Genomic DNA, 288,358 nt, shown 5'->3' with positions numbered 1-288,358 from the left:
GGAAAGAGATGATGATTAATATAACACCATAATGCTAAATCCGTATCCGCCCCCGTCGTTGCCGTCTTCGGTTTGTTGGCATGTTGCTAGTATTGTAGCTCTCGCCACTGTCTGGGAGTGGGCAGATTTATCGTCTATCGACCTGATTCCTTCGCCGAATTCGAATCCTTCCGCGGATGTGTGTACGTGTAGAAAGAGCACTCTTGTACTCTCGCCCCAGGGTGGTGGTGGAAGTTGTCTTCCTTGGGTCTGTATATTGAATTGGAAACGGTAAACATTCGAGTCACCGCGAGCCAATCCCTCTTTACTACACATGTAAGTACATCCTCTCGAAAAGTTTCAGGACATTTATATACATACATACATACATTTGTATTGCATTAAAGATTGGTACAATATTAGAATTATTAACAAAAAAAATTATGTATCTATAAATTATGTTTTTTTTAGAGTTAAAGAACTTTAAAATGAAATAAAATATCTAAAAATCGTGGTAATGGCGACGGTATTGACTTCATTGGAAGATAATGTTGTGCCATATGATATCGGACATGTGGCCATCGCGGTTGGTTCGAAAAAATCGCAATCTGGAAATCCAATTTTCAACCACTTTTTCAAGCAACTGCGGGGCGGGGGGTAATTTAACATTTGCAGCCGCAAAATAACGCCGCAAATGCTGACTTCCAAGTAGTCCATCATCTCTGGTTTATCAGCGTAGACTAGCGATTTCACATATCATCACAGATAATAATCCAAGGTGTTAAAATCACACGATCTCGGAGGCCAATTCACGACCGTAATATGAACGTAGGGCACGGTAAGTTTTGCGAACTGAACGATTTTAGAAATACATTTGAACAAGTTGCAAGCGTTGTTCTATTCATGGTAAAAAAGGCAAATTGAACTGAGCACAAATCAGTTGTCAGCTGTCAAATGGGCTGGTGCTTGAAAAAGTGTTGCCAATTCGAAAAGCAAACCTCTAAAAAAACACCCTTTACTTGTATGGGAAAAGTTTGAATAAAATAGAGATGTATCGAATAAAAATTCGATAAGATTAGATAAATACATACGTAATAGGATATGTACATATATATAAAAATTCGGGTGAGACCAACCCATGACTTTATCTATGTATTTGAGGAATATAAGAAGGTTACAAAACAAAATTCGATATTGAACAGATGACTATGATAGCGATACAAATTGAGCGCAAATGTATGGAAACTTGCACAAAACAAAAGTTCTACTTCCGGTTGTCTGATTTTGTTCAAATTTTTTTTATTACTAATAATCACTATCAGTATGACTCATTAAATATCAAGAAAATAAAAATAATTTTAAAGGTCAAAATAAAATAATGAAATATTGTTTTAAAAAAAATACTACTTCCGGTTTACGAATTCTGACCAAAACCCTACCAGCTCTAAGTTAGTACATAAAGGATAGAAATATAAATGTTCAGCTTAATACGTTCAGGGGTGCGGACAGAGTAGTGGGCACAACTTTTTTGACCTTTCTACGAGGAAAAAAATCCCACTTCCGGTTCATTAAATTAAGTAATTTTTTTTTATTTTTACTTAAAACTACTATTTTTACTATACACAATAAATATCAAGAAGTTTAAACAATTTAAAAGGTCAAAATAAAATAATGAAATATTGTTTTTAAAAAAAATACTACTTCCGGTTAACAAATTCTGACCAAAACCCTACCAGCTCTAAGTTAGTACATAAAGGATAGAATTATAAATTTTTAGCTTAATACGTTTAGGGGTGTGGACAGAGTAGTGGGCACAACATTTTCAACCTTTCTAAGTGAAAAAAATCCCACTTCCGGTTTATAAAATTTAATAACTTTTTTTTATTTTCATCACATTGCTACAAGAATTATACTCGAATTTTTTTGTGACGAACACACATGTTAAAGGGGTCGAAAAAAATAGTGGAAGAAAAATCGAATACATATGTATACATCCACTATATATGCACATACTGGATGAGACAAGTTGAGCGAGTAACAAGATTTGTTTATTGGAAGCAATAGGAGCTACGACTGAAGTTATCCATTTGAAAACCATAAGTTCGAACTTGTGCGTATGTCGACCATGAAATTTGCACTTAAATTGTTACTGCTTCCGATTTAGTGAAAATATAAAAATAAAGCAACGGTCGCCAATTACGCAAAAGATTTTCGAATGTCCGCAATTTGGTTACACATTTTTGCCTTTATTTTTAAAGTAGTAAAGTATCGACATTATTTTTATTGCAATACTGTGTATCGTGATAGTGTGCATCGTCGGTTACTGAGATATTTCCTTAAAATTCGAATAACCCATATACTTAGTATAGGTATACGGAAACAGGATGCCGTTTCAAGTTATCGGCATACATATGTACATTTCGGATATCGAATTCGAACTCGAATTCTTCCTCGATTTTGTAGCAATTCAATTTTTTTTTGTGAGAGAATTTGTAAAATTTCTTGCTAAATTTATTTTTCTCACGGTGCCACGTAGCGATGATACAAATTTCTTGAAAAAGTTGTCTCATTTTTAGCATTTAAGTGGGTTTTCGCAGGAGAAGACTTAAATGGTAAAAATAACTTGCGATAAAAATATTAAAGAAAAATTGTTAAACATAATACAAGTAGTTCCAGACTATAGAAATCAATTCAAGAATTTGGAAAATATTTTAAATTTTCAACTTAATTTCATTTTCATTCCTTTTTCCACAACTACATACCTCAAGATTTAAATATGACAAAGCACTCAAATTTCAACTAAATGTTAATAGGTCATGTGATAGCAGTGTGCCTTAAATACATATGTATGTACATTAGGCTGGAGCGAAAAATGAGTATTTTAGATTTTCATTGATGGATCTGGTGGAAAGCTTTCGTCGAATCAACGGAACGTTGAGTTAAAAAAATTTACCTCGACAAAAATTTCGAAAAACTAGGTTTTTTTCATATATCTCTATTTCAAAAATAGTTTCGATTTTTTTAATTTTTAAAAAAATAAACGCTTAAAATTCACTTGCTGGACACTATTTGGGTCCGTTATGATAAGTTTTGACTGATTAACGGGAGTTTAAAATCTCCGTACAAAATGCACCGCGCTCACAATAGGTTTTTGTATGGGGGAAGCGTTCTTTTCAGAATATCGTTATTTTTTCATGCTCCCGTGATTATTTTGAAAATAAAAGTCGTTGACAGCTTCCTTGGATTTGAATACAAAAATGCCATAAAAAATAAGAATTGTATGAAATATAAACAGGCTAGAATAACCTGTTTGACGTTAAACATGATAATTTTGCGTTAAAATATGTCATAAATTCGCATTTAACGCTTCGGCATATTATATATAGTACTAACACACACACATTTATATATGAAAAAAATAAATAAACGTTTTTAAACGTAGTACTACAAAACTACATAGTTAACGAAAGTACATATATAATATATAACGTGCAACTGCATTTGTAGTTGGCTTTCCAAAACAACCACATAAGTTTTCCGTATTCTGGTCAACTTACATACATACATACGAACATATTTTAAAACGCATTAACGGTGGTCGCATGTGGTCACTGAACAGTGTACAATTTCGATATGGTCAATAATAACTTCGTGGACTTAAAAACTCTCGAGTGGCTGAATTTTTGTCTGAATAAACTTTTATAGTTATATTTTATCTAACATTCCGTTGAATTGAGATTTCGTTTCATAAAATACTTACATATATTCGGTAATTTTCGATAAATCATTTTCAAAAGCGAACAAAAATAAATTAGTTTTCAAATTTCCGCTTCCCATGAATGCATTCCACTGACCCATATTTCGAGATTTTGCACGAACGACCTAGCTTGCAAATTAGTTTGAAGAAAAATAAACTTTTTTGTCCTAGGGGAAAATGTAACTAGTGAAATACGGGGGTAATATTTTACGCTACGGTCAAACAGATACACAATTCTCAATACATAAGATTTAAAGAAACTTATGAACGTTCATAATTCATTCGCCTTGATATGGAAAATAATTAACACTCGAACAATGCCGTGAACATTGTAAAGTTCATGGCATAACTATGAATTTGATTTATGATTTCGATCAATATTTCTTCTTTCAAATTGGTTCCTCGTGTCTGAGATTTGCGGCCATCGCAACCGCGATGAGCACCTACTGGTTTCTACAAGCAAGGTGTCCAAGCGCTGAAAAAATCAGCGAAGGTTTCGATTAATTATAATTAGATTTGTTTAAGGTTAATTTATCGCGCTTATCTTCACTGATATATATCAATGTGGTGTCATCAATGTATCTAAAATTGGAAATGCCAATTTAGTCCTCGCAATATTCGGTTCAAAAGAAATCTTAGCGAACCGATAGGAAAATTTCTAACACCAGTCTGTGGCGGTTGAAAAATCACTAATAGTTGGACCAGAACATTATTGAAAGTAAAACTTTCTTTACGCACCCTGAATAAATTGGTTTCATACAGCTGAACGCGTCACGAAGCATTGTACCCGCAATAGAATAATAAATAATGAAATGTGCATAGTAGATGATCAGTCCTTGTCTCCCAGTGGGTGACCGGCACTCATCGACCATCAGCGATCAAGACTCAAAGTTCTATGAAAGAGCTGTGCTCAGCATCCAATGAGGTTCATCGACCAATGAATCTCACTACTGTGTTTAATCTAATATATAATTTCGAAAGAAACTTTGTAAATATACATGTTTATAAGTAACTCTGGTTGGGAATAGTAAACAAGTAAAAATTTCTATGACGACGAGTCGATTTTTTTTTCGATTCAAATAAATTTAATAAAAATTATAAAATAAAAAAAACTGAAGTAAAAAAAAACTGTAATAAAAAAATAAATGTATTTAATAAAACTGTAGTAATAAAATAATGTACTAAAATATAAATAAAATAAAAAGGCAATTTAAACAATATTTCAACAAATGTGGGATTTCATGATTAATATTTCAATGAAAGAGTTTTCAATGATTGGGGTTTCAATCAAAATTATGATCCCGGCTTAATCTAATGTAATTAAATATATTACTAAGAGGCTTGGGCCGCATGTGACGATATACATATGTACGTATGTGATGATAAAAAGGTAATGGTAGGTGACAGTGAATCCAACGTCTCATTATTGGTTAAACTCCTTCGAGTGCTTCCAGAATAGTGTGAAAAGAGATTTCAGCAGTTTACTATAATAGAGCCAATGGGTTCCTTTTTATTTATCAATCCTTTTACTTGCTAAATAAATATAATGGAAATAGCTGTATACATACATATACATATATACAGAGCTCATTCAAGTAAGGACAGAACTGGAGCTAGAGATTTCGGACATTCAGAATGATATGCTAAAATCCTCTATATTATATTAGATGAGGACTTTTGGAATAAAGTGGACAGAAAAAAGTTTCCATTCTTAAAAAAGGAGCATACAAGATAAAATCATTTTTAGGTTCTACATACATTTGCGAATCATTGTTTTCTCACATGAATTTAGTAAAATCAAAATATGCATAGATCTCGACTTACCGATGAGCATCTTTATGATTGTTTACTAACAGGAATATCATCATACTCTCCTAATTATGAAGCAATGCCAATCACACTGACTTTGAAATTGATATTATAATTTTTATATAAAGTTTACTTTTTATTACAAGCTTTTTACATGTTTCACTTCGCAAATGGTTCAGACAATATTCCTACATTTGTAGGAATATTGTCGTTTCAGTTCGATAGGACTAAATCAGGCCGCACACCCAAACAGCACGCAGCGTGCACGCTACAAATATTTCAGGATGCATTTATTGAACACATATACATATGTACATATTTGAATGATAGCACGCATACCAGGCAAAACATTTGCTGAAAAATAAATGCTTCCTTAAACAATTGTAGCGTACACGTTGCGTGCTGTTTTGGTGTGCGGCCTGACTAACGGTGTTCAAAAAATCCCCAAAATACACAGACACACACACATTTTTTCTAGATCATGAAAACGTGACCAACGATCGATTCCGAGTTTGAATCAGTCAAAATCTCGAGTTCGAATTTTCGCATGATCACAAAACTTCATCTATTGTTACTACGTACATAGATAAAGTAAAAATTACAATTGTTCAACATTTTTTCTAATAGAGCAGTGATGTTGGGTTGTTCTGAATAGTATGTATATATATATACATATACTATACATATATAAAAACCGACTGTCGGTAAATATGTATATAAATATATGCGGACGACGGGCGCAGTATGGGGAAACAATTTTTTTATTTATTTGCATTTTGGGGCTGGGGCGAAGGCCACGAGGTGTTGGAGGCGCTGGGGGCGCCTGGGGTGAAGGCCCCGGGGCGTCGGGAGGGCTGGGGGTGAAAGTCCCGGGGCGTCGTAGGCGCTGGAGGCGTCGGAAGCGCTGGGGCCGCTGGGGTCAAAGGCCCCGGGGCCCTGGAGGCGCTGGAGGCGTCGGGAGCGCTGGGAGCCAAGGTCTCGGGGTGTCGGGGGTGCCGTGGGCGCTGGTGGCGAAGGACCCGGGGCGTCATGAAGCGCCATGGGCGCCAAGGGCGAAGGCCCCGGGGTGTCGGAGGCATTGGGGGCGCTGGGGGCGAAGGCGTCGGGGAGTCGGCGATGCACAAAACGTAATTCGTAATTCGTAATCACTTCGTAATTTCTAATTTGTGCATCAATTTCTTTCGAAACCAGTCGTTTCAATTTCTTTAACTTTATTTTTATTCGTGTTTCAATTCCTTTTCGAAACCACCCATAGTGCATGTATGTTCATATATTGGTGGACAACTGTGTCTTTCTCGGACGAAAGGGAGTGTACTTCACACTGTATTCGTTTTGGGGCTTAATTGGATTTGAGAAATGAGAAATGAGAAATGAGAAATGAGAATTACCTGATGGAGTCAGCGGGCCTGGGCCGGGTGCATCCGGGGCAGGTGTCGGTGGCGGCAGCAGCAGCAGCAGCCGGTGGTCCTGGCAGCAGCGCGCCCAGAAGGCCCAGCGGCAGCAGCGCCGGCAGCAGCAGCAGCAGCAGCAGCAGCGGCCCCGCGGCCATCCCGCGCCCCTCACGCCATGCGCGGCCCCGCCCCGCCCCCGCAATCGTGCAGCCGTAGTCGGAGGCGCGCCTAGTGGGTCTGCTGGGCCCCCGCCAACCCGAACGTCAGGTCACCCCAACAACTACCACTACCATCGCCAACCACTACACCGATTGCACCGCCACTGGCAAACACCAAGTCCATCTTACTACCCAACCAACCAACCAACCAACCAACCGCCACCCCCCCTAACCGACCGATATCTAATATAGATACTTATTATATATATATTTATATATATACATATATTTATACAAATATATATATGTATATATAAATATCAAAACCCAGCCAAATCTTCTACCCCTTTTTTTACTTATTACGGATATGTTTATCGATCGTCAATATATATATATATGTATATACATGTGCTAATTTATTTATATATGTCTCGTCTTATCATTATAATTATTATTATTATTATTATTGTGTCGTGGTCAACGCGCCTCGCAGCCGATTATGAGGTTCGCTACGGCTATGGCGGGACATTCCCACCTCGTTTTCCGTCTAACAGTTTTGATGGTAATTCTATCTATTGTTGAGATCTGCAGTTGGGTTTCCATGTGTATATTTTAATTTCCGTTGCAAGTCTACGTTGACTTGACATCGGCGACTTTGCGTTCTCTGCAGGTTTCGATAATCGTATCCATGGAATTCTGCAATCAAAACAATAAATACGTTAATAAAGACAAACGACAATTATGTATATTGTACAATGTACATATTTTACTACAATGTTGGAATATTTATTATTTATTTATTTTATTTAAAGTTTGGACCATTGGAATAGGAGCCATTCGAAAAAGAACTGTGCAGGCAGGAGGTACAGTCATCAAATAATGATGTCTACCACGCACATAGTTATTAGGGACATAAAGTCCCAACTGCTCCAGCAACAACGGGCATGAGGTATTACCACGAAGTGGCTGGAGAACGAAACGAATTAATGAGAAGTTTCTCCGAAGTTCAAGGGAATTATACCCAAGCATGCCTAAAAGGAAAGGAGTAGGGAAGAGATGTGGGTAATACCCATATTCTTTCCTATATAGGATACGAAGAAATGCTTTTTGCACTTTCTCAGTCAGTAGAGAGTAATTTGCTTCATGCGGATTCCACACAATCGCATTATACTATAGCTTACTTCTTACTTCTAGCTTACTTCTCTCAATTACTCTGCTTACTTCTCACAATATATGTATATAAAATAAAAAATAATACATACAATGAATATAATACTATAAAAAGTCGACGATTATAGAAAAATCTTTCTTTTTTTAAATGAATATGTTTAGTATTTGATCTTCAAGATTCAAATAAAAAAGTAAAAAAATCTGTCGTATAACAAGTTTCTTTCGAATAACTTTGATTTTATTTTATTTGATATTATATCAATTCGCATGTCCATACGTACATAAGTAGATATGTATATAAAATAATAAAATAGTTGAGGGAAGAAATGTAAAATGTACTAAAATATGTATGTATGTAATAAAATAAATATATGACATGAATAGAGAATGCCCACACCTTCTTGCGCATAAATTGCATTTGATGAATGTCATCAAACTTTTCCTTTAAAAGCGTCTCGTCGAATGAATTATTTATAGGGTGGGCAATATTTCTGACATGTCGTGAGACATAACTTTTAAGGGCGTTTCTTGTCATATTTTATTTGAAACGTTCGAGAGCCACAATACATTATACTTTTCGATTATCCGTCGAATTCGAAAGCGTTTGAAGGTATTGTCGAACGAAATCGTTCGGCGTCTGCCGAATCCCCCTCATTCGCCTCAAATCGCAAGGAAAATAACGTTTGAAAACAATTTAAAAGTCAAATTGGTCGGACTTTGGATTCAATTGTGGCCGTATCTGGCTGTCGAAAGTGGAAATTCGAGCGAAAATAATATAAAACGAAGAACGAAGGAACGAACCAAAAAAAAATCTCAAAACGAAAAGCCAGATCAATAGATGGGAAGCCTTTTTGCTTTCGCGAAAGTTTCAGGGTGTAAAACTTCAGCGTTGGAAAAACACTTTTCATTGCTGAAACTGCACCGCGGAGAAAAACGAAATTGCGCACTGACGCATAAGCGCACACGAACACGACCCAAAGATTTACGGTCGCTGGTGCAATAAACAGAACTTGCTGACTGGCCGGTGAAAATCAAGGCCACGTATCCTTAAAAGAAATAAACAATATTTCACCAACGTACATATAATTTAACATATACATTTACGTTAACATGAACATATAGGCCAGAAAAAAATTGATTATATGAAATGTCTACATAAGAGCCGTTATATTTGATAGTGGCATAAGTCCACTTTAATTCATTTCGAGTAAAATTTCGCAAAACATTAAATATAATGTTTTACGTTTAGCAATATTTAAAAATAATGGTGGCCTTTAATTCATTTATTCTGTTTTTCCGAGATTCTGGACATATCGAATTAAAAGAAGTGAAAACAATTTTTGAATTCATTAAAACAGAAATAGTGTTTTGGGAACTGAAAATTAGACTTCCGCCACATTCAAATATAACGGCTCATTTATATTTGGAAAGTCTACATGAATGGCCCTTTTTGTATCGCGTGGATCGGGAAAAAATATAATATAAAAAATTGTATTAATTTGATGTACATATGTAAAACTGAGTTCGAATCAGTCAAAATCTCGAGTTCGAATTTTCGCATGATCACAAAACTTCATCTATTGTTACTACGTACATAGATAAAGTAAAAATATAGTATAGTATCGTGTGGTTATTGATAAAAAAACTTTTCTAATTTCACAATCCATTTCGGGCGTATTTCCTATATCAAACCATTTTTACTATAATATTTGCTATATAGTGTACTTTTCTTGGAAAAGAGTTTTCTTTGATTGTTTTCTCATTACCTTTTGTAGAGGACAGAATTGAAATTGGAATAGACACTGCTTTTGGTGGATAAGATGAATTTTTATGGTGCCAATTTTTGTATGGAATTTTTTCGACAATTAAATCAGATAAAATCAGACAACTCTGATAGGAGATCTAAATTTAATATCTGTGCAAATTTTCCCAACATACATACATACATACATACATAGATACAGACACGAACGAAATCATTCAGATGAATATGTAAGTATTTTTCCAAATTTTATCACAAATCTTAGCCCACGAATTTTCGATATACATAATTAGGCCGATGCACTATCCTGTGACTATTGCGTAAATAGGAAATAAGCTTAGACTAAAAATTACACAACTTTTGAAATACATACATACATACATAATTCAATAAATTCCGAAATTAAGTTTTGAAATGCTTTGAAAATACATTTTCCGGGGGTAGGTGCAGCGAGAATGGCAAGAAAATGCGAAATGTAAGGCTGAAAAAATGAACTCAAAAAAGAATCCGTAAAATACTGGCATAGACCCATTTGGCAGTGGCAACTAAGGAACGCCGTTTAGTTTTGGGGGTGAGTCGGCGGTACAAAGCTGAAATGGTTAGGGGAAGGAGGAAAAGATAGGAGGAAAAAGGAAGGCAGTCGAGAAGGGACAGCAAGAAGGTATGAGGGCCCGACAGTCGGAAAAGCTCTACACACAGATCCGGCTATTTTCCGCGGGAAAAACACCCCCAGACATACACAAGACGGGTGGGGAGACGGAGGGATGAGAAGAGAGACTGTTAAGGATGAGGGCACGACTATCCGTGACCTTAGCGAGAAAACAAATAAACATCCCTTTTATCGGATATGTGTATAAAAAATGCGACTGACAATTACCGTCATCGACGTCCCATTGCACACTCGCCATAAACCATGCTATTTATTTGGCAATTAGATATAAATAATGAGATCATACGAGTACATAATTTACATACATATTTTATGTTTGTATATAATCAACTACTTATTATATTTATATTGCAAACATGCCATAATTTTATACTAATACAAATATGACTTTTTACAAGTAGATAAATAAATTGTTAACAAACACTTGTATAGTTATATTCTGTACTGTATCGTAAATTGAGTTTTTGATGGAGTTTTGTTCCTGTTTTCAGAATTCTATCAAAGGGCGTTGGTGGCTTTTCAACAGTACAAAAGTGTACAAAATAATGTACAAATAGTACAATCAAATGTACAAAAATGATACATTTTACCTTTAATATATTTTAGAATTACGTATCAATTTCTTTCGTGAACCACACATTGAAATACATATATGTCAACGGGAAAAACCATAGTATAAAATAAAAAATTTAAACGAACTATAATTATCTAATTAACATTCATCCCCCTAGATTTACGGCACAAACAGATAGAGTTGGACGCTTGAGGGTGTATCCTTCCGCAATAGGGCATGGGTTCCCAAACGGGTGATAGCGAACTAGCATTTGGTCGATCTCAATTACTACTGTGAATTTTAAAAATAGTGGTTTCCATATTTTTAAAAATATATAAAAAAAATTTGGGTGTGACCAACCCATGACTTTATCTATGTATTTGAGGAATATAAGAAGGTTATAAAACAAAATTCGATATTGAACTGATGACTATGATAGCGATACAAATTGAGCGCAAATGTATGGAAACTTGCACAAAACGAAAGTTCTACTTCCGCTTGTCTGATTTTGTTTAATTTTTTTTTATTACTAAAAATCACTATCAGTATCATACTCATTAAATATCAAGAAAATAAAAATAATTTTAAAGGTCAAAATAAAATAATGAAATATTGTTTTAAAAAAAAATACTACTTCCGGTTTACGAATTCTGACCAAAACCCTACCAGCTCTAAGTTAGTACATAAAGGATAGAAATATAAATTTTCAGCTTAATACGTTCAGGGGTGCGGACAGAGTAGTGGGCACAACATTTTTGACCTTTCTACGAGGAAAAAAATCCCAATTCCGGTTCATTAAATTAAGTAATTTTTTTTTTATTTTTACTTAAAATCCTTATTTTTATTATACACAATAAATATCAAGAAGCTTAAAACAATTTAAAAGGTCAAAATAAAATAATGAAATATTGTTTTTAAAAAAAATACTACTTCCGGTTAACAAATTCTGACCAAAACCCTACCAGCTCTAAGTTAGTACATAAAGGATAGAAATATAAATTTTTAGCTTAATACGTTCAGGGGTGTGGACAGAGTAGTGGGCACAACATTTTCAACCTTTCTAAGTGAAAAAAATCCCACTTCCGGTTTATAAAATTTAATAACTTTATTTTATTTTCATCACATTGCTACAAGAATTATACTTGCATTTTTTTGTGACGAACACACATGTTAAAGGGGTCGAAAAAAATAGTGGAAGAAAAATCGAACAAAAGTAAACTGCCACTTCCGGTTAACATATACTTACTAAATTTTATATATAACTTGGTATTAAGCTTAAACTTTTAGATATGAAATTTCAGTTAAATAAACCAAAAGGTTTTTGAGAAAAACATAAAAAACCTCGATTCTCTAGAGTAAAAGTACTACTTCCGGTTCAGATAGAAATATTTAAAAAATATAAGGTTATAAAAATTATTATTTCTATCATATTTAAAAAAAATTCAGTCTGATTCAGTTAGTGGTTTGGGAGATAATTGAATTCAAAAATTTAAAAAAAAGAGGACACCTATAAGGGGAGGTACCATTTCCGGTCAACTTAAAAATTTGAAAAAAAATAACAACGTGTCGATAAGAATTTCATTAACCGATACTAAGTTTCAGTTCGATAGGACTAACGGTGTTAAAAATATCCCAAAAATACACACACACACACATTTTTTCTAGATCATGAAAACGTGATCAGTGATCGATTCTGAGTTCGAATCAGTCAAAATCTCGAGTTCAAATTTTCGCATGATCACAAAACTTCATCTATTGTTACTACGTACATAGATAAAGTAAAAATTATTATATTATATGTAAAGCGCTTCAGAGAAGACAGTTTAAAATTCTTTTGGAAAATTTGGGACAAATCACAAAGAATTAAGGCCATTGAGCAAAAGATATGTATTTGTTGGATAGGTTTGTAGGTTGGATAGAGGGGAAAATATAAGGCAAACGGTTGCTTGGGAGAAAGAAACTCTCTTGGCTCCAGAACATCAGGTCATGGATGGTACTCGGTCTCGAAATGTTATTTCGGCTTGCCCATGATAGGGAGAAATTCACACGGGCCATAAACCATGTCTGCCCATGGTGGTCGCCTACGTCCGAATACAGATTCGGAACAACATTCTCTCAGTCGGCCAAATTGCACATGTAACTTGTATACACATGCATATATGGAACTACATATATCAAACTGGTATCCATCGCTGTTATCTCCCTGTCAAAACTGTCCTAAAATATCACGTAAAATTAGACAGGAACACAGCGAGAAGTCATTTTATAACGTATTTGAAGTTATTTCATTTTATCATTTTTTTAACGTATTTGAGTTTAGGATTTTGTTTAAATACATTTCCAAAGCAATATAAAAAAAACGATTTTCAAAGCATTTTTTAATCCTCAAATCCTGAAGTATGTAGGTATTGCGGATTTGATCAGTTCACACGGACGTAATTATAAGATAAAGAAGGTGCTCATCGAAAATGTTCGTATTTCCATCCTGGGAATCATATCTCATTTCGCGCTTTGATAACATTGAGTATACATATGTGCATACATATGTATATACATATATATATATATATATATATATATATATATATATATATATATATATATATATATATATATATATATATATATATATATATATATATCATCATCTGTATATATCATCATATATGTATGTATATGTATGTTGATTATGAATAAAAAATAAAAAAATGAGCATATAAAAATCAAATGTTTCAAATGTGATGTGAGTCAAATGGAAGATTAATAATGGTCATTTGAACGGCATTGCGATGAGCAGATAGCCTTAAATACGGAATTCAATGAACTGTGCCGGAAAACCATAAAGTTAGGTTGAAAACGAACGCCGATAAATTCAAGAAATATATATATATATATATATATATATATATATATATATATATATATATATATATTGTTTGAATTTATAGCATTAAATTATGATTTCTAGTGTTTTGTTCACCCTTATAAGAGTGATTGCTGAAGATTATATAAAACCAATTTCGTAACTTTTCGTAAAATTTTCATTGCTAGAAAAATTTCAAATTGCAAATTTATACGACTGTATAAATAAAGAGAAAATATTTTTTTTCGCATCTATGAAAGGGCATATATGTATATATACAAGAGTTGTGGAAATATGTAGTGTATAGCAGAGCCACGCAACCCTCACATGCGATCTCGCTCGCACGCGTTAGATCTACATATGTAATGGTGCTATACGCTTCTACGTGTGCGACGGCACACACGTTGCGATGCTCTGGTGTATGGAGTGAAGAGATTGAAATGGCAATGGGCGGACCATTTGGCTAGAGAATGGACGAAAGGTGGACAAAATAAATACTAGAATGGTACCCAAGAGAATGCAAAAAGGTAAAGGGAAGACCACAGGGAAGATGTGTGGTGTGAGATGGAGCAAAACAGAGACGAGTGGAAGTGACTTGGAGAGGCCTTCATCCAGCAGTGGATGGTGAGCAGCTGTAGATGATGATGATGACGTACATTTATATTTGTTAATGAACTCCAGGTGAATTATTTCTTAACGGAATGTGATATGAAAGTTTGCACGTTGAAGAACAAAGTGTATCGTTAGATATAATGACCGCAAAGTGATAAAAGTTTCAGAACTTAATCAAAATTAAGCTTGGAAGCATCAAAGTTGATATATATTAAATATAAATTCTATCAATTTTCTTATTATATCTATAACATGTATAGAACATAGAATCTTGAAGTTTTGGTCGTCAAAATATATCTTTATAGTTCGAATCAATTTTGCAGCACTAACACTAGTTGACATAAGTATTCTCGATCTTTTGATATCGTTCATCATCCTTTTTTGAAAATTATATAATATAAAATATAAAATAGCATGATTTACATACATATGTATGTATGTACGATACATAACAAGTGAGCGATTTAAAGGCAATATGATGCCAAGCAAAAATAAATAATGCAAAACATTCGGATTCGGTATTTCTTTTGCTTTTGCTAAAAAGTGAAATAGTGGACAAAAGGGAGATCACTCGATTTCCTCTGCATTTCGTTCCGCTTCGGTCAATTTAAATAATGCAAACCGACATTTTGTTCCTTTCAGCTTGGGCAATGTGCAACATACACACACATAAAGAACAAGAGATGACCACGACTTCGAAAAAGGGTATAGAAAAAAGCAAAAATAAAAGTATACGACAAATGGAAAAGCGTAGCGGGGGAAAAATAATGAACATTTTTCGGCTTATTTTTTTACGCATAAGTCTGGAGACCGGTCCTGTCGAACGTCCATTCATTATGCGTCGAGATATGACCGGCATCTTATCGCCCGATATACAGCCTTTCTGATCTTATTCGCAGAAAACATTCCGGATCATAAATCTGCATAATTTTTTTGAAAAGTCGACAAAGTGCCACTCAACATGGAAATTCGTATACAGAAGATCTTTTCAGACAACCTTGAGAAGGGTCAACATTCAATATAAGAATTCCAGAAATAATTTCACATACACATACATATATCTATGTATAATATATAATGATACATCTTCAATTTCAATTAAAATTATCTGTAACAATTTTACACATAAAAAGCAGACAAATGGAATACACTGAAGAAGTTGTCATTACTGTGAACATTTCAGACGATAGATTCCGATAAATTGAATTCGGTAACACAAATGTATTGTTACATTTTTTGTACCACACCATTATTAAGATTGACTACTCTCATTTGCAACCAAACGATTCTCAATCAATCTCTACGAAAATACCAGAAGTTTTCACCGAAATGAAGGTACGGCAAATATATAATATTATTATGACATACATATGTTCGAATCGCAGCCGAGAAAGAATACAAAGAACATAATTTAGCAAGGTATAGTCGTAAAAAAAATCCACCCCTCTGTTGTCGAACCACCCCATGGCGGAACATAAGGACGGAAGCCGCAAGAATACGTGCGAAAAACGCGTAAAAGAAGACGAATGTCATGGAAATGGGATCAATTTTGGGGTGGTCGCCCGCAGCCGAAAGGTAAATGGACCAAAGTGACAGTGAACCACCTTTTAAAAAAATTAAACTAAACACACGTAAACACAAAAAAAACATCGATATATATTATGCTCACAGTCAATACGAAACCTATAAATATATATGGGCTAGGATTTGTTTTTATGGCGAATCATACGATCGAATATGGGGTAAGAAAACACCTAGAGCCTAAGCAATTTCTTAGTGGAAAGGTCATGTATTCACTGGGTTGACATATCGGAAAACAGTCGTATGAAAATAAAGAAAATCTACGAGCATATTATGAGCAACAGTGATAAATTATACCTATACAAATCTCTATACAAGTACACGAATTGACCGTCATTCGTTTCATTTCAGTAAAATGATAATAAATAGTAGAAAAATACGATCGTCCCTCACGAGTTCAAATTTTAATCGGATATGACGTTAATTTAACCCAATAACCTGAATATAAAAAATGAACACGTTTTGGCCTGGTTGTGCACGTGGTTCCGCCTGGTCTGACGTCAAACGTCGGGGTCGATGCGGCCATGGTGTCTATGGTGGTTGGGAGAGGGGGGAAAGGGGTATGGAGATGATACAGACCGTCTGGCCGGCGACGGATGTTGCGAATGGCTATCCAGTGGACTTTCATTCCGGTAAGGCTTTCAGTAGCATTCTCGTTCCAAATAATTATGCACCAAACGAAATTTTCGAAAAGTCTCTACTTTTCAGCTTAAAAATTTAATTTAATATTTTTTTTTTTTGGATGAATCCACATAATTGATAGATGAGCCGTTATATTTGAAAGTGGCGGAAGTCCAGTTTTTAGTTCCGAAAACACTATGTCTGTTTGACTCAATTCACAAATTGTTATCACTTATTCGATATGTCCGGGAATCTCGGAAAAGCAGAATAAACGTATTACAGGCCACTAGTATTTTTATTAAATATCATTGAGATATTTCTCGAAATGAAAGAAAGTGGACTTACGCCAATTTCGAATATAGCGGCTCATATGTACATATGTATATGGATTCCAATACAGGCCGTATAGGTTTCGGGACAAAAATCAACTACTAGTATAAGGTAACCAAATTAGTCTCTAATATATTTCATACATATGTACATACATACATACATTACAAACAGTGGTGTAGTGCTAAATAAAAAAGAACTAGGTCGGTGTTTAATTTTTACGACCCCCCCCCACTCGTTTTTTTCTTTTCTAAAAAAAAAGTTGTGTCCTAAAATTGGTAGTCTAAATATTTATAAAAAAACAAAACAGATATTCTTATTTATTTACAAATTCTGATGCATTTTTTTATATTTTATAAAAACTTCCATAGTGCATCCTCTTCAACATCTTTAATTTTACGAAACCCGTGTTTGTGTGTCAATAGCAACATTTGCTTTTAGCAATGCTAAAACCATGTACATATATATACATATATATATATATATATATATATATATATATATATATATATATATATATATATATATATATATATATATATATATATATATATATTTATATATATATATATAGGATCCGGATGTGAAGGATTCCAAGTGAAACGCAGATTAAGTCAGAACTATGTATTTATTAACACATCTTCGGGCTTGCTCTCCAACAAGTGACCATAACAACACGCATCCGGTCTTTCCCAGGCATACCACACACACTCTATCTCGGCTCGTTTAAAAATCAATTCTACATTCGGTCATTCCTGACTGTCATTCGCCCTCGGATGACATTCTTCGTCTTTTATATTTTTACAGCATTTCATCTCACATTCTTTTACATTTCATCTTCTACTCTATACAATGTATCATCTTACATTCTTTTAAAACATTTCCTCTATCATCCTCAACAATGTTTCATCTCACATTCTTTTACATTTCATTTTCCACTCTATACAATGTATCATCTTACATTCTTTTAAAACATTTCCTCTATCATCCTCAACAATGTTTAATCTTCCATTCCATAAAATCATCTTATATTCTCCTAAACATGCTTTCAATTGTCACAATTACAATTTAAATCACAATTACAATCATCATCAAAATTACAATCATCACCACAATTACAATCATCATCACAACTACATTTCAATACACTTATACATCAATCATTTCACAATTTACATAACAATTACAATTATAACAAATTAATCGTTACACATTTCACTACAAATCAATTTTTTCATTTCAACACAATTCAATCTTCAATAAAGTTACACATAACAATTAAAGTTACACATAAATCATCACAATTACAATTTAAAATTATGTCAAGCAATACAAAACAGAAAGGTATCACAATTACAATTTAAAGTTATTACAAGCAATACAAAACATTAAAATCAATACCTTTACAATGACAAAAGTTAAATCTTTACATCGGAAACAATCACATTTCAAAACATTACTAGAATTAGCAATAAAACATTAAAATCAATACCTTTACTATGACAGGTTAAATCTTTACATCGGAAACAATCACATTTTAAAACATTACTAGAATTAGCAATAAAACATTAAAATCAATACCTTTACAATGACAAAAGTTAAATCTTTACATCGGAAACAATCACATTTTAAAACATTACTAGAATTACATTTCAATACAGTTATCTTATATTCTTCTAAGCATGTAACCAAATTAAAACATGATTCAATATACAAAGCACTTCCCAAAAATACTAGAATAAGCAATAAAACATTACACTTTTCAATCATCAAATTACAAGTAAGGCTTAACTAAAAACCCTCCAGGTATTTCACTTATTCTCTAATTCACAAACGCACACTTCACTTCCATCGGTGCAACTTAAATTCTATCCAATGCCCTCGGCGATTCTCTGTGACTGTCCGAGGAATCTGCCGTCACCCCACAGATATTCTGCTAGTAATTTACCATAAATGAAGTCAACACATATTGGTTCTAGCTCACTGATACATCCAGTAAGTCTTTTCTCAATCCATGGTTCTATTTTCTTTTCCATTGAATTAACATCAATCCGACTACGACCGAGCTTGAAAGTGAATACAGTGTCCTTCGGTGTTGAAATTTTGACTGGGTCTCTTAATCCTTCTTGTGATTTAGCCATATCTTTCTCTTTGTCTTTATGTTTCTCCTCTTTTTTATTCTCATCTTCAGAATTCTTCAAATGACTATAATCCTTAGATCCTTTTCTAAATTGATCATCGGGTGGTTGATCTGTATTTGAAGACGGTATGTCTCCGTAGTCCCAAAGTCTTCCTCTTTGCAAACCATCACCGTCCATACTTCCATCAGCCAGGTTCACACCTCCATCAGCCATGTTCGCATCGTCCTCTTCATCATTGGAAACAATGAGTTTTCTTTGAGCAGACATCTCTCGTGAAGCCCGTTGCTGCAAAGGTCTTTTTCTGTGCAAACCATCACTGTTCACACTTACATCGGCCATGTTTACATCTCCATCGGCCATGTTCGCCTCGTCCTCTTGTGTTGGAATACTGACTGGTTCTCTTATTTCTTCTTGTATTGGAATACTGACTGGTTCTCTTATTTCTTCTTGTATTGGAATACTGACTGGTTCTCTTATTTCTTCTTGTATTGTCAAGACAGTCTTTGTTTTGGTGCTGTTACATTGAGCTGATATGTGCCCAAACTCGTTACAATTGAAACAACGAGTTCCTCTCGTCTTAAACCTACAGTCGGCTGCTAAGTGACCACGTCCACTACAATTGTAGCATCGTGAACTCAGTCTTTCTCGGTTTTCACGGTTTCTCACGGGCCCCGTCACCCTGGGTTCGTCGTCCTCTCTAATTTTCTCGCACTGCGTAATTCGCGTCTTCAGCTCCTTAATAGATCCAGCCCAGCTCAGAATCAATTTTTCGTACTTATCAAACCCAAGTCCACCAATTATGTACGCGATAATCGCCTCTTCCTCAATAAAACTACACTTGGCTGCAATCCCCTTCATCCGGTAGATATAGCTTAAACTGTCTTCTGCTTTTCCCTTTTTCTCTAACCTCAGTTCTCTGTGCACGTCCGCACTATTCAACTGATGGCCAAACTCTCTGGTCAATCGTTCTTTTAATATCGCCCACGTGATTATGCCCGTTTCCGAGTCCAAGAAGTTCTTGGCAGTTCCTTCACACAGCATCCGCCCATACACCAACTGTTGTGTCTCCGTCCAGCCGAGGATTTGCGCGTTTTCTTCGAGGCGCTCAATCCACACTGCAATAGGGCTATTTCTGCCGTTATATTTCGGCAGACCGAAATCAACCTCCAGATCTCGGAAATTGAACTGTGGTATCTCCCTCGTCGTCGTTGCCACTGGCGTCGTCTTTCTCGTCGTGGATATCATCATCGTCGTGAGGCGTGTTCGCTGACGTGACGTCACCGACGTCACGGGCTTCGCCTTCATGCTCGTACCGCGCGTCCTAACCTCAACTGTCAAAACTCCGCGTCGTCGTCTGACCGCTTCCGGCTGTCACTCGAAATGTCTTCAGGCATCCCGGACAAAGCCCCCAAATATAGGATCCGGATGTGAAGGATTCCAAGTGAAACGCAGATTAAGTCAGAACTATGTATTTATTAACACATCTTCGGGCTTGCTCTCCAACAAGTGACCATAACAACACGCATCCGGTCTTTCCCAGGCATACCACACACACTCTATCTCGGCTCGTTTAAAAATCAATTCTACATATATGTCAAAAAACTATTAAATTTTAGCATGTGAATTAAGATTCATTTAAGCTGAGTTCCCTAATTTTATCTATCCTCAAGTGCGTATGGTCAATAGTTCAAATAATGTATTCTTTCGAAGCTTTGGGTGGTTTTAGATAAAAAAGCCAATAAATTTCATTAAACGTCCTTTTAGTTTTGAATGTGCTCAGATTAATATTTGATTGTGGTCATCGAGTGTTACATAGAACGAGAGTCTGCTCACAATATTTGGAATACAAAATTTTATGTGAAATTTTAGTCAAATATTTTTTAATTGTACTCGAAAAACAATTTTTATATCAAAGTTCCAGGGCGGGGACCTGGCCCGACTACACCACTGATTATAGTACTTACATACATACATTACAAGCACTTACATACGTACATAAATACAAATGCACTTTCGAAGAAACTATTATACTAGTGCGTTGAGAGAAGCATTAAAAAATATATAATCAAACGTATAAACGATAGAATTATTTATATATGTACTAGGGTTTCTGACCCGGGTCGACCCGGGACAAACATTCCCGGGAATTCACGGAGTTTTTGGTGTCCCGTGTCCCGAGAATTTTTATCTCGAATCCCGGGAATTGGATTTAAAAAAAATCTTGAAAAAATACAACATTTTCACGACTGCACGAAAGGAAATAATAAATCAAATACACAAAGAATCGTAAAATATTCTCAAAAATTAAAGTCGAAGAAAGAAGAAGCCTAAAACTGATTTTATACCGAACAAAACAATCTTTAAATGTTGTAATAAAAGCGAATGTACCTATATATATCCTACGGTGAAACTATTATGAAGCGAGTATATCCTTCTTGTATTGACGATTGAAGAAACTCTTTTAGATTTAGATGAAGATGAAACAATTGTCTGTTTGACGATTAATAAAGAATTAAATAAGCAGTTATCAAAGACGAATATACAAAATAACGTAAATAAAAAACCTCGACTTTAAAAAAGAAATTAAAATACACATGCTGACAGGAGAGAAAAACCGATAATTTAAAAAAATTGTTTTCGTCCCTTTTAACAATAAAACCAACTTCGACCGAAACTGAGAGTTTTTTCCATTGCTGGAAATTTTTGTACCAAATCTAGAATTACTAATCTAGACTTTCGAATTCTCATTTAAATATTTTAGTATTCTTAAGAAGCTACTTTAAATAAGTTTACTTTTATAATTACATTTTTTCGAGTTAATAGATATATTAAATATCGTTTTGTAAATAAATAAATATTTTATTATTAAAAATATATTAAATTGAAAAAAAAAGTTTTGTTACACGTGTCCCGGGATCCCGGGAATCCCGGGAACGATCCCGGGCTCCGTCCCGTGTCCCGGGAATTGAAAAAGTCCGGGAAATCAGAAACCTTAATATGTACATACATATATTACATAATCCAAATTAGCAATTTTTTTAAATTTATATTTCTCCACAATGCCATCACGGGTTGCCCCTGAGCGACACCTATGGTATTAAACTTGAACATATATAAATTCGAAATCATATTCAAATAGTAAGTAGGATGGGTTTTTACAATTTGATGAGGAACCGTTTCAAAAATGAAATCAGATAAATTGGCATACTCTGATAGGAAAGGATCGACTTGAAGTCACAAATATTCATATCTGACTAGCAACACTGCAGAAAAACTCCAAATACATTATCTTCAATCGACGTCATCCTAGAGCTTGAACCCGGGAACCTCTCGGTGGTAAGAATTAACCCAACTACCGAGCAATACTACTGGCTAATAAAGCTAATCGAAGAAATATATAATATCAATTGAATTTGATTGCGCTAATTTATTTAATAAATTAGTATCGCTAAACACCGTTATTGTCGGTGGTGGGAATGAAAGCGTTTATTATACATATAATAATATAACGTTAAAAAATAAAAGTTATAATTCAATTTACTGTGTACGATGTTTAAATAATACATATACGTATATAGACACGTATAAACTATTATATATATTGTACATATATGTATGTATGTATTATACATACAACGCATCGTTTATATGTAAAGCATTACATTAAAGCAAAAGGTCAAAAACGGTATTGCTCATGACATCAAAGAAACGAATTACTGTTGAAAATGAAACGGGAATAAAAAATAAAGAATAAGGGAGAAATATCGGAATTAAAATTCGCTGAATCACACGCAAATACCGCACGCATTCAATTACATTTTTTTTTCACAAGGAATAAATAAAACTATGATGTATAATATAACGCACGAATAATAAATTATTTAGCCGGAGGCTGTTGTTACATGTCCAAGGCCGATATTTTCTTTATAAACGACGAAAAACGAAGAAAAAATCTTGGAAAAAATGGCACATTTACAACCTTCAAAAGGCGTCGTTTAAAATGAAAATGTGTATGTAGAGCAGTTTTCGTCCGATGTCTTGTAAAAAAAGTGAAATATGCCCACTATTACAACGTATGACATCTGTAGTCACATACATACGTACGTACGTATTCATTGACAATACAAATCGCAAGTTTTCTACTTATTCAGATTAAGCGCACTAAGAAAAACTTGCAACCTATCACAATTTTGAAATCTATTCAACATGTTCTTACATAAATATAAGTCCCACATGAAAATATGACTATGAATTGCTATTCCGATATTTGTAAGAATTTTCCTAAAAATCTTTTGCAAAATGATTACGTGCTTCCTATTTCACATTCATTTTACGAGCATCCTTAACGTCTGTACATACATACATATAACATATTTGATATACATACAATGTATGCATATCAAAGAAATGACAGTTTTCACAAATTTATATATCATACATGTATGCATGTATATTTATATGTATGTACAATGTGCATAGGTACATACCGGTGGCTTGCCGTGACCTTTAAAACAAGGGACTAGCTGTGGACAAAAAATATTTTAATTTCAGACAAAGGATAAGACAAGATGAATTTCACATTTACGTTCACTTTTTCATACATTATTAAAAAAAAACACAGAATTACCATATTATTAACAATTAGAATACTACGATTGATTAAATTGAAACTGATAACGCCTATTTTCAAAATCATTGACTTGCATGTGAGGGCAGTACTTCTATCGCTATTTTGAAGGACTTTTTCTATCGACATTAGAGAACGCACGAAAAGCATTTTATACGTTTCAAACGTGAAAAGGTACGAGTACGTTTAAAGTTTGACTTTTGAGGTACTATTTGTATGTAATAGTGGAGATCAAGCAACAAAGTTTATAAATTATGTATGTACTACATATGTATGTACATACATATAGTCAGGGCCCGATTCAGACCTCCCAAACTCAAAACGAGACATGTCCAAAATAAAAATGAAAAAATTGTTCACACAGTTTTTTTTTATGGAAAACAAACAAATTGATAACGTTTTCAAAATTATGAAAGTGGATTTGTTGGGTTTAAATACTAAAGGTCACATGTAATATTCGGAATCATCGTAATCTTCGTTGAGATAAAATCGTGAAAAACGAAAATTTGAAGAATAAATTTCCAAAGTGTAAAATATAAAATGTTGAATTTGGAATGTTGCAATATTATTTTTATCCAATTATGTATAATTAGTCAATTGAATTATATTATTACCGTTTTATAATCTGTTTATGTTTTCAGACTATTTTTTTTTTTTTGAAAATCACATTATTAGAAAAACCAATATTTTTCAAGTATTAGTAATTAGATTTTGATGTATTGATAAGCTAACTAAAACACAATATCCGGCAAGAAGTTGCAGCGGTAGCAGAGAATATACCGTGATGTTAACTCGTGAATAATTTCAGAACTCGCTCAATTTCGCTATTATGATTTTATAATTTTAACATTGAATACATTTTAATATAAAATAAATATTATTTTGGGCATGATAAGTGGTCTTTTATTTACCTATCTATATTATTAATAATTATAAAATCAGCGTTCAAAAATATTAACAAACGTCAAATACATAAAACGTTGTTAATAAATACATAAAAATTGTTTGTATTACAAAAAAAATACACAGACATACATATGAATGTATATTGAAACTGCTTAACAAATACAGTGAAAACTATTATTTTCAAATATACTACAGTGCATTAAGTCAGTTAAAGCGTTCAAATTTTCGATATATACATATTATACATATTTTTTAGCGTAAAATTCGATTATTAATTTAACACACATCTGAAGATGAAGACTATTTAGTACATAGGTAAATCCGGCACTGTATATATGTAGTACACTTGAATGAAGTATATATGTAAGCGTATTTTCTATTTAACACAATCTACCGTTGAGATTTACCGTTTTCCTCAAACATATCTGACAAGTCTTTATTAAAAATAAATTGAAAGGGGTAGTGACCATGAGTAAATTAAGAAAATCTCAAATACGGTGAGACTTCTCAGAGCATCAATAATGTACTGTGCATGTTTAAATACGACACGCATAAAAATAATTACCATCACGCTTGAATTTATTTAAAAAGATTCAGAATTTCAGTGCCATAGAGTGAAGACGTATTTTTCGATATCAAACCGAAAAATCGTCAACTCCCCGCGGTGAAGGATGCATCAGCAAATACGAGCAAACGTTCACGACTGATAATAAGACCAGATAGCGAAGGGTTCAAATCCGTAAGTGCCGCATCATCAGCCAGACTATGAACGGCCATAATAAAGAGTTCCTTTCGACGGTTAAGACAGGAGGGGGAGAGGATAAAATGGGGAGGATGAAACTGAAGCCATCGTAGAGTTAGACGAGTCCGCTTTGAGGAAGTGTTGCCTGCCCCCCGCGAATTTTATGGTCGCATTATTCATACAAAAATGGACGCTTGGGTACATATGCCGTTTTATGCTCATGCAGTTAAAATGCACATAAACACTTTTTGCACAGTCAAAAGTTTTATGCATGCCAATGGTGCGAGGGAGGAAGGGATCGGGTTATGCCTCGGAACTGTACTTCTGTCCCTCTTCTTCCTCCCCATACATATACATATGTATAATACGTATGTATTCTATGCAGTACTGCACAATTTCAAAGCAAATGTTTTGAAGAATCCTATTGACATGCCAAATATCGAATTTGATGGATATGGAATCATTTTATAGCTGCACTAACGCATATACAAACTTACTTTAGCTTTAAAGTGACACTTTCATAAATACATAGTATTTTTATTTTCATTTTAATAAATATGATCTTAACAAATGAAGCTAGATAATATACTGATAAAAATCTGTTAAACATTAATAAAAATAACTGAAATAATTTGTGAGAAGTATGTACATATGATTTGCACATAAAATTTAAACCAACGTAATAATTGCATGAAATAATTTTCTATGAATGTAAGATTGGAAGGCAGTAAATTTAATTGTATCCGTTAATAAGTCAACGGATACAATTAACTTTACCAGTGGTTCTCGATCCATTTTACTATATGCGCTTATTATTGTTTGTTTTATATTTTTTTTATTTATATACATATATTTACATATACCAGAAAGGCCCAACAGGTAAACCCAATGCCCCTTCCTGGCCAATTACAATTAAACATACACACATTTATAGATAAATACATACATACACATACATATACATATACACAAATACACGTGTATTAAGAATTAAGAATGAATAGAAATTTACGTGCCTTCTAATAAAAATGTTCATTGAAAACAATTCTTCTATGTATGTAGTTACAAAATTAAAACTTGAAAAATGCATGGGAAATTATTTCAATGTAATGCCAAAGAATAATATTCCAATTTTTTTCCATTCATTTTTGTAAATTCATGGATCACGTGAAGTCTACACACGCATCCCATATATAAATGCATGAATGCATTAGAAAAATATTTTATTATTCCATGGACTTTATAAGTCCAATAAGTTTAACGAACCGAATTTTTAAATCCGTATACGTAGTGAAACTACTTTTCCTTAAAGCTTTTGTCCAGCCGCATAAATTCATTCTTTTTGTTTGATATGCAGAAAAATTAGGAAATCTAATGCATTAGAGAAACGTACGTACGTTTTGACTCCACATAGACGTAGAATCAATTTCAATTCCATTTTACTTAATTTAAAACATTAAAATGTCCTTCGAAAACTTTAAGAGTAAAATAAAAATGCTTTTAATGGTAATTAGGTATACCTATACGCTTCAATCTAATCAAATTCTGCGCATACAAATACGCATGCAATGTTGAAAATAAGTTTTCTTTTTCGAAACAAGACATGTGTCTTAAGTTTTTCGATTTTGCAAGCGACTAATCCTAAAGTTTCTAGACTGTTATAATCCAATAAAAGTATAGAGGATTACATTTACTTATGACCCCCTATAGAGCCTATGTGCGCATATACATATACATATATACATACATACATACATACATGCATAGATAGTTTGCAACAGACCGTGTAACCAATTCTTTCTGAGCACAGAATAATCTAGGTATATTTTTCGCGGTCAACTTAAAGTTATGACATTTTTTTTAATAAATAAAATAAAAAAAGTTGAGTTTATTAAAACCAAAATGCTGAATATGTATTCACATTCAGCACGTGATATTAGGGAATTGAAAAGGATTGAGAAGAGCGCGCCCTTGGAAGACGGACGAATCGATAGTTAATGAATATACAAAAAATACACAGTAGGTAGTATTTATACATATGTATATACTTACGTATATATGATGGGGAAGCTTTTGAAAACTGAGAAGAGCAGAAAGCTTTTTGCTTTATTGCTGTATTGTTATTCAATAGCCCCGTCGAGACATTTCCTACAAAAATGACCCTCGCTTCTTTTTCCAGACTCAGAAGATAAATTATGGATAATTGGAACATCGATCGTTTCGGTTAGGACAATGCCGTTTGACTCCATAGCTAGCACAAATGCCACCGATAAATTTGCACAGATTATGCTTAACAGTTTTTTTTTTTGTGAATAGGAAAAGGAAAACTCTTCAGTCAAATGTGACTATTCTTCCACTGAAAACATTTGATTTACTATTCACTTTCGATCCGAATTTTCTATGTGATCATATATAAATATTAGATGTATAAAAATATTTAAATCAAGTAAAATGCAAAAACTGAGCAATAGATTATTCAAAAGAATTGCGAGGGTGTATTACAATAGTAATTTAACGAACGAAAAGAAAACAATCAATTATAAATATTATTAATACGTGGTCTATTTGAATTTCATCTCTTCAAAAATATAAAATTACAGTTCTCCCAAAGAAGCCTATAGAGTAAACAATAAAATGTATACATATGTGTACGTATGTACATACATATGTATCGCAAATTTGATCTCAATTATTCAAAAAAATTGCGAGGTTGTATAATCATAATTCAACGAACGAAAAGAAAACAATTATAAATGTATAAAAAGACAGTCGATTTTAATTTCATCTCTTTAAAAATATTAAATTACACTACTCAGAAAGAAGCCACAGATTTATACACATACACATATAGGAAATTTGATCCCAATTATTCAAAAAAATTGCGAGGGTGTATAATTATAATCTAACGAACGACAAGAAAACAATTATACATGTATAAATAGACAGTCGATTTCATCTCTTTAAAAAAATATTAAATTACACTTCTCCGAAAGAAGCCTATGTAGTAAACAATCAAATTTATACAGTTAGAATATTGTAATCAATATAATTATATTGATTATGAAATTTCTAGAAATGTGAAAAAAAATGATAAAATTTATCGGATATTTTAGCGGCACTTGGCGAATTTCGCTCGAAGGATCATATTTCGCACTGGTGACCCAGTGCGCCGTGACCGGTTCCCTGTACAATATATCAATAAGTTTCACCGATATTTATCTTCGCCGGACAGTGGTAACGGCCCTGCGGATGATCTGGAAAAATTGATTTTAACTATTTGTTCCCTAAGTGTGCGATCCTGCGGCGGATTTATTGCCGAAATCTATCGCGAAAATTGCGCCAGAGCGCACATTACGAAAGAAGAACTAAAAAGCTCGCGAACGTTTCAACATATTTATTTCATTAAACCCCAAATATATCGAAAAATATCAACGCACTGATTATTTCAACACAATTTAACCGAAAAAAACACGATTAGTAAAATGTAACCAGAAGAGGGATGCAAGTTTGTAACTATCGAATATATCCGTAGTGTGTACTAGTGGATAGGTTTGTTGATTCTGGTCGAATGCCATTTTCAACTTGAGGAGAATATTCTTGAATTATGAACCAGCGCGCGATTGAAAGTGGATGTTTGTTATGGGGGAAATGAACTTTTATCTTACCACGAACGCGAGGATGGACCATCTGTATGTATGTACATATGTATGTCTATGTATATATGTACGTATGTGTTTGTATGTGGTTTGGGTAAGTGAGTCTACGTGTGCCGGCCGAAATGTAGACAAGTACGTTTGTATAAAGTGAGCTTTGAGAAATCAATAGGAAAACTTGTGTAAGGCGCGGCCAAAGCATCAAAAGGCGATCCCATTCCCATAGTCCGAAGACTGACCCAAAAGTACAAAAAGTAAATGTTGTGAAGCCATCCATTTCTTAAAAATGGTCTACTCCAAAGTTATCATGATAGCATGAAATTGAATATATCGGCATTCCATTTCTGGATGCAAGCTATATAGTACATATGTACTTCATATTTAAGCGAGTGTGAAAGTTTGTTTAAGAAATGCAATCGTATACTTCGAGACGAATGAAGAAATGCATACATTTGTATACTATTGTATTATAAATGTTTGTGGCTAAATTGTAATCAAGAAGATCCTATGCTATCTATCGTAAATGAAGAATCTGTCAGGTTGCTAAACGAAGGATTAATTACTGGAACTGTGATTAAGGAATACGAAAGGTTTGTTAGTGAAATAAATACACCGTACATACATATGTTGCGAAACATACGGTATTGTATTTATTATTATTTCGTAATATACGGTATAACATACCGCATATTATATTGCGAAAAGAATTCATATCATAAATATAAACCACTCACAATTTAATTTGAATTTTCGTCAGGAGAACGTGAGATAAGAAAGTTTGCATGTTGAAGTTTACAGAAACTTGTTGCTCTAAGTTACATAGATTAGTCTGACATATTATACCTGTTTTCACTGAACAAGTGTTTGCTCTCCTTTTCAGTTAAGTGACTATTGATTTAACTCAACTAAACTATGAAGTAATTTTAAAACATACATACATAGTATCTCTCCAGACTTGTATCATCGGTATGTGTGCATGTTTTTAAATGAACTTTAAATAATTTTTGCATTTGAAATCGTATATTCAACTCTTTGGATACGAGCCAAATAATAGTTGCAAGTCTGTTGTTACAAAGTTGTACTTCGTTAATAAATCGGCGACATTAATAAAATTATTAAAACAAAAATCGAATAAAAACCTAAAAAAGGGCGTCTTGTTTTTCAGTGATTCACCGTTTAGTGCTTTTCAAAAGGAAAAAAAATCGAATTCAATATAAACGTTTAAGTTTTCTCAACACGATCTTGTTTGTAAAACAATAAAAATAATATTTTGAAGCACTTTCTAAACTAAACGGATTAGACAAAAGAATACTTTTATTGTCTGTGCGTAATTTACACTATAAATATTGAAATCGATATAAAGTAAAGTCTGGAAGAATATTCATATTTTATAATGAAAAATGTTTTTATCTTAAGATGAACGAACGGACATAGAAATAGAGGACGAAAAAGTTCAAATTTCCATTTAAAAAATCACCTATGTATGTAAATGTAACTACATACATATGTACATATACCGAGATAATATTCACACTTAGAGATCCAACAAATTTTATAGTACGTACATAAATAAACTAAAGACAAAAAACATATGTACATATTAGTTAATTTAGTTACTATAGATATATTAATTAATAGATAAAAAAAATAGTATTAAGGAGATATTTAAAGTCAGTTTATTATAAATTTTACCATAGCATTATCTTTTAATACCGCACATTTTTCTTAATAAATTGGTAAGAATAGACTTGTACAGACAATTTCAAAATTTAGCTTGCAGTGTTTTTAACCATTGTTTTAAGACGACTTGTATCTAAAAATTAAAATCGAACGACTTTCGTTGTGTGCCAGAACTATACATAGCAATAGTGGTTGCGTTAATGCTAACCGCCGAGCGGTTCCCGGGTGGTTAAGCCCTGGGTTAACCTCGATTGAAGATAATTTATTCGGAGTATTTCCGTAGTGCTGCTGGTCAGATATGGACATTTGTGACTCCGAATCGATCGTTTCCTATCAGAGTTTGTCAATTTATCTGATTTTTGATCTGAAATTGGCAAGACCATCCTATCTAATATTCATCAGTACTGTTTGAATATGATTTCAAATTTAAAATCTCTGAATTTATATCCGTTATATTTGAAAGTGGCATAAGTCCACTTTTCTTCATTACGAAACATTGGCAAAACATTAAACATAACAATATTAACAATACTGGTGGCCTGTAATAAGTTTATTTTGCTTTTCCGAGATTCTGGATATATCAAATTAAAATAAGTGATAGCAATTTGTGAATTAAGGCAACCAGAAATAGTGTTTTAGGAACTGAAAATTGGACTTTCATCACTTTCAAATATAACGGCTCATAGTTAAATGTATAATTGTATAATGTATAATTGATGGGTGTATTATTTTCGTTGTGTATTGATTTGTGTTTAATTGTTATTTTGTTTTTTTTGTGTTATGTTTTTGACCATTGTGGCGCTTTAGGAATTCCTGTTATGCCACAATGGTCTGTTTAGAATAAAATAAATAAATAAATAAATAGTTTAATAATACAAGTCATAAGTACACAGAGTGTCGCTTAGGGGTAAAAAATGTAGTCTCATAAGTAGAGATCGGACCGGAAGCGTGTCGTTCATTGTTAATTGTTGTTGTGCTTTGTTCAATTTTATGAAGAACCTTTTTTTTGCACTCTAGCTTTGTAAATAGAGCCAAAACGCCCTGATTCCTGGAAAAAGCTCCCTTCCTCTCCGCCCTTTACTCGTAAGTGGACTCCGGTGGTGGCGTTTCCATTTCCCAAGAAACAGGGTTAACTATTGTCAGTTACGCTTGTCCTAAAAAGCTAGAAAGCAAAAAAAAAATGGTTGACAATAGAAATTGACAAAAGTCAACCCAAAAGGCCACCGTCTCTAAGAGCCGGGCCACACCGTGCGACATGCAAACAACTTAGTCGACCGATTTACCGATTTACACCAGAAAAAATGTATGGAAATGCGAGCGACCAAGAAGTTGACGGGCGTAGCACGCCCCATCTAACTGCATACATTGGTCTGGTCGCTTTCAACCAAGTCGTTGAGTGTGGCCCGGGTCTTGCTCATAAGAAGACAAAAGGCAATCAATCTCTTTCCCAACAGAACTTCTCAACTTGATGAATAGTTAAAAAAAATGTAGCATGTAGAAATAGCTAAGAAGAAAACGGGTAATTAAGAAAATCATTATTAAAATAAAATAAATTAAAAAAAATCCCACATGACCCAGATTCAAACACAAACAATATAATAGACTGATGCATGGATACGTACATATGTAAATCGAATCGGAGAAGTTGTTATTATTATGATTATGGCCATACAAATCCATTTAACGCAGTTGCGGGAGCATAAATATGCGGTGGCACGCTTTTCCCCATCTCACACAGTAAACAAGGGTTGTTCTCGACCGCTGTAAACACGACCAGAGAACAGAGCAGAGACGAAGAAAACGAAGAGGGAGGACAGTGGACGAGGGGCATTAAAACGAACGGCGGAAACGGGAACCCGAGAGAGCGGACCAACCAACATTTGAGAGCCGGCGGATCGGCAACAATTAACCGTTCGGTTAATTAATTGGAAGTCACGGTCCGGCGAATTGAGGTCCGCAGACTGGCACGCGATTTGGTCCCGAGTCAAGGTTGCGGATGACGTCGCGCAATCGCGCATTCACGGTCACGCATCGCGCAACGACATCATGCATTACGTAAACGAAGGCCCATCCGGTGCAGATGGCCTGTACCTATGTACATACATATATATACATACAATATGTGTTGTATTCGTCTTATATTATACCTGCATATTTTACAGGTAGTTACATTCCCAAGTCGATGCATATAAATGTTATGAAATCTGGCGTGAAAAGTGGGTCAGAAGCTAATGTCTGTGTGTGGTGTGGTTTTTCCGGAACGAAAAAGTTATAGAACTGATGTCAAGAATGCAAACATTTTGCGAGGTGATTTATTAAGACGATGCACGATTTGAACCGCCGAGATGGGGGGGGGGGGGGTATCCACAAATCTGTTGGAATAAATTTCCGTGATAATATGACGCCAAAAAGAAAGTTTCACAAACACCAAGCAAATTATTGTTATTCTATAGAACTCAGATTTAAAATCTGAGCAATACAGAAATATTATATATGAAATATACAGTTTTTTCTTCTCACGAAGGTGTATATTATAAATAATCATTGGTGCGGATTTTGCTTTAAATTTTTTATTATTTGTTCATTATTCTTAGAATCACATTATATTTTATATTCCGTATCTACCATTATTCAATGCTTTACTTTATCTATGTAAATTGTAACAATAGATTAAGTTTTGTGATCATGCGAAAATTCAAACTCGAGATTTTGACTGATTCGAACTCAGTATCGATCACTGATTAAGTTTTCACGAACTAGAAAAATATGTGTGTGTGTGTGCGTGTGTACGTGTGCGCGTGTGTGTATGGTTGCGTTTGGGTGTATGTGTGGCTGTGTGTTTCTGTGTGATAAATGTGTGTATTTTGGGTATTTTTTGAATACCGTTAGTCCTATCGAACTGAAACTGTATATTATATTACTACATATTTTTAAAATATTTTTACCTCAACCGGAAGTAGTACTTTTTCTCTGAAGAATTTGGGTTTTTTATGTTTTTTTCAGAAACCTTTCATTGTAATTAAACTAAAATTTCATATCTAGAAGTGTAACGTTACTTTATACCAAGCTATATATGAAATTTGGTGAACATCCGTCAACCGGAAGTGGCAGCTTATTTTTCTTTGTTTTTTTTTTTATTTCATTGTTGTAATTTATTTTTAGAAATTTTTCATATGTCAATATATCTATAATATATTTAATTGGCAATGCATTATAAATAAATAACAGAAACATTCGCAAATACATGAAAAATCTTAGATTTTCCTTAAATATAATGCACCACGCTATAATATATCGTAATACATATGTACATAAACTGACATACATATACGCGACAGAATAATTCTGTCAACGATTATTTTATTAAACGACAAATTGCGTAAAATATGCAGTTCGATTCATGAAATCACGCCAGAGGTAGGTCATTCGTTCGCTCCTATACTTTTTTTCTGTATTTTTTTTTGCGTAGGTTATCAGTTTTATTTATGCTTTCGACCTACCCAAACGCGTTTACGTTTGTATTTTATTTCGCACCGTTCCCGTTTATTTCATTTTATATTCGCTCTTCTCACTACACTGCCGAGACCTCTGGGAAAACATTGGCACGGAACATTACGTCGAAATCTACAATGTATGTATGTACATATGTACATCCACAGAAACATCCAGGATAATTTACATACAGATATTAAATTAAATAATTTAAAATTGATCGCACAGTATTTATCGACGCAGCAATACTACATAACACAATTATATAATAGAAAATAAATTTTCTTTCTAAATAAACTTCAGCAAAACAACTATTATTTTCCACTCGCTAAATAGCCAAGCGTCTCGACGGTCAAATATCCACCATAAAGGGAAAAGTGACTAGAACCAAAAGCCCCTTTGCCTCGTTTATGTGCGAACTTTCTCCTTGTTTACCCCGAGTCCAAACGTCAACCCTCCCCCCCCATCCAGTTAAACCCTCTCAACTTTTAATTGAATATATATGTATATCTGATGATACAATCATATTATAGTAGAACGAAAGACGCCTCTTGAACGAGACCTAAGACCGTCTCCGGTCGCGGCCATTAAAACTGCAATTTTAAATTTTATACGCTTAAAAATTGAGTTATAACGTGCATAAAGCCGGTCACGCGATACGATTATTGCGCGAAATAAAATTAATTACTTCCAGTGCGACCCCCGCAGTCAACGGGTAGGTGGAGCAGCTAAGGGGAGGGGTCCGCGAGTCGAAACAAACTATGGGGCATTCCCGTGCCAAAACCATGACAATTTTACGATATTGCACTAGCGGGGGACGCCGTTTTGGTTTCAGCCATATTATTTTTTACTGCCACCATATTTTCGCTTGTATGTCCCATACGCCCCTCCGCTTCACCCCCCCCCCCTTCCTCTCGATTCACAAACGGCTTCCCCTGGAGTGATTTTTCCCGGTTTGAAAACGTTAGATAGACTTATCCGGTTTCGATATGCGGGCGTGTCGTAAAAGACAACATTTTAGAAAAAAGATGCATTTTCTCAATTCAAAATTTCATCGTTACCGATATTTGAATGCTTTGAAATAAAAAAAATACATTTAAATGAGTAGCCATAAAATATCAAAACATAATAGAAATTGGAATTTGACTGCGAGCTTAATTGCAATAGACTAGACAGCAATGAAAATTATGTAGTTAAAAATAAAATAGATCTATTCAAAAATACACTATAAAGTTAGATTGCTGTGGTAATAATACCTATAAAATGTAAGATAATGTGTGTATGTAAATACATACATATGTACATAAATAAAAATATATACATATGTACATACATGCATACAACATTGACTGAATATTAATATATACAAATTCATTCAAATTGAACAAAACAAAAGTAGTATATGATATGTACATATTTATTTTAAAAATGCATTTAAGCAAATAATATACCAAGTATCCAAAGTGCAGAAATCGAATTTTGGAATAAGATCCTTCATTACTATTGTATAAATATGTACATATGTACATATTATACATATTATACAAACATGAATGTTTCTTATAAAAATGTATAGATTGCAATTTAGAAAACACAAATTTGCCAAAATCATTCGGAACATAGACTGAAAATATTTTTTGAAAGGGACCTAATTCCGAGGTCAAGGGGCTAAAATACAAACATTTTTGAAACGATCATTTTTTAAACGTTCACCCGGGCAACGCCAAGCAATTCAATTAATATAATTTTGTATGTATTATGTGTAAATATATTTTTGTATACATATAAAAATATATATATATATATATATATATATATATATATATATATATATATATATATATATATATATTTCTCTCTGTTATATTTTAAGCCATTGTGGCGCATTTATGTAATGACACAATGGTCCAAACTTTAATAAATAATATTATATATTGAAAGCTCTAAATTCCATAGTATTTTTATCACATGAAGACGTATTTTTCCAATCCTACTGAACAGATTAGAACATAAATACATATATCGAAACTATTAAATACCAATAATTGAAGAAAAAAAAACTATAAGTATACTGGACACATTAATGCAAACTATTCCAAGAAAAAAAATCATCAATTTTTCTAATGCAAATCGTGAGATAAAATATTATATGTACGTCCTTTTGGGATATATACACATAATATATGTATGTATGTATGTAATCACAGCATATTTCATAGGGGCCGTCAACATCAACAATATTATTTTCCATATCCAGTTCCCATATAGCTATACCTGTGGTAGCTATTTGGGAACTGGATATGGCAAATATTGTAAGTAATATTGTTGGTGTCGACGGCCCCATTCGCCATGCATTTTCGCAATCTTTCGATTCAAAGCAATCACAAGACGGCAAAACGAACCCAGAAAAAGTTTTTAAAAAGCATCTCATGTATATGTGCATGAGTAGTACATAGAAGAAATGCCAAAAACGTGCCCAACTTTAAATTTTGCAAGCAATCGTCGCCATACAAAGACCGACTCTCGTCAGCAAAAAAAAAATGAGAAAAAATCGCGAAAGAGCGGAAAAAGTTGGGAACATTAGCGCGTGGTGTGGAGCTCGGTGGGGGAGCACGAGAATGGGGTGGGTAGGGGGGGGAGGGAGAGATGGTTAGCAAAAAATCGTCGAGACGAAAGGGATGCGGTTACGTAAGAGAGTCGGCCGCGGCGCAAGGTTAAGTGTCTGGTGGTGCGGTGGGAAAGGAAGATGGAGAAGTGCTAAGGTGGTGGCTGTGCGGTGGTGGTGGTGTTGCCGACGGTGGTGGAAGATGGTGGCGGACAGAACGAAGAAGAGACCAAACGAGAAACATAAATAACCAAATATTATCTGATACACTGCGCGTAGAGCACCCATACCCAAAAAACAGCGTCGCAAATGAGGGGAAGCAACCACACACACACGTAGATGCACATAACATATCTACAAATTCATCGCTAAGGAGTGAGCGCCGAACAGTATTAACATTTTAAACTGGGTTGTCAATCTGAAGTGGTACTGCAGCGTTACAATGTATCAGACACATTTTGGTTGCCGCCATCAACAGCATTTTAGTATCCGACAGCACTCGGCGAAATTTAATCTTATGAATTTCCATTAAAAATACTAATCAAACGAGGTCAAAACGTGTACTATGTCTAAAAACAAGTTTTCGGCTCAATGTTTCAACTCAGTGTACGGAAAAATCCAAGTTTTCCACTAAAATTTCTCGCCGGATAGGCGAGCTTGTACAATACAAATCAGCCAACTAATAAATTACAGCGCATTTTTCTGAGTTGTGTTTCCTATTCGTAAAATTGGAGTAATTAAGAAATAAACTTTTTTTATTCAATCAATTTCAAAACTTGAAACAACAAAGCCGGCTATAATAAAATTAACTACAAACCAGCTTATTAATTTATATATGTACATGTTAAAAAATTTGTGCTCGTGATAATATTCAACCGTGAGATTTTGATTGTTTTGTACTTGGTACCCATCCTTGATCACGTTTACAGGGTTTCTAATTTGCTGAAAGAACATTAAAAAGCTCCCCATCATTGGTTTACTTTTTCATGGTACTATTATTATTAGACTTAGGCGTTGGCTTAGTGCTTTTAAAATAACAATAGACCATTACTGTACAAAGCATGTAAGCAAAAAAGCATGGTTGACAATAGTAATTGACAATTTTTGTGCCAAAAGCATCGTCCCAACACCGACCTTTAATTATTATTAATCAGATGAGATCATTCGATCAACTGACGCTTTGATTGTCTACGCATAAAAGTCCATTAATAATACAACACGTACCGGTGACTGCACGTAGCCAACAGTACGAAAAGTATTCTTTGGTACATTCATGTCTAGCATGGCGCGTAGACGTAACAGCAGTAGCCGAGAAACTATACTCATACTATACAGCAGTACGTAACGTATCAAGCAAAGTCAGTTTCATTTGACCACTGTGGAAATATTTATGCACGACGTGAAGTCATAGTAGCGAATGTACGCGTACTAACGAAAGTGTATATAAATATTTCGGAAACGTCATATTGTGAAAACATTTGACACAACGATACAATGCAAGCAATATTGTGCCATAACGTAAGCTGATTTTGCCTTGCACTCGGCCAAAACATGTCAAAAAGTGCCGAAACGTGCGTTGCTGGATAGTATGAATAAACCTTTAAATTGTCCGAAAGCAAATCATCACAACCAGCATGGCTCCATTATAAGAATGAAGTTCGTCGGTAGCAGTGGAATAAAAATTATTAAAATACATTTCAAATAAATAAAAACATTTTCACTAAATTAATTGTTTTGCATTATCTATTCTGCACGCATCCGTTAAATTCGACGAACAAAAAAACAAAATATAAACATTATATAAGAATATTATAAAGAAAATAGGCCAAGGTCTAAAGTATCGGATAAAATATGTATTGAAGCAAAAGTGTATTGTAAAATTTTAGGATAACATCCCTTGCGGAACACAATCGCAGAAGAAAAAAAATACGAAGAGAAATTGTGGGAGGGGGGGGGGAGGAGGAGGAGAGGGGAAAAGTTTTTTTTCGTTAAGTGGTAGGCTGAGCGAAGGGGTGTAGAGACATTTTAGGGTTCAGTTAACCGTAACCAAGGGGAGATAGTACGACATCAGGTCAAGAGTCATCACGCTCTCTATAATGATACATAATTAAAATTAAAATCATTTAAAATCCAAAAAATACACTGATTTTAAACTATGCAAATACTGCATATATGTGCATACACATATGTAGATATAATTTTTTTTGGTGAATCATACTCGTTTCTACGTTCACAAATGCCAGTGTACATATGTACGTAGTGTATAAATTGTGTACAAAAAGGAAAAACAAAAAGGAATTTTCCACAAGTTAACGACTGTAGTGTCGTTATTTTTAAAAATGGATGTTTGTTTTCCACGACCCCCGCCTCCCCCCCCCAACCTTCCCTCAAGGCGGCATCGGGTTAAAACAGACGCCGGGCGTAATGAAATCGAATAATGTCGTTGTAAATCAATTATTTAATACAATGGGTACGATCGCGAGCCGCAGATTTATCGCGCGCGAGTTGAATAAATTCGAAAAGAAGATACATAAATACAATACTAGTACACGGTCGAAAAAGCAATTCCAATTATTCATCCATTTGTTTCGGTTTGCTCGCATCATTACGACATATTTCATAGTTTTATTAACCGGTTCAGCGCACGGCGTAAAAACCGTACGTTTCAAATTCGCTAATGCTTATTTTATTCGCATTTAAAATTACATTTGTGTGTATATATGCGAGGATTGCGTGCGCGGTTCGTGCAGTGGCCATTATTTGTACGTGCAACATGCATAACAGGGCAATCAATAATTGCACTCCCGACAACATAATCAGTTTCCGAAACATTAAAATCGTATTCTACTATTTGCATTAAAATATCGTATTCTCCCGCAGTCTAGGCTGAATTATCGCTCGATGTAACAAACGGGGTTAAAATGGTTGGCAACCCCAGACTTAATCCGACGCACATGATAAAAGATGTGAAAACGTTTGATGCTATCGACTGTCTGGCATGCGTACCGCGTTTATTTTATTTATTTATTTGTGCATCTCTTTTATTTTCATTTCAATTTCTGTTTAGACGACGACATTTCTCAGAAAAATTGTCTGGCGACAGAATGAATTATTTTCCAAAGCCTTCTCAAATGAAATGGTTTCAAGCGCCTACGTGTTATTATACATATGTACATACATAGGGGGTGTTGATGAAAAAATACTGAAAATATTGGGTGTGACTAAATATGTAGTTATCCTAAAAAAACTCAATTATTTCGTTGAAATTACAACTGTCTTTTTCACAAGTATGTAAATCGTAACGGCCATTTTTTGATACATTTTGAAAGAACACATTTTTCTGCTCATATTCTTATTAATATTAAAGTTTTAGTAAATTAAATCAATAAAACAAAATCATACATACATACATATGTACGTATATAAAATGAAATTCCATATTCTCATAAAAAAAATTAATTAAACATCTTACATAATCCTAGGAAAATTTAGCACAGCTTCAAACACAAAAATTCCTAAGAATGCCAAAAAAAAAAAAAAACCAACAAATAAAATAACCGTTAAGGCGACAACATCTTCGTGGTAGCCAGCTGGGAAGGGTGTTCTTTCAGATCATTGTTAATTCGTATGATCTCATTATTTCGACAAGTTAATTATAAATTTGAGAGTTAAATAATTTAGATGTATTTTTAAATTAGCTTGATAGCTAAGATAATTTATAAATAAATAAGTTTCTCCTACATTTCTAAAAAAAAATGGGAATTACTGTTTTCAATCACTGTCAAATCTATATCAATATAAGGAGAATATATCACCGAAAATCCTACAGGGGATGATTTTGGCCTGGCATAGATCAGGCGTGCTATCGTTTTTTTACATTTGCAAAACCATCTAAAAAATGAGCCCTTTCAGATAATTGACATGCCTAAGAAATTACCGGGACAAATTGATTGGAACAATATTTTTTTTATAATTACAGATGTTTTTTTTTAATTGGATACTATGAAATAATTCAAGACATTGACAATTTAGTATTATATGTATGTATGTACATACATACATACATACCAGTAGCGTGACGTGGAAATTTCCCTGTTTTTATCACGCAGCCTCACTCACTCACGAGCAAGATACAAGGGACTCGGTATGACGTCACTCGGTATCCCTTTGTATCCTGCTCGATAAAGCTGTGCGATAAAAACGTGGAGATTTCCACTGCACGCCACTGAATAATTATAATATGTATATAGATATACTTAAGAATGAGATTACGAGCTCATCATTGAGCGAACGCCAAAAAGTTAGGTAATCTTATATATGTAAAAAGTTATCGGCATACAGAAAAACCCATGATGTGGTTGAATCAGCGACAGTATGTGTATAAGATACATACATATGTATGTACGTCCGCAGCGAGGTTCTGCGTTCGAAGATGCTGGAACGCGGTATACGTGGTCTGAGGCACGAGGGCACGCATTCTGCGGTAAAGTGCAATGGCGCCAAAGCGACTTCCGGTCGCGAGGGAACTTCATTGCAACTTCCGGTGGCGGTCAACACTCCCATAGCACAGCTGATCGTACGCGCACCGGATCGAATCAGGAACGCGGTCCGTTTTCACACGCGTTCTCCCACGGTATATACCTATGTATGTATGTGTATATATATATATATATATATATATATATATATATATATATATATATATATATATATACATATACATATATACATTCATACATGAAATGCAGATAATTTCGTCGAGACTTGTGGCGGTGTCGAATCCGTGAACTATACATAATTGTGGGTATTGGGTTTTGTAAATTAAACATATGTACATAGTTCACAAATCTTTTTGCTTACGTCAAGCGATATAAACATACGTACTTTTCATATTACCCGATTTCGACTTCAATGTTAACTTCGGTTTGATAATTTTACTATTATTTTTTATTGCATAATTTAATTGGCATAACCGATTGCGGATTTCTGTTTCATTTCCGATTCTGATTAATTATTACTATTCATATTATAGCTTTATTTTAAATCATGTATCAATCCGAAAGCACCCGTTAAAATTTCAACGGGCATAGTATTATATATTCATATACCAAATACATTCTCATCCTACGTATGTATGTTAATATAAATGATATTTTTCTTGTAAATTAATATTAAAGATTTTCCTCGAATATGAAATTTTAAATTTCACACTACAGTTCAAAGTAAAAAAATTGTAATATAAATGATTTATCCAGGTTTGGTTTCTTTTTTCATTTGATATCATCATCCAATAATCAAAGCATGTGATATTTTAAAAATAAAATCCAAGGGGTATTTATTATCCGTTGATTTTCTATCATAATTGTTTTTTAAGAAAACCCTATTATAGTCGACAAAAAATGACGTCAAGAATTAAAGTCCCCTTACTGTAATAATTACTCAAGATATTTGTATGTACATATGTTTGCAAAATATCTACAACAGATTTGTATCATTTGTATCAACATTTAGGCAACTGAAGTCTTCTCACATGTACCTACTGATTTTAATAAATCCTAAGCTAACTAAAACATCACCAAGTATCAAGTACTTAAAAGATAAGTAATTTAATGTTTTTATACACAAGTCCGTCCATTTGTCTAAAATTCTGTTCTACGGAGTTGGTTTATAAAAAAAAATCGGTTGCACACACAAACAAGCATAACTTAAATTGAGTGCAAAACTTGATTAGATAAGTAGAAATTTATATATATATATATATATATATATATATATATATATATATATATATATATATATATATATATATATATATATATATATATATATATATATATATATATATATGTATATATATATAGAAATAAAGACAACGTTAATACTCCGGCATAAGTATTAAAAAAAGTAGATATTTATTTTAAAGCGACTGTAAGAATTCCAACATAAATTCGGCGATAAAATGAAAATTTTTGGTCGATACGAAAGTTCTAACTCGTAACTAACGAGCGTGTACTTTGAAATAAGTGTATGAACGTTCCGAATAAATGTTGCATATTAACAACCACGTTTTTTTAAAGCCAATTTTATCTCTTGAATAAGCAAACCACCACGGCCGTCGAAAAAGAAAATATAAATAGCGAGAAAAAAGAGCATTCTGGAAAATGTAGCCGAGAGTATGTATTATATATGTACACGTACATATTTACGTATGAATTCCTCAGTAATTGTAGACGATGAAAAAAATACACACAACCAGTGCGCATTTAGAAGTCGGAGATGTATCTTAAAATTGAGACATGAAAACACGAGATAATCTCGTCTTTATGGTGTAGGTTTTTTCAAATCTTTTTTTTTTTTTTGACCCACCCTTCTACACCCGAGATATGAGAGAAAATCTATGGGGTGCAGTTCGTATGCAAATCGAGATACGCGTTGAGAATTTCGTTACTGGAGTGGATACACACATTTTGTGTTTTTTTATTTTACTTATAGGAAATTTCGCTCTATCCCAGTTTTCTATTCTACTGTGAGCCCAGTGGCGGCGCTTTAAAACCCATTATTGAAAAGTGAACGAGTATTACGACGTGATCAGGAATTTCTACAGTTCGACGATAAGGATTTTGAAATTCCGAGCGAGTTCTTGCAAAGTGTAATCCGCATACGAATGGGCCAATTTTAAGAAGGCACTCCAAAAAGTTGAGAATTTCACGAAATTTTCAGCTTAAGTTTTAGCTGAATATGCCATAAGCTAAATATACGAAGTTTTCGTTATAGACTTTCAAACGAAAGACAAGATAAGAGCTTCACTATTACATTATATTTTCGATATGTTTTTCTTTTGACGAAAAAGTGTTAACCGTTCGAGCTTTCACTGTGAATATCAAATTTTGAATTGTCATACTGAGTATATACTACATACATATATGTACGTTCAAATGTATTTGTATATTAAATGTAAGCACATGTATATATAAGTATCATATACAAGAACAGAGAAAAAAAATTAAATCGATGAATAATTACATTTATTTAATTAAATCAATATATAATACGTAGTAGATATGAGTTTTTATTAAATTGCAAAAATGGCTTCTATAATTATAATATCATAATATGAAAAGAGAATCACCTATTCTAATTGAATAAAAAGAAAATTCAAAAAGTACTTTATTACCATTATTCGCGCAAGCATTATGTATGTTTATTTTAAAAAATTATATAACATAAGATACATATGTACATACGTTCGCAGATATAAAAGAAAAAATAATATATTGCACTTATTATCTATATATTTTTATATCAGCGTTGGGGATTGCACTATTCTCCCTATCGTCTGGAATAAGTTATTATTATTATAATTATTATTTATAATTATATTATATTATTATTATTATAAATTTGTTACTAGTAAAACACGAGATATTTACGTGCATGGAGATGAGAGTAACAAAATGAGTTTTCCGGGCATTTTCCGGATTAAATTTGTTCGTTTCACGGCAAAGTACCTCGAATACACCCGCATAAGCAAATAACGAGTACAGCTGTCTTTAAAATTTATGTTGCATTTGATATTCCCATAAACTGCCACAATTGAGTTTAAGCGAATCGACACGGACCGTTTATTTTCCATTCCGGGAAAATTGAATTTTACGCTCATTAAAATTGCGACAATCCTTACGTGGAATGTTATTTCGATTTTCAAAAAACAATAGACGCAAAGAATAATGGCGACATAAAAAATGAATATATGGATTTTCCGACAATAATCAAATATATACAAAAACGTACCTGTCTGAGGATATTCGAGAATATACAACATATGTATGTATGTAAATAATAAAGCAGAATGTATACGTGCAGAGATGAATCATATTTGAATCAGACAGTTTTTACTTTATCTATGTTTTAAGAATAATACGACAAATTATCACATTGAACGATAACTTAACACTGAAAAACAATAGAATTCTGATTTTTTAAATTTGAATTTAAAATATCGATATTCATTTGAATCACGTCCAAGTAGATTTGAATATATACTAATAGTACACGAAATGATATATACATATGTATCTAATATATAATTTCGAAAGAGACTGTGTGTTGTATGTAAGTTTTGATTCGTAGAATCCGTGACGTTAATTTTAATAAAAGAACAAATTAATATTCAAATAAATTTAAATAAAATGTCTACTATTAAATTAGCCATGTTTAAGCGGTTTATATTGCAAATATCGAGCGAAGTCGGCTAAAACCACCAGCCGGGTAGTACATAAGTATATGTATATTTAATAAATAAAATTGCACAGTAAACGCATTGAAAGTACGATTTTCTTATCTTTCGCAAAATCATCTTTTTTTTCATAGAAAAATGGATAAAAAGTTGTAAATGTATAAATGTAAATGGTGGAAAATTTGATTTTTTTTAATACACATCAATATACATAATAATACATACATATATCTTCAAATTATATGCTGCATATTATCAAAAAATGGCAAAGTTTGAAAATGATTGGATAAAAACCCAAACTTTGTCACACGACCAAATCGATTGCAAGCTAAGAAGAGGTATGTTAAAAATCTAAAAATGATAACATGAAAAATAACAAATTGATTTATTAATTAAGTTAATTAATTGACTGCATTTTTACATAAAAATTGTACTTTTCACGCGCAAAATAAAGCTATATAATCATTTTTTGGAATTGAACGCTCCCGTTTTAATATTCTTCCAGGAATAGCGTTCAAACCACATTTGTTGAGAAATTTCAATTAAAATATACATTGAATCGATTTCAGCGTCAATTTTCACACACGCACAGTGTAGAGTAGTTGTTACGGAAAAAGGGTTACTTTTATGGGTCATTTTAATCAATCTTCGCAACTCTTTGGCTTTTCTACCGACGAAAATATAAATGAACACGTAAAATTTGTATTAAATACGACAACTCTGAAAAAGTACACATAACATCCCCACAACCGGGTTTGATGTCTTGGGATATAATTTTTTATACATACTGAAGGGGGAGTTTTTCAGAATTCCACAGTGAGCTTACGTGGGGGCAGCTCAGTCAGTGATAACGTGAGGAAAAGCGAATTTCCCCGGCGTGCGTGTTTGAGGTTATGTCGCCGGGGGTCGGTAATGGTGGGGGCGCGAGATGAGGGTGTATGCGGGGCTGTAAGGGGGGGGGGAAGGGGGGTGTGAGTTGGTGACTTACAGTGCGGGAGAGCGGCCCCGCGGTGTACGGCTGGGGTTACATCGCGCGCGCCGCACCCCGACAAACTACCGGCCCGTGCTCGTGCTACCGCGGACCACCACCTACTGGCGCCGCGCCCCGCACTCACCAGCCGCCCCCGCCCCCACCCCGCCCCACACCCCGACCCCCACTCCGAGCCCCCTCTCGCCCCTCCTGGCCCCACCGCCACGCGCCTGCCGCTGCCGCCTCTCTCGCACGCCAAACCCGCCCCTATACCCGCCGGCCTAAGGGTGAATGTGGCGTGGCACTAGTCGAGCGCCACAGCCGCTTTTGATTGATTCGGTTAGTATGGCAAAAGCGCGGTTTTGGCGCGAGCGCGGACACCGCGCGTTCGCGACTATGCCGACTTTTGCTATGTATGTAGGCCATCGATAGGGGATCTACGAACGCCCTCATCCATACGATTCGATTTTCAGCACCACGGTGGGGGGGGGACATTACACTCGTTGACCACGCTGCGTTGTGGTCGGCCATTCGGATTGAAACTAATTAATATACATAGTATATTTATTGAAGCGCTACCGAGACCTCAAAATGTATTCATCAATATCACAAGGTTCATATATTAAAACATCGGAATCCAACGAGACGAGCATTGATTTTAATGTTCTCTCCAATTTAAACTTTAATCGAACCGAACGTAAATCACTTTCATACGATATGAAATTGAAAGAATGAATCTCTCCACATTGGAGGTGAAAAGGATGAGAGGCGTAGTGTTGTTGTAAAATTCTCGGTAATAATATTTTGGAGAATATTCTTTTTTAGAGCATCTGGGGGGTTTTTATATTATTCCGTTGCAATTTCAAAAAAAATGGATAAATTCATGTGAACGGTAAGATGAGGGAAGACACGAATAAAATTAATTAACGAATGCAAACACCTAATTAATAATAATTTTTAATATTTTGCATTTTATATGTACATACATAGAGGGTAAGCAAATGTGACTTTTGAGCAGTTGGCAAAACACAACAGAAATGTTACGCCTATTATGTAGTTTGTGTTAAAATATTTAACGATTTCGGAGGAAAACTCAAAGGAACTTATTTATGGATCTGGAAGCAAAAAAAAAAACAATTGACATTTTAGTGTTTATGGTAACTGACATTGTTTATTTAAAATTTTTATCGCGTCCAAACTTAATAAATTTATGATGAAACTGTGAAAGTAAATTGATAAATTCATGTGAACGGTAAAGATGAGGGAGGAAATGAATGAAAGTAATTAAGTTTAAAAGAATGATTAAATCAGTAAGTTGGAACAATTTCATTGGAATATATTCACCAAAGCAATAAAAATATGTATAATTTATTGCTTCCAGAGTCAATACGCATTGCATTCCTGTGATAATTTCGCGGAAAACGTTCATGGTGGTAATGCGCGTATTGATATCACGAAATGAGACATTCAGTGTCGTCAGAATGAAAAAATTTCATTCCAGACATTCTAGAAAGTCCTATTACTCCTATTAGGTTCTGAAAATATCCTAGAATCATCTAAAAAGCTAATAAACTATCTAGAGATGTTTTATAACCAAGAAAAAAAATTCTAGGCGAATAATCTTTTGGAGAATATTCTCGAAATATTCTCGTTCTCTGAGAATATTCTCGACTTACAACAACAGAGAGGCGATCTAATCGAAGTTTACAAAATCTTTCAACAAAAATTCCCAACGTTTAACAAAAGCGCTCATTTGGAGCTCTCAGTCTCCAAAAAGATATTCATTATCAGATAATTCTTCTTTTCAAAAAAAAATGGTTTGATTCGCTCTTCTTTGCCCAATTATTTAATAAGTTTTCGTTTTTTTGGAGCAGCTCATTTTCCCCTTTTATATATTTATAGAATTCAATGCATGACGTTTTATAATTTAAAACACATTGAATTATACTTTTCACTGTGTCAATAGAAAGCGAATTGCGCTCATCTCTCCACTGTTTTAATTAATGAGAATACACGTTCATCATATGTATTGTGCAGTGGCATGGCGAAGTATTGACAAATTTTCAGTAGATTAGCTTTTCTTTCTGTCTCTTCAGTCTTTATGAAATAGTCTAACCATTTATCATGCACATCTTTCGTTGTACATTCTTCACATGTTTTATTTTCGATAAATGACTTCATATACATTACTTCCTCATAAATTTAATCCGTGAACAATATACCTCTTTTACTTAAATATCCAATAGTTTTTTCAACGCTTACGCTTCTCCATGAACATGACAGGGAGACTGGGACAAAGTCCTCAAAACCGGGACATGTTCCGGTGTACCGGGACGTATGGGAGCTCTATTCTAGTAACATATTTAAAAACAATTTTAATTATTTCCTAAAAATTAATGGGATTTTATAGTTTTTTTTTATTACTATTGTATTTTTTCTCTTTTCTTTTTATTTTATTTCCTCTAGTTTTAGTTCTTATTTGTTTTTATTTTTTATATCTTCGTGATATCATAATTAACAATCCCATTGGGCCCAATGGCTATGCCGCATCTCCAAGTATTTTTAAATAAATAAGCAAAAATTGTAAGAATATTTGTCTTTTTCTTATCGGATTAATCTACTGTGTTAAATGTAGGTTGACTTTTGGATTATGTATAAATTGGGATTTTCAAACAGAAAATTATACGTTTTGAAACTATGTACCTATGTATAATTTCAATTCTCATACTAAATCATATAAAAAGTTTTATTTGTATTAAAAATTAATTACATATGTTTATATGTGGAATTGTAGGAAATGAATATTCAAAATTTAAAAAGAAAAAAGGACTGCATCTTACTTATTCTATGAGAGATCCTGCAAAATTTTCGAACAATTTCATTCAACGTTAATTATAAGAATAATTACAGTAAAAATATTTTTTCGAAAATTTTTATTTAAAAATAATAAATTTCTTAATTACTTTTCTTGCGGGAAAACTTAATTTAAATACAATGAGAAATAGATAGCCGAATAAATACCACAGCTTTAAATAAAACGTTTACTTTAAAAACTGTACACATCTTGTACATACAATTTTCCGAACGATCAAATCATGCGGAAAATGGTTACGAGTGGACGCCATTTGAAACTAAAATATCCATTATATGATTCATTATGTTTTAACAATAAAGAGATAATTATGTCATTATATGGTATCACTTACATATCATTTAGAATGTTTACTCTCCATACCCACCAAGGCTATATCGTAATTTAATTTTTAAATTGGGTTCAACATACAAAATTTAATACACTAAATATTGGAGAATTCGTATGTAAATAAGTTATGACTTAACAGTAAGGTAATTACTATCATATGTATGTATATATAAAAATTAAGGTACGACAAACATACTTGTAAGTATACATACAAACATGAAGTAATAAGAGTACAAAAAAGTAGGGACGAATAAATGTTTGTAGGGTATTTTTTAATCAACATAAAATGAATAACTACTATTATCTCAGAGAACTCGATTTCATTTTAAAAAGTAATAAAATATAGTGAAAACTTCTCACAAATTCATATCAACGTCCGTTTTGACTCTACAAGGTCATGTTTGGACTATCTGATAAGCTGAAATATACGTAAAAAATTTAAGAAAAACTTTATCGAACGAGCGCCGCTCAAATTGTGTAACTTGTAAAATGTTGATGTGTTGACTTTCGAAGTTTGTCTGAGATGAATATGCCCTTCAGAACTTTTCTTAAAAACCGTATAAATTATATGTAGGTACATACATAGGTGTATATGTTTCTATCGTCGAAAGGAAAAACTTCATTCTTATAGGATTCGTATCAGAATTTTTTCAATTGTTAGTTTAAAAATATGATATTGCTCTAATTAGCATTTCAAATACATCAATATAGCATATCTGTAAAAATGTAAGATTAAGCATATTACCAAAATTCGTTGGAAGATATGATTTTTATTAGCATTGATAATAATAAGCATGCAAATTTTTCCAAAACTTCTCAATATTTTTTAAGCCTCCATAAAAGTACAATATATTACACTTTGAAAGTCTAATGAGCCCAGATGAAGTATTATTTGCCTTAGGAAAAAGCAATCTTTCTTTTTATTTTTGGAAATGTTGCAATAAATATCTAACTTTTTTATCAAAAATCGCAAATGATTACTTACTTTATGAATTGTATTAATGATTATATACATAGGTACACCTGTTATTTTTTGTTTTTTAAAACCGTGATAAACAATCCTTATAGTATTTTAAGTTTTATTGGGTAAGTTAATAATATAAACAGTCGTCTATAATTAATTTAATTTAACAAAACATTACAATTTTTAGGTGCAGAAAATGTACATAGATATAGGTACATATTTCCAATTATTCGACTTTCGATTAATCTTCTCTAAAACTAAGATATTTTACAATTGTAAATAGGTAGTTGAAAGCAACCATTAAATCGAAATGAATCAGTGCGCCGTCGTAGTATGATTCATTCGGAAAATATTTTTGATATCTTCTCATTTTTTTTGGTTCAAGTTTGTGTAAGTTAAGTTCCATATGTATTAAATTATAAAACCTTCAATTGCAACATTTTAAACCCGTGTTAGGGATTAATGACTACAAATAAAAAATTTAATTTTACTACTAGGGTAAATATTGATTAAAAAATAACACTCTGTAACATTCCAAAATAAAGTAAAAATTTCAATGGCTATTTGTAAACATACGATATAAATTTTTCATTATGTTAAATTTTTATAAATTTAAGTTTATATATTTATAAATTTAAGTTTTTATTTATGTAATTAAACTTTTACTTATTTTTTAAACAAGAATTTTCTTATTTTCCAAAAATTTAGAAATTTTCGTATACTCCTCAAGTTGCAGGACCCCCACGGTTTAAAGTCACTGATACTGCTAATATAATATAAAGAACTGTTAAAGAAAATATTTAATAAAAGCTACAAATAAAAGGTTTCATATGTGCTAAATTTACTATGTTTAGATTATTGAAATAATTGATTTATATTATAATTTATTATATAGATTATTGAATGATATTAATAAACTTCGAGGAAAAGGATAATTAAAAGTGAAATGCATTCTAATTGGAATAGATTTCACTTCTTTCCGTTTAAAAGTAAAACTCGTTTTAGAAAATACGTAAATATTTACTGAAAAAATGAAACATATGCGCATATGTACATACATACATACATATGAATGTGTGCAGTATTTTTCAAACTTTGATGCGGTTTCTGTAATGTATATGTATGATACATACAAACCGCATGAAAGTTCAAAAAATACTGTACATATTTTTGAATTGATTTTGGTATAATAAGGAGTTCTAAGGTGCAAGTAGTGGAGACGCAAATCATGAAATTTAACTACACATATTACGATCCAGAAATTTTTCAAGGGGGGGGGGGCGATATTTAACAAAAAGAGGTATAGTTTAAAAATAAGACAATTTTGGTATTTATAAAAATAAGTGCTAGTTTAATCTAATACAAACACATATTTTGTAAAAATTATGGTTAAAAAATAATACCACAAAGTTTTTTGTACTAATTCTTAAAATCTCATTTTTCTAATCTCAAATCTCATATGTATTTACTGGTTCATTCACTTTCAAAGAATTTCGTCAAAAGAGAGGACATGTTCTCTTGAAAAGTAACCTGTGAAAAACCCTAGTATACAGCAATATAACAATTTTATTTTTATTTTAGTAGGAAATTTAATTAATACGTTATCAATGTTTGTTTAGAAAAAATACTAAGATAATAGTAATCTGTATATAATTTCGAGAGACTTTGTATGTAAGTTTGTAAGAATTTTTGGTTGGGAATCGAAAACAAGTCAAAGTTTCTATGACGACGATTCGATTGGCTGAATATTATTTTTTTTCGATTCAAATAAATTTAATAAAAAAAGCAAATGAATTAGATTCGCCATGTTTACGCTGTTTATATTACAAATACTGAGCGAAGCCGGGTAAAACAACTAGTATTTAATAATCTACATTTAAAAAATCGGATGGCGAAAGATACCAAAAATTTCGAAAATGTGCGAATCTGGAAATCCTGCCATGGGTCCTGTCCCTGATTAAAATTATAAAACTGTTAATTCCAATAATGACTTTTGGCACAGCGACACTAAATTTTGGGTTAAATACTGCAAAATCTGAAAACATGTAAAATGGCGCAAGCCTCTTCTGTTTCACTTTGCAAAAAATTGAGTTCCGGTAGCTTTTTTTGTTGCTCAGTGTAATTTGTGTTTTCATTCGAAAATGGTCTCTCAACAACATGTAAGTATTTTCAACAATTTTCAAGTACATACATCCAATGATAATATAATTTGTTTGTTATCTCACATTGGGGCGATACGGCAGACTAAATGGCGCTCGTGTTTTTTCTACATATGTATGTACCCCAAAAAATCTGTGACTGAATGACCAACATGCAATAACCCTCTACCTCAGCAAAATACACTCGACGCAAGTGGAACAAAATACACTCGACACAAGTGGAACTAATTATACTTGTTCCGCACTTGAAAAGTCTACCCAAGACAAAAATCATATCAAACATACAATAACAACGATAATTTTATATGCGAGCTAAATTTAAAATTCCATTTGGCGCCCTCACGTTTCTGGTAACCGTGACTTGTCAATTATTCGAAATGTGTCGTTTTGATAAAAATTTAAGGCGACCGAGAGTTTTTCTTTGAACAAGTTTGATTCTGAAGTTGACCAGCGGTTAGGGCTGCCAGATTTATTGATAACCAAACTGGGACATTTTAATTGTATTTCTCCCCCCCCCCCCCCCCCTCAGGCACAGATATCACAAGAATGATTTGTAAAAAGCGTAAACTTAATAAATTATATTTAAGATCCTTCCTTTTATAAACTAGTATTTATTTTCTTTTTTTCACAGTTTATTTAGTTATTTTAATATCAAATGAAATTAATTACATATTGCCAAAGAAGAATGAAAAAAAAATTGATATTCTCAATCTCGCTTTTCTTCCTTTTTTAACCGTGAATGTGGATCCACAGTGAGGTTGTGATTCGTGCATTTTTTGCAGTTTCATAACAGTGGGGGGGTCTGTATTTCTGAACAATGAAAGATCAATATGTAGCTAGTCGAAACCGGGACAGTTGGCTGTCCCGAAAGGTCCCTTCGAGACGTCGGGATGTTGACGTCTCGAGACATCGGGACACCTGGTAGCCCTACCGGCGGTGCATTGCACAAATTGTACATTGTACAAAAAGTATAAACGGGGCGGAGCGGGCCTGGTCACCGATTAGATCGATTGAAAATTGCTGAAATGCCCTAGTCAAAAGCTCGGTGTGGCGAAAAGGCTACGGCGTAGCGAGCGTCGGCGACGAGTCGCGGTGTGTGGTTTGTGGTGTGCGTTGTGTGTTGTGTGTGGTGCGCGTGTGTTGGCGGTGGTGTGTCGCGGCGGAGCGGGTGGCCGCGTCACGTGTGTGCCGTGCCGGTGGCGCCGCGCCGCACACCACAACCACACTCGCACTCACCACTCGCCACTCACGCTCATCATCACTCGCCACTCGCCGCACGCCCTCACTCCACACTCCACACTCCACACTCCACTCTCACTCTACTCTCGCATCGAACGCTAATCGCCGATCGCTAATCGCCAATCGTCAATCGCCAGTCGCCACCGCAGCTCGCTCCTGTCCGCTGACCGACACCCATCGCTAGTGCGGGACTCGGAGTCGGAATCAGAGTCGGCGCAGTCAGCGCCCCGAAGCCCCGGTCGCAGAAGCCCCGCGCCGAGTCGGGAGCGCCCCACCCCACCCCGGTGAGTACTCCACCCCCCCCCCCCGACCCCCGACCCCCGACCCCCGACCCCCACCCCCACCCCCGGCGCGAGCGCGAGTGCGATTGCGGGTGCGGCGAGCAGCGAGCAGCGAGCAGGTGAGTGGGTTGGCCGCCCTGCTCGCCGCTCGTCCTGCTCTCTGTCCGACAGGTTGGCGCGCCGCTCTGTCAGCCGCTCGCTCTCGCCCCAAAGTTCAAATTCGATCAATCAAAGTCTACCCGATCGTCCTTTAGTGCACGTCTCCGAGCGTCATCTGTCCAGTCACCGACTATTGAGTGGTTCGCTGCGTGCGCTCGGAGACAACTCGCCCGCAGGTTGGCCACGCGAATCACACTCGGTTGGCAGCCATTTTTGATTTGTGCAATTCGGCGATGAAGTTCCCGTCGGCCGTGTCGTTGCATGGCCGAGTTGCGCTCGATCGCCAAAACATCTATGAATGTACGTTCCTCCTTATACACTGTTTCGATTTGCCCCAATTCGATTATTATTGCACGATGAGGTTTGTTGTGAACCCATACATATGCGATTCCCATTGGTCAGAACGTCTTTGCCGACGAATTGAAATCTATTTCTACTGTTGGACGCTATCTTATATATAAAAATGAAACGGCGTTTGTAATTCGTTTCTGATTGGCTGTCGTCAAAGTCGGTTTTTGATTCACTGTCGTGAAAGTCGTCTCTGATTGGTTGGATTGGTCAAAGACGTTTGCGATTGGTCGGTCGTTAAATAATATTAATTTTTTTTTCGATTCAAATAACTCAATAAAAAAATGAAGATTTTTTTTCATGATTTTCATTTAATTTCCATTTACCAAACGAAGCCGTGTATATGAAATCGAAACGGCGATTGTAATTTGTTTCTGATTGGCTGTCGTCAAAGTCGTTTCTGATTGGCTGGATTGGTCAAAGACGTTTGTGATTGGTCGATCGTTAAATAATATTATTTTTTTTCGATTTAAATAAATTTAGTGAAAAAACAAATGAAGATTTTTTTTGTGGTTTTCATTTCATTTCCATTTACCGAGCGAAGTCTGGTTGCACCACTAGTTTTTTTTTTTTTATAAAAACTTAAAATGCCCTATGCAAAACGTTAACTTTAGTGATACTTGTTGGTTATATATAGGCGCAACTGAGCATTCAGTATGCATGTTTACACCAACATAAACAAATACACGGTGGTTACATTTATTTATTTTTATATGTTTACAGGTAGTCCTCCACTTCAATGATTATTGAAAAATCAATAATTTTTAATCAATTATTATTAAATCATGAGTTGCCATTACCTACAGCTACTGCCCTTTGGGAGAAGTTAAATGGCCCATATTTTCGAGATATTATTAAATATGCACAATTTGAAATTAATAATATTGATAAATGTTCTTAATATTTTGACGTTTTATGTGAAATTCGATTTGCGACCGACCGAGGTGCAAGAATTTATCTTTATGAATACACGAGGTAAATCCTAATGCACCTTCCTGGCCAATTATAAAAATCGATAAACAATTTATGGAGCAATTTTACAGAGCATCACAGACGTCTATCGATAAATTTGACAAAACATTTTTGAATTTTTGCAGCATTTTATAAATCAGTAAATTCGAGATGATGAAATCTCAAATTTTGCTAGAATTAAGACAATGTTGCCAATTTGTTGGAACTTTTTTTAGTGAAATCAAATAAATTGATAAACTCTGATAGGAAACGATCGAACTGGAGTGACATATCGTTTATTTACGTTTAAAAAACCAATTATTACACCTTGTTATGACATCACGTTTCGTACTCACTTTAACGTCCTGTTTCGACGCCTTATTAATATAATAGATGACGCATTAACGTATAATTTTCGAATTTATTCCTACCTTATAGTGTAAACGAATTTATGTCACATCTGGATATGTTAAGTCTCAGACCGTCCCTTGTTTCTGCTTATCTGCGTATTTGATATTTGGTATTTGAGCGTGAAGCACGAGCCTCACTACTAAACAAGTACCCTAATGTTTAACAACAATAAATGTTGCCCACTGTTTCCAAATGTATACAAGTTATATTGTACTAAAAAGATGTATGAAGTTACAAAAAAATCAAGTTATTTATGTGAGATAGTTTTGTTTGGATACATTACCTTTTGTTTGGTGATGTAGGAAAAATAATATAATATTTCTATTAGTCAACTAATAGGAATTGTTGAATGTCATGATTTCTACAGATTCATAACATACATAAATCGTTGACCAATGGTAATCGACATTCAAAGTTTGCTTACAGCAAACTATACTAAATAATGTTTAATCAACGTCTTTTATTACTCTTTCATCTTTAAGGATTATGCTGACTAATAAATTACATACATATTTTATGTAAAGCCCATAGACAGAAAAATTGGTTCCTATATTTCAATTTTCTATAGAAAATAAGTGAACTAAGACTTCAGTATAAAACCGTTTTTTATAAATGTTCTAGACTTATATTTCCGACCAACTTATGCTAAATATGTTGATGAGGGTCAAAAATAAAACTCGTATTCATATCATTTGCATTTTGCAAAAATTGAATTGTAATTTTAGATATTTCATATTTAAGAAATTACGACATGAAAGCAATTGAAATTCATATAACTAGTAAAATTTTATTGAGTGCCCTTTAGTAAGGGTACCATTATAAACACCATGGCTAAAACCTTTCCAAATTCAATTATAATAGGTATTGAAAGTAATTAGCAGTGATACTGATGCCAACTGACCAATTCTAAAGATATTATACATAATGATTACGATGATAGTTTCTCTCGAAACTGTCATTGGAGGCCTTTGAGATTATTAAAACTGAAAAATGCATTGTTTTGTAAATCGCCAACCTTGACTGAATTGCAGAAGATTTGATCAATTTTTTTGCACTAATGTGGAATTGAAATTTTTTCTACAATAAGAATATACATTTACATAGAAATGATTTCTTAAATTTGAATTTATTAAATGTTAATAATTGTGCTCGTAAGTTTCTTTGTACTAAATGTTCTTTATTGATTACTGTTGCAGGTGGTGTCCTTCGAAGATTGATATCATACAAACGAATGTGATTAACGTTGACTCGTGTGGTGTGAAAGAGATACTAAGCACATTCATATATATTGCAATAGACGTTATATATAAGAAAAATTGAGTTATATTATTAAAATTAGGAAATAATGATATATGCATAGTAACGTCGTACAGATATATCTGAAGACAGTAATAAGAGTGAAGAGGAAATCCATCTATGTCAAATAACTAAGAAAAGGTTGTGTTGACAACAGTTATATTGAAAACCAAAGAAAATTAGCCATACTACGATAGACAATAAAACACTAGCCTGTTTATTATATTTGCAATGTAAGCTATTATCATTGTTGCCATGTTGAATTATTGGGCTCATCCCAAGACTGAAATGTTATCATTGTTATAAAGTATTATACTCAACGCTAATAAACTGTTATTATTGAATAATAATTGAGGGCACAAAATCATTAATATATTATTCATTGTTATACATACAAAAAAATATATATACATATATATCGAAGCTGTTACAAACGTCTCAGGATAGTTCACCACAAAATATTTATTCTGTTACGAAATATATACATAATATTTCACATATAAGTCACTAAATAATATCATAAAAGTATTAATATCCATTTTATAGTTATATTACGATAAAATATTTGCTTTAAGCAGTTTTGAGAATCAAAACAATCCAAAATGATCACCAAAGAGAAACACTTTACCAAAAGCGAGACTCCTAGTAGCTCTCGTATTATTGAAGATAAAAAGCACGTCGCTAAGTTGCCTAACGGCAACGTTGATATGGCCAGTACTGTAAAACCAAATCAGACAAATCCGGAAGAACCTACGACTGAAACGACTGTTGAATGCAAAACGCCCGTTGTCGTCGAAGTGAATAAAGTAAATAACGACGAAAGTCAACCTCCCAAAGACATTAATAATGATGATGCAGCCAGCACGTACAGTGGACACAAAGTCGGCACGGTGATTCCAAACCGCATATTCGTCGGAGGATTCAACATTAAAACGGTCGACGAGGACCTGTGGAGATTCTTCTCCACATTATATCACATCACTGCTGCAAAGATCATTTACGACAGGTCGGGAATGTCGAAGTGCTACGGTTTCATTACATTTGCAAATCCGAAAGATGCCAAATGTATTGTTAAACAGGTTGGTCATATTTTTTCGAAGACTACTTGAATAATCATGAATACATTTGATTTGATGGAGTCAAAAGTTATTTGTAAAAAAATAATTCCAATAGTTTTAATATAAACAATTGAAGTAAAAGTGAAATATAATTCAGTTGATTTGTATTTGTTTCATACAAAAAATGCTTTTGAAGGTCGACAAATTATTCACGTGTAGTTTCATTGAGCAAAAATCTGACTACAAATACAAATGTGTTCATATTCAACGTAAAGTCTAAACTGAAATATATTTAAATGTATTGATGTTTCATATTTTTCATCACAGACTGGAGGAGTTATGTTCTCTCCGATGGGCAGACTTAGAATTTCACAAGCAGTTAGAAAGCAGGTAAATAATTATCGACGGTTAGACGAGGAATGATAATTTTTTTACATAATTAAATTTCTAAATCGTCGATACACTTTCAGATGCCCCATTACCAGCAGGCATCGTCCGAGTTCAACCAGTTACCGACCAGCGCTCCAATGCAGGTACCTGTTCAACCCGAAGGCTTCTATTCAGCGGCATCCTGTCCACCAAAACCGGCTGTCTGCCTCGCTTATCCCGTTCAAACGGTACAGTCTGTTCATCACGTGCCTCCGGTCCAGCACGTATCGGCCGGCCAGCCCACGGCAACCGTTCAAGGTCCTCCAAACGGTCACACCACTACTTCCATCCAAGGAAACAATCACATTCTTTCCCACGCACAACCGCGGTCTGCACCATCTACCAGCCCTCGCAGCAGCACTGCAGGGAGCTCTGAATCTGGCATACAAAATAGTCATCCACACAGCATCGCCAATTATCCGGACAATGTGTATCCAGGACCGGCCATGGTAGCTGGCCCACCCGCGTATGTGATTCCAAGCATGGGAATACCATACGCTCCGTCGTTACCCGCATATGATGGTAGTCTCATTTCCACTACTCTGTCCTACTTATCCAATGTGAATTGTGTTGATTGATTTATATTCTTGTGTTTTGTAGCAACTGGTTTGTATACTACATGTCCTGGCTACGCTCAACCGATGCATTACCCGTATGCAGTTCTTTTACAACCACCGCAGCGAGAAGGCGCTCCGGCTTACGGACCTCATTATGGACATACTCAACTCGCTTATGTTCCGCAGCCGCCGACTGCTTGTTATATGCGAGACGCGAGCGGCAAAGCGCCGACACATCTGCCCATCATGAATTCTTACATATACTGATCCAGTATAACCGACAATAGGATGTGCGCAGTAATAAAATATAAGCAATGCCTATAAATTGTACGCTGATATATCTATATATAATATATATGACTATATTTAACGTTTTGACAAATACATACGTATAGAAAAAAAAAATAGAAATACCACTCGCACTCATGTGCTTGCAAATAAATGTGTGTATTTATATTTTCAAATTTATATTAATGTGATACTTATCTACATACATATGTGATCATTTATATTCAATTGTGAATATATCATACATTTATATGGTTGGATGACACTGGTGCAAAAATTATGTGAAATTTTTCACACTCAGTTTTTGTAACACTATTGTTACTCAAACTGGTTTTTTCTTCAACAGTGTTTGACACTCTAATGCTATATTTTTTATCTTATAAAGATATTCAGTTTCGGTGTGAAACTATGATATTAAAATATATATATATATATATATATATATATATATATATATATATATATATATATATATATTAAATGTATATTAAAAGGCTTAGTCTGATTAAATTTCAGTGAAAAAGGCTACACTTGAAGTGTACTTGATTATTGTTTATTCTGTATTGATATATACGTAAGAAAGAATATACCCGTTTTTTTGTTTTATATAACTATAAGATCTTTGCGCATTTGAGATATAATATTTCATTGAGTATTTAAAACTCTTGAAGGAAGCGAGTCTTATTTGTGTTAAAATGATGTGTATTACACGACACAAATAAGAATGATAAAATTATGTTACCATTGAATAATTATATTATTAATATTTTTATTTTAGTCATTTTGGCCTATTCTACATTTTTGATAACATCCTACATTTGATATTGATATTCTTCAGTTTTTTTCTAGTCTTAATGTATAGAGTTTAATTGAATGTAAAGAATATTCATATTCATGCGATCTACTCATCAACAGTTTAAAATTGATTGATTCTCCAAAAATGTACATTAGTTGTTATGTAGTTATATTTTCGAATATTACAATTGAAGCTTTTTTTTTATTTAATTTTTAGTTTGATATTTTGAATATCCCTTACAACCGCATAAATATTTACATTGAATGTTATAAAAGTTGAAAAAGTATCTGATGGAAAATAATATACATTTTTTTATTCTATCGCTCGGCTGAATCCATATTAATATAATTCTGTATTTTTGAATGGCTTTCAAAAGTACCGTTAATATAAAAACGTTCTCGGAGAGAGTGGATATTTTTTGAAGTGAATTTTAACAGTAGTTTACATCTATACATTGAGGGGCTGCCATAGTTTATCAAAGCAGCTATCGTCAATTAGATATAGATTAAAGTTTATTTCTCACATATATGCTTAGATACATTTTGTAAGATAACCTTGGTTTAAAGTAATATAGTTAAATAAGTCGAAAAATATAATTAAAATAAGTCGGAATATGTAATTTATTATATTGATAGACATATTTAAGGTACGCGTATTTATAAATAAGCAAACTACATTCAAAAATCTTTTCAATGTCACGTGATTCTTTATAAAATTGCCAAGGTTTTTCATCCCTTTTCATTCATCGCTAATTATGTAAGGATTTAAAAGTATTTTCTAAGGAGTATTAACAAAAATGTGACTGTATGATTAAAATATATATGTACTTTGTATGTGAATGACGTGAAAAAAGAAAAAGAATTATAGTGTTCAAAAAAAAAATGTATGCATCTAATGAGAGTGAGTGTTACTATTAAGGTACAGCAGCATCACATTTTTATGACTATTACAAGCTAATCATTTTGTATGCTATCAATATGTGTGCATTTTATTCCTACATCATTTTTATTATTAACTCCATGTGATAATTTATATATCGCAATTTATTACAATTTTTCTTTGATTTCGTGTCCATTTCTCAAAAGCTGTTCTCATATTTATTTGTGGCTTTTTAATTTTTTTTTGTCTTTATAGATAATGGACAAGTAATAAAGTTTTCTTGTTTCTTTTAATGAATAAATAAAGCTGGTTATGTTGGGCCAAAGTATATGTGAAATAGAAAGAGTTCATATATAAAATATCTACTCTTGCATTAACATTTCCTTAATAAGTTTTCAAGGACCAGTAATTTTCTTAAGTTTCTTGATTCATGTATAAATATATATATATATATATATATATATATATATATATATATATATATATATATATATATATATATATATATATATATATATCTCACGATCAATCAAAAAGTATTACGGTGCAACAATAAGTTACTGCAGTATGTTGAGATGCAGTTTCCGAATACAGTAAAACCCACATTTTAATGTAAAATTTAGTTTGTTGTAAAAATTTGTAGATATGCATTTTTTATTATGAAAATGAATCGCGTTATATAATTGCGTGCGTTACATAATTCACGTAAACAATACAATCACTTGCAAAAAAATATGAAATATGTGAATTCTAAATCAGGGTTTTACTGTATGCTTCGAAAGCAAGCGAGACAATCTCGGTGTACAATATCGTTGTTGTCACTTCCAATATTGTTTATTAAAATATAATAATGAAACGTTGTTATTTAAGGTGTGATAAAAATTGTACGTCAAGTTCAGTTCAATTTTATATTTAATATATATCACACCTATATCAAATAAATGTCTTTCTCGAATCCAAATTATTTGTCCATAGCTTTGTTTAATGAGTGAGTAAAAAAAAAATAATTATTTCAAATTCATCTAGCATTTTTTCGGAAATCGGTGTCTTACTATTTATGTGCTTCTTTTTAAATGTCATGTGTGAAATTTTTCAGTTCACTTTGATGTAAATAATCTCAATTTAAATTTTAAAATCATTAAAAAATTTCTTAATAATAAATATACACTATATAAAAACTCTTATCGTAAATTGTGGTTATATCAATGGATAAATATATTACTATAGAATCATGTAGTCGGAAAGATAATTTATATAAAATAATTTTAATAAGCCTCTAAGCTTTCTGTGTGTGACTATAAATCTTATATGTGTAAGTTACAATATTTTACATAATGTGTATGTATAAAAATAAGATATGCTATTATTACGTTACTAGTCTTAAGACTCATTCTATTCTAAAAGTTTTATTGTGAGTATATAAGTACATTTTAACCATTGTCATATTTCACTTTTGTTGTTTTTCGTTTTTGCTTAGTTAATTAATAGCAAACATCATGGAAACTAATAAGCAACGTGTGCCATACAAAATATATACATAGATACATGCCACAAAAGCCTATAAATCAATATCTAATTGACGTGTCTTCTTAATAAATTACTGAATTAGATCTTATTTAAATATGGCTAGCATTACGATACCTAGTTTCGTTATTGATTAAAATAAATATTCAACGTTTTTGCATTATCCAAAGTTTAATGAACGGGCGCCAATGCAGCCCATAATAATAATAGTATACGCCTGGACTAAGACGAATACAAATTTATTAATGTTAGTCGTTGTTTTTGCTACTTTTAGATATTTTTTGTGAATTTATTGCACCACGTGTATATGAGAGCGAGTTCAAAATGTTTTTATGTTTTAAGTAAAGAATAATTCAATAATATAATATGTGTGCGCGCACGGTAGTTTTGAGGTGCACTCCCATTACCTGACGAGTAAGTGTGTTTGCGAAATGGCGACTGATGCAAAGTCTAACTGTGTAAACTGTTACGTGCCGCTGATTCGAAACATGTAATATTTGTACATTTTATCTATGTTAATCATCGTAAAAAAAAATCCACCATACTGGACTGGTCGACGTCTTTTATATTGAGACGGAAATCTTTGGTGCTAAACAATTTTCAATTACTTTTAGGAGTTCATCTATACAAAAAAACGGCATCGCGAAAAGTGATAATGATTTTGAACTTGTGAATTTACATACATATATTATACATTCGCTCTATACTTCATTTCAGCGCTTGGATGTCGCATAATGTGGTTTTCTTTGTCGATCGTTATATTGTGTGTAATTTTAATTTTTGCTGCGTATTTAAGTATGCACTATGTCAATTTAACATGTAATGACTTATCCTGTAAGCTTGTTGTGTATGTGTGAATGTATGCAACTTGTATGAGTATACATTATTAATTGATGAAAAGCAAAAAATAATAATTATATTTAACGCTAGATTATAATGTTTAGCTGTAAAATGAAAAAAGTATACATTTCTCAGATCTACGGTTTATTTGTAAGCTTTTAAGCGTGAAAATTTTAAACCTATAAACATAGCTGTAATCATCCTTAGTCGGTAAGTAAAGTAAGATCATCACACTTGTCCCAATGCGTTGGAAATAATTTCACACAATAATATACGCACATGTGGACATATATTAAACTGATATTAACATGCTTAGTGCCATTATAAATATGGTCGCCGTTAAGTGCGCTCCGGACTCGCAAAGAAACGCTAAAACATCCCATTGAATCAATCAAAGGTATTTTAACATGTTTCAATGTGATGTTTATGAATTTATTTCGATATTACACTCAAAACTGAACGATGAGACGATACCTTGTGCCATAAAATTCTTATTATACCAGCCGAATGTGTGTTATTTGTCTCGTCAGTCGGTGAAACCAGTGTCTTACATTTTGAACAGATGGACGGTTGATGTATTTCAGCGAGTACACACCGCAAGAGACAGCAATGTGCCATTGCTAACAAGTCTCATGTGTAATGTAATGGTGTGTGCCGGCTTTGTTACAAATATGATATTCCAAAGAATCTTCATATATTATATGTATATGTATAGATGGATTGCTCAGTGATTTAAGTACAAAATAAAATCAATGTTGTGTTTGCAGCGGCGTGATGTGTATGTCGGAAGCCTCTCGTCAATGATGTGTGTATATTGCAAGATTTTAGCTCGGCTGAAATGTGTACTAAATCGGAATTAATATTTTATGAGTGTCGACTGTCGCCTGTTGTGGAGGCTTCCAAATTAGTCAAGTCGGAGTCTGTTTTAGAGTCTGGTACTATTGCGCCGCTGTGCATATTATATATTCGATGCAATCAATTTTCCACTGATTTATAATATTAAAAAAAAAAACAGGTTGTGTCCGATTGGCAACTATTCTGTAGCGGAATAATTTGTTCGAAGGTGGTCTATCGTCGAACAAGGCTTTGCTCATTCTATTGAATTCTTATTTATGTATGTAATATATATATATATATATATTGCTTGACGTAATATTTATTTGATTAAATATACAATGTAATCTTAAAAGTGTAACATGATTTTAAATTGTTTGAATGTGTAAGCCTGTCAGGTTTTAATCTCGTCGACGCGAGGATAAATTAATTTTTCTATGTACTAAAGCAATACTTCTTCGAGTGCTCGTTTGAGTAAATTTCACGCGCAATAAAATCTGTAGTCGTATATATTGGATGGTCAAGATTCGCCTCGGTGTTTTGCATGATCTTTCCGAGACTCTTGACACATTTGATGGTGTTCGTTTTATATAATCCGTCTGAAATCTAAAGGCAATATTATTCATTAAGATCTCATTTTCCTTTTACACCATAGTATTATTTAGGTTGTGCTTTAACTGTAAACACGACTCGTCTAAATAAAATGTTTCGTTTTAATTAAAAATGTTTTCATTTGTTTTGTTTTTATTTGAATTCGATAATCGATACTAAACGTTATTTTGATGAGTCGTGTATTATTTTTCTTATACAAATTGTATGTATCTCGAAATGAACATGAAGAATTATATGTTGTCCAACTTTGAGGTGTAACAAAAACAATAATGTGGTGCACATTGTAGCATTCCATACGATAAAACTGTTGAGCAAAGCTTTAAGTGTATTTTATATATATATTGAAGAGCGTTTTATTCATAATTGGTTACTGTATTTTATAAATTTTAGATGAATAATTTGAGAATGCTCTTATCAATATAGCTTTTAATCGTCATTAAAAATGACACGTCAAAGTATTTCAAATTTTTTGCTGATGCGTCTGTTGAATTTATCTCTGATGGATTGCTAGTGAAAAGTCATGTCATTCACTTTGTTGAATGTTCGGATGTATTAAAATATTTCAATCGATAAGCTTTTGAATTGTTTCTGATGTGACCGTCGCTCGTCACCGAGAGGTCCGGACAAGTGTGACGGATTGGGATACCACCGTAAAGTGGTTCTGTATTTTGTATTGACGATATCAAGAGAGGGCAATTAGTATAGCCGTCTTTAAGGCTACTATGTAATACATAATCCTGTAATTAAATAAGTGCCCGATAAGTAGAATGCGCTGCGTGTTCGGCTTCTATAGCCGACGGGAAGCACATAAGGACTATAATGTATCGATTCAGTAGGTGTGAAATGGTGCCCAACGCACAAATCTTGCTTTATTTTTTTCTTTTCTTTTACCGATAGAAGTATTAGTGATTTAACTTATGAATTCAGGTAGTATCGATTGGTTTGTAGTTTCATTTATTGACAAACTTTAACTGTTTTTTTTTTCACAACTGTATGTATTCGTTTAAAGTATATCTTTATACACATATCAACGAATTAAATAGGTATTATTATATATTTAAAATGTGACACTGGTAAATTCAATTAGACATTCAATGTATGTAGTTCAATGTAGAAACTAAGTTGAAGTTTGTCCTTGTTTCAATTTTTTTTTTTTTGCGTAATTTACAGGTTGTCTATAAATATGGCATGTTTTGCATAAATGAATACACTGTCTTTTTCAAAAATATAAATCCATCGTATTTATAGACTGACATTTTCAAAATTATTTTTAGTTCCTATGTATTTATATAAAATTTCTGTTAAATATATGTACGAAAAAAGATAGCAGGAAACAGTATTGAATGAATTCAGTTTAATTGTAAGACAATATAAAATCACACGCACGATAGATTTTTTAAACTTGGTCATTTGTCTTCTGTATGTGTTCTTTATTTTTTTTTAGTTTCCATTTATAATAATATAAATTTGACAGTTTTTTTTTTCATTTTATAAAAAGTAATTCCATTAAAAAAATAATGGTAATTTTTTGTTACACATTGGTATTGTTTTTCCAAAAATACCAAAGGCATTTATTTTTGTTTTGTCTATTTTATGTAGTTCCATTTATGTGTAAGTTTTTCCTATAAAACAAATGTTCACAAAATTCGAACCTAGGTTTTCTTTTTTTTTAGTGTTGTTTTAATAATCGAAGACTGCAGTCATACTAAATTTCTTTGACTAATATATATATATATATATATATATATATATATATATATATATATATATATATATATATATATATATATATATATATATATATATATATATATATATATATATATATATATATGTCTATATGTATGCTATATCTATTATACATTGTAACGTTCACATATGCGATTTTTGATTGATGTTGCGAATTAATTGAAATTTTATTTTGTGCCGAATGCAATAAATATCGAGGAACGATTCATTTTGTTTGCTGCATTGATATCGACCGCACAAGACAAAATTTTCCATTCCTCCATACTCGAAAGCTGCGTATGTGACCTAATAAGTATATTATTATTGAAAGGATAATGGGGGTACCCTACAATTTTCCATTTGGCTCAAAAAATTTTTTTTGTTATTAATTTTGTTCAAAGAACTATTAATTTTAAGTACATCTACCATACGTGTGCGACCTTATATGGGTGCCCCAATATTATTAATTATATAATAATAAATAAATATAGAATTTCCTTATTGACTTCAAAGATATGTATATCACAAGTAGTTTAGCTCGAACGTACCCCGGTGTCGATTTTATCAATACTTACTTGTAATTCTTTTCAACCATTAATTTGAATATGTGTATTCATCCTGCTTGAATCATTCATTTCTTTCAAAACATGAAAAATAAATTAAAAAACGAACTGGAAATTGTGAGTGTCGATTTAGTCATGGAGGTTCAAACGTTCACCACTTATTTACACACATTTAGCTGATAGTTCCATAAAAACAATGTCTACTGGCTGAATGGTATTGGTAATAAAGCATAAAATAAATGAAAAAAATATAAACACAAAAAAAACTTAATAAACGAATAAGAATTAATTGTTAATTATTATAATATTGATTATTATACTGGTACAAGTGATGATGTTGTTATTCACGATGAGATAATGTTATGTGTTCACTTCGAATCGATGTTGAATAAAATATTGTTGAATACTTATCGTATTTATTTTCAATAATTATCCCAGTTCATTTGTTTTTTTGTTTTTATTTGAAATTAAAACACGGCAGAAGTGCATAGTTCTAATTAATTAATTATTATTTTAATTACATACAGTCAATTTTTCAATAAATCCATATCTTAATTCTAAACATCAAAAATATTGGTTTAATAAACTTTACAATGTGGTTCACAATCAGTGTGTGTTACTCGGTAACCTATGCGTAATCCTCACGGGGCGTTTATACCGGCGAAACTCGACGAGAACACTGAACTGGTCTGATATATATATATATATATATATATATTTTCAACGTATCTTACATATTGTGCTCAGTGTTCTCGTTCGTGGTCTCACCTGTGCGAATGCTCCGTCCAAACAATCACCGTTTTTCGACACAGTGGTCGCGTTGGCGTTGTCTTCGCCGAGGTTCACCCAGACGGATCCGCATATCGAAGATGCTGTATGAAAGTCATCGGAAATCGCAAATCCGTACAAGTGAACGCCGGCTCGGACGCCTACTAATACTACATACACTACTACAGACGATATCGAAACAACAAAAATACACTAAATTTAACCCATACGTCTCGATGAACTTTGTTCTTTGATAATACATACAATGTAATTGCAAATTAAAAAGTGCATCGTATAATATTTGTGGGGTAAAAGAATTTCATTATTATTAACATTTTACAACTAGAATTGATTGTTTTGATATATGTATGTATGGTGTAGTTTTTTCTTGTCACATTTCTTCAACTTCAATATATGATAAACCACATGAAAAGTTTTGTCAGTTCGGTGTTTCGTTCATTTCTTATTTTGTAACCTGTTATGAACGGGTTTAATATATCAGTAAAAATAGTCTTAACACATGTTTAGTACAGAAAGAATATTAAAAAAATGAGTAAAATAAACAAAGAAAAACAAAATAAACAGAGTATATTTACAGATGGCCTAAAAAAGAAAATAACATGGAATGCAGACACAGCAAGAAAACGATCAATAATATACAATCGATTATTAAAAAAAATAACACAAATGTAACTCATTATATTCTAAATAAATTCAAATTCATTATAAGTGTAAAAAAAAGAAAACATTGTAACGTTTACCATTTTTTTTACACTGAAAGTTCAATAAACAATATAATGCATAATATACATATAGTAGCGTTTACAATAAAATCATAATTGAATGAATAAATGAGCATGAGCTGATATATTAAGTTTACAATAGGAACAAACAAAATACTAAGTATATTACATTTATATTATTAGAAATATAAATAAATTTCAAATGAAAAAATATTGTAATATAAACACATTGTGACTCGCAATAAATAATTTTCACACGAGACTGATACATACATTCAAGTGAGTGAAAATCAATAAATAAGTGAAAAATAGTCGCTGACAATAATTTAATAGTATAATACAATAATTACAAAATAAATCTAATATTCAATGTTCTTAGAACATATTTACTCAAAACAGCAGATCAAATCACAGTATATCTTTATAATCACCATTCACCTCAACGTCGTCGTTTCAAATATATAATAATACATACACGTAAAGCTAAAACAACGCCTCACTCTTTTTTTTTATTTCCTCTACACACATAATATGTAGATATATTTATATAATCTTTTTTTCCTATACACATTAAGTGCCTTGTTCACGTGAAGTGGACTGCAGAAAACTGGTAGGTAATTTATCAGATATTATAAAAGTACATACATACATGTAGTGTAATGTGTGCAGCATTATGTAAATGTAAAAAAATGCAATGTTTTAACTAAACCGAGAACTAAATATTACAGCAGCGGCACACCGTTTGGTTTTGATATAAGGAATCTTATATTTTTTTGGCGGCGTCGAAACAATGAGAGGTTATGTCATTAATCAAAGCTAATAAAACATGCATGCAACTGCTTAATAATCATATGCAACTAATTGTAATCAATGAACATGTATAAAATATAATATATGTATGCTGAATTCAACTGAGTAATGAATACAATGCAAAAGTAATTTTAGAAAAGTTCTCCTTTCCTACTATATACTAATAATGAAGTTTACAAAACATTCATATGACAAAAATATTATTTCTCATCTAAAAAATATAATCGCAGATTTCACTTTTAGTCATAAATGATATTTCAATTCAATTCGCTTACATATTCTAAAACATGAATTGTATTTTTTTTTTTTTAAATAATGAAAAGTTGTTTGGCAAAGTTTTCTCTTAACGCTATATATCTATCAACACAATGTATACATATATATGTATTATAGAAAGGCTTATCAATAAAATTCATATTTGAGATCTCTATATAACTATTTAGTAAATTAATACATTAATTTAATTTCTGGAAGAGATGAGTCAATTCAAACATCAAGCATAATTTTTTTTCTATCGTTAAGTATTCCCATAGTGACACTTCAAATTTAGAATACAATCTTATTTAGAGTTTACCTTAACATTTAATCTAATGTTTTAAAAGGAGATAGTAACATGCAGAAATAATGAAGCTAAAAATCACAGTTAACGAAGTGCCAAACTTCTAAAACAACACATTTGATACGTCTAAACGAATTTATCTACTTCCAGAAAAAAAGCAATCCTCATTTTTTCTTCTTCACTTTATCCATTCCCGCGGTCGGATCTTTCTTAACTACCTTCTGTTCTGACGTCGATGCGGCGACCGCCGGTTTAGCGACACTCGAGGATCTGGAAGAATTTTCTAATGCGATTTTATTGCTTACATCGATACCCTTCGATACAACACCTTCAGATGCCTTTACAGAAGTATTGTCCTTTCTGTCAACAGTAGTAACATTTGTACTCGCTTCACTTTTCACATGACTCTTCGCATCTGCAGACGGCGCGACCACTGTTGAAGACTTTGGTGCCTCTTCTTTACTCTGCATATTTGAAAATTTAAGCGCATTGATCTGATTCCTAACAGATATTCCTTCGAACTTTAAAGGAAATATACTACTGCTTTTTGTCGGTGTATCTTCATTCAAAGAACTGCTGACAGCCGACGATTCACTTTTTGTAGGTTGTACGCCAATATTATACTTTTCATTCTTCTGATTCGTTACTGCTTTGACAACTTTAGCATCACTGTCTAATGAGCTGATTTTATTTTCAGATTTTGTCACTTCCGATACAACGCTTTTATAATCTTTAACTTGGGACGATGAGTTAACTTCAGCCTTCTGAGAATTATTCGAAGTCATTACGGTTTTTGTGACGACATTATCTTTAACATCAGATACTTTTTTTGTATCATTTCCAAAGTGTGCACTTACTGAAGATGGCGTTTCACTTTTTAGAGGATTGCTCTTATTGTTAGATTCTGCAATTTTAATGCTGGAATTAATATTTGATTTAACATTATCTGAAACGTTAGATGTAGTGGGTGTATTAGCTTTCGCAGTGGACGTATCAGTTTTGACTTTGAACAACTTCTGACTTTCCGACGGTGATTTTTGAACTTTACGTTCAGATTCTTGAATGGATTTTAAATTCAAACTTTCAAGTTTGGAGGCTATTTGACCGACGAGTGACGGCGACCTGGTAATAGTGGTAATTTCATCAGACCTCTTCTTCGATGGAGTTGCCGCTGCAATCTTAGATTCTTCTATTTTACCTTTGAATGAACAAGGCTCAGGATTAACTTGATCAGACTTGAGGTCTTTTACAGGCTCCTTTGGAAAATTTGAATATCTGATAGTATTAGTCTGAAATGTATCAATAGGTAATGTCGATGCTATATTAAATTTCATATAAGTGGAAATTTTATCAATCGATGAATGAATCAATGTACTTGACGCTTGAGTTTTATTCGATGAAGCGTTATATGAACATTGGCCCTCTCTTGTTTTATTGGTTTTTGATTGTTCGAGTGATTTATTTTCATCAATGACAGCCAATACATTTTGATTGACAAATAATACTTGTTTGTCCGACTCTGATATTTTTTGGTTCACTTTGACTTCATCTATACCTTCGTGAATGGGAACTGCTCCCGAATTTGTAGGACTATCTTTTTCTTCGGCAATCCTCGGCAACAGTTCTACAGGAGCTGTCAAACTCAGAGACAACCTCGACGGATTGCCATCTATTACAGAAAACTGCAATACATCTGGATTCGACATGTTGCCATTTTGATTATTTTGGTCGTGACATAAATCTAAGCCTGAGTGATTTTGATTGTCTTGCGACATACTTAGTTTTTGCGATTGCTTTTGTTGCGGTATCACTACGGCGAAACTGGAATTAGAAGACGGACCAAGATTGTGTTGAACAGAGCCACTGAAGGGATGTTTATTCGAGTCGGGGGGATCCGGTGTTTTGTCCACGATCTGCATAGGTGTAGAGGCTGCGGAAGCGAGAGGACGCCATAGAGCCGACCCACCTTTATTACGGGAGTGATTGGAATTCGAAGATGCAGCCTGGGCGCAACAAAGTGGAGAGATGAGCGCGCATTTACTTTCAGCGGAGCGTGGATGCAACCTATTTAAAAAAAAAATACATTAGATTTTATATTGTATATACAAAAAATAAATACGTGTAAGGGAATCAAATTTAGTGTACCGATCGGGACTAAGGGCTCGTCGTAAAAGTGGGGAGGCGGGTTCTCTCGGCCAGGCACGGGGAGCTCCCTGTGTCCGTACGTGATGATCGCGTCCCCGTGTTACAACAGTCGCCGAAGTATTGTTTCCAGAAGTATTTACATTACTCGTTATTGTTCCTGGTGCTGATGCATGATGACAAAGTGCAAGTGGTGATGGTGATCTGCATATAAACATAGCATAAATGTACCCAAGTCTCTCTTCAACTCAACATTTCACGCTTAATTTAATCTATTCTGAGCAGTTTATAGAATTTAATTTAATAACAATTTTCCGATTACAGCAGGATGCATGAGTATGCTGAATCGGCTGACCACACAAATGCAAGGATGTGCGATAGAAATAATACCATTCTAATATATACAATGTTTGACTTTGACATATACATATTCTTAAGAGGCTTTTACAAAAGGTTATGGCTCCAATTAGACCCTCTTAAAGGTCAGTTTGTATTATCCAGCTCAGCACAACACTGCACGGAAAATACTATTTGTGTTCATACTATTCAGCACCGCTCATTTTCGGCACGTTAATACTTGTTTTGGACAAGTGCAAGGAAAAATCGGCTTACATATACATCACAGAGCGCGACGATATGGCGCAATACTACTTGCGTCGTATCGTCGAGTCAATATTGTTACAATCTGACGTTTCCGAAAATATTCATACGCACACGGCGACAATTTCGTTAGGATACGGGTGCACTCGCCACTATGACGTCACGTCATGCGTGAATATTTCCACAGTGGACGAAGAAAACTGGCTTTGCTTGACATGTACTGCTGTATAACATGAATTGATCGTGTTGGTTGCTATTGTTTCGGTACGTCGCATACACATTACGGAACATATGAATGTAACTAAAGAATATTTTTTGTACTGCTGTTTACGTGCAGTTGCCGGCTTGAGCTGTGCTGGTATAAACGAACTTCAAGTTATTGCCATGGCAATGAATTTCAACAAAAATTAAATAGTATGCCAAAACTAATAAAAAAAAGATTATTATATATGCATTTTATTATAAGATAAATTTAACCTCAACATTAGCCCTATACTCTTTTGTCCTGAATAGATTAAAATAAGAGTGATGGTTATGTATGTACAGTCATTATTGAATATGTGCAACAACGATTAAATATATTATACAATGTATGTATGCAGGGTAGTGTTTTTACAAATATGTAGTATTATTGTCTAACTATCTGTTTGATTTCATATATTATACAATTAGAAAGCATGATATATGCGTAAATGTAGTCACACAAAGGTATCAAGACGCATTGATTACAATTATTTGTATAAAACACCACCTCAATCAATCAAACGTCAAATGTTTTAAAGGATAAGTTTGTCAGCTGGCAGCAATGAGAAATGATATAGAAGTATTTACGAATTATTTAAAGTATGAGGAAGAGCCAGATGTGACAAAAATTATATATTTGAGTTATTATGGAGGACATGAGACACACAACATCGAACAACAGTTAGAATGCATGTACAATTGTTTATGTAAAAAAAAAATCAGCACCATCGATAGTATCGTCCTTAACAAACGATTCCCACAATGTTGAGATTGAGAAATATAAATTTATTTCCCGAAAAATTAGATATTGGGTATGTATGAATATTCAAATGTATGATTTTAATATAAAAAAGCTTCGATCAAAGCGTCAAAACATCAAATATTAATCAAAACACTGCATTAAATTCGTTTTAATGAAGCCGTTCATCACTGAGCGAGAAAAATACGAATGAATATATGTATATATCAGTTATGCATGCTTCAGTTACCTGGTGCATAAACGTATTTATAACTTGGTCGTAGACATGGAAACAATAACGCAGTCAAAACTGACCGACCTATATTGATAAATATAAGAATAAAATATATGTATAGGCATATAAAAAAGTCAAATATTTACACAGTAAAGAATAAAGCACAAGATGAGCGGATGATTTTTAAAACTTAAAAAGAAAACAAATCAATTTTATGCACTATTTGGTAATGATAAGCTTTTTAAATCACCCTTCCTAGTGATTGTAGATTTCGTTGAGATAAACATTTGTATTATATTAAAATAATAATAGTATTAATTGTTACATTTCATATTAGAGACCTTCGCCCAAATCATTATTATATTAACGATCCAAATATAAATATTTAATTTTTTGATAAGTGGAATCATCGCACGTATATAGGTAGTAGTATTGTACATAAATACAAAATTTTAACCAGTGTATATTTTACATTTAATTAAAAACATAGAGTGCTTTCAAAAATTGCAGATATGCATGTTGACGTTCACACAATTGTTGAAAATTAAAATAAAGAAAAGAAAAATTAGCACGAGTAAGTAAAAAATGTAAATTATACATTAAAAATAAAGCAAATTTCAGCGTTATTAGATAGTAACAATTAGTGCATTAGCAAAAGCGTACCTTGTGGGACTAGAGGCTACCGGTCCAGGACTAGGCGTTCTTGCTAGCGGTGATAGCGGTATATGACCAGCAGACTTTCGACGGGCCCCCGTAGACTTGCCACTAGCTCCACCAGCCCCACCCAGTTTATGTTTAAGTCCGTGAAGAGTAGATGGCCTGGTTAAAGAGTGTGAGAATGAGAGAAAACCAAATTACCAAAATGCATTGATGTTAGTCATGAGGAAAACATTTCAAGATGCATTTGTTAATCATTTTTAATTACACACATACAACACCATTATTATGAATATGATTTAAAATATGCCTAGTAATATTATATAAATTAGTCCAAACAAAAAGCGATCGTTTTAATTTGTTAAACATTAAATGCGACCTCATTAGTAAAATTTTAACATTTTTTTGTTATTTAAAGTCACCATTAACTTACGTATATGTGTAATACTAAAATCAGTGTCAATTTTCGTGCAATTGTTAATGAAATAATTTCTTATAATAATATTATAAAAATAATTTTGCAATATATGTATGTACATAAATCGTGTACGTCAGTAGAACTCATTGTATACTTTGACTGTATCAAACAATTCAGAATATTTTCCATATAAAACATAAATATTCTGTTCAAAGTAAACAATATGATCCACGCGTAGTCACTAGTGTTATTAAATAATACAGCCAAGATGAGGAAGGGTGACTGTTGCGTGCATTATGCGATACGCATGAAAATAAGATATGTATTTCATCCTATAAATTAACCCCTAAAACCCGAACGACCTAAAGACGATGCATCGAAACATTGATAAACTTGTATCACAGATTTCTCATTCGGGACTGAGGGGTCAAATTTGCATAAAAATGAATGCAAACTTTAAAAATGTACGAACAGAAAAGAAAAAATCATCAATCACGAAAAGCTGTCAAAAATAAATTAAGCGAATAAATTATCGAATTCTGCATACTGCCTCTAAAATACACGTTAAGAGAAAAGTTAAAAAATCAATTAACTACACATCTATCACATAAAATTACCTTTGATAGTGATGCGCCACCTTACTAGGCGCTGACTCTCCGGGCAATAGGACTCTTTCCGTCGCTGGACTCGCCGGACTGGCAGGACATGCGGCGATTCCTCCGGCCGACGTATCTATACCGGGCGTCATATTGATACTCGGACCGATGAGAAGTGACGGCGGAGCCGAACTCAATCCAGAACTTAACAATAACGAGGACGGAGGCCCTATGGGCAGTCGCTGGGGTGGACTCCCAAAGCGTGGAGCACTCGGAGCCGAATTTCCAACCGGCGATGCCAATCCGGAAGAAACCATCTGCACACACAATGTAAATTTAATACTCTAATAACATATATATGTATATAAAGAAATACAAAAATAAAATATAAACCTGTTGAATTTCAGCTGATGCGCGTTTATTAGAAATCCTTCGGAAGAGTGATGCACGTCGTCGCCGTTCAGGTTCAGTTCTTCGTTCACCAGTTCCACCGCCACGTCTATTTCCACCGGGAAGTCCTCCACCAGGACGTCCTACGGCTCTACCTTGCCAAGCGCCTCGTTTACGTCCTCCAGACTAAAATAGAAGTATTAATTTAGTACAAAAATTAAATTGAATATATAAAACAAATCAAATAAATTTCTTACTACCTGAATTGTAGTTTGATCCAGTGGAAGAGCTCGCACAGAGGCTTGACGAGGACTTTCCAATAATAGTCGTAAGACTTGTGTATGCAGAAGTCCAGCTACCCAAGATCCGTTCAACCATACGAGTAAATCGCCGGCTCGTAAGCCCGCTTGCCATGCAGAGCCACCTTCACTTACAGCCTGTAAAGACATTACATTGAAATAACTAAATATAATTAAAATTTAAAAAAAAAAACAATATGACGTTACTCACAGAAACTAAATGATGCATTGTATAATAGTCACTTTCACCAAAATACACACGTATTGTATGAATAGTAAAACCAAACCCTTTTGGTCCTCTTCTTATAACCATAGGTGGTTTAGACATTTGCAGTAATCTGTTAAAAAAAAATCATAAGTGATTGAACTGGATTTGATGATTCAAAGTGAAGAACTGGAAGCATCACTCACCCATGATTTTGCAACGGAGCGAAGCCTTCCCGACATGGTGACGAATCTCGACTCGAATTTGTGCTCGAAGTGTTACCGGCCGGCGGGGATGGTGCTCCTCCAACAGAACAGAAAGAATCGTCTAAAATTAAACATGGTTAATTCTTGAAACTATGAAATTATAAAGTTGAACAAAAGAACTAAAAAAAACTAATATAATTTTTACCTGATTGAATTATTAATGAGAGACCTGAGGCAGAAGCGCTCTTTTTAACATGTTTGTGTATCGGACTGGGCACAGCGGCAATCATCGAACTTATGGCTGCAGCCGGTTGTACACTCTGCATATGCGACACCATCATCGGCGCGATTGAAGTTACAGTAACGGCAGATGCCGAAGACGTCGTTTGAGAAGATGAAGAGTTGTTCGATGATGTAGAAATAGCCGTGTGGTACGTGTTCGGTGAACTAGACACCACATTCGATGACGATAGCTTTAATTTAGAAGCACTGGAGGTCGGTAATGTGATTCCAGTATCACTAGATGAGTTATTTGTATCGATACTGTAAAAAAAAAAATACATTTATTCACATATTTATATAAATTAACAATAATATAAATACAATTATTATTATTATATATAAACCTAGGCATATCTTCTTCCATCGATATTGAAAATGATGGAGTTGGCATTACAGGATGAGAAGTTGGTCCACCGATTAAAGGTGAAAATGTATTATTTTCTCTATTTGCTCTGAATGATCCTAAATGCTTCGGTGTACTTCCAGGAATACTCAAACTTGATGAGCCTATAAAATATAACCACATATGTTGTAAACAAAATCAAATATATATATATATATATATATATGTATATGCTAAAGTAGAAAATGAATATAAATTTGCTTTACCGGATAGTATGGGTGTGTAACCACCGGCAGTAGCGAAATTATTTGTTCTGCGCTTACGAGCCAAATGTGGAGAAACATCATCCGAATCAGTTTGAGATGACTCAGGAGTAGAATGTGGTGGTGCACGTCCACTAATGTGAAACTAATAAAAATACATATTTATAATAGGATTCATTTTAAATGGAAGTACTTTCCATATGAATATTATACTAACTGGACATTTATTATTGGTCATCGGTGGAGGAGTTCCTGGTGTGGATGGAGCGGCAATCGAACCGACCAGAGGCTCACCTTGACTATCCGGAGTTCCTGGACAGCTTTCCAAACTACCACCCATAATCTGAAATAATACAAAATTATCAATATAAATTAATATGAACATTATTCTTCAACAAAGTATGCAAAAATATGAAATGAACTAAACCTTTCCATCGCCGAAGCTTAAATCTGTCGTAGAATTAGATTGGAATTTTCTGTACTGTGGCGACATAGAACTGAACGTTCCAAATAATACGGGACTATCATCACCAGTATCGCAATCAGTGTCGGCTTCGCTATGATTATACCTATCACAACGGCCTAAAATTAAAAATGAATCACAGTAAATTACCAGTAATATGCTATCATTATAAAACCTATAAGAAACACAGACTCACTATCAAAATAGCTAGTATCTTCATCATTGTCCAACTGAGGTACGAATTCAGCCTTTTGCCTTAGCAACGATGTCCAATCCACTCCACAAAAATGAATATGTTCCTGAAAATATACACATACTTTTAACATACAAAATTTGTTTTCAATTATTATAATGATAAATTTTAAATAAAAATAAGTATACCTTAACTTGATGTGTTCCACCAGTGCCTAATCTATCCCGAGGAGAACGAGATAAAAGAGCTGTTATGAGATCTTTTGCTTCAGAAGCTATTGGAAAATCATCTTCATCTGGCCATTCAATATCATCTACAAATATAAATTATTTTTAAATTAAAACAAAACATTAAAAAAAAGCATTATTTTGTTCGAATCGAATCGAAACTTACCATTTACAGTGTGAGCAAATAGTTCTTCAGGAGTTTCACCAAAGAAAGGTACACATCCAATGAGGAACTCGTACAATATAACACCCATAGACCACCAATCAACTGGCTTACCATAACCCTACAAAATAAAAATAAATTAATATGAATATTAAATACAAATTACAACCAGGTTATAATGAAACAATGAAAATCTTACTTGTCGTAATATTACTTCGGGAGCAATATACTCAGGTGTTCCGCAAACTTGCTTATCGGAAAATTGTTGTGTCTCCCGATCTACATATTCTTCATAGAGATTAGTAGCCACTAGAAATAAAATTATAATTATTATTTATCACACGACACGTTTTATATAAATAAATCTAAATATGAAACAACACATACATGACATTAAACCCATTTTGCTTAATCCAAAATCAGTCAATTTTATATGTCCCAGTGCCGTAATTAAAAGACTGTAAGTTATAACAAAATTTAGAATATGCAATATACATAAATTAAATCAAATCGGAATAAAAATACTAACTTGTCTGGTTTTAAATCTCTATGCACAATACCGTATGAGTGAAGGTATTCTACGGCCAAAACGGCTTCTGCAAAATAAAATCTTGCCATATCGGCTGGTAATGGTCCCCCTATAGCCCTCAACAGCGCTGCACAATCACCTCCTTCCACAAGCTCCAACACCAAACATAGGTGTCTTCGAGTTTCAAATGAACAATACATGGATACCTGTCAAATCAAATTGTTAAACTGTTACATACATACTACATGTTACACTTCATGCGAAATATATTATCATAAAATTAACGCACCACGAAAGGATTATCAGCAAAACTGAGAATATCCCTCTCGGCGAAAACTTGTTCAACTTGATTTCTCAACATTAAATTATTTTTGTTGATCTTTTTCATGGCAAACCTGTAAAAAATACATCGACATTATTACATACATGTCAAATAAAATATCATTTTTATCACAAGAATATAAACCCTATATAATTTATTACCTCTGTCTTGTTTGCGTATGCTTGACTAGATAAACAGCACCATATGCCCCATTAGAAATCAATTTTATAACTTGATAATCATTTTCCGTCGGCGACGTTCCACCATTTCTTCCTTTATTCCTAAGTGTAATAAAAAAAAACATGTTTACAAAAATAATAAGAATACTCTTAATATACAAAACTGTTCAAACTGTACTATTTCGTTTGATCAAAAAGTAGATATACGTACTTGGGTGATGTATGAGAATGCGTTGTAGCTGATGTTGGAGGCGGAAAAGGTGGTGGAGGAGGTGGTTCCTCTTGTAGAGGATCACGACTGAGTCCTAATTTATGAATTATATACTGAGGAAGATCTGCCGAAACACCCTAAAACGATATAACAATTAGTATCCAAAATTTAACAATGTACATTCATCACAATATATAAGTTGAAAAGAACCTGAGTCTCTCTGGCTCTGCCTTCAGCAGCTTCCAACAATCTATAAAATTGCTGTGGATCAAATTCCAAACACTCCAACAACCTAGCCGGTCGACTTACGGCTAACAAAAGTCGAGTGACCAGAGCTGAAACACGACCGACAGCGCCGGAATCATCAGATTTGTCCCTCGTCTATAAATTAACAACACCTTAGCAATTTATCAAATATCATATTAGTAAAAATTTATAAACATTCATTTTTACTTCTTGCAAAAGCCGGTCTAAATTTTCAGTCATGTCATAGAAATACCGACTCGTTATTTGTTTTGTTTCCGATTTATGAAGACAATCCCTCGCCATTTCGAGAACCTAAAAATTGCATCAATGAATAATTTCCGAAAAGTTATCAACAATTAAGAATAAAACAGTGCAAAATATACCTGATGATGGACGAAGCGTACTATGGGGGGCGCACTACGTGGCGGAGGCTCTTCGGTAAGTTGACGCAGACGTGCCTCCATATGTTTTTGAGCTTTTGGGAAACGGCTTGTGAACAGAGCTGACATAGCGGCGACTTGATCATCTCCAGATACTGGTGAACGTGCCGGAGAGCTAAAAAATATTTTTTCAATTCACTCACTGCACTTAAGTATTTCTATGTATGTGTATTTACATACACTGTACTCATTACCTAAGACTTCTGCTCCTCGGCCGTCTAAACGGACTCTGTGGAGAATCAGTACCGGCTCCACCACTACCTGAGCCACCAGAATCCGAAAGCGACTGCCATTGATTTATACCCGAGCCTTGTGAACCACTAAAATAAACATTCAAACTGGGTTTAAATAAATAATTCAAAAAGGAATATATATAAAAAAAAAAACATTATGAAAACAAATCTAACCTCATATTTGCAGCTTGTGCTGAGCAGTGGGCGCATTTTATAGATGTTACGGGAGCCGGACTACAACGGCGGCCACCAATCTTCCCCTCTTCTGTTATTCCTGACCCAATTCCTGCACCACCCAACTGGTGTAATCTCTCTTGAGATGAACATTGAGACTGCAAAAATAAATTTTGTTTTTTATAAGGCAATTACTTTTGATTAAATAAATTGTTATAAGGTGTTGTCAAATAAATTGTTAACTTTTAAATGAATAGCTGTTTTGTATAAGGTCATTGAATTGGACGCATATTATAAGATATGTATTGAACAAGCTCGGTAACTCAAGCTATTTATATAAATTTCAAATGAATAAATAATAAATTACCGATAAACTAGAACTTCCTGGGGTAGTTCCATAACCAGAAGATGGTAAAGATGCCACAGACCATCGACGTCCATCACATCTGTAAAATTAATAAGCTGTAATTAAAACACATTTACACTTTGATAAATATAAAAAAAATGTAATGAAAACATACAATAAATCCTTAGCTCGACGTGTAGCAACAGCAGCAGTGATTACGGGTGGATGATGAAGGGGATGCAATGGATGCAACGGTCCGGAAGATGCAGGGGGAGCGCGTGGTGATTCTAATGGACTGCTACATCGTAACGGAGACGTGCCACCTACCTATAAAATACACACATACCATTTGTAATTAATAAAATCATTAATGAATTTCCAAGACTACCGCACAAAATCTTACCACTAATGATAATCTGTGATGCGTAGCGTGAGAATGTAAACGAGACGGTCTCCTTATGATGCAAGTTTCTTTCTGCAATTTAATATTAATGATTATTAACAACGCATTAAATTAAACATAAGCGAATAAAGTCAGATGAGAGCTCACCATGTGATTGGAAAGTGACGGTGCCGACTTTCCGAGGGCCGAAGATCGCATGCGAACCAAGTTAGACTGTTTCGACGATACATCTGCAACAAATTAATAGAGGAAAGCGTTAGATATTATGTGTAAATGCAAAATAATGGTATACAGAATGAAATAGGATACGTGAAAGTAACTCAAGAAGTCTAGATTCACACCCAGACATGGCGCCAACGTTGAAAGCATATTTGACCGCACGTCCTAATATGATAGTTCAACAAAGTGTGAATAAAATAGACGCATTCTATTACAATTCAAGTTGCAAAATCAATTCCTAAGTGCTAACTGTTTATTTACTTATTAGCATATATTATATAAATGTGGACAATGTTAATACAAACATTGTTAAGACTGTTAAACAATATATGTATCTTGTCTTTTGATAGAGCTATAATCATACATTGGTCATAGTGATATAACTGTCATGGCTGCGCCTAAAAATATTCCACTCGATGCAAATAATCCAGTTTTTTCTTACCTTCTGTCACAGGATTGCAAAACCTCGAGTAAAGTTTCCAAAGAATTGCCACATAAAACTTTAGATTCATTTGACAAGTTAATCCATAATATAAATTGCTGAATTTCATACGACAAACTCGAAAATAGCTAAAATTTAATACAAACAGAAGTAAAGTTAGTCGATTCGTATGCGTTCAGATAAGTTTTCATCTACATAGTGTTACGTCTAAAATCTATTCCATACAAAGGCAACCAATCAATAAAATGTCTAAAAGAATGTTAATGGTCTTTCTTCGCGCAGAAATGCATTTAAAAGCTAGAAAAATATGTAAAAAAAACGATAAGTAAGTTAACTGAAATTATAAAATATTTGCAGCACGCAACTGCAAAGCATGTCAGACATGTCAATATGACGATTTGGAAAAACCTCAATGGTTAAAAATGGATTAGAAATATGAATAATAAAACGCAAACTTACATATGTATTATTAAATGTTAAATCAAATGTTTGAAAATTTTAAAAACAAAATATATAAGGTTCATATTAAATATTCTGAAACTCGAAGAAGTACTTCGAAATTTCACAGCTACATACATATAGGGGGCGAGCCCCGAACTCATCCTAGTCACTAGACATCGGATGGACATTAGGGAGATGGCAAATAACAATACATCGTTAAAACAGTGTTCAAAGCAAGGGAGGAAAAAATAAAGGTTTTTATACGAAGTTAACAATAGCTCCCTTGCCTTAATTACTCTTCGTCCTTTCCCGATCACTAAAGGCGGCGTTCGGACGATGCTTTATTCACAAAAAATGGTTCAATCAAAAAATTGTCAATCATGTTTTTTTTTGCTCTCTTGCTTTGTACGGTAATGGAGAGGTCTATCGTTATTTGACGAGCACCAAAAAAACGACTAAGTCTGCTGATCACTAAAGCGCGGACCCAGAGCGCGCCGTTTATTGTTCAATTATTGTAAATGCTTTGTAAAAAAGGTTCGGCAAACCTTTAACAATGCATTTACAACATGTGAACAATGAACGGCGCGCTCTGGGTCCGCTCTTTACTGATCACTAGAGATATGTAGGCTTTTGACCATGGAAGTGTCCTTTGCAAACGAGCCAACTTACCAATGGGCCGTGTTGTTAACACATTTATAAATTTAATAGCATCTAAAAGCGAGCGGAAATATAACAAAAAACGTTCTCTTCTTCAATTATCAACCTAAAATGAGTGCTTGGCACATGATTTTTTTTTCAATTAGTCAGAGGGAGAATTTTGGTCCTCGCAGTTCATAGAGAATATTCAACGCTAATATTAGATGTCCATTGATTTGAACCAATAATTATAACCAAAATAATGTGGGATTTAATTTTCTAGACTAGAAGAGATCATGTATGGATGATTAGGTTGGCATGCATGAGTTGAAGCAGGCGCCGGATTCTGGTATACATATAATTTCGAAAGAGACTTAGTATATATGTTTGTTTGTTCGTGACAGTCAATTTAATAAAAATAAAAAAACAAATGAATATTCAAATAAATTTATATAAAATAAAACTATTCAAGTAAATTTAATAAAATGTTTACTATTAGATTAGTCATGTTTAGGCGGTTTATATAATACCGAGCGAAGCCGGGTAAAAGCACTAGTAATATATATATATTCCTGACGTGCTTACAAACGGGGTAGAAGTTGTTGACAAAACAAACTTTGTAAAGCAACACCAAAGATATAATGTGAAGTTTGGCTCCGGTGTACGAAGAGCACTTCGGATGGCTTCTGACAGTTAGACAGTTGAATGTCATTGGGGCGGTATATCGTCGGAAGTCGAAGACGTTGACCTTGACAGCATCATCAGGGACGTAGCGCGGTCAAGAGGCAAAAAGCGAGAATTGGCTCGACTCCACCAATATGCCTATTGAGCAACACGGTAAGCTCGACGTCAAAATATTGAACACGTGTGCTGGTGATTTGCGACACTTTAAAAATAGGGTGCGTCGGGAAAAAAACAAGATAAACAATTTCGACCGGCGCCGAAAGGGCTAACAATGGTCATGGGGGAGCTGGAGCTACATACATTTGTATGGTTACTCTGGCCGTGAGAAATGCGGATAAAAAGGATGCACTCACTGGAACAGTGAGCTGGTTCAGAAGCCCAGACACCGTCAACCAACTGGTTATATCAACAATAAGATTGTCAAAAGTATTATATGTATAGACAGTTTTTGTCAACTGTTTAATGTGTAATTGGAATGAATATTAATATTATATGCACATTAGATAATTCCTAGCCTTATATGAAGAAATTTGATTTTATTATTCTTTGAGCCGAATCTTTTCGAGAATTTATAATATCATCATCATCATATATATAATATCGCTATTCTGTCTGTGTCTGTCTGAGATAACGCTCGCCGTACTATATAATAGTCGTTTCGATTCGACATACATATGTACGTCACAGCTAAACCACTGCCAAAACGTATATACGAATACAATAACTAAAGAAAAAAACTTCCATATATACTAATTGCTATCAATGTTTCCGCTTGGCAAGGAATTTAAAGCCATCTATTGAAAATTTATTTAATTAATTAATTTTTCTATTGGTTTTATATTGTTTACATGTAGGTAGGTAGGTAATTTTTACCGTTGTTTTTCATATTAAACAATTAAATATAAATACATTTAAAAGGTATTTGAAAAAAATTCGACCGCGTGGGGATCGAACACATGACCGACGACACATTTATTTAATTTTTTTATTATTTAATAACTTAGTATGCCAACACCCATGCGATGATATGTCATCGGGTACAACACTGGTGTAAAATGAATTTGAAAATTTAAAAAATATATATAAGGGATGTATGTCAGTGTGTGTGTGGGATTTAATTTTATAACCTAGAAGAATGCATGTATGAATGATTGAGTTGGCATGCATGAGTAAAATTAATAAGGTTGGTAGCATGCAATGTGTCGGAACAGTCCGTTTAGATCGTTGTGGTTCTCCGAGTAATAAACAATGTTTTAAATTGTTCAACGAGTCTCAGTTTACTGTACCACCTATGTCTCCTGACAACCAGATCCTACGTATGTATGTATGCGTTTTTGTATGGACCAGTATGAAGATTTAAAAAAAAAAAAAAATGCAAATATCAGAAGCTCATGAAAATGCAGGAAATCGCACTGTGATCACTAGAGGTAGGATAGTCACAGTGCTATCCATTGTTCGGCAAACCTTAAACAATGCATTTACAACCTTTGAACAATACACGGCCCCCTCAGGCTCCGGTGACTAGTGATCACTGACAAGAGCACACATACACGAAGGATCATATGCTCATTTGTACTTGAACGGCTGTGCGAGCGTGCGGGGATGGAATGAGGGGACGATTCGAATTGACCGCAAGGGCTGTGCATGCTAAAAACGTTAGCAACAATAGCCTCGGATGTGATTTGTGTATCTATTCCTTTCCAAAACCAACCGTTGAAATATCACCGGGCACAACACTATTTGCCGATAAAATGGTTAATTTTCGAAGAGTTCGTATTTATGGAAAGAAGATTTATATATGTACATACTTTCATATTGTGTTGTATCTGTGAAAGCATGAAAAATGTGTATGAATGTACTTGTACATATGATAATAACTATAGATACTATGTACATATTTGTAATAAATTTGGAAAATTGACAGTTAAAGTCAGACAAGCTATTTAAAACATCGAAAACAAAATTCCAGCTTTGTTTACATTTTGCGCATAACACCCATTGGCATTGATAAGTTGGAAAGTGAAACTATGTATTGCAATAATATCGATACCTGGTTTATGTGTAACTAATATTACAAATATATGTTTCTGTTGCATAAATTATAAATGTGAAACTATCGTCTGTACGACTTACATATAATATTCATTCAGATTGAAAGAAGTTTAAATGTGAAATAGGTCAATTTTTTCAACAAAGCAATGTCAAATATTGCCTACTAGAAAATAATATTCTTTACAATGTATAGAGAATAATATTTGTGTATTTTCACCATATGCAGCAAATAATTTGTACTCTTTACATTCTTCTACCTACTGATTACATTATCTCAACATTCTTGAATATTTATACAGGTACATGAAGATATAGCTGCTGGCAAGATTTGATGTTGCTAGAAATCTAGATCGCATGTTTTCCGACAGAATTTGTCAATTTTAGCCGACTCGGTAGTTGGAACGGTTTCATACAAAATTGGCACTAGCAAATATTCTTCCTACTCACCAAAATCATCACATATTCTATTCTTCCCACTTAAAATACAACGGAAAATTATTGAGAAGTATTTTAGCTAAAAATGTGCTTCACTGTAAAACGGCAACCCTGGATAGCAAGTTTGCATAAAGAAAAAGCAAAACCTTGAACCATATACAAATGTACATATGTATGTATGTATGTACAACTGAACTGAATTTGGAGTCTAATTGGGAATTTTTCTATAAATATGAAACACACCAAAACATAACTCATTCGCCTTATTTTTTACATATAATCAATACACTAAATTCTTATATAATTATTTAGATTGTATATATAATCTATTAGTAAATTAAAAATGTATATCAGAACGTGTGAAAGCTTGAAATATTAAATTTATATGAGGTAGATTAAAGAGAAGTAACTGTTAATTTCATTGTTAAACTATTGTCAATTTCATAGAAAACCCATGCTTTGAACACTAATGGAGCGTTCTATTGTTATTTGAAAAGCATCCATCGACTGAAGATCGAAGAATGGTTATAATTAAAGGGCGGATAGAGAGCGTGCTTTTTCCAGGAATCACGGCGTTTTGGGTCTATTCACAAAGCTAGAGTGCAAAAAAAAAAGGTTCGGTGAACATTTAACAAAGGTTCATCATAAAAATGAACAATGCACAACGAACAATAAACAAAGAACGGCACGCTTCCGGTCCTACCTCTAGTTATAATATAACTGTTCAACTCTTTAACATGCAAGTAGCGCAAGGGCGGAAGAAAGGTGCGTTTGGATACCTAGCTGTCATCACGTCGATCTGACAGCTGATTCCGATGTAATTTTTAATGATTAAATTCCTCTAGGTACTATGTATGTATGGTCGGTGTTGCTTTACTGATACGGAAACGTGGATGTTATTAGTGGCAAGCCTGAACAGGATAGGGCCTTTTGAAATGTGGCGTTACCGGAAGATGTTAAAGATCTCATGGAAGGAGCATGCGAGGAACGAAACGGTCCTCCAGCTTCTTCATAAAAAGAGAGAGCTTCTTGACACGGTAAAGCGTCGTAAGATGGAATATTTTGACCACGTTATTCGCTGCTCCAAATATCGCCTTCTACAAATAATCTCTCTTAGCTCCATAACAGCAGGTCATGAATGGGACTCAGACTCGAAAAATGGTTTCGGCTTGCCCATGATAGGGCAGAATTATGGGCAAGCCGAATTATGGGCTAGCCAGAATTATGGGCAAGAATACACGGGCCATAAGCAATGTCTGCTCATGGTAGTATCCTCAGTTGAAATTTGTGTTCGGCATTAGAAGAAGAAGAAGCTGCATTGCGGAGATATTTGCATACTTTAATAAGAGCTCCGTATGTTGGTAAAATATTAAAGCAAATAGTGGAAGTAGTTCAAAATCAGCTCAAAATTTTCGGATGGATAGGAATTTTATTTAACTAACGAAGTGAAACTAATAAAAAAAATCATACATCACGATGTTGCATACAGATTAGTTATCAACATAAATAAAAAAAAACATGTAAAACTAAGTGATTTTCCTAAAAATCGAGATAAGGCTAAAAATGTTCAGCAGTATCAGTATCTATTCAATTCCACAACTCGTGCGATGAAAGTCCAAGTTTCAAAATCAGCTCAAAATTTTCGGATGGATAGGAATTTTATTTAACTAACGAAGTGAAACTAATAAAAAAAATTATACATCACGAAGTTGCATACAGATAAGTTATAAACATAAATAAAAAAAAAAACATGTAAAACTAAGTGATTTTCCTGAAAATCGAGATAAGGCTAAAAATGTTCAGCAGTATCAGTATATATTCAATTCCACAACTCGTGCGATGAAAGTCCAAGTCCTACGTAAGAGAATTGATTTCGGCGTGCATTTGGAAGTCGTCCAAATTCAATTGTGACCGTTTTCGGAAAGACCGCAGTTTAGAAATCGGAATTGCACACCGGTCTGAAGTTAATGCACATGTAGGAAGATGCAAGCACAATGCAGACAGAAAGCAGACGGCAGACGGCACTACACGCGAGGGGAAGTTTCGCAATAATGAGAGCAAATTGCAATTGAGCCTGCAGCAGCCGTCTCTGCACACTATGCAATTCGACCGACCACGAAATATGCACATCTACGGGGGGATATGGAGATTGGGAAAATCAGACAGGAAGTAAAATGGATGTTATCCAGTGATATTGTACTTGTAATTTAACAGAAACGCTTCAAAGTATAAGTATGTACGTATATCATCAATATTGGCTCAACCTCCGTTGGCTCAATCAAAACTGCCATTTCTTGTCTCAAAGAAAGTCACGCGCCAAACTGGGAGACCGAAAATTGGTAATTTATTACCAAAATGCACGAGGTCTCAGGACAAAGCTGGCTGCGTTTAATTCAGCCGTTTCTACTACATATTTGTGATGATATGGTAGCACTAACGGAAACATGGTTGACTTCATCATTTTTTGATGCTGAACTTTTTGATTCTTCCTGGAGGCTGCATCGTCGCGATAGAGTAGATCGACGTGGTGGTGGTGTATTATTTGCTTGTCGTGATTGGTTTCGGTCAGTCCGGATGACAAATTTTGAAACTCTATCTGGTGAGGACTTATGGAATTCATAACTTGAAAATCATAATCGAGAAAGAATATTACGAAATACAAAAACCTTGTAAACATTCAAGACGATAAACGATATATAATAATAATAATTATTATTTTTAGTTGTTTGTGTATATATATGTTTTGTTTTTGTTATGTCTAATTTATTATTTTGTTTCTTGTCTTTTCTGTTATATTTTTGACCATTGTGGCGCATTAGGAATTCCTGTAATGCTACAACGGTCCAAACTTTAAATAAATAAATAAATAATAAATAATATATCTGACGCATATGTCTATTATCGATTGCTTTTAATTATGTATAAACTTCGACATTTTCGCAGGGATGAAATGTGCGATAAACATTATTGTTCGATGTTTGGATATCATTTCATTCACTTAAGTATATCCGTCAGATTGACAAATATTTAACTCGACAAATCGACTATGATACAATTTTATTTGACAAGTTACTGATATTTTAATGTTTATGTTACTGTATATGTTACAAGTTAATACAATACGAGTTAATGTTACAGTATAAGTGTACATCTCGAATGTTAATGAGCAGAGGTAGGATAGCCAAGGTGCCGCTCATTGTTCCATTGTTGTAAATCCTTTGTAAAAAAGGTTCGGAAAACCTTTAACAATGCATTTACAACATTTGAACAATACGCGGCACCCTCTGGGTCCGGGCTTTATTAATGAGCATACTAGTTTGTTCATACATGAACCAATCTTGCCAATTATAGTGTACACAGTAGAACAAATAGACAAACTGTCAGGCATAAGTTTAGGTATTCTCAATAGTTTGTCCCAACCTTTATGTATGCTAGCCCTAGGTTATAATATTTTTAATATTAACATAAACGGGAATTATGGCAACGTTGAAATGCGGTTTCCATACGATTCCCTATCTCAAATACTTGGCGTTTTAACATTTTTACAGCCGGGCCACACTGGGTGACTTACGAGTGACTTTGTTGTTCAAGCGTATTTGCTCGTGGTCAATTTGGTCACCTATATAATTTGGGTAACCAGAAGTGAATTCGCTCACTAATACTTTTAGGAGATTTCAATACGCGACGATACAATCACACGTGTTCATAGTTTTTTTACTATGTAGTTGCTGGCAACTAATCACCGAGTGTGGCACTCCTCAATACAACACTATACATTTTGAAGGGTCGCACCGGTCACTCGAGCATTAAAATCACCGTGACCAGATTGAAAACCGGCAATCGATCTCGGGTAACTATAGCTTCGGTAATCGGTGAGTTGTCTGGTGTGGCATGCTCCAAAGTCACACACCAGTTGCCCGCCAGTCATGCGGTGTGGCCGAGCTCTAAGGTTCTGACTAGGACCTAGGGGAATTTAATCATTAAAAATTACATCGGAATCATCTGTCAGATCGACGTGTATCTAAACGCACCTTTAAAGGTATCCAAAAAAAAATAGAATGTAAAAGTATTTTTTGGAGGTATCCAAACGCACCTTTCTTCCGTCCTTCAAATCAAATGCTAGCAAATCACATGTTAAGAGTTAAACAGTTATAACTAAAGAGCGGACCCAGAGCGCGCTGTTCATTGTTCACATTATGTAAATGCATTGTTAAAGGTTTGCCGAACCTTTTTTACAAAGCATTTACAATAATGGAACAATAGACGGCGCGCTTCCGGTCCTACCTCTAGTTATAACTAAGGTTCGGCGCGACATAGTGCCATTTGGACAAAAAATGAGTTCATCATTGTCTATTACAATAGCCAACCTTTTTTTGTTCTCTAACTTTGTATTTCATTGTAATAGACAATGGTGAACCCATTTTTTGTCCAAATAGCACTGGGTTGCGCCGATCTCTAGCGATAACCAATTTTCGGCGGTCAATGGATGCTTTTCAAATAACAAGACCCCTCAATTAGTGTTCAAAGCAAGAGTGAACCTTTTTTTTGTGCGAAAAGCACCCATTGAACGTCGATCTTTGCCGATGAGTAAAGCCCGGACCCAGAGGGTGCCGCGTATTGTTCAAATGTTGTAAATGCATTGTTAAAGGTTTGCCGAACCTTTTTTGGCTATCCTACCTCTACTGATGAGTATTAGAAGATCCCGAATAACCGAAGAAAATACCACAAATAACCGTAATAAACAAAACTGTTGTCAATCCCAACAACGCTCACAAAGCAAATGTACAAGACAATGGTGACAATAATGAAACAAATAAATCTTTTCACAACACCAACTCTGATGTTTTCAATTTTCTGCAAGTTTCAATGTAATTCCTTCAGCAGGATTACATGCATTTTGTAAGGGTTCGTTTATTAGTAAGCATGGAGTGCCAATTTTATAATAAAAAATTACTTCTTAAACGAAAACCATGTGAACTGTATAAGAGGTATGTAAAAAAAACACATCCTTCACAGGTTGAAAAAAAAAATCAATTGGAACTGTAGATACATTTTGGTGCGAACTATTAGTTAATATGAAATTAGATTTCATCCAAATTTTCGTCCGATGTATCATAAATGTAAGCAAAAGCCAAGCAATGTAGCGATTGCGGGCTACAGTTATTTGTTTTTAGTTGAAGTGCACGTCACTGAAACTCTTCATCCTGACGATGTGTATTGAAACGACTTGCCAAAACGCCCACAATCGCTCGTTCATCGAAGCCGTTGACTCATTCAGTCGTTCTCAACGCGCGTTTCGATGTGTCACATTTGAAAACATCAATCGACACCACTTGTCCGATAGCGATTTGGTCCACGCGCCATTGCACGGTGGTATGATATCTGGTCTTCGTAACTTACAATGTGAAACGTGTCGTTGATAGCCATCTAGTTTTATTTTCACATTATGTGTATCTAATGACAACATCACTCATTAAGCGTATCGCTGCATTATCACTGTCGCCGATGATAACGCTCGTTGAGTAATTGCTGCGTGGTTTATCGCGGGAAAAAGGTTGATATTCAACTTGTTAGCGGTATACAAATACATCAGTAAATTACCTCTCAAAATATTATCTGTTATATCATATCTCTATAAACATATATACATTTATTTTATCTCATGTAGGCGTATTTTATATAACGATTCACATTTGTGAAAGGGGCATATTTTATTCCCTCGAAAAAAGTCTTCATAAATGTAATCAATATGGAGTAATCAACAAATAACATAAAATAATCTTTTTAAAAATAAACTTGACAAATTCCTAAAAAAAAAAAAACAGCAAGTTTTTGTAGTTCTTCTTCTCTCTTGTTTTTATTATAATTATTAATTTATAATTTTATTTGCTTGTTTTATTTTCTTCTTAATTTTTATTTTGTTATGCGTAACGAGTGATAAATCCCTTGGGTCTATCGGCTAGTAATTGTAACCAATAAACAGTCAACCCTCCTATTGTGCGCTAACTTGATTCAACAATAAAAAGACTTAACGGTAAGATTACACTAAAAAGTTCAGCACGGGAAGTACTCGTGGTCTAGGCGTATCTTTATGTCATTGTTAATTCGAATGATCTAATTATTTTGACAAATTTCTCTTACATTTCTTCAAATATGGGAATCACAGTTGCTGTCAAACCTGTCAATACAAGGAGAAATAAATCAAGCAATACAAGTGAAAATACTCTAGGAGGTGAGGTTTGCGAAGAAACGCGATGGTACAGATTTGACCTAGCAGCGTTTTTTGCATGTTCAAAATACATATTTAAAATAATTGTGCCGCGTACTAGTTTCTGTCTAAGAAATGTAACAAAAAAAAATAAGGAAAATTGGAACGGGAACAGAACAGAACGCGGAACAGATGACCGCGTTATATGAGAATTGACTGTTCAAGTTTTTGTTTCATATATTTAAAATACGCCAAAGTGGTAGAGGTGGTTTGTTGTTGTTCCGTCGACAATCCAGCTCCGAATGAAACACGAAACAGATCCACCGAATATTTAATTTAATAACATAATATAATAGAATATACTAATTTAATAACATCCGCGATGTATACGATAAAAAGTACCATATACATCGATAAATATAATTCAATAAAAAGTTACTTTTTCCATCAAAAATTTAGGATTTTTGAACATTTTGTCGCTTGAACATTATTTCCGTGGACATTTTGTCGCGTGAACATTTTGTCGCGGGTACATTTTGTCAGTGCACTAATTTTCGGGTACATTTTGTCGTTGAACCTTTTGGACTTGCACCAATTGTCGCGTCCCCGTTTAAACTTGTTGCATTTTCTGCTGACTTTAGCCCCCCCAACTCAAATATCGTCCCTGGATATGAAATATATCATCGAATAACAAAACATGTTACGAAGTATGTTGATACGTGTTGCCCTTGTATGTGTGTGTATGCGACGTAATAATTTCATTAAATAAATTCACGTTTATTTATTTGTATTATACGTACAGTGAGCGACAAAAATAGGTACGCAGTAGCAAAATTTCATTTTATTCGTATATATCGCAATATTTTTGATTTAAAAGTTTCTGAAATCATGACTAGGATCATTAAGATAATAAAACAAGACAAATTATTAATTATATTGATGTATTTATTGAGATATTGGAATTATTTACGAAATGGACAAAGTTGGGAAAAAAGTATTGGCAGTTCTTCGAGCGTTTTTAATTTAATTTAAAGCGGTTTTCACGGTATAAATTTTTTAAATGTTTCCTTTTAATAATATATACATAAAACAATAATATATAAATAAAATAAAGCTTAATATTTAGTAATTCCCCCTTTGTTTTTGATTACTGCCTCAATTCTTCTGGGCATAGAATAAAACAATTTTTTTATAACATCTGGGAAAATATCCTTTTCCCATGTCTCCGTTATTATGTTTTCCAGCTCCTGAAGCGTTTTTGGATTGCGGGCTCTTACTTTCCTCTTCAAAATCGCCCATAAATTTTCGATAATGTTCAGGTCTGGACTGTTCCCGGGCCAGGTAAGGGATTTAATTCCCAAACTTTCATTATAATTGGTTATCTAAAACAAGTCGATGATATTTACCACATAAAAAAAACAAATTAAAGATAGAAAAACGGTTAGATAACTTACAGAACGAGCTCGATGACAAGGTAAAGAGTCGTCCTGAAATATTGGTTCAGCGACGAATTCTGTGAGTGCTTCGATGGTGGGTAAAACACGTTCCCTTATCGTGTTTTTGTATTGGATGGCATTCATGGACCCTCGGACGAACTCTAGCACCCCAATTCCATATCCTGTATTGCACCCCCGTATCATGACATACGGGGAATGCTTCGCGGTCGCGAAACACAACTTGCGTGAAAACATTCTCCACTTCTACGGCGAACTGTGGTCTTCCCATCTGATCCAATAAGATTCCAATTAGATTCATCTGAGAACACCACCCTGTACCAGTCCTCTGATATCCAATTCTTCTTGTCCTTGGCCCATTTCAACTGCTTTTTCTTCATTGAAACCGCCAAAAGTGGCTTTTTCGCGAATTTGATCGCTCTAAACCCTAATTTATTCAGCTTCCTTTGGATCATACGGGTATGTACTGCTGTGGATGTTGAAGTGTAAACCTCATCCCTGATTTTAGAAGCAGTAATAAATTGATCTTGAAGAGCAGCACGTTTTATGACACGATTTTCACGTTCCATCAATTTTGACTTCCTTCCTGATCCTGGAGCCCTTGTTAATAATCCTGCATCACTGTATTTTTTGATGAATTTTCTCACAGAACCTTCACTGAACCCCACCCGACGAGCAATCTCTCGATACGCGATTCGCTCTTTCGTAAGAGCCAAAATTACCGCTTTTTCATCGGTCGACATTTGGCGTGCGGACGACATTTTTCTGATGCGATGTTATTGCAACCAAAGTTAACGCGAAACTAAATAGGGAATTGACCATCAGCTTTGTAAATCTTTGTACCAACGGTACATAGAGTTGTGTAAAAAAAAAAAAGGTTGGGGTCTCATTGTTTACGGCAGGTAGAGAGGTTTGTTTAGCGCTGTTTGTCCGAAATCTATGTGCGTACCTATTTTTGTCGCTCACTGTACATGCATACACACAATTCAGAGCAAATTTTAATATCGAAAGGTAAATTTAATGCCAAACAGCACGTACTTTAATTAGCATGATTGAGTAATATATGTAGAGTGCTGTACTAATTCACATGGCTACGTCGTGACATGTTACGCGTACACTTTGGGAATTCGCTAAAATATTATACAAATTATTAACATTCGAAATGTACAAAACATGAAAGTGAACCAAATCTCTAAAACGGAAAATATTTATACAGTCAATATATTTTATCGCCAATATATTAGTACACTGAATTACTCTTATAAATATAAAACAAGTATAATAAAAAAAATATTGAACCACAGCGTAGCTCATTGTTCACCAGGAGCGAGGTCGAGAGTTCATATCCCGGTCGGAATCGAGTTATTATTCGATTTATATAGGCTGCTGGCAGGATTTGGATGGTTATTAAATCCAGATCGACCGTCTCCAATTAGAGTTTGCCATTTTATCTAACTTAATCGCTTTCACGAATCTAATAAAACCGAAACCTGTTTTCCACAAATCGAAATTTGTTGATTGTTATTTTTATATTTATTATACATACCTATGTATGTACATTGTAGAAATGTGTTTAGTATTTATGTACAAGTTTGGCCATAGGTGTCACTTTGGGCAATCTGTTTTTTTCTCTAAATAAATAAAATTTATATTTTCCCATGATACTATTACGGGTTGCTCGTGAACGACACCTATAATATTAAACTTATACATACATATATAAATTTAAAATCCAATCGATTAGGAACTGTTTCAACAATGAAATCAGATGAATTGGCGATATCTAATAATCACAAATAACCAAGTCTGACCAGCAGCACTACAGAAATATCCTGAATAAATTATTTTCATTTGAGGTCAAAACAGAGCTTGAACCCGGGAAGCTCTCGGTGGTTAGTATTAACGCAACCACCGAGCTATTCTGCTGGCACATATGGTAAAAATAAAACATCACTTTACATATAACAAAATATGTATGTAAGTTGGAGTAGGTAGCAAACAAAATGTTTAACATCACTACCGCAACGTAAGATGAGTTCAAGATCGGATTATATGGGGCTATAAATTCATCTAAAGTATATTACCGCAGTGATGGCACCCGATAAAACTAAAACGACATACTTAAGCGTTTCGGTTAGGTGTCGAAAACCTTTTTTTTTATTTATTTCACCAAAGTGGTCGAAAATTCGTCGACTTTTCCAAGAAGAAGTTGCGTATGGTCTGCAGTGCGTAGTGGGAAAAGTATCGACACGGTCGGAAAATTCGGTGAAAATTTCGCGTGACCGCAAACGAACAGCGATGAGTCACTGTCCTCGCTCGATTCTGGGTAACTGGGGTCGTGGCTGTGACTCACGATTTTCAGCCGTCGTTTTTCACTTTATATATTCACTTTTACATTTGCCGAGAGCTTGTTTCCTTCTACAGCGAAGGTCGCATGGGAACGGGAAGATAGAAAAAAAGAGACTCGCGGAGTTCAGTTTTTGTATGCGTTCTTCGCGCGCGTTTGTTCCATTCTGGGTAGTGCCGTGCCGTTTTTAGGATGGGATCGGCATTCGATCCAAAAACCCATCCTCGGCGAAGTCCCTCTCCAAGGTTGGTTTTGTTTTATTCGTGGTGTATAAATTTTACGCTGTTTTAATGTGGGGTTTTCCCGAGGTAATTTGGAAAATTAAATTTGTTTCTACGAATGTGTCACTAGCACTTAACGAGATACGTTATTATTTGTTAAATTAAACATTCCGCTCGAGGGCAGTCGTACATTGAAAGTTATGCATGAATTAAAATCCGGGTGATATTTATGGATGGTCGGTTGGTCACGTTTTTAATTCGGATAAATAAATTTCATTGAAAGTGGTAATATTTCAGATTGACAACGTGTGTTGAACGGTATATAGACTTTTCGTCCAATTTACTGTTTGTTGGTTGAATAAATTTGAGTCAAAAATAATAGCTTTGTATTTGAAAAATTACACAATACACCTACATGAAACTGACGGGCGAAAAAAACTGTCGCATTACTTCTTTGATCTCATCTTTTCATGTATAATTTATCACCAATTTGACCTGTGACTAGAATAACCAGTTTTCCATTGTGTGTACAATATAGTGTGTGCTATATTGGATTTAATATGTGCATTATGCTGTATCATCATCATCATCGTTTGCAGCCATTCACCATACACTGCTGGATGTAGGCCTCTCCAACACGCTTCCATTCTCTCTATTTTACGCAATTCTCATCCATCCTACCCCATCCATTTTACTTTATCTTCCTTTCACTCTTTTACGTTTTCCCGGGTACTATTCCAGCACATCTTTTGTTCTCCTTTCTATCTTTTTTCCGTTCTTTATATAAAATTTATATTTTTCCCACGGTGCAATTACAGGTTGCCCCTGAGCGACACATATAATATTGTACATATATAAATTTATAGATTGTAAATTTTAAATAATATTTAAATAGTGATGACAAACAGTGGGTAGGATAGTTTTTGTCAATTTGATAAGGAACCGCTTCAACAATGATATCAGATAAATTGGCAAACTAATAGGAAATGATCGACTCAGTCATAAATATCCAAGTCTGACCGGCAATACTACAATTCTTTTTGGCTGAATTAGGTGGGATAAAAAGTTATGACAAAATTGTTAGCCCAGTTTTCGAGAAAACAATTAAATGTGCACTCAATAACTATTTAGTAATATTTATATGTATGGCTTTCCCCTTATTGTAGGGATCTGAAATGTTTTAAATGTCACATTGGTATATTTTAAGTGCTAAGAGGATTAGGTCGGGGTTCTATTATACATTCTACAGATTCGACTTTTTTTGTTGACAATTTTCATCCTAGAATGTTTACTATAGAAAATTGAGATTAAAAGCTGCCGTTGTTTGGAAACCCCTACTTTGTTGTAATTTTGGATATTACACTTTATGGAACAATTAGATTTTCGGATGGTCCGCTGAATAAAAAAAATATACACTTTCGTAGTTTCTTGTAGAAATTAGTAATGTCCGGATTCTGTGCAAATTTCAAGGCACTTACACAAAAAATCCTAATCTATATTCCCTGAATAATATTAATTTAAATAAGAGTAAAAAAAACCTATATAACCATCAAACGTGTAAAATAATAACGCGAAACACGTTTACGGTTTCTTCACATGGTAGATGAAGGCATCAGAAGCGACCGAAAAAGGAAAATTTCATCTCGAAAACTTCCTGCCAATCTGACAACTCTACAAACCGGCCTACGAATCAATATTAAACTCTTGCAACGAACAAAACCAACTTAATTTGACCCAGTTCGTGAAACAGGAACACAATTTATATAACACTGATAAAAAAAATGTCATCACAATAATGAAATTGTTTTCAAATTGGACTAATCGATAGTATTGTTTTTTTTTTTCTATTTGAAGTGGCCTGTCACGCTTATTGACTTAGAGCGCCTGAGTAAACACCGACAAACATGTCATTTATTTTTCACTGTCAAAATAAATTCACAATTTCATACTCACTGATCGATTATCGCTTATTGCGCACAAAAAAAAAACAGAAAATCTTTCACATCTCGAAGGGTCAGACAGAAAGTTTTATCGCGTCAACTATGTATGTACATATGTGCATATAAATAGATTAATATCGCCAGAAGCAGGGAGTTCGCTTCATAAAGAAAAATCAAAAGCAAAAAGTTTAAATAGCGATTATATTACATACATATATACATATATAAATAATATCATTGCACTTCCTGTTAGGTGTACAGTGTCCTTGTTATGGTTTAATGCGCGTTTCGCGGCCACAAGAACGTTAACCCAATACGTAGTTATTACTATAACAATATAAGTTTCCGCAAATATTGAATAGACATACAAAAAGTATAGCAATAAGAATCGAATTAAATTGTACTTAATGTTAGTCGTAAGTGTTGGAATTCAGAAATGAGATTACTTTCAAGAAACATAAAAAATAATACAATCATTGTGCACATAATTTAGGATGTCTGGTTGAAATGCGAAACTTTGGAATTCGCCCAAATTTCATTGAAATCTGTATGCATTCGAGAAACGAATGCTGTGGATTTATCATACGAATACTATTATTGTTGTATTTTTCACGCAAATATATGCATGTATCGTCTTTTTGGAAAAAAAATTGGAAAGAGTCACAACAAGCAGAGGTTGATAACCGTTTTTCAATGTTTGGACTTCTTCCAATCTCATCACTTTGTATGGGATTTTTGATACGTTTTGTGGTACAGTACAGCTCAAACCGGTAACTGCACGTACACTGCACTTTAGTACATACATATATTCTATATGGACAACCATATCTTCCGTAATGTGTATGTGGCGTATCCGAAACACCAGTAACCGACACGATCTATTCATACTATACAGCAGATAGTCACCGAAACGAATCAAGCAGAACCGGTTTTGTTTGGCCACTTTGGAAATATTCACGTATAATGTGACGTCATAGTGGCGAGTGCACCCGTACAAACGAAAGTATTGGTATTTGCTTTTGAATATTTTCGAAAACGTCATATTGTGACAATATTGACTCGACGATACGACGCAAGCAATGTTGCGCCGTATCGTCACGTATATGTAAGCAGATTTTGCTTTGAACTCGTCGAAAACAAGTATGAACATGCCGAAAACGAGCGATGTTGTATACATAGTATGAATATAAGTAGTCTTTTCCGTGTAGTGTTGTACTGAGCTGTTGACGTGCAGTGCTGGATAGTATAAATAGACCTTTGCGTGTACTCGTGCGGTTGCCTGATTCATTTTTTGTATACTTTTTGATAAAATAAGTCTAAAAAAAAATGTCTAGTCTTACCTGATTAAAAGGTTCTAGCTCGATTTACTAAAGCTAGCATATCAATGCTTGGTTTATTGAGAAATTTTAGTTCGAACCTGACTTGACCCACGTATTTTAGAAAAAGTGAACGAATAAGCAAAAAACTGACCATAATTTCGAAACAAAATATATGGAATAAAATTTAAAATATTAATGAAAACCACAAGTTTTCACACAGAAAGCCCGCATATTTCCGAACACTGTTCCTACAGCTCTATATCAAAAATATACATATACTTCAAGTTATTCCTAATTTTCATCCTTTTGATCGTAACTTTTCCGTCTGAAAGCTTGTTCAACTAAAGTTGGACGACCCGACTGTGCCCAACTTTAACTTTCGTTTTGAATATCGCAAAAGTATACCTACCCCTGTATAATGCTCGTCAAACTTTCGCCATGCGGCTTTCGCAATTATAATACAAAAAAAACTTTTTAATTGAAATAATAAGAGAAAAAAAATGGGGGATGATTATCAATATTGAATGTTGCAATTGGGAGAAGCACGCGTGGAGATGGTTCTCGCAACACGACAGTGCCAAGGGCAGGGTGTGCCAAAAATTACCGCGCCCATATATATAAATTATAAATGAGCCAAGTCACACAATACAATGACGTTTTAATAATAACTTAATTACCTGGTATTACAACTTTTGGCCGTTTGCACAATCTCATGTGTGCCATTTACAACGACAAAGTTCGTCCGAGGAAATTATGCCGACGAGTCTACATGCAACTAATGTTAAATGGGCCATTCGTTTCACGTGCTATGAGAGAATGTGAAATTGTCTGAAAAAAAAGTAGAATTCACATACGATAACAATTTGGATTGCTTCAATTAAGACGCAATTGAGATGAATGCCATATTCGCTAAATGTAAATACAAAAATTCTCACGTATCAAAATCGTATCGTAAACCCAATTTCTGGGAATTTTCATGCATTTTATTTTTCCTTTCAGAAGAGAGAATGTGCGCGTTACGAAAACGCTAATCACGCTGTTTACTTACAATTCAAATAAAACCCATTTAAAATACAAAAAAGGCACAAGAGAATATAAATATGTATTTTTAAGACGAAAATTAAGAAAACGTGTGCAATGAGATGTGCATCCTCGGACGAGAACATGCATTATTTATGAACCGAGCGCATGCATATGAGTCATTCACCTGTCTTCGCTAAAAAATAATAATGTTAAGCACGATGATATCACAAACCCGCTCGTGTGCAGCAATATCTAAGTCATTCATAATAAAGAAAACCAGGTTGGCAATTATTAAAATCAACGCGAATATAACAAATAAAACTAAAGAGTTGCAAAATCAGGTACTTTATTTAATATCGATTTTGTTCATATATGCCATATTGTCATGACTAGAGGTAGGACTGGAAGCGTGCCGTTGTTTGTTTACTGTTCGTCGTGCATTGTTCATTTTTATGATGGATCTTTTTCTTGCGCTCTAGCTTTGATGATGATGATGATATACAATTATATTTATATAGTATATTAGAGACATACATGGACAAATTCGATAATACTAATATTTCGAGAAATAACATAACATTTTACTGCATATTTATAAATCATCAAATTCGAGATGCTATAAACTCGAATATCAGGAAACGTTGCCTATTTGGTGGAATCGTTTCAATGAAATCAGATAAATTGACATATTCTCGATAGGAAAAGATCCATTTAAAGTCACATATCCAAGGTCTGGCCAGCAACAACGGGCCAGCGAATGAACCCATGACCGCTCAGTTGAAATCATTACACGCTGACCACCGAGCTATGTGGCTGGTTAAATTGGGCATCGAATTGAATGCATTTGTGACTTCATTGTCATTTACTAAAATTTGTAAGTGCGAAAAGCTATTGTTGCGTAGGGGTGGGTGGAGGATCCAAGTAAAAGGCCAACAGTCGTATCACAGCATTTATTGATGATTCAGGGGATACACGCATTGCCAGTGCTCAGTCCAGAATGACCTGATATCGCCTACGTACCGCCTTATAAGGGGTAGATCTCTCAGGACGTCTAATCTGTTTACCTACGGTATAGTCACGTATTCGGATATGTATTGCCACGGTATGAGAAGTGCAATCATTGTTTAGCTTTCATGCACTTAGCTTGTCGCTAATCCTTAAAACCACTTATACCAGTCGCACGGTATGCATTTAGTTAATCCGTTAACAGATATCCGTTACAGATAATCCTTGAACGGTCACACAGTCTCTGGGATTCTATTCGCTTAATCCGCGGCGTACGTGACACTATTATATAGCACTGAAGACACTATAGATAAAAAAAACGACGATAAAATTTAGTAAAATGAAAATTTAATGCTCGCTGCATTAAAAAAGAATAAACAAACTTATATCGCGAAGTTGCCTTGAGAATGTATAGGATAAGGTTCGAAACGTCGACTACAACCAATTTACTGAAGCCTTTTTGAGCCTGGAGGCGTTCCGAACGACCGTCGTCGTCCTCTGGCCATGAGACTCTTAAAATGTAACCCAGCAGAATGCATTATAGCTTATAACGACTTTTCTCAAATGGAAGTTTCGCCTAATAGTTGTAACTTTAACAGAAGAAACCATTCCAACTATTTAATTTGCGCGGGAGTTCTTCACGAAACACTCTCCACATAGTTTATTGGTATCGATCACGCGAAGCCAAAAGTCGACAATATTTACTCCTCCAACGTATCATTATATTCGTATATACGTCGATTCGATATCGAAATAGAACAGTGACGACAAACAAAAACGTACGTTAAAGGTTAAAACAAGACAAAAAAAATCGATAACAAAGGGGTTTCATTTAGAACGATATGACAAAGAAAAACTAACAGTGTGTTATTTCAGATGAGTAATACCCAAATAAGACTAAAATAAATAGTTTGAGAGACTTTCGGCGACAATAGCTATTGATTTGAAGCGACATCAATAAATACGCTTCATACACTTTCGTAGTAGGTACTTAAGATTATAAAATATTCAAATACTTTTTGAATTCGAATTAATTTAAATACATTTTTTTTGGGCGGCTGTAAATGTTTAAATGTATTTTACGCCAATTGCGTCATTAAATGTATTGCGTCAATTCTTTCAGTCGCTTTTGATCATCGAAGAAGTAACAAGTGCGTGTATTCAGAGCAGTTTTTTTCGAACATACGTATGTTTAATTATTATCAATTATAATACTTTGTTTGTGAAATTATTTTCTTTGCTATTAACTCGAAAATATTTCAGATTTACATACCTGTTCGAAATATATTTAAACAAAAAAATAAGTTAGAGGCGTTCGCGAGAGATTGTGATAGTTCTGCAGGTCCTTCGTAAGGAAATACGAAGATTTGGTTGCATTAGCAGAAGGAATACCAATTAGCGGTCAAATGTGTATAGAAACAGCCAAGTTTTTCCATGAAAAATTAGGATTAGTAGACAACTTCAATGGTTCGTCTGGCTGGTTGAATAGATTTTTTTTTTATATTTTGGCAACAGTAGTACTAACTATAGGTACTTTTAAAGGCCACATATCTGCTTAACTATAAGCGTTTATCTTAATAAATAATAATTATTAAAATTATGAAACAAGACAAAATTTGATGATTCGGATTATCCGTGCCCTCCCACCCCAGCATTAGCCCGGATAATCGAGAGTGTGAGATCAGGATGAGTAAGTTGCTACTTCAGTGTGTGGCTCGTTTAACACATTCACCACCACGATGACACATATATTGTGAGTACGTACAGGAATAAATTATTGCTGTACGACAAAGTTGTAAACGACTTGTTGAACACACACACACACACAAACAAAATAAAATAAACGAGAACGAACAAAAAAAACTATTGTGACTTATTTTTACTTTTTGGTTACAAATAATCGTTGATTTTCAATGAGAGGAAACCGCAATGGCGAACTTTTGTTTGCAAACATACCGCACACATAAACTTATCAATAATTTTTATACCCGTCGAGCATCCTGCTGTGAAACCGACTGTAATGGAGTACCCTTCGATGTGAAACCTTCACGTTATTCTATCGCAGATATATTTTTACAATTGCCACATAGCCTTGTAATGGTTGAACGATGCATGAAAATACAGCCGTACAAAATTGGAAACATTTTGTGTTTTTTTAAACGTCGATTGATTTTCAACACTGCATGGGTTTCCTCGTTATTGAAACGTATTGATTAACCTTTGCTGAAAACGTACATAAGATATTGAAAAAAAAACCCTGGCCTAACGATTGACGGCCAAATGTTGCGCAACTTATCCACCGGTATACATACATAGACTTTACTGACTCGATTCGCCCAACTACCCGCTGAACATTCGCACAACTAAAATATTGAGAGAGGGAAACTTTTAAATGAAACGAATGATACGTACGTGCCAAAGATGGATAGATTTTGCGGTGGAAAAACGAGCGTGAGTCAGAAAGTATAATATGATATAATGTAACTCGGGAGCGAACGGAGAAATCGACCGCGAATATTTTAATTTTAAACCGCAGACGGTACATACAAATCGACGCCTAGTTTTGCGGGAAAATGTTACGAACAGGATAAATTACGGGAAAATTGTCCGAAAATAATTCTCGGAAAGTACAATGGAATTTCTCGAAAGTCGCTATTATTTAATTAAAATCTAGAAACGAGTGCGAGATTGCTTTTTAAGTTTGTTACCGTAGCAACAAATGGTTATAAAGGACATCTCGACTAGAGATCGGATTTGGGTTGTGGCGCTAACGATAAAATTGAAACTGTATGGACCGTACTAGGCAAATGCTTTATTCTTACTAACCTCTTCTTATTATTTATTGATGCACTCTCGCGCCACGTTTCTCCTACACAGTTGATACGCGTATAACAATTTGAAAATTAGGTATTTATTGGTTATATAGGCGCAACTGAGCATTCACTATACACACATACAAAAACACAAACAAATACAGAATTTGGTAGGCTCGACAAAAAGCCGAGTAAATAAAATGATCTGTAATGTAAAATTGCTTTATTTTTTGTCCGACAGCTCCATATTTTAAATAATTAAAAATATTTAGTCAAAATTTGTCCATTCATCAAAGAGATTACTAACCACCGTTATTGCAGTTTATTTTTTACAATGAACGCTAAAAATTGTAATCGCTGTTTACCCAAATAACTTAATAATAATAATTGTTTTTTTCGAAGGGGTGTCTGCCGAAGTCAGTATATTGTGTGACGTAACGTCAATCACAGGTTGAATACTGTCACATTACTAAAACTGTCTGCGTTAGTGACTTTGGATATTACCACAAAAACACCCACCAAAGTGTATCGAAGTATTAAATTACTTTATTTTGACTAATGGAACCAAACCACTTGCATAAATTTCTGACACGCAAAAAAATAAACCCGTAAAAATCGATAACTATCAACAGTATGTCATCATAATCATTCACAACCATTCGCCATCCACTGCTCTCCAACACATTTCTATTTGTCTCTGTTTTGGGCAACTCTCATCCCACATATTTTTCTGATTTCATCCATTCCTTTTCGCAACATTTTTCGTTATCTTGGACACCGTTCGAGCACTTCTATCGTCCGTTCTTCTAGAAACCTGACCTACCCATTGCAAAATCAACGTCTGTACCCCCAACATTACATCAACCACCTTTGTCATACTTCTAAACCACGTATTTCATTTTCCAGTTATCTTTTTATGCCAAGTATACATATAGCGTTCGATACTTCTTTGATTGCACTGGACCTTATGCAGCATTTTGGCGTTCAGTGACCAAGTTTCACACCCATACGTCATCACTGGTAAGATACACTGAGAGAATATCTTTTTCTTCAGGCAAAGTGGCATTTTAGATTTGAAAACGGCATTCATTCGCACAAATGCACTCCATCCTAATGTCATACATCTCGTACCCAAATTCAATAAGCTTGTTTTTTTACATAAAACAAAATAAAAAGATGATTGCGATCATTAAATACTCACCTAAGTTAAATTTATTAAGCAAAACTGCATCCTAATAAGCTACTTTAAAAATAAAAAAGTCTATCTACAATTTATTTTCAAAATTATGAATACCAAATACGATATTTTGAATTAAGTTTTGGAAAACTGCATTGTTGATTAAGTCAAAATAGTATATACCAACATGCGTATATGGAATGAAGACAATAGTTCCCCATTCGATTAAGCAAACACGCCGAGGTCAAAGATTTACGCTCAACGAAGGGCAATCGCAACAACAAGTATAGTAATCATCGTCGTAACGAGCCACAACATAGCAGTAGTAGTATCAAGTACCACATAGTAGTAATAGTATTAGTAGTAGTAGTGGAGAGTGCATCGTTCAGATAAACTCGAGCATGGTTGCAATTATGTCATCGACAGTGAGCACGTCGAGTGAAAGTGAGCGCATTGGATTGTATCGTTAGCCCGTGCTTATTTGGCCACGGAGCAAGTGCAGATGATGACGTTTCAAAGTGAAATTGCTTTGAAAAGGAGTAAAAATGCACAAGTTACGCCGGCGAGAAACTTTCAAAGGTGTTAGAATGTTGTTACGAGTGCATCGAACAAGTTGGCTAGCTACGTACTAGAGAACCAATCGATCAGACACTTCAGACCGGAATATTTTTTATGAATATCGAATGACAATCGTAATGGTGTAGTATGAAGTAGTATTAAACGACAATGGTACGATTGAATAATGTGTTCAATCGTTTTCATTGTCTCTTAGAAGTGAGTCATGGGTATACTTCAATGGGCTATTTGTCATAATTGCTCTGTTAATAATAATCAAAACATGGTAATTCCGATTTTAGGTATGATATAAAGCGTGTTTTTACATACATATGTAGTTGAAAGACCCAACCTAAGAATTCACGAGAGATCATCTCCAATATGCATGCCTCTTTGTTCCTTAAATCAGTCGCATCGATGTATTATAATTAGTCACCGGAGCCTGAGGGAGCCGTGTATTGTTCAAAGGTTGTAAATGCATTGTTAAAGGTTTGCCGAACAATGGATAGCACTGTGACTATCCTACCTCTAATTATGATACATCAAGGCTATTTTTTTCTTTCAATGTTTTGTATTTTTATTTACACATACACGAAACTAATAAAATGTGTATTTGCACTTATAGAGCTATAATTTACTAGTTGAATTGTATTCGAATATGAATGACCCAAGACGACAGTTGGAATATATTTAAAACTGTAACATGCCACAGTTTGTTCTCTTCTCCTGTGGAACGTACCAATTTGATTATTTCGTCGTATGTTATAATAAGTATCAAGCTCCTCAATCAGATTTCTATTAAGATGGATTTTTTATATAAAATAAGTCGATCTGGTTGAGGTACTGTTCAATTTGATATCGTAAATGTGTTTTAATATTCTATTTTGTTTTTATACAATGATTTATTTGTTTCATATTTTATCTTTATCTTATTTTGTTTTTGCATCCATATTTATTTTTGTACTTCTAACGTAGATTGGTGCTCGTCGACCACTTTTTTTGCTTAGCCATAGTGCCGACTTGGAGCAATTATGTAATTTTATTATGGCAAAACTGGAAATAAAAATAAAATTAAGAAAAAAATAAATGCGAAATATGAGCCAGAGTCGCTCGAATTTTTGACGACTCCGAATCCAAAGCCCTGCTTCTACATACATACATAAATTTTAAAATGGCAGTTTGTACAGATAAGTACGAGAGTTCTGGGTATGTGTATCATACAGCCACTATGTATTTACCAATTTGAGCATACATAATACGTGTAAATTTATCTTTCCGACGCCAATTCACCTAATAGCATACTACACTGTAAGCATTCGGAGGAACTTCATCCCACAATGGCTATGCAATTCCAAGCTGGAATGCAAAGTTTAGGATATGGAAGATGCTGAATTCCAAAGAGCGAAGAATCGAACTGGCAAGTCCATATATGTATGTGAAGCACGACAAACCATGATGTAAGTTGCCACTTGTCCAATGTGGTAAAATTTGGGTCAAGACTAACCGCCGATGGCGATGTACTACAATAAAAAGTTTATACGCCGCACGCGTAGTGGTACCCAGTAGACACGAACGAGCATCGACGAGTTCCTGATGAACGCAAGTTCCAATCTCATAAAAACGCATGTCTGTCATCGAGTGGAAACCATCTAAACACCACCATCGGAAACTGGAAACCAAATCAATAAAGTACGCGAAGTTACTAAATGTAAGGTTTGGTCTTCTCGAATGGTCGATCTGCAAAGGTTTGCATCGGTATGTTTGAAATGTTTCTTAAATGATACGACGCATTGAATACCTACATACATTTGTCATCATCATCATCACTATGATGGGTGCGTGAATATGTACAATCAAAATGCTTAACCGTTTGATGCGATATGATTGAGTGAAAATGAGCGTTCAATTTGTCGCCGACGATTCACTGCGGTGTAATTTATTACAATATGTAGTGGTAGAAATGTGAGGTAGCTGGATGCTTACTCATCTTTAATATAGACAGCTACCAGTAGTATATGTACTTATAACGCTTAGGATAACTTTTATGTATTGAAGATGATTCGTTTCATGCTATTTATTGCAATGGTTCATTATGGATGACATTTTTTTTGCAATCAATTTATGTACATATGTATTGCTACAATTTTTGGACAAATTGCGTGTCGCGCAAAGCACTTCCTACTCTATTCATAAAAATAATTCATATTATAATAATGTATTTGATCTCATATATTTTATTTTAAAATAAATTTATTATGTACATAGTTAGTAGTATAGTAGTAATATAATGTAGTCAATTTGATAGGAACCGTTTCAACAATTATGTGAGATAAATTGGTAAATTATGAAACGATCGACCTGGAGTCACATATTTTAAATGTCTGGCCAGCAAGACTGGATCAGGGATCGAACCCATGACCCCTCAGTTGTTGGCTTGCTAACCACTGAGCTATGTTGCTGATTTATATAACTTTGCACTAGCAAAATGCATCCATTGTATTAGTACTCCATTTTCGATTCAAGTGTTTAGTAGTAAAAAAATACAACTGTACGTACTTGAGAAAAACGGTAAACGGGTTACATTCCAAATGTGAATCGCGACCAGGATAACTGCCGATGTGATCACTGAACCAAAAAAACATTACTCCAGAAACTTGACATTGACAGGTATCGGATATGTATTGGAAATTTACTTATAAATCCATCCTTATGATTCGTTAGTATTATTATTAGTTATTCTTATGAGTGGTATTAAATTTTAGAACTCAAATCTTACATACAAGCATGCGGTCTTAAAAAAATTCAACAAAATTTGGCATAATAGGAAAATATATTATAATGAATAAAAGATGCCGCATTTGCGAAATTTTCCATAAAAAATGAATAAAGTGCGTTTAAAAGCTTATACGCAACATAGCATTAGCATAATGAGACGCTATTTGCCTTCAGTATACAGCACACCAACCTTAATATTTTACAATGTTTAAATGTACATAATAAAAGTGTTTTTATTCATTTTTCGCACTAAAAAAATGTATGTATAATTTAAGACGAAGGTACAAGAAAGAGAGAGATCCAAACAGTCATGGCGTGCGGGCACAATCAATAGCGTGCGCTCAAATGCAATTTCCGTATCCTAAGGGTTTAATTTATAAACGAAGTTTTACGCCTTCGGAAATAAGAGAGAAAGCGAATACATCTGACAAGCATCTGAATAAAATATTTAATTTTAAAAAGTTGTCAACCAAAATCTAAAGAAATCACCAAACGACTGATAAGCCTTAGAGCCAGGCCACAATGGGGGACTTGCAAGTGACTTTGTTGCCCAAGCGTGGTTACTCGTGGTCACTCTTGGTCACCCAACTCGGACAGCCAGAAGTGAGCAAGAATCTGCTCACCAATACCTATAAGAGTTTTCAATATAGTCACACGTGTTCATATAGTCATCGTGTATAGACGATAGTCACAGGTGTTCATAGTTTTTTCCACAATGGAATCGCCGGCAACTTATCACCGATAGTGTCACCTATACATTTTAAGGAATACGACGGTTGCTTTAATAAGTAACAAAATCGCAGTATCCAGACCCAACACCGACAACCGATCTCGCCGGTCGGGTAGCTTACGACTTGGACAAACGGTGGGTTGCCTGGTGTGGCATGCTCCATACAACTACATACATTTGATCTGCTCGCGCAACAAAGTCATCCACGGAGTTGCCCGCCAGTCACCTCCCGGAGTGGCCGGGCTCTAAAAAGAAGTTCAAACAGAAACAAAATGTTGCTAACACACATCGTCCAATTCTGCCATCATACTCGCACTAAAAAGACAAAATAATTTTTTGCCGTAGTCAGAGACAACACATACATACATACACCCAAACTTAAACAAACAAACAAAAACTGTTGGGTTGTCAAATACAACCACTGTACATATAGGGACAACCTCTACAAGCATGTATTTGCGTAGCAGCTGGATAAAAATGAAGTGAGTGAGGAATTAGAATCTGCTATCTCAATCTTCATCAAGCTACGTATATGAACAAAACAAAACGACTAGAATAAGACCAAATTCAACGCTTACTTGCCGCACCACGCAACTTGTTGCAACAAGCCGCATGACATTTACCGCTTAAAATGGCAGCACGAATCAATCGACAACACAAAAACGTAACTAAATAGTAACTTCAAAATGCAATATGCAAGTTGACGCTATTTCTTGTGTATTGGGCTATACTATATTCACCGGTAAATGTGAATTCTATATACCAATTGATACTATCAAACTTCGATTACGCAACCGTACAATTGTATACGAACCGGTTGGCGACTATTCATACTGATGAAAAATCGAGTGCAAAAGGTCAAACAATAGAATATATCGTATATACTTTGTATCGTATAGGTATGTGTAACGTTTAGAGCAGGACGTCCCGTAGGCCGTGAGGTTTGTTCGGGTCACCGATTTCAGATTCACCTTTATATCAAACTGGTCAAATCGAGTTGCACCCATATAAATAAAAAAATCGAATTAAATGTGCAGTCACTGTTTGGTTGGACGACTCTTTTTAAGTGTGCAAAAGTGCACTAGTGGTAGAGCACAGATCGTGGAACGGTTCTCAAACTGTATTTGCAGACTCTGATGAAGAAAGTCGCCGAGCCGAACAACGAGATGCTGAAAGTGTGTCAAACTTTTGAATCAAAAAGATCTCCTCGACATGAAAGAGAGAGAGATGAGTCATACAATTTTTTGAATGGTTCGTGTCTCGCGTTGATTTTGCTCGATGATGACCGGTTCAAAAGCGAATAGACTTCGAGAGCGATATGAAAGGTACCGTTTGCTCTCTGTACATATGTACATACTAACAGTCTACATATATATAAACCATTTCAAGTCTTCAAATTCTAGGAACTCTAGGCTATACGCTCTTCAGACTGTATGTCTCAATGTAAAGCCACACTTTGTATGCATAGCAACACTTGTATGCTGCATATTCAAGTGCATATCTGCAATAAAAGTATCAGTCTCAAAGTTCAGTTTAAATTGTTTGAAAATCTCTGATATATGTATATGATGGAGACGGTGAAGAGGCTATTATTTAATATTTCAAGATGTCGCAATTTCAGATCGCAGTCATAAAGGGCACGATATGATAAAACTAGCGAACTCCTCATATCTAAAGTACATAAAACATCATCGTTCTCATTAGAGTGTGATATGTGTATTACGAAGACAGTATGAATTGAGTTATGTGACATGTCAATGGCCTAAATAATAGGGAGGGGTTAGTGTATTGATTTAATTTGATAACCACCATGAGTTCCATCGACGAAAAATTGATCAACGATGGGATTTCTTTTTCATGCAGGTGGGGTGGGGTTCAAACTTCATTGAGATGTCATACAACTTTTCCAAAACAACTTGCAACGAGGTTGCTAGACGAAAAATTAGGAGACATTGCGTGCATAACTACGTCAAGGTTGTATCACAAGCTAAACGAGACCACATTTCGATCAGACCACAACACACCATCACAGAGTCCCAGTCGTTTAGCATTCGACGAAGAGGCATTTGATTGAAATTGCAAGCGAGACCGAACTGGGTCAAGACGAATAAGGCCAACGTCCATCCGCAAATGCACCATCAACAACAAGCGAAACATCGAAGACTTGAAGAATCGTATCCAACCAAGACTTGGTTGGATACGATTCTGGGAACAAACGCCGAAATAGCAAATCCGACAAGAACGGACGATTGTTTAACCGAAATATTTGGATTCGATCCAGAGACCTTTTACTTTGTAAACTGCGCCACGAAAACCGAACCCCCACCGATCGTATATATTTATATACAGAGACGGGATCGCCGAAAACGAGACGGTAGGTAGACTCAGACCGGTTAATCGAACAAGGGACCAGGTTAATTAGAGCTCCGTGCAACACCTGGCTGAAAACTGAAAATTAAAAACGATGACCAGACTATAGAAGAGACAGAGTCGTGGAACATATTATAGAAAGAGAGCACTCGAAAATAACGAAGCGCTTATTTTGAGAGCGTTTTGAGAGTTATTTTAGTGACATTCCGTGATGCATAGTCGCGTGTTTATAACCTTCAGAATTACATGAACGACTTCAAAAGATGTCCGCTGAAATTATCAATTTGAGAGGGATGCACCTGAAGCTGCGGTGCAAACTTGTTATTTGAGTTCCGATGACGAGTTGTTAGAGGAGGTTCTAAAATGAAATTACGTGAACTTGGGTCATAACATGCATGTTCGGTGCAATTTAATAAGACAATCTAGTTTTTCGAGTACATATCATCAAATTTAAGACCTACATATACTCCTTAGATCAAAAAAATAAGTCAACCACTGCTCACAATTTAGTTCTTCACATTTCAAAGCTACTTGCCGCGTGTAGACAATGTTTTAGTTAATTGAATACGATATACCTACATACGAAAGTATAGACACGTTAAGTAAGGCTAATAAGGCTATGCAAGTAGTAGAGTTATCAAATTGAATATGATAAATCAAATTCAATTTACTACGTACGTGTACATCTAATGAACGTCCAATTGCAGCCAGTCATATAACTTTGAGTTTGATATATCATACGATTAGCATCTACGATCAAATCTACTAAACGTGCGAATTAATCCTGTCACAAGGAGATAGCAAATATCGAAATGACTGTTTCAAGAGACTAGAGAGGATTTCCTATAGATGAAGCATATGCTTACTTCAAAAATCATATTAATCTTCCTTGTTTTTCCTTAGGTACTTCACCAATATGTGGCCTATCTGCTTTCTTCTATATTATTTTAAATACTATTCGATGATTTATTTTGTCCACAATCGCCATTTCAATCGCTCTCCACTACATATATCATACGAAACTTTAAGCTTGAGGCACCCAATACGATACAAAAATATATAGCCTAGTCAGAACCGGACACTATAAATCAGTATGATAAAGCCTCTTTAAACCTTTCACCGATCATTCTCGTACAATAGCTCAGGTCAACTCCAAGCTACAACATATACTTGTAATATGATCAAACTACGTGGTGCAAGGTTGAGGATCATTTGAAATAAAGGGTGAATAGACACCACAGATCATCAATGGCTTCTCACCTTTTAGGGCACCACGAGGAACGGCACGAATGTAACGCCGAATATAAAGCAGATATTTAATGTCTGGCGACCACACGGATTGCCCTTCTCAAAATAGTAGTCCCACCAAATGATGATTAAACAAAACAAGAAACCACACGCGTAGATGTCTTTTTTTTCAATTATTTTTTCTCGCGCATACACGTCTTAGAATATGGCGTGCGCTTCCTGAACGTACTCCGGATGAGATGCTAAAAAGAAGCAAATATGGTGGATAACGATCTAAAAAAATCATTCAAACGGAATATTAATTAGATAGGGTTTCCTCTCCCATGCCATATTTATCGGCGTGAGTTGAAACGCTCTGCTTGGAACGAACGAGCTTGCCAAAAACTTTTGAAATAGTGTCTCCGCTGTCAAACAAATTATGAAATGTATACAAGATCACTAATGATTACATTCAGACTAAATGATCCGAGATCTTGAGTGATTAATAGGCGATAATAAAAATAATAATTGAAGCACTCGCCTTCGCCCCCATAGGTCCTAGCATACGGCGTTTAGACATGTTTCCGTACGCGTTGCGTCAAGTATTTTAGAATGATGATTAAATAAGTGTGTTATACATGCCAGGTATATGTAACTATGTAGTTTAAAATAAATTTCGGAAGGTTAAACACGTCTGAAACCACAACTGAATGATTCACCCTCGTACGTCACCAGGCAAAGAGAAAATTTCGACAAAGCACACACACACACATGCGTATGTAGTAGGCAGAACAAAATTTCATTCAAGGACTTTGTATTTGATAAAAATATATATCATCAATCCTAACAGACGACAAACCACAAGTTAAAACCTCCTGTTCAGGTGGGCAATTTTAAAAACATTTATCTTAAATCTACTACGCGAATAATGAACTTTCAACCGATCTCACTCCGAAGTTAAGTATAGGATCGACATTTGAGTACGAGAAAATACAACTTATAAATAAGTACAAAGTTCGTGTATACGCACTGCCTTAATTGACCTCGACCCACATGGTAAAATTGTATATAGAAATAAAGGTACCTTTAAAAGTGGAAGAAATTATAAACGGCGTATATGCGAAAGAGTGACGCAAGTAAATATCGATTTTATAACGTACTCTTCTTCTAAAAAAAAATACATTATCTACATTAATAATAGAAACTTAAATAAAAAAAACATCTTCACAAACAAACACGTACGTATTTTGAATCCACTCGGTATATGTACTACGTAGTACTGAAGTTGTAAAGAATTCTCCAAAACAACATACATATATGAATACATATTTTTAACGTGAAATGTATGAAAAAACATTAGACGGAAGCATATGTAATACTATAATATAAAAATTGTATGTCAAAGATTTGTATACACCGTAAGAGAATTAAAATTATGAAAACATCACGAACATAACTCAAATCTCATTATTTCAGTGGGAGTGAAATGCGATAGAAAAACATTCACGGAAAATCGAAATACACTAAAAACATTTTATGCGATTATTAAAACTAATGATATTAAAACATAAAAGTCAAATTTCATCGAACGAAATTGGCCAAGCAATCAAACTAAAACGAAAAATGTATGTTGGCATTAATTACTCAGTGATATTCAATTGAATTTTTTTACGTAAAGTGATAATGACAAAGGTTTTTTTTTGACGAATCAATGTAAATAATGATAAAAAAAAAACAACTCGTTGTTTTTTCATATGAAATACAATACATTTCGACATATGTATGTAATTCCGTCAACAACAGTATTGGGAAGGTATACATACATATTCATTACGACATCACATAATATCATTTCAACTTTCAAATGGAAAAGTATTGACTAAAAGTCAACAATAAATTTACATTTCAATTAAAGTACCTTGTTAGTTATCACATAAAATAAAGTAAGGCTTATTAATGAGCACAATCGTATTACCCACAAATTTTAGTCTAACTTGATAAAAAATATTGACGAATAGAATCTGGATAAACTGCAGGTAGTGGAATAACGATCGTCGCTACTGCATTATGCACTCCACATTCGCCTATATGTACCTAAGTTTTGATTAATTTAGTATATGAATCACACCAGTTATTACAGATCGATCCTGTAGAGTACATATGTACATACATATATCTGCTACATCATATTAAATTGTATCATTGGACGTAACGATCCATTTGATTTATAATGTGCAGCTTCCTTTCAAATTATCTCAAACGTAATTTTTAAACGCTCTTTGTAACGGATCGATGCGATTTGTTTTGTATAAAAATTTGAATCGTGTGAAACATAAAAAAAAAAGAATCCTCTTAATTTTTTTTTATTTAAATGTAAAAGATTTTAACCAAACAAAATATATATCTTAGAAAACATGATTAACATCGTACGTTACCAAATCGAGTTTTATCTGTCGTCATTAATAATATCAACAAATACCGCTACGCGAACATAAATAATGGACGAAAAAAAAAAACATAAGAAAAACGCGTAACGGAAAAATATGTAATTACTTATATTGTCTTATATTTGAAATCAATATGACGAGCGTGATTCGTTTTGGCCGTAACGCAAACGTTTTGGCGAGTCGCGTAAATCCGCTCATATGTCGAAATTTGAATTGGACGACGAAGATTCTTTACGTTGTCAATAGATTTAATGAATGAAATACGGTGATTTGTGGTGCATTGGCATTGGCATTGTGCAATATGCGCACGTGGAAATAAAACAAAATGTAATCAAAGATCGGAAAGACTCACCTTGGGGGTGCGGGTGCGACTGCGGCTGCAGAGAGTGCGGTTGAGTTTGGGGGCGCGCGCTCGAGGGCGGCTGCTTTGCGGGGGTCAGGTTGGGGGTGGACGTGGACGTGGGGGCGGGGGCGGAGGCGGCCTGGACGAGGTCACGTTGGGGCTGCACTTGGGGTTGGGGTTGGGTTTGGGTTTGGGGTGCGGGGGCGGGGGCGGGTGTCGGCGGTCCGAACTGCAGGCTCCTGGCGGAGTGCGGCGGCGCGCGCACACCGCGCGACTCGGCGCCCCCAGACATTAATAAGCTCGGCGCGTCGACTCGGACTCGGACTCGGAAACCGGGCTCGCTTGGATTTGAATTTGGACGAGGGGGAAAGTGAGGGTGAGGGTGAGGGTGAGGGCGAGGGTCGTCTCCCGCGGGGACATCGCGACTGACCGCGAACACATGTCGCGGTCGCGGAAAGAACTATCGACTGCCGCCCGAAGCTGTCAGCGGAAAACGCTACCAGCCGTTCGAGCCGCCAATGCGACTACTACTGTACTGACATTACTGACACCGCACCGACACCTCTACACCTACAACTTCACGAACGCACACACCGACGCAGACACACCTCCACTACACTCCACTCACACCAACATCGGTGCGCAGGTCCAAACAACGCCGATTACGCCCACAATAATGTACTGACTTTCATTTGCGTTTCACTTCAAAATTTACACTAAATATAATGTAACAAACCATTGTTTAAACATTTTCCACCATTCCTAAGAATAGTTTTAGGCTTTTAATAGTCTTTTAGGTTTTCCAGAAACTCGTCCCGTATAAAATTTATTTGGAATGTTTATTTTTTTACAAAACAGAATTTTAATTTGAATATTTGGCAATGCCCGAGGTACTGGCCGCAAAACTATCGGTTGGCCAGCGTTTCGCGTGTAAGCAATCATTTCTTTCCCGGCTGTCGAAGTAAATAGTTGTACAAACCCAGTCACCTCACTCGCCTTACCCCTGTAAATATTTTTAAATTAATAACGGACAGAAATACAATCGTCGATCATACGACAGTCGTTGATAATTTCAATATTAAATTTATAAAACATAATTTTTTAAATATTATTTAATTTTAAAAAGGGTTCCTTTCAGTGGCGGCTCGTCCATATAGGCTGCGGGACTGCAGCCCCCCAGTACAGTACAAATGCATGCTATTTTTGTCGTTTTCATAGGCTGCGGGCTGACCTCCCAGTATAGTATGTACATATGCATGCAATTTTTGTTTTCATTCGATCACCGGTTTGGTTAACGAGCTACTACAGCCTAATTTATCTCTGCAGCCCCACCACTATGAATTTTAACGAGCTGATACTGGTTCCCTTATCATCCGTTAAAGCTTAGACCGCACTAGGCGGCACTGTACTGCAGCGACGCATCGCGGCCAAATATTGTTTGTATGAAATTGTATACGATAGAACGCACTACGTGTGGCACGACGCTGAACGTCAGAGTTGCCTTTTGTACCAAGTCTAATGTGCTGCGTGATAACTGGAGTATTTCGCACATTGCGATCGCGCAAACGACAATCTTTGCCACGAAAATCGCGAATACGGATTAGCTGGCACTCGAGTTCTCGTTAGTATGATATTTCACGTGAGTAAATCTCGATGGATGAAATTTTCAGGAGCTAGATGTTCCGTGATCGAGATTTTAATTACGTGCGCGAGATCGTTTTGTGCGGAATAATCACCGAACCGTGCTGCGCTGCGCTACTACAGCGCACTGTCATCTAGTGCGTTCGGAACATTATAGAGAGTAATAAGATTTATTGAAGTAGTTAAACACAAAATTAATATTTTGCGTATTCTATAAAATTGTAAATATCTGAACAAATTAAAACAATTCGATTATTTAAACCACGGTTACACCGGTATGCTGTTTGAATTATTAACAACGGACTCATTTTTTCATCTCAGTGACAGAACTTCTAACTTTATGTTTATTGAAATTTTTAAAATCCTTATTTACATACACATTTGTATTCGATTTTTTAATTTTTTGTTCGTTTGATTATACTTAACAAAAACATAATCAATGGAAACTCATATTTAAAGCATTTATTTTTACGAGCTTTTTTTACGTAATAATGTAAACGAATATTGAATTACTAATAGGGACTCGACAATAATCGATGTGTGTAGATCTGAAACACAATTTTTCTTTTTCTCATGTTTGGGTAAAATTGAGGGGGGCCTGATATTTGACGAATCCGTTACACCAATTGCGTAAATTTTATTAATTTCGTGTATATGTATATTCGGAAATAAAATACAAAAATAAATATAAGTATAATTAAAAGTTATCAGATTGTTGCAAATGTATGCGGCAGTTTGTATTAGTACTCCAGAGATACTCGAAAATTTCCACAATGAAAAAAAATTTGATACTAGTAATCCGACATATGTATGTATGTACAATTCACGTTCAAAAACCAATTATTACGCTTCGCCACTATGTTAACAGATGTCTCAAGTGCTCACATTTATTCGTGCGTATTCATGCTGATGCATTCATGCATACATAAGTTTCAATACGAACGAATGACATCTGATTCGAAAATTGTGTTTGATTGTAGACAAACTTCTAGAAACATTTCGATGAATAGTTTCATCCACGAAAATGATAACCATCGATATCATTTCAGCGATCCTTTAACGCCCGCCAACATCCAGCAGACGAAACGAATGTGGAATTCTGGCAAATGGGGAAATAAGCGGAGACAATGAGCTCATATCTGGTTGACTTTATTTGGAAAACGAAGTTGGATAGAAACGATTCTTCAAGGCACATTTTCGTTTCCGCTACAAGGAAAAAAAATTATAAAAATTTTACGTTACTGCTATATGTTAACAACGTATCAACGCGATACCGCACTACTAAATAAGTACTCCTTTTATTTTACTTTATATTTAGTGCATTTAGACTTTGTATAATATAAAATGTTATTTGTATATCAAATAACATTTAAATTATATATTGATGTAACTGAGGCAACGAAATTCAACGCTAAACGTCTGAGATATATATGAAACTTTTTTTTTATTTGAATCAAAAATACTTTGGAACGGCCGTACCCGAAGGGTTCGTCAGTTGTGATTACAAAAAATATATAAAATAAAGTAAGATAAAAACAAGAATCAAAATAAAATAAAAACTCAAATCAGAGTAAATAAAATAAAATAAATATATACAATAAAAATAGACCAAAAAAAGAGGAATTTAAAATCCATCCCATTTAGGTTTAGGTTATTAGAAGCTAGTAATTTGTTTGGTAGACTATTCCATATTTTAATCACTCTATTTGAAAAGAACAATTCCCTTGTGTTTGTATTTCAAAAGTATTTTTTAGCGGTTTGAAAGTATAACTTCTTAGTTTTTGTAACCATCACCGTGGACTGGTGGTAAGCGTATATGTATGTTTATGAATATAGTGTTCATGGGTTCGAGTCCCACTGGTTGCTGCTGGCCAGACCTTGGTTTGTGACTCCAGGTCGATCGTTTCGTATCAGAGTTTGCCAATTTATTTGATTTTCATTGAAAAGTTTCCGACAATTCAGCAACCTTTATCCATTTCTCCCAATTATCGAGTTTTTAGTATCTCGAATTTCGCTAATTCGTGTAAAAACGCTGCAAATCTTTCCATAAAGGTCTCACAAATTTTCGAATTTTTCAGCATCTTGAAATTCGACGATTTATATAAAAATACTTCGAGAATGAAAGTAAATTTGTCAAAAATTTATCCATAATGTCTCTATGATGCTATAAAATTATTCTAAAAAATTGTGTATTGATGTTTGTAATGTATTTATTTATTTATTTTTGAAAATTTACAGTTTAATTAATTACTAACGATAATAGAATATGATTTAAAAGATAAACCATTTTAAAATTTTCGCATACACATACATATGTATGTACATAGATAAGAAAGAAATAAAATTTAGAAAATAATAACAGAAAAAGAAAAAAAATGAAATAATAATAAAACCAATAATAGTAGTAAAATAAGAATAATAATAACCTAGATAACAATAATAATATTTATAATTCAAATCAAGTAAATTATTAAAAAATTAAGTAAAATAATTAGAAGAAATAATAAAATAAAAAATAATAAAAATTCACAATTCTAATGATAAATTAATTAACAACACTGATATATATTAAAAATAAATTTGAAATAATCACTCTAGTCTAGTATTAACATTAGATAAATCAAAATCACAAGTAGTAGTAATGAATGAACCAATAGTGAACTTGCACGCCAGGGAGGCGCATTGGAGAGTCCCTGTTAGGCTTCTTGGTATATATGTATGTCAAGTGTTCGGAGGTTAATTATAAGACACAGTGATCGATTATTTGAACAATGTATAAATTATCAGAAGAATATCAGAGTTGAAGTCGTATATTTTTTATTACTAACCTCTTCTTAGCTTGCAAACGATTTGGTCGTGTGACGATATTTGGCTTCTTATCCGATCGTTTTCAAACTTTGCTCGGTTTGTTCATCAATATAATAAACGAATCCACCGAGCCCGTAGAAAAGTTTTGTCGATCGGTTGATTTTAAAAATCTCACCTATAAACAAAATATACAATTTGCGAAAAATGCGGAGGCGATTTAATATTTTTGAGCGGTAAACCGAGATCCGAAGCGAACGGGAGAAGGGTGAAATAATTCGGGCTCGGAGAGGAGCCGGCGCGACACGGAAAAAATGGTGATCATGTGGCGCGCAGGCGTGCGGCGATCAGACGGCCGGTGCCCGAGTTCGCGTCGGGTGTCGCCGTTGGCCGTCAGTGTGCGATGTGCGGGCATGAGCTCGCGCACACACAGCGGCAGTGCGGTATTGCGGCGCCGCGGTAGTGGGGGGCGGGCGCGCTCTCTGGCCGCACGCCCGCACGCCCGCAACCACTACTCTACCACCACCACCACCACCGCTCGCACACACACTGCTGTTCGAGCGCTCGTCACTCCCGACACCTTCACCACCACCACCACCACCACCACCACCAGCGCTACGCCCTCGCGCCCCCCGACCGCGAGCTGACCGGCCCGGAGCACCCATGAGCGCGCCTTCGCCCGCACACCACCTCACCGCTCGGCTGCTGCAGGCGCTCGACTCCGACTACAATGTGAGCCACCTTCACCCCCACCCCCACTCCCACCCCCACCCCATCCCCTCCACCACCAGCTCCGACCCTCGCGCGCAACCGTCACTCGCGATACGACCGCGTATCGCGATTGGCCAGCCAGCCGCTGGCCTCCGCGGCGCCCCCGTGCGCCTCCGCCCCCGCCGCGCGCCCCTTTCGCCCCTCCATATGACGAGACGGCGACGTCTCCTGCGCTCGCGCTACATCGCAGTGTGGTCTGGTTCGATGGCGAAATCGCACATGTGGCGACCGTCAGTGTGGCGCGAGAGCCATGGGAGCCCCCCGGCTCGTCCGGGCGCTCCGCCCTCGCGCTCCCCCCTTCCGGTCCGCCACGCGCCCCTCTTCCCCCCGAAAAGAATGCTGCAACATTGCCAACTCACATGTTTCCTTTTACATCTTGTATGTCATTTTAGTATGTATGCACGTAAGTGTGTGTGTGTGTGCCTGCGTGATGTATCTTATTTCACTTTTGATTTGATTGTTTTCTATACAAACATCAATAAGTTTAGTTTATATAAGATTATAATAATGATTCTCATACTGAACGCCTATGTGTATGTGTGTGTGTGTGTGTGTGCTTGTACTTGTACTAATAATATGTGCAAGTAATGTTGGTATTAATATATATTTTTTTATTATTTATTTATATTCATTCAGGAAGGCCGAAAAGAACGTTCGCCTTATAAATATTTAAAATTCGGTCCGACTATATATATCTGCTTTCCAAATTGTGTCACGACATACTAACCATCCGAACGTGTGTCATCGAAATGATGTGACGGGTCCGACGTTTCGGGACGACGTTCGGAGAGGAGACGGTATCGTCCGAATTTATATTTATGTATGTTTAAAAAGCGAGGCTTATCTCTAGTCTCCGGCCGCATAATTCGTATGAAATTTTACAATATTGAACAATTTGAATTTGTCGTTTGTTCGGTTTACCTTTGCAAGTTTCTCATTTTCACTTCCCAATGTCCTGATGAAATGTTAAAATATGCGGGATCAATTGACCTAATAAGAACTGTGTCATTATTTTGTTAACCAAATGTCTATCTGATGGCACTTTATAATGTAGGAACCGATTTTGACTAGGAGTTTTAGATAACATTTTGTATTCTTTTGAACCTAACGATAGTCGCTACTGTTCAAGGATATTGTTTCATAAAAGAAATCACATTTCAACGGCGATATTTGCGGCTTTAAAACTTATCTTTCGACGTATTGATCAAATAAATAAATTCACTTTGAACATTTCAGGTCGTTGATATGCGTGCCATTGATGAGGTCATATCGATGTTGGAGAACATCAATATCACAAAAGAGCTGTTGGAGGTATGCTTTTTTTTTTTTACATGTTCAATGTTGGGTTACTTGTGAGATGATGGTTTTATTTATTTTGATTGTTGACTGTTGCAGGCCACCCGATTAGGTAAACACGTAAACGAGTTGAGGAGACGTACGGGTGATGAAGCTCTCGCTCGTCGAACCAAGTCACTGGTCAAAAGGTGGCGTGATCTAGTCATACCCGAAAAAGCAGGTCAGATTTTAGTTTAAGCTTTCATCGTATATATATCACGTGTATACGAAAAAGGTGAACTTAAAATGAACTACCGCTATTTTCACAGTTTCAAAGCCGGCTACTCAGCCGACGAGCGCAGAAAGTACACCCAGACAATCTCCTCTCGCCAATAGGGGTATCAGTCCTGCTGTTACACCATCGGTGAGTATATTCAATCTATTTTCAGTATGAATTTAGTTCGTTTATGTTTTGCGGTATTCATATTTTCTATCTAATGTATTTATAATGTATGAATGATTTCTATTGTTGAAGCTGATTTTGATGTTGAACGATAAATAATTCAAATATTAAAATTCAATGAAAATTAGCCACTGTCGCTGTACGCATATAGTCGTATTGTAATTTTATGTATTTTGTGTAACAGGTGACACCTAGATTATGTAGTCCTCAAGTATCGGCTCAACCCACCTCACTGTCTTCTCATAAGCAAGGTTTGTATCACATTTGTGAAACGACATATTCAGTTATTTTTTCTGTTGGACTTTACTTAGATTCTCATTTCGTTCTTAGATGGAGTTAAACCTGTACAACATCTCAAAAGGCAACCTTTGACTTCGCCTGCGCTACGCAATTTATCGCCTGGCTTGAGAAATTCTCAGTCTATACGAAATTCATCGTCGAATTTCAAAAATGCCTCCTCCGGTCAAAAAAATATCTCACCGGTTAAGAACATTTCTCCGAGCGTTCGAAATATGTCGCCGATGATGAAAAATGTGTCTACGGGATTGAAAAATTTGTTGCCGGGTATGACCGTAGTTTCTCCTGCTTTGAGAGTCAAGTCAGAAACCGTTTGGAATGTTACTCCCTCAAAAGATCAATACGATTCTGACTCTCAAGATGTGATATTCGTCGATGATAATGTTGACGATACGAGAACGTTAGGAAATAATAGTGATAGCTTAAATTTTAGAGGACAGGCAGAAAAAAGTAAGCTTTTTACATCTCCTTTTTTCACATAATATGTATGTATGTGTAAGAAAATTTGTTATGGTGAAATCTTTTTTTATTTAATTGTACATGAGTAAGAAAAAGATGGGAAATAGACTTTCCAGAGAAATAAATTAGGGTTTCATCATGCAAACTTACAAACTACACAGTATTTATGTTTGTGTTCACGTGTATTTCAATTATTCAATTTTTTTTCACCTAGGTTCCAATAAAAGGCCTAGATCGCCAGTAAATGGTGGTTCAGGTGAAGCAATTTTAGCTGATGAATTACGCCGTGAGGCGAAAAAGGCGCGTAGAGAAACTGGCGGCAGAAAGGCTAAAAAGAGAAGGTATTTACATATATGATTTCTAAATATTAAGGTAGTTTTTATTTATAACAGTTTGATTTTGATTTATGTTGATTTTGAATTGTGTATTTTTTGTAAACATATCTGAAACTGCAATTGAACTTTTGCATTTCAGAAATCATACCAAATCGGAGAACCGCACGGTGGATCATAGCTTGGACCATATTTCAATTGGATCACCATTTCTTCCGATCAGTTCTGCATCCACATCTCCAGCTTTGTCTATCAGTGGTGCCATGCGAAATGGTTTGAAAGTCCCCACACCTCCAGTTGTTTCTGTGATGATAGACGATTTAGACAGTAGATCTTCAGCATCGGCATCAGATTCAAAATCCAAGTCCTCTAGGAAAAATGGTTGTAAGAAGCCATCAATAGAAGTAGACGAATATTCAAATTTTATTAAAAATAAAATACCAACGGGTGGTAGAAAAGTTAAAACAACGAAGGAACTTCTAGAAGAAATGCAAGCTAGGAAAACGGGAAAAATTCTTGGAATTCAATCTGCAGATAGGAAAAGAGCACCCAAAGAAGATTTCTTAACAACATATGATAGTCAAAAGCAGATGAAAAAAGATACCATTATATTATCGGATATAATAGAATTAAATGATTCAAATTCTAGTTCAAAGATAGAAGAACCCGTTGCGAATGTGAAAGAAGATAAAAAAGATATAAAGTTAGAAACTGGTATAAAATCCGAATCAGAAGATAAGCCAATAAAATTTGAACCTGTAGATATAATTTTAGCTCGTTTGCCACCCATCGACTTCAATTGGAGAGATGAAGATTATATTCCAGATTGTACCTGTACTATCGTTTACGACACTCCAGACGTGGACGATTTTAAAGTGCAATCTCCTACCATAGAATCTAAAAAATCTATATTTGAACTGGAAGATGTTTCAAAGGAGAAAGAAAAATCCGTAGTTGTGCCAGCCATGCAGAACTTTGAAGAAAAAGTAGATCCAAATTGTCCCGTTGCTCATGTATATGATAACCAGTCGAAAGAAGTCGGCGATCACCAGGTGGATGCTCTTCACAATTTTTATTTAGCCGACGTGAACGGTTCTCTGTGCGAAAGCGACCGCAAACAGACCACACAACTCGCCTGCAGAACGAGCTCTTGGGGACTGCGGCCTTATTACGATTGCTCCCGTGACTTGTTTCATAATGTTGTGCCAAAGTATAACTTTTTAGACTACAGCTTAGACAAATGCGTTAAAAATTTGAACAATATCGTTCTCGATAGGTACGAGCCGGTTGAGGCCGTCACCGACACCAGCGATTGGTATTTAAATTTAGAAAATGAACATTTTGAAAAGTGGAAAGCAAAAAACGAAAGTCTCAAGTGTGACGATTATCAAAGTGCTGCAGATTCGCCATTCAGTGAAAAGAGTGACGATCAGAACATGGACGAAACCAATGAAGGCGTACATTTCGATAGTGATAAACACATTAGTGATAGTGATAAGAGTAACTTAAATTTAGATAGGAATGAAAGTAATTCTTCACATGCCGTAAAAATTTCGCCAGAAACACCGGACGAAATCGAAACGGAAAAAACCGACTCCGAAAAAAAGGCTGAACTGTTCAACTTCTTCAACTTCACCGGATACGGACTGCTTCCGCAATCTCAATTAATTAAAAAGACATATCCCAACGAGAAGCTCTTGGACGAAAAGATTTATCATGACGTCGCCAAGAGCGCTGTTCACCATCAGCCGGAAGCCACCGTCGAGAGCACATTCGTCAAAGTTGAAAATCCTGAAATCAGTACAGACGACGACGACTTGATAACATACGTCCCGAAGACGTTCAAAAAATTCACATACGAGGATAGCATTACCCTTCTACCGTTGAGTTTGTCAGCTTTGAATTCGTCGTCACAGTACGGGTGCGGTACAGACGTGGATCTGTCGTGCGTGTTTAGAACTAAGTGTGTTTCTGACGATATGCATCATATCGATGATGATCTTTCGTCGAAGGAAGCGTGTGATTTATCATATAGTCTAGTGCAAAATGCCAACGTATTAGAAATGAGAGACGTTTCGAGTACGTTAACGAAAAGGACGAGAGGCGTGTTTCTGAGCGACCACGACGAAGACGCCAATTGTGATAGTGACGTTAAGAAGTTGGGCGTTGCCGACGGGCTAACGAACAGCGGTGCCTTTGTGAGTGATGATAGTGCGGTTGTCGAGACGTGCGTGAAGAATGGCTGCCCCTCGTGGATACCGGGCTCGGTGCCACCGAATTCTTTTCGGGAGTGGCACGAGCCCATTCCTCGCAAATCGCACAACGGGGAGACCCTCACCATTCTACCGTATGTGGTCATAGACTGAAAAAAAAAAAATATATATATTCATATATATCTAATACTGTTGAATTATCCAACCAATCTATCGTTAATATTGCCTTGTCTAGTGATTATTATATTATTTTATACATTTCCTGTTGTCATTTAAAGTGTATGCAAAATCAAGTTCCCGATTGTAATTCACACACTCTCCTATATATTGAATAATGTTCGCTTGTTTTTCTTCCTTATAGATTTTGTATTAATATGTGATTATTATTCGGTCTTGCAAAAATTCGACCTCGAGATTTTTTTAATGTTGATTTATGGTATTTATCTGTTGAAATTTTAAATAAATTGTGCCATCGTCGTAAATCTCACATTTTGATTCACTGTATAATTTTATATTATATAACATCTCTGAACTGTCCCCGATGTGTCAGGATTCAGAAAGACTAGTTCCGTGATGTAAGATGTAACCTGTGTGAGTGATATTTTACTATAATTTTCGGCAATATGTAAAAAGATTGCTTTTCAATCTGTGTTGAATCCATATGTGTTGAATCCTTTTTGGGTACTTATTGGTTATGCGGGCGCATATGAACACCAAGTATACACACTTACCCAAAAACGTACAAATATACCGCAGTTACATGAATGTCCTCTAGGTGTCGCAAACGTTTTTAGTTAAGTGACAGTATGCTAGTAGTACGCAATCACAAACAATATTGATATAAATTTTCCAAATAATTTTATTATACATACATGTTCTGGTTGAGGCCAATATTGCCGTACTACAAATATAGTCTCTTCAAATGGTACTTGGTATTGTATTATATGCCACCACATAAACTCTCCATGTGTTGATAAGCCGACCACGTGCCACTTGTGTACTGTCACTTTACTAAAAACACCTAGAGGTCGTTCATGTAACTGCCGTGTTAGTGTAAGTGTGTATACTCGATGCTCGAATGCGCCCGTATAACCAATAAGTACCCCTTTTAGCAGATGCGTTTCCAAAAGTTAAACTTGAACTTAGATTCAATATGTACATATATTATACCTATGAACTTCATATCATGTTTTATAAACTCTCGAGTGGTTTGATCTATGTGTGCTGTTGATTATGAAAGTGGCCTAAATTACTAAATTCTGTACGCTTACAAAAATTGCTATCAACAGACAAATTATTAATTTAGATTTGTTACTTTCAAATCATTAAAATTATTTTTATTTCAATTTTGGACCACTTTTATCACATGTATAATATTATAATGAAACAATAATAATCATGACAGGCTTGAACGTATGTTGTAGTAGAGCTAGTTGAATTTAAACGTGTAAAATTTTGGTTTTGTCGTTTTAAATGTATGTATTGCTCAATAGTGGAGTGTGTATACGTTTGTCGTTGAAGAGTGTTTGAAATATTATCGAGGGCTTGGTTTGTGACAGAGAAAGAAAACGTCTAATTTATTACTCTTATATAATAACAAATTAACCATACAATCGTTGTAAATTGGTGTGGGCTTGTGTGCAGTTACCAGTTGTTTCCGTGTGGTGATGGTGAACGCCGTCTCCGGATCGAAGAACACGCTCTTGCACACGCGCAGGATCACAACCACACACACACACATATATTATGTGCATTAAGCAAAATTAATATTTAAAGTTGAAAAGTGTATCGATGTTACAAGAATATCTTTTTATCGTGTAGATACGTACGTGTAGATGTTGAATTGAGTCTGAATTACAAGAAAAAAAAAATAAAAATACCATCAGTATTTTGTGATAAGTCTCTCTCGTGTATAGATTTCATTCTTATTTGAACTATGTTTTTGTTTTATTTTCGATTTTATAACAGATTTTCGATTGTTTTATAAGTTTTACTGATAAAAATACATATGTATTTTGTGCTATCTGTGTTATAGATGATTAGGTTAAATAATTTTACTTATTAATTTCTTTTTGGTCTTATCACACTATACGTTGGGATGAAATTTTATACTTTATTATAAATGCATATATAAGGAATTCACTCTACATCGTTATTGCCAAGGCTAAAAATATATAATTATGCTTATTGCATCATTCGATATGAAAGAAATCTCGCAAAGCTCGATATGATCCAGTTCAAATCGTATCTGCATAGCCGTAAAGTTCGGATGTAACCATCGGATGCAACTATTTAATGTTAAAAGTCCAGTTTTAAGAGTGTTTCTAAAACAATAACTATATATGTATATGTATATAATGCTAAATAGCTTATGAATGTGATATGGATCAAATTTATAATTTGTACAACCCAGAACGGGTACTATATAGACTGACGTTACGATATTGGTAAATGATCTTCTTCCGGATATATCTAGCTTTGTTATAGGTTTCGACGGTATCGTTCAAAGATTTATTTTGTAATGGCAAAAAAGATGATGTTTCTTCGCTTAATATCATTGAAAATATTCAGGGTAAGGCAGTGACTCTCAACATGTCTCGGATTGTGAAACCTTCGGTGGTCCCCATATATAAGATGTGCGAACTGAATTTTATATACATATATATTACTTATAAAAATGGAATCTTTTTTTTCACCCAGCCAAAGTCGAGCGTTCCCGTTCAGTGTGTTCCGATGTTGTCGGTTCGCCGAGTGACTTTACCGTAGTCCCTATTGTGTTCATTGTTGAGAATCGCTGCGTAGTAAAATCAAATCATGTATATTCTTTGAACATAACAGAAGGTATTTTTCTGATACAATGTATAAGTAAATAATTACGATTTATATATATCGAACGTAGGTTGACTGGAGAATTTAAAAGGAAATGCTTGGAGTTGTGTTACTTTTACCGTATTTAGATTCCATTTTACATTCGTGCATGCAGTGATGCCTACGCACTCACGGGAGGCTGTGTGTGCGTACGTATTATTGTTTACATATGCGTGTGTTTATTTGTACACTTATGAATTACATATGTATTTATATGTATATGTACAGTGTTGAAAATTATATGAGAGTTTTGGCGATTGTGACAGTTATTTCATCGACGTATCGACTCCTTGTGCTGAAGCTCGTTAGCAGTTATGACTTAGTATTTTTGTATATATATATATATATATATATTTATTTTTTATTGTGATCTTTTCGTATATAGTTGTTATGATTCTTGGTTGTTGTTTCGTTGACTTCAGAACGGTGATTTATTTATTTGAAACTCGACAGTATGCATCATTATGTTGTGTATTGTTTATTTATTTATTTATTTGCTTGAAATTTTATCTAAAATTTACAATTCAATTGTAGAAATGTAATGGGATTATTGAATCTGGGACAAATCATTCGTAGATGGGTGTTATTGGTTGTATGGCATATTGAATCACTTCTTTAAAGATTTTTGTCTTTATATATGTAAAAAAAAAACTTTAAACGACTGAGCAAATGTAAATATTTCTTTCGTTGTTTCATTTTTTCAACTTGATATGTTGTGAGCTCATAAATTATAGAGTATTTTTCATATTATGAAGACCAATATATTAAACTTGATATTGTGTGAAAGTCTATCGCAAATTTTGGTTGTAATATAAATATATTTTTCTATATTTTCATATTGCCAATTAATTAGTCATTTATAACAGTTGTTGGAAAGGAGAGCGATATATTTATTATATTATATGAACCCCCCACAATAAAAGTTTTTTTGAAAGCGGCCTTTGTAGAGTGGAAATATTTTTAGATTTGATAAAATTTATCGGAAGTATTCACTGATGTAATAGTTTGTGCTCTTAAATGTATTATTAGAAGAAAAGTTGTCATCGGGAGTGGTTTCAGATTTGTCGTATGTATGTGAAATAACTGTCGATTGCTTACTTATATATACATATATGATTGTTTTTTGCAACTGATTTGTAGATTTAACTTATTGATTTATTCCTTTTTTTAGTCATTTGTAAATACCAAGTTTGAATCTGTTAGATTTTATTATTATTATTATTATTATATTATCTTTATGTTATGTACTTTCTTGTATGTTTGAAAATAAAACTATGGTCTTCCGAAAAGTAAGGCCTCTATGATAACTGAAATCTTTTTCATTTTAATCCTGTCCTCGTACGGAAGATACAACTGAATGATGAAATGTGTAATAAGTAAAACACGCATATTTCTAATTGGAAATAGATTATATTTATAAATAATCAAATGTAATAGGAATATTTTACAACAATTAATTTTATATATTTTTTCACCGCTTTGCGGAATATTCGATACTATTTATATGTCTATCTAAGTAGGCAATTCTAAACTTCTAGTAATAAAATGAATACAATGGTGAAACAGTATTTAACATAGATCTTTTGAGTTACGTCAAATACAATAAATTTATCTTCGCGCAAAACTTAAACCTTATCAAATTGAATGTGAGAAAATTCAATACTAAAGAATACACAGTTCGGATCAGTTTTAATTGACTTAAAGAAAAGCAATTTCTTTTTTCACGATTGAGAACAAATTAATTTGCCAAAACAGTAAAAATTACAATATTTTGCATTACGCTTTACACAAAATGAAATGCTACAGTCTAAATGTGTCAAAATAAAATTTACGCAAAGAACGGTGAGTAGTTTAACTACAAATACAATGAAATTTTCAGACACTTTGTGTTCCATGTACACGTCAATCATCCAAGGCCTGGAAAATCAGGTGAATATATATTTACAAAGTTTCATTCTTCAATATTTCCAATACTTCTAGAGTGATATTCGGATATATGTATGTATGTACATATATATTTTAATAATTTTGTTAATTCACTACTGGTTTTTATTATTGCTTATGATTAATAGATATTATGTAAAGTAATACAATCTGGGTTTTTGTGTAGCGGTCTCGGTCGTGTAATACATGTGTGTGTGTTAATAATAAATTGATCTTTATCTTTTCTAGAAGAAGGAATTAAAGAAGTGATGAAAATATTTTATAACAACGTTTATATCTACGCTCTTAACAATTAAAACATGTAATAATAAATAGCTACAAATTCATAAATCATTTGATTAAAAAAAACAAAGGGAATAAAAATCACATGGCTTAAAATCTATACACAACAATATTTTTATTATTCAATACGTTGAATATTGAATATATATTTAATAATAATAATAATAATATATATATATATATATATATATATATATATATATATATATATATATATATATATATATATATATATATATATATATATATATTTATTTTTAGAATTCTCTTATGCTCTATTAGTGTGTGAAGTGTTTAGAATTTATATAATATAATAATAATTAAATGGGTAATTTTGATCTTTTAAGCTTTTCATTACATTTAAATTGCGTTATTTTACACGAGTTGCAATTACTGTAATTTTTATATTTGTAAATACACCTAAACACATTACAAAATTGACGGCAAATAAACTAAAAATTTAATTAAAAAACACTTGATAAAAGTTTCGTCGAGTGAATTTTTTAATATAGTAAGTACATCCTATTAATTTGTAATTGATTTTTAATTGTTCAAATGAAACTTTTGTGTAATTTGAGGAGACGCATGTCTACATTTGTGCCTCTCAAACTGGTTCTTATTTCATTTTTTGTCTATCAACCCTTTAGTCCCAAGTCTTGAAAGTTATTTTACATAGGAGGAATATTCATAATTATTTTTTCTTTTAGATTATTATATGTAGATTAAAAATGCAGATTTTTCTGTTAATTCTCTATATCACTTTCATTGTTTTTCATACGCATATGTACATATGCACTTTTACTTTATCCTCGTTAACTAATAAGTATAATATTATCAATAAAATGTAATTCATTGTTTTGAAAACGGAATATTACATATAAAATTAGATCGTAATTTATTATAGCGTTACGCAATATATTGAAATTTCTGTTAAGTATTATACTAGGTAGATATGTAGGTCTCAACTTGCAGCTAATATTGATTCATTTATCGGACACTAAAGTGTATTTGTATTTGTTTTAAATATCTACTGTTACCAATAAACACGCTATTATCTTATGAATATTTAAATATTGTCTTAATCTCATTTTTAAAATTGTGTGTTCAAATGTGATTTTTTCATTTATTTTTCTATTGAATATTTTTACCATCAACTTATCTTCAAATAAACATTTATTTGATTCATATTCTACGAAACATTTAGTTTGAATACGTTCAACAGCTAAAAACATTTTGTGGGATATTTAACAAATTTTGTAGTGTGTTTAATCTGACAAGTGCAAAATCTGATCTAACCCAACCGATAAATAATGGATAAGAATGTAACAATCCCTATATAACATTATTTTTATGAATGACATGTGTATATTACTGGGATCAGGCTATGCGATACATTCTGAAATTCAACAATCAGTTATTAAACTCAACACTTTATGATTATGTATGTATAATCATATCTCAGAGCCGAAAGGAATTAGCCATTTTACTATTCAAGCTGAATAGGACATTTTTTGTTATTTCTAAATAAAATTATTATAAATATATATATATAGTAATGTAATCTGAATGACATTGAAACACACAAAATATATACAAAATCTAGTACTAATGTTTTTGTTTTTAATATTAAAATATACTTTTACTTTTTATGTTACATCAAGTCATTCGATCATTTTTTATGATTCGTTTTTCATAAGAATTAATCATCTTTGTTTTATTGATTTTTTTTACTTACTTACATAATATTAAATCTATACAAACTGTGTCCTTCGTTAAACAAACATTTAATTTTTTATCCACTTCACGTGCATTATACATTGAAATTAAATGAAAAAGGAATGTAAAGAAATGTTATTTATAGATACACACAATGTGTACAAATCCATACACATATTCACATGCATACAGTAATGAGCATACTTTAAATAAATAAAAAGGGTACATTAAAATTTTAACATTGCTCTGTGTATTTTTGGAATGTACATCGTAAAGCATTTTTCAGTTTGGGTATTACTATTATTTCAGGCACACTAATCAGCAATACTATTTCTATTGTGTCTGATTTGAGCTTTGAAAGCTAAGAGTGTGTATATGTATACCAGATGGGAATTTTTGTGCCAATCATAAGCACTATGCCTATTAGTTGATCGAAAAAATATGTGATAACAATTCTTGTATGTTAAAATTCAATGACATTTTATTTCCATAATAACGATATTTAATATTAATAAGAATATACATATATATTCTTTTACGTTCAAACGAATAGACACATTTATAAAATTTGAATGGAAATTGAATTTTATGGGTGTAAAATACAATTTGAGCTTATAATCGAATGAACGCTCGTTGAAAATACATTTTGTAGACATTACTAAGAAATATTTAAAAATTTTAATGAATATTAATGTCAGTTCACACTCAAACCACATGCATACGTATACACAGGCAAAAATGTATGTATAATATGTAGATATTCACACATACTTAAATACATATGTATGGAAGAAGAATTTGTTATCGTATTTTTAATAAAACAGTGATTGCTAAATTACAGACTAACGCATTTAATTTTTTTTTAGATTTACGTTTATATTTTTTAATAATATGACGTTAATATTTCAATCTTTCGGTATTTATGTATATTGCGGTAATGTAGTTGATCCCGTTCTCTAATATTGAATAACGAAACGATTCTCACACTCAACAAAAAGTTATTCATCACACCCGATCACTTTTATACACATAGCGTTTACAATTAAATAATTATCTTATCAACGATGATAGTGGTCTGCCAAATGCCAGTCATTAGTAAAATTTAGTTTACAAAAATACCTACATCTCATTATTTCCATAATTATTAGGTTCCACTTTGAGACGTGAGCACGCGTATGTGTCAAGTGCACTTCGATACCTCTTATTGTTACTCATTGTATATGTTTCTTGAATGATTCATTGTTGTATTTATAATGATTAAAACGATGCCTCCACCAGGTATGTTCCATCCATTCCTACCCCGGTCTGGTTGCTTTGAACTGCCGAAGTTGCCGGAATATATTTTCCACACGCTTGCTGTAAAATAAAATCATCAATATTAATAAAAATATATCCAATGAAACATTTTTTTTTTAATTTTTATGTTTACCTTATTCTTTAAGAGAACTGACATTTAATTAATAACCAGTGTTTGAGGCTGTTGATATTAAGGCAATACAATATTAAATGATACTTTTAATTATAAAGTGATTCAATTGTATTATAGGAATACTTAATAAATTATGATAGCATTTTATTAAAATTTTAAACAAAACAAAATTTTATTTATATAGAATAATTAAAAGCATTAAAATAATTTAATAAAATAAATAACTACTTAACCTCAAATACTGATTGAATATATAAAATCAAATACATTCACACATACACTTACATATATATATATATAATAATATGTACATACATAAAACAAAACAGAATAACCAAATTTTCCTGTATCGAATTTTATAAACGGTTTCAAATGTTTAACCAGAATCATCAAATTTTCATTAGTTGCCGATGATATGTTACATGCTTTATTAAAATTTTGATATAAAATTATGTATAAATATTGCTTATATCTAAAATAATTTTGAATTCATAATATATGGTATGTAGGAATTGTTTTTGATTTATGTATAATTTGTTAATTAATAAATGTACATAGCAATAGTTTGTTCATTACAAGTGAATACTTACTCCGTCGAGTGTTTCCTCGCAAATCTGTTTTGTGATGTGTTGTGAATTTTTACAATGGTTATATCAGTCAAAAAATATAAATGCTTATCATTTATTATATTGAATGAAACAAAAAAATTAGTAAACAAAAATAAAATGGTCATATAAAATAAAGTATGCTGAAATATTTATAAATATATACACCATACATATTCATTCCCAAGACATATTACATATTGTTTAACAACACTGATTGCACTTTTACAATACTTGCAACGATGATAAAAGTGGACCAAGTCGAAGACTGTTTCGGTTTTATTGTATTTGGGAATACTTTATAATATAAAATGTGGTTTGAAAGGCTTTACTCAACGCGAACTTGATCAACTTTTATGCTAAATTACATTCATATGAGGCATACTCGTTGATTGATACTTATTCATCAAGCTTAAATTTTCTTCTTGAAACTTGCAAAATACTTTTAAAAGCATCAGATATAATTTTCAACAGTCTATTATTTATACATATATAGCTGATGGTTTTTTTTATTTATAAAATTACCAACATTTATGATTACACCTCATATCTACGTTTTTAGTTTGTATATGTGTATATTTATTTAGAAGAAAGTATTAAATGCATGTTATCAACAAAATAATGGCTACACAGAAAGCTTACATATGTTAAAATAAACAAAAAAAGAGTATTCATAGCTACAGAATAATTATTTTTGGTACACTAGTCTACACAATCAAAGCATTTTATTTAGTCACGAGTTTATTCAGTACATCATTATGTAGAACTTTTATAGTTTTGCATTATGTTTTTAGGCGATATTTGTGTGAAGAGAGTTAGTTTATTGAACGTATTTTGTGTTAGCGAGAGAATATTATACAGTTTGATAGATTTAATCCCTCATTGTGGTTGCGAATTTCGTTTAGTTGGTTGAATTGCGATACTCTTAGAGTTCGTGACCACATAAATGGTTATAGAGAGGGAATTCGTGTATTGTTTTTGTCAGTAGTGTATCGGATTTAGATGTAGAATATTATTGTTGTAAAGTTTCACACTTTATTCGAAAAAATGGAGTATTAAGAATGATTTTTCTATGTAAACTTTATATTATAATGGATAAAATGTTTATACCGATTAAATGATTTTTTTTCGGCGAAATACTGCTTTTCATCAAACATGATTACAACACAGATAACAACAACATAAGTATAAAATATAAAAACAACATTTATTTTTTGGAAATTTTGATTCCATGACAAACATATAAAGCAATATTTAATTTGGAAGCCCACACGACAAAAGCCAATTGCATATACAGACATATTTCAATTTTGAAGACCAAGAAAACACTTTGTGACATTTTTATTATAGTTTCTTTGTGGAATGTATCTCAAATATATCAAAAAATAAATATTGTTGTTTTATTGTAAAATAGTGTCGTATTGATTGTTATCACAATAATACATATCATTTGTGTATGCAGGATTAATATTCAGATGTAACCGATTGGGTTTTATATTACAATCTGGTGATCTTAGGAAGGAATTGTATTTAGTGATCGAGGACAGCAAAATCAAAAGCAGTTTCTTGGTTAAAATTGATAAAAAAAACTTGAGCACGACTGATCTTCACAAAATAGCTAGAGAAAAAATGTTTAGTATTAGATAATATACACAAACATTATATTATTGTATACATTATGATAAGACTGATTTATGATATTATGAAAGTTATAAGGGTAAGCTTGATATATGATTTTTATCGAAATAATTTGATAATTATACGTCAACAAAGCAAACTAAGATTGTAAAGATAATAACTTCAGCTGAATAGAAATCGAATTTAATGTGGGTACAATAATTCCCACAATTCAATTGTAGTTTATGTGGATTGCGATTGGTAATACAAGTCCTTAAAAAACCCTTTTCTGTTTAGATGTGTGTGTGTGTTTTCTTACATGTCAAATTCGATTGTAATGTATGCAAACTATTCAGTCGGCAACCCTAGTAGTGAGTTGGTGGGATATTGTTATTTTTTCTCAGGCTATTTCGTGGGGATACGTTTTGATAGGACGTCAGGCTGGTAGTAAGCAAGCTTTTCGTGTCGACAATAAATTTTGGGACTGGTTGTCTTACTGGAGAAGTTTCAGGTCGACCGTAAGTCTCTTGTCGACGTTCCCTACTGGGGACCCGTTTGCTCTTTCTAGAATCTAGCAGCAGCACCTGCGGCATGTCGACGAATTTTTTCTTGTTTAATGAAAGTGAAAATAAACAGTTGTGATAAACTGTTTTTTATTGTCACATCATATTTTTTTTAATAAAATTTCCATAACGAGAGAAAAATTATGCAACATTGATTCAAAGTTAAAGTTGAAAAAATATATTGAAATAACATTTATAATATATAGAATAAATCGTACCTATAGAATAAATTAATCGTCCGTTTATCAACCTTTCTAATGAGTGATGTATAATGTTTGTTTTGATAAGTAGTGATGTATGTATTTGAATGTGAATGTCGAATGAGTCAATTGTGTAGTGGGATTGTTGCTTTAATGCCTTTTTAAATCTCACCCCCCTTATCTTCCATCTCCCCTGTGCAGGAAATGAGGTCAGATAAACAAGACTGAACAATAGAGAAAACCACTTAAGAGTTTTTCCAATTTTCATGCCGTTGAAAATCTCGAGACTAACGTTAACAACGAACATAAATCACCAGACAGGGGTTGAGATGAGGGGGAAAGGAAAAGAAAACGTTCAGAGGAACATTTTCATTTTACCTCATTTCACTATACACGTTCGTGACACAATATTTTATTGCGCAACGTCACGAATGAATACAAAAACGCATTTAAAAACATACCTTATGTCGGATTCATTATTTACTGTTGAACCGAATCATACTGTATAAAATCTACCAAACGCTCATACATATATACGTATGTTTAACAACTGTTACAAATGCATATATTTATGTCATCAAAGTACTAAATTTGGCGTGTAAATAAATGTCAAATATTCTAATTCTTATTCGGTAACCTTAGCAACTAAAATAAAATAATAAGCGCAATTTTTGTGATTTTTAATACTAAATTAGAACATAAGATAATAGATGAATTAATAATGTAATAATTCAGCATTCCTAAATAAAAATAAAATAGTATTACATTTTTTTGTCTTTTATACTCTATTTGTAGTGTCGGTAGTAATCTTATACGAAGCATTAAAGTTCCAATAATAAAGTTTGCCAAAAAGAAATTCTTAAAGTATGTAGTTTTAAAATCTTGGCATACTTTTCATATCGGATGATAACTATGGAAAATAAACGGTGCTTCGATGAACGTAGAAGCTTGAGACGCCTAAAGCTGCATTTAAGTTGTCATTCATTTGCACATTTTTAGTACTCTTTATATTCAAATGAAAATCAACGTAACGTTGAATTTAATTTAGAATGTCTACCATTTTCAATATACTGTTTAAATTAATAAGCATTCTACTACATAAGTTCATACAGCAGATAAACAGTATTTTTCCTTATATTTTTTGGTAATAAATCAAATAATAGAACATTTCTAAAAATATTTTAACTTTTGTATCTTTAATATTGAGAAACAACATAAATATAAATTTATACATAATTCTTGATGTCACCAAACTATAATTTAACCCTTTGAGTGCTGACGTCTTTTCTGTTGAAAGCCCGCCATGCTGAAGATTTCGCCAACATTTCCAACTACATATAATTATTTAGAAATCCAATAGAAAGCAGGTATAAAAATTTTAGCTAATCAAAACAAACCCTAGATAGGATTTTGAGTTTTATAAAGGTGTGTTTAGACTCTCTAATATATCTTAATAAACGAAATAAGCCTATTAATGAATTTATTTTTCCAAAACTAGTTCCATCTTCTTCATTTTTGTTAAAATGTAATTCTCACAATCTAAATTCCAAGTCAAAATCTAAAATACTCAATAGTTAGGGATTTCCATCGGGTAATTCTGCTATGATTATAAATTCAGAAATTCCGGTGTAAGCGAGTCTTTATAAACGTGGACAAATGAATGAAACGGATCACATGATCCATGTTTAATGAATTTTTTTCAATGCTACCTTTAAAGCCTTAGCAGGTTGTATTCTTGTTTACTTTGTACATGCAAAATTTACAACGCCCATCGGCGTTGGTCAGCATTCAAAGGATTAAGAGGCAAATACTAATAAAAATGTGCAAATGATTGTACACTTGACGTAGACTCATAAATAAATATAAAGGTGGGCACACAGGAAAGTAACAAATTCATCTGGGACTTCAGTAAATAATGTCACAGAATTAATTCATCAAAGCTAATCATTTTAAGTTTTTGTTACTTGTGTGTGTGTGTGTGTGTGTGCTAAATAAATAATAGTACTAAATTAGCGCTTATACATATTGTCTGTCTAAAATCACTCATACCGATCGACGACACACATTACAAGATACTGCAAGTGAACTTTTGCTCGTTCTCACATTGCACAGCTTGCCGTCGATCGCATGAGGTTGACTATATATACTGCTTGTCTGCTTTTTCGTGTACATATGTTGTGTGATGTGTGCTATTAGATATAGATATTTAGCTCAATACGTGGGTAGTCTTGCTTTGGTGGAAGTGTTTTTTTTTTTTTTTTTTTTTTAATTACATATTTGTATGTTTTTTATTACTTGTATCGACTGTATTGTGAGATTCAGGAACATGTCGCCCCACTGTCGTTTAGACCTCTGTATGAACGGTTTGTGGGGTCGTTTGGGGCTCCGGTTGTGGATCCAGTGGAGGGGACTTCTCGAACAATGGGCACGCCATTGAAAATAGTTGAACACTGTCGGATATCTTGATGGGGTCCATCACCCAACCCCCAACGTACAACCACATTATGTGTGTGTTCGTGTTAGATTATTCATAAAAGAAAAACATGAATAAAATCGACGTGAAAACATACACACACACACTTCAAAAAATAAAGAAAATATACTATGACTACATCATATTTGAGGCCTATATACATACATATGTAGTGAGGCACCTATCTACAACTACATACATACTTATGTATGTATATCACACATTCGTATAGCGTGTGATTAATGCGATTTCATTTAAAGGGGGCAGGGGCACTGGTGTGAAGGGATGATTGATTGACTCTCAACATAGCTGCTCTGCAGAATGAGTGAATCGAGTTTGACCAAAAATTACAAAAATACGAATACAATATGTATCGCTATTTTTATCGCGTATTTTAAACGAGGTCGCATTAATTTTTGCGCTAAAACTTTCAGTAATAAAATATGGAAAAAATGTATGGTTCTTGAAATGGATTGCACGTATGGGAGCATTTGTTTCATGATGTTTACAAGGAATGTTTACTTATATCACATATCATATATTAATAAAGCAAATGCTTCCACCACTTAGAGCCCTGGCCGATGTATAAAAGCTGAGCTATAAAAGTTATGGAATCTATCAAGGGGATAATTGGAAAAAAATACCAAGCAACTGGGTTGTGGCTAATGCGACCTTGATTATTGAAAATATCTTGAACTGTAAGATATTTTCGTTTGAACATATGTACTTTTATATGTTTACATTGAGATATTCCCCCGGTGAAGTTTTAAAGTCAAATTCCAATCCATTATTTATTACTTTAATGTGGCTCTAGTGAAATTTTAAATCCTTCTGGTTTACTTCCAATTGTTTATTATGTCAAAAGGCGTGAATGTTTCAAACAATGTGTCAGCATGGTCGATTATTTATTTATACATGTGCGTTTATCGTATAAATAAAACGCGCGTATAAGTTAGTTATATTCAAAAGTCTCAACAATGTAAGATGTCGACGGGTCATTCATTCTCGTGCAAAGTGTTATTTAATCATTTCTATTGAATGTTACAATAAAATGAACACAATGAATTGTATTTCAACCGCACAGACAAAAATGGATCTGAAGAAACTATAATTCATCAAAAAAAAAAAAAATGATGTTGAGAGTCTGCATACATACATATTTCATTATATGTATCAAACAATATAATGAATTTAAACAGTTTTTTGTATTAATGAAAATAAAAACTATTTTTAATTAATTTTAAATGTAAAAATAATTATGCTAGTAGTCTATGGAATTTAAAATTGAATGCATGCAAATTTGCATGCAGGACATTTCACACTAGTCATTCAATATATTATGGGGAATTGAATGGCTAAGCAAAAAGAATCATCTCTTCCATCGTGCTTTAAAGAAAACTATTTATTTAAAAAATGCATTATTATCGAATGAATAATGTGACGCATTATCATTATTCAAAATTGTAATTCAAATTCATGTAGAGTAATAAAATTAAAAAAAGAAAATGCGATCGCAGGCATTGCGAAATGTGTGAAGACGATTGATCATCGTATGTATGTTAATTTTGTAGGCCAAATCGAAAATTTAGAAAAAAGTTGGGTGATGTGCGTATGTAATATGTATGTATATATGTCTTTTATGATTGATATTTTATATTTTGATTTTTAAACGGGCATAATAAATTTTCATGATATTTGATGTGCATTTTGAGCACATAAAACCAGTCAATATTTTCCAATTTCATATATTATTCAAATCAACTGCCATTTAAAGTTAATAGCCAATTTTCTTTATGTAAAATCAATATAGGAGATTATAAAATATGATAAAATACAGTTTTTAAATTTGATGTAGAAAAATTTGAGTTTTAGTATACTTAAAAAGTACTTAAATTTTTTTCGTTTTTCGAAATGTCCAATATAATATTAATTTAATGATATTTTTTTTATAAAGTTGCAGTAGCTATGCATAAACATATATATCTACCGTTGAATGTTACAATTACTTGATAATTCAGTGATGTACATACATATGCACTTTTAGAATGGTTTAAAAGTGATATTGAATTTCATTTAAAAAATTTCAGAGCGTACCAATTCAAATTTTGTTGATGACGATTTTTGGTGATATGGGCGAAATGAAGACATGATTTAATTTTTTTTAAAAATTTATAATCGAATAATCCATGGACGATATATGGAATGCATGATAATTATAAAACGCCATTCTATACCATATACATATACGTTTTTTGATGCTTACGTTATTTTTAATTATCACATGATGGTCGGTTCACTGCGGATAAAAATGCGAATAATCAGCTAGTGAATGATGAAAAATTCAACAATAAGAAATTGTATATGTTTTAAATTTAAAATGATAAAAGCGATAATGGTATATTATGACATATCTGTAAGAAATACATTTGTTAAATATTGTATACTTATTTAAAATGTGCAATAAATTTATATATGAGTGAACAGGTTACGATGCATGAAACTTTTAGTTAAATTTTCACGAAACGAAAATATATAATATAATAAGATGCACTATAAAATCTTTGTTAGTGTGTAAGTTATACAGAGCATACACTTTAATTCAACATAACAAATTTATGCTATACACTTAGATTTAATTGGGAATATTATATGAGAATTTCATTTTAAGGATATGAATGTCAATATCTAAAATTTTTCATACTAATCCATGCGTCGTATCCCAAATATATGTATATGCATATTGAAAACGGATTATTTAAGGTACGGTTTCATGACCCTTTCCACGATGACCAATTTTACACGAAACTATATGTGACTACTCATTTAAAATGGAGGCTGGAATATTAATAGCAACATTTATTTTATGTGACTTTTCTCAGATGGAATTGAGATTCATTACATGAAAATATAGCTTAATAACGATACAAATCTAGTAAAATAGTAATTCGAATTGTGAGAACTGGGTACAAAAATAAAAATAATTTGCAAGCAAGATGCAGAGCATCTCCGATGATCGATGCGGTGCAAACGATCGACAAGCGCCAGACAGACTGGACCACAGATTAACGACACGTGTACCTTATGCGTGCGCACTGCTCGCACTTACGCTAAGCGAAATCTACCCGAAAACATACCTACCCTGTATACGTTCTGTGCTTCTGATACTTAAGTTCCGAATTTTGCCTTATTAAACTCGCCAGAAAGATCCAACTCAATTTTAATAATTACCATTTTAATAATTGCATCTGTGCACATCGAAAGGTTACTCGTCATCCGATGTGCAATCTATCATTCGAGAAGACGAGAATTGCGTTTAAAGCTGCCATCCAGTTAAGCTGTCGTTCAGTCTGTCTGGCGATTGTCGATCGGATGCACCAAACCCCCGATGATGTATGTAGATCGAGGAACCGTACCTTTACAATGAGTTACACATTCTGGATATGCGTACAACTTTACAGTCGATCGCAAAGTTAAACACAAACTGCGCAACATATACATATATATATTTTTTTTTATTTCCAGGGAAATGTGCATTGAGGATGTGTATGTGTGTGTGTGTGTGTGTGTGCTAATTTCGTGTTTAAGAATGGAATAATGATGGCATTGCGGTGAGCCGTCGAGGACGAAGGTGTCGAGGGTTGCGAGATGCCGCGTGATGTCGGTGTTGGTAATTTTACCTGGTAACGTTGAGGACAACATCGGCCGCAGCAGGCCTGCAGCAGTCCGGCCCTGCTGTGGCTCGAATGGGCCGGACTGGCGAGGGGCGAAGGACTGCCGGGCCTTTTCGGGGCGCCATTGTACGGATTGTCCAGTTCGACGAACTCGCGATCCTGAATTTCAATTAAATTCACTCAATTTTTCAATTTATTAAACAAAAATCGGAAGCGGAATGCTCTTTTTATTATTCACGAATCGTTGCGAAACTTTGCGGCCGAGCTTTCGCATCGTGACCGCTGTGGCGCCACCGTCAACGTGCGCCCGCATTTAATGCTTTTCGTCCGTATATATACATACATATAATACACATCTAATTCCAAAAACCGATAATTGCAGTTTTTCTATTGCATGTAAATACAATCAACATATATTGTAGTATTTACATTGTTTAATTTTAATTGTTTAATTTACAAAAACCGCGTATTTTTCATCAAAGCTTGATCTTATCGGTATTTGTAATGAGACGTTTCATATAAAAATAGTTATATAGTAATTAGAGACTGACCGTTTCTTCGGAAATTAAGACCCCAAACGGTTGGTGCGATAATTCATCAAATTCATTTAAAATTGCGACTAACATTATATGTAAATTACGTTGGCAATAGTAACATAACTTTTTTTTTATTAATTTGAACCATTCAGTTTGAATATGATAATATAATAAAAATGTGTATTGCGTAGTGTGTTTTATGTTGCAGTATTATAATAGGTTAATATTAAAATTAAATGATTACCATGAATAAAGTCAGATATATATGTATGTACATAATATTAAAATAAAATGAAATCTCCAAAATATGAGTTAATAATATTTTGTAAGCCAAAGGTATATGTGCTTAATATATACAAATATACAGGGCCGTAGCGTAGGGGGGTAGGGCAGATGATCCCAGGCGCATGATTGAGGGGGGCACCAAAACTTAAATTGGTAATATCGGGGATGATGTTTAAAATGTTGATCATTATATAAAATTTTACAATTAATGCTTATTTAAAATGAAGAAGAACGATATAAGGAGTAGATCCATTTTCCCCATATACATATATACATATTATATTTATGAAAATGACAATATTCTTCTTTAAATTGAATTTAAATTTATTTGTTGCTCGTATCAAATGAGAGTTTTGATATTTTACTTAATGGAAAAATTTGACAAATACAGAAAAAAATGGGGGGGGGGAGCCCAGGCGCAAACCACCCTAGCTACGGCTCTGCAAATATATTATTATTATTTAGCTTATAAATATAATATATCACAGGTGATATGATTTAATAAATGTATGTAATAAGGTGAATGACGGAATATCGTGCGTACCGTTTGAGGTTCGAAGTTTTCGGTATTTTTAGTCATAATAATATCGAGGGTCGAACCTCGTTAATTCGACCACTCAGTAGATTCAAATGAAATATACTTATGTATTATTGATGGGAAGTTTAAATTGTTATTTTATCTTTGTCAATCCAATCTATTCAGCGGTCGCATTCTTGAAGGTTGTTAATTAATGAATTCATGGCAGGTGTAAATGTGTAAATTTCGACAATCGAATTTTAATCTGTGGTTTGAATTGACAAGGTTCGACCTGAAAGTTTGTGTTTTTAAATTTATTAGATTTTTTCTTTTAATTATGAAAGTTTTGAATTTATAAATTACACGTTCGAACGACAATTTCGCTCAAGGTAAGTGCCTGCGTCGGGAAACTTTCGGAAAATTAAAAACTTGATACTTAGTTGAATGAAAAGCGTGTAAACCAGGGCGTTGGGATAGAGCCCGGAACGCGGAGTAGTTGAGCAAGACATAGGTCCGGAGCTGCAGCGGAATGGAGCCCTGAAAGTTTTCACTGCACCACTGCTCCAGAGTTTTTTTTTCCGTTTCACCCGTAAATGTCTCGGATCACATTTATATTGAGCGAAATTTTTCGAAATAATTTTGTACATTTAGTCAGCGCTGGCAAGACCCACATGAGCATTTCGTGGAAAGAGTAGATTTTTCCATATAACGAACTAAAATATAAGAATTCTTAAGTGGATATATCTTGAATCTTCTTCTTTGAGTCTATCATTGTGTCTGGCCACCCAAAACATTCCAAAGTTTTAACTCACTATACTGAAAAATCCACGTTTTTCACTAAAGTATCATGTCTGTTAAGCAAGCGCTGACTTAATTTAGCTGACCTGAACGCACGGATGAGACGCATATGGATATTCGGGACACTGGAAATAGAAAAAAAATCCTACTTTGTAGTGGATGTGTTCAATATATGATAGTTGATACACCAAAATAGTCTTAATTAATTTGGAAAAAAAATAAGTCGAAGTTCGGAGCATCGCGTCGATGCCGGAGCAGAATTCGAGCGGAGCAGTGAAAAACAAAAAAAAAAAAAAACTATCCAATGCCCTGGTTTAAACAGAACGTCCAGAATACATCGATCAAAAGTAGAGTACTTTGGTGCAAACTTTTGATTTTAAGCGAAAGAAATGTCTTTGTACGACAAATATTTCATTTGTAGAAGCTTAAGCTGATTTAAAAATTAGTTACATACATAGATATTAGTATAGATTTAATAGGAATGCTTCTCCAAGTGATTTTGAATTTTCGCGAAAAATCATATATGTAATATGTTACATGCGAAACACATTAATCCAATATAACCCAAGTCTACACATTATAGATTAAGATTACTCTCGATTTTTAGACACTGAACGATTAATTATTTATATTTAATATATGTATGTATATTAAAAATATAAGTATATAGCACACGTCAAAAGCACAATCGTAACTAATACGATCAGGTTGTAAATATCACACAATGCTCATAAAAAAAACATTCATCAGGCATGTTAGAAATAAAAATTAAGAAACGCAAAAAACAATTATGAGGAGGAATAATTGACACAACAACAATGCCGATGTTAATCGAACTAGCTCACCAAGCCTGATGAAAGTTTCCTCAGCGTGGTTTTGATGTGATCTAAACGGTCGAATTCAGGACACTGACTCCCCACAAGAAAAGAAGCAATTGTTAAAATGTTGGTTAATTTAGCTTAATAGAAAATAAAACAATATTAGATGTGACAAGAAGATGACAAAACAGAAGTCGTTCCTCATAAATGAACGCTTTATGAGCGACAGATGACAGCCGTAGCGTTCGATGGAAATCATGCTTCTTTTTAAAACACAAAAGCAAGATCAACGACACAGGCTGGAATTTATGTATTATATTTTTTAAATTATGTATTAACATATTTGCATGTACGGTAATTTTTTTGAAGTGAAAAATTTGTAGTGTGTAGAGAGTTGTTACCGTAGTTTTTTCCAGACATCTTAACAAATGATGATGCTGCAGTTCGAAGATATCCTCCTCTCTGCTGCCTTCGTCCAATTCGATTCCTGACTCTTGAGCAGCCAAACGAGCCTCAGCCGCCTTTTTCTTGGAAACGAAAGCAGCTCCCGATGACGCTTTGGCAATTCTGATTCTAGCCAATCTTGCTTTCTGAAAAATAAATTGAAATATATTTAAATATATGTACATGAAATGAAAAACATAACATGTATATGAAAAACACAATACACCTATACGTATGTATGTATGTATTGAATAATATAAAATATAAAATAATTAAAAAAAATATACGGCAAAGCCTGCTGAAATACTTTGCAGATGATAATAATTGAGCCGTTATATGTGTTTGAAAGTGGCGGAAATCAAATTTTCAGTTTCCAAAACAATATTTCTGTTTGACTTAATTCACAAATTGCTATCACTTTTAATTCGATATGTCCAGAATCTTGGAAAAGCAGAATATATGTACGTATTACAGGTATTTTTTAAATATTGTTACACGCAAAACATTATATTTAATGTTTCGCGAGATATTTCTCAAAATGAAGAAAAGTGGACTCATGCCACTTTCAATTATAACGGCTCAATTGATCATTGTGGCGCAATAGAATAAATATATTAAAAATAAGTAATAGGAATAATATGTAACGAACCTATTAAATTACACCATCAGTAAATGGGATTATAATTAATTTGCACGCAAAATCACATATATTTTTATAATAGTTTATAAACGAATAGAGAAATACGTGGTTGGTGGAAAAAAAACAACATAATTTAAGTTGTTTTTGTAACCGAAATACCACACTGAAATAAACGGAATTATTTACATTACAAAATGGTGATGAAGTGCGCGCGTATATTTAAAAAGTCGTAAAAGTCAAAGAGTTCGCTTCGATTTTTTCAAATCGTTAGAAGATCCCAAGTCGAGCGAGAAGTATTCATATATAATATATATATATATATACATAAAAAACCAAAAACGAATACGTTACATTAAAATTAAGCATACGTTGATTTACCGACGGCTCATTTTGCGAACAGGTCCTGTGCGAAAATTTTATTATTCATTCTGGAAATGCCGCGCGAGAGGAAAAATCTCGACGCGGAAAGTAACCATTCCGAGAGCGCTCTTTAACGTCTTAGAAAAGAATTTTATACGTTTTTTTTAATATGAATGTTGTAAAAATTTATGGGCCATAACACTCAAAACCGACACTGCGGCCTAGTCATAAAATACTGTTTAGAAAGTGTTTTAAAAATAAGTTATTGTAAACGTTCTTACGCGTATCCCTCCTAGGAGAGTGCAATTTTTCCAGAGGATTAATTTGTTTACGTACACTCGAATGTAAAAAAATACGGAAAAATGTTTTTTAATAATTTTGAAATTACGGTATACCAAAGATTTCTATTGAGGAGCTTTTCTACCAAGAAGCTATGGATTCAATGCTACATATGAGTTACGAAAATAGCATCATTTAACGTAACATAGTTAGCGAGTAAGGACGCTTTTGTAATTAAGTTGAACAAAATATCAACTACCTTTATAATTTATTGTGCGTCGAAAGAGATAATGTTAAATAAATGTGTCTGAGTTCTGTACAAGAGCTAATTAGTTTTGTCGTGAATACTCACAAAGCGAAGAGTCGCAATTCTCGTTTGATAGAGAAATGGAACGTATAATACGAAATTGTTTTTTTTTGTAGTAATATCGTCATAGTAATGTTGGGATTCGGACGAGCGAATAAAAAATAGTCAAATCGAAAATACCTTTCGATGCAGCGCAAAACTTCAACTCAAATGTCGACGCCATTAATCAAAATCGAACAAACACAATTGAATCGTACCCAATTCGAACAATGCGTATTCCTATCACGTTACGCTTCTGAAAAAATAAAATAAACAATCCCTCACTTCGTAAATCCCGTTCGCAATTCGTATGTTACGCTGAAAAATCTCATAGCGCGTGTACGAAGTTCGCATTTCAAATTAACCCCTCAATTTGCATAATTAAAATTAACTAAAATTGTATTACATTATGCTGTAAGTGTGTAATTACGAATTTCAGTATACTTTCTGGCCGAAAAGGAAAGTTTTCGCTTGAAATTTGACTTTGTCGTTTGTAAACGCTCGTATTGCGTTTCGAATTTTTAATATATTTTCCGGGAATTCCTTCGGATGACATTGTACGTAATACCCTAAGCAATTAGGCTTTTCATTCCAAGATTTGTGTTAAAGTATAATGATAACATTTCGGCGAAACGAGTTCGCATTGTTCGTTGCGAAATGTTTTCATCTAAATTAAATTAGGTATTATATTACATAAACGATGGCAAAAATATTTTTTTTTATTGCTATTCAAATGTTTTTTTTTTCATACATATTTCAAACTTCTAATTTTATTTGAAAAAATATTTTTTTAAAATATGTATGTTGAAGAATATTTTATTATTGTATATTGAATTTATATTTGTAGGGTACACCATTTAATGGATTATATATAGTTAAGTATGAACTATAGACACTAAATACATTTTGATTTGACTGAATTAGTATTGGAATATTGTTGTACGAAAATAAAGAGGCGATATTCTTTTGTTTGTCTTGTTTTTATAAATTACACGAGTTGTTTGTTTGATTTCTTACCTCACAGAATAGCCAAAATTAAATTTGTCTAGACGGATCTGGGAACTCTAAGCTAGTATATTAATACACAAACATATTTAAACCACAAAAGCATTTTCAATGAATTCTATTGATTTCGTTACGTTTACGTGCGGTGATTTCTAAATGGATATTACATTTGAAAATTGGCATTTGTGTGTAACTTTCGAATTTCACAAAAGTCATAATTCATATGAAATCGAACATGCGATTACTTACGCGACGATCGGAAAAACTTCAAAATCGCGTGTCAAAATATCGAATCGCTAGGAATGAAATTGAAAAGTTTTCAGCTGAAAAAAATTCAAGGTGATATTTGGAAAAAATAGCAGTAGCGAGACACCGGAAAAGCCTATTTATAGCCGATTTCATTACCATCGGGATTGTTGTATTGACTTGTTTGTCTGTAGAAGTCGTCGGTCGTCATACTTTTGGGAGGGAAAGCGAGAGTGGGAAAATCGCCGCCGAGATTTTCCGGCGATTTTTTCCACATGGGAGAGCGTGGGCTCACGGTCACCACCATCCACAGGTTTTACCGGTTTATTTTGCACGCGCTTTTATTGTCAACAACTCCGGACGTTCTCTACGATAGATAAAGCATGGCAAAAAATAAAATAAATTATTTTTTCCACGTATGTACGTATGAAATGTGCGCGTGTGGGTGCTAGTCAGGGGTGGAAATCGATAGGCGACCTCGTTGGTAATGGACCGAACGAATGGCGTGGGCCTATTTACATTTTAGGCTTACTTTCAAAGACGTGTATGTAGGATGTATGTACTATGTAGGATGCGAAGTGATTCCAAGGGTGATTATTACTAAGCCGTGTCCACACGCCACAAGTGAGACGGTATTCGTGCCTGTGGTTTAGCCCTTTCGAAAGACGATCCCTATAAGTTCACGAATTAGTCGAAACAAGGTCGTTTGACGGTTTGTCTGTTCTAAACCGAAAGTATATTTAGAAATATAGTAAGCTTTTAAATACTTGTCGGTCAATAAACATTTGGAAGTGATGGGATCTTTTCAATTGGCCGTTTTGAAAAATTACATACGAACATGTATAATATATCTGTAAGCTCGATCTGGGTTTAGAAGAATATATAGGTACATACTTTTTTTAATTTATTCAGCCAGCTATATTTTCTTGACACGCATAAATAGTGTATGGTTTGAATATAGCCGATTTGAATATAGCTAATACCAGGATTTACAGCCATAAAACCAAATAATCAAGTTGAAAAGTTGACAAGTAGTAAAATTTGAATTGTTTAGAAAATAATAAAAATATTATTGTACAAAATTTATAATACCTATTACATGTAAAAAAGTTTAAGTCTATTCCGTTAAGGGCTTGAATCCAAAAAGGTAAAAAAAGAGGACATCTATAAGGGGAGCTACCATTTCCGGTCCACTTAAAAATTTGAAAAAAACTTACGTCGCGTCGTATCGATAAGCAATTTAGTAACCGATACGATAAGTTTTTTAACTAATATTTAGACCATGAATCAGTGATCGATTCTGAGTTCAAATCAGTCAAAATCTCGAGTTCGAATTTTCGTACGATCACAAAAATTGTTACTATGTACATAGGTACATATACATATATGTACCAATAGATAATATTAAAATAAATACATATAAAAAATCTAATGCTATTTAATTGGTTACAAACTTTTCACCAACAGAATTAAATTCAGGATACTTTTTCCTCTGTCATATTTTCATGATCGAAAAATAAATGTCAAAAATTTAGGTTAAATAATAAAAAAGGAAATGTGTGAAAACCAAACAAAAAAAGTTAAAGGTCGAAAAAGATTTTTTTGCTGTCCTTATCCTCAAAATATACAATAACTATTCGGAATTATCAGATCAGATTTCCATTGTTTTATTTTGGCTTTTTCGGACAGGAAAAAGGAAAAGATTACAATAACATCCTAGATAAGCCGCCGAAAACCTTTTTCCATCGTATATAGGCTACGTCTTCATCGAAACAGCTTTTTTACACACATTTCACATTTCATCTCGTATTATGTACATACATATGTATGTAGGTCTCGCCTAGCGTTTCGAAGTCATATTATTCAACAATTATTGTAGAATTTTATTACGGCCTCAACCATGAGATGTACGTATTCAACTGTCGAAAAGTTAATTGCATAAACGGGTAGAGCGTTGAAGTTGAACGCGATTTACGTCGAGAAAGCGAGCGAGGTTTTAATAATGATGCGACTTTATCGGATTAGCGTTTATTTAATCCGTCCGAGGCAGATGAATTTTCCGCGTAAAAACTCGTGGAAATAATTTTCCGAGCTAACGTACGACCTTGACGTTTTATACTGAAAAAAGTTAATCTCATTCTTCTCATTTGTCGCCTCGCCGAAAATCTAATAACCGATTTCGAAATTGTATACAAAAGTGAAATCAAAAAAAAATTGTACATGGAATTCATGTCAATTTGAGCCGATTATTTTGACGCACTCGTATATATTTCATTGATAATTTATTCAGACATTTACATACATTCAACGATTCAAATGACTACTTTTTCCACACATTGTGATCGATGTCGTCTAAACATTAAACTTGCAAATATGATCTATATTTTATTACTGATCTTAAGGTTATATTAACTCGCAAAGCTCAAAAAAACCTAGTAGCACTTTGTTAAAACAAATTTAGCTTTCTTGAGATTTAATTTAACATATGTATGTACATATATAAATCTTACAGAAAAAATTTCATACGATTGTACAATAGTTTGGATTTCAATTAATTATAACACGATATACATATGTACATATGTAGGTTAATATATTATATTATATCACAGTTGAAATATGTGCCCCTAAATACGTACATGCCATGTCTGGGTCTTTTATGTTTTTGAGTTATGATATTTACCTCTCTTTCTCGTACATATGTATATGTATATGTATAATATGTACACAATGAAAACGTAATATACATACGACATATACACATATACACGATACAATTTAGTTTATGGAAATATACAGATGAATACAATAGATTAACGGTGTGATGTATGTATGCACGTGGGCGGGGTAATTATAATAATATTCGAAAGCGTACTTGGGTACTCGAGTGGTGAACGTTTATTAGGCTGAAAGCCCGCCAGAAACACAAAGGACCATAAAGGACATAAGTAATATGAAGAGTGACAGGCACGAGTAAGCATTATTAAGCAGCACACTCTAAGCGTTTTATAAGCACCTTCTCTTCCCACCTTCCCTCATCTTATGTAAAATATCATAATTTATGCTATTTTCACATTATATTATTAGATATATATTGTTTTGGTTCAATCAGAATTCGAACACTTGTATATACATATGTACTACATACATACATGCAGTTTTGAAAAATAGGATTTGTTTAGTATCAAAATTTCGTAACGTATCCGTTTTATTATGTGATATACATAGATATAAATTAATCGATAACAACATGTAATTTAAGGCATTCTTTTACTAATCATATTGCTCAAGATCCACAATCGCAAAATTGTGAAGTGATTCTCAAATTGTCTCTTGACTATGAAGAGTGCTCATCAGAGTATTTCGAAGAAGGAATTTGATCAGTCCAACTTCACAGAGATCGTTGATAGGAATCAGATTTGAGAGATCGTATTTTTCCTGCTCCCTTCACGTAAACAACATGATAAATCGCTTGAAATTATCTTTTCTCAATTTCACATATTCAAAGACACAACATCATCGTTGAAGCATAAACAACGGCATATTTAATTTTTGCCTTCTCTTCACGCCAAACAAACATGTGCAATTAGCATAACTGTTCTTGATTTTTGGTATGTATTTTATTATGTTGATTCTTGATTTATTATGTTGATTCTTGGTATGTATTTTATTACTATGAATATTTATTGAAAATGTCCATGTATGCCTCTTTCTGACTTTTCATTTTAGATTTTTCATTTTAGCTCCCTTAAAAGATCGAGGTTTCTTTGCTTTCCCAATCATAAAAAGTTTCATTTCAGCCTTTCTGCAACAAATGACAGTTATCCTTTTTTTGAACGATTTATGTCCAGGAGCGGACTTTTCTCTTGTTGAAGCCAGCGTTTTTGTCGGCAAGCACTTCCAGGACAGGCCTGATTCATCTGCGTTATAGATTTGATCGGGTTGCAAATTTTCTCTTTGCAAATATTCTCGAAATTCGATGCAGAATTCATCAGCAATTGAAAATAATTAAACATAGATACGTATGTTACGAAAAAATCTGCTCTGAGTAGACGTACTTGTTATGTACTTCTTCAATGATCAAAAGCGACTGAAAGAATTAACGCAATAGTAAAAGACATTTAAAAAGGGAGCGAAAAAAATTTCTGTTGACATCATTTGTTTCAAATAATACGCGTGTTTACGGTCGCAATCAATCGGTGCGTCTCATAATCATATAAGAAAACAAATAAAGTAATTAAAAAAAAATTATTATTATTTTTCAAGCACGGATAATCCGCAAACCGGATAATCCGCGCCCGGATAATCGAGAGTATACTGTATTTTTGTAACTCCCAAATAAATCAATTTCAACAAAAAAACAAAGCCTATGATTCCACGGAACGCTGTACATAAATTGACTTGTACATATAGCGAAATTTACGTTGTGAACGCTTTCGAAGCTCTGTGCAACTTCCGGATGCGATTTCGCGGTTTTGCGTCAAAACAGCCGTAAAGAGAACGTTTAACGGCCACATTGTTTACGGTCCAGCGAGTCTAGGAGAGCGTGGTGTCTCGCGCTGATTTTGACAAACCGAAACGCGCGAAAATAGTCACTCGTAAACCGGACGGGGAAACCAGCCAATTGAGATATGTGTTTGCAAATGAGTTAATTTCAAAACGCCCACTAAGCATCGTGCATGTTTTATTTATATCTATCTACATATTTATGTACGAACTGCATCATTTTGGACTACATACATATCTTTCAGCTTTTCAGAAAAATTGCTATTTTTTTTTATCAGGGCTCCATTCAGTAACCGGCTCATTTCCTCTTCGTTTTTCCAAGCGAAGTCGCCATTGAACAAATTTCTTTGCTACTATTTATTTTTTGATCGACACGATTTGGACTTTATTATTTTGCGTTGAATAAATGGGAGAACAGTGTTTCTCCAACCATTTTACCATTGAACATTACTTTTATTGTTATTATGTTTATTATTAAAAAATGCTGAATGGTAAAAATGACTCGAATAGTTGCCATAATTTTTTTTATTTTGAAAATAGCTTGATTTTACTCATCGCGGTTTATATCTATTCATATTTTTTGATCATATTACATACAATGTATGTATGCATATATGTATATCGTATGTCATATACCTATGTGTGAGATAAAATAAATGCTGCGTGCAAAAATCTGGTAGCATGATTTGTGCCAAAATGCTCCTAGTTCGAATAACAAAAAAGATAACCTTCAGTGAACAGAATACAGTTGTATTTATCTTCATACACACGGTACATATTTATTTTTCTGTTTTTCAATGAAATGCCCAATAATATTGTTTTCGAAGTTTCTTGTGGTGATATGAGTTTGTGTCATATACTATTCATTTATACATCTACAATGTGTATGTATGTATATATTATATAAAGTTTGTTTGTTTCGAAGATATTCCATATGTATGCAATAATAACGTTTTTAAATTTTATTTAAGATAAATTTATAAATGTTCGGTTTTGGTTGGGTTGAAACGTATCGACCGACCGCAACAAAAATATAATACTTCGAATCGGAATGACAGAGTAGGATCTTCTTCTGACATAAAGTCTCTCAAGTTCAATCCCGTATTAAAATAAACTACCTTCCAAGAAAATTTTAAATATATAATATTATTCAAGATAAACGTGGCCTCATTTCATTAGGAACCGTAATATATTTATTGTACGATAAATTATAGCTAAGGCGTAGTTATGGGAATGGTTGCAACTCCAGCTGACACATCCATTTATTAAAAAGGAGGCGTTACTAAAATAATCGTGAAGTTTGATTGCAATTAAAACTGTTAATATGTACTCATTTCTAAAATTGCTTTTGTACTTGTACTAAATATATCACTAAAATAATAAAAAAAGATTGCAAGTAACTGATTTAAGCGATAGTACAACAATTCGGTCACATGCGACTGCTTTACAATTACGATCGTACGATAATGTTTGTACTTGGTTACACGTTGAACATTTCAAAGTGGAATTTTCCATGTACAGATATTATTTAGCAAGTTCAACAATTTGCAGCAGCGTAAATTTTTCAAAATGTTGTTGAATCGAGGGCGTACAAGAGTGACACGGTGACCATTGTGTGTTGAGGTCACCGTCTATTAAAGTGTAATAAGATCGTTCGAGGGGTGTTTTTCATTGAAAACATCGATTTCGTCATATCGATTTGGGAAATTTGAGAAAGTGTCGCAAGCTCGAAAAAAATCTCTTATCGCAATGTGGGGTGCGGCAGATATTGTGGCATTTAAAAAATTTCTATAAACGTTTACGACGATCGAAATAATTCATTCGATCTATTTACACTCTACACACTAAGTGTGTAGTTAAAATATCATTAAAACATCTAAAAGAATAGAACACAAGAAAACTATCGACTGTGTGTTCTATTTATTATATTTGTAGCGGAAAACGTCAATGAATCAGAACCAATTGAAAATACTAAAAAAAATTATATTGCACTTATAAAATCTAATGCTTAAATTTTCGCATTAAAATCACAATCGAATCAAATAAAATCAAATCGGAAAATTACACTTAAAGGTCCGTTTATATTATTCAGCACTGCACGTGAACAGCTCAGCACAACGGAAAAGACTACTTCTATGCATACTATACAGCACCACCCGTTTTCAGAAAGTTCATACTTGTTTTGGGCGAGTACAAGGCAAAATCGGTTTACATACATATATGTACATTACACATAGTGACGATACGGCGCAATATTGCTTGCGTAGTATCGTCGAGTCAATAGTTGCACAATATGACGTTTTTGAAAATATTCATATGCACATGGCAACACTTTCGTTAGCACGGGTGCACTCGCTACTATGACGTTACGTCGTGCATGAATATTTTCGATTAAATAAAACCGCTTCTGCTTTATACGTTTCGGTGAAATGTACTGCTGTATAATATTGTAGCGTATGCTAAAATAAACCGCCGTTATAATTGGGTTTCGAGGATTATCTCTAGGCTAAGTGCAAGTAGGCTAAACTATGACCACCGAATTGGCTTAGTAACGGCACCCTGTCCCTTCTCAGAGTTGACAGCGATAGCGTGGGACTGAATGTCGTGGGAATGCATATCTAGTACGTGAAGATGCCCTGAGCGACCTGTCCTTTATAAGGAGGTACTTAGACCATATTAACACATTCTGGACGGAGCACTGCCAGTGCGTGTATCTCCTGGATCACGCGACTTTGGACTTTTACTTGGATCCTCCACCCACCCATATGCAACAATATGAATAGATTGTGTCGGGGACTGTTGATTCAGATACGCCACACAGATATTGTGGAACATATGAATGTGTCCATATAGAATGTAGATAATGTATTTACGTGCAGAGTTCTGCTTGAGCTGCACTGGTATAAACGAACCTTTAGGCGTAACATTACGCATTTTCTGTAAAATTTGAAACATTTAACCCCAAATATTTTGTTTTATAATATTCGAATGTATTTTCAATATACATATGTATACTTTGGATTACTATAATATTACACATTTATAAATGAATACGTTGATTGAAATTTACGATTTTAGTTAGTCAAATCGATGTCTTACCCTTTGAGCTTTCCTCTTATCGGCTCTCTGATTCTGATGGTAGATTCTGCTGAAGTTGCTGACGATGACAGGTACCGGAAGTGCGATCACGAGCACACCACTCAACGAGCAGACACCGCCGACGATCTTACCGGCTATTGTACCCGGCACCATATCACCGTATCTGAAATTATATCGAATATATATAAATATATACACACACACATATATATATATATATATATATATATATATATATATATATATATATATATATATTTAATTATTTATATTTGATTTATTATTATAATAAATACGTTATAAATGGATAAAAAAAACCAAGAACAATAACAAATTAGCAATCATTCATCTCATTCAAATAGACTCGTGATGAAACTGGTAAGTTCATCAACATGACAATCAAACAGACCCAAATGCTCATCTATCACAATAAGGAACCGGATAGCCTTTACAAGAGACGAGTTATTGAAAGCAGACGTTTTCGCAGCAATAGTTTGGAAAAGTAGACGACGACGCAAAGCTGTCAGGCGGCCAAAATTTAAGGGTTGTCAATACTTCCCTTTAATACTCCAAAGAAGTATTTGGCAACGGCAATAATTCTTCTACAAGATAGTGAGTAAAAGCCTAGGACACTTTGTAAAAAGGCAGTGGGAACTAAATAGGGGTAATATTTATAATTCCTCATGTAAATGTATTGAAGAAGCTTTTTTTGAACTCTTTCATGATCACGGGAGCGAATTTAATTTCAGTGGGACTCCAAATTATAGACCCAAACTCTAATATGCTCCGCACAAGCGAACAATAAAGCAACACCATATGTAGTAGACATAATGAATATGAATGAAAATACCAAAGAAAAATCTATTTTCGAGGCGTTAACGAGCCCATTAAAAGGTGGTATGTTCGGAGAATGCAGTTGTGTTTATTTGAATTTAAGCTGGAGTATAATTAACATTATATATAAAATGCCTTGAAATGTATACGAATGAACCTGTCTAGACTAAACAATGTGCGGGTTTATTCATCGACACCCCTACTTGTTAGCTGACCGCAAATGTGCGATGCTGGTCCTAATAGTATAATATAATGCTTCTAAGAATCTTTTTTTTTTATTTAAAAGCAATATTGTGTAGGTTTTCGCTTTAAATTACTAGCATAGTTTGATAGAAGTTTTCTTGTTTATTTATTCTCAATATGTATGTACACATTTATGTATTTTTACAGCTTACTAATCGAAACCAAATTTTATATATATTCAAGTACTTAATATTTTGATACGAAAAACTCAAAGAATAATTTATAATATTAGTGAATTAAAAATATACATGAAAAGTGTTAAACCTTGAAATATATTGTTTACATGAGTGTGAAAGAGGTAACTGTTATATCTGTTCAACTATGTAGCCTGTGAAGTTAAATAGGGGCGGCGATCACATGGATATGATGGCCAGCTGTCATCACATCGATCTGAGAGTCGATTCTGATGTAATTTTTAGTTAATGATTAAATTCGTCTAGCGATATGTCGGAGACATTTACTAACTTGAATTATCGCTGACCTCGCATGTCGGTAAAATATCAAGACGATCGAAAGAGTGGAAATGGTTCAAAATCAACTCACAAATATTGCGTCACGTACACATAGTCAGTGAAAGTAATAAAAAGATTGGAAAAATGGATGCATGACTAAGAATTATAAGAGGATTAAAGTGGAAAACGTTTTCCCTAAAATATTATAAGTATATATTAAGGTTTTTGATTAAAGCTTTGCAAAATCGGACAATAATCGCAGCCGCCTATATTGAGGTTATGGGCGCAGACACACAGGGTGGTACGCGGCATTTGTTTTATTTTTTATATATAAACGATATTTATAGCTATTTAAATGATATTTATCGCTATAGCACACCTGATCTATGCTATGACGATCCAGGCCAAAACTCACCCCCCTGGAGTGTTTTTATTTGACGATATTTTTAGATGGTTAAAGTTGAAAAGCCAGACACTTAAATATTGTCTTGAAAAGTGAAACTTTGTTCAAAGAAAGACCGTTAATTTTAAATGACAACTTAAATTTGTAGTCTTGCGTGCTATCGAACTGAGCTTTTGCGGTTGGTCCATGTTGGATTTTGTCGCTGAACAACAAATTATAAAGTTTCCGCTGATTGGTCTATTGTCAAATTAAGTTATATGTTATATTGGGGCGTGACTGGTAATTTTATTGTCAAACAGAACACGCCCGTCGCTCGGTTTATGTATGTTTAACGATCCGCGAACAACACACAACATTCAATTACAGTAAAAGCTTACGCTCAACGATTATCGAGAAATCGGAAAATGTGCTCAAAGAAATAACATCGCGTGAACGGGATTTATTTATGAGATATGTATAGGAAACATCTACATTTGAATTTTACCCGAAGTCAAATTCTTAAAAGCGTTAGATTGAAAGTTTGAACTCTTAATAAAATCAAGCATTGAAAATTAATGTGAAATTATGCTCTCAGCATATTAAATTTTCCTTCAAGTGTGGGCAATATTTGAAAAGTTTATGGGAAATGGTGAAATTAGGAACATTATTGGTTGGCGAAACGAGCTAATGACACAACTTTTCCACAAAATAATAATAAAAGAAAGCAGAAGTGTAAAAAGTCTGAATTTGTTCCTCGAGACTATTCCAAGATAACTTGGAAACAAAAAAGACAATAGAAAAATAGTTTCTTATTGAGTTAATTGACTTAATTAGCGCGCTTTATCCATATATTGTTAGCAATATATGTAATTACCACATCAAAATAGATCTCATAATACGTGAACAAAAAAAAAAACAAAACACAAAAGGTATACGTCGCATTTATATATCCCTGGACTATCGTATACAACGGCAATATGTATGAGAAAAAGAGAGAGATAGAGAGATTTAAGGCCTCAGATTCACTGAAAAGGCTGAAAGAGGTCGTACGAGATGAAAAATGACCGTACGATTTCTGGAAGTAAAGCCGTACACAGTGTACACATTTTTTTGCACCAACCTGTATCTGAAGTAGATCCAGATTTTTTTACTAAGAGATGATTTAATGGGGCGTAAAGTGATTGAGTATTTGACGCGTAATGCTCAATTAAGGTTAAACGATCACACGTGGACTAAACGGTGTATATTAATATACGCGATATACACCCGAATTTAAAAATTCTTATTATTTTCATGTCAGATTTGAAAACAAGTAACATATGAATCGTTTACTGTAAATATGACTCTTTCATTTCATACACATTGTAAGTAATTCGTGGTATATTTATATTAAAATTGACAGATGAGGTCAATCGGAAACAAATCATATGGTCTGGAAATAATAACAATAATAATCTATGAATGTGGATTTGTAAAGGAGACTTTAAAAATTTGTCTTATTTGGTACAAGAAAAATCAACAACGGTAGTATGAGATGCGATTAATTACAGGTAATTAAATTGAAATAAAAGGGAACAGACGGTGACAAAAAAGACTGTCTTATAAACTATAGTAGTTAAACCTTGAGATTTTGATATTACAAATCGTCACCTATCGCTAGAATTCACAAATTTATGAATTCTGGCAGCAGTTACAAATGTATAATATGGCTTGACCAGCAGCATAGATGAGTGTTTAGCATGAAATGCTTTCAATTGTGCGGTCAGGGGTTCTATCCCTGGTTTTGTGTTGCTGGTCAAACCTTGTATATGTACATATGTACATATGTGACTCCAAGGTCGATCGCTTCCTATTATCTGATTTCATTGGAGTTTTCCAATTTATCTGATTTCATTGAAAGGGTTCCGACAAATTGGCAACCCTGTCCTATCTTAAAATTCAAATTTTTGAGCATCTCGATTTCGCTGATTTATAAAATGCAACAAATTTGTTCCTTAGATGTCTCTATGATTGTTAATCGATTTTTGTAATTACCTTAAATGTTTGATGTTTGTAATACTTCTGTATAATATTTGACCATAGATGTGTAAAATAAAAATAAATGGGTGTATACCGGTATAAATTAATACATCGATAAATGTAGGTTCTTAGCTCAAAATAAGTCTACAACTGGTCTCGAATCATCCGCCGTGTTACAGATTCAATTTAAAAATCAATTCGATTTAAATTCAACTGTGTCTAAATAATTCGAATCTTTCATCATAGTATTATTAAATGAATGAAAGGTTTGTAATAATACCTACATATGTATATATATATTCATATGAACATTCTCTAAACGACAACCCTTATAGTATAGGCTCTAATAATATACATAGTAGATATGTATAGTATGAGCTCGTAAATAAAACACGATATTAAAATTGAACTTTACACACATTAAAGTAAATGTCACCGGTTTCATTGAACACGAGTACAAAGTATTATATACAGACTAGTGGCGTAGCTAGGTTTTAGGCTATCGTACAAAAATTAGATAAGCCCCTCCCCCTTCATAACAGGAAATATAATACAATAGAGGCATCTATGGATAATTAACATTTTTTTTGATATTTTGCAAATTTGCGAGAAATTCATTTATAATTTTCAACGAATTTAAGATGCCAATAACTAGAATTTGAGAGAAACTGAGGGGGAGGATACCGATTTATTAGATCCGTCAGAACAATTAAGCGAGAAAAATCGGAAAATTCAAACAAGAGACTCTGGTCGAATCACGATCTCGCCGGTAGCGTATTTGGCCGTGAATTGAACCCACGACCTTTCTACTGGTATGCAATAACTCTACCAGTGCACTTTGCTGTGGCTATGTACATATGATAATATTTATGAAATCATTATTTTTAGATTTTCTGTAGCGATAATCCATTTGAGAGCAAGCGAGACTCGTACCAATCATTGCACACCGAGTCCTGTAAATATACTCTGGAAAAACAGGATCAGTCACGTTTTATCGGAATTACATTGTTTTAAAATTAAATAAACAATCAGTAATCTTTAACAGAGTCCTTAGCTCACCGTACGTGATTATTTACGAAATATGGAACTGCTATATATAACTCGATGTTATTAATTTTATAAACTCTCGGCTTAAGCTCTGTCCTATACGTGCATTTAATGACAAACCTGGGCTTTGCGAACGCAATCCAATGACGAGTCGGTGTATAAATGTACACTTGCAGTTTAATTTAGCAAGGTAAATTACAAAACGTGGTGCGATATGACAATTTCGCCTCGAAGTATTCATTTGGTGTCTGAACAATTAAAGGTGAAGCAAATTAGTATTTTATATATGTTACAGTCGAAATGTATTTTCAGTTGTAATATAATTTGACCAGATATGAATCGCTATATGAATCAACTAACGTGGGCTAGATGGAATATATCCCAAATAGTCAAAATATATTACAACTGAAAATACACTTCAACTATAACGGCAGTTGGAACCACGTTAGATGGATTATATTACAACTAGCCAAAATATATTACAACTGGAAGACACACTTCACCTGTTACATATACATATGTACAAGTGAGTGACTAGAGTCATTTTTTTGTTACTTTCGATATTTTTAAGGTAAACAATGGTAAATTATATTGAGTACATAAATTTAGGTTCTCGTGCTTTGCATGACTTTGCTTTGAGGTAGCTACGCCACTGATGCAGACACATAATGTGCGAGTTAACGGTTTGTATGGTGTGAGCTTTTAACCGTTTACGTGCGGAGTTTTTCACCCGGCTGACTGGCCAGATGGCGTTCACACCGACAGCTTGATTAATTATTCCGCCAAATTAATTGATTCACAGGATCCCTTACAATTTTCCGACTTATGGGAGCAAAAGCAAACCGAGAGGAAAGGAGAACATCGAAGATGGGGGGAGGGAGAGGAAGGGCGACAAACTGACAGGCAGACGGCTGAAAGCGCCGCCCCTGAAATTTACGAACGTCCCTGTCCAAAAGCCCCGCATTAAAAACCGGTCGTATTAAAATTCGCGCACCAAATTCAAATTTACCGCTCAATTTGACGCCGGACATTTTAATTTAAGGCGCGATTCATCCGAGACGTCAGCATTTTAATGTACGTCCGTTCGGCCGGTTTAAAATGCTCAAATTCAGGCGATGAAGCAGTATTTTTTTTACGTGCTACGATTAAACTTCTCTTTGGTTGTTATGTTCTGAGCTCTACTCCAGCCTGGCTCCAATATTTTTTTAATATAATATTTTTATTTTTCTGTTATATGCCTGAGATGAGTTTTGTAATTCTTCGGGCGTGTGGTGCCAAGATGAAAATTTATATACTATTTGATGGTGGAAGGAACAAGAGGGAGAGGTAGATTGGTTGTTTTCTTGAAGTCAGTTGGACAAGGATGATTTATGAGCAACGAAGCTAAGAAGCCTTTAGAGATATGAACATTACTCTTGATAACAGTAACCAGCGACATGATTAGCATATATTGCTTTCAATCGAGGAGTCAAGGGATCAATCCTTGGCCCGGTATTGCCGGCCAGACCTTGAATATACATAAGTGGCTCCAGGTCGATCGTTTCTTATACATTTTTCCCAATGTATTTAATTTTGTTTTTAAACGGTTCCAAAAGAGGCAACCTATCGTCATTTGTCACCATTATTTGAATATTTCATATAATTCAACCTTAAAACAATCTGCTTTAGATCGTCGATTTTAGATAGTCTTTAGTTAATAGTTAATTGTAAATAGGAATTTGAGCTTTTTTTATCATTATTCTGTACATTAATATTAAAATAAGATTATACTATAATTACAAACAAAAAAATAAAATTGTAAAATGGAAATGGGCAGTAGTTCAGTAGCTATTAAAATAGATATAAGATGTATATATACATACATACATAATTTAATAATAATAAAAATAATTTAAAAATCAAATTTATAATAATAATGGTATAAATTAATATGAGGTATTATGAGATATGTATGAATTTGGCCGTAGGTAACGCCTTGGGGCAAAACATTAAAAATTTTCCGATTCCTTTCAAAACCTGTCTACGGTATAAGTTAAAATACCACAATATATTTTGAAAACTGAGGCACTTCAACCTAAACGTATATATTTTTTATTATCATTTCACAGAACTTAAGCAAGTTGTAGAAGATTCATCATCTCTGCTATATACATTGTACATATGTACATAATTACAAATGTACATAATTACAACCGCAATGTAATTATGTATGTACATATGTACATAATTACAACCGCTAAATTTTACAGAACTTAAAATTCAAGATCTTCGCGATAATTTACAAAGTGACGCTAATAATTAGGAAATTTCAAATGCGGTTTTCGGCGACGTGGCACACGAATTAGAAATTTCTAAGATGCATCTGACTGCGAAGCTCTTTGACTTAGCTGCTGCGGTTGAAAGCAACGAGCCGATATTGATACGGCGTGAGTCGTTAACCGGAAATGTAGCACGGTAATGATAATGAGATTAAATACGTGGGTGAAGGGAGTGAACATAGGGCAGGGGAAGGGGTTTAGAGTGTCGATAGTCGTAAATAAAAATGACCTAGACGGCCGGCCGTGAACGACCTATATACGTCAGATATCGCCAAATCGCCTATAAACATTGCGATTTTATTCGAACACATAAACACAAATACACCGGAGCTACCCATTGTGCTCGAACGAGGTATTTTTATCCAGCATCGGAAAACATTTCGAGAAAACGGCCGTGAAATTATTCTACATATTTATGTACAAATTATAAAAAAAATCTAAACAATCGACGTATTCAAATTTGAATCACAGATCAAAATATAATAAAATTCTTTCGTTGAACGTACATCCATACATATTGTGTACAGTAATATAAGCGATAAATAGAAAAAGTGTTTAAGGTATACCTACATGCATACATATGTATGTAGTTACTTACGTATGCACGCTTACTAGGCAATGTGATTATAGAAAAGCGTACGAAACTTTTTAGATTGCAAAATACTTTTGAAATTATATCTTGGAAACTCGGACGAGAGGAGAGTTTCTCAATTAATTCTCAATGTAAATTTTGAAGAGTTTGTATGTTTGTTGAGAATAAACTTGCGAGCGTGGCTCCGTACAATCACAAATGAATACCGAAGTAGTTAAACACGGCATTCCGCGGTTGTTGAAAGAAAGCGCGCAATTTTGTAAAATATATTTTCAAGAGGAAAGGTCGTAAATATTCAGCACATTAAGCGAATTTCTTAATCACTCTTCAAAACAACGTTAAGTAATTCTCATACTTTTTAGAATGAAAAAAGTCCGGTTCTACCCGAATTTTCATTTTCTTAATTAAACTATTTTTATATGTACCTGTATCTCTACTATTTTTAATTAAAAATATCTACAACCCTTTCATATATCAACTCTTTGTGGCTTCGTATATTAAATATACATATGTATGTAAAATAAAATCAGATCAAAATATTATTTTTCAAAAAAAAAAATCTGAACATACGAGGGTTTTATATTTAGGTTTAAAATAATATATTTTTTAAAAATATTTGGACTTAATAATTCAATAACATTAGCTTCACGCAAACGAATCCCATGTCATTTTTTTTTTCTAAGAACCCTTGCATATAAAATATTCAGCAATCCCCAAAAGCATCCGTCACAAGTCGATGTATCTCTAAGAATATAAATACGTCTTACACCCTAACTATACCTTTAAATATACATAGGTATGTACATATGTATGTTTATGTGAAACCGGATTGTGACCGGTAAACGACACATATATCGGTAATAGAAATCGAAAACGATTCAACCACTCGTACAGTAATAGTTTAGCGGTATAACTGTCCATCTGTCACTGTCGCGAAAACGGGCTGCGGTTACAGCGCGAAACTCTGCAGATTATTCCGGTCTAATCCCATTGCGGAAGTCCCGCAGGAAATAAGTCCGGTTACTGGGAGGATCTGCAATCCATTCGTTACTTTCTAACGTACCACTTACATTAATGCCACGTACATTTCCCTTTCTCGGGTCGACCGGACCCGCATTTTCTTATTCTCCATTTAAAACTGCGGGACTTTTCCTTTTTATTTTCTTTGTCATTACGAGGCTAAAATCTCAATGGTGGAAAAAAAAAAATAATATAATTTTATTAAGATATAAATGGGTTTTATGAAATGGGTTTTTTATTATATTTTGATAATGAACGCATTTTTATTTATATGAAATCAAATCGCATTTAATCATGCTTCTAATAGTATACTATTAGTAGTAAATGTATTTGATTTACCAGCAGAACTTACTAGTAGTTAGCATATAATACTATAAACAAAGTGGTCAAGGGTTCAAATCCCTCTGGTTTGTGTTGGCCAGACCTTGGATTTGTGATTTTAGGTCGATCGTATCCTATCAGAGTTTGTCAATTTAACTGATTTTCATTGAAACTGTTCCAACAAATTGGCAACCTTACCCATTTTCTCGCAAATCTCGAATTTCGCTGAATTGTATAAATTGCTGCAAATTTACAAATTTGACCATAAATGTCTCTATGGATGTTTTGTATTTACAGAATTTCGCGGAATTGTTTAAAAATGCTGCAAATTTACAAATTTGATGTCTCTGTGGGTATTAATCGATATGTACTTTGTATTATACTAATATTACTTGTATCAAATGTACAATGTTTCTGACCAGGAAGGTGCATTGGGGTTACCTGTTAGGCCTTCCTGGTTTAAATAAAAAATAAAAAATAAAAAAATGTACACAAAGCTTTTGGTATTATTATTATTATTATTAAAGATAAATAGAAAATAACGATTATTATAATTATTTTCGGAATTCGATCTTAATGTTTTAAAATTGTACCCAATTACCCAGAACGATAAATGCTAGTTTACCTAACATTGAAAGTGAAATGAGTAACGTTTATAATATCAGTCAAGATATTGATAATAAAAAATGCAAACCGCAAATCGCACATTAACCCGCTGAATCTGTTGTGCAAAAAGCCAACGTCACGTGCACATCAAAGCAACATAGGCCATTTTTAATGACGGCATTAAAATTTTGACTGAAACTTTCGGTGGTTTCGATAGCGAAAATATTTACACAATTAAACACTCGAACACGCCGCTCGTAATGACTGTGTACTTAAAACGCGGCGATTCCTCTTGGAACAACAACGAAACTACACGAAATATTATCGTTTATTACGGTCGTCGCTATAACGAGAAAAAAATTTATAAGCCAGAATCACGCGTTTCGCATATTTCGCATGTTTTATTCGAAAACGCCTTTCGCTCCAATACGGGGCCATAACGAGAGCTTGCTAATTATTGTGGAAAATTGTAAGGGAATTATGTACGTAAATATGTATTTCAAATGAACACACTAATGTATACATACATACGAGTTCGTCTATGGTGATTAGTGGCTAACACTAGGATAATTTTCTTCACCCCACAACATTTTTCAAGCCTTTTATCAACGAAATTCGAACTATTTCAAACACACACATATTGTGTCAAAATTGTCTAACGCAATGCTAAAGAAATTACTAAAAAACTACAAATTATACATATGTAGAAGAGAAAATTTATCAAAATGATAAATTTCAAGTTGAATAGTAGGGTTCTAAGTAAATTGCTCGAATGTCACATTGCTCTGGCATGTTTATTCGTATAGCATGAATTATTAAATAACAAAAAATAATTATATTCACTCATTATGGGCTGTAAAAACATACATACGTTGTGTTTTTAATATAACTTCATTCAAAAGTCGTCAGCACAGTGTGTTTTTAAATCCACCAAATTTCATATAAAAAAAATATTAATTAAAAGATTTAGTATCAAAACTTATATTATTAATTTTCCAAATTATCGATAAATAAATTTAAAAAAATATATTTATATGACTTGATTTTTTATTCAATGAATTAAACCAATAATACCCCAAAATTCAGAAAAGATTTCTCAGATTCATCAGATTTATTCATTCAAATGAATAAAACAATTATTTAAAAGATAAATATCATTTATTACGTTAAAATATGAGCCGTTATATTTAAAAGTGCCGTAATTCCACTTATCTTCATTTCGAGAAATATTTGGCAAAATATTAAATTAATAACATTAAATATTAATAGAAAATATTAATCAAAATATTAATATTAATAAAAACATTAAATATTAATAGTAGCCATGATAGGTAAAATGAAATAGGGATCAATGAATTTCTTTATGTAATAATAAATCTATAATATTTTATAATTATACATTGACAAAGAAAGAACCAAAGATAGTAGATATATTTGATAGAAAGAATCGATTATAAATATCTACATACATATGTACCAAATTGAGAAATGTATAAGAAAGTTGTATTGATCTTCGAAGTGAATGAAGGAAATTCGCCGAGTGATGAGTCTATTCCGCGGAATATCGAACGTTGGGATATAGGAGCACTTTGACCGTTTGACAATCGCTAAATCACATTTGGCACCGCTTTACGAGCCAATAAAGCCCGCTTGTAATCGCGCTTCTCCACGATCGTCTGAACGTGAGAGACTCTGTAGACTCTGTAGACTCTGTGAGAAGCTCTGACGTTCTCCAGTGGCGGCTCGGGAGCGAGCTTTACGATTTACGGACGGATTAATTTCGAATTAATTTATTTACACGTTTATACAACGAACACTAATCCGTCGACGCTCTTCGATAGATGCTCGTACGTGGGAAATGGAGGACGGCGGGAAAATTGTGGAATTCGAAAGGAAATCTATTGTCCTATTTATCTTCGTATTATTACTATTATATATACAATCGGATCATTGGTGCCGACATTGATAAATTGGAACAATTCATGATTCTCCACTATTTATATGTACATAGTTAGAATCAATTTTGTATTGAACTACCGCTGCAAAAAGTTTTTATAGATTTAATAATCTAAATACTGCCACAAAAAGTTGACTATTTTTTATGAAGTTTCTGTATTATTTCTCCTTGAAAACCATCTCTAATAAATAAGTTATTAAACATCTTGTATAATAACAAATTGAGCCACTTTTTACAAGTCTTTTATTAGTTTTACTTTGCCTATCGGTTTGATAATATTTCCTATATTCTTCCGATCGGTTTGAAACTTTGATTTTTTGCGTTCTTTGGTCAGCGATAAAAATTTTAATTGTTTTCACTAGTTCGATGGTTAAAAATAATCGTAATAAACACGTTAAAGAATCCAAAAATTTTGGAGATAGTGATAGTTCATTCACTGACAATGGCCAGTAGCCTTGTTTTTTTGACTTTCCGCCCCCATTCCTTTTGTCAAATTTTAATTATTTAAACGCCTATAACTTTATCTTTTCACACTAAATATTAAAATTGAAAACTAAAATTTCAAATCGTGAATGCGTAAATTTAATTCAGCGTAAGATGAATTCCTAAGCGTCCAAGTAAGGGATCACTGTTTTATTTTATACGTACATACATTTATATAATGTCTGTGTCATTCACCCGTCTGTCTATCGAAGTCTGATCCGTTTTAAATCACTATCTAGAACGAACGGTTTGTCCATATTTTACGTAGTATACCGAAAAAGACAACGTAAAATTATTATTAGATCCGTACGTACGTGCTTAGAAACCATATATAAAAAGACAAAAACATTCTCTAAATTCTTACGATTTAATTATGATATAAAAACACATGTGGAATTTATAGAACGGCACATATGTTAACACGCTGCGGGCCGCGTGCGTAATTAAACGGCGCATCGTACGTGATACGTTTACGCATATTCGCGTGAATAATTTATACGCGTCGCAATTTTTCGATTCGCTCGGTTATCCTGCGGGATATATCGCAACGGCAATCGTGTGTTTTTAATGATTTACGACATCGTTGACACAATGAATCCGGCTAAGCCGCAAACGAACGGGCAATAAATCACACAGACGCCACATCAACTCGACCAAATTGGTTTTTTCGCGTCGAGTTTTTTCCCCCCTCAACCGCGTGTGACTTTTCGCGATGCGAAATCGCTATATAATTGCGACAAATGAGAAATTTTATGTTGTAGGTCCTAATAGGACATTAAAGGGTTGACCGGTGACGTTGATGTGCATCGACATGGTCGCGGCGCTATCGCACAAAAATAGGAAATGGAAAAATATGTCGGTTATTTGCGGACCACTAGTTGGCCGCGGCCCACGCTTTAAATACATCGCAACAATAAACGTGTGATCACACGACTGATATAGAACACAGCTGTACAATTGACGGATCAAAGGTAAACGTCGCAAAAGTCACGCGACATTTTTTTTGTGTATTTATATTTTTTGTGCCAACCCGATGCGGGACTGTCGGGAGCGTGCTCTACTAGAGTGCAGTGTTCGTCAATCTCGAGTAAATGGTACGGAAAATGATTGACGCCAACCCTAGCTATATAATGTTTTGCCCACATTGTTAACATAAAAATTCACAGGTTTTTCACTATACAGGTATTTCAAAATGACATTCTTGCTATACATAGCATTTGTAAAATTAATAAAATAGAAAACAAATGATGGATATAAGCAATATTTCTTACAAAATATAAATTTATCATATTAATTAACTAATTACACTGTTCGACACGAAAAATGTTTCAGAGACGAGATATGACTTTTCTTATAGATCTATGCCCAGTGAACACGAATCTGGTAATAAAAAGTGTTGATTGGCTCGAGATTCGGAGATATATGTGTTTTTTAGATCACGCGATTTTTCTATATCTTGGTGTTGTTCGGTCGATTTCTCAAAATCTGTTAATTCTCTGTTCAAAATGAATATTGGAATCTACAGTCGGGTATTTTATCTTTCATTTGTTGTACTTTTCAGCTTTCAAATCTCTCTAAGTAGTCGTCCAGTTCAAATCAAAAGTCAAAATTAAATTAAAAAGTAAAATTTGAAAAGTCGTCATTTGTCGAACAGTGTTATTATACAAAGGGATAATATTTTTTTGCATGTCTGTAAAATAAATAGCACGACACATATGTCAAATTAACATCTCTAAAATAGCTCGCACGACCCAATCGGGGTCCGCCCGGCAAATCAAACGTCAAATGGGTTATCAGTATCAAAATTAAATTTGATAGTGATTTTATTATAAAAACTAAACAAAATATATAACTTTTTAAATGTAAATTGCTATATCACATTAAAATATATGGAAATTAGCAAATTATATATTAAAAAAATATATAAAATGTGATTAATAGTTAATTTCTGAGATCGATTTTGACATTGTAGGCTATGATGCATTTGACAGTTTGATGAAATTTCGCATCGGTTTATATTCTAATTGCATCGCATCAATTTACAACTAATAAATTGTAATCAATGTTTATTTTTTATAATAAATCCACTGTCAAATTTTATTTTTGTTAATTTAAATTATATTACTTAAAAATTATGAACGTTTTCAATTCCACAATTTTGACGAATTTGGTATCCTTTAGATATACATACATATATCTAAATATCTAACTTAACTAACGTAAATTGTAACCGGTTTTTTAAAGGGTTCGGACTTTCTGAGCGAAGAGCTCGAAGAGCTCTCAACCAAAAATGTGTTCGTAATCGTTTCGAATTAAGTTTTAAAAATTATGTTTTAGAAGAGCTTGGAGAATTTCTAAAGCCTCATAAAAAGAAAGCTCGGGCGATGCCCAGCAACTATCAAAGTCGGGATGGCCCCCATACGCCGAGCAAAGCCTGGAAATGCCGGGAGACGCCGGCTAATATGCTACATATAAAGAGTTAGTCGCGACATCTGCATATTTTCAAACTGTAACATTTTAAACAAGATACGTCATCTGATTAGTGATATGATAACAGAAGACGGATTATGCAATTATGAACGTACACACAAATATTGTGCATTATGTAGCTATACCTATTTTATACTCACAAAGGCGTATTTTAAAACAATTCGCAATAGTAAAGAGCGAGTATTCACTTCCCTCGAAACATCCCATAGATGTACATCTTTAGATATTTACGATGATTGGTTACTAATATATGTAGTTGTAAAGTGCACGTATGTATTTGTTTCCATTAAATTTAAAATATGCCTTTGTGAGATAAAAACACGTACTTACATATGTATATCTATATGTATAAATATACAATATGTACTTATGATCAATTTGAGCGTCTTCGATTAACACGTGATCGTCAATCGGTTTACGGAACGAGTCCGATTTAACATTTTTTTGTTTGGACGACGAAGCATTTACAGCCCTTTTAAAAAAACATTTTAAATTTCCGAATGAAAATGTAGAGCCGAGACTTTTATGTAAGCTTTAACACAGTTTAGTTCGTGTATTCATGATTGTGTGCTGGTATAAAAACAAGTAAAAAAAAAATAGAAAAATTGCATCGATGAATAGAATGAACGTCGCGTTTCATCAAACGATAATGCTATAACGATTAAATATTGACGTTATGCATTCTTTCGAACCAGCGAAGGTCGATATATGTATGTAATAATATTGCGTTGTATCCGGTTGTGAGAATATTTTCAGCTTTTCATCCCGCCTTGGAACATTTTCATTGCAGATAAGCTTTACGAACCGCTTGAGAGTTTAATCGCTAGAAATTATTTTATGCAAGTACTTCAATATTAAATACATCCGTTACATTTGCGACAACTCGTGACCCAGCAGCAAAAGTAGAACAGGTCATACAAACGAACGCTGTGAATTATAGCGAGAATTGCAGATTGAAGCAAAACGTCAATATATTGATTGACGGGTTTTCTAAAAGTTTGTAAAAATTTAAATTGTCTCCGCTCATCCCTCTCCATAAACATTTTTTTTTCAGAACGTAAAAAATATATATACAAAGGGGATGAAAAATCACCTGACCTACATTCAAGCTGAGCATTGCGCAAATCTTTTACGTACGTTACGTACATTTGTATGTATGTATGTAGTACGGAGTTGGAAAATAGTGGCAGGCGAGCTCTTTCACTAAATTGTTTCGTTATAAAATTAACGTGCATAACTTACGAAAGGCGAGAGATGTGAGATAAATTAACTTTCAAGAATGTTAAGCAAATTTCTTTGACAAAATATCCCTTATGATAAACGCCAGGAACCAAATTTCAAATATTAACATTGCTCGAATGGTGAAAACTTATTTAACGTATGTAATAAAAAAATCACATGTCAAGAAGATTATTATTAAGATTAGTGAACGCGTTTAAGGCTTTAACAATTTTAATCAGAGATGATTAAACCATGATATGATTTTGTAATGTTGTAAACCCAGAAGAGCTTTGAGATTGAAAAACACAACAAGTTTTAATAAATTATATTGACCCTTGCCAGTATTACCCGACAAAGCTGGGTATTTTCCACCTATGTATATTCGGGTGGATGCAGTTGAGAAAAAGAGCCTTCAAAGGGCTTTGTTCCCCCCTAAAACAACAAAGGTCACACACGCTTACCCGGCGTTGCTCGAGTAATTTTGTATGGGAGCTTTTTCAAAACCCTTCAGTGATGCACAGCACGCGTCCCGAAATGACATACATATGTATGTACATACATACATATGTACATCTGTTGCGGCCCAAAATGATTTACTTCATCACCAAGTGTTTCATTGAGTATGAAAAATATCTATGTATGTATGTCAATATACAATAACGAATTTATGTATGTGTCTTTATACATACTTTCAGAATAGTTATTATCAAAAATATCATAAATTATCAAAAAAATTTGACTGGCGCAATCTAAAATTGTTTAAATAATTTTTGATATGTAAATAATATGAACATTAAAGGTAATCGATTAATTTTGTTTGCCTACGGCGCACGCTTTTTCAATAGTAGTTATTTAACATTTCAAAAATGGGAATATTGTATTTTCAAATTTCTTAAGTAAGTCCTCTACCATGAAAAATTTCAGAATTATTGTTTTTCCAAGGCTTGGAGGGGCCTCACAACCCAGTCTTTTTCATCTAAATTCGGCTCTATCAGTATATCAGTATTTTTGACACCTTTGCGCATTGCGGCCCGCGACCAATTAGAAAATAGATAAATTGGTCCATCTGTTACAAAGCTGTGCATAATTGATCTACATACATACATAAGTTTGGGTAAGCAAAACAAAAGTAACAAACGAAATTGGGTAATCCTGTTGAAGTTGAAAACTGTAGATTTACATAGCAGACATACATATAACTATATAAAACTTTAATTTTTATACACATTGTATGTACATACTTACATAAACACATTTATATATATATATATATATATATATATATATATATATATATATATATATATATATATATATATATATATATATATATATATATATATATATGTCATGTATTTAGTACGTACTGAACGTTTGATTTACGATAACAGTGTTGAAGCGGCTTATAATTGACTGAACATAAACATGATTCACACAACGTACCACTAGAAACTCAATAGATTCGATTTAGGCCACTGTTTTTAAATGCTTTAAGTAAAACTCCCCGAGTCTAAGCTACGTTCTCGTCTCTCATTTATTGGAGTTTCGCAAATAATGTTCAGATAAGGAAAATACCTGCCGCGTTCGGGACATTCAGGTCGTTCTAATTTCCTGGCTTTTGTCTCCATTTCACGCGACACGTTTGCTTTATTTATTGCTTAAATTAACCCCCACAAAATGTGCGCACATGATAAATGTAAATATGTATCCCTATATTGGAAGAAAGCACTCGAGCTTTTCTTGAGATGCGTGTAAAATACGCGCAGACTCTCATTACGCATTCATTGCGCGGGCAAATGTCATCGAGACGTGATATTCATAAATGTCTCAATTGTCACAACGAACAAGTTTGTTCACTGTGGGCTTATTTTTAAGTTTGAAAAAAAAAACCTCACATGAATATTTAACGAAATGTGTTAGAAATCAATATGAAACGATCGTTTTCTTTAATTTTTTTTTAAATAATAATTTTTTAAAACACATCGAAATTTTGATCGAATTTTAAAACATTAGCAGTAAAATATATAGCGTTTCATACCCGGATTGTTTGTTTATAGAAGCGTTGGTTTACTGGAGAAATCCTCGTTAATACACACGTGGTATTAAAGGATTACCATAAACCAGTCGCATGTATGAGATTTTCGTGCAAAATTTGTGAGTTTTTAATTAAAAAAAGTACAATCATAATATATTTTTTTATCCATATGGTGTATTATTTTATACCAATTTATGTACATAAGTGTATTTATTATATATGGGTGCTTCTAAAAAGGGATTTATATATATATACCTATACATTCATATATAATATTATATAAATGTCACCCTTCAGTAAGACTGTTGGAGGTTTTTGCCGAGGGGATTAACAAAAATAAAAATTGTTGTTTTTTTGTTATTAAAAGTATCGATAGATAAAGTTTTGTGTAATCGGAAAATTTGTGTGAGTAGAGCGAGACATTACATACATATATGTATGTACATATGTGTATATGTACATATAAAAATACACCCGAATGTACATATAAAGATGTTTGATAAGAATTGTGGTCGTTCTATTTACTATAGTGTCAAAAGAAATAAGTTGTCAAATAAAAATCAGGCTTATAAGAAATATATGACAAAAAATTACACAACTTTCAAAAGTTTCAATCACAACCGTTAAACTAATCGTAAAAGTTAGAAATATATCAAAAGTTACATTGTATGTATACAATAATACATAGATAGAGAATCTCTCAGCGGAAAACGAGTTAAAATAAGTTTTCTTCAACTCTCACACTTCAATATCCGAGTTGGTTTGTAGACTGATCGTTTCAACTTTTAACTTGCATTTCATATTATTACGATTTTCACATTGAAGCGAATAAAAGATTTTTCAAAACTTTCTCTACAACGGGGGTGGTTTATATGTTAATTTGAACGTTAGGAACGGAAAACGATGGTATGTATAATACATACATACATACATATATGTATATGTAGAACGGATATGGATTCGATTCAAAACCAATGGTGTTCAGAACTTCGAAATTGCAAATTCGTTTCATCGAGGTTAAAGCCATGTTTACTCCACTGAAAGTCTGGGGATTTGAGAATCACAATTTGAAAACAATGCTGTATATGTATATGTATGTATGGACATACATACATATCTACGCCACTGCTTATATTGCTTATTTATTTGGCGGATAAATTAACGTATAAATTATAAATCATAAATTCCGCGATTGATTTTGGTGTTCAAGCTAATAAAATTCAAAAGATTCCAATGAATTCCATTAAAATATTTCAGTATAAATAACTATTACATATAAATAATCTATTTGAATATAAAGACGAATGTAACTTTGTAAATGTATCTAAGCGGTAAAAAATATATACGTAAGGGATCCTACATTAAAATTACATGACAGTATGATCGTTACGTGGAAAATTTATATCGAACGTGAGACACGCGTTGCATTTTAAATTATTTCATATACATATACATACATACAGATGAATCATTAGTTGTTCTATACAAAATATTGTATACAAAAAGCTTCTCGGTCAAGTATGTATATATTAATTTGACCGTACATATTTATATACGAATTTATACAACGTGAAATTTTATCACAAAAATAGAAGTTTATTATTGTAATTCAACGAGCCTTCTATCGTTTTATCGGCAACAAGACTTCACCGTTAAGATGGATGATTTATCACCTATTGAAATATACGTATGGAAGGAAAGACGATAAGGGTTTATATTTAGTAATGCCAAATTACTGTATATTATTTCTATTTATATATTTTTTAACCTTTTTGTAAATGCATTGCATTTTTTTTTATTGAAAAATGCTAAAAACACGGGAATTGAGTGAAGGGAACATGGCTCAGATCATTTTAATACACTTTCAAGGGTCGGGCTGGATAAAAACTTCCAAACAACTTAATTTATCGCGATGTGCGGTCCAAACGGTATTAAAAAGATGCAGTGAGATTGGTTCTATAAAAATCGATCAAAAATGGGAAGAATATGAATCGAACAAAAACGCGAAGACCTTCCGAACTAGCTGGAGAAGTGAAAGAGAATAAAGGTTAAATTTCTCTTGGCGAATTGTAAGAAGATGTCCGGTGGACGGTCATAAGCAAATGCTGCACTAACACAGCGGCTTAAATTATCTTTTATCATAGGGATTCCCAAGATTTTTTGTTTTTATTCCATTCCCCTTTTCAATTGTTCACAATATAACTCTCCCCCTCCCATTTTTTTATCTCCAATCCATTTCCCAACACAATTTCCACCATTTTGAGAGCACAGGGTTTGATCAGTTTCCCCAATTGTCCATACATAAATGGTTTTTTTCTACTTTGCTATATCTAGTGCTACAACATAAGAAAATTCAATAATATTTCCGTTTTGTTTTTTAGAAAATCTGTAAAATAAAAATAAACTTTATATTTTTGAGAGCATTCAAATGACGATCAAAAATTTTTTGTCGTTGTTCTTGTGTTGTAGATGAACATTAAGCAAATTTTGCTTCAACTTTTTTTTCAACTTCAAATTTTGCTGGTTTCATAGAATCAATTGATAAAATTATGATACAAATAACGCATCGAGGTCTTTCTCTTCATATAGTGGATTTTGGCTCAAACACATCAATAGTCGCGCTGCGAATTTCACCAATATTTAACTTTATTTAATCTAATAGTAAATGAAAATGTATATATTGGAAAGTGTGAAAGCTTATAATATAAATTTTATGAGAAAAGAAATTAGAAAAGAATCAAAGCAATTCAGAAATTCATCCCCTGGAACTTTTTGTTGAAAATTTCCCCCCCTTGGGGAGTATTCCCCACCGGTTGGGAGCCCCTGTTTTATCACAAAGAATCAAAAAATTCTATATTAAAGCTAATCAGCTTCCTAGGTAGGAACATAAATTGAAACTTACGTGGAAGGTAATTGGAAATACCTTCTCGTACCGCTAAATCGACGAGATGTCGAAAAGGATTTAACCTTTTCGTGTCTGGCTTCACCTAAAACTCCACCAAAGGCTCTTAGGGGTTCGTAAATATTGCACGACCGTCGGTCCGGTTCTGCTAATGGCACCAATTCGCATAGAAGGCGCTTTGCCAGGAGCTTTCATGCATTATTCCGGCAACAATTTGCGGCCAATTAACCCGCCGTTAAGGCGTCCGAATTATTTATCGTCGCCGCATAGAAAGGGTTGACTAGCACACGAAACAGCGGCGAGTAGTTTTTACATCTCGCGATTGAACTTCAAACCTCAGTCGAGTTGCTGTGTCGTGTTTAGCTGTACGACGTCTGAAGTGGCCTTTATGCTTCGAAATGTAGCGAAGTAAGGTCAGCTACGATGGTAATCTTAAAATTTACCCAAAAGACCTTCACCGTGAATATGTTTTTGTACGAAGTTATCGCAAATTGTACTATAACCTTTCGCGTGTAGAACTATCAACTAAACTATTCGAGTATATTCAAATCGATAGTATGACTTGGTAATATGGCGTCATAAGAGTCAGGGACAAAACGAGTCGACAAAAATTTGAGAATTTACCTCACTACGTTATCATAAATGTTACATGTAGTATTTATGATGGTGTTAGAAATTTAAAATTTATAATTAATATACAATATTCTTCAAGCTTGAATAATTACAAAAAAAATTCAAGCCTGTTAGTGAAAATTTATATGCAGATTTCAATGAAGCGGTTTTGGTGTTCGTTGAGTGCCAAAATAATCGTGTGTCGTGGGTGATTTTAGGAGGAACATCCTTTGAGACCGGATCAGAAACTTTGTACAAGCAACAATAAGCTCATATTATAAGCCGAAAATACGCAAGATTATGTTATCCTTCCGGCATGGGTTTGAAATACAAGTAGAAGATAGTATACGTATGTATGTATGTATGTAGATATGTATACATACATAAATTGAATGATAGTGTCAATATGCCACTGATATTTTCCAAAAGTATAATGAAAGGCATTTCATGAAATAAATTACACCCATATTAGTCAATGACATTCGAGTCATCGTGTACACAATTTCGGATTATATTGTGATTTTATTTCCAAAATTATATTAATTCATATAATGGTTGCCAAGAATGAAAATTGAACGATTACAAAATCGAATTCTTACTATATAAAAAAAGAAAAGAAGGTTAGAAACCATATGAATAAAGTATTCCGTAAGAATGCACGCTTGTATGATTAGAAGACAGAATAATGCAAAATGTGCAATACATACGTGACTTAAATAATAAAGGAAAAATAAATAAGGAATAGTCTTATCGTACACCAATATTGATTTTAATAAATTATTAATGAAATTCACATCTTGTGTAGGTGACGCTCACTTAGCGTACATATATTGTATGCGTGCACGTGTCACCGAATTGTTTTTCCGTTAGCGGGATGTTGACCATAATGATATATAATTATAGACAGACGAATCAATCGAAACAAAACCGTTCATTATCAATCAACTTAAAAATGCACCATAAACAAGTGTCAGCCCACACGTTCACTACATACGGCTTTTATTTATTATTATTTTTTGTTTGAAATTAAATGTCTAGAACGTCTGCCGATGAAATCGACGGATGTTTATAATTTTTTTCTTTTGTATTCTTTTTAATGCAAATAAAAGCATCAAGTGAAATTGAGACGACAAAATTATTTATGGTGTCAAAATAAATATAAAATATGTACATACATACGTGGGAGCGTTGTCTGGTTTTGTTTGAGCATTCCCGAGCAATGATTGAGCAGTTCTAGGAGATTTATTTAATAAATAAATAGAAGATTTTGTTTTCGGTTCCTTTGACGTCATTGGAAATTGTTATTTGTAAAGTTTCGACTTCGCAGAACGGACAAAAAAGTGGGTGATTAAGTTTTAAAAGAAGCACTATTTATAGAAATTTCCAATTTCACTCAAAAAACAAAAAAAAAAGTTAACGACTAGTGCACGCTCGCAACTTGCGATATTTACAGGCGTATAACAACGAGATTACCTCTTTGTTCGCTTCGTTAGTTTAGTAATATAATATTAAATTATTGCAACTGGGTAAGAGCGCAATGCGACAAAAAATTCGCTGGTCTGTCCAAAAAATAATTTCTTCGAATTTAATTCTTTCGTATGTAAGCATTAGCGAATATTAAATTCGCTTCAGCACCAACATTGAAAATATGTATAAATAAAATGTATTTATAATTAATCGTATTGAATTTAGTTGAGGGTTCAAAAGGTCCAATTTAATATTTAATTTTGGGTTGGTTTCTCTCGTGAAAGGTCATGAGTCGAACACGACAACTGACATTTAACATTTAATTATGAAGGTAACGTACAATGGTTTTATTTCACCAGACGTTTTCCCAAATTTACATACATTTGGAAATTTGCGTAGGAAGAAAATAATTACGATACACGCACAAAGCATCAGTTCGACATTTCAAAGAGTGAAAACAGTGAGAGTGTTTCAATATTGGATGTAATAAAATACGTAACAAAATCTTCATTTGTTAATAATCTTAATACTCGTATGGAGAATTTTATAGTAGCCGTCAAATGTTAGGAGGACCAAGTTAGAGACGCAAGACATTTTTAGTGTGCGGTTTATTATGTTCAGATTTGCCTCATAACATACGGTAAGTGTTGGTATTAAACTATCAATATGCGTTCTACCATGAGATCGACTATAATAAACTTGAGATATGACGCGTGTTACCTAAAAAAGGTTGCGCAGAAAAACCTCGATTTAACGTTCAAGTTATACATGTACATACATACATATATATATATATATATATATATATATATATATATATATATATATATATATATATATATATATATATATTCATATGTATAACTTGAACGTATGAAATATGGATTTGATAAATATAAAGTTTTTTTTATATTTGTAAATTGTGAATTATATATGTAAATACGAAGGCTTCCAATCCCGGGATCCCGGTGTTTTCTGGTACCGTGAATCTCGATGCTGAATCTAGTCTGAATACCGGTATTACGGTGCTGGCAGAAATTTCTTAAAAAATATTATTTTCACAAAAATAATAAGGAAAAAACATAAAACAACATTATATAATGAGCAATGGTGGGATGAACAATGACAGTCATAGTGCATTTGTATTGCTCTGACCGTTTCAATGATATTATTTCTGTTAATTCTACGAAAGTTTTATTATAATATTTGTGTGTCCAGTTCTTCAATATAACGCCAATATGGGAGTATTTTTTGCGCGAAACATCGCGAGAGCTTGAAAAATACAACTCAACGCTTTTGAAATATGAAAATATGCAATGAAAGTTTTTTTTTTCATTTTTATCTTATACATTCGATGGGATCCCGAGATCGAAAATTCCCAGCACCGCAATCCCGGTGCTGAAGTAACCTTCCAGGATTGGAAGCACTAGGACATATACATACATATATACATATGTATTTCTACATTATTGAATGTGAGATAAATATTGGAGAGGATTTCATTGAGTAGAAACCCAAACTAAGATGATATGTTATGTAGTCGATTATGACTAAATTAATTGTTTTCAATTCACAAAGTTTCGTATCGATTTGTACATACATATACAATGTATGTACATAGGTATATACTTTTTACATACAATTAACGATTATGATTCATCAAGCATTTTCTTCAATAAGTTGTATAAAAACGCCATATTAAATTTTGGTTTATTTGGTGATCTGGATTTATAAATGATTTAATTTTTATTTGTAATTATAGCTTCATATGTATATTAACAATTGTTAAGCACGATTAAGGTTAAAGCGGTCATACAAATGACGTATGTACATATATACATATGTATATTAACACGCAAACTGGGAAAATGTTTGATTTTTTTATTATTTGCAAATCCATAAACTAATATTATAATGGTTTCATTTACACGAAAGGCTATGATGATTTATTCGAAGGCAAAACAAATAGTTCTCACGTATGTTGAAAACGATCAAAACCAAACAACAAGATCGTCGATGAAGCACCGCGAGAAAAGATATGAAAAAATATAATTGGCAAGGTAAACTTATAAAATTTAAATGTATATAATAAAATACAAGAAGATAGTGTGAAAAATTTGCTAGCGTTCTCAACGCGTGCGGAAGGAAATGAATATAACTATACATATGTAAATATACAAACATGTATATTTAAAATTAGGGATATCAAAATAGGCAAAGTTGTGGGCGACCCCACTGAGAGGCGACACCACATTTTTACTCGAACATTGTAGAGATGAGCTATGGAAAATAGCGTTAAAATTTTAAACGGCGGATTTGCAACACACATAGTTGTTGCCAAAAATCCAGCAGAAGAGGAAACTGAAGCGCACGACCACCTGTTCGACACACTTGCTGGAGAGAGATGAGCCATCTTAAAATGAGACCATTCACTGAAAAATACTGAAGTGTGGTTATTTCACAACTATCTTATATACGTAGGCATATAACAACTTCTTTCGATATTATGTATATATGAAATGCTTACCTATCTCAGGGATAGGAGATATCTATGTTCATACGCCGAGAAACAAGTTGCAGTTTCAAATGGCTAATATTTACCGAATGTTTTGAAACATTTGCCAAATTGATGACTAAATTTTCTATTATATGATATTATATGGCGTTTTAATTAAACATTAAACATATAAGACAAATATTTTTGAAAAATAGAAAGGACGTACAAATGACTGAATGATTAACTGCAGGAAAGTAGTGGCCATGCTTTTTGATAATAATGAATTTCAAATCACAAGCAACGATATTAACAAGAGTTGTGGGATAAAGTTACATTATACTTATATTAGAAAGGTCACAGTTTTTATTCTATAGTATATTAAAAAAAAAAACCATCAGTAAGTTGTATTTATCTTTTAGTTATAGATTTCACTCGAAATCTTAATACATAATGCAAAGAAAGAAAGGGCGAAAGTATAATAAGTTTGAAAACTCAATCTGCATAATGAATAAAGATCATGAAAATCTGACAAAATATTGACACATCCAGATTCCGAATTATACTTTATCATCTGACATATTGTGAAATTGCTCAGACTTATTACTTTTTCATTAATATATTTATGTACATATTAAAATAAATGAGCAATTAAAATTTTCCACATATCCAATGCTCTCACCATATGTTATACTACTTACATAAATAAAATATCTAAAAAATATATAACATTTCAAATGAAATGCGCCAGCCCTGTACTACATACATAAAACATATGTATATACATACCTAACATCCATATATTGCAGTCACAAATCCAAGCTTATTTTGCGAGAGAGATATCGCTACCTACACGAAACCTAAGCCGAGAACTAAAATCGAGATGTACAAAAGAGATAAAGAATATTTTTGATCCTTTGAAGTCGGCCGTATCGCGCCATCTCTACACGACGGAAAATTTCAAAGCTTTTTTTTCATCGGAAAAATCACGCGTATCATTTCAGACACAGGTCCACGCACGAGCATTCATGAAAATCGTCAAATGTTCGGACAGGGCCTTTTACATTTAGTATCACATTCACACCACGCCATTCACAATTCGTAATGTAAACTTGAATGGTGCTCGACCGTTATCGGAAACGTTTGATAGCGAACCTTCAAAAGCTTTTCAGCATTCGAGAGCTTTTCAGTAATTCTCTTCGGTTTTAATATATGTATGTGCATACATACATATGTATGTACATATATACTTATAATCGTCATTCATGGTTATATTGTAATACATAGTACCGATCGCACAACTTTATACTTATATGCAGGGGCGGTTCGTGATATTAAAAACAGGTGGGGCGGGGCACAAGGAGATAAAACTCTCCCCCTACAAATTATTTGTTTTTCCAAAAAAAAAATAAACTTAATATATTTGCATGTAAGAAAAATTAGTTTTTTAAAAAATCATCGACTTCGTTCATTATGTGTTCTAAAAAAGCAAAAATGTGATATATAAAAAAAATTTAATGATAAAAATAAAATAATTGTCATATTGTGATTGACAATTTAAGCATGTCTTGCAAAATATAATTGAAATATTGAAAAACGTTGACGGAATTGGACAAAGGTTTAGAAAATATAGGGAGTGCTCACTAATTTATTTATGCGAGAAATCGGTCGATTGCAATTCAATAATACATATGATTTCTTTTATGTATACAATACACAATACATTGTACATATTTTTCAACATTCGATTTTCACACTTCACACACAAGTCCAAGTTCTTTAGTGTCTGGTTTCGCTTGCTAGTTTCAACGCATAAAATTACCTCCACACTTCAGAGGTAATTTGTCAAATTGCTTTTGTTCGCAAATTACTCTTCGAATAACTTTCCGCGAGCGTTTCTCATTTCCACCGTTAACCCTTTGAAGTCGAAAAGAGCAATTTGACACTAGAGAAAGCGCAGCTTACGCGTTGATAGGGCGTTTCAGACCTTCGAATAATTTGTTTAAAATGTTTGTTTGAAATTAAACTGGCTTTTTTCGCTTTGTGAACGACGTATGAAACAAGTCAGTGGACGATCATTATTCAGCGTCAATATTCTTCGATTAAGTCGCTAGAAACTTAGTCGAGTTCGAGCGATTTATCTCATTATCAAGTTTCAGAAAGCTACGAGCATACCTCCGTCCCACCCTTTCGAAGCAAAATGATTAATTATTCGCATCTAATCTCGACCGTTTTATGACGCCTTATCGTATAAATTTCCTTTGGGTATATAAACAGCTGCAAACGATCAAGATACAGCAAAGTGGTTGGTCAGATTTATATGTTTTTCGTTTATAAAAATATTCAAAATATGATCATATAAATATTCTGTCGCTTGCCGTCTTTATCTAAAATGAACCAGCCAAAAATGTTGGTGGAATATTAAGCGTATCTGTTAAACGCTAGATTATATCGAAATTAAATAAATATATATTTTTTGCATAATTTAAAATAATGAAATATTATTTACTAGTTGTTTTAACCGGCTTCGCTCAGTATTTGTAATATAAACATCTTAAATATGGCGAATCTAATAGTCAATATTCATTTGTTTTTTTATTAAATTTGTGTGAATCGAAAAAAATAATTCAAATTCAACTATATCGAATTATCGTCATAGAAACTTTGATTTGTTTTCCAATTACTAACAAACCTTACATACATACATACATACAAAGTCTCTTTCGAAAGTATATATTATATATAGATAATTCAATAGCATCTAATCTAACCTGTTGAATTTTATGAAATTTTAATGTTGGCATTACAAAATTTAATTGTTTTAAAAGCATTTATGGGTGAAATTCCATTATACGGATACGTTATAATATAATAAAGAAAGTTAAAATCCCAGAATCGTTCAAAACAAGTTTTAATTATTGTAATATGATTAAAATTCGCAACAGTGGATTTTCATCGCGAGCATCCTTCCTCAAGTTTTCAGAACGGAAATTTAAATTTTCTCAACGCTGTGCTTCGGCGAGCCTCTTGAATAATTCAAAGAAGATAAGAGACGGTTCAATTATTACGAACGACTGTGGAGGCTCGACGAAACCCTACAATCTACATAGAACGGCTATAATAATAACAATAATAAAAATTATTTTCACGATCCATCGATGTGAAATTTAAAAATATGCATATACATACATATACATATATAATATGTATGTATATATGGACTCACCCTAGAGTTGTCATCGTGACGATGGTGTACCAGAAGGCAGCTGGAATGGATGTGAAGTTGGTCTCCGTCTCGTTCTTCTCGGCGTAGAACATCACCGTTGCGAATATGATGATGGCCATCGCCAACGAGAACACCAAGAAGCCCAACTCGGACGCGCACGACTTGAGCGTATAGCCCAAGATCCGCAAACCCTGCGAATGCCTGGAGAATTTGAAGATCCTGAACACGCGGAAGACACGCAGGGTTACGAATGCGCCCGAAACGTCGTCGTTGTCGGTGATCCCCAAGCCGATGTAATAGGGCAGGATGGCGACGACGTCGATGATCGACATGACACTCCTGACGAATTTGCACCGATCAGGCGCCGCAAATAGACGGAGCAGGTACTCCGCGGTGAAGATCATTACACAAGCCGTGTCCAAGCAGAAGAATACTATTTTGTAACGTTCTCCGCAGGGTAGAGTGCCCGCTCTGCCCGGCCTGTGTCCGCACGGCACTGTTTCCACAACGTTCGCCATCACTGATACAGCGATGAAGAATCCGGTTACGTAGTAGAAGACCAGAGCGGAGGTGGACGTGTGCGGATTTTCGAAGGCCCGCCACATCTTCTGTCTCAAGTCCGTGAGTTGGGGTAGGCTCTGGTTGTCGTTGTCGCTGAGCTTGTCGTCCATGAGCCGCTCCGCGTTCTCCCTCTTCCTGTCTCTGTAGTCCTCGTAGCAACAGTCGCCGATGACGTCGGGCAGGATGCCGAAGAAGGCCAGCTCCTCGTCGTACGATGTCAAGCACTCGTGCTTCGGGTAGTGGAGTTTCCCGGTGCGGTAATAGTTGAGTATGTGTCTGAATATGTCGGGATCGCGGTCGAAGAAGTATTCGCCGCTGTCCTCGTCGTAGAAGAACTCGCGCTCGTTGCTTCCTAGGAGGGTGTCGGGGTATTTTTCTAAGGTGTTCCGCCATGTTTCGAATCGGCGACCACTCACGTTGATGAGGAGCTTCTCGTCCTCGGACTTCCGTCTGTCCTTGGGTATGGGGGGTGGCGGCAGAGGGTGGGTGGCGATGGGCACCCACCCGATGGCCGCAGCCCTGGCGAACGGCAACCACGCCGCCACGGACGCCATCGTCGGTTAACTCTTAGCGTGTCTCATTACTAGCATTGCACTTGATTGTGTCGAGTGTTGAGCGTTGGGCTTGTGTGTAAATGCAGTCCGATCAGAGTGCACTCCGGGCCGGAAATGATTTGGTGTGGCGCCAACCGGCGCGCCGGTCACTCCCCGAACAGCTGGCTCCCATCGCGCGCCAACGGACACTCGATCAAAAAACCAAAACAAACCGCGATGGTGGTCGCCAGGTGGGGGCGTCCGCGGAAACGGTCGCACCCGCGGGATGCTGTGGATGATGGGGTTGTTGCCTCCCTATTGTCGTTGGCTATGCTCGGCCAGAGGGCGAGTGGGCGCTCCGTGGAGGCGCGTGCGGCGGCATCTTCGCGCCGGCCAGGGGCGCGCAACTGCGGCCGCGTCAGCGCGCGCCGCTCGCCAGGGCTATTTTGGTCTGGACCGCGGACTGAAACACGCATGCGCGGGAAACCCGTCTGCTCGATTGCCATGCCTAGCCCATTTCCCCGTGGAAATCCCCACTCGGAAAACACTTTTCACACTTTTTCTTTTCACAACAACAACGACACTGAAAATTAAAATAAACAACAACAAACAAACAAACCAGCAACGTAGAGTGTATCTTGCTATGGTCAGTGTGGTTATGAGTTCGAATCACACTGCTTGCTGCTGGTCAGACCTCGGTTTATAACCAGGTCGGTCGTTTCTTATAAATTGCCAATTTTTCCGATTTTCATTGAAACGATTCTTGCAAAATTGGCTTTCCCTACCCATTTCTCAACCGGCAGCGTGGTCTAGTGGTGAATGTTGAATTATTTCGTACTTGATGTTACGGGTTCGAGTCCCACTAAGTCTCGTTGTTGGCCAGACCTTGGTTTGTCGAGGTCAGAATTTGCCGATTTTCATTGAAACGGTTCCTGTAAAAATTGGCGTTCCCTTCGTTCCCATCCCAATTTTCTGTTGCAATCCTTTAGTTATTCTTATATCTTAGGTTTCGCCATATTGCTCACCATAGATGTATCTGTGGTTGTTTATCGAATAAAAATTCGTATTGTTACATGAAAGTTATTCATCGTTATTTATCGTATTCATACGATGTTTGTAATATCTGACCATAGATGTCAGATATTGTTTAGATTTACATACATGTATCTATGTAATAATTATGTGGACCAGGAAGGCGAATTTGGGGTTTACCTGTTCAGCCTTCCTGGTATATTTGTATATATATATGTATGTAAAAAAAAAATTCTCTCGCTAAATCTTGAGTTATTGTTATATCTTAGGAATCACCGGGTTTGTCTCCATAGATGACTCTGTGGGTGTTTATTGTATAAATTAGTATTATTGTGTGAGAATGTTTATTAATCGAATTGTATTCGATGTTTATTGAAAGGAAAAACCTGAATTATTCCAGCACCTACAAACTTAAAATTGATACAAATTAACAAAAAAGGACATACAATATCTTCGCACCGAGCCATCGATATGTCAAATTGTCATCTTCATAAGAAAATAAAGATAAGAAACGAATGTAGAATCCGATGTTTTTACGTGCTCTCTGATCTACTAAGAAATAATAATAAAATTTTTATGCGAAATTTGTCGAATAGCTATTGATGAGATTGCGAAATAAACTTATAAAATCATGTCATTACATTATTTTAATTGTGTATCTACATTGTAGGCTGTGGATTGGTATTTCATTAACACTGCATTAGATAACAATATTGTGAGATACCATTTACACATTGTATGTATACAGTAGATAACCTTAGGTGATTGCATACACATATGAACATATATGTACATATATACATATTTGGATGTAATTGAGTATTGTTATTATTGCCTTCGAATATATATTTTTAAATTTAGTTAAGTTTTGATGAAATAGATAGAATTCTCCTTTTTCGAGTACTTTGAGGATACTCATTTGGGCGATTAAATAATATAATAAAACATATGAAATGAAATAAGTGAACTAAAATAAACTTTAAAAAATAAATAAAAGCAAACCGTCCCTCAATCGTATATACTACCAGATAATACATGCATACATACATTATATGTAAATACGGTTCAATTTCACTTATTTTAGTTTAGTTTGTGATGGATGTATAACATATTTCAAAAGTACCATTTCATCTTCATTGTTGTCACTGGGCTCATTGATGGATATTGTTCAGAACAGATATTGTTAATAAATATCACTAATTGGATCAATCCCATGGCTAATTACGTATGCATGTACATGGATATGTATAGTAACATCAGGAAAATGGCCGCCATCGATGATTGTTCAAAAGAAGAAAAAAAAACAATTGAACGAAACAAGTTATTTATTTAAAAATCAATTGAGGTAACTTAGCTACAAACGATGATAAATTTTCAAAATGAATCCGTTTTTCCCGAAGAAAATTGTTAGCATGGTGTTGTCCCGACTTGTGGGGTGTTGGATGCACCCATGCAGGGCAACACCGATCCGGGTGGCACGTTGCGACGCATGCGTCCTTCGTGACGTCACTCGCGATTAATTGATTTTGTGTTTGCATCTCTCTCTCTCTTTACAGGAACAGGTGTTGGTATTCTTGTCCCTCGCGGTGCAAGAGCTGCCGCTGTCATGCACGCGGTCTGACGCACAGAACGTTTCAGCGTGACGCATGCCATGCGTTTCATGTCACATGATTTATGTCAAGACTCACAAATCTAATACCCCTATTTTTCTTATAAATTGAGCATTATTTGTTTTCAAATTACGATGCATTTCTGATGATTGTTTTGAAATACAAATTATTGCAAGCTCATTCTGTTTCGATTTATTAAAATTGTATTGAATTGTATCCGATTCACAGATAAATGTCGTCATTGGGAAATGAAACTGTAACTAATTTTTCAGTATACATCGTATTTCTTATTGAGGATTTCCCAAATTCCCCAGTCTAGATATCGAATATTAGATTTTTACATAGATGTCACTAATTTTTTTTTAGGAAATAATAATATAATAACCAATATTCAAATTCATTGTCAAAATTGTTTTAGTAAAAATTGCGGAATGTTTTTTCCGTTATATATATAATACATCATATTTTGTTTCAAATATCACGAGGAGTGAAAAGGTGTGGATAAAAATATGTTTATGTTCATCTTATGATTTTTATTTTATTTCAAACATTTTTCATTAGTAATATTATGTGTTCCTCTAAACACAATTGTTTGTTCTCTTCCGTATTACAGTTATTGACTAGTGATTACAATAAATTAAAATTAACATTATCTTGCAATAATAATTTAACTTTCAGTTTATCTAATAACTATTATTTTTTTACAATTCGCCGTTACACTCCCACCTTGATATTAGTTTGATGAAAAGCGTCATTGAAAAATATCATTTGTGGATCCCTATTGAAATAAAAAGAAAAACACTACTTCTGCTATTCACAGACAGATAAATTAAATAATGTTTATTTTTTGACAATACAATTAAACTGTACACAATAATGTTTTGATAAGCTGTACGCAAATTTATCGTTTTCAATCAATTACGCATTCTTCAAAGTGTATGAAAATTAAAAAATAAAAATAGTTTTTCAACAAGTTGTAAATACAAAATATATATTTAACATTTTCGTATTCAAAATATTGTTTATAAATGAGCTATTCACACTTAATGCGAGCAGGTGGGCATATATAATAAATAAATGGAAATATTTAGGTATTAAAGACGCAAATAAATACATTGGAACATATAGACAAAAATAACAATTATTTTACGATCTAAGAACAAATATTCAATTTTAAATTAATATAATATTTAGTTGTACTTCGAAAGTGTCACATGATCTAAAAAAAACTAAATTAAAATAGATAAAAATGACTAGAACAAATTCTTGAGATCATTATTGAAAATATATGTCACTGAATTAATTACGTATAATTCACAATTCTTAATTTATAATAACCTTTTCTTCGTATTGATTATAAGTTAAATTTTAATTGACCTATACACATCGGTAAGCAAAAGTGGTTATGTTTATAGATCAGCTATTTTCTTGTAATCAAATTAAAGTTATTTGAAAAAATAATGAAAATGCATTGCACTGATTTGTTGCAAATTTGGTCATTGTTTGAAACAATTTGACATACATACATATGTGACTAGAAAAGACTAGAATAATACAATTGAAAAAGACTAGAAAATATTTGTAAAGTAATATATAAACATACTCATTAGTTAATAAATAACATACCTACATGCATTTAAATTACATAATTTACGGAAATGAATTTTAGTAAATACCAAAAATAATCATTTGCCATTAAAAATTCAGTCATCTGTTACAATTAAAATTAAAATTTGAATTGCTTTAACTTGAGCCATATTGAAGTTAATTAATTTATCATTTTAATAAAAAATATAGTACATACATATATGTATGTTTGAAGTTTTATCAGAATATTTTACTTAAAATTCAAAAAAAGCTAATTTAAATTGTGAAAAATTGGGTATTTAAGAATCCCAAAAGTAAAATTGAGGGGATGAAAAACACTGCAAGTTTGTTAGTGTCAAAAAATGATTTACGTGTGTATGCAGTATAGCTGTTAAAGCTTTAAATAAAATTGATATTATCTTAATTTTGAATCAATATTTGGACAAACTGCAAAAAATATTTGAGTTGAGCTTATGCTATGTTTGTCAGCTTTTACATGGTTTTGTAATTTTTTTGAAAATGAGATAGAAACAGTGCCCAGGGCGTAAACTTTCACTTTTCACATATTTTATTTGTTACAAATTTCTGTACATAAATGTACATATAATATTAATAAATAAACGTTATACTAAAAAAAAATAAACAACTAATTTTTGGTATTTCCTCTGGTTTTTAATTTAAAAAAAACCTTTGGGGGACTTAAAGTTGAAGCTGTAGTTAGACTGTTTAAGTTTTAATTTCCAACGTGCACATGGTTTTTGTTGTGTACTAATGAACAATAAATCAATCTGTACATTTTCTTTAAGCCCTTAAAATATTCGGCTGTTCCTACGTTCAGATGATTTTTTCTTCATCTTAAAAAACATTGTGTCTAAACAAAGTTTCAACAAATTCAAGCACTTATCTATATATAAATATATAATAAACATTTCTGTCGATTGTTTATATCAATTGTATTGCATTTCTCCCTTAATTAAAGGTTTTATTTTACCAGTTGACCTATAAGAAGTAAAAATATCTTCATTATCATTCATTATCACATGTGTTCATAAAAAAACACAAGAAATGTCTCATTTTCACAACGTCCATTTTGATTTTTGGTATCACTTTCAACCCAGCTTCGACGCACAATTTTTTTCTTCATCTATAAAGGCTTCTCAATACTTAAATTATTGATAAATGTATAAATTTAGTATGGAATGTCGAATTTGTAATTATAATTAATGGAATGCAATAATTTTGAGCAATTTTAATGAGTTGTAAGCATGAAAAAATGTATATTTAAGGTGTCCAAATGGAATATTGGAATTCAATTAATCTGCATTAATACTTTTTAATTAAATAAATGCTATATATGTATCTAATGATAGTTATAAACAGAGATGCCACCCAATATATTTTCACTAATTCATATCATTTTTTACTACTATTAAATTTTTTTAGTTATTTGCAGAAACTATATAAGTTATACGGGAAAGGGTAGTCGTTTGTCATAATTGAATTAAGGGACATCACTGAACATAAAGAAATAAATAAATAATTTCGTTAAATTTCTGACTAGAAGAGAATATCAATAAATTGTTTTGGTATAAAAATATTTAGATATTTTTTACATGAAAGTTTATGACTCGAGAATGTTTCAATTTAATTACAAAATGTGCACTTTTATATGATTCAATCAATGTAAATGGAATGTATAGCAACGAGACGCGATGTGATGAAATAATCCTAAAAATGCAACTAAAAAAGGACTACCGCAATCAGAGTACGAGTAAATGCCTATCAACTGGTTGGGCAAACTGGGTTAGTTGGTTAGACTGGCCGAGTTGGCCAGGGGCCTGGTGTCACAATAGTCCTCCACTATGTTCTCCATCCAAATCGTGATGATCGGGTTCATCTGCGTCTAGCTCAGAACCATCATCTTGTAGCATGAGGCCATTCTCATCCAACGGAGACATCTGATGATCATCCAGAGACGGTGCATCGTCGTCTTTCCACTTATCCATGGACCGACGACGAGCGTTCATGAAGAAATTACCAACAGTGGTCGGCTCCAATCCCAACTGTCTAGCTATGGTGACTTGCATCTCTTTGGAGGGACGCTTTGTTTCCTAAAAATAAATAAATAAATTATTTAGTGATGTCTTCATCGATGGAATGAACATAGAGATAAATTTAATAAGAATTGTCAAGTTGAATTCAAATAAATTCAACCTTAAAAATAGCTTGTAGAGTACGGCGCTGCAGGTCTGTGAAAACCAAACGAGGTTTCTTGGGGGAAGGAAGCATATCCTGATTCGTAACCACTACATCCTCCTTCCTCTTGCAACCTGAAGTACAAGGAAACGTCCCTGAATTGTTCGTTGCTATAATTTTTTTTTGAATAAAATGAAAACGAGAATTAATTAATTTTCATGAATAATATATTATGGTATTGTATTTATATATTCAATAATAAATATAATAATACAACGAAGAAAGAAATAATACTCACTGCCACGTTGAGGTATCTGTGCCGCTGTAACAAAAACAAAAACATTCATATTTAGGTAGCTGATTATATCAAAGAACTTTAATACATAAAAACAATAAAGCTTATTTATACCAGATAATTCTACGTCAAACCAACAGAAACATTAGAAAGATGTATGGAGATCGTGAAATGTCTTTTATACTTAATAATAAATTCAACATCTTTACATCTTTATAGTACAAGTTGTACTATATTCATCATCGACCTCGATATGGTATTATAGTACAAGTTGTGCTATATTCTTACAATCTGTTGTCGAAAAACTGTTAAGTAATGTTTGTGATGTGACGTTTTAATATCTTGCAATAAATAAGCATTTCAATTAAAACCAGTGATATCCCAGATACATTTTAAATTAGTTTTTCAACAGCAGTTGTAGAATTAATAATGCAAAACAGTTGCCATTATATAAATATAAATATAGCAATTACTAAATAGTAATGTTGGTATATTTGTTAAAAATTTCTGAACTTACAACTGATAAAAAACCGTATGGGGAAATTCACTGGACATATTTCATACATTTAAATAATGTTATATTTATAAATTGCATGCTATTTTTTGACATCAATATAATATATCATCCATAAAAAAATACAATATATTTATAAATAAAAACCATTTAATATGAATAGTTTTATTTTAACTACCGACGATGAGGTATGAATATCCAAAACATGCACTTTTATATCGCTACACGATTTCATATATCTTTTTAATTATACATTTGAAATAATAACATCAAAAAAAAAAAAAAATGTTCAATAAAAATAAATTCGTCAACCAAAAATTATATAAGTAAAGATTAAGTGTGAGAAAAGTGTGAAGTGAGATTTTTTTTGTTTAAATAAAATTTTTCCATCTAAAGAAGGCATTTTGCTGAATTTAAATAATCGTACAAATTCATAAACAAGTGATAAAAATAATCAAATAATAAAATCCAACAGTCGTAGTGAAAATTTATGATATCTCATATACAGTGTACAAAATTCAATATGAAAGATTTTCATTAAGTAAAAAATAAAACTATGAAAAAGCTCTGTAAAATAATAAATAAGAAAACTCTTCAATTACCTGGCGGCAATGTAAACATTGGCAACTATGGGCGGCTTATTAAAATACACATACAATCAGCGGGATATGTTCGAACTGTGGAATCATGATAGCAATTTGTGGGAAACCTGGGGTTGAGGGGCAAAGGTGTAAGGTGGTAACATTTCTCAAGACTAGAGCGGATAAACAAAGGCAATATCTGGAACATTCGGGAAGTCGCAACCAAAATAACAATATATAGTATGTATATAATGGAAACTCGATTATCGTCTTACAATAAATCGTAAACATTTAAAATGTTTATTGTACATAAACAGAGTTGTCAAGGAAATATTTGTGAACTTTGACTCAATGTATTATTTTTCCATTATAAGGGACAAGTAAACAACATCCTCTATCATATTGATGTTGGGACAATTATTGAAATTCATTACATACTCTGATGTAGTCAAAGCTTACAAAATGTTTTTACTTGATCAGTATTCATGGCATGATGATAGACTGCTCATGGAAGTCTTTACAAAGTTAGAAAAAAATCATTTTTGAAGACAAGCATTCCCCGATACCAATGATTTGTTGGAATAGAATAAACTGAATCTTTTATATTTCAAGCTCATTTTACTCTAACAGGTTTATTTGGTATAACCAATGCTAGGGAAATTCTTTAATTTTTTCTCAGGATCCCGCTCCTGTTTAAGAAGTGCTAACGATGAATTATCACTGTTTACTAAGAGCAATTGTAATATCATAATGTCAAAATTCGAATTAGTATTCAGAATTTGGAGTTTGATAGATAATCGAGTTTCCAAATAGAACCGAACATATGCAGGTCCATCACAAGGCGCAACTAGCGCCATCTATCGTGCTACGAACAAATCAATCTCTATACAGTCAGCGGCCATATAAAGGTTAACAAACATGGAATAATTTTTTTAGGAACGTTAAAGCAACAACCGGAAATATAGTTAATTTTACAGACACTAAGTGAACATTCCGAAACTTTAGATAACATTTATTTTCACTGATTAAAATAATATATAAGTAATAAAATTTGCTGGCTTGGGATTACACACTTACTTATTTTAAAAAAGGGCGTTGTAAAAAGAAGAAAATAATGTATTTTTTTCGAATAGAAATAATAATGTATATATAAATATTATATTTATTCATGTACTTTACTAAACGTTCAAATTTCTTGGAATTTGCAAGGATGGAAAACAAAGTTAGCAGTCAGGTTAAAAAAATACATGTAAATTTTTTGTATTGTTTTGTTTGTTAGATGTGTGAATATATATTATTTATATATATTAAAAAAAACTAAAATAATGGTTGGATTTTAACGTTCCAGGAGGGGATGGGAATAAAAGGAAAAAAGTGACCCGTTTTTACCGACCTTGGCGTTTATTTTCAAGTGTTCTTCGAAATTTAATGTCAAAATATATTAAATCCCTATAAATTTTTAGCTGTTTTGCATTATTTGACAATTTGAATAATTGGATTTAAAAATATTTATTGTATCAAAACAAAAATCATTAACTTTGATTATTTTTTTACTATTTATGTATGTATGATTATGAACTTTCAACACATTAATATGATATAACAATTTTTATATACATTATATTATATTGATTTAATTACAGTTTATAAGGTAAAGTTATATATTAATATATTTTCAATTCTAATGTACAGTTACGAATTCTAAACAACATTTACTAAAAAAATCAGCAAATGGCTGTGTTAGTGGTAAAAAAATATACAATGTTGAGTGATTTATATTGAAACATAATCCTATAATTAATGTGTTGATATTTCATTTTAGTTTTAAATCCAAAATAATTTAAATTGACCAAAGCTAAAACCATTTAAAATAAATCCCCTAATAGTTTTCCCCCATTTGAATTAGATATGAAGTCTCGATATTTGTCCAAAATAGTCAAAATTTGGTTAACATTGTAATTAATACATAAGTCAATAGTAAATAGACATCATATATAAAACTCCATCAAACTTGTTTTCTTGAATAATCATTTTTTATAATGAGTTTTTAATTTGTAATAACAAAAATGCTACAGTAAATTAAGTGCTGAAAAAGTTTTATATAGAACAACTACATACTATTGGACTTACAAATTTGCGGTCAATACAATGTGGTCAGTCAACTTTTAGACCCTTAAACTGCTGAAGTATATGCTGACGATAAAAATTACAATTTTTTTAGAACAGACAATTGCTGTAACAGGAACTGCGGCGCTGCAGCACCCCCAGAAAAATTACAAAAACATCGCATTTACAACTTGTATTTAGATATATTTAGCATACTCATTGATAATGATTATGTCAAATATCTAATCATTCCTATTTAAATTATATTCACAAGTTGTAAATGTATACAAATGTGATTTTTTTGTATTTTTTCTGGGGGTGCTGCAGCGCCGCAGTTCCTATGCACGAACCGCGCCTGGGTATGCGTTGCAATATTTATATTCAACCAGCAGTTTTGCGAAAAAGATCACACACACAAATTAAAAATATTTAGTTCAATATAAATACGTGAATCTTTTTTATGCAATATGATTGATAAATAATACACGGTTGTCTACTAATATGGTGTTTTGCCTGTTGACATTCAACGAGTTGTTTTGAAAAGAAATTTGATGCGATTTAAAATAAAAGTTGATAAGAGATTCATGAAGTAACATTGTCTCAAATATGATAATTCTTGAAGGTTAGATCTTCTTCGCCGAACTACATGCAACCGAAGCGTACCGGGCTAACCGAAGACTGGCTTAGAGACCCCAAATTTATTAAAATACGACTGCAACACCCCTAGAAACAAGGTTAACCAAAATTTGTAAAAGCCCGCCCTCCCCGTAGTGTGAACACGATCAGAGGGATAGATGTGTTGACGCGAAGGTCGGTCGTGTCGGGCAACAATTCGGCAGACGGTAGACGGTAGACGATAGTCGGTGGAGACTCACAAGTAGGGCGGTGGGGGCGGGGGCGCGGCGCGGGTCCCGCCGGGCTCGGCCGCCGCCCCCGCCTGCCCTCCACGCCGCGCCGCCCCCGCCGCCCCCGCCGGCCGCGCGCCCCCGATGTTTACATTGCCGCCCGCTCCGCCGCCGCTCTCCTCGCACCGCATTGCCTCCTGGCAGTCTGCAACCACAAGCAGAACAGAGAACACACACACACACAACATTACACTACGGGCGGGAGCGGGGGCGGGGGCGGGGGGCGGAGGGGAGGAAATGCGCGACCGCCCCGGGGGCCCCCAGAAAGGCCGGTCTCTCGATTTCACATGCACAATGTCATTTCTACGTTTGAACAAATCATTCAAGTCATGTCTTTAAGCACCGTGTGTACAAATATGTAATATGTACCTAGACAAAAATGATTGTGCTTTCAAATGGAAAACTGGTGGAAAACGGCTATTTTTACTATATGTCAAAATAATAGAAGTGGCTTTAGGCGTCATATTGTTGTCAAGTGACGATTGTCCACAGTTGACAATCCTAAATAATTTTAGCATCAGTGGTATTTGATGCTTGGTGTTCGACGTACATATGTCCGATAAAAACTTCTCTGTTTGTTTATATTACTCGCAAGATGGGCAAGCATCGTTAAAATTGCACAATGCATTCAAAAACACACAATAAACAATATGCGCTACATTTTTATAAGTATTCCGTACGATGTAGCGTATTTATAGAGAATTATTTATTCGTAAGGGCCCTTCTATTATTATTATTAAAATTTCTCTGGTTATACATAGGTAGAGGTATCAGTGGCGTGCGGTGGAAATTTCTCTGTTTCTATAGCACTGCTTTATTTACGTTTGCGCGAGTAGGATACAAGAGGATGCTGTGACCTTATACCGCGTCCTCTTATGTCCTGCTCGCACACACGTAAGTAAGGCTGTGCGATGAAAACAGGGAGAATTTCACCGCACGTTACTGGTAGGTATGTATATATTATATGTACGTAAGTTGCGGTTTTTAGTACTAAAGTACATTGATAATGTACATACTTTAGTCGATTATATATGTACGTGGCTTCGTAGTATTTATGATTGTACGTAAGATGACGCCAAAATATTGTATGCATATTCAATATGACATTCAACGGGTGGTTTTAAAAATAATAATAATACAAAAAAAAACTTTTGACACTGGATGCTATTGTAGATATACAGCAAAATTTCGAAATAATGGAAAATTGTTATAATTTATGGATGAAATTTTATGGCAATATTTTGAACATATAAATATGAGGAAAACTAACTTCACTGATCACGATCAAAATAATCGATGACCTGTTTTCTATCTTAAAATGATTCACGTAGATGAAAATACTTTGTCAAGATAAGGTACAGTTAACTACTTAATCGCCATAAGCGCACGAAATCGTGCTCTTTATTTACAGTGATATCTAAAAATATCCTCTGATACTATCGAAATTAAAAAAAGTCTATATTTTTACTTTTTTTTGTTATATATTCAAGAGGTAGTGTCAAAGGTTGGCTCTAAACACAAACGTAAAATAATCGAATCGGTTTCTAAAAACGCGTGGCGATTAAGTGGTTGAGCTTAGAATTAGATATGAACTAGTTTTGTACCCAATGAAACATCATCGCATGGGTGTTGGCATATTTAGTTATTAAATAAAAAAAATAAAAAATAAATGTGTCGGTCCTCTGTTCGATCCGCACGAGTTCGAATTATTTTTCAAATACCTTTTAAATATATTTAATTTTAAAAAAATGGTGAAAATTACCGATATTTAAATATAAAAGAAAAATTAATTAATTAAATAAATTTTCAATAGATGGCGGTAAACGCTTAGAGACAGCGCTGTCTATCTGCCTAGAGGAAACATTGGTAGCAAACAGCATATATAGAAGGTTTTTTCTTTTCTTATTATATTCGTATATACATACGTTTTGTTGGCAGTGGTTTAGCTGTGAGGTACATATGTATTTCGAATCTAAACGACTATTATAGTACGGCGAGCGTTATCTCAGACAGACAGACCCACAGAATAGCGATATGATACGTATATATGATATGATATGATAACTACAGACAGTAGGGTACATCTAAAACAGCGAATTTTGGAATTCGAAAACATCTCTAGTTGGAAAAGATGTTTTGTATCATATTAATAATATAAAAAATCTAAAAATATTATTTGCACTGCCACCAGCCCATTTAAGTTAGTAAAAATCGTAGTAATCTCAGTTTTAGTAGTTTATTTTTATTTCACTCTTCATATAAATGGAATAATTTTACATTGAAGCAACCTCATATGGAATATTTCTTCACATTGCTAAGGTACGAAAAAAAATCTGAAACTTAATCGAGCGTAACTTAAACGCCTGTATTTGGGCAGTTTCCAGACCATTATTAATGTTTCTTAAAAATCGTTTTGATGTTTCTTTTCCAACAAGAGGTGTTTCCAAATTCCAAAATTCACTGTTTTCGATATACTCTAATGGCCTAATAGACACCATTTTTTTGTATTAATTCAGCTTTTAATAAACGATAAAAATAGTCGATGAGCTGTTTTCTATACTAAAATGACTCATATGGATGAAAATATTCTGTTAAGATAAGTTAAAATTAAGTTACAGCTATGCTTAGAATTAGACGACTATAGACCGTTAAAAATATTGTTTTCTTTCAGTTTATTATAAGGAGATGTGGAGAATTTTTAAAAAAATCTGAATGTATGAAAATTTTCCTTGTATATGTATATATGTATATGTATATGCACATATTTATTTATATACGTCAATAAATAAATATAGTGTACAAGTAAATGATGGAAACAAAATAAATCAAACAAAAACATCGTAATACTAGTTAAAGTTAATTACAGTTTTCGTCGCACTGGTATTTGACCATTTATTGGAATGAAAAAAAACGTGTTAATTAAACGAGAAATGTTTGTATCTATATGAGTGCATTTACCAAATTATTTCGCAGCAATTTTTTCGGATACGCCGAACCATTATTTAAACTGGGAAGTTTATTTAGTCTGGGTAAAGTATGCTTGTTTGTTCAGTTTAGCTTATTTGCTGAAAGCTTCAGCAGTTTGTATCGAATTACCTAGTTGACGTTACACAACGTTTACAGCGCCATGCTTATATTGGATAAGCTGCCTATTGAGAGGCTTATCTGTTGAAAAATTACAACGTTCGAAAACCAATTAATTGTTGCTTGAACGTACATATGTACACACATATGTACATATATATATATATGTATATGTAGTATCTACAGAGGCACTAACAGATTCTCGGCCAGTAGACTATTAAAATCACTAAATTAGTACTTACTACCTTCAAGATACAAAAAGGCTATACTCAAAGAAGACATAATTAACTTTCGAATTTTTTTAAAAAATTCGTTCGAATGTTGTCGTGAAGCACTATAAGTCATTGATCAAAACATTTACTACATAATGGTGACAAGGTTCCTATTCATGCTAGTTACGACTGTTACGAGTTATTTTTATACTCCACCTATTTTACTCTATGAACTTTGATTTTTCTCTGAAATATTCTAGATGTATTTGACAAGTTGAAGATATCATATATGTTTTAGTTGATTTGTTTACATTTGTCATTTTTGCTTTGACAGCTTTCAAAAACCAAATCATGATATGTATGTAAATCATATTCTACAAATTTGAGATTTTACTTAGATCTAAAATATATAGGATACCATCCTCGTGTCCAAACTGTATTACATTGTTGAATACCTAAAACGGTTTTACTTATGCTTAAACGATTTCTAAAAAGATTTTGAGAGGAGTGAGTTGAACTAGGGACGTTGACAACGACCCTAGTTCAACAAAGTTTGAATGTGCGACGGCTTGAATACCTTAGGAATTCATTTTTGGTTAAGAGATACTGGAGGAATCATCATGGTGAGCTTTTATCCCAACTTTGTTAAATGCAGTGACAACGCCACTCTAGTTGATGTTGCTGTTGCAATCATATACATATGTACATATATGGTAGGTGCTTGGCACTGAACTGGTTAAATTTATTTTTAAGAAATCATTTTTCAACAGAAACTTTGAATGTGTCTCTATGTCTTTGATTTTATGATACTATATAATTTTGTAATGCGCCAAAAAAGCGCATTGGGGTTTACCTGTTAGGCTTTCCAGGTAAAAATAAACAAATTTTCACACAGCAAATACAATAAAAAAAATCTTCAACTGTTTTTTCACTGTAATGAGAAACAAAAGGTTTTCTTTAAAATTATTTAAATATCAAAGTATTGATTTCTTCAAATATTTACTATATAAAGTGAATTTTGAAACACTGTGTCAGCATTTTGGGGAAAAAAACTAATGAGGACTAGTCTATGTGCGGTAAATGGTACTTTTACATTATTATTACATACATATGCCAGCAGTATGGTTGTGTTTGTGTTTAGCACTGAGAGGTTACCGGGTTCGATCCCATGCTAATCTTTAATACTGTTGGTCAGACTTGGATATTTGTGATTCCAAGTCGATCGTTTCCTATCAGAGTTTGCCAATTTATCTGATTTCATCGTTGAAACGGTTCCTCCATCAAATGGGCAAAAACCTTCCTACCCACTATGTCACCATTCGATTTATATACAACATGTAAAAAAATTATGTACAATTCTAAATCCATAGATGTTTCTATGAATTAATTAATTGTTAATTTCGTGTTCTTCAGCCTCTCGGAATACAGCGAGTCGTGTAATAAAAATGCTGCAATGTTTGTAATTAATTGTCTACGAAGGCGCATTGGGGTCTACTTGTTAGGTCTTCCTGGTATATATCTATGTAAAATAAATAAAATATAAATGCCCAACTGAGGAAACACTTATGTACTATTGTAGTAAGCATACGGAATTTATAACCATGTTATAAACTGTGAAACTACATAGAAGGTTTCAATATGATTTAAGGAAAGTAGTTCACCGTCGAACTTCGAGTGCACAATATATCCAGTTTCTAAGAAAAACTTCCAAGGGGCACACGACCACTGTCTCGACGCTTTCAAAAGAAGCTCCAGCCTAATATTCAGCTACATATATTCTCGTCTCACGAGAGTTTTAAGCGAGGTAGAAGACTAGAGAGCGTTTGTCAGCCGTTCTTATACATAAGAGTTGGCCATTAGTCGGGTGTGCGTAGGGTCGCGAGCGCTCGCTTTGCGGACAAAAGGGGAGGACCCGGAGGGATGGGAGGGCCGGGTTGTGGTAGCGGGGAGTTTACAGACGACAGGTGGCAGTTGCGTCGAGGGGGAGGTGTTGGGGTTGCACTCACCACCCCCTAAATATCGATTTTGTGGGGCTGGCTCGGTACCCGGCCGCGGCTTGTACACCGAAACTACACGGAAGGACGGACAGACAGCCGTACACACGCGCCCTAGCCGATTTCATTGTATTTTTGTCGCCACGCTGTGTTTTTAAACGGCCAGATGAGTTTCAAAATATAATCTGCTTAAGCGTAAAATACAGCTTGGTATACATATATGTATATTATATAACATAAAAACTTATAGAGTCAAACAAATAATAAAAAAAATATGATTCTGATAGATTTGGATAATACTCCAAATAAGGTCACATTCAAAATTCATATTTCTATATAGAAAATTGAAATCTATCGGAGAAATGAAACAAACATAGTTTTCTACATTAATATTAAATCTACATATTTCAGTATTTTGAACAATGTTACCTGCATATATGATATTAAACATGCATACGTAAGCTGTCCGTATCTAATGAATCTGCTTGACACCCTTTTGAATTGGTTTATTTATGCGAGCAGATGTGTCAGTATTAAAATAAAGGGTACGAGGATTTAATCGAAGCGTGAAGTTAGATACTTTTTTTTGTTGTTAAATAATATAAAATATTATATTATGCTCCCCTTTCGCCGAATGTGGACGCACGTTGTGTTTTGTTTACCGTACGAGTTAAATATTACAACAAGTAGTCGTCACAATGCAAACGCATTCGAAATATCCAGTTGTGATATTTTATCGGATTAAAATGTTGCATGTTCACAATGTAACCCTTAATATTTTCGTAAATGTGAATTAGATAATTTTCAGTAGGCATAGTGGTTTTATTCATTGATGGGCGATCTGGTTTGATTTAGTATAATATTATTCAAATAGTTTATTTTAAATGAAAAATTACTTTAAGTTTAAACGTAACGATTTATTGGTAGAAAACCCTGTGATTTAAAAGCAATTTTGGGAATTCGTATTATCCACGCACTTCCGAATCAAAATTTTAACATGCAAAACAATATTTTATAAAAAGCTTTGATTGATTTGAAACTTTTGACATTGTACATATGTACATAGTAGTATTGAAAAAATGTACATATACAATTTTAGATACGTATGTATTTGGAATATGTATCAAGTATGTTTTGCTAATATGTAATTTAATTTGGGTAGTTTAATATACATAAATATTTGCATGTAATACATTTACTGATTATGTAGTTTACATTTTTGAATTTGATTTGAGCAGTTAACTGCTTAATTTTTTAATTAAACCTACATAACTAACTTAATTATTATTTTTATAGGATACTAGTGATAAAACCATGAAAAAAATCTTTATTTGTTTTTTTATTAAATTTCTTTGAATCGAAAAAAAATATATGTAACGACCGACCAATTACAAACGTCTTTGATCAATCTAGCCAATCAGAAACGATTTTGACGACAGCCAATCAGAAATGAATTACAGAAGTCTTTTGGTTTTATATATAAGGTTTAGATAATAATAATAAAATTTAAAAAAAAATTATCATCAATTGTAAACGTGGTCACAATTCAACAAATCTTTAGAAATAACAAATTCTAATAATGCAATAATTTGAATTTAATTATTATTTAATAAGCATCCACATTCCACTCTAAAAAAATGCTTGCTGAGAGTTCTGAGAGAAATATTCTGATCTCAAACACTGAAAATAATCAATCGATTTTAATTATTCCGTGAACAAACGTTCACGGGAAAATCGCTCACCGACATAATTTACCGATAAAAGTTTCACGCGTCAGAATGGTCACGGATGAAATGTTCACGGGAAAAACAACACTTTCATTATAAATCTTTATTAATAAGAATAAATCGAAAATTCCTATTCTAATTGTACTTGGATAAGTGGATAAATTTGTGGATATATTTCGATTAGACGGGCATATACACATACCAATGTTTAATAATCTGTAAAAGGATAATGTGTAAATTATATCGTCATAACTCGTCGTTTCATCGAATTCTTGAACTTTTTTTTTCATAATTTCATTTCTAAACGTTTTGTGGTTGAGCATTTCATCGCGTGGACGTTTTGTCGCATGAACTTTCTTTCGTGTGAACGCATTATCCGTGATCGTTCTGACGCGTCAAACTTTTATCAGGTATATTATTATGTCAGTGAGCGTTTTGCCCGTGAACGTCTGCTCGTATCACCATTCAGACAGCTACATATGCTCACCATGCAAAAGCTGATACCAACAAATACTAACCCTATTTCAATTCTGTTCATTGAGCTATGAGAGCTATATTAAATGTAAACATATTTATTATGTATTAAATAGTATGTTAAATGAATTGGAATGGATGAGTGTCGGAAACAGTAAAAAAATATTGCTATTTTTTTTATACAAATTAGGTAATATAGCGAACAAAACCAACGATCATATCATAATAAATTGTGATTTCCATAGCTATAATACTAGATATAAGAAAAATTTTAAGTTGAAAAAGTGTTTTCCACGGGAGTGTGCAAATTTATAATTTGCGTCAGAGGCTCTATAGAGACCATTCTTACGTGGTGTAAGAGAACACCTACATATGTATGTATGTATGTACATATGTGGAAGGTAAATTGTACAAATGTGCGTAGTGGTGTAATCATACGAGCCGCTATATTTGAAAGTGGCCAAAATCCAATTTCCAGCCCCAAAAATACTATTTCTGTTTGACTTAATTCACAAATTGTTATCACTTATTTTAATTCCATATTTCCACAATCTCGGAAAAGCAGAATAAACGTATTACAATTAATTTTAATATTAGTAATTATTAGTATTTTTAAATATTGTTAAACGCAACACATTATCTAATATATAATTTGGAAAGAGACTTTATATATATGTACATATGTACGTATCCTTCGTTCGTAGAAACCCGTGACGTCATCGAACAAATAATTCGACTTTTTCCAATTTAAAGGATTCGAAGTTTCCAGGGGCGTAGGCGCCGAGAGCGAAGCCTTAGGGGGCGCAGACGTTGGGGGCGGAGTGGGTGCAGACGCCGGGGGTGTACATATCATTTTTTATAAGAGACTTACTATATATGTTTGTTTGTCGTCACAGCCAATTCAATAAAAAAAAAACAAATGAGTATTCAAATAAATTTATATAAAATAAAACTATTCAAATAAACTTAATAAAATGTTTACTATTAGATTAGTCATATTTAAGCAGTTTATATTACAAATACCGAGCGAAGCCGGGTAATACAGCTAGTATTTAATGTTTTGCGAAATATTTTTCGAAATAAATGAAGAAAAGTGAACCTACATGAGCCATTTTCAAATATGACGGCTCACATATGTATGTACATATATTGGCTGCAAGCTAAAATTTACATACATAAATAAATAAATAGTGAGCACGAGTGAAGGTCAATGAAATAAATACACGATGACAAAAGTATTTTTATGCATTTTAAAAGTTCAAAACATGACAATGAATACGTTTACTTTTTTGTGAGCGTATTACAGTTCGTAACCATGGAAGGGCTCGTAACAGTAAAAAAGTTCCAGTTATGACTTTAAGGACGAGCATCGCGTACGCAATCGTGGCGCTTTTTGCGTCGGTCGGGTAAAGGCCGTTTTTGCAGCGTTGGGGGTGGGGAATGTGGGTGGGCGGACGATGATGGGGATGGGGATGATGGGGGGTGGTGGTGTTACTCCGGAGAGAGTGAGTATCGATTGTGCGGGGACGTGCACGCCGGAACGCGGCCAACGCAATTGATCCTCGACAACAGCTGTACTGCCGCTCGATTCTGCATGGTGACGTCCTCACCGAATGCACGATATACACCGCACTTCCGCTTCCGGACAACACCTTCAAACGACCCTTATAATGCATAAGGCACGACTTGCTCCGTCACATTATATCGTGGATATTTGATACTGCGTGAATCGTGCCATAAAAATATGTTTACGCGGGGTTGAAAAACTGTGACCAACTTTCGACTTATTTTTTTTATAGAAATTTGCGTCGCGATTCAAAGCAATTTTTTTTTTTTAATCATTTGTATAATAAAGTATTGAAGTTGGCTTTCCGATTTTGTTGATGCTAACAACATTTGGATGTATTATTAATGAACTAGTGGCCTTGGTTTACACATTTGTACACCGGATTAAAATAATTGTTGTTTTATGCTGATTGTTTGCGATTGTTACCGTTGCCTCTTCTTATTTCATATCTGAAGATACGCAAAGGCGAACACGAACTCGAACAACGAACTGTCCAATATGGAAGAGTCGAAGAAAATTAAACAAAATACCAAATAAAATAATACGTAAGCGCATGCGCATTGTCTGTCAATGTGCGTGACAACAATCAGCGTGTGTGACGATATACATAACCCTTATATGTATAGGTACATACACACTGTATATACATATGTACATACGAGTTTCAATTCCTTTTCGAAACCACCCGTTGAAATCAACGGGCCCTACACTAGTACATATGTATAAATACTGTCTTCAATTAAAATTTACTGAATTATTTTTTTAAATTATATTTTCCCACGATACCATTGTGGGTTGCCCCTGAACTACAAATATGGTATTAAACTTGTACATACATACATACAATTATAGATTACCAGTGTTTTTACCCGGCTTCACTCAGTATTTGTAATATAAACCGCTTAAACATGGCCAATCTAATAGTAAACATTTTATTAAATTTATTTGAATCGTTTTATTTTATTTAAATTTATTTGAATATTAATTTGTTTTTTAATTAAATTGAACGTCACGGAATCTATGACCCAAACAAACAAACATACATACATACATACTTTCAAAGTCTCTTTCGAAATTATATATTACATAGATAAATTTGCAAACATATTAAAATAGTGGTGACATAGATGAGGAACCGTTTCAATAATTAAATCAGAAAAATTGGCAAACTCTAATCAGAAACGATTTCGACTTGGAGTCATAAATATTCAAGTCTGACCAACAAACACTACAGAAAGACTTCAAAATAAATTATTTTTCTATCGAGGTTAGCCCAGGGCACGAACTCGGGAACCTCTAGGTGGTTAGCATTATCGCTACCACCGTGTTATGCTGCTTTTTGAAATGGTTGCGGAAAATTTTTCCTTTTAGTGGTTAACATGTAAATTGAAAAGCAAATTCCGGTATGACTGATACTGAAATAGCAAAATTTTCAATATAATGAAATATTTTAACAGCTTCTAGTAAAATAATTTAACAGCAGTCTCCAGTGTCATTTTAGCGAATTTTTTTTAAGTCAAAATAAAATGCATAATTAAGTAATTATTATTATTATAAAATTAATAAAAAGTTTTCTATATTATTACAATGTGCATAAACCAAATGACTCCTAATAAAATAGCACACGCGAACAGTAGTGTCTATAAAATTTAACAATATCAACCATTTTTGCACGTTTTATTAATAACATATAAAAAATCACACCCTCGATTGACCCGCTCGCGAAACCGCAACCAACGACCGCTCGCACGATACCGGTTGGTTACCCTACTGTGTCAGCTTCCGGCAAATGGTGAATGGCTGAAAAATCGAACCGGGCTGGAGTGACCACGCGCTGCACAGCACGTGGTAAATAAGCAGACACACGCTCTAGTCGCGATCAATATCTGGTGACCTCGCGGGGCAGACGACTGCCACCCTTTTCCGCCCACCGCCCACCCTCTTTGGCTACTTCCGTCCTCGGTTTTGCACCTCGAAGCGCGAAAGTTCGCCGAATTCCGGGAAACGTTGAACCCGCCAAAGAACCGCTTGCATATTCAAACTCAACATTTCCTTACCCTAATGTTGCTACCCAATAATGCAAATTGGCTTTTCTTAAGCACAAGTTTCACCGCTGTAGTTTGACGTCTCATCTACATGATGAGACGTCAAACACGCGGCATGCGGTCATTTGAAGAGTTGGCTGTAACTCGGAGCTTCTTAGAATGAAAACATTATTCAATACATTCAATTTGTATACCACGCACATACAAATGTATTTAATAATTTATTTTTTATTCTATGATATATAAAACGCTTCAGAAATGTGACGAAGTATGACATTACAATTTTTTTTTCTTATTAATATATAAAAAAAAGTTTTTGTTTGGGTGTTTTATTTTATTTTGCGATCATTTTCAGAATTTCATATTTTTCAAATTTATCCGATTTTTTACGATTTAATTAATCAATATTATTAAAAAAAATAAAATGAGAAACGATTTATTTTTGCACAAAGTTTACATGTCCTGCGAAGTTCTTGCAGTGTTCATATAAAATTGCTCATATAGCCAGTTAACCAAAACAACTTAGATCTGTAGAATGTCGACTGTATGTACATACATATGTATATTGATATATTTTGTGTTGTGTTTTAAGTGAAGTAATTTTACGTAAAATATTAGAACGCATACAATACGAATTATACCGTTGTTTTAGCGATAGTACGATAGACATGCGGGTATATACAATGTATGTTTGTATGTATGTAATGTGATTTCAACTACAAGTTCTTTAATTTTTGCGTTACAAAATTGCTATATATGCACTTTGGCATTATTCAATGATATATTGGGCATATGAAACCGATGGATACTGTAACAATGACAACCCCTACAAAAACTACATACAATGGCATATGGGGAAACCCCACTTTAGTAGTCTATTTAACAAAAAAAAAGTTTGACAAATGGGAGAACAGCCCTATTCAGACAGTTCTTTGACCTGCGATTTTGATATAATAATTTCCATGCTGTGTTGATTTATAAAAATATGTAATATTTAAAAATATTCTCATAGAATGTGCAAGACTTTCACAATTTGGAAACACATCAGCTGTACATAAATAAAATAATATAAACAATAAAACAATCGTGTAATGATATAAAAGTGCGCTAGAAATTTAAAAATATAAATAATATATATAATAGTACAATATTATATTATAATATGAAAAATATTAAATAGAAATAGAATATTTATGTAAAAACCGGCTCACGTTGTTTATATATGTATGTATTTTGAAATTTTATTAAACATTCGTATGTATTATATGATTGATAGTAGGTATATACATATATAGTATGAATGAAATTTAATTTTTAAAAAGGTTTAAGGTTTAGGGTTTTAAGCATCTTATTTGGATTTTTACGTTATTAAATTTGTTTCATGACAACATACATAGTTCGCAAAATTTTAGACACCCACGTGTATATGTATATGTAAATAAAATTTTATTGAGTTGCTTTTATGTTCTTTTTACATACCTCTTCTTACTTTTTTAAATTATAATTGTGTAAATTTTAGGACGAAATTGCACAATTTTTCGAATAATGAGTACGCATGCGCAGAAAATGAACTCGCTAAAAGAAAGATGTCCGTATTCAAACATTGCATTGCAAAAGTAATAACATTTTAAGAAAAATAATTAATAACAACTTTCGAATAAAACTACCTCTATGAAATACAATTTAAACACAACGAAAATTTGAATCGAACAAATGAATTGTTTTATTTTTGAAAAGCGTCATAGGTTATGAAAAACAATGCGATGCGGAAGTTGAAAAAAAAACATGGCCGCCTAATGTTTGACATGACAGTTTCAGACGACTTTCACGCGAGCCGGTGAATTAAGATTGGGGCGGTAGGAAGGATGGGAGGACTCACCTGCTAGTCTGAGGGCCGACATTCTCTGAAACTCCGGCTCCTGGAGCCACTTCCACATACGCCTAAACGTCTCCCGGCCAGATTTCAGCTTAGACCACGGTTTGGGATTGCGCAGTAGATCGCTGAGCGTACCCTGCGACCTGCACAACACCCTCTGCGCGAAAATCGCCTGAGGGATGCTGTACCTCTTCAGCTCGGCGCTGATGCGTTGAGCCAACTCTTTCGTGTTGATTTCATCGGCATCTTGAGGCGGAAGTAGGGGCTTAGATAGAGGACTAGGAGCACGGGGAGGACTAGGAGATAGAAGGGGCGCGGTCGGACTCCCCGGCGGCGGACTGTGCAAAGATCCTGACAGAGGACTCAAAGGGGATCTTCGTCCTCCGAGCTCCCTCTGATAGACGGACTCGTAAGAGGCGGGAGATAAGGATTTGTGAGGGCTTAAAGCTCCTTGGCTGTAGTTGGGCGGACTGAGAGGACTGCGCGCCAATCCCGGGGATCCGTACCCGCCCGGAGATAGTCCCATAGATGGTAGGTATGGCGATCCCAGATTGAGACATTGGTTGTTTTGTATGACTGTGAAGGATCCTCCTGCGCCGCCATGGTATGCGAATTTGTCGCTGACTGTGGAGATGGGCGGCAGGGGTAGGAGTGGCGTGAGCGTGGCGTACGAGGATCCAGCGTCGAATCCTGGAGGTGTCAACCTTCCGTTGACCGCCGTTAGGGTTTGGTAGGGTGGGTCTAGGCGAAGGGCGCCAGCTAAGAGTTCGTCTGAGCCGGCGTCGGAGAGTTTGTCCTGGTCGGGGGCCACGATGACAGTGAGCCCCTCCCGCTCGGGGGCCACGATGACGTCGCGGCGGCGCGCCACCACGCCGTCGCGGTCGTCCGCCTCCATGGGGGCCTCACCGGGGCCTCATCAGGAGTCGCGAGCGCCTCCTGATGGCCGGCGCCACGGCCCGACCGACCGCCCGACACCGACCGACACCAACCGACTGACCTACTGCTACCCGACTGGAGAGCCCCCCCTCTACGACGTGGGGGAAAACTCTACCAGGGCTCGCCAACCTCGCACTCCCCTCAACTCCACCACCTCGACAGACCATCGATGGCCATCAATGGTGCCGTACTCTTTTCACTATTCATTGAAACAACTATTTGACGAGCCTACAGTAGTAGAAAAATTCTAATTTCGCCCCTGATTAATGCAAGCCAGTAGCTGCTATACATATATTTTTATTTTATTTTATTTTTATTCAATCAATCAATGTAAACTCGTCATTACAGATCGCTCCAATGAGACGAGTGTACTATAGACATCAAGAAATTATAGATATTTTAATCAGTAGCAGCTCATGAGTAAAGCCCGGACCCTGAGGGGGCTGTCTATTGTTCAAATGTTGTAAATGCATTGTTAAAGGTTTGCCGAACCTTTTTTACAAAGGATTTACAACAATTGAACAACAAACGGCACGCTTCCGGTCCTACCTCTACTCATGAGAATTCATAGTGGGGGGGCTGCAGGGATTAGTCAGGCTGTAGTAGCTCATTAACCAAACCAGTGGTCGAATGAAAACAAAAATAGCATGCATATGTACTATGCTGGGAAGTCTGCAGCGCGCAGCCCATGTGAACGAAAAAAATAGCACGAATTTGTACTGTACTGGGAGGCTGCAGCCCCGCAGCCCATATGGACGAGCCGCCACTGCTTTTAATACATAATTCGAAACCATACATGACAAGCCAGCGGATCTACCTCACGGCACCGAAAGTGAAAAGATCGAAAAAGCAAATTTTGGAAGGCAAAAATTGAAAATCGAAAGATTTTAAGACGAAAGATCAAAGAAAAGGGTGCATGGTAAACGGTACTATGTATATATAATATATATCAGTGGCGTGTGGTGAAATTATCTCTCTTTTTGTCATAAAGCCTTGTTTAATGTGCGCGCGCAGGATACGGGAGGAAAAGCCTGTTCCTCTTGTTCCTGTTGTATCCTGCTCGCGCAAATTAAGTGAGGATGTACGACGGGGGGAGAGAGAGTTTTACCGCATGCCACTGATATATATACTAACCGTTTTTCACATGTATGCGTGGTAAATGAATATTTTCGACTTTTTTACGGTCACCCCAAGCCAGCATAGCTCGGTCGTTAAGCTTCTGCCTAACACCGAGAGTCGCGGGGTTCGATCCCGAGTGTATTTGTAGTGCTGCTGGTCAGACCTGGATATTTGTGACTCCATGTCGATCGTTTCCTATCCAAAGTTTGCCAATTTTCTCTGATTTCATTGTTGAAACGGTTTCCGATTAAAAATTGGCTAAAAACCTTCCTACCTACTATGTCACTACTATTTGAGTATGATTAATGTACAATCAAATTTATGTACAATTCATAGATATCTCGTTAATTTGCGAGTTTTCAGTGTCTCGTAATTCAGCGACTTGTATAATAAAAATGCTGTATTGTTTGTAATTGGCCAGGAAGGCGCATAGGGGTTTACCTGTAAGCCTTCCTGGTGTAAAATGTAATAAAATAAATAAATGACATCTATGGTCAGACGTCGTATACAATACGATCAGTAAACATCGAATACAATACGATCAGTAAATATCGAATACAATACGATCAGTAAACATCGAATACAATACGATTTTAAATATTTTTATACAACAACTAGATGAGCCCAGCATGTGTTGCAATGCCACAATAACGCATACAATTCCCGTTCCCGTTCCCAATTGTCGGAAAAATGCAGGCAGCAAACACATTTGCAATTATTCAATTGTTTGTTTATTTTACCCTAACAACGCAGGTCACGACGCGAATCGTCCATCGTAATCAGTTGGTGATTTAGGAGCCTAAACGAGACAGACAGACAAACAGACAAACAGACATTAATTTTTTTATATATATGTACATATAGACACGAATTTATACAATAAACATCCACAGAGATATCTATGAATAGAAACCCGGTGAATCCTGTTGGAATATATTCCGTTCAAGCCTTGATTAGACTAGCTCCCTCCGAGCTTAATATCGAACACAATTGTTGTCACTGCTTCTTATTTCATCTATGAAGAGGTATACAAGCGAACGGGAAGTATATGAATAGAATTGCAAAAACAAAAGAACAAATAAAATTTAATAAAATAATACGTTAGCCGGTTAGCGCATGCATTGGCTGTCAGTGTGTGACTGTAGTGACTGTAACTGTGTAAAAGTATCAATTTGGGACAACCTGTCACGGCACTAATGGTAAAGTAAAATTTATGTATGCAGGTGTGTGCTGAAGCCGGCTCACGTGGGCTGGTTGTTCAGATTTTCAAAGATCGTCGAATCATTTGTTGATTTGCCCGATCGTAAGGAAAGTTGTAAATGTTTGGTATTTTCTGTATTATATAAAGAGTATGAATTAACATAAAGAAAAGAGTTAAAGTAAAAAATCACCGAAAAAATGTTGCTTTTGGCGTATTTTTTCTTTCTATAGTTGCTTAATTTTCCTGGAGCGAAGGGGGGGGGGGAGAGAAAAAATTGAAGTAGGGCCGCTATGACATTGTATTTAACATAGTAACGAGTCGGTTGTTAGCCATTTAATAGTACATCAATATGATTATTTGCTCCAAACTCTTTAAAGATTGTTACAATCAAATTATTTTTGTTTACATCTAAATTCATTCAGTACTTCGCGTCTAGCTTTATGAATTACCACATTTTTTTTCGTATAATATTTTAAAGCAAATAGATATTATATTTTGTTATTAAAATAGTAGGCTCGCGTATCAATATGTTACAACTCCTGATTTGTAAGGATGCTTTTCCCCTCCCCGCTCCGACGGAAGTCTCCCTTAAGTCGCGTGTCGCGCACGCGCGCAACCCCCACCCTGACAATTGCTAATACTATCTCATTCGCATTACTGGAGCTTCAATGGGCGAGAGCGAGATGGGGAGAGCTTATTCGCCGACTTTAGCCGAGAGCTCTCGTGTCAAGGTGACGTGCACGATACATGTAAGGAAAAATACTGAAAAAGGACTGAGCTGATCTTCCGATCCGCTGAAGGTCGGTTAATATTCCATCAACAGCCAATGTATATGAGATGCTTTTGAAGAATTTTTAATGTTTGCTTATTCCTTTTTATTTCTTTTACAAAGCTATTAAGAATAACATATACAACATAGGAGTTACTACAGCGTGCGCTATACGCGAAGGGATTATTTGCTCGGTTTATGTATATGTACATATTTCAGAGATTGAAGTTTCCTACCGATTAAGTTTTTTCTTTCATTTGGTGGTTGCCTTAAAAATTAATCTGATTTAATAATAATAATTTTCTTCCAGACTTCTTCATTTTATAAGCCCTATAAATAAACATATAGATTATACAAAAATGAAATAAACATAATCATCATCATCATCATCTACAGTCATTCGCCATCCACTGCTGGACGAAGGCCTCTCCAACACGCTTCCATTCGTCTCTGTTTTGCGCAACTCTTATCCAACTCACCCCACACATTTCCCTAATATCATCTACCCATCTTCCCTTACCCTTTTGCATTCTCTCGGGTACCATTGTAGCACTTTTTCCACCTTTCGTCCATTCTTCCACGTGGCCCGCCCATTGCCATTTGAATCTCTTCACTCCCTTATCCATAACCCTTATCATTATTCTCACCCACGTATTCAATTTTTCTGTATCTCCTAATTCAAAGAGATTTAATACATATACTACGAAATAATTAAAAATTTAAAGAAATAAATTTAATGTATCTGTATGTAACATAAATTTAATTTAAATTTAACTTTTGGGATAACAGCATTATTTTAATTTTAAGATCTTATTGAAATTAAAGATAGCGACCTCGATGTTGGATTAAATTAATAAATATTGAAGTTAATTATTGAATAATTAGCCTGTTCGACTATTAAATCGTTTATTTGTTTAAAAAAACTTTGATAGAACACGATCACACTTGTAGAATGTTTTTTGGGTGTAATAAAGAAAATATAATAAAGAAAATGGCCTAAGTAGCACTAATAAATATAACGCACACCTATTGAAACATAATCATTGTGCAAAAAAATGTAAGTATTCATTTGCATCCGGGAACCTGGAATTAATCGAAGCGTTACGTATAAAGTTTCGTATGCAAATTTACAAAAATTGTAAATTAAAATATGCACATGCACACATAAGTAACAGCTGGTATATAACAAAATACCACCTGGTATACACCAGCACCGTTCATTGACACGCGTCAAAGATTTGTACAAAGCGGGTAGTAAAACTCCAGGTGCTATACGTACAATTCATTGCATATTGCACGTACTAATACACGTGTGCATAAGCATGTGTATGTATTATACTACGATATATTTATTTAAAAGAAATATCGATTTCAACTTTTGCGATGGCCTTTGCGATAAGTTCATAATTTTTTTTGATCCCATTATTAGAATAGGTTCCTTACAAACGGTCAACATATCGATCGTTGGACCCAGGTAATTTGGATCACATTATACCGAACTGGCGGCAAATGAATATGCCTACACTTATTTTCATATACGGAATATATTCGTTTATAAAATTTATATATTTAATCTGTATGATGATATTGAAATATTATAGTTCATTCTTGATTTTATGTGTATGAATATGGATCATTTTTGAAGGATAAATAAAAAATAGAATTATTAAAATAAAATGATATATATTATATCTAAGTATACATATGTATGTATATGAAGCGTTTTATTATTTGAGTTTATGGCCATTTGGAAAGTAAATTTATTTAAATCTTCCACAAGTATACATATGTATCTAATATCAAATTCGTATAATATGTCGTTGTTGGCCTTTATTGAATGGTTTCAAGTGCTAAAGCCATTTTTATCAGGGTTGATAATTTTAAATAATAGCAATAAACTGTTTTTTAAAAATTTAAGTGTCTTGTTATATTGATATATTTTATATAACCACTAAAAATCCATGATTCAACTTAACTTCACAGCCCTGGATTTTATTTTCACGATACAGCAAAAATGTATATGTAAGTATTTGACACGCAAATTACCCTTATCAAATTGACAGTTGATTCGAACGAACTTCGTATCGATCTTGTTACTATTTCTGTGGCGAAACAGTGCAGTAGTATTTTAGCACTGTGTACATATATATAAGGGTTGCGGGGTGATTTTGGCATCGGAATTCCATAGTTTTGCTCCCCCGGCGGGGAGGGGGTGGTAAACCTCATTCCCTTCTTCACCCTTCGTCCGATTATCGATTGCGGCTGCCGCGCCGCGCCGCCAGGATCGCTGCGCACCTCACCCTCCCCCGCGTACCCTAGCGCCCATCGATGTTCTTATTGATTCTAGTGCTCTCTTTCACTCCAATAGGGTCTAGCGCGAGCGTGAGTGAGACGACGCTATTTATCGATGCGGCCCACTAGCTAGACGGCTGTGACGCAAATGCCGCATCGATGTACACATCGATTCGAGAAGTTTCCTGTATTTAATTTGTTATTCGAATTTTGTTTTGAAAATTTGAAATGTTTCTTTTGTTTTTTGATCTATCGTTTAGAGTTTTGATCTAATTTTCAGATTTTCTTAGGTTGAATTTTCATATAAGAATTTTTCATGGCGCATATCGTTGTCATATTGGAAATTTTCCACGTTAGCAGGTTTTCTAGGTCGAGAAAAATATTTCTTATTAGATTCTAACTTAACTCGGGCTTTCAATTTAACAGAAAATTCTGTAAAACTGATTCTCAAAACTTTCGCGTGTATAATTATAAAATGGATTAGTTTTTGAATATAAAATTATAATTAAATATGTTTTAAATTTTTAAATATTATTTTCCTTTGGAATAGTAATAGTTATTTTCTGATTGAAAAAGGTCGTTTCTATTCAAAATCAAAAGGAAAAACTATTTCCGTCTGATTTTATCGCAGATAATATCAACATGGTTTTTGATGAACAAGTTTTCCCACGATTATATAATACTTTATTGAATGTTCGTATTGAATGTTGGCATTATTACTGATATTTAACACTATTTTCTCCTTACATACTTATTTATTTTTCATAATCGAAATCAATTTTAAATTCTTATTCATATAAAAGATAAAATTTAAATAAATAAAAGATAAAATTTAATTCAGATAAAAGAGTCATATAATCTCATTATTTTTACACTCCTTCAATTTTAAGGATTTTTCTATTTTTCTTTTAGTGAATATACTCATAATTTAAAGATTATTTTTTAATATTTTTGTTTTTGATCATTTTTTAATTAGTCCGAGTTTTTCACTTTGTTCATTAAAATCTTGACTTCATACCCATGTATCAACATATTTATATTTACTAACGTAAATCGTACATATGTTTGTCCATACATATAGTAACCGCATTGATAAAAATCTATATATTTTGTAATATATAATACAATACGGGTATCGAGGATCGAATTTCGTAGAATTTTATAGTGGGTGTTTTAGTGACAATCGCAGTGGTGACTCCATCAGGTGAGTCATTCTGGTGCTTCGCATGTACTTGACGGGGTGCGCGCTACCCTTTTGTGTAGCTCGTTGTCATGGCGATGATGTTACAAAAAATCGACTCAAAAATTAAAACATAGTGACGTCTCTTTCGCGCGAGGCGAGAGCGATGGGCGAGCGACAAGGACGACGATATAAATCGATACGTACATCGATGAGAACAGGGGGTCGAAGTTGAGCTCGAGTGGCGCGACATTCGCGATATCGCCGATCAGATTAATTCTATTGAAAAATCGATAAAGACTATTGTACTATATCATGGATGTTTATAGTATGTATATATGTATGTAAATAAACCTACGTATTTACCAAATCAATGAAATTATCACTGATTCTTCGACATATTTCCATCGATCGACTTAAAACTGGAAAAGCTCCGAATATTTTTGAGAATTCATTCAACTACATGTAATATACAAATGATGCAAATCTGAAACTATATTTTGAAATAGTTGTATATTGGTTAAAATTTAATAAAGAATATTTATTTAATTATATTTTAGACAGTTTATTTTTATTTAATATTTATTTAATTATATTAATGTAATAACATTTCTCTGAGTGCGGTGTCATTTGCATGGTTTTGTGGTAAGGTTATCACCAAACACCAACGCACATTAAAGGATCATGGATGCAAATTTATAAATATAAATCGATTTTAATTTTTATAAGGTTCATCCCAAGGATATCGTTGGCCGTCTGCCCTCCACCCTTATTGTTTATATCTAATTCCAGAAAAAAGTAATTCATTTTCATGAGTGCTCTTGTAAAGTTCTACACAAGACTGGTTTATACTTAGTAATTGTATAGCAAACTTTGATGAAAGGATTGATCTGAAACTGCATGGCGATCCTCTTCTTGTCGAGACTTTTGGGGACTTTTGGTGAATATTTATCGATGCCAGCGATGAGCCTACGTCGTATATCTTTATTAAATCAGCCTTGAAACCCACGAAAGATGAATTATTTTATTACTGTTTCAATTTTCAAGTAAATAACTAACTCAACAAGGTAAGAAAACGATGTCGAAATCATTGTTATTAGTAAAGGAGACTCCTTGAATCTGTTTTTAATGGTTTTCAATGTTGCCTTTAGTTCCGATTCCTTACGAGCATTTAAATGCTTTAGACGTGGTTTGATGAATAGGTAGACTTTTTATTAGTAAGTATACTTTAGATTAACTCAATTAAATTTATGTATAGCAAAGAGAAAATACCTGTAAATCTTTCTATATATGAGCCTTTATATTTGAAAGTCCACTCGAGAAATATTTCGTAAAAAATTAAATACAATGTTTTGCGTTTTACAATATTTAAAAATACTGGTGGCTACTAATACGTTTATTCTGCTTTTTCGAAATTCTGGACACACCGAATTAAAAGAAGTGATAACAATTTGTGAATTAAGTAAAACAGAAATAATGTTTTTGGAACTGAAAATTGGACTTTCGCCGCTTTCAAATATAACGGCTCATATAATGTGTGTTTAAATTTTTTTTTTGTTTTTTCAATACGCATATCCGCAGTTTTCAACTTTGGAGCGCCAATTTTAAAATATCTACATACATATGTACACAGATACAGCATAAGGGATGTGGGATGATTAATAAAACAACAAGTAAAGTTTCGAATATTATTCATGGGCAAAAATAATAAATAATACCATTTAAATATTAAATAAATTAACCGGCAACAACATAATAAATATATTATTGCTCGTCAACGGATGACTTTTCATTTTAAATATAATAATAATATATTCACAATTAAATTGTTTTTCACTATGCGACTACAATAATATGATACAACTAGTAAACCAAAAATTAACAAATATAATAATAATAATAATAATATTGCAAATTTGAACATAAAAATAATAACAACACAGACATTAAATCGTATTTAAATTAATAAAATTCAACTAATAAGATCATTTTGACTACTTCAGAAACTTTTTTAAGGCCAAATATTCTTAATTATAAAACTTAATTTATATTTGTCTAGCATAAATGTAACACAAAATATATTCACAAATGGCAAACTCCATTTTATAAATATTTTACAGCACCATTAATTATTTTAAAAATAATAATTTAAATCTGATTACATTTTTAACTGGTGAGAAGCATATGAGAAGCGAGGAATAATATAAACAAAGCTGACTTATATTTAAAGTTTGAGATCATTATTGATTTTAATTCTGATTTATTTTTTTTTCGCAATTGAATACGACACGACGACCGCTATCAGTTATTTCGTACAAAAATATTATATCATTATATTGATTTTGAGATTTCGAAATTTTTCAAATTGTTAATAGATAGATGAATAATTTTTTGTATTCAGAAAATTCCAAGCAAGTATGGACTTGAACGAAAAAAAAAAGTTTCTATCGAACTTACATATAATCAAGTTTTTGAATTTTAAATATTCTTCAAGTCAGAATAGTTTTGCCATTATTAAAATATTGAAAAATAAAGCAAATAAAATTATAATTATAAAGGTTTAAAAAAACTATTGTCGTTCAAATACCTAATAAAACTAATATTAATTTTATTGAATATGAAAAATAAAATGATATAAATAGTGTGTGCGAATAACTTTTTTACGATACTTATATACATAATTAAGAGAAAAAATAAATAATAAAATCAAAATTTAGACAAGAGATAATTTTCAAGCAATAAATAGTTTGTTAAAAATAATTATGAATTTTAAATGTCAATTAACAAGTTAATGCAAATGTTTACAATAATTATATTATAAGTGTAATAAATGTATAAATATTTTCTAAGTTTGAGCAAAAATTCTTTTAATGACTGTTCCTAATGGCAAATTTTACACTTTTAATTACCCATGAGATTATATCTCAATTTTTTTAAAGGTATATTTAATTGAAAGCGAATAAATTATTAAATCTATGAAACTTACTCCTATTGAAACAATAGATAAATATAACATTTTAAATGAAATTCTTTGTGTACAATAATAGTAATAAAAAAATAATAGTTGTGCAATCATTATTTGAAATGACGATTTTATTTATTGGAAGAACATTTTCAACAGTCCAATTGTTTTATAGGTAATTAAGATACCAGAGCAAAACAACCACACCTTTCAATACACACTATATACGTACATATATACATATATAGATAACAAAGAAGTGTGTTAAGCATTCTCCGCTTTTGATTAAATAAGATAATGGATAGATGCAGTGAAAATCAACAGAGCTTTAATCTATATCATATTCTTAATTTAAATGCAAATAAATTACAGAATATTTGACCATTGCTATTGTTAATTCGTTTGAACATGATTTTAAGCAAACTGAATATATTTATATGTAAGTACATATATAAACAAATACTATTAAAATGTCCTTTTATCAACAAAAAAATATTCATAATTAAAAGATTTGTCAATAATTAATAATTTTTATGATTATTTAAAAAAAATGTTAATAAAAAATCCTAATAAGTTTCTGAAAGTTTAAATGAAATATTAGGTACATTAAGAAATATTAGGTATTTTACGTCCTGTCTCAGTTAATCACCAAATATAATTTATACAATTTCAAACCACATATCGATCGAAAACTATGTATATATGTACACAAATAACACACGAATGTTATTCATTTACTGTGAAATAATTATTAATTTGAAATAACAAATACAATATTGTTTCAAGGCTACGGAGCATAATTAAAAATATATTGTATGTATGTATGTGTGTGTGTTTATTAATATAATACAGTATTTGCAATCTAAAATATGAGCATCAATTATTTATAATTGGTATTTTAAATATATATAATATATATGTATATAAGTCATGGGTCTTAATATTCATACGAATCTTCATCACCTACTCAAACTTAACGAAAAAGACGGACCACATTTCGGTTAATCTAATTATTAGGATGTTTCTTTCTTTTTTTAGTATATATATAATATATATACAATATATAAATATTAATTGGTAAGTATTATCCATAACTGTTATCTACCTAAATATAGTAACTAGCAACCACTATCTCTTTCATTATAATATAACATTGAAAGATTGAAAACTAATGATTTTATTTAATTTTAATGTAATATTTATTTTCGATTATTTTATTAAATTAAAACAAAGGCTAATTATTTGGATAATTCACATTAATTTGTATAATGGTGAAAATTGAAAATGTTTTTATGATGAAAAATAATTATGTATATACATTTATATACATTTTATAAAGATCTGCATCATTAGTTTTCAATCTTCAATGTAAGTTTAATTTTAAGTACATGTCTGGCTTTTAAATATTGTTTATAATAATTTAAATTTTCATTTCATCTACATTTTTTAGTTAATCGATTTTTAGATGGATACAGTTGTTTTCAAATAAAATCTTATTTGTATTACAAGGTTTAATAATAACATGCAGTTTATTCTTTGTTTTTATAGTAAAATAAGCCAAATTATAAACTCAGAATAGATAATTTGTTTATTTCTATATTTGTTTAGAATATGAAAATTCTCTTTTAACATTGTAACTATCTTACAAATTAATTTGTATATATCACCTCACTTAAGTATTCATTCCAGTTGCATTTTAACTTTTTACAAGTCGTTCTTTTTTCAGGACTGGATGTACACAAAATTAAAGCGACTTATACAAATATTTTGTTTAATGTGGAAGCGTCTAAGTTATCACATCTAACTCAAATGTCCTAATGACTTTGAAAATAATCTTTATAAATCCGGTAATCATAAATATGTATGTATAAATAGGTTTGCAAAATAGATTTATGTTTCATGTATTCATTTGTGTATTGATAAGTGTAAGAATATTGAAAAAAAAGTATTTCATGAAAATTTTGCAATTTTTTTTTGTTACTTCCAAGCTTTTCTTCTTTAGAGACGTTTTCTACATTATCATTTTTGGTTATATCAGAACTACAATGAATTAAAATAGTTATTATAATTATGAAAGCTAATTATTGAAAAAATAAACTTATAATATTTTTTTACCAATTACATATGAATTCTTTGTAAATCAGTCTTGCAATAAATTCACGGGAATCATTGCTTTTAAACATATTTTATAATTTACAGATCTGTCATGTGAGACAGAAAAAGGAATTATTTCACAAATATAGATACGGGGCAAGTAACAAGTGTAATATCTACTCAATGCCATTTTAATACAAAACTGGCTATATTTTTGGGTAATAAGTATGTATAATACATACGTATATTTGAATTTGAAACAAAAATGGATCACATATGTATGTTAAAAAGAAAAATTCAAGATATTAATCAAATTATGACATTAAAATTTTGGAAAACATGCGATAAATTCAGCACACCATTAATTGAAATCAGCGAAATCTATTAAATCGATCAAATCTTAAGTAAAAATAATTGTATATAGTAAGGTTATATATTGTTATCTTCTAAGGCACATAATGTTAGGCTCTTTTTACATGTTTATTTATATGAATATATATCGATATACTCATATACTGACAGTTTTTTCAATAGTTCTCCGTTAATTAATATTTATTATAAGTTATTATATGCCAGTTATCAAATAAGTGTTCAGACGTCTAAAAATATAGATATTAATGTACAAATGTTGTATTGCCCAAATTACTTAAGTTATTCAACGAAAAAAACATCCAACAACGTGCAAAATTTAAACACGATATAAATGAAATAAAAATAAAAATTGTAAATTAGTACATATTATCATTACAATATATAATATTATGTATTTATAGAGTAAATATTTGTAACTGCAAGGCGAAGTTAAGATTTTAACTGGCTAAAAATAAAATTGAAAAAAATACCTACATTGTCAGTTAAATTTTGATAAATACATATACATATATTCAAAATAATGGGAGAATATTTTTATAAACATATTTCGCAGATGGATTATTTGATTTTAATTTAACCGTATTTGTCTATTCAGTGAATAATTTTAAAATAAACCAAACATATTCAAAAATCTGAAGTGATATTAATTAAGAAAATTGCCATATTCATTGTAATGATAAAAAGGTTCTTCATATTACTATAAGCATTAATTATAGGAATGCAATTGTTGCTAAAAAGGGAACATATTTTATGTATAATACTTACTCCAGTATCAAGAATAGACAAATTGGACAAGGCGAAATTTAATTGAATGTTTATAAATGTTTATGTATTTATTTTACACATAATATAATATATATATATATATATATATATATATATATATATATATATATATATATATATATATATATATATATATATATATATATGTATGTCATATCCCTAACAAATGTTAAAGTTTTTGGTTCAAAATGTTATTTAATTAATGCTGTTTCATTAACATACTTTTAATTGCTTTTTTTTCGTCTAAATTACCTGAAGGCACGCAAATATACCAACTACGTTTAGAAACTTTCACCAGGTAATTGAATATCTAAATATTACTTTTTTATAATTTGCTCAAAATGTACTAAATACGCTAATCGTCTACAATCCGAAATATATATAAAACTACTTATTTGCGTTTATGTATAAAGATTAAATATCATCATCATAATTTTTCAGTTTTTTTTATCGTTGAAGCGTATCATTGCAGCATTTGGCTTTGTTCTACATTATTATTCTGATTTTAGGCAATCAATTAATTCTTATATGTATATATCTTTAATATGCACCATAATTAAAGTCATATGACATGAAATACTGTAACATGGGCTCTTTTTCCTTTGACTCGCATTAATTGAACAGATTTTATCAGTGTCAAAGATGCTAATTTCAAATTAAGGCAATAAATAAATAAAAAAGAATAATAAGAGTACAGTGTATTTCATGTGCAAAAATTATTGCTTTCAGTTCAATATTAGCTCCCTATAGTTATTGAAATTTTAATGGCACGTTTTTATCAATAGTTAATTCTAATGTTTCTAATCGTAACATAATTTTATCTACACTTAAATCGTACTTACAATGGAAGTCATTACTTATTGACATGAAAATAAAAAGAATCGAGTTTGAAAAGAATACATCTAAAATTTTCCCTATAGGGATATAATATATTCATTATAATACAAATATTTGTTTTATATCATTATTATGTTAGTCAATTACATAAATATTTCTTTTAAGTTGAAAGACATTTCGATTTCGTTATAATACCGTCTTATGTATGAAGCTAATATGTACAATATTCAAAACAGATAATTGTTTCAAAAGGCACATCCAAGTAATTGTTTATTATAGCATGTTTACACATTTATTTAGTTTTGTTCAATCATTATTTTTAGAAGACTTACAAAGCCCATGTTATGCTAACTTTTGGAATAATAATTTTTATGTTATATCAATTCAAATTTGTGATTCCAACAATGAATTAACTTTGAAATATATGTAGATTTAAGCAATATACATAAGACAGTATTAAACATTTCCAAACATGTACATACTTAAACACACACGGTCATTTACATTCCTTTTTTTATTTTAATATAATTTGCAATCACTTTCATTTATATTTTGCACATCGCATTTTATTATTTTTAATGTAACATTCCGAGCTGTCCAATTCGAATATTTTCTAATTATTTTACATATAGGTATATAACCACAAGCTTTTTATTTGGTACTTTATATTTACAAACGTTACTCTAAGTCAGGAAGGCTATGGTTTCATTAACAATAATGTCTACGTTCTTTTTTATTTTATTGTTCTTAAAATTAATTTGGCCGCAGTTTCATTATAATCGTATGTACACACTCGAAGTGAGTACACATACGTTGAAGTTTTTATATTAACATTTCACATAGTACAATAACGAACGATCGCTAAAAGTAATTTGTATCGACAAAGTTTTTTTTTTTAATGAACAAACCCATCAAACAGTAAACAAAAGTTTTATCTTTTATTTTAATGTTTGTTTATTGTTTCATTTTTCACAAATAGTGACGAAAAATTATACATTGGGCTTTTTGATCACAGACTTTCAATATTTGCAAAGCACCATTTTATAACAATTGGTGTTCGTTGACGAACTTTAAGGCAAAAATTTCCCTTCTATTTTACATAAGATTTTTCACCTAGACTAAATGATAAAAAGATAACAAAAAACAACAATGTTTTAGTAGTCAATACTACAATTTTTTGGTCTTAAATTAGTCCAAAGTATATTGAAATTAAGAAAAATTATAATTAACGAATAAAGCACGTAAACCGAATACTATTCCACGCGCATTTCATTTTGTGCATAGTTTAGATTTCATTGAGGCTGTATCACATTTATCGATGTGCGCTTTTGTATGAAATTGGCTATAATACAATCCTATCACGTTTATCGATGTATGAAGTCAAGTAGAAATTGTATTTTGAGGAGAACGTACCAATATCAAAAATTAAACGGAAAATATAAAAACATTTAGTCTAGGTGGTCAGTATATATCATGGTGACTTAGACGTAATTAGCATATCATTAGGTTTTTCAGATACCGGTGAATCCATGTCGGTCGTTTGGTGTTGCATAGAGTGTTGATCACGACATACTAAATGACTTCCGTCCATGGCAGCTGCTTCACTTGTTATTACAGAAGATTGAAAAAATCGGTCTGTACAAAAAAGTAGAACAAGATTAGTAAATATAACTTTAATTTCAGACTTTAAATATATTTTTTAATAATTTACTCACCTTCATCCATTAAAACAACAGAATTTCCTTCAGGATTATTGCTAGATACAGGATGAGTTATGATATTAAATTCTTCTTCCAATGTTATAAATGGTGCATTCCATCTAAAAACGAATTTTGGTTATATTTGATGTATTTTAAAGTAAAATATATTTATAAATAGGATATTATTTCCACAACCTAGGTACAGCAGCGCGCGTTGCAGTTCGAGGAGTCGTTACAGCTGTGGAATAAAGGCTAAGACTGGATGGAGATATTCCACCAGGTGTAATGCTACTCATCGAACTTATCGGTGGATAATTAAATACCTATAATATATAAAAATTCACAGTTAAAATGTTAAATATTATAGTAATAATACCTATTGCCATGTAAGTAAAACTACTTGTGAAGTCTGTGCATGAAAATGGTTGAATCCTTGTGAATATTCTCTCGGAGCATAAGCGGGGGGTTGTGGAGGGCTTGGCGGTGCAAGTGTGTGTGGTTCTGTAGGCGAAGGTCCTCGACCTCGACCTCGAGGACTATCACCAGAAGGTGGGGACGGACTTAAGCCTCGCAGTCTCTCACCAGGTGAGAGTGCTGCCGGAGGACTGGTTGATCCAGACATCAAATCACCTTAAAATGAAATCAATTTATATTTCAAAAATTAGTTTTAAGTTTTATGAACGAAGTCCAACAATCAAGTTTGTAGGTTTATTATAGTTGAGCATTGTAGAGAAAGCTTTTAAAATAATAAATTCCTCAAACTTTGTGACTGTACCTCGTGCGGCTTGTGAAACTTACAGAAATTACCTGTGGATCTAATTATAGTCACAGGGCGTGCCATGGGCGGTAAAGGTGGAGGAGGTAACATACTACTTGGAAAATAATGTGGCTTTGGACTTCGTGACATGCCGCCATGTACCTTATAACAAAAACACATTTATGTATGCTTAAAAGTGTCAACTTGTATTAGAATAATAAAAGTGAAACTAATACCTGTAAAGTTTGGGAACCATCAGAAGCATCTGGACAAACAAAAGTTACAAAATCTGAAAGAGCGTCAGAATTATTTCCAGTTGATCCCGTGTGACTGTCACCTGGATATTTACTTCCAACTAAGCCTGAATGGTGTACTACTGATTGTGGCAAAACATCACCTTTAAATAAATCAAAATTTAAGATTACTATCAACATACATACATATGAATGTACATATGTATATTCTATAAAACTTAGGTTCTGGATTTTCTTTTACCATTAGAATAAATTCCAGTGTGATGATCAGCAGTACCGTGTGGTTGATAGAAAATGGTATTCGGAGCTACTAATGTTCCACTGGCTTGACTAGAGGATGTCACCAAACTACCGGAAGCATTATGTGGAAGACCTGATACTGAAATATTTATGATAGGTTCAAACAGGAATATAAATTAATATAAGATCAAATTGGAGTACCGTTACAACTTACTGAAACAACTGCCGACTAACATAGCTTGCGGAGTAGATCTGTCTGGGTCAAAAGTTGGTGGTGGTGCTGAGGGTGCTGGAGCTGGGCTACCATAACCACCACAATAATAGCCACCCTGTTCTAATTTGATACCTCCACCTCCTGTTCCACCACCCGTCGATCCCGAATCGTCATTAGTTTCTTGCAAAATGGACGCTGCAATAGATTCATGTGTTATGTTATTCATTTATTTTTTTGTTGAATTTCGATTAGAATAACCTAATAACAGAAAGCTAAATTTTCTAATTTTAATAAAAATAGAATTATATATTTAATCAATAACTAACAAATAATGATTTTGAAAATAGAATACATTCTGCCTATTTATGAAATACTCGAAAACTGAAAATTTGATATTACAGGTATTCTACAAGTTTTCATTTCTGAATGACAAATATTATAAAAGAATATAATACTCGCAAAAATTCAGTTAACAAATAATAATATAGTTTTTTTTAAACACACATTTAATACAGTTTGTCTAATCATGATTTTTAATTATATATTTTGGATATTACATATGTATGTATGTACATATATGTATACTAAGTGCAAATTTTTAATAAAACAAACATGTATTAAACTAAATGTGTATAATTAATTGTCTATTTACTAATAGGAATAAATTAAGTCAATATTATTTCATCACCTTTGGATATTTTCCAAAGCTCCCTGGAAGAAAATACCCCAGTTGCCATGATGATATCGTTGCATACAACTCCATTATAAGGATTGTGGCTAAATCCTGAGAAAGACAATAATTTTTATTGCTTTCTTGATTTTCAAATAGATTTAAAAATGTAAAGAACATAATTTTACTTTTTAATTAAAGAGTAAAGAAAATATTTTAACCCCTTAAGCTGCAGTATTACATTATATATAAGATAAAGAATCCAAAATAGGAGATTATGTACCTAAATTTTACCCTAATTATCATATCAATCTACGAATATTATTTATTTAGAGTTTTTAAAATAATATTCGCACTTAAAGGCCGAATAGATGCAAGTAAAATAGTGACATACCTTCACACTCACGAGCCCAAAGCCTTCAAGTTCAAAATATTATTCACGAACGATTTAAAAAAAAACGTTAAAAGATATACGCCGCTTAAAGGGTTAAATCTTTGAATAAATTAAACTATGCATAATTTAACTATTATTCATTAATTATTAAAATAATAAGTTTAGAACTACATATTGAACTGATTTACAAAAGAAATAAATAAAACTTATGCATAATTTAGTTTTTATGATCATGTATGATTTGAAAATAAATATAAACTTTTTTAACATGTGTATAGTGCATAAATTTTTTGTCAAATAACTATTAGAATATTTTTGTGTAAAGTAATAATTATAATTCATGTATAAAATCACAAGGCTCGGGATGACGATCAACTTAAAAAGTAAAAATATAACAAATCATACAAGTTGTAATAAAAACTATTGATTAAAATATTTGTTTAGGTCTACCTATATATATTATATATAAAAAAAAATTTAAAAAATTAGAATAAACATGCAATATGTACTATTCCATAAGTAGAATGTATATTTTTATTTTTGAAGTTCGTATTTTTTTGTAATTAGATCACCTACTCACCAATCAACTCAAGATATCATCATTTTCAAAATGGGTTATGTAAAAATAGGGTTATGCAAGTATGTAAAAATAATTTTTGAATAGATATTTCAATGAGAATTTAGCTTCATATTTACAAGAAAAATCATAAATAGGCAGAGAGTATACAAAAACAATTTGAGTAACATATCCTTTGACATTTCTTGTAATTTTTAATATTTTTGACAAGATTTTCGATTTCATCTCATAAAAATTTCATTTCCATTGTATGTATAATATTATCTTTATATATATATAAAGTGAAAACCTAATTGGTATGGGATAAATTGTTTCCTTATTTAATTGTACCAATAAAACCAGTCAATCTTTTGTGATAATCTTATTAAGAATTATTTTAGGTTATTATATTTTGTTGTAGCGTAACGAAATAATAAAAAAAGAAGTTGATTTACAATTATAATACACGTATAGCTTAAACTTAAATCACACAGATGTTAGAATGTGTTAGCTTCAGGTAATGCACATTTTACCTTTATTTTTAACGTCATTATCGTTTTCTTTGTTTTTTGATTGAGACAGGTAGTTTGAACCACTAAGAATATCTGAAAATTATTTTCACATTGTTAAATAACCGTTTTCTGTAAATTTTGAAATCATATATCATAAAGGTAATATATAAACTGAGGAAGTGAAATGTCAATCGGTATTTGAATATATCAAAAGAATTGCAACAAAATGCTACTTTTAAAATTACATTTATAATTTGCAAGACAAAAAATTATTGGTTAAACATTAAACATATTCTTAACTATTTTACTGATAATAATAAAAATGCATTCAACATGCAAAATGCAATAAATAATTCAATACCAACTAATATACATACATATAAGGAGGGTCATAAATGGTAAAATTAAATTCCATTATAAATAAACAATTCTGAAACATTTATATAAGTCAAAATTTCTAAGAAATTTTTAAGTATAAATGAAATAATAGTATACATATGTATGTATGTACCTATATAATACACAAACTATAAATTTACAAACTATACTATAAAAATCTACTAAAGTTTCACAATTGTTTATAAAATGACTTTTATCTAATATATACAATATACGTAGTTGATCTAGTTGTTGCTAAAAAAAAAAAACACCATGTGACGTGCGAAAAAAATATATAAGATTGTGAACAACCGATGGGTAGACGGTAGTCATCACCATAGCTGTTGATGAAGTTGGCAAGATATAAATCCAGTTCTCTCACGGATACATTGATGTGATATGGATTAACACATAGACCAGGTTGTGTACACTCAGGATTCTTTTCTAATCGTTCTCCATCTGTACTCTCTAACGGAATGGCTTTGAACAGTATTACCATGACAAGATCTAACCGCCAAACCTGAAATTAAATAATTCCTTTATATCTTTTCTTTAAAATTAATTGATTGTTTTATCATAATTGCAATTGGAAAAGAAACCTTATCAGCTTGTCTAAGGCAGTCTATTCGTCGCATTTTTCCTTTCTGATCTGGATTACTAAGTACACATACGGCCGGCCTCTTTCCGGTTATACTGAGGACAAAATCTTCTCGACAATCCTGAGTGATGTCTTTTCGTAATTTTCCTAATAAACGTGATGCCCATTTTTGTTTGACTTCAGCCTTCTCATTCTAAAAGTGCAACAAAATTGAAATATTGAATGCACATATTAAATTCATTGCATTTTATTATATCATAATAAGAATGTAAATATTTTAACTTATTATATTTTTACACAGCTCTTTTATAATATAAAAACTGAATCCCTGTTTTGATATCCATAATGGTGCACTGAGTTCACTAAATCAGTTACTCTTGTACATCACACTATCATTTTAATGATTTACATTATTTGAAGTGAAGTTAACGGTTTTACACTAAAGAGCTTCTATACAATCTATACAATCATCATACACAGAATCTTCAAAAAGTCTGATTAGCTCTTATGTACTAAAAATCTATGCATATTTCAGTGGATATATACAAACAAAATGAATAAATATCATTCTTTGATTGGGTTAGAAAATTTCATCTCGTTATATATTGTTTTTTTTTTTTTTAGTTTTGCTGGACCTGCAATTCATATTTTGTGTGACGTTCTTCTTCTAAAGACATCCGTTTTTCATGTTTTTTAAAGTACTTCCGTTTGGCCGCTTGAAGATTAAACCATGTGTATGAGAAGGACTTTACAAACGGCATCAGGGCATCGATGAATGGGTGGAATTCATCCTGAAACCACCCAAAAAAATAAGTAATGATTGAAAAATAGTATTTTTTTAATTGTACTTCATTTCATAGAAAATGTTGCAATCACAACGAGGCTAATTTTACGTAATGATTTAAATATGTACATGAACTATATCAGTTTGGAAAATTCAAGATAAATCAGTTTTTTGTATGTAGGGTTTCTTTACTTTCAAATTTAATTTCCTTAAGAGGGCTGAACACCAGCGCGTTGTCCATGCAAACGTATCACACTTCTCCCTTCCTTAATTATGGCACTAGAGAAATTATTTTTTAATATGCTATGGATATCCACCATTGGGATGCATCTATAGTTTTATTTTTTTGATTAGTTATTTTTTATGGGAGCTAGGAGCTGCCAAACATCTATAAAATCGCCACTTTTTTACACCCACGAAAGGAGTCCAGCATGCTTATTTAACAGTCGATTAAAAAAAAATACGCATATAGATGCATAGAAAATATCTTTCTCATACCGATGGTGAATTTTTTTAAAAATTGGTCCAGTTTCGGAGGAGAAAATTGGAGAATACGAAACCTCGATTTTGTCGATTTGGTCTGGTCGAAGCGCAACTGTCACATTCACTCAATATATATATTGTTATATATTATCGCATTCACTCAATATATATATCGAAGAAAGGAACGGCAACAAAATTAAGGTTTCGGGTGTACAGCCCTCTTAAGGAAGGAATTCGTTTGATTATAAACTTAGCATAAATTTAAAATTTTCTTTTCACGAATACCACCCTCTATAATAAAATCAGATTGCATGCATATGATGTTGTAACTAATTAATTCCATATAAAATATGATTAAAATCTGTAGCTGAATTATGTTATAACGATTTTTTTCCTATTCGATTAGGGGAAATGCTTTTCTACGAGCACGTGCAGTAACCAAATAGTACGTTTGTGGTCTACTGTTGCGGCCAATTGATTTTTTGTTGTTGACAGTAGTAAGTTCGGTTCCCCTTGACCTTGCCGTGGCTACATGGCAAGCGTTAACCTCTCGGCGATCAGAATAATCCTGGCAACACGCAACTCTCCACTGCCAAATGGCGCTGGCTCCAAAATTTCACTATTATTTCCTGGATGGGTGACAATTTTTGGGTAGACGGCAGACGCACAGGATTGTGATAGGTCAAGCCGGTCTGTTAGGGCTGCGTAACCTTCCAGCGTAGGTAAATCTGGGTCAAAGCACGGGCGCTTCAACATACATCCATGTAGGGATGTCCAGAACCTACTGAATAGGATTTAAATATATATACATAACTTTGTTAGGTATATTTATTTATTGCAGTTGAATTTGAAATATTTTACAACAAAACAATGTTTCTGAATTTATCCTGCTATACATATAACAAAATAATAATTATTTTTAATTAGAAATTGACTTCCAATTTCAAAATTAATAATTAAGTGTGTCAAATATTTTAACGAAACTAATTGTTCACAGCTTTTAAATAAAATTTTCAAACAAAAGAGTTTTTCTAAATAATCGAGTTAGCTGAATATTGAAAAAAATAAATTGGGTCAGCTTTTCTCAAAAGCAATAATTAATCCTATCATTCAGGTCAACATAACAATCACAAAATTTCATATATTGATACCAATATATTTAGATTTTAATGTCAAAATGATTTTAAAAGAAATTTTCGGAATATCGTGATTTGCAACCAATGCATGTATTGGAACTATGGCAATCGAAAACATTTCAAATAACATAATAACATAATTAACAAGATTTATTTTCTACTTCTCCATTATGAAATAAGTACATATGTATGTATGTAAATCAAAGATCCTTTGAGTGAAGCTAACAATGAAACCTGAATAATTAAAAAAAAAAGTTTAAAGTACGAATTATCTAATGATTTTTTACAATTTGAAATCATTGAACTTTTAACTAATGAGTCACAATTAAGGTCATAGAAAACGCTACAGTCACTGGATTTTAAAATTAATAAAAAACTTGTATAAATTGAGATATTACTAATTACAAGCTTTTTTATGGATTCGTTGGTGTTCCTGTGTATTAATAAATGATAGCTTTATATTAATATAATTCGCGTCAATGTTTGTAAATGTTTCCTAAATTACGATATTTTTTTCCATAACTACGCAATATTGTACGCGTATGCGTATGCTATTTCCAACTTTGCGTATGCTATTTCCATGAAAACTTTCATATACGATGTTAATTGAATAATATGTTACTTAAATGATCAATTTACTTATAAAAATGTATCCCATGTTGTTAATTGTGTATTTTTGAATGCATCGTGCAATTATCAACGATGCACTTGCCCATTGCCCTCGCCCAAAGAAGTTTTTATCGGACATACATCGACCACCAAGCATCAAATACGGCTGATGCTAAAATTATTTAGGATTGTCTGTAGGCAATCGTCACTTGACAACAATATAACGCCTAAAGGTCTGTTCATACCTATCCAGCACGACCCGTATCCTGCAGGTGTCTTGCAAGTGCGGATAGTATTCATTGGCACATTCTATATGGACGCGCATGAATGCATAAATGCGCATGCGCGAATGGAGTATGAATACGTCCATATAATGTACCAAAGAATACTATCCGAACTTGCATGACACCTGCAGGATACGGGTCGCGCTGAATAGGTACGAACAGACCTTAGAGCCACTTATATTATTATAACATTTCTCTGATTCCACCTGAATCATTAGCGAAGTGAAATATAAAAGAGCCTTGTAAAAAGGTAGCACTTTATAAATCTAGCTTGATATCAATGATCATAATATATTGCACAAAAGTGAAAAATTCAATAGACAAGCTCTCGTAGTATGAAGGTATTGCTTCTGTTATAATATTTCTGATAAGTGTGTTGTAAAATCGCCAAATTATGGTGGACTTTTTGGACTGTGTGTACCATTGGTTAAGGTTGGCAAAGGCAGCTGTCACCCATCATAATAAATACCTAGCGCGTCGCCATGACGACGGAAGTGGCGTTGATAAGGCGCCAACGCATTGACAGGGGGTTCCCCTGTTGATTTCGTAGGGTCGTCGATCCCGCATCGGTCGTGCCAATTCACCGAGCCAGTGAGTGTTTGCTTTTTATTTCTTTTTATTTTTTGCGTGTTCCAGGCTGAGGTGAGTGTGTGTGTGTGTGCCAACCCTGTCCGAGGAGGCTTGCCAAGTGCGTGCCGGGTCTGAATGGGGGCCATTCATCAGGCGGGCGCAGGTGACGGGGCCCGCGGCCAACTGCGGCCTCCAGCATCCGACGGGGGATTCCCCCCCAATAACGCAATCTGACCGACCCATTTTTTTTCGGGTCATGCAATCGCTGCTGTGCGGTAACGTTTGCCAATATTCTACCTCCATTCTTGTCGGCGCCACACTCTGGCAACGGTTTTTGTTTGGGTTCGCGACGTTTGCCGCACCTGTCGCCCGAGAGGAAAGTGCGTCGCGACGCCAGCCAACTTGGCGACAACCCTACTTCTCACCTCCCATCCCCTCCCCTCCCCCCACCCAACAATGACCAACCCTTCTGTAAGATGGGGCTAACAATCTTATTGGAATCACATTTGAATTTTCATAGTGAAAAAATAGTCACGGAAAATTGTAAAAATCTTATATGTACGAAGAAGTTGAGTGCGTTGTTTACAGTGGTGTAAATGTTAAATAAATACATAGATAATTCGCCACTCTAGATACTCTATTCGCTATTATCAAGAGCCATATTAACCCTTTGAGTTGTTATGTGGTGGGATCTTACGACCTATGTATATACTTATGTATAATACCCTTTAACCTTAAGTTTGAACATCTGTTTCATTTTTAACTACTTATGATGGTATCTCTTAAAGCTATCCCTCATTAATTATGAGACTTTCAATATCTCTATTGCTTCCATCCTGTACAATCAACTATTCTATTCAACCCTATCTACTTAACTTTTATCTATTATAATTTATGCGAGTTTCTAACACGATTGCTATATAAGACGACACAGTTAATGATCTGTTGAAATACAAAGTATTACTTTTAATAATCTTTATTGCTATAGCTGCATTTTGTCCCACGATACGTGTCAACCCTAAAATATTATTATCTATATTTATCTCTATGATAAATTGTGTTTCTACTCAAAAATGTCTCGATACTCTCAAAGGATACATAAATCAAATATTAAAACTGTCTTACACACGGATGTTGCTCTGTATCTTAATCACTTTGTTATTTACCAAAATTCTGTGATTGGTTAAAGCTTATCATTCTTTTGTGTATAAATGCTCATGTTAGATCTATTGAAACTTATTTGCGATTACTAGTAACTTGTGATTATTACATAGTTACTTGCGATTAAACTGCCTTACTAGTAACTTGTGGTAGGACATCGAGACTAGTAACTTGTAATACAAACTTGTATATTAGTCTTGTTTATATTTACTACTACTTAAAGAATATAATCATTTGACCAAATCTGTGACTATTCTATACCATCTCCTACTCGTCCCCGTAACAGAGTGCTGACGTTTTTTCTATTGAAAGCCCGCCACGCTCAAAATTTCGCCAAAAAATAAATGTCACGGAAAATCGTAAAAATCTTATCGTACGAAGAAGTTGAGTGCGTTGTTTACAGTGGTGTAAATGTTAAAATAAATACATAGATAATTCGCTACGTTAGATACTCTATTCGCTATTATCAAGAGCCATATTAATCCTTTGAGTGCTGACGTTTTTTCTATTGAAAGCTCAAAATTTCCAACTAGAATTATTTAGAAATCCAATAGAAAGCCGGTATAAAAATTGCAGCTAATCCAAACAAACCTTAGATCACTACCGCCGAGGATTTCGAGTTTTGTAAAGGTGTGTTTAGACTCTTTAATATACATATCTTGCAACAAAATAAGTATAGATATTAATGAATGTATCTATTTTTCTGAAACTAGTTTCATCTTCTTCATTGTTGTTAAAATGTAATGCTCACAATCTAAATTCCAAGCCACAATTTAAAATACTCGGCGGTTAGCGATTTCCATCGGGTAATTCTGATATGGTTATAAATTCAGATATTCCGGTGTAAGCGAGTCTTTATAAATGTTGGCAAATGAATGACATGGATTACACGATCCATCTTCAATGCATTGTTTTTCAATGCTATCTTTAAAGGCTTAGCAGCTATTATTCTTGTTTACTTTATTAAGTTTTATCTAATAGTTTTCTAAGGAGTAATTAATTAAAAATAATTGAGTTTTATCTAATAGATTTCTAAATAGTAATTTCAATCGTATTGAAGAGTACATAATTTAGTTTGAACCAAAAATTCTTGATTTTGTTCATACATATGTATGTATATATATATTTATGTAAAAAGCTTTCTAATTTGAAAAATCCAACTCTGGAACTTATCACTATCTCGCATTAGATATTTTGTGTTCTAATTGCAATAAATTTTGAACCTTCAAATTTTAGCAAAATTTTCCTGCGAAGAATTTCCACTGTCCTTAAACGATGTGTGAATCATACCGCGTGAGAATCAACGAAAAGGATGTATTTTATCGTCATTGTTCGAGTTTAAGGCGAAACTGTGTTTCACGAAAGATTGAAAGCGCATTCGGGTGTATTCAATTTAACTTTAAATTGCAAAACTTGGTACGTTTTCCGATTGTATTTAAATGTTTGGGAGTCCGCAGAATTGAGGCTGAATTCTTGCGGTCAGTCTTGGGGATTGTTTCATCGACAGAAAACAAAGCGAACATTCGCCAACCGCACCCGCACGAAATCGAAATAATCAAAAAATCAAAAGAAAAGCGTTTTCGACAATAAAATGGGAATTTTAAACATCGAAAATAGAATATGCAACGTTGGATCGCGTACCTATCAACCGCACCGTTCGGGCCGTTATGTGTACATAAATACATACATATGTACATGTGTATGTTTTCCTCGTTCGATTTGCATATTGCAATGTTTATGTGTGTCAATATAAACCATATATTTTTTTCGTTCTCAGAAATTCCTCTGAGGATGCCTTGTAAGGTCGTTCGTCTGTCATCGACCTGTTGAACCAACACCTGAGATGCATATCAAAAGGACTGTGCACGGATCGGTAAGCAAAACATTATTACGTTTTATTACTATTTATAATGCCATTTTGTTTGTAAATCACGCGCAAAATGCTAATCGGAACGAATCGAAAAAATGTTGATTATTTAATTTTGGAACTTTTTAATAAAATTTGCAATACGATTAGAACAAATTAACGAGGCAAACTCGATGCAAATGTTAGTCTTATTATTATGCAAGTCTACATATATTTCTTATAAATCCTTCAAAGTCACCATTAACTTTCTAGCTAGGAACGACAGTGTATTTATACATACACTTGAGTATCAGAAGCAACGTTTGGATTCTACGTAAGTCGGCTGTTAAATTATGTTCTGAAAGGATCGCTATCATTTAGTAGTAAATTTATTATGTATACGCTTTTCTAGTTCTTTGGTTATTGTAGATATGAAGTTCCACATTAGATCAAAATTATTATTAGATACTTAGTATTATGCATAAAAATTATGATAGTAAACTATCAAAAATATCATCTATTTACGTATGTAAATTACGAAGACATTGTCTCGCAAATCTTTTGTAATCAAGTTATAGATGAAGAATACATAAATTTACTTAGTTTCAATAACGGATAAATAAATACACATTTTAAATATGTGTATTTGAAGGAAAACTTAATTGTTCTCGTTACATACATACATACATTTGTACCTACTATAAGAGATATAAAACGGGATACGTGGGTTAGGAGTATGACAAAGGTGGTGAAGACACATTCATTTATTCGCACATTGGCGCATGGTATTCACGCATTTATGTATGTACATATATGTAGAATGTACCAAATAATACTTTCCATACTTACTAGTTACGTGTAGTTGCCAGTACATACTGAGCTAATTTAAATAAACCTTTATGTTTTATTTGATTTATTATTATAATAAGTAAATTATAAATGGATAAAGAATACTAATAACAAATTAATGACCGGTGTGACCTGACAGGTTACCCCCATGTATAATCACTTATCTCATTCAAATAGACTCGCGTTGAATCTCATGAAACTGACCAGTTCATCAACACGACAATCAAACAGCTTAAAATTCTCGCAACAATAGGTTGGAAAACTCGACGATGACGCAAAGCTCTGCCACATTCAGAGTCCAAAATTTAAGCTGCGATAAATCAAAGGGTTGTCAATATATTATACATACATACTTTTCTTTAATACTCCGAAGAAGTATTTGGATCAATCATTCTCGAAGATAATGAGTCGAAGCCTAAGTTACCTTGTAAAAAAGCTGTGGGAAATAAATAACGGTAATATATATGTATGTATATACTATGTAACATAAGTACATACATATGCATGTATGTACATATGTTCTAATTTATTATTTTCATTACGTTTATTATTTTGTGTTATAAAAAATGAAGTATGTAAAAAATATGTACATATGGGTTCCCAGAAAAATGCACTGAATTGCACTGAATAGCGGCGCAGTTTCGAGAAGTCCTAATTCTCAAAGGCGCTCAAGAAAAACTTACGCAATAAGATTCCACATAAAAGGCTAGCACCCTCGGATAATAAATATCCCTTGACGCCTTTTTGTGGAATTTATTGCGTTAGTTCTCCTTGAGCATCTTTGAAAGTTTGAATGTCTCGAGAGTGCATTTTTCCGGTCACCGTACATATTGCACGGATAACTGTTATCAGTTCTCAGAATTAGACACACTGCGTAGATGTTCTTTGACAGTATCTTTGTCGTGAATGTTATAATAATTAGATACGTACATACATATGTACATAATATTATAGAAATATAATATTATACAAGTATGTATGTAAATATGTAGGTGGGAATTTGGGCATGGCAATTTAACTAATTTAAACAATTGTTTAACTATTCTTCGAGTGTAAGGTAGTGGTAATAAAAACATACATATATACTATGTATTTAATTAAAATTGGAGCATCTGCATATGTACAATTTACATGTTAATGTTGGGGCTGCTATTAGGTAGTCCTAACGGAAAATTGCTCAACTTTATGAAACCAAGTAGCGTGTACTATTATAAAATAGTGAGCGAGAGGGAGAAGAAAAGTGTTTGACCGCAGTCGTATGCCATTTTCCACGCCCAAGTTCTAGTGCACATTTTTACGAGCGTCCACACGCGGATCGTACGTATTCCGAGCGTGCACTTAAAAACTGCATAAGTGCAACTGAATAACCGACACCGAGCATGCACCGATTCGCCAATCAGTTCCGCGTGCGCCATTATTTAAACGCTGGGCACGCGTCTTGGGCGCGACCTGTCACTCGTTTCATGGGAATCCCTGCTTGATCGTCACACAACAAATATGCACTCGATCAATACGGTGTTTTAAGGGTCACTATGATTTTATCCGACTGTATTTCATTGATACTATTGATCCGATTCCGATATCACCCGATTTGCATCTTTGCCTTCTCTATAGATTTTTTTTTTATTATTAATACGATTTTGGTAAATTATCGAATAAAAATAAATAATTGAGCAACGCTTTGGACTCATAATCACGTATACGCGATATAAACATCTGACGTGCGTATATTTTTTCTCAATGGGTGAGAGTAAAACGCTAAGCAATAATTTGAACACAATTTATCTGCCATTGGCATTCGTTGCCAGCTTCCGACACGAAATAATAATAAAAATCGTAGCGGAGGATTGCCAAATAATGGAGGTAAAGCAAAATAAAAAAAGCGTATAATACACGTGGAGATTTGGCCAACGTCACGGTGGTGGGCCAGTACAATGTGCCGCAGACTAAAAAGCCGCAAACGTTACACGGGGAAAATTAAGTTGGAAAATTTGCGAATCACAAAGTGTCGTAATTTCTAACGAGCCGAGAGTCTCTCTCGTATTAAAACGGTTTAATTTTGCACGAGCTCTCCTTGCTATCATTTTAATTGTAGTATATTTTACATACAAAATGTGTGACAGTAACAGTAATATAAATATGGTTAGTATCATTCGCTTATCTATTATATTATAGGTTTTTCATATACTTACATACATATATCATATGTACATTTATTTAAAACCTCAAAAAAGTACAAAAACATACTGCAACTAAAAATTTTACATAGGTCCATTTAACGCTTGGTCCGTTTATATTATCCGGTACTATACTTTAACAGCTCGGCATAAAACTGTACGAAAAAGACTATTTCGATTCATACTGTACAGCATCGCTCGTTTTCGGCACGTTCGTGCTTGTTTTGGACGAGTGCAAGGCAAAATCGGATTACATATACATTACAGAGCGCATATACATACAGTACATTTTAAATTCGCTCAATATCGTCGTAATATGACATTTCCGAAAATATTACGTTACATCATACGTGAATATTTCCACAACGGCCATCGAAAAACCGGTTCTGCTTGGTACGTTTCGGTGACACGTACTGATGTATAATATGAATAGATCGTGTCGGTTGCTGCTGTTTCGATACGTCACATACACATTACGGAATATATTTATTTTGTGTCCATATATAATGTACTAAATGATATTTTTTGTATTGCTGTTTACGTGCAATTTCCTACATTCTAATCTAGGTCTCCATGATCGCAAGTGCGTGCTTTCATTTCACGAATGCGTGTTAATTATATCGGGCATGCTTTTAATATATGTACATACATATGTACACACATATGTTACATACATTTTAGAATTACATTTTGTGATCAAAAAGTACTTGACTGTTTATGGCGGAATTCGTCACCGCTGGGCAGACGGGAATTTGCAGATTACGTCTCTCCAACATGCTTCCACTTATCTCTGTTTTGTGTAACTCTCATCCATCTCACCCCACTCATTTTCCAAATTTTGTCTACCCATCTTCCCTGCGGTCTTCTTTTTACCCTTTAACATTCTCTCGGATATCATTCTAGCACTTCTTTTGTCCACCTTTTGTCCATTTTTCTAGCCACGTGGCCCATCCATTGCCATTTCAATCTCTCTACTCTATCAACTATGTCCACTACCCATGTCATACTTCTCACCCACGTATTCCGCTTCCTCTCTTTGGGTGCATTGAATTTTGTGTAGCATCTTCGCGTTCAGTGCCCAAGTTTCACATCCATACGTCATGATTGGCAGAACGCATTGATCGAAGATCTTTTTTTTTACGCACAGTGGCATTTTTTATTTAAAAACAACATTCATTCGTCCAAATGCAATCCATACTAATTTCACACGTCTCTTTATTTATAATATTAAAAATCTTGGGTACGTTGGTTTATTTTCAGGGCAAGAATCGTAAGATAAAGTATACACCATCATGAGATAAAAACGTATGCACATGTTATAATGTCGATTTCAGGGGTCTATCTCACGGGCCGGAATGTGAAATGCCAGAAAACGCAAATATCGGAAGGCAAACATCGAAAATCGAAAGATCTTAAGTCGAAAGATAAAAAAAAAGCAGGATACAACAGGAACAAGAGGAACAGGCTTTTCCTCCCGTATTCTGCTCGCGCACATTAATATCTTTCGACTTAATATCTTTCGATTTTCGATCTTTGCTTTCCGATATTTGCGTTTTCCGGCATTTCACATTCCGGCCCGTCACGGAGACCGCGATTTCAGACGTCTTCGTTTAACATGCTCATCGTCTATGTCAGTGGCGGCTCATGACGGGGCTATAGTAGCTCATTGACCACATCGGTGACCGAATGTAAACAAAAATAGCATGAATTTGTGTTATATTAGGAAGGGTTGCAACCCGCAGCCAATATTTACGAGCCACCACGTCCAATAGTGCATAGATTCCATGTACTATCGGACCTTAGACCGTTCCATGAATTTTGAGCCAATATACGGATCAATTGGCTTTCGATTTACGGCAAAAAATAATAGTAGGTTTTATTCTAAAAGCACCGTTTTGACAGTATTCATATAAAACGAGTCATCGCTTAGACATTGAGCTGAATAGTATGAAAATTTCCGTTTACCGTCTGAAATAACCCCTCGGTCCGGAAATGCAGGGCGTTCCTCATTGCTTGGTGCGCGTTCGGTTAAGTTCGTGTGCTATTTCAGTTTGAATTTAAACTATTTCAGGCGAGTAGCCCTGGTTAGTGATGTTTGTATACCGGTGTGGCGTAACATCAGCTGTTCGCAGGAGACGCCATCGATATTTTGATTTTGGAAAATCGGACGCGCGTAATAATACACGACGCGCTCTCTCGCACGTGCTGCGTTTCAGTGACGACATTTTCTGGGTAAATCTTCCGAATACACATGTATGTAGGTACAACTGAATGGTATTTATTACACGTGTTAAATTTATCTCGACGCGTGCGCTGGTAAATCTTCGCCAACCTACATCGCGTGACTGAGTGGCTGGTTATGCATTAATTGGAATTCGTACGTGTGTGTTGTGTTAGTCGATCACTATGAGGACAACCGTGTCCTGCTTTGATTTGTCGAAGGACTATTTTCGTTAAATATGTGTATGTATGTGCAGATTAGTGGTGTAGTAATTCATAAATGTATTATAGTGTGAATAAATTTAATTTCTCCATGATTTGTTTTTTGGTATTATAAGAGGGAATTATAATATGTTTGGCTAGAAATAGCATAATTAAATTTATCATTCTTTGATAAATATGATTATATGAGCATACATATGTATACATATATAGGCAGGCCTTTTTTTAATGTAAAAAATTTATATACATAGATTGTATGTATACTTATTTGAATGAAATTTTATAGTATTTTTTATAGATTTACTAAATTTTCACCAGGAAAATCGTGTCTATTCCTTTCCTTAGTGTTAGTGCTTTAGAAAGTTTAAAAATACTGTGAAAAAAGGTGCCGGAACGACGTTCTGCCGCTTTATTAGGAAAAAAAGCCCTGTATGTAGGTATTTACGTATATTACATACTGGTTTTTAGCCACACAGATTAATCATTTAGTTAATTTTACCACCAAGTATAAGTTGGTATATATATTTATGTATGTACATACATATATGCGTATGTTTAAAATTGTACATATGTAGAACATTTCCTGAAATATTTAAGTACAATATACATACATATGTATGTACATTGTGAAATTGGATTTTGCCTACATATTATATTAAAAGGATACAGTGATATTGGTTATGTAAATAATTTATCAAAAGCGGGAAGAATATGGAAGAGAACAGTTTCAAGAACTCATTTTAACGATGTCTTTAAAAATGAACCTTCTGAGCCAGCTGGAGAAGTGAAAAGGGTATAAATAATTGACTGACGGAATTTTGATTATATTCAAATGATTTGAAGGTGTAGACACACAGAATGATACTGGGTGTTTAATTATAGATAGTTTTGCATATGCAAAAAAACTCTAGCACGCTTGATCTATGATTTGATGATCCAGGCCAAAACTCACCCCTGGATTGTTTCGGTGATATTTTATACTTGTATTGACACATGTTTGACAGTGATCGATGACGGTTTCTCCTAAGCATTTGAAGGAATGTAAGACAACATTCTCGAAATAATAAAATCGTACAAATTAGCAGTGTCCCGAGGAAACACCCTTCCAGATGGAAGCCACGAGGACATAAATGGCGTACGATTTGGTGTGTTTGCGCCTTAAGACATATTATTCCTTCTTATCAAAGTGAAATATTACTAAAAAAAATGTTGTTCAAAGTATGCTTCTTTATTGATTAAAAACATAATTAAGTAGCGTAATTAATGTCATGTTTTAATTGATTTTTTGTTATTATTATTATTATGTGCTTGCATGTCAGAAGATGGTGCTAATTGTGTGGCGATGCATCTCAATATGCAAAATTAAGCACATGATTGTATTAAAAAAGAATCGAGACGATTCGGTGATTACGTAATTTAATCAGGATGACGTTTCGAAAGAAATTGACTATATTTTTGACCGGAGACAGACGTTATTTCAAAGGCGCGTCTTGACTTTACACATTTTGTTTTTGGAGAGGCCGCAGTGGAGCTGATGTTAATGATACATGACGATGTTGATATTTATACACGAGCTAACCGCTGAAAATTCGTGAAAAGAAAATCGCCAAAAGAAAAACACAATAATAATAGAGGAGAGAGAGAGCGAACGCTAAAATTCTATAACGGGTGCTAGCGCTGAATTTCGAAGGATATTATTATATTCTTTAGATTCGCAACAAAAGAGGAAAGTATCCATCTATCTAAAGTGGGATTTGAATGAAAAAGCAAACGATTCATTAGTATGCGCTGCTGTGTCGGGATTTATTACCCGGCGCTTCGATCCGTTCGTAACGGGGACGCGTCTCTTTTACTCTCCGCTCGAGGAAAATTCCAGACGATGTCGGTGTCGGAGAAATCGTGTGGGAAAAGCGATTCTAGACAGTGCACAGGTCTATTATATTTAAGGGACGACGTGTGCTAAAGTAGGGATCCGTCCGTGTCGTAATGTTCTAATTTGGTCGCGGTGGCAGCCGCTCGGTGCTGATATTAGAACACTTTTCTATGACAGACCATTTTGCGAAATCTTTCAACTACGCGCGTTTTCGCGATATTTTCGTCGGCTCCGAAATGGACTGTATTTTGCACACAGGTGCGTGTCAAAAATTCGCTAATGCTGTGAGAAAATCTTCTATTTTCGTTCCGAGTATGTTGATGATTTTTTTTTTTGTGTTTCGGAAATACTCCGTTGACAAGTTATTTCTTTGTGTTGATAGATGTTTTTTTTGTATGCATGTATATTCTATTCTTTGCGACGTAATTTTTCTGATATCAATTGACTTTGTCGAATTCGTTCTTATTATTAAATCATCGTAAAAAACATTTGTACACATATGCTATATGTATGTACATAAATTGACGGTCAAAACAATACATTTTTAATGAATGTATTTTGTAAATACTTGTATATTTGAATGAAGTCAAATCGATTGAAAAATACTTTTGATGAAATTTATTGATTATAAATAAGTATTGTTAATATTTATTTATTCATACATTTGTAGGTATGTATGTACATAGATGTACATGTTTATAATTCTTTCTGTTAACGAATTATAGTATTTACTAAAATTGAACCAACGAAATTTAATCAAATTTCAATAATCATTTGTAATTATGATCTTGATTTTAATTTCTTAGTTGTTCATAACAAATTTATTTATTTTAATTGGGAAGTGAAAATATACACTGACGTAAGCATACATACATTATTAGAAAAAAATTCGTAAACTTCCTTTAATCTATGATTTAAATCTACATATGAGCCGTTATATTTGAAAGAGGCTGAAGTCTAATTTTCAGTTCCAAAAACACTATTTCTGTTAAATTCTTAATTCATAAATTGTTATCACTAAAGGAACTTTTATTTTATTTTTAAATCGTTAATTTAGCATAATCGAATTTTACAATTATTTAATCAAAATTCCGTCAGTCGTCTTTATAAGATTCGCGGAATTTTTTTTATATCTCATACCCTTTTCACTTCTCCAGCTAGCTCAGAAGGTCCATTTTTAAAGACATCGATAAAATGAGATCTTGACAGCGACTCGTCCTTACATATTCTTCCCGCTTTTGATCAATTATTTACATAACCAATCCCACTTTATCCTTTTTATGTCGCTTGGGCCGCACATCGCGATATTTAAGTTGGGAAAATTTTATCTATCCCGACTCCTGAAAATACATATATAATCTGAATCCTATATATTCACTCGATTCCCATATTTTGGCATTTTTTCAATAAAAGAACATGCTCTTAGTTAAAAAAAAGAGATGGAATCGATACAAAAAAAACACGACATAAACACTCCTCTCGAAACACTGATTTGCGTTTTTGCCGCATTTTTTTTAATAATCAGCGACACAAAAAAGAGAAAGTCGGGTTAAACAATAGAGGAATTCTTATTAAAATGCGATGCAAGTGTTTGCTGTTTCAAAAATACACTAGTATTTTCAGTCAAAAGCATTTTTTACAAGTGGCCTAATACATTTTTCCACGGCTGTACTGTGTATGTATGAAGGAAATTACTCTTAATATTTTGTCATTGCTCTCTTGTTCACACTTGACAAATCGACCATTGAAAGATTGCGAGTTAGTTAAATACACATGCCAAAATGTATACGCCCTGCGTTTTATTATAAGTGCAACGATGCAACGCCGTAACGGCGGGCTTAACGAAGACATAACGACGCCATCGTGGAAAATCGGCACCGTTCGCCGTTATGCAAATCATGGTCGCCCTAATTGTTATTATAAATAGTTATGACCAGGAGAGTGAGGCGTTCGCCATTATTCGACAGTGTTGTTGTGCATATGCTATGCGAGTTGCGGTGGACATTGCGCCCGCCATGTTGGCCCGTTTTACTAAGGTAAGCAAACATTCTCTGATCCATTAGCTGCACACACATATGTAGACACATGCTATTACGATGCCCTTGATCTATTTTGAAAATTTTATGTACACCCTCTGTGTATGTGTGCATAAAAGGGATTCGGGGCTACGAAATGGTGTGTGGGGAAAATCGATTAAAATATTCGTAGAGTATTGTTGGCATGGGATCTTTGTATGTGTTGACAATTTAATTTAGTCTTAGTTGATGTTACATGGTAGCTGTTTGTGATTGCAACAATGTCGCTGAAAGTATGCCTATACATACATACATACAATATATGTAGGACAGTCGAGGAAAAGCTCGTGCAGTGTTTGCAGTGTTCGTATTACTTGACCGAATAATATTGACTTTATATAACTGAATTTTCCAAGGATTTTATTAATACATCCGTTTGTTATATTATTGATAGGTATTAAAACTTTTTGACCGGATAAAATTTATATTTTTTGTCAAAAATAAGTTATTCTTGAGCCTAATCAAAGTAAAGATTTATTGAGTCATCGAAAGTAAATAAATGCACTAAGTTGTTTTATTAAAATATTATCTATAGAAATAAATCCCGCTTTGTGAATCAATGTTAAATTTTGTGTAGGTATTTTTTAATATATCGAGATCCTTTTAGCGTAATATACATATGTAGAAACATTCTAAAAAATAGGAAAAAAGTCTAGCTAATTGGAGCACGACAATAATCATAAAATTTCAAATATCAAAATGAAGGCACGGTATTAAATAATACATACATATATGTATAATATAGCAGTATAGCTCGGTGGTTTGGCTAATGCTAACCACCCATGTTCAAGCCCTGGATTGAAGAGAATTTATACTTGGATATTTGTGACTCTATGTCGATCTTTTCCTATCAGAGTTTACCAATTTAACTGATTTCATTGTTGAAACGGTTCATCATTAAATTGGCAAAACCATCCTACTATTTGAATATGATTTCAAATTTATAATCTATCAATACGTGCAACTTTAACACCATAGGTTTCACTCAGGGGTGGAACCCGTAATGGCATCATGGTAAAATATAAATTTTATAAATATATACATATGTACGAATTTGAATCTAAGCAAAGCATGGTATTTGCATACATTTGGTAGTTAAACTTATAATATTAAAGCAATAGTGTAAGAATGTACGTTTTGAAACATATTGGCATTTATTACCCTATTAAAATTATTCAATATTTAGTAACGTATACATAAGTTTGATATACATATGTATAGGTATGATTAATATGTAAATATAACATATTATAATATAATATAGTTGTACATGCACATGTACAACAAACTTTCAAATGCTATATTAGCAAGTGTGTCGATGCGTAATATACTCGTGTATATTTATACGTCGATTGAAAAAGCTCGATTTCAGAAACACCGCAAGTCATTGTTTTCCATAAGCCAACTTGTATGCGGTGTGCCGATTCGGGCTTTTTAAACAGTTTCATTCGAATATGTATAATAATGCTTGTTTTTGTAATGTAAACTCAAAAACGCACGTATTTCATATCTAGGATATAACAAATGCACTGGATGACGGTCAATCGGAATAAAACAATTTAGAAATATTTATACGTGCCTACACATGTACAATATTTATTTATAAGTTCAAAGTAATGGTCGATTCCCGGTGTTGACCGTTCTTGATCACAATTTTAAATGCGTCATTCTGAAATATATGTATTTTATTTCATGTCGAATATAATATTCTTTCGAAATTTTAAGCAAACCGTTCACACATCCGACGATTTTCCAAACTCTATAAATTAGTGAAAGAACGGTGCCACTAAAGTAACCTATGATTTTAATATTTAATTAGAATGAGCTGATAATTATCATTGGGTAGATTATAAAAATAACCATTTTTTTAACAGTTTTAACAACGTACATATACATACATATATATGTACATATCTATAGGTATCATACGTACATACATATGTATTTTTTTATATATACATATAATATACTAGTACATTTTTCTTTCGATAAATCATTACTCCAATTATTATCTCAAATTACACTGTTCATTTTAAGGTATGTAATTGAAAGCGATTCAAGACATATTTTTGTATATATGTATGTAGATATGAATTATATTATACATAATTATGTGTTCATAAATATATTAACTATTTAACAGACTAACACAGTTGGGCAAGAAAAAGTAGGATTAAAAATGAACGAACATAGATAAGACCAAACTAATGTTCAATAGTGTATACATCTGATACATATATATGTATATATACATTTGATAGCATCTCATTAGATAATAAAGTAGTAGAAGTAGTCGATAATTTTTATATTTAGGAGAAATAATAGACATTTCCGGTAATAAAGAAGAATAAATAAAGAGACGTATGAAATTAGGTTGGAGTGCATTCGGACGAATGAATGCCATTTTTTTAAACAAAAATATGTCACTTTGAAAAGATCTTCAATCAATGTGTGGGTTGCGATGGATGAGAGTTGCGCAAAACAGAGACGAGTGGAAGCGTGTCGGAGAGGCCTTCATCCTGCAGTGGATGATGATGAAGATGAAATATAAAAACTATAGCCTGAAAGTCCGGATGCTGTATTGAATATACAACATGGGTATAATGGGTATAATTCATGTATTTACATAAATGCATTGGAATCTTCTCATAGATTTCAAAACATAATACATTTATGTATGTATGTATGTATACGTAAATTAACGAATTTTCACAATTATTAAATTTGTAATACATACATCACGTCAAAAAAAACAACTATCCTTCTATTTTTGTCTCATTCAGAATTATTTCTTTTATCATTGGGCTCTTACGTCAGCAAAAGCTAGGACTGATTTATTTAATATTTTATATTTACATATTTAGATGTTAGAATTTCCCGAGTCTATTTAATTTTTGCAAGGTCAAACAACAATTCCTTCAATTTTTACTAGATCAATTTTTCAATATCCAAGATAAATTATATGAAATTGACATAATTTGTCCCATTAATACTTTCTGACTAAATTAAATAAGACAAATTGAAGAAATTTCTTCAACATTTTTTTATAAAATTGTGGTATTAAATAGATTGTTTGATAGACCGCTTTTTTCTGATTTACATAATTTTACTAGTCCAAAAGGAAAATACGACGAATAAAATACTCCTTTAAGTTTTTAGTCATAGTCACCAAAAGTTACTAGAACGCGCAACCGAATAACAGTTAAAAAAGTAAACAGCTATCAGTATTTTTTGCGGTAAGAAAACTCTAAATCTGGATTATTATTGGTAGAACCTTTCGATTGACCAATCAGAATCGCGTATATTTCCCCCTACTGCAAACAGTCATGAAATGAAATATAGTTGTAGTAGTAATATATAAATATAGCTAACCGTAATTTTAAAAAAAATCAAGCAAACGAACGATAGAATACTCCACATCTAAGGGCGAAAACACACTGAGTGGGACGTGGAACGATGCGAAAAAAACGCAGCACCCCTAGCCCATAATCATGGTACACAGTCCCAAAAATCACCCCCTGGAGTGTTTTCGCGATATTTTATCCTTGCTTGACAGTGATCGATAACGGTGAATCCTATATTTAGGAGAAATGTAGGAGAAACTTGTCGGTTGCATATACACAAACGACCTCCCAAACATATTCATTCTGCACGTGCACAGCGGTAATCCAAGGACACACGACGCCCCATACCACTCAGTGTGTTTTCGCTCTTAGAATCGCTTTACAGATGGCTTACAAAGTTACATTTTCATGGCTTACAAAGCTTTCGCAGTTTGAGGTTACTGGCGCAGAGGACTTCTTCAAACGTTAAAAGTGCATGCTTGTGACATGTTGGCCACGCTGGATTATTTTCATATTGATACATCCATTCACCTTCGGAACAGAGTGATCAACCGGAAGCTTGTCGCATGCCAAAATTTTGATTCATTATGCACTCGCGGCGGTCTGACACGTGACGGTGAAGGGGTTTAGGTCACCTACACCCACCCACCCACCCACCCACGGGGAGAAACGAGGGGGTGGTTTATACGACGATGCACGCTCGTCGGTAGTGCGACAGGTGTGTTGCAGCTCCCGATTTAGCATATTGAAGTGGTGGTCGGTGACAACCCGGGACCGTTCGTCTGTAGGTACACACACGGCAACATTTGAAACGGCGCGCTATTTACGTCCGATCTCTCTTACTCTCCACTTCCAGGCTATTTGCGTGCGCCACCCGTCGGCACGCGCTATTATGAAACGACCGACGTGTTGTATCTGCCGTGTACGAACGCGTGTTGTACCTACATACATACATACATATGTACAATGTACATTTCGTATGACGTCAACGCGACCCATCGGTTGGACGCCTCTGGATGTGCGTACGGAGATTGTGTTGTGGTCGCGAGAGCGATGCGACGTTGAGGAGTAGATCGTGGGTTGCGTTTTTTCTCGAACGCGCGACCTCTATAGTGTATTGGATTTTGTAGATTTTTTTTTTTTAATTACTACCGTATCTCACTTGATAGAAGAGATTTGTTTATGAAAAGTTCGTAGATTGGAATTTCGAGTTTGAATCATTTTGTTTGAGACTCCCCCCAAAGCTCTTCTTCGGTGATTCAAATAGATTTTATGCCTTTTCTAATATAAACATATACATATGTACTGCTAATTAGTATATTACGACAAATTGTTTTCTTTTATATATATTTATTCGATCAAATCAAAACGCTCGAAAATTTTAAATTTTATCTTCGTATATAGATTTTTTTCGTATACAAAAAGTTAATATTAAATTTTTTTCAAATTCCGTTTTAGTGGAATTCCATAAAAAAGTGTTCCGTAAAGCGAGGGTTGGGTGTATAGATTTAAATTAGTTTTTTTAATTTTTGGACAAGATTATTGTCAGATATAGCGGTTGGGAATAACGATTCATTTGATTTTGATGATTGGAGATGACCGAAACTGTAAAAAAAATTAAAAACTGAATAGTTAAATTTACGTGTGTACCTACATATTTATACAGTACCTACATACGTAATACATAAGTAATACCTATATATGTACATAAGTGATACCTATACATAGTACCTAGATATGTACATAGTACCTTCATACATATGTATGTAAATAAGTAATGTATATATGTATAAATGTACATAAATTGAATTAAAACAGATCTAAAACTATCAACTCATTCCTGACTTATTATTTGTTAAAAAAAAAAAATTGTAGAATTCTTTGACTTATGTATATGTATATATACTTTTATTTACATACATAGTACATTTAAGGGACATGAAAAATAGTTTTTTTTTGTATTTTTCTGAATTTATTTGTAGAAAATACAGCATATTTTGTATTTGTCTTTTTCATACAAAACAACGAAATGGCATACCTGAAGCGGTGTAACCGAGGCGCGACATATTTGCACGAATTTCCATATAACATAATTTTCGTATGCTATATGACAACACTAACAAAACTTAACGAAATAATAAGGTGAACAAAACGTTCCGGTGAAAATAAATCGCAAATAGCTCAATAAATATCAGCGATAAAGTTAATGCACACATTGCAATGTGCAATTTTGTGAGGAAGTTAATGAACATATCTATAGATTTAACACGAATGCATTTAGTATATATGTATGTACATGCATAAATTTATTTATTTATTTAATATACTTGGGGGAGGCAGCAAAGCCGATAGAAATATATAGAATATGAAATTGAAATTTCATCTTTTCAGTCTCAGATAAAATACATTTTTGATGGTTTTGAATTAATTAAATAAACGTGATTTTTTTTATTGCGTGTGATTAGAATGGATTATAAATGAAATTCGGTTGATGTATGTTATGAAGGTTCTATAAACGTATTTCAGTACAAAATTTAGCTTTTTCTTATTGAATTGCTTGTGTGTATTTTTATGTTTCGTATTTTTCCTATTTTATTGTTGTTTTTGACTGTCTTCGTCGTAAATGTTTAGGTCCTGCGCCCATAAATTAATGCTACATATGTATGTACGTTCGAGGAAACTATAAAGAAAGAATTTTCCAAATTTATTTTTTCGCTCTGAATTCTAGATTTTATACGTGAAATTTGATCGCTTATATCTAACATAAGTTAAAAAGTCGTATTGTGAAAGTTTTTTGTGATAAAATTTCCGTTCAATAGTAAAAAGTAGTTCGTTAATTATTCTAATATACATATGTATAAGTTATTTCGATCAAAGTTCTCTGTTTACCCATTTGGAGTGAATGAAGTGCTAAGTGGTTTCTGGGTAACGTTTCCACTTAACTTCCCTCTGAAAGAACTGTTTGTTTACTACGCAACTTTTTCACGATTTTCCGTTATTTCCTTTGATAAAACTTTGTCGTTTTTCATCGCATAAAATCAACCCGAGAAATATCATACATATATATATTATTTTCTTAATAGAATATAATACTATAGTATAATAATTTTTTCATAAAAGATATTATTGTTGACGAATTTCACATTTTCACAATATTTTCCATTCATGTTAGTAAATTAAGTACACGTGTAGCTATTCAATATAACTAAAGCTTGTTAAATTAATCTTTTAATCAGTTTAAAAGCTTTTTATCAATTGAATACATTTGATTGTAATAATAGGTTTTAATTTACAAATATGAACAAAAATTAGACAACTATCTAATTATAATATAATTGTATAAATAAATAAAATAAATCTCTAAAAAAATATGTCATATTTAGATAGCTGAAAGCTTTGAATTATGAATATGATATCAACACTTTCAGGGTGAAAAAAAAATAGCTGTCGTTGCTGAAAAATATCCAAAAATGAAATATCACTTCACTTCATTCATTGTAACAAACAAACAAGCGGAAACGCTACGTTACTCAATTATTTTGCTTTGGCATATGAGTTGCCATAATAAATGTACATGTTTTCGTGAATCTTGCCATTTATGAAAAAAATCACACTTCATCAGTATTGCGAGAAATTGGCAGACGGCGCCACATCACTTCGGGCACTTCCTATGTGTATTCGAGGCATTTCCCTCACATTTCCGGTCGATTTTTCACACTTACACGCGAAAACAATGCGAAAAATATATATATCTATAGATCTAATAATAATGAGAGCATACCTAATGGATGTTTTAACTCGTTTTGGTGTGTGCATAAATGCGTTTCACAATGTGTGCAAGCTGCACTTTATTTTAAAGTGTCGCAAATGTCATGGCCGCGAAAGATGCGCACGTGAATCACCGTCAATTTTGAGTTGATGCCAAAATTTTCGGAAAATTTCAAACGAAAAACGTTTTTTATAATGCGTAATTTGTATAAGAAATATTCGCGTCGCATGCGAGACGTAATTTTTGCACATATCTATTGCACAACATATGAAACTTAAATTTCCGTGAATACATCTTGATTTAAATAAACCTGTAAAATAATGTATACGTATATAATAAAAATTAAAATTGATTTACCTGGTTGAATTTTCCAAACACGAATAGTTTATCTAAACACATTACTCAAAATCGATTGTCAACTTACAATATATTAATGATTAAGATTGTTTCGAAAATTGAGTTGCGAATTTAATTTAACTGAAATTTTAATGTTATTGTAATGAAATGTTCGCATTTGTTGAAACTCAATTGTCGATACAGTTGTTTATAATATAAATATACACCGAGAATATTAATATGATTAAATAAATAGAGCACAACATAGAACAAACAATCCAATAAATACATTACAAAAAATCTGAAAAAGTGCATTATAAGGGCTCAACATTGCAATCATTCAATATAATGTGATATCAAAATATGTGTGCTTTTAAAAACTATGAAAAATTCAATTAAAAAATTTTGCTTTTGAATATATCAAATCATTTTATTTTATTTATTTCTCTTTAAAATTACTGTAAAATAATTAGGACAATTTAAGTATGATTTTTCTGTTTGATTTGATATATTTTTAATATTGAAAAAACAATGTTTATCGATAATGTGAGTGTTTTATATATATAATGATATACATACATATTTGATATATATTCATGCTACATCTAACACCGAACACTTAATAATGAAAATACGAATAATAAGAAAATTTCAAATAAAACCATGATACAAAAATATAATGATAAGTTTTTCGCGAACCTTTGGAACACGGTTGAATCGCAGACGTTGAATTCACTATCGATCGAATGCGTTTTCACGTTTTGCACAGTATTCCCGTGAATGCATAATTTTCATCTACAGTCGAATTCGATCATAACGAATGCACACTTCATTAAATTCTACATCAGTGTATAGTAATCAAATTCTTAGAAAGCTTAATTTATCTCTTAATGCATATGTTCATATGTATAAATATAAATACGAAGAAACTGTACGTTTATTATTGAAAATGCATGGTATATTTCAACATAAACTCGGAACACTATAAATGCATAAGCGTGCAATCGATCAATTATACAAACGAAGCTTTCATTTAGAAGATACCTATACAAGAGTTTATTAAATTGATTTTTTCTAATTTAAGTGCATTCGCCATTTTCGATTCGGACACATTTTTTGACTGTGTTGTTTTCGCATTGATCGCGTGTGCAGCGCAACGGCGAATGCACTGATGCAACGTGCATACATAAGCGATTGACGCGACCCGCAGTTTGAGCATCGTCGCTAACGATCTGCCACGTTCCAAAGGGGGCGCGACTGATCAAAAATATAATAATACATAATAATAATAAAAATAGAAGACATAAAAATAAAAAAAATAAAAACATTGACACACATCGATACGACACCGTATTGTTAATATTGCATTTGGTTAATTACATAACTATATCGCCGTTTTATATGTGACTTTTGATCGATTTTTTTTATTTTATTTTTAATTTTTTTTGGATGGGGTTTATTTTTTTTGTATTTTGTGTCTGGTATTGCTGCACCTGTCCGGAAGACGGAGTTTGGAGGTAAGACGAAACGTCCGGCTCGACCATGCAGCTGCGCAATGAATCAGGGATAAACATGCCTAGCCTCAGTGGCTGAGCGCGGAGAGGCTGCGCCCCATTAGGGCCCCCGCGGCCCCCGCGGCGCGGATCGATGAGCGCTGGCCCCCCGGTATTTCGAGACGGTTCCCGCCCGGTTGTTGTGGTCCAGTCTGGACCGGTCTGGACCGAAATAGCAGACTGAGGCACGCTCGAGGCGCGGACGCCCGACTATTCATAGAACGCGCGTCCACTTGTTCCCCGACACAGCATTTCGCGACACCACGTCCGGTCGAACGTCGAGCATCGGAGGGGAGGTGTCACCCCCGCCCCCGCCCCGCCCCGCCTCCCCCCTCTCAGTGGCGCGTGACTGTCGCCGTACTGGTACGGAACTTTGACGCGCGCATTTTCCGCGGAAAACTCGCGTCCGCGTCCGGAAAAACCGGAAGTACCGGGTGCGGCGGAGGACGGATGGGAGTTCGGGCCGAGCGGTTTGGAGGTTAAGTGGGGGTGTATCTGTGTGAAGTCGGTCGGTGGGGTGGGGGGGTGTTGGTGGTCGGTGTGAAGGGGAGGGGGTGCGGCGGCTTTCGTTGCGGAGCGGTAGGAGCGCACGATTCGGCGCGCCCGGCCGGACTGCTCTCCCCGTGGCGCAAAGCTGCGCTCTTCCTCGGCGCCGCTACACTACACCCTGCTCACAAAGTGCACATCTCTCTCTCTCTCTCTCTCACTCTCGACGAACATTAAACAAGTCGTCGAAACCGAATCGCACAATGTGGAAATTTCACTTGATAGCAATCGTCATTCAAAAGGCTTTAGTCAACGGTGACCGGAAAAATGCACTCGAGATAGTTGCACTCTCGAGACATCCAAACTTTCAAAGATGCTCAAGAGAACTAACGCAATAGAATTCCTCAAAAAAGCGTCACGGGATATTTGTATGTTTTCTGAGGGTGCTAACCTTTTTACTTTATCTATGTACGTAGTAACAATAGATGAAGTTTTGTGATCATGCGAAAATTCGAACTCGAGATTTTGACTGATTCGAACTCAGAATCGATCACTGATCACGTTTTCATGATCTAGAAAAAATGTGTGTGTGTGTGTGTGTGTGTGTGTGTGTGTGTGTGTGTGTGTGTGTGTTTGTGTGTGTCTGTGTGTGTGTGTCTGTGTGGGTGTGTATTTTGGGGATATTTTTAACACCGTTAGTCCTATCGAACTGAAACTTAGTATCGGTTACTGAAATTCTTATCGACACGACGTAAATTTTTTTCAAATTTTTAAGTTGACCGGAAATGGTACCTCGCCTTATAGGTGTCCTCTTTTTTTAAGTTTTTGAATTCAATTATCTCCCAAACCACTAACTGAATCGGACTGAATTTTTTTTAAATATAATACAAATAATATTTTTTATAACCTCATATTTTTTAAATATTTCTATCTGAACCGGAAGCAGTACTTTTACTCTAGAGAATCGAAGTTTTTTATGTTTTTTTCAGAAACCTTTTGGTTTATTGAACTGAAATTTCATATCTAGTTTTATAAGCGCCTTTAAAAATTATGACTTCTCGAAACTGCGCTACTATTCGGTGCAATTTAATGCATCTTTCCGGGAAACGTATTCATTCGAATAGTTTTATTTTATTTAAATTTATTTGAATATTCATTTGTTGGATAACGTCACGGATTTACGAACCAACAATACTTACATATGTACTGACAAAGTCTCTTTCGAAATTATTATGTTGACTAATGTTCCCGTCTGTTTGTCAAAATAATTATTTTTTTATCATAAAATATTCTTAAAAAATACTGAACATTTAATTTGCTGCCATTGAGAACAAACGACTTGGATGTCAAAATTTTCCAAATCTGACCTCAGAAATATTTCAAACTATACCAATTATTATCTTTTCCAATTTGAGGTATGTATGTATAACCGAGGTACGCACCTGGGATCTTGTTATAGGCAAACGCTTACTATTGAGCTATGCTGATTGAAATATAATTGATACTTGATTTGAATAATTGAAATTAAAGTTTTTACATTTTCTTTTGTACATTGTATTGTCAATAAAGAATAATAGGAAGCTATTTTGAAAACTAACCAATGTTCTCTGATTACCTTTACCTTCTTCCAAATTACTTTTGCGCTCTAAGAACGTGACATGATTTATACCAAAGCCGCTTATGATTATCTGTACAAATCCACACCAACTCATAGCATAACATTAAAATCGTATAGTATTTTACACAGGGCCGTATGTTAATAAATCATTTTTACTATAAACACATCTTTACTGAGCAAAGCTCAGTCTTCCCAATATTAAGCATACGCCTTACTTTAGAGAGATTTTCCACACAGCTAATGAAAAGCGGAATGAAGCGGTATTGATAAGTGCGTCCTTCATCCCGATATACAGTGGTGCGTGTCAATGGTATCTATGTACTTATTTATATATTATAATCCAAGTGTATATGTCGTTAGTTTTTTATAATACTAGTTTGTTCGAACGAACCAAACTGGCCAGTTATATGTACTGTATACAAAAGAACAAATTGACAAACTACATAATTTGTTCAAGCACAAACTATTAGGCGTAAGTTTAAATGTTCTCAATTGTTTGCTCTATCTTCCATTCTCTGCAGTATCTATGTACTTATGTATATGCTATAGTCCAAGTGTATATCTCGTTATTTTTTGAAAATACTAGTTTGTTCAAACGAATCAATCTGGCCAGTTATATGTACTGTATACAAAAGAACAAATTGACAAACTACATAATTTGTTCAAGCACAAACTATTAGGCGTAAGTTTAAATATTCTCAATTGTTTGCTCTATCTTCCATTCTCTGCAGTATCTATGTACTTATGTATATGCTATAGTCCAAGTGTGTATCTCGTTATTTTTTGAAAATACTAGTTTGTTCGAACGAACCAAACTGGCCAGTTATATGTACTGTATACAAAAGAACAAATTGACAAACTACATAATTTGTTCAAGCACAAACTATTAGGCATACGTTTAAATATTCTCAATTGTTTGCTCTATCTTCCATTCTCTGCAGTATCTATGTACTTATGTATATGCTATAGTCCAAGTGTGTATCTCGTTATTTTTTGAAAATACTAGTTTGTTCGAACGAACCAAACTGGCCAGTTATATGTACTGTATACAAAAGAACAAATTGACAAACTACATAATTTGTTCAAGCACAAACTATTAGGCATACGTTTAAATATTCTCAATTGTTTGCTCTATCTTCCATTCTCTGCAGTATCTATGTACTTATGTATATGCTATAGTCCAAGTGTGTATCTCGTTATTTTTTGAAAATACTAGTTTGTTCGAACGAACCAAACTGGCCAGTTATATGTACTGTATACAAAAGAACAAATTGACAAACTACATAATTTGTTCAAGCACAAACTATTAGGCGTAAGTTTAAATATTCTCGATTGTTTGCTCTATCTTCCATTCTCTGCAGTATCTATGTACTTATGTATATGCTATAGTCCAAGTGTGTATCTCGTTATTTTTTGAAAATACTAGTTTGTTCGAACGAACCAAACTGGCCAGTTATATGTACTGTATACAAAATAACAAATTGACAAACTACATAATTTGTTCAAGCACAAACTATTAGGCATACGTTTAAATATTCTCAATTGTTTGCTCTATCTTCCATTCTCTGCCTTCTATGCATGCCTGGGTTGAAGTGTTTTAAAAATGAGCGTAAATGCGAATTATGACAACGTTGTAATGCAGTTTCCACAGGATTTCTCATTTTAAATATTCCATGCTTTATTTATATAACAGTTTTGAAAAAATTTAAGAGTCAATAAATTTCTAGTTAGCAATTACTTTATAAATGTTAGAAAGGTTTTTATTTTTGATTTAAGTGTATTCTGTAAGAATTATTTTTAAATAAGATGAGTTGAATATATATTTTTAGTAACGGTGTGTTTCGGTCGCGTACGACGCAGCACGGCCGTCACACGAGTATTTTGTACGTAAAAGCTGCGGGGTGAGGGGTGGGTGGATGGCGATGAGGGGGAGAGGAAGAGAGCTTTTCCGAAAAGCTCCGAACGCAGATCGGTAAGCTCTCGGCAGTTTCCGCCAATTTTCCACGCACACTTCGTTCGAATCGAATATACAAAACACTATTTTCACTCTCCGTACACACTTGTATCGACAGAAATTATTCATTATGATCCACGATGCCCGTGGAAAGTTACATTGTATTTAATGTAATCACATTAAACCCCGTTCGACGGCTTACGGATGACAATATTGGATACAGACTGCACTTGAATGGATGACCGTTAAGCGCACTGCGTGCCATTGGTCTCGCAAATCCGCATTTGAATAAACCTAATCCTTAGAATAGGTTCACCTAAATAGTAATATACATATCTATGTATGTATGTACATGAAACAGTTGTAAAGTTAATTTTCAATATCATATGTATGAAAATTTTCGTGTCTGTCCCTACGACGATAATCAAAAACATTAAGAATATAAAGCGTAGGACGAGTTTCGAATAATATCGTACAAGAAACTTTTTGATATAATCGAATTAATCTGTGTTTAACATTATTAATGTATCAAGTTAGCAGTGTTTCAAATAAATTACGAAAAACTTTTATATAAAGACAGTTTAATGCGATTAACCGAATCACTGGGCGAATATTGCGAAAGAAATTAGCGAGCAATTTATATCATAAATGGTAGTATGTGTGTGTCTATATACATATACGTATGTATGTATATATGTGTCTACGTTGAATTTGCAATCCCCAGTCTCTACGAGGACTTATCTAAAGGTTTAGCGTTATATGTAATACGGTGAGATAGCAATTGCAATACTAGGGCTGTCAACCGCGACTTATCGACGATGCATTTTCGCTTTTAATTTATTATATAATAATTTAATATACCTATATAAAACCCAAATCTTAGAGTATGTAAATTACTATCAATATATGAAAAAGTTTGACATGCAGGTTTATGAACATTATATTACATATATTTAAAACGGTTAAGATAACTATTTTTTCATATACTAAAATTTATTTTAATCTATTCACTTGAAATGTGTACATATTTTTATTCATTTGTTAGTACATATATGTACGAAATATAGTACGAAAATGACCCAGTTTGTTTTTTTTATTAATGAGCTGTACTGTGAATAAATATGGCTAAAATTTTCAATCGTAAAATAACACTAGTAATACTCTAAATATGATTATTGTTAATAATTGAAATAAAATATAGGATTTGGTTTGTTTGGGTAAGTTGCACCCCTTGAGTATGCAAATTTGCAACATAAATAAATAAATTAAGTGACTTATCTCGATGCGATGTATGGATCTACGTACGGTCTAATATGTGCTACGCTTGGGAATAGGGTGACCATATTTTCTTCAATATAAGTCGGTATCGACAATTCATTATGAATTTTAACTAACGTCACACATTTTATTTTATTTTATGTATATACCAGGAAGCCCGAACAGGTAAAACCAATGCGCCTTCCAGACAACTAATTAAAAACATTGCACCATTTTTTATTACATAAATCGCTGTATTTCGAGAGGCTGAAGAACACGAAATTAACAATTAATTAATTAATTAATTAATCTATAGATATATCTATGAATTTAGACTTTTTTTACATATTGTACATAAATTAAATTCAGATATTTGTGATATAGCGGGAAAGATGGTTTTTGCCAGTTTTTTGATGGAGGAACCGTTTCAACAATGAAATCAGATAAATTGGCAAACTCTGATAGGAAACGATCGATTTGGAGTCACAAATATCCAAGTCTGACCAGCAGCATTAAAGATAAGCACGAGATTGAATCCGGTAACCTCTCGGTGCTAAACATAAACGCAACCACCGAGCCATTACTGTTGGCTACGTGTACATATTGTACGTGTATATATTGTTAAATTCTAAGCTTTGCCAGTAAATCCTAGCATTTATCATAGTGAAGTGGTAATAGTCTAAAAATGCTTGTAAACACTTTCATTTTAGGCTTTACAAATATTATAGTTTATAAGAAAACAATTTATTTCGTGCAAAGACAATTTTCGGACTTTTACCACTATGTCAAGATTTTCCAGTAAAATCTGGTATTTCCTAATTTGGAACTTTTACGGTAACATGTGTAAATAAATATCATGAATATAAATACATATTAGAACATTTTTCAGGCTTCAAAAACGTTATATAGGACTCAGATAATATATCAATCATGATATATTAACAGAGTCTTTGAAGAAAATAATATTTTAAATTTCATGGATTTCGTGGTCACCCCACTTAATCTAAATGGCGGTTGCTTGCAGATATCTCTCCCAGCTTAGTTTCAAGACATAACTCAACTGTTTTTGTAAGGGATCCAGCAAATTTCTCCTTATAAAATATTCCGCTAAAGAGAGAATAAGGGCTTTAGTCAAAATCACAAGATATGATTATGTGTATTATCTTTCCATCGATAGATTGTGTAGTAAGTATGTTATATTGTGTATTCTATGTTATATTGTTTATTTATTTCAACGATATATTATCGAACGAATATTTACCAAAATTATATGGATAACACACACTTCCGTAAGTAGAAGAATACTATTTTTATACAGAAACTCACGTATTTATAAATCATATATGTATGTATGTATTTATGTTTAAGATTTTTTTCTACCTCTTAATGGTATTTTAATGACATTTTCCATCAACTTAAATAAAAAAGATCCACCATTTAAAATATATTTTCCAAAATTTACCATCTCATCTCGTTCAAAAACATTCTTCGAATAATTTAAATATTAACTATAGCAGATAAAACTATGAAATTATGAGAAATGTGCTTTTTATTTACATACGTATATTTCAGTTGCATTTGAGTGTGTGCGACTGAGCCTAATATTTGTATTTTCATAAACCTCAAGTTAAACTTATTTTATGGAAATATGCATGAGGAAAATTTCAATCCAAAATTTGGTCCAAATTTCTTCATCGAAATATATGTATGTATATTTATTTTCATACATACATACATTTATCTATGTATGAAAATAAATATACATATATTACGTTCACATTTATATGTAGACATATAAAATTGTACATACTACATATGTATATATGTACATATGTAGTATGTACATAATTTAGGGTTTCTGTATTCCCGGACTTTTTCAATTCCCGGGACACGGGACGGAGCCCGGGATCGTTCCCGGGATTCCCGGGATCCCGGGACAGATGTCAAAAAATCTTTTTTGTTCAATTTAATATATTTTTTATTAGTAAAAAAAATATTTATTTATTTCCAAAATATAAAAAAGTAAACAATACATAATATATCTATTAACTGGTAAATGTAATTGTAAAAGTAAACTTATTAAAAGCACCTTCTTAAAAATACTAAAATATTTAAATGAGATTCCGAAAGCCTATTTCCAGATTTGGTACAAAATTTCAAGCAATGGAAAAAACTCTTTCAGTTTTGCTCGAAGTTGGTTTTACTCTTTAGGACGAAAATATTTTTTTTAAATTATCGGTATTTTTTCCATTCAGCATTTATATTTTAATTTATTTTTTAATGTCGAGGTTATTTTTTATTTACGTTATTTTGTATATTTGTATTTTATAACTCCTTATTTAATTCTTCATTCATCGTCAAACATAATTGTTTCATCTTCGTCCGAATCTAAAAGAGTTTCTTCCATTATAGAATCGCCAATGCAAGAAGGATATACTCGCTTCATAATAGTTTCACCGTAGGACCTACATTCGCTTTTATTACAACATTTAAAGAATATTTTGTTCGGTATAAAATTAGATTTTCCAAAAATAGAATTACAAGAAACGATTTTGGCTAAACGCAAAAAAAACATTATGCTCATAAAACTTCCACGTTCTGGGAATGCGCTGTACTTACTGTTAAAAAACAAACCTTTGAGAATATTTTACGATTCTTTGTGTATTTGATTTATTATTTCCCTTCGTACAGTCATGAAAATGTTGTATAATCCCAAGATTTTTTTTAAATCCAATTCCCGGGGTTCGAGATAAGAATTCCCGGGATACGGGACAACAAAAACTCCGTGAATTCCCGAGAATGTCTGACCCGGGTCAGACATTCATATGTATGTATATTTATATCCTATACGTGTACATACATGTATGTATGTACATATACATATTAGTGTTTTAAAAAATAATAATGTTAGTGTTTTATTTCAATGTTATTTGGATTGTGAAGGAAATTAAATTAAAGCCATTCATTTTTATAAGTTTTTTATATTTTATTTTGCTTTCTGAAAGACAGACAGAGGTACACAATATTTAATAATATATATTATGTATAAACAATATCTATGCAACAAAATCGAAATAGATCCATATTCAAATATTGATATTGAATATTCGCTTAAATATATGCGTTTATTATATTTATAATGTTAATTTTTGTCGCAACTTTCGCATTTTTGGGGAATTTTTTTATTTATTTATAATAATATGTTAATCAATTAGCTAACACGATATCATCGTCGTCAATGGTAGTAATTATAAGCCCTAACTAGCGTGTGGAATTGTGTGAAACTACAAAATTCTTTCATAATTTTAAAATAAAATTTAAAATACTAACTACATAGGTCACCATTAACCATTTACCGTTCACTATCTACACTTTTCTTACCCATCAGTTCTGGCCTTCACTATTGAGGCTTTTCTATCTATTAAAACAGTCGCTTTTATTTTAACAACATATTTAAATAGGTCACTTTGGTTTTCGATATAAAAAAAAGATTTAAAACTATAAATAAAGTTGCACTTAATTTTTTAAATAAGAAAATATACATATATGTAATTTATATACTTGAGATATAAACATAATATAGAAATTTATTAAATAAAAGAATTTGTTCCCTTAAAATATATGTAGTTATGTGAATAAAGGAAATTTCTATAACAAGTAACTTCAATTTAAAATTAAAAATCGAAACATTGCAAGCAAAATGAAGTGCTATCTTTTTTATCTTTAAATACTATATTAATATAATATATATATAGTATATAGCATACATATAAAATTAATATTTTTATTTGAATCAAGAGTTTTATAAATTTAGGTTGACTTAATCGGAACTAAAAAATAATTCTGGAATGACTTTAAATATTTGCTAATGAATCATAGTCTTAAAGAGTAAATAGCGTATATCAAAAAGCACCCGTGAACGTAGACAAGTCTAGCAAGAGTCGAACACCATCATATTTGATATATAGCCGTCAAATATCCATACGTATCATTATAAGGTACAAAATTTTTGACATTTCACACAATTCCCAAATGCAAAGCTTAGCGTAAAACAAATAATGTCACATTCAACGTTTATTCATATACAATACAATAATAATATAAATATGAATCAGCAATGATAAACATGAATACTTATTCTTTACTTTGTCATAATATTAATAATAATAATAAAAGTAGCAATAAAAACATTGGTACATTTCATTAATCAACAGACATACCTATTTTATTATATTATCAATATTCATTTAACCACACAAAAAGCCTAGCATCTCTCGGTACGTGTACATTTTATTTATTTATTTATTCCTTAATTCTTTTGATACAAATGCTTACATTGTTAACGTATTATATACCAAAGCTACCAGTATGAAAATTTTTCATCATATCAGCTAGCATTTCCATTTTAAAGCCCTAATTTTAGTAAAAGTTTAAATAAAACGGTAGTGTTGTAAAGCGAGTTTCTGTATTCATTACACATTCTTTTAAGCTAGTTTTTTTTTATTAAAATTTTAGACTTTAGAATAAAAATTACTTAAATTATATTTTTTTAGACTACATGAGCTTTTTAATAGAAGGATCAAAAAAGGCCAGAGAGCTTTTTTGGTCTCATTTATCCTATTTAGGAAAAATGGTGTAATCTGTATTTTGATGAATGTTCTAAAATTGCTCAAGTATTCATCAAGTGTTTTCAAATTATTTTTATTTTAAATTTTAAATCATAGAAGTTTTCCACTCATTGTTTCTTTCAGAAACAAATTTGATGTTATTTTTCAACTCAATAATTCTCAAGATGAATTCTTCATTCAATTTTAATTCGGGCATATTAAAATACTTCTTGTATTTATTTAGGTTTATGAGATAATTTAAATAGTCGACATCTTGTAATACAAAGCCATTTTGGTATGTATGTGTGTAGATGTGTTGTTCCTGCTGTTGATGTTAGAAGGGGCGCTATAGAATTGCATATCATATTACATATCAGTATTGATTTTCTGTTATCAATGCTTGATTTAAATTGGAAATATATCTTAAAAAGTAAATAATTGTGAAAAATGAAAATATTATATTCATCTTTTAAACTACAATTTATTTGCAATAATAGGGAAATAAAATTCAAAAAATAGATTTTTAAAATTAAAATTAATTTGTGCTACGATTTTTGACATTTAGTCACATTTTTTTTAACTTTCATATTTGGTCACCAATTTTTTGTTTTCCAAATTCCACTTTTAATACATAATGATTATAACTTAATCATTGTCAGTTATTATTATTTTTACATGTTTTTAATGATACGCTGATGTGTCATGTTTTCAATAGGAGCATATTGAAAATCTGATAACGCAATTTTGAATTATATTTCTGCTAAAAATTTTCACTCACTATAATAAATTACGGTAAATGTTGAAAAATGCCTTTAGAGAGTTTAAAATTTCATCAGAACATTTACCGTACACCGAATCGAACAGTTTAACATTTCCTGTTATAATAAGCAATAATGTATGGTCATATGATTTTTTGTAATAAATATTTGGCAAGTTTGGTGTCCTGCTTAAAAGTAAAATATAAATCAAAAACGATTTCAAAACATTCAAGTTACTATACATTCACAACAGTCATAAATTTAATAATCAATACTTAAGAAATTAAATTTTCATAGCGCACAACAAGTTATGAAACATATTTAATTTACACATACAATAACATATTTTTTATGTTTGTGATTTATTAAGCAGCTAAGTTTTTTTTATACATTTTCATTATCTTTGTCGTCATCTTTTGGCTTGTGTTGTTCCAAAACAATCGGTTTTGTGATGCCAGTTAGTGATCTAAAAAGAGTAACGGTTTTTTCATTAAGAATTTTGAATAATTGGATTATATCGCCACTTATTAAATTGGAAAGTCAGACTATAAATCCCAACTGAGTATCAAGATATGTATGTATTATATATTATAATTACATAAAGTTGTCTCACTTTCTCTGTGCTGGTACTGGTGGAATATCAGTGACTCCAGAACTTGATTCTGAAGAAATTTTGTCACCTAAAATAAATATGTACACTTTTGAGTGCCTATGTTCTTTATTTATAATTTGGAACACTTTATATAAGAGTATCTGAAAAAATATTTACCCTTAGTAATTGGTGTGTCGCCTATGAAAAATGTTGCTCCTCCTTTGCCTGAACTGCTTTCTTCAGACGAATGTCTACCTTCAAACATAATAGTTCTTTCTCTAGCTTGGGGCTTCCCATAGTCCTGTAACATTCATTGTATAAATTCATTGTTTGTTCACTTTTTTAATTAATTAAAAAAAAAAAAAAAATATATATATATACATATATATGTATATATATATATATATATATATATATATATATATATATATATATATATATATATATATATATATATATATATATATATATATTGATTTGCATACAGCATGTTTATCGCTGTCAGAATCTGGCTCTTGTATTTCGTATTCTTCAATATGGTCACTGCCTGAGTGATCCATTGTAAAACAATCTTCAGTGCTTAATCCTAAAGCTCGATTTCCTTTTTCAAATAATGCTGTCACTGGTTCTAAAGTATCCAAGGAAGACACCATAGTGTGCGAACCTGTAAATGATATGCATATTTACATATTTAATTAGGCAATTGAAACTCCAAAAAAGAGTGAACGTAATTTTAAATTTGCATACCGGCACTGGTTAAGCTACCAGTCATAGGAGTGTCTACTTCATAATTATATGTTGCTCTTGTGGCATTGGAGCTGGTTTGTTCCAAACTGTCCGTACTGCCGAGCATCAAGTCTTCCCTAGCTCTTTACAACGAATGAAAATATATTTTTATTTAAGTATATTTGAATGTATGGTAATAATTAAATATATAATAAAATTTGTAAGTTCCTACGTTAGTTAAAATTTATTATTAGCACAAAACGTGGGAAAAAATGTTTAAAAGCTTTTCAAATGTTCCATATTTAAATATCTTTCACAAAAATATGTTCATCATTTTGAATAATATATTAAAAATAATGCGTAGTCACATATTTGTTAAAGATATTTCCTTTTTTTAGTAATTATCTGATTTGCATTTAAATTTGAAACTATTGTATACTAAAATTTTAAAAATACATTTCGAATGTTACATAAATATAATTTTGTTTTCTTAAAATAATAAAATGTAACTATTTCAAATCAGTTAATTACTTATATACCAAATTATAGATTATAGTTAAAATACTAAAAATAGTATAGTTTATTATATATGTATGTTTGTATATTCATGTGAAAAACAATTATATATCATCTAGATATCAAATTAGATATCAAACAATTAGATATCAAATTTATACATATGAAATAAAATTGCAGTAATTCTGTGTGTTTATATTTTATGTTTTACAGTTTCTTTGAAATGTGTACAAAGATTCCTCATCGTCAAAATAGTATTAAAAAATGCAAGTCATTATTTATATTTCAAAAAATCTATAAAAGTTTTAATTGTGTTTTAGATATTCTTTTTATTAATAAAAAAATACTTAAGTTTATTATATATGTACATATGTATGTGTTAAGTCAGTATATATGAATGTATGTTTTATTTATTTTAGTTTCAATATGGAAAATGGAAGTGTGAAAAATCATAATTAATAGCTGCTACCCTTAAGCATTTTAAACTTAACTGCTGACTGGAGTTTGGAGAGAAAAAGAGGTGATTGCTTCTAAAAAAAAGAGTATGATAATTTCTAAAATGTTTTTTTTATATACTTAAATATTGTGATTGCTTACTCGCTAAAATTTACTATCACATACACGATCTAAACATTTATATAAACCACTTGACATTTTAGGATTTTTGGTTTTACCTGCTGGTACTGGTCAGCGTCACCTCGTTCTCCTCAACCCTGAGAACATTATCATATTCAAATTATATCTTTGTACTTGAATTATGACATTTAGACTCGTCATTACGTGGATTACGCAACATGAAATCGTTATGGTTTATGAGACTAAACTCCAATTAAGTGTTTTATTATATGGAAAGTGAGAAGTTTGAATATTTACCTACTAAAACTGCCTGACGAGCTCATGTCTTCGTCCAGCCCACTCCAAGAGCCGCTAGCCGGATCTGTAAAATGTTTAGAAGCAGTGCTAGAGAATGCTCCAGAACCTGATTTTCCCGACATTGGCGATATTTCCCTCATTGCACTGTCTGACATTTCCTTACTATTCAAGTCAAGATCTAATTGTCTCGGCGAAACGATAACTTTAGTGGTTACCGTTATACTTTCCAACCTCTCCATAGATCCAAGTTCACTACCGTGTTCAGAATCGCAAGGTTTTTCCATCATCGTCACTAAGCTTTCAGTGTCTGATTGTTGAGAAGTTATCGACGATGAGAACTCTGAACCGTAATCACCCATCGATGCCCCAGAACCAACTTCTAAACTCGGAAAACTTCCAGATCCATACTCTCCACTTTGATCTTCTTTCACGGCTCCCGGTATATCCATACCCTTGCCGGAAGATGTGATTATGCTTTCTGATACTTTTTTGCCATCAACGAATCTTTGTTGAATTACTTTAGTTGTTGTTATAACTCCTATCATACTAGCGTCTGCTTCTGTGAATGAGGAACCCAGATCTGTTTCACACTCTTTATCAATATCATCGGTTTTTGAAACACACGGCTCTTGGCCTTTGCATTCATACGTTGCTTTTTTGGTGCATACTGATTCCGTGCAAACTGGAACTGTTGCATCAGGCACGTAAAATGCTCCTTTATTGTCATAAATTTTCTTTTGACTGGTGACGTACGTGACAGTAGTTCCATCGTCAGCGATAGCCGTTGATGTTTTTATATCAGCGCCTTCTGCCATCTGTTGATCTATTAATTTCCTGATAGCTATAGCATCAGCCAAAGCTTTTTGTGAAGGACTTCCATATTTTTGTCCGGGACTTCCACTTTTTTGCCCTGGACTTCCACTTTTTTGTGATGGAGATCCACTCTTTTGAGATGGACTACCGCTTTTTTGACCTGGACTGCTTCCGCTTTTTTGGGGTGGACTGCTCTCTGAGCTTCCATGGCTGTATGAGCGTTTTTCCATATCCAGAAAACCGGCGCTGCTAAGTCGACCGTCTTGAGATAGGAGCAATGCTTCTTTTTGTTTCGCTTGTATTTCTATTTTCAGTGCCTCCAAGCAAGCTGATTCTAAACCTTCAAATTCTTTCAAACTAGACATTGATACATCGTCTCCTTGTGTATTTTTTCCACGGCTATACCTGCGAGGTAAAGATCCATTCAAAGAATCTTGCGATGAAGAAGAATGTTGATATGCTTCTAAAGAAAGAATCTGCTCCAAGTTTTCAAATTCTTGTAACGAACTAACCGATACATCGTCTTGCTCTCCCGAACGCATCATATACCTTCTACGTAACATTATATCTGATTCAGACAAGCTACCAAAGGAATTTTTTATGCTGCCATAACTTCCTATGGATTCCTTTTGGGATGTGAAACTTCCAATTCTGCTTGCATCAAAATCGGTCATTTCTTCTTCTTTAATATCTTCAAGAGGTCCTCTGTCGTATTCGTATCTTGCTGCTGCTAAATCGCCTTCAAATTGCATCTGTATCCATTTTTTACCTGCTTCTATTTCAGCATTCTCAGCAGCTCTTAACCGCCGTTGTTCTAATTCGTATTGACCAAGTTCTTCTTCTGACAAGGAACCTGATGTACTATATTCAGTTTCATTTGATTTTTTAGTTGTTTGAGATAAATAATTTTCTACTTCTTCGTCATGCTTTTTGACGAAGGTGGCTTTGCCAATACAGACACTTTTTCCCTCGGCATCAAATTCAGAAGCTTCTTTTGCGACTTCTTCAATCACGACAAAATCGTCAATTTCACTGGGTTTATCAATCATTTCAAACTCGTCGCTGGTCGGTGAATCTGGTTCTTTCTGTGTTTCATACAATGTACGTTCTTCGGTAGTGACAGAAATTTCCGATTTAGAATCTGTCAGTGCTCTGTCACTCTGGAATAATTCTTGGTCTTCAGATATTTCATACATGTCATCAAGAACATATTCTCTTCCGTTATCGGTTGATTCTGAGCTTTGGCTTGGATTTGAAATGGGCGTTTGAGGAGTCGACAAATGATCATCTTGAATTTTCAAACTAGAAGAAGAACTCTGCTTGCTGTCTATTGGATAAGGTTCCGGTGTTTTCTTTTCAGATGATGAACTACTTGAAACCGTTGTTCCTGAATGTGATTTAAGTACTTGGACTGATGCAATTTCTTCATATTCGGTAGTACCTTTTGGTATAATATCTGCCATTAATGAATCGTAGTCAACTTCTTGTTTCGGAGCTGTAGAAAAATGAACTGGCATTGGTTCAGCTTTAATTGTCACAACTTTCCTTTCAATCACTGTTTCTTCTTCGACTGGCTTCGGTTTTTTCTCGGGAGTTTTATAAACTATTGAAGAAGTTCGATATTCTACAGTTTTCTCGGATATTTCATACGACTTGGATGGTTCAGAAGTTTTACTAGAGCTCGTATTAGATATTTCTGTTGATTCTTTGATACGTCTAATTGTGCTAGGACCTGTCTCAATTTTGCTCATGCTAAATACTTGGGAATCTGATTCTGGTATTTCGGATTCCATTTCCAAATCAGCACTTTCTGAAAAGCTTTCAGATGGGAATTTTTCAGGCAAAAGCTCTTTAGGCTGAAAGCTCATTTCGTGCGATCTTTTCATTTTGCATATTACATCTGAAGATGCATCGATATGTACATTTATCTCGTCTTCCAATGAACCTTCTTCCGATTGACTCAAACCATCCAAGCTGGAAGTTTTTTTAACATTTTCATTTTCTAAATCTTCTTTATGCTTGACATCAGCAATAGATTCTTCCAATAGCTCTTCGATTACTATTGGTTTAATTTTATTTCGTTCGACTTCTAATTGATCGCCTAAATTTCCGCTCTCAATTAATTCTTCTTTTAATTCAGCTGCTGAAGGAACTAGAGTTTCTGATGCATCCGATATATCAATGCTTGCAACATGTCCAGAGCTTTCAGAATCTAAACTTTTAAGACTACCTCTTGAACTAAGCGTGCTAGCTGCTGTAACATAATCCTTAGAGGTTCTTTGAGATTTCGTTGACATATCTTGTGTAGTTAGAGCACTTTGGAACTCTGCCGTTCCAGTTAGTAATAATTCAACATCAGATGATAGTGGTCTACTGTGAGGACTTTCAGTATGCTCAAAACTTTGATAATGACTTTCTCCGGAACTTGACCACCCTTCTATATCAGAAGCTGATCTTCGATCAGAAACTATATGAGCAGATTTTAGATGTTTCTGAACAGGTCGTAACTTGATACTATCAGAGCTGTCTTTGGGTGATTCTTCTTTATCGGATGCCATTTCAGCTTCATTGTCGAGTAGTGAAATTGGGCCACTTTCTAACCCTGTCGATATGTCACTGATTTCGTGTTGAGTTAACATATATTTATCTTTTTCTTGTGCGGTATCTTTCTCTTCATCAGATGTAAAACAAGTATCGTCTTGCTTAGAAGATGAATCTGTTTCTTTTGTACTTGTGCTTATATCCTTTTCTCCAATTGAAAATTCTACGGTTCTACTGTGTATGGAATACTCCTCTCTTATATCTGGAAAATCTTTTTTCACTTCATGCGTTTCTTCTCCTGATTTAGAAGAAACAGAAGTCTGACTTTTGATTTCAGACGTAACTGTTCTAGAAACTGTCACTTCTTGTTCTTGTTTCGTAATAATATCCGGATGTTGTAAAGGCTCCTCATGTATTACTTCCGGCCTGTCCGGACTTATTAATTTAAACTCAAATTCGGATGGTGACTGTTTGTACTTTATACTGCCGTCACTCTTTTCATTGATAATTTCGCCGTGAGCAGCTTCTAAAGATTGCTTTACTTCGTCTATTGTCTTTTCAAGATCTGATAATTCTGCTAGTGGTTGAGGCCTGAGAGGTTCAACGTCAACTCGTTCATGTTCAAGTTTCGAAGCAAGAAACTCGGCAGACGAGAGGTCTGTATCATATCCACTACTGCAAATGTCTTCTAAGCTTTTTTCTTTTAATAACTTTTGCTCAATTCGCTTTTGATGTAAATCGGTTGTGAAAAAATCTGTATCTGTTGAGAAGTCCTCTTTTTCAGAATGTTGCATCGTTTCTGCGCTCATTGATTCCATAGATTTCTGTAAAGTTTCTGTATCTTGAGAATCGATTGATTTTATCATATATTCGGTTTCAATACTTTCTCTAGATTTTATCATCGAATCTTTGAATGAATCCAAAGCTTCACTTGGAGCTTCTGCACAAAAGGTTTCATCTGAACTTGTAACGCTAATACCACTCTGACTAATTCTAAGATCCAAATCGGACGCTAAAGTTGTGATTCCCAAATCACTTCCAGACGTCAATGATTTCGATTCCGATTGAGAAACAAAATCTATTTCAACTGATTTAGGCTCTTCGCAGAAAGATTTTGACTGCTGATGCAAATCAGATGCAACTTCGTCTAAAGATTCTTGTTGTTGCAGCGAAACTTCCCATACGTGTTCCTGAATGTGTTCCTCTGATTTATGAACAGGTGATATTTTCTTTTCTAGATTTATTTGCTCTTTCTTAGATTTACTTATATCTGATTTCTTATCATCGTCAGGAATTAAATCTAACTGTGGTATTCCAATGAAATCCGATTCGCCTATCATTTCTGATTCGGAATGAGTATCTTGACTGATTTCTTGACTCGATCCTTTCGACTTTTGAGAAGTTGATACTTTAATTTCTTTAATAAAATCGACTTCATAGACTTCTTCCTTCTTCAGTGATCTCGATCGGCTTTTTGGTGACATTTCTGATTTTTCATCGAATGAATCACGTTTTCCGGCAACTTCGCTCTTAAAACTAGTATCTTGAGAAATGTCCGAACTCATGTCATCGTGCTCTTTACTTTCTACGATGGATTCTTCTTTGCTAAAGCCCGTAGTTACGCTCACTACTTTCCCCGATTGTGTAATTTCTTCTGATATTAATTTTTCATCTTTTTCGACGATTCTCACAGCAGATTCTATATGGACATCTTGTTCTTGTGAAAATTCGGCGTCGACTTCTTCTGTCGGTTCGAGTTCAGTTCTTTCAGCAAAGTATTCCTTACCCCACTGTTCGTGAGATAGGTCTCTTTCGGAATACGATACTTCTGATTTTCTTGAAACTTCGTCTTTTATTGAAGTCATTTTTTCTTCTGATTTACTTTGTCTGCCAGAGTATAATCCCTGCTCTGAAAATTCTCTATGAGTTACAATAACAGCTGAATCATCGTCTCCTTTCTTTGCTTTTTGCACTTCTGAATCTCGCCGTTCAGCAGATGCTTTTTGGTCTCGTTCAACTGAAGATCTTTCAGTGCGAATTGTGTCACCAGATTTTTCGAAAGATTCTTTCTCTTTCAATTCATATTCTTCTCCGGATATTTCATGTTTAGTTTCAATTTTAGCTGAAATTATTGAGTCTTCATCTGATGACGATATTTTCTTTTTTTCTGAAAATACTTCTTTTCCCGATATTTGATGAGTCGTGGATTCTTTTTTGGTTATTATCATTGTGGCATCGTCATCTTTGTTAAAATCTTCGAACATCTTTTTTTTATCGTCAAATTCTTGTTTTAAATGTTCAAATTTAACGACAACGTCATCCTTGAAGTCTTTTTTAATATCTTCAAATTTTTTCCGGGTTTCCTCTTTGAAAGTAGCTTTTGCATCGTCAAAGCTAGACCTGAATGAATCGGCTCCTATCAATGTACTATCTAACCTTTCATCTACTTTGAATGTATCAGATTTTGTAGTAATCACTTCTGTTACAATTTTACTATCTTTACTTATGAGCTTCGTCGTGCTCTGTTCCAGAATAGAAGTTTGGTTTATGGTATCTGGGTGCATTGTGAGCGTATCAACATTAACAAATGCAATATCGCCGGAATGATGTCTTATTGGCGATTTTGGACTGCTCGATCTGCTGAGACCTTTGGTAGCTTCAGAAATGTGCCCTACAAAAAGAAAACGAAGGTATATTAGTTGAAATGGGTATAAATTAATTTTTGTTACAAAAAAACATAAAAGCAATAGGATTTTTTCATTTTGATTAAACTCACTTATTTTTTATAGAAATGAGTACATTTGCAATTAAAATAAAAACCTTTTTTCACTCAAGTTAGATTTTGTAAATTTAATCTCATTTTTTTGTAAACAAAATAACATCAATAGTGCCAGTCATGTGAGCAAATTGTGAACTTTAAAATTTAACGTGTGATGATTTTAAAATGGGTATTTATTTTTATTTTTTGTAAGATAATTATTTTGGAACAAACTTTAAAGGCCACAATTCTCTGTTGTATCTGGTACTGTATTTAAAACTATTTTACTAGCTTCAGTCACCCAAGTTCAAAACTATCGAACTATAATATAACAATAACTATGTAATAAAATAGACACAAACACGATTAAAAAGTAAAACACTCATGAATTCAACATGATAATGAAAATATGAGAAGAATGATTTTTCGATGAAATGATTCGTGATGACTGTTTTTGGAAGCTATTTATATTAAGATTTTTTGTTTTCAATATAGTAAATTCGAATATAAATTGAGAAAATATACAAATGGTGAAAAATTCGTATATTATATAATGCTTTGAAAAAAAATTGTTATTGTGAAATACATATTATGTATTTGTGCTATTCGAAGCGCGTGTTTTTTATATATATACAATAATTAAAATATAATATTTGAAGCTTTTCCAATTAATGTAAAAAGAGTGAATAATTAAATGTCATTAGTTATTTATTTTCTTTTGCCATGTGATAGAGATAGTAACTGATGGTTCTCCTTTATGTGCTCAATGCAGCATTAGCATTTGCTTCCAAAATAAATGAAACGTGATATGATGTATTGATGCATAGAATGGCCAACCAGGCAATAGGGTTAAGATAAACAATCCTTCTAGTAAAATTATAACATTTATATGTACAAAATAACAAGGGACAATAAGTTTTTTCGACAAACATCGGAATCAAGCAAATATCCATTGTATAAAATTAATTATGAGAAATACAAAAACACCACTTTTTGGCAGACGTTTCATATGTGTTTAATATTGCCTTGTGAGTTGGGTAATAGCAATTTATTTGTAAAGGTGGTATTTTTGTTAATAATCTCTTCATAAATACATAAAAATAAAAACAAATCGAAAATCAAGGCGATACAAAGGAATCGCGCAAATAATATTATATTGCAAGCAAGAAAATTCAATATTTAAATATGCAAAAAAGCATTATCAGTCTTTTTAAGAGGGAAAAGCTATTATAAGTCAATCGAAAATTGTAAAAATTTTCTTTATATTGTTGTCTTACTTACCACGTCACTGATACTCTTTATATCTCCGCGTAATCGCGAAAAAGAAAAGAGAAAATGGATATATCATATCGTATCTTTTGTATCTCAACAATTCAATCAACCAAATAATTTAAACCATAAATAGAAACATTTTAAGCATATTTAAATACTTAATTGAAGTTATATGAATCACTTTTCTTAGATATGAAAATATCTATTAATTTCGTGTATAGTCATTATTTTTATCTGTTGGGAAACATTCGATGAATAAACATATCAATGATAATAATCCATTTACATTGTGTTACAAAATCTAAACATTTTTTTAACGACGACTAAGTAAGAAATATTAATAAAAATGTTTGCGTTTTTATATCAAAATTTATGTGAATGGATTACTGAAGGTATGTATGTACATATATTGCAAAATATTATAGGTGTATTTATTAATTTACCACTCATTCTTAAAAATATTCTTAGAAATATTAAATAGACTGTAATTCTCTGCTTCAGCCATGCATGCTCTGTTGTCATTATATTACTGTCTTCTTTTATTTCTACACTATGATAAAAACTTTTTTGGATCAGCAGCAATTACTTTTTATTTTTACTATGTATTATTATTATAAATGTACAGTTTACGTATACATATTTTACTTATACTAAATTCATTAACATAAATATCAAGCAAATTATAAACAAATTCAGTAGGCAGTACATAATTCAAAAAGCTGTATAATTTTACTAGAAGATTGAATATATAATTGATACATGTTAATAAATCAATGGAGACTTGTATTTTAATTTTAATTTAGAATGAATTAATGGATCATCTGTGATATTTCAAGGAATGTAGAAAGGAAAAAAAGGAATAATTGAAAACGTAAAAGTGGTTTCATATTATAAAAATTAAATCCTTATATCCAAATCATACGTGAATATTGATCATCCCGAATAATAAATTATTTTTTAATTAAAATTTTAATATTGATTAAGTTTTATGCTGCCAAAACAAACCGTGAAAGCAAAAAATAAAATCAATAATATTTAACAATGAACTAATTTCTGAAAAGTCTGATAGTAAATGATTGCTATAATTGTTGATTAAGTTTTGATCGTACCACTGTGAAGCCTGTCCCCGTCCGATGAGACTATTTCTTTGATGAACCTGGCGTCTCTGGGTGACAGTTTAGAAGCCTGATCCAAAGTGTGTACATCAGGACCTGTGAGGATCGGAGACTACGAATCAGGAGCAATCATAAAAAGGTACAACACATAACACACAATAAAGCGGGAAGCGTGTCGGAATTACTTGTATTTCAATTACTTTACTAGAAGCACTCGGGATCAAATATTACTTGTGTGCATGTTGACTACACTTTTTGCTAAGCTTATTTTAAAATTGAAGTTCAACTTCGTACATTAGCTATTAAAGTTTTGTAAAAGGAGTTGCAAAAGGAGATTCATATATTACATATTGTATTTAAGTGGCTTACCCTTACGTTGCTGTCCCGTTAAATCAGCAGATGCACCCCGATTTATGAGATCAACTGGTGATGGGGGAGGTGTTTTTGAGAATTTCAAAGATAATTCTATAAAATTAAAATAGATAATTATTCCATAAATGCTAATTTTTAATTAAAACATTATAATTTTTCAATTTCACTATACCATGAGCGACGTGAGATGTGTCAATTCTAATCAACGATCCTCCTGGTTGGGATATTCCTTCTAATAAATCTGAACATCTTCTATCTGAACGATTCAAATCTTTAATTTCTGACACTATTTTTTCTCGATCATCCAAACCATCAGGGGACAGTTCTGGACTGGCTTCGTCATCCTTTGATTCAATTTGGATTTCCATTCGTTTTTTGTCTGCCATTTTAGAATCAATTTTTTCTGCTATCTGCTCTGTATAGTCCACAGTTGTATTTATAGAACTAACAATTTTCGATTCAGATAGAACTTCTTTGTGGGTTTTAGACGTTTCTTCATCATCATCATCTAAGAACATATCTCTCTCGGGCTTAAAATCAATTCCTACTGCAGCAGCTAATGTTGAACTTGAATCGGAGAGTAATTCTGTAATTGGATGTCCGTGTTTTATTTCTTCACCTTCATGTCTTAATTCTAACCCCACTGACGCTGCTAATGTAGTACTAGCATCACTGAGAAGTTCAACAACTGGGTGTTTTATAATTGTCTCTTTAGTACTTATTTTTTGTACAGAAAAATCTTTCTCGGCCTCCTTTTCATCTTGCTCAGATTTGACATCTACCCCAACAGATGCTGCTAGGGTTATGCTGGCATCACTGATTAATTCTGTAATTGAATGATCATGCTCAATCTTTTTTTGATGAACTCCTTCTGGTTTGATTTCAATACCTGCAGATGACACGATCGTTGAACTTATATCTGTTATTAATTCAGTCACATGATGTTGGTGTGTAGTGGAATCTTTGGAACTACTTGATTTCAATGTAGTAGTTTGCTGTATTGTACTCTCTTTAGTAGCATCAAAATCTTCTGATTTTACATCGATACCTGCAGATGAGGTTGTTGAACTTTTATCTGTAATTATTTCAGTCACGTGGTGTTCTTTATGTGTAGTGGAATCTTTAGAACTACTTGATTTCAAAGTAGTGGTAGTTTGCTGTATTAAATTTTCTTTAGTCGCGCCTAAATCTTCTGACTTTATATCAATACCTATCGACGCTGCAACAGCAGCACCTATTTCAGAAATAGATCTTGAAATGTAATCATCCTTTTCTGTTTCCTTTTCATCATCGGTAAGCGATTCACTTTTTATTGATTCATCTTTTGCTTCCGAACCTTCCAACTTTGATTTTATAATTTCTAAATCTTTTGTTAATATTTCAGTGGTTTGTGAAATGCTTTCAATTATTTCTGATTCTACAGCTTTTGTCACTTCTTCTACTGGGCCAGTTATAATTTTGTGGATAGTTGTTGTTGTGGTAGTTACAAGTATACCATCTGGCTTCGTTTCAGTTGTAACTTGTTGAGTACTTATTTCTGAATCATCGAACATACCCTAAAAATTATTTGTGTTTTTTTAACAAGTGCTATTTTTAGAGGATATAAAAATTAACTTGAAATCTACCTCTTTTTCAGCGAAGAAGTCATCAGCATCATCCAAAGAGTCCTGTTTTATTCTACTAGTATCAAAACTAGGTACAAAACCATTATCACCATCTGAGGTAGGTTCAATGATTTCCAACACCTTTGCTTGATCGAGTTCTAATAAATCGAAATTTAAAACATTATTAAATTTGTTTCATAATAAGTATTATCAAATATGTTCATAATTAACCTGATTCGGTATCCGTGCAAATTTTTTCTTCAACTTCATCTGGTGAAGATTGAACCGAATAATCTTTATCCACATCTTTTGCAATATCCATCGTTAGAGGTACATTCATTTCTTTACTATCAACTTTAACAACCGTAATATCGGTTGTTAGTGTAGAACTTGACTGTTGAAGAATTTCAGCTTGTCTGTAAATAAATTGAAACATTGATAATACTTCACATTATTTACGCGTTGTATTTTAAAACACGTAGTACATACTGAGTTTCCTGAATTCCAGGCAAACGAGGAGATTCATTCTCTTGGTCCATGCAAAATGGTTCAACATCATCCAATGAATCACCACGCACTGCGCGAAGCGCCTTGTCATATATTGGTTCTAATTGGCAAAGTAAAGTTTAATTCCAATTTAATTATTTGAATATAATTTTTGATAATCGATAAAATAAATACCCAATATTGCTTTAGCTCTATTTTCTAATTCTTGTTTGGTTTCTTTAGGAGGAGTGCTATCTTCAGATTCCTCAAATGTATAGTCTCTAGAGTCAGATATGCTTAGTGCATCTGAAGCACGTTTTCCAGCCAACAAGTCATATGATCCTTCGCCAGCACTACCCAAAGATGCCCTTTTCATTCCTGGTGATTGACTGAATGATTCTGGAAGACATTGAAAATCGATAACGTTGTTAAAATATTTTTAAAGTGAAATGTTTATATGTAATAGAGATTTCATTTTACTTAAAGTGTCCTCTAATTTTGGCAAAGTAGTCTCAGATTGATCTGCAAGTTCTTTTAATCCAGTGAAAACTTTATCTACTTTTCTTAAAGTTGGAGATTCTTTCGGAAGTCCTGGTGAAGTAGGACTTCCAAAATCATCATCCACAACTAAATCTGGACTTTTAGTATCAGTTCCTAGTAGTGTATCGGTGGAAATTTTGAGATCTTCTTTAATACTTTCACTTGAGCGTTTGTCGGTTACGGCATCTTCTGAAGAAATTTTATCAGAAGCTCCACCATCAGACCATTTCTTTTCAGAAATTTCTATTTCTCGACTGCTTTCTGAAGAGATTTTATCAGACAATTCCTCTTTGTCGAATGAAGATATTCGTTCATCTCCAAATTCATCAACAGCTTCTGTGACGAACATTTGAAATTCGGTAACTCTTTTGGGTATTTCTGGTGGAATTAATTTCTCTTCAGTATCTTTCAATTCCGCTGGTGTAAATTTGATGATAGAAATAGATTCATTTCTTGAGTGTCTCTTGGTAATGGACATTTTTTTGAACAGATTGTCTTGAGCAACGTCGCTTGTTTCTTCCACAATTGGTGGTGATATTATACCATCGTCTTCTATATCTTTAGAATCAGCCTTCATTTTGACAAATTCAAATTCTACTGGTTCAACTTGTTCGATTGGTTCATCATCTATTATAACACTAGAGTCTACATTTTCATCAAAACCTTCTTCAATTTCTGATGATATTTTACTCATTTTATACGGTGCATCTTTTCCAGATTGATCTGATTTATCTGATTTGAGCGAATCGGCTTCAGATGGTCTCCTGGATTCATTGTCAGTTCCATATTGCTCAGACTCTTCCAATGAATCTGAATAAATTCTTTTTGAAAAGAAGCAATCGTGCACAGAAGAATCATCCTCCGGTACCGTTTCAATGAATTGCCTAGCTTTAGCACTCATCGCTGGTTCTTCGGGAATATTCTAAAATACATACCAAAAATTATCATACCAAAAATTTTAGGATTTTTTAAGTTCAATTATCATTTTGTACTAGTATTTAACCTTTTCAATTTTTTTAGATTTTTCTTGCAGTTCAGTTGAACTAAATTTATATTCACTTTCTAAAAATTTCATTGTGTCATTTCTAATAGACGAAGTTGTCATTTTAATAGAGGTAAGGTCAGGTCCTGGAAATAGTGGTGCTCCTATTTGAGTCTCTTCCATGTCTGAAAACTGTGAAGCTTCATCCAATGAATCGCTTCTTGTTGGGCGAGTATCCTTTGAGTATACCTTAAAAATTATCATATTTCTATTGTAATTGAAATATTTATAAATAACTTACATATTTGATGATGAAATAGGCGTACCTTTGAATCTGATTGAGAAGTATAACTCATATCTCTTTCTGTGCTTTGTACCGAATCAGCTAAGGAATCTGTCCTGTCCACAGTGGCTTGTGAATAAGGCAAAGGTGATTCTTGCGATAAATGCTTTGGAGATCTTGAACTTTCGATTTGTGGTCCCTCAGAAGCTGATCTCTTTGAAAAATCTGATCCCATTGAATCGGAACGTGCGTGAGTTTCTATTGATGTTATCTTTGTTTCGTTTACTGTTTGTTTCGTATCGATCTAAAATAATATATTTACACATTGAAAATATATGTACCTATATAATCCAGTAAACTAGCTACGTATATGGTAATATAATTTTTTATCTTACCGATTTAGTTACATTATCATCCAATAACTGGTCTTTGATTTGCGATTCGCTTTCATCATCTGTTGGTTGGATTTGTGCATCTTCGTCCGATGATATTTGCAGTGAATCTTCTAATGAATCTACTCTCAATGTATCAACATCAGTCTCTTTTATTAGCTTCATTGCCTCATGTTCAATGGAATGAATTTCTCCTTCCAAAAATTTGGTGGCAGATTCACGTTCAATATGTATTGTTAATGGAGATTTAGGACCCAAATCTGAAGAACTGATTTCTTTGGTCATTTTTTCGAGCTTTAAAGGTGCTACACCGATTTGTCCTTCTAATAACCCGATTTGCTGTTTTACAGTAACAATCTGAGATTCTGTTTCTGTTTCGGAGTCAGTTGATTTCTTTAAAAATTCGTTATCTTCCTCTGAAGAAAATTGCACTATGGTTGAATCTGTCCTAGCTGCTTTGGTAAATGTTTTTGGAACATGCTGAGTTCCTTTGAAGTATGTTTCTGTATATTTTTCGCTAGTATGATCAGCTGCTGCTCGGAAAGTCTCTTCGACTTTCATCATCTCAGTTGCAAAATCTGAGACTAAATCAGGACTGCCCGGATCTGCAGGTTTTCCTTTTTCTTGTCTCTGTTCTTCAATTAATTTTTCACTCATAATACTATCATGCACTCTAATTTGATCTAATATAAATTCTTCAGTATATTCTGTGGTAGTTTTTTGCATTTCTTCATGTTTTTTCAGTGCTTCTTCGGTCAATTTCACTTTGTGCTCAAATTTTTCCGTTTCGGCTTTTGTTTTTTCAGAGAGCATTTTGCTTTCAAAACTACTTATTTTCTCTTTGAGAGGTGCTTCTGCGATATCTTTTTCCTTTACTGTAATAATCTCTTCGTTAGTTGTCACTGTTTTAGTTCTGTCTTCGATTGATGTAATCGTTTCTTTTCTGATTTCAGTCTTTGTAGTTGGAGATACTTCCTTGGTCACTATTTCTTCTTTGGTCTCAACAATTTTTTCTTCTTGTTTTTTCTGTGGGACTTTTACATCAGAAAAGTCTCCTGAAGAAAATCGTATCATTGATTCATTTCTGACATGTTTCTGCATAGGTCGTGGTCCCGCTTTTGGTAAAACTTTTTCCTTTGGAGGCTCCACGGGCAGAACTGGTTGTTTTATAAAATCATCTTCTTCTGAAGATTTTTTTGACAATTTAGGTAAAGATTCCTTTGATTCCTGTATATAAAAAGTAAAAGTTAAGGACATTAACCGAAAATATTAATTTATATATTTACATTTATGAAATATAAGTACCTGATGGACAACAGTTGACTGTTGTACATGGAATTTTTTAATTTCAGGGTTAATTTGCTTTTTAATTTCAATTATTTCTTCTTTTAATTCTCTCTTTTGTTTGGAAGCAGGAACTTTTCCTGAACTCAATTTTCTCGTTATTTGAATTTTGCGCTCAGCTACACTCTTCTTGATTCCTAAGTAGAAAATTTATTATATATGATTAATGTCTATGGTCATTGTTGAAATTATAAGTTATTTAAAGTTAAATACCTTCTTCTTCTTCACTCTCTTCTGATATCGAAAGAGATGGTTCTCTATCACTTCCTTCATCGACATAAGATTTTTCTTCTGGAGAGTACTTTGCTTCTTCTCTTTCACCTATTGAATCATCCATTGCTATGTCTTTCCTTTCTAAAAGATCTCTTGCGCGCCGTTCAGCTTCTTCTTCAAATGCTTTATTTATATCTTCTTGTTCAAGTAAAGCGTTATCCATTCTATCTTTTTCAAGTAGCTCTAAATCTGCATAAAATAATTACATGTATGTATTTATTATATTGTTGTACTATACAATGGAGTTGTACTATTCAATCAAATTGTGTTATACCTGATTCTGGACTCTTATATCCAATTATTTCTTCTGATGACTGTCTTTCTTGATAAATGTTTCTTTGAATTCTTCTTTCTGTATCAGCTATACTTTGTGGAACAAGAACATCTTCACGTCCAATTCGACATAAAGCTAACTCAAGCGAGTTGTCTAAAAGATAACATATATAAAAATTTCTGTTTTTGTAATAATTTCGTGATTGATTTCTGTTTATGATTATATTGTTTACCGTGTGCTTTTATTTCCCTTTGAGATCGCCATAGTTGTAGCATTAGAGTACCTTGTTGAGCTCCATTGAGACCACGTTCTTTAATGCTAGCCACTGTGGCTGAACTGACACCCAACTCGTAAGCCAGAGGCACCCAGTCCATTCCCAACAAATTACACATAGATGTGATCCTAAAATATATTAAAAATTTTATTTTGCATCAAATAAAAATAAATCATTTAAATAATTTCAATTGACATTAACCTAGCATCACTAAGTTTTTCAGGCCACTGATAGTCGTCTTCCTCTTCCGTTGCATGAACAATGCTCTCCACGGTTATCATTTCTTTAACGGATTGTTTGGCTAGAACTGGTAAGCTAGTGTCAGAGGGAATAACTTCTTCCGGCAATAATATATTTAGAACGCAAATCTGTAATAGAAAGCTCATATTTTCATTAATTGTTTTTATACAAAAATATATGATCAGTATTATTGAATAATTACAGGAGTTTGGGGAGGTTCTCCTTTAGGTCGTCGAGCCTCTCTCATAAATTGACACCGCGCCACTGCATCAGCATGAGCACCACGTACCATTGCAGCTAATTGGAGACGATTTTCACGGAGTGCCTTAAATTCAAGACGAGGTTGTTCACCAGATTTGGCAACTGGTGAGAAATTACCTCCAATCTCAAGGAATACTGGTTTTCCTTCATGTACCTAAAATTTCAATATATTATATGATATGTACATATGTACATATGTATATCTAACAATAGTCGGATGTATACAAACGAATTTAATAAAATTTTGACTCACTTCTACGTCTTTGCTCTTGGCTACTTGTGAGAACCGTTCCATTCTTTCGAGGGTTTTGTCTTCTCTGTCATCGGTAACACAGAATACTCTCAAATTTGCTTGCAATTGTTCAGTGCGTTTTGCATAAACAACGAATCTTGCCATGAAAGGAACATGTATTGCCTCCCTACAATTTTTTATGCATGTAATATTAATATGTACATACATTACGATCTCACTATAATTCGTAAATTTATAATTTTTTCACCTGTAAAGTTCCGTAGCCATTTTAGTTGCTTCGCTGACATTTCTGCAATCCATGAGCCAATACCTGGCCGACACAGTAGTTGTGAAAGATACACAATCGTTGACGAAAGTCAGAGGAGTACTATCCGTTACATCTTCCCAGTGTGCTCGATTCGTACCACCTGCAGATCATCATATATTACAAATATTCAATTACTAATTTGTTAAATTAATATTTTTATCTATAAAATATCATCAATTTAAAAAACAATGCATTCTTTTTTTTTCATTTTAAGTTTTTTTTATAATCATGAAAATAGAATTAATTAATCTAAAAGTCTAGTCTATTTTTCACATGACATCTATACAATATATAAATTATAATAATTGCAGTAAGTATTTCAAAATCATCAAAAAACAGTCAAATAATAAAATAAAATTAATGCATAATTATCAATCTACTAATTGCGAAATTTACTTATTCAATTTTTATACAATCAAGTATATAGTTGATGCAA

At 33.3% G+C, this 288,358-nt stretch overlaps 7 protein-coding genes across 27 annotated transcripts; 2 read left to right on the top strand and 5 right to left on the bottom strand.

The window, feature by feature from the left end:
• The first annotated feature begins 53,714 nt into the window (after positions 1-53,714).
• Positions 53,715-59,757, top strand: LOC143913237 (uncharacterized). Of its 3 annotated transcripts, none has more exons than XM_077432908.1 (6): positions 53,718-54,156; positions 57,219-57,551; positions 57,897-58,397; positions 58,704-58,766; positions 58,847-59,327; positions 59,406-59,757. In XM_077432908.1, exons 3-6 carry the CDS (start codon positions 57,921-57,923, stop codon positions 59,627-59,629), a joined length of 1,245 nt encoding a protein of 414 aa, XP_077289034.1. In that variant the 5' UTR covers positions 53,718-54,156; positions 57,219-57,551; positions 57,897-57,920; the 3' UTR covers positions 59,630-59,757. The 3 variants fall into 3 exon arrangements, with proteins under 3 accessions (XP_077289033.1, XP_077289034.1, XP_077289035.1); XM_077432909.1 differs by having other exon boundaries at positions 53,751-54,612; XM_077432907.1 differs by having other exon boundaries at positions 53,715-54,156; positions 57,219-58,397.
• Positions 59,758-68,771: 9,014 nt separating this feature from the next.
• dop (microtubule-associated serine/threonine (MAST) protein kinase dop) lies at positions 68,772-117,533 on the bottom strand. 2 transcript variants are annotated; one of them, XM_077433816.1, is made up of 32 exons: positions 116,926-117,522; positions 82,201-82,283; positions 82,054-82,125; positions 81,826-81,977; positions 81,672-81,750; positions 81,305-81,462; positions 81,092-81,217; positions 80,841-81,012; positions 80,665-80,769; positions 80,422-80,592; positions 80,212-80,348; positions 79,983-80,102; positions 79,789-79,894; positions 79,500-79,705; positions 79,358-79,428; positions 79,170-79,279; positions 78,974-79,091; positions 78,769-78,893; positions 78,584-78,686; positions 78,352-78,506; positions 78,142-78,267; positions 77,928-78,069; positions 77,663-77,825; positions 77,242-77,579; positions 77,037-77,157; positions 76,837-76,963; positions 76,587-76,763; positions 76,330-76,512; positions 75,958-76,253; positions 74,929-75,084; positions 72,452-72,652; positions 68,772-72,370 (listed from the first exon to the last, which is right to left on the bottom strand). In XM_077433816.1, the coding sequence occupies exons 1-32, from the start codon at positions 117,206-117,208 to the stop codon at positions 70,471-70,473; spliced, it is 6,582 nt and encodes a 2,193-aa protein (XP_077289942.1). In that variant the 5' UTR covers positions 117,209-117,522; the 3' UTR covers positions 68,772-70,470. The 2 variants fall into 2 exon arrangements, with proteins under 2 accessions (XP_077289942.1, XP_077289943.1); XM_077433817.1 differs by lacking the exon at positions 74,929-75,084 and having other exon boundaries at positions 116,926-117,533.
• A 4,161-nt stretch (positions 117,534-121,694) lies between these two features.
• MED26 (mediator complex subunit 26) lies at positions 121,695-128,626 on the top strand. Its single transcript, XM_077433818.1, has 8 exons — positions 121,695-122,094; positions 123,370-123,444; positions 123,529-123,649; positions 123,738-123,832; positions 124,056-124,122; positions 124,202-124,618; positions 124,842-124,968; positions 125,102-128,626. Exons 1-8 carry the CDS (start codon positions 122,026-122,028, stop codon positions 127,323-127,325), a joined length of 3,195 nt encoding a protein of 1,064 aa, XP_077289944.1. The 5' UTR covers positions 121,695-122,025; the 3' UTR covers positions 127,326-128,626.
• Positions 128,627-134,846: 6,220 nt separating this feature from the next.
• Shal (Potassium voltage-gated channel protein Shal) lies at positions 134,847-188,735 on the bottom strand. 3 transcript variants are annotated; one of them, XM_077433819.1, is made up of 6 exons: positions 187,141-188,682; positions 158,420-158,582; positions 147,896-148,084; positions 146,763-146,801; positions 144,547-144,699; positions 134,898-135,338 (listed from the first exon to the last, which is right to left on the bottom strand). In XM_077433819.1, the coding sequence occupies exons 1-6, from the start codon at positions 188,253-188,255 to the stop codon at positions 135,240-135,242; spliced, it is 1,758 nt and encodes a 585-aa protein (XP_077289945.1). In that variant the 5' UTR covers positions 188,256-188,682; the 3' UTR covers positions 134,898-135,239. The 3 variants fall into 3 exon arrangements, with proteins under 3 accessions (XP_077289946.1, XP_077289947.1, XP_077289945.1); XM_077433820.1 differs by lacking the exon at positions 146,763-146,801 and having other exon boundaries at positions 134,847-135,338; positions 187,141-188,255; XM_077433821.1 differs by lacking the exons at positions 144,547-144,699; positions 146,763-146,801 and having other exon boundaries at positions 134,868-135,338; positions 187,141-188,735.
• Positions 188,736-194,307: 5,572 nt separating this feature from the next.
• Positions 194,308-212,934, bottom strand: onecut (homeobox protein onecut). Its single transcript, XM_077431916.1, has 4 exons — positions 212,043-212,934; positions 194,958-194,981; positions 194,678-194,796; positions 194,308-194,574 (listed from the first exon to the last, which is right to left on the bottom strand). Exons 1-4 carry the CDS (start codon positions 212,932-212,934, stop codon positions 194,308-194,310), a joined length of 1,302 nt encoding a protein of 433 aa, XP_077288042.1.
• A 13,056-nt stretch (positions 212,935-225,990) lies between these two features.
• On the bottom strand, positions 225,991-258,813 carry NfI (Nuclear factor I). 16 transcript variants are annotated; one of them, XM_077433985.1, is made up of 14 exons: positions 258,092-258,813; positions 233,496-233,651; positions 232,862-233,053; positions 232,575-232,782; positions 231,906-231,977; positions 230,441-230,536; positions 229,753-229,947; positions 229,540-229,677; positions 229,281-229,441; positions 229,095-229,206; positions 228,688-228,917; positions 228,483-228,610; positions 228,303-228,406; positions 225,991-228,222 (listed from the first exon to the last, which is right to left on the bottom strand). In XM_077433985.1, exons 1-14 carry the CDS (start codon positions 258,170-258,172, stop codon positions 228,059-228,061), a joined length of 2,037 nt encoding a protein of 678 aa, XP_077290111.1. In that variant the 5' UTR covers positions 258,173-258,813; the 3' UTR covers positions 225,991-228,058. The 16 variants fall into 16 exon arrangements, with proteins under 16 accessions (XP_077290111.1, XP_077290113.1, XP_077290116.1 ...); XM_077433987.1 differs by having other exon boundaries at positions 229,540-229,671; XM_077433990.1 differs by having other exon boundaries at positions 232,599-232,782; positions 258,092-258,765.
• Positions 258,814-268,181: 9,368 nt separating this feature from the next.
• LOC143912621 (uncharacterized) lies at positions 268,182-286,476 on the bottom strand. Its single transcript, XM_077431915.1, has 18 exons — positions 286,254-286,476; positions 284,700-285,880; positions 284,348-284,608; positions 284,043-284,270; positions 282,980-283,961; positions 282,695-282,898; positions 282,503-282,620; positions 282,245-282,429; positions 282,035-282,171; positions 280,582-281,965; positions 280,407-280,502; positions 280,032-280,133; positions 271,539-277,563; positions 270,171-270,292; positions 269,909-270,087; positions 269,601-269,724; positions 269,445-269,511; positions 268,182-269,297 (listed from the first exon to the last, which is right to left on the bottom strand). The coding sequence occupies exons 1-18, from the start codon at positions 286,474-286,476 to the stop codon at positions 269,216-269,218; spliced, it is 11,700 nt and encodes a 3,899-aa protein (XP_077288041.1). The 3' UTR covers positions 268,182-269,215.
• Positions 286,477-288,358: the final 1,882 nt, after the last annotated feature.

This window comes from Arctopsyche grandis, chromosome 6 (genome assembly GCF_051622035.1).
Source record: "Arctopsyche grandis isolate Sample6627 chromosome 6, ASM5162203v2, whole genome shotgun sequence".
NCBI lineage: Eukaryota > Metazoa > Arthropoda > Insecta > Trichoptera > Hydropsychidae > Arctopsyche > Arctopsyche grandis.
The sequence above is the reverse complement of the archived record's forward strand: the minus strand, read 5'-3'. Positions and strand labels throughout refer to the sequence as shown.

Bases quoted from the DNA above. Each gene is read 5' to 3' on its own strand.
- LOC143913237 (XM_077432907.1), top strand. From the start codon at position 57,921: ATGATCACCAAAGAGAAACACTTTACCAAAAGCGAGACTCCTAGTAGC. The intron at 58,398-58,703 runs GTTGGTCATATT...TTTTCATCACAG, and splicing joins CCAAATGTATTGTTAAACAG to ACTGGAGGAGTTATGTTCTC. The intron at 58,767-58,846 runs GTAAATAATTAT...ATACACTTTCAG, and splicing joins CACAAGCAGTTAGAAAGCAG to ATGCCCCATTACCAGCAGGC.
- dop (XM_077433816.1), bottom strand. From the start codon at position 117,208: ATGTCTGGGGGCGCCGAGTCGCGCGGTGTGCGCGCGCCGCCGCACTCC. The intron at 78,894-78,973 runs GTAAGTTTCGAT...TTATATTTGTAG, and splicing joins ATTTGCTCACACTGTAAATG to ATGATATTGAATGGCCAGAT. The intron at 75,085-75,957 runs GTAATTTTATGT...CTCTTTAACCAG, and splicing joins GTGGCGCATCACTATCAAAG to GCCATCTACTCTTCACGGAC.
- MED26 (XM_077433818.1), top strand. From the start codon at position 122,026: ATGAGCGCGCCTTCGCCCGCACACCACCTCACCGCTCGGCTGCTGCAG. The intron at 123,445-123,528 runs GTATGCTTTTTT...TGACTGTTGCAG, and splicing joins TCACAAAAGAGCTGTTGGAG to GCCACCCGATTAGGTAAACA. The intron at 123,833-124,055 runs GTGAGTATATTC...TTTGTGTAACAG, and splicing joins GTCCTGCTGTTACACCATCG to GTGACACCTAGATTATGTAG.
- Shal (XM_077433819.1), bottom strand. From the start codon at position 188,255: ATGGCGTCCGTGGCGGCGTGGTTGCCGTTCGCCAGGGCTGCGGCCATC. The intron at 158,583-187,140 runs GTGAGTCCATAT...ATATAATTTCAG, and splicing joins GTCACGATGACAACTCTAGG to ATACGGTGATATGGTGCCGG. The intron at 135,339-144,546 runs GTAAAATTACCA...TTTATTTTACAG, and splicing joins GTTGTCCTCAACGTTACCAG to CAAGCGTGTGGAAAATATAT.
- onecut (XM_077431916.1), bottom strand. From the start codon at position 212,934: ATGGAGGCGGACGACCGCGACGGCGTGGTGGCGCGCCGCCGCGACGTC. The intron at 194,982-212,042 runs GTGAGTCCTCCC...TTTTTGTTACAG, and splicing joins GTCGGCCCTCAGACTAGCAG to CGGCACAGATACCTCAACGT. The intron at 194,575-194,677 runs GTTGAATTTATT...ATTTATTTTTAG, and splicing joins CTCTACAAGCTATTTTTAAG to GAAACAAAGCGTCCCTCCAA.
- NfI (XM_077433983.1), bottom strand. From the start codon at position 258,172: ATGTTTATCCCTGATTCATTGCGCAGCTGCATGGTCGAGCCGGACGTT. The intron at 229,948-230,440 runs GTGATGAAATAA...AATCTATTGCAG, and splicing joins GCTTTGGAAAATATCCAAAG to CGTCCATTTTGCAAGAAACT. The intron at 229,442-229,539 runs GTAAAAGAAAAT...ATTTATTTAAAG, and splicing joins CACTGGAATTTATTCTAATG to GTGATGTTTTGCCACAATCA.
- LOC143912621 (XM_077431915.1), bottom strand. From the start codon at position 286,476: ATGGATAACGCTTTACTTGAACAAGAAGATATAAATAAAGCATTTGAA. The intron at 284,609-284,699 runs GTAAGATAAAAA...ATATTATTTTAG, and splicing joins ATGATAATGTAACTAAATCG to ATCGATACGAAACAAACAGT. The intron at 280,134-280,406 runs GTAAGCCACTTA...CGATCCTCACAG, and splicing joins AACGGGACAGCAACGTAAGG to GTCCTGATGTACACACTTTG.